Raw genomic sequence first — 288,358 nt, 5'->3', positions numbered from 1 at the left:
TGCACTTAAATCTTCTTTATGTGTTTCTTAATATTCCTATCCCTCTATAATGTCATTCACTTTGAGTGGAAAATGAACATAACAATACAAAGTGAAAAATTTTGAAGGAAACATAACTAACACAAGCTCCAATTACAACTCCCACTCACTATCAGCTTAAGTAAAACTCCCACTGACTTCAGTAGGAGTTTTGATTGAGTAAGTACTTAATTGGCCCAGTGTCAGTAAACTCCCAAATATAATAAGATTAACAAGAAATAGCAAACGGCCAAAGAAATGACTTGTAGGATGCTCAGTTCCTAAATACATCTGTGCACAGGTGCATGGCAGCCCTAAAAAATATGAATGCAGGCTTCCTCTTTGCACTTGCTCTTTCAGCAGTCAAGAAGGTGAAAACATCACTAATGCAGAGTGATAAGTTGTCCCTAAGAGTCTGGCTTCAAACCGGCCGATGAGGTTGCTGAAGGCTGGTGGGTTGTGGGAATGTCTTTGTGGCAATCGATGGTGTTCGGGAGCTGGTGTGACACCTTCCACCCAACCGCAGACAGCTACGGGCAGCCCTCTGTCCTCTATCCGGCGTGGCTCTGCGGCGCAGCGTGGGGCTGTGGCGTGCGGGTGCACGTGTATTCAACAAGACGGGAAAGCCTGGAAATCTTTTAACAGCAGCTTAGAAAATGCTATATGAGCAAGGTAAGAGCTTGAAGGAGACGAGTGCCTAAGCATAGGTGAACTCTTTATTGTATGCATGTCATGTGTCGGGGGGACTGGAGCCCAACTGAAGTATCCTCCTGAAATACCTGTAAGGTATCGAGCATTATTGTCCCCATTTCCGAGCCGGGAATTGAAGCACTAGGAGATTAAGTGAATTGCCCAAAGTGATACAGCTAGTAAGGAATAAATCCTAGTCTTCTGACACCAACTCTGTGCTTTAGTAATCCTCTCAGTTACAGTTGCTATAAGAAAATAAGTCTGATCCCTTGTAAATGTTGCCTAGACCTTCAGATGTGTAATCCTGCTTGAATGCGTAATGTCTGCTTCATTGGCTGGAGAACTGAAAGCCAGCTGACCATACGGAGACACCGGTATAACGCTTTAACACTGCCCAGGACCGCGCTGGGTAGTACTGGCATTCTGCTGTTGCTGCTCCGTACGGCCACAGTACCGTCTTGTCAGAATCTGCAGAGATGTAAAGTTTTAGATTCTTCTTCTACCAAAATATTTAAAAAGGGTTTTGAAATCTAGCGCGTGTACAAAAGGTTGCATTTGTGCATATACCAAACGTAGTACTGAATTTTTTTAAATATTGTGAGATCACTACGTATTACACCTTAAAACACTGTCTTCGTATGCCAATGGTGAAGGTTGGTCTGAAGCTCTAGCGGGTCATATATAGGACAACGAAAAGCAAAAAATATTAAATTTTACATAACTCAAACGTGCCTATTAGCATTACCGGTTTCAGGGGACTAGTTAGTTATTGCTAAAATATGCTAATGTGAAACTCTGATATTCAAGTTTGAGGCAGATAAATGACTAAGCGGAGAATGTCTGGAATTTGCTCAGGTGACAACAGGAGAGACCACAAAAATACTAATGAAGGTAAAATCAACAGAAGTAGAATTTGTAAGGCATGCCCAGAAAGGGAATAGCAACTCGATAAGATCCAGCTAATACAAATGGGTATGTTCACACGTTCTGAAAGTAGTGACAAAAGGGCAAAACGTCACAAATATGAAAAGACTTTAAAGCCTTCTCGAGTTTGATGTTTATGAATGGTATTCAATAGTAATGTTAGTTATTTGATCTCTAAGCTTTGCTAAATGGTTCAAATTTAACCAACTAGAATAGCTCTCCAGTGGCTCAGAAAGGTTAACTGTACAGGATACCGTGACAGGATATTTCACCACATGTTAATGATCTCTTACCATTTGCTTTCTCTTTTACCAAGGATTTTCATTTTAACTCCCAAAAGCTTCTGCTGTTTCTTTGTTGTTCCTTTATCCTCTGTCTGATTTACTCTGGAACTCTTCCTCAGTCTTAGGCAGGGTTATACAGCTCCTGTTTTGTCTCCTAACACAGGAATGGGAAACATCATGTCAAAGCACCCCTTCATGTCCTTCCTTCACAATTTATTAATTCAGATAAAATATTGGAAAGTCACAAAGCACGAAAGCTCTTCTCATGATCCATATGCGTTGCAAGGGTCTAGATGTTTTTCATTCTGTACTGGTTTTTCTGCTGTTAAATTCAACGCCCATTCTGCCCCAGAGCTCACCACCACCACGGAAAGCTGAGCCCTTTATGTGTGCTTCTTATCAACGCTCCGTTCTCACACCTTGCCTCCAAAGGCAGATAACTGAATAAAGATGCCTGGCCCTGCTTCTCCAGGCTGTCCCCACCACCACCTCATTACAAGCAGAAACCCATAAATGTTACAGATTCAGCTGTGGTTTTATCTGCTCCAGAGGGGTCTGTCAGCTTGCCCAGAACTGCTCATATAGAATGAAAACAGGTCAGATATGAAAAGGGGAAATGGGGAGTAAAGAGAAGGTAAACCAAGGCAAAATAAAAGATAAAATAAACAGTAAAAATACTGCTTTTTTAGTACCATGTACTAACAAATATGAACTTGAAAAACACAGAGGTTATCTTTAACTATAAACATGGAAAAAAAAATGAAATTTGATAACAATTGAAATTTATCTGAAGTTTATCTGGAAACTTTGTTTTGTGATTCACTTCTTCAGCAGTGATGCTGAGGGGTGCAATGTCTACCCTTCTTCACGCACAGTTTTAGAACCTCCTTAAGCTTTTCTTATGAAATCGAACCTTCAGAAGAATAGAAATGTCTACTGGGGGCCACGTTACAGCAGAGAACCCCAGCGCTAGAAATATCTTGGAGGGATGGAGAGCAAAGGGAATGACAGCGTGCAAGGATGCAGTGATGTAACGTGCAGACCGTCAGCATCATCAGCAACAGCTTATTAGCCATCCTCACTGAAGGCCTCACTAAAAGTACCCCCTGTTTGAAATTAAGATGTTAAATGCTGTTCTTTCCAGATCAGTATAATCCGCAAAGCAAGGAAGGAGTTGTTTCTGTGGGACAGAAAATTCCAAAGAATCGCAGCGCTTCAGGTAATAAGGTATTTTAATGGTCAAATAAGTTTTTATCAGGTCCCATTGACCTGATACAGGCAAATACCTGAGACAGATGCAGCCAAAACAAGCACGTGCTGCGGGCAAGCAGATGTAAAACTGAGAGAGAAGGACAGAAAGTCAAACGATGCAGGTTCCAGCGCAGCAGCCCCAACCCAGCGTTCAGGCTGACCTTCTCAGCAGCGTTTCCCTGAGCACGAAGACCAGGAAAGGTCCAAGACCTGTTCACAGGAGGCCAGTGCTGACCACCTGGCACCGCACCTCCCTTTGCCCCAGCTCCCCACAGCCAGGAGCGTGGCCACAAAGACAGGCAAGTGCTTGCCCCTGTGTGCAAGGCTGCAGTGTCCCTTCCCTCCTGGGAACCCCGCCGGCAGGCAGGCTTGCATGGGGCAAAAGCTGGCAGGGAGATAAATAGTAGGTATTCTTTTGCAAGGTGTTCCCCATAGAACAAATCTGAGGAGGTTACACCATTTATTCCCTTAAATCCCTTCATGATACCTAATTCTGTGGCACCGGGAGTATCCTATTTTTTGCAAAGGCAACGCAAAGCGACGCCTCGACGTTGAAGCAGTTATGGGTATTTATACAAAGTAAAATACGGCACAGAAATATGACATATATTTGCACATAATTACACGTGCTTTAGCATACTGCTGTCCCTGTGGGTTTGTGCTTCTCTTGTCTGCCCAAATTGGAAGCGCTTTGAGGCAAAGGGTGGCTCCATATCTTTATACTGTGCCTGTACCGGCATCAGCATTTAACTGTGCAAATATTTCCAAGGGAAAAATAACAGGAGTTTTGAATATTAAGCTTTTCCCCAAAAGGGAAAATATCAATATGCATTGAAAAACTTGGGACAGGAAATCATTATCTGAAAATCATGTAGGTTGGCATTATGCTTTTAATCACAAACTTCTCATCTTATATTCTGCCGAGAAGGAATTCTCTTGAAATCAGTTTAAAGGAAGAGTAGAATTCTTTTGCCATTGGAAACAGAAAATTTTCAGAGGTGAGGAATTGTGAATTTAGAAGGAAGGTATTACATTCCTGTGAGAATGGCTGGAAAATAACAAAATACTCTGCCCTGGTCTGCCTCCTTGCACCGCCTCTGTCTGAGAAGAAACAAGACCAAGAAGATAATGGAAGAACAACTGAAAATTTTTCTGTGTAAAAAGGGGATTGTTGTCAACAACAATAGCTTGAAAGCAACAGGTTGAAAATATTTCGACAACCATTCTTCTGGGAGAAAATGCTATTTCTCCTAAATCGAAACTCTCAAAATGAACTCAGCGGGAATTAAATTTGCATTGGAAAGAGTCTTTAGGTACACGCTGGAATTTTTACCACAACAAAAGAAACGAGACCTCACCCAGAGCACTCACAGCTCAGCAGCTGTGCAGTTATACGCATACAAGGGTCCTTAGTTTAAGGTCCTCCTTTGCCAGACCAGGACGTTTTTTACATCCCAGCTGAGTACCCTGGCTATGGAAGGAGGATCTATCATACCCCTTCTTTAGCACTGTGACATTCTGTTTAAATAATCCATCGGGCCAGCTACTTAAAGGCTGTCCCAGTGTTCATTGTATTCCTTTGGGAAGCAAGAAACAGCGACCCGAGCCCCCACTGTGATAAATATTTAATCAGTTACCTGACGTGAAATGGCTCCAATAAGACAGCTTAGAAAAAGAGACAGCATTTGGGTAACTACTGCACATACCTGGCTAGTAGGAAAGCCCTTGCTTATCTTGCTCCATCTATAAATATATGCCAAAGAAGGAAAACATAATAATAGAAAGCTTGCCACTCTAGCACGCTACTTTGATTGCTATAAAGGCTAGAAATGTTCATATGGGAAATAAGGGGAAAAGTTTTAGCTAGAGCTAGTTATTGATGACAGCAATGGATTTTTCACCACTGGTTGTTTTTTAAATCAAGATGTGGACCAGGTTCAAGCAGTTATTGTTCAGGGGAATCTCATGGCCAAGCCTGCCAGGAGGGCCAACTGGGTGATTGTGGTAATTTCTTCGGGCTCTGTGAGCTCCGAATTTATGAAGACAACAATATGAAAAGGCAAGTCAGCAGAGAAGGACAATGAAGTATTTGGTTTTAGCTTTCTGTGAGTGACCTACTGAGCTCATTGCCTTGGTAAGCCATTTGGTCTGAACAAGACACAGAGAAAACATTCAGAGGGTGGAAATAGCTCCTTCAAGTTGGAGGGTATATATGCTGATCTGAACAACCATATGAGATAGGGATGGAACAGGATCTTGTGGGCCTCTCCACGAATCCGAAAGAGCAAGCAGAAATCAGATCTGTTCTTCCAATGCTCTTTGCTATTTAGACAGCCAGAGCTGTGATGGTAAAGTACTACTCCTCCATGAATTTTTCCATAACATGAATATTCTTCTTGTATTAAATTTCCTTTGAGTCACTTGTGTTTCAGCCAGATTTCATAGTACAGCAGAGGGCATGAAATTCTTACTCTAGATGTCTACCACCTAGCCTGTCTACAACAGACTTGCTGTCTGGCCTCCATTATAGTCTTGGAGAGATAATCAATACAGTTAATGGAGTTTAAAGAACAATTCATCTGACCAAATTTAGGACAAGATGAACTGCTCTCTAGATGCCATTGAGTGTATTGGCTATATCTCCATTGACTATAATGGGACTTACACAATTAATTCAAATATGGACAGATGCATTACATATAACCAAGGCAAGATGAATCTTAACCAGAGCCTTTTCATTAGGCGGGTAATGAGAACACCCACAGCTGCATTAGACAGTGTACATGATGTGCCTACGCAAGATCTTTTTGTTTAAATCTCTTTGTTTCACCTGAAATTGAACCGAAGACTGCCCTCAGCCTTCTTCATAGCTGAAAAGTTGAGAGCAATCAGACGTGCTGCTACTGCTACTGTTCCTTGCGTGAGGTGGCACGAAAGAACTGCTGTATCTTAGCGATGCTATACAGGCAGGCCATCCAAGTTTGGGCAGATTACTGACTTTGATGTGTGTGTGAATATGCATATATATGCATCCCTGGAAATCAAACTGTGCCCTTTTCTGCTTATAATAATTTACCCAGTAAAACAAGGGATAGCTGGACTTTGGCGTTCAAATTGTCAAGCATTTGACTGTCCGACCTTGAACTGGTAGGAAAGGAGAACATTGGATCTTCCACTATTACTTGCATTAGATCTTAAAGTGTGTTTGGTTATGTGTGACATAATGTAATTATCTTAACATAAATTTGCTTCCAGTAGGTGAGTACAAAAATCTAAATATAGAAAAAAAAAAAAAAAAAACAGAAATAAAAATACTACGGATGTTTCAGAAAGAGTTATATGCCACAATATTTTAAAGAATGCTGGCAGGTGAAAAGTTTCTTCTGAGAACTGTTCTCATAAAGTATATGCAAATGTTCACTATGATGAATAAAAGATTATTAAATGATTTTGTACCCTGAGTCCACGTTCGGCTCAACTTTATCTCATTAAGAACTTGGTGCTGCAATCGTATCTGCCAGATGGCATTATAATTCTGGGTCCAAGGAGCATGGGCTAATTCCTTCAGGTGAAATGTTTTCATCCAAGACATATCAGTAGTGGTCTCCTGTTACCTTTAAAGTTTGTTTAACAGAGACCAATAGTTTGTCTAAAAATACAGTTATACAGTTCAGTCTAATTCCAATAGTTTAACTGATAGGAATACAATTTCTACTGACCAGCCGGGACCTTCCATTTTATGCTTCCCATCGGAATCAATAAGAATGAATAATCAGTGAGTTTTTCTCAAAAGTTTAGCAATACAGTATAATTGCTTTCTAAAGACTTACAGGTTTCATGGAAATTTTAGATCGTACGTAAATTATTTTGTTTTCATTACCAACGATATTTCTCTAAGTTCCTGATTTTAAAAAATTCTATTCCTCTCTGGGCTTACATCATTCACCAGTAAAAGTAAGCAGCACAACATTATTTCTCCAAATCCATAGGACAAGCTTCACTTCATGTGCAAGGTGGCAGCAAGGGGATTCTTTGTAGTTTTACAGCTGAATATAAGAAACTTGTACACGCAGACCATTAGCGATGTCATTTTGAAAAGAGATTCGTGTCATTCTGAGCATGTAGTTATCAACAAGCACAACTGCCTTCAGTCAGTATGCAAGCAAGAAGCAAAAGGATAAAGAAACTCCATCTGAGCTTTCAAAACCATAGGGAGGTAAAACAAAAAGAGGTGTATCAAGCTGTTAAAAATAAGCATGATACATAAATACAGATCTCATCAATTTCTCCTCCTTTGAGTCGTGATGCGGAACCACGGTGGGGTCAAATGGTTTCCATAAACTATTCTGAGCAGTGACATGATGGGAAGAAGTGAATTAAAAAAAAAAAAAAAAAAAAGCAGTAATGGCAGTTTGATAGTCGGGGAGGAAGGAAAAGCTGCCAAAAAGCCCCATATGATCCACAAATACAGTGCTGTTATCCCAGACATACTCTCTTCCCGCTAAGGGTCTGCCCAAGGACATGAACACTGAAAACAGCCCCATGCAAATGTAAGGAAAGACTGATGACCTGTTTCTGGATGCCACCTGGGAGCCAGGCCGATGGGCCGGGTCTGCTAGGCTGTTACCTGAAGTTACCAAACCCTCGTTTGTAGAAGGTATGCATTTCAGCATGACAATAGGGCAGTAGAATATTTATTGAAAGTATGGATGCCCTGAGTGTTTCACTTGAGATTTGGGCTTCTAAACAGTATTTGGAAAGAGCTGTTTACCAGGAAGCATCCATTTTGAGTCATCAAAGTTATGAGTTTTGTCAGAGAAGAGCTTCACAGATCCATAGAATCATAGAATAGCTTGGGTTGGAAAGGACCTTTAAAGGCCATCTAGTCCAACCCCCCTGCAGTGAGCAGGGACATCTTCAACTCGATCAGGTTGCTCAGAACCCCATCCAACCTGCCCTTGAATATTTCCAGGAATGGGACTTTCCCTCCCTTTAATCCCAAATAGAGAGACCCTGTAACTTGACCTGGACAGAAAACACCACAAAGGAAACCAAACTCTAAAGGAGTACACAAACACTGCTATCCAAATGATCCTGAATATCAGTGGACCTCCACAGGGTGAAAAACTAACCACAATAACCCATTTCAGATCTTCTAAAGAATTATAGCCAACATTATTATGTTCAGAAATTATGACCTATCTTGCCACAATCATTTACTTATAAAGGCACATCAATGTCTCAAGTATTGTGGCTCCACTAGATAATACTGTGATGCTACCCATATACATATTCATATAATATAACCTTAACATCTCAGTAATAGTAAAAGAGACTTGCAGGAATGCTTCATTTTCTTCTTTTTTTATTAGTTGTCTGTCTTTGTGTGTTTAACAGCGCTGTGCTGATCTTCAGTTTCATTCCTCAGGCTTTAGGAGTAACACAAAGTAACCAGAACTGATAGTCAGCAAACAGCAGGGAAATGTTTTCAAAGCAGAAGGAACAGGCAAGATATTTTTGATCATGTTTTTGACCCGTCCCAGTGACCCTGTGGAGCACAGCACAAAACTTCATGAAAGGAAATATTTGTTTAAAAAGGTCTCTGATTCCCAGGATGCTGTAGTACAAATTGTAGGCTGTTTTCTTTTTTACAACAAGCCTCTTCAGGGTGTTAACCATATTCAGGGTGTAGAGCCTATTGTTGGTCTGCACCAGTGCTTTGTACTGATCTTAAGCAGCATACTCCTTTTAGTGCCTCACAGATCCTACCTAGCAAAATACAGTTTTCAGCATGGTCACACAGCTTTGGGTCAGCTTAGCACATGGGCATACACTTTGATGAAGTTTCTTTAACATTAACTACTTCAGCAAGAAGCGCTGTGCATTTCTAAATGTTAACTTCCCATAGATGTAAATGCCAAAACAATCAATTCTCTTCGTGGAATTGCAGATTCAAATAGTGATATTAAATCACACCAACCCTTCTGCTTTGATGTACACCTGCGTTACCCAGCAATAACAATCACGCTGTGGGGAAGACCATAACAGTAGCTCTGATGTTCACAGAGTTCCGCCACAATCTCTGAGTTTTAGCGAAGAGATCAACCCTTAATTCTCTGAAGCCGAATTAGAACATAAGGCAAACTAGTTTTGTTTCGACTCCCAGCTTCCTGAGTTTTTTCTCGGTTTCCCTTACAGCACTTACAAACTCAGCCTGCCTGTGCCTAAGACCTTTCAATTCCATAATCCTCCCTCTTGCTGCATGCTCTGTAACCTCCGAATGCAAATCAAGGGACCTCAGCTGGTGATTCTGGCTGGCTGCTAACCAGTCTTCTCACGCTCTGTTAAAGTCCCCTTGTGTTACGCAGAAAACGCTCCCTAATTCACTTATAGCTATCTTAAACTTCAGAAAAGAGCAGGGTGTAGAGCATTTGAACCAAACCCCTCCACACTTGCGTATTTCTGCAGAGATAAATACATCCATCGCAATCTTATACACGGAGAAGAGCCTGGCTCCAAGCCAAGAGGAATCCTACAGGACTTTGGATTTGATTTATACCAGTTCATCTAATGGGTCAGAGAACACCTTCATGTCTGACCCTCGCTCCTGACCTTGAATATGAGCATAGCCCAGCTGTAAATTTCCAGGCTATTTCTTTATTTTACCTGAAAAAATTTTAGATTTGTTTCATTTTCACCAAACAAGCAAAAATCCTCAGCAATATCACTTACTAATGAGAGAGACCCAAGTAGAAACAACATCCAACAGCTCAGAAAATAGTTAATGGAATTTACCTGCACTGTAGGCCAAACTGTTTCTGTAAGAAAAGTCCACGTTCTTTAACCTTGTTTCCCATCTTTTCTCTCCCCTTTGTTGCATTTACTCATGGCTGCTGCCCCAAGGGCGACAAAAAAAGGCTGATGAACGTCAGCAACCTGAGGACTCACAGGCCATTTGGGAATAACGCTCAGAAATCCAGGAACAAGCAATTTCTACACCACTTTGTACGACTGACCATGGTCGGGGGAGTTGACACAGAGCGCTACTTGCCCGAGGTGATCTGTTCCAGTCTGAGCTTCCTGCTGCAAAGGCTGAATGCTTTGCTCAGCTGACTATCAGAGTCCAGATTTAGCAAGTTCTACGCAGATCTTGAGATATATTTTGAGCTTATCTGGATGGTGCCGTAAGATCTCTGCGGAATGGATCTCCAGAAACCACTGACGACTGGTCACATGCACTGTTAGACCATAAGTGAAAAAATTGCAGCTGAATACAGGCATCATGTTGTTGGGTTTTTTTTTGTCCCAGATTATATAAGAGCTAAGAACTTGGTTTTCTGGTTGAGCAAGGGGATGGTTGAGTCCTTTTCACTCCCAGTGTGAACAATGAAGCAGATAGAGGTTCCTCCTTGGAAGAAGGAAAAACGTCATTATCTTGAAAGTAGAGGAGGTGAAAATTAAACCTTCACCATGTAAAATGCAATATTTTTGATGGATACTTGACTACCTAACAAATTTTTACCAAAAATTGCTTATTTCTTAGAAACAAGATGATTTTGGAAATGTTAGACTGTCTTTTGGGAAGTCTAGCTTGCAGGCTTCTGGCTTCCTTTTCCTCTGACTCTTGGGGAAAGGAGGTGACGCTACACGGGGCTCCCTCAGTCTGTTGTCCCTGAATAATGGAGCCTCAACCTGTAGAACAGGAATAGAAATCAACAGAATTCTTACAAGATATCAGGAGCATTTCAAGTTTGGGAGTGATTTTCTGAACTCTTCCTGTGGGGGAAAGAAAAAAAAGTCCCCGTCTTGTTGATCCTTATCAAAGAAAGTTCACCCAGTTTCTTATTCTCAGCCTGATCTCCAGTGATTGACTGCCTCTGTAGCTCTCTTGGGGGGGCAGAGTACTTAGTTCCCATGAACACAGATGTCCTCAGAACTTCCCCAAACTGGCTGAGAGTAGTCAAAGTATTCAGAAGTTACATGAGGAAACGGATAGGCAAAGGTATCACAGACACACAGTCACACACTTCACGTACAGGTGTCGAGTGTGGCCACCGGGATCTCATTCTCCGACAAGACCAGACTGAAGCACATGCGTAGAAAATGCGTGGAGACATTTATTCAGTGACTGGTGAGTATTTTGACCTGGCTCGTGCAGTCATTCGGCCACGCTAATTATATAGGTTGCCATTCCCCCCAGGCAACAAGAAAAGAGCTACCATGGTCAACAGTTTACATACATATAAGATGCCTTTTTGCATAAAAGCATTACCTTGTTTGCAGCGGGACTAAAAGGATGTGGAAGTAAAAATGCGCATATATTTTGCAAGATTAAAGCAGGATATCTCAATTCAACCACTACCTGCTTATGATTTTAAGAACAGCAAAAAAAGACTATCTTGATGCTTCCCTGTGTCACCAAACAGCTCTTTATCCTTGTTTCCTTCCACTACTTACAGGGCAAAAGATCTGCTTTCTTACGGAGTAAAAGAAACAAGAATCACACTGCTTTAAACCAGGGGAAAGGATGGGGAAGTTATGCTGCATTAAAAATTCCCTGCATATAAGTGGCAGGCGTAGAATCAAGGAGAGGGTTAATTTCTCTGTGCTGTCAGCAGGCTTCCTTCACCCCACAGTGAAAATTCCAGAGCAGAACAGTAAGACCCAAATAACAAGGCAAATCATAATAATGATAACAAATAAATAACGATGTTGAGACATATTCCAGTCATCTTTTTTGCCTTTTATTTTGCCAGAGGCTTTCTACTTTTTCCTATTAAAATAAAACAAATAAAAAGCAGAAACATTCTTTATCTGCTTTGAAAATATTATTTAAAAAATGGATCCCTCTCAGCAATATTATTAAAATAAAGTTGAATATATTCTGCTTTTAAAAGTGGAAATGACTCTGTGCTTTTAATTTCTTTCTGAAGTAACAAATTGCACAGCCCCAGAATGCTGCTTACCGTTACTGGTCCTGGCCTTAGGGAATGTTACTTTATTACCTTTCCAAACCATACTTCAGAGGAATTAATTAATTGATGCTCTTAGCAGCCTCATCCTGACAAAAACATATGATACTCAAATGTTAAACATGGAAGCTAAGATGAAACTGTCAGGAGAAGGCTGAAAGTGGTTATTAATATGGGTTTTGATAAATATCTTCTCAGGCTCACACTGTGCCTCGTCTACTTTCATCTTGGAAAGTAGTTAATCTGATTGATGAAGATCCTGTTTCAGATTGTCTCCATGCTGAGTTTAATAACTGCGCCTTTTTTTTTTTTTCCCTTCAAAAATAAAAAGTCCCTCATTGCAAGGCAAAACGCTTTGCACTGGCGTGTTTGGCGGCTGTGTAAGAAGCCTAACGGTGAAACCCTCGGTTTTTGCTCTGTCCGTGCTTGAAAAGTGGTGCTTAATTACCACACCATCCCATACACGACAGCATCCAGTTCACCGCCTCCTCCCGGACTGCTTCGCGAAGCAGACCCTGCTAAGAAATCTGTCATATGCCGCTAACGTTGAGCCCTTAGGCTTAAAAGGGAAAGCTCAACGTGGCATCCCATCAGGCCACCAGCGCAAAGGGGTGACACAGCAAGCCAGTTTTGTGTCATTGCTAACAATCCAGCGTTAAAAATGAACAAGTTGGGGTTTTGTTATTACTTCAGTTCTTCTACTATTGTTTTAAACGTATAGTCACAGTTGCGGTTGCTGAGTTGAATAAAAAGGTGTGTGTCTGTCACAGAGTAACATCTGCAGATGTATTACCACGCAGGATGCAATTATTCATGTCAGAAAGAGCAAAACTTCAAAATGCAATATACATAAACCAGGGGAGAGCTTCAAATATGTGGTGTTACTGTACAGACGTATTAAAAACAGGCAATGGGATTGTTACCACTTAGTAGATCAGCTTTGGTTACAAATGTCATTGCAATGCCTCTACAGAAAATTCTTCTGTTAATTCGAACCTTAAACATTTTCTCTGTGAAGGTCCTGAAGAACAGTGAAAGGGCATACGGCCGTAGCTATTTCTGTAATCACGGCAAGGCAGTTCCCCCTGCAATCTGCTCCCTATCCACTCTGCCACATTAAGATGACTTCCCCAGGCCACCGCTTTATCTGTATCCCTTCTCTTTTTTCATCCCACCACCGACTTCCCTTTCTCCACAATATTTAAAGCAAATTATTTCCTTCCTGTCCACACCTTACAAAACAGGCTGCAAATTCCACCCCAGCCTCCTCATTAGCCCACCCTTCATTACCTTCCTGGGATCACAGAAGGGCTGAGGTTAGAAGGGACCTCTGGAGATCATCTTGTCCAACCCCACCTGCTCAGGCAGGGCCGCCTGGAGTCCAGCTTTTGAATATCTCAAGGATGGGGACGTCACCGCCTCCCTGGGCAGCCTGATGCTTAGGGCGCTGCCCCTTCTGAAACACCTTTACTGGAGTGACTGGAAAAGCCTGACGACCATTAGGTTGCTGCAGTGTGGAGACCACATCTGCCACACCAACCTGCATCATCCCACTGTCCCTCTGAACTTCCCCCGGCTGACTCGCACCTGTAGAGACCTGGGAAGTGACAGTTTTAATTTTGGGCAAACAAGGTCCCACAATCAGAGCACTGAAAATAGGGTATATTCAAAATCTGCAAGGAAACTCCCATTAAAATATCTTCTAAATCACTAATTCTACAGCTAAACCTGGGTAACACCGAGGGCTAATATGTGGGTTGAAACTAGAAGGCGATGCAAGACAGAGGAACGGGTATTTCATTGCATCCACAGCCTAGCCAACACTACAGACCTTTAGGAAATTGTCTGGCAAATGTTATTTTGTGTGAAAATACTGACTCATCAGAAAACAAAATTGGAAAGGTTCCATTTCAGCTGCCTTTCTGTTCCAAAAGCTATGCAACAAAAAGATCCTTTTTGTGTGCGCTTATCTGAAAGAGCTCTTTATTTCAGATTTTAGTTGCTTTTTCTAATTAAAAAATGACGTGAAAATATTTCTAAGTGATTGTAAGAGATTGTTCCAATTCACTGAAACTTTATTTATGTACTGGTAGCAGGTAAATATTTTTGAGAGGGCAGTAAAAGCGTTTTCTGTCTGTAAAGAGTTACAGTATGTTAGGGCAGAGCCCCCTGACGTCTTCTCCCAGCGGTATAGACAAACTCAATTTTGTTCCTACAAGACCAAGGGTTCTACTGGGGCCAGACGGCTCCTCGTTCCAGCAGCTGGGGCCTCAGCAGACATCTGAGGGGACAGAGAAGGTGTGAATCTGTGTCCACTGGAGGCAAAGCACCCGGTTTGCCATTCCCTGCGGTGGTGAGGAGCAGACGAGGTGAGAACTGAGAGCGGACACTTACAAGAGGCAGGTGCTGCTTTTCCTCACATTCCCAAACCCCATACCGGTGGTGCTGCAGAAGCTGAAAGGGCTTTCGAGGGCTGCCACACCAGTAAAAGAAGTAGGAAATTTTGTTGTCCCCAGCTCCCAGTTGCCCTCCCAGCTCCTTCCCTGGTCTGTGCCTGCAGCCAGCTCAGCCACTCCGGAGCGAGGAGCCCGGCGGCTCTGCTGAGCTCCTCTGCAGGCAACAGCCTGCCCTCCCCACTTCCAGCCTTGTTCTTCTGGTTAGCGGGAAGGGCTACAAAATTAATTCATTCGTTAGGTGACTTGATTAGGATCTGGGAGACGTATCCACTGACGCTTCATCTTTGACTTTCGGGTGAACGACTCAATTTTCCCTGTTCATCAGTTTCCACGTGCAGACTAGGACTATTCCTTCCTTCTCTCACCGGAGCTAGCATTTCCTAGCAGTTATTTACGGTGGGGGAAGCTGCACCACCGCCTGCAAATGCCACATACGCTGTGGCGTACCTGTGGGAATCTGAGTTTTCTACCTGTGCAAAGAAGGGTGGTACCTCTGGCTCCTCTGAAATCGAGCAAAAGCTTCTCACATCCCCCATCTCCAACAAAGCGCTAACTAAAATCTAGCAGTGTGTGTGTGCTTTCTGGGAAAAAAAATACAAGAGAGAAAAATCAACAGAGAGAGGAAAAGAGAAAAAAGAGAAAGCAAGCAGTCACTCTTTCCTGAAAGTTACTCATGATAAACACATCGTGACACAACACGGTTAAACGGCACTATCAGATTATGCTGCTCATAACAATTCTGAACCTCGCAGAATTGTCTTGGGTGCTGCATCATTTTAGGTGTACTCTCCTGGAGGAACAGCACACCGAGCTAACTGCCAGCAAATCTAGAACACAAAATTTGCAGGGAAGGGCTGGAAATACTCGGGCTTCCTATCTACATAGGAGCAGCTGGTGGATTTTCACTCCACATTGGCCTTGCTTGTTTTGTTTTGTTTGAGATAAGTTACAGAGACTGCAGGAAGGAGAAATCAGCTGATCCCAGGGGGGAAACAGAGACAATTTCATACTAAAATGGAAATAAAAGCACATTCTATTTGCCTTTAAAAAAAAAAAAATAGGGAAAAAAATGGGTATTTTTAGTGATACTGAGTCAGTTTTCCTCTTGTGCTCTGGCTTTTTGTTGCGTAAAGGAGGACAATAAGGAACTGAATATCTTCCACAGGGAATTATCTTTGCATGAGTGTCCCAGTAGGAGCAAAGCAGATGTGGATTTTGACATAATGGGCAGTGTCACCCATTCCCATAGCAGGGCTGATAGATCATGTGTCAAGAAAGGGCATTAAGACTGGAATGAGATGGACTCATTCATTCACAATCGTAAAGATGACTTGCTGAATAGCAACCTCTCACCCCCAAAAAGGACACCCCAAAAAAACTACAGCTGATTACGTCGTCAGGACTTTATCACTGAATTCTTCATGGTCAGTACATTTTTGTCAACTGCCAAAACCAAGTTCATTTTTCAGAAGGGTATTTAAAATGTGCACATAGTGAAGGTGTCCTGCTTTTCTGAGGTCTCCTCAGACATGCTCGAGTTGATTCTCGTATTCTTACTCCCCCTGGAAAAAAGGAGAGACTTGAACAGTCTTTTGGTGGGAATTTGATATATTCCAAGAGAGAGACGTAGTCTTTGCTGAAAAGCAGAAGTATGAGTGCTGTGAGTACTGTGGGGAATGGAAGTAAGCAAGATTTCTCAATAGGACAGAGGCAGAAACCAGGAAAATGAACCAAAAAAAAAAAAAAAAAAAAAAAGAGGAATTTCCTTTAGGAAGGAAAGGGATTCTTGTTGGATAAAGAAAATAGATTTTTTTGGTACAGCAAAACCAGGAAATTTGATAGTTTGCATGCAAAATTTTAAATTCTTGTCCCTCATAGGTAGATAGAAGCTTTTCTTGCGCTTTCCTTGGAATTTTCCTTCGACCTGTGAACATCATCTTTCATGTGTGGAGGAGAGAGAGTGAGGAGGATGTGGAAGAGGTGTGCTGATTCTATCCACGATGGTTCATGGAGAAATTAGTATCACGCCTCGTCTTCCTGTGTGTTAGTTACTGGCTGCCTTCTGTCTCCTTCTTATAGCACTGAACAGCATGGAGCAGCAGAAAGTTCAGTGGGAGATTTTCTCTTAAAATCCCTTAATCATCCATATCAATAGTGACTCCCACCAGGAAACTGGTTCTTCCCACTCCATCCTCTTATGATCTCTTTTCTGGTTTGTGTATAGTATTCTTACTCATTCTCCTCCCACACCAAGGCTGGTGGGTCTTATTGAACCTGGGGAAATCATACAATGTGACCCAACTCCTTGTCTTGTGATATAATCTCATAACCTGTCAGGCCAGTGCTGAAGGGGCAAACTTCTTTTGTAATTGAGCACATTCTATTAACGTGCTTAAACTTTGTCGGCTCGCAGGACAAAGTCAGTTGGCTCATCGGTTTGAGAACCAAACCCTCCTGCTGCTCTGTTTCTTTGCTGTTCCTACATTTAATACATAGAAAACAATCAGTCTTCTGGAAAAATGAAAGCTAGGTTTAATGTTTTTGGGAGGAGAGAGATGAAAGTTCCACACCACCAAATAGTAGCTTTACCAAAAAAAAATACGGCATACTGTTGGCAAATGTCTATTAAGAAATGCAGTTTTAAGAATACAAATTGGTATCAAATTAGTGGCAGCTCTGGGAAGCTGTGAAGATACACATTAGTTGCTTTAACAGGTATGGAAGAAACTGTAGGCCTAAGTGTCTTGCTTTTGTTTGTATCAATCTCTGTGACTGTTAAAGAGATAAGTATGTCTGACAAGTTTCATTTCAAAGAAACCTTTTTGTGACTAACAATGAGTTGATCTCATTACCTGCTTCTTGCATCAGTCTGGTGAAAGAGTAAATCTGAAGTTCAATTTGTCAGTCTTCTTAATCAGTCTAGAAAAAAATGTCTTTAAAGTAATTCAGAAGAAAAAAAAAAAAAAGGAAAACTAGATGTTCTTCTCTTTTGAAATCTGGGCTCTAACCAGAAGATACATTTTTTTGTTAAAATAAGTTTTATCAGCCTAAGAAATTAACTAGCCTAGAAAGAACATTTATCAAAACTGCGGTTAGTCTCTGAAAAGCAGTTAGGTCTGAGCAAAATGAAATTAAATGAGAAAATTCAGTATCACTGTGGAACGTTCCGTAAAGCAGCGCACGGGAAAAGAGAGGAAGTGCCAGTACACATTGAGCAGTTTAGCGCATACCGCACAGAGCGAGTCGTTACTTAATTACAATTAAAGCTGCTTAAGTGTATTCCTACAGTATTATCACCAAAGGCCAAGAACCAAGACATCTTCACTTATTTATGTGAGTCTCATTCACTGAGACCCATCACCTTCGCGTTACAGGCGTCCGCCAGAGAGTGAATCAACTCACCAGATACTCTCTTGGTTTGCTGCTATGCCTCCTGTACCACCCCACTTCGTATGGCGTGACCTTTTAAAGAAGGTATTGGCTGGCATTAAGTCTTCTTGCATGAGCCTAATTTTGAGGCAACTGAAATCTGTTGTAAAGAATTTCAGTTGCCTCAAAGTTTGAGAGCAAATAAGAGGGTAAGACTGTAGAGAGTAGAGTACAGCACTCAAGCAGTATAAAATACAGAACGATTAGCAAAATAATAGTATCCCAAAGGAGCCGGAGAACGAGGAATGGGGCAAGACAGAGTGACCGTGGAGAAGGTAATAGCAAAGTATAGTGGACAAATCGGAAAGAAAAGGGTAATTTATAACATCGACTGAAAGAAAGTCCAAGAATAAGCAAGGTGAACTCAAAGACACCCAGAGTCAAGAAAGCACCTGAAATGGGAAGGGACTTAAAGCGTCTAAGTGCAGGAAGTCTCTCAAGGAGTACCAAAGAGTATCAGGTAAGATGAAGCAAACAACCTGAGCTAGAAATAGAAAATGCAATATTTAATATAAAAATATTGTTTGTTGCATTCAAAAATTATTATTCAGGCCTTCAAAGTGCAGGTTATAGGTTAAAAAAACAGATTTTTTTTTTCCCCTGCTTATTTTATATAGGATATGTTTGGGTCAAATATCTCAGCTTTATTTCACAACCTTGATGCACAGGAGAGGCTTTTGAGAAATGAAAGTTGAAATGCTCATGTTTTTACAGGAACTCAAAGGAACGTACCAGCTTCTTCAATTTTAACAAAAATTGTTTAAAAAAAAAAAATTGGCTTTGCATTCTGTAATGATCTAAAGAAAGGGTGGGGAAGAAATACGTGTGGAAACGAGTTATGAGTAAAAAATCTGTACCCCAAAACAGTCTGCGTTGGGTGGGGGGAGGGTGCCTAAGATGGCAGGGAGCAGCACCTGGCTGCCCCTCGGCATTGTCGTTATCCTAGATGAGAATGTGTAGTACAGCGTTTAGCTTGATACGTTTGCCCACTACTGCTGGAGCTCTCTCTCCTGCCTCCAGCAACCCCCAATTTCAGTTCCTGCTGCCCCATCACTTCACTGCCTGTGCTTGGCTTAGCAAACATATTTGTCCCTTGGCCCTGGAGTATATGAGTGGGCAACTTCTCCTGGATCTCTTCTTTCCTCTCCTATCTTTAGCTCTTCCCCCGCCTTTTTTATGTTACATCCTGAGACCTGCTTGGCAAAACTTTACCAGGCATTTTCATTTGGGTGCCCAATTGTATTTTCTTCTACGAGCTTGGCTTTTTCACCAGACCACACCTCCCATAATTGACCAAGTTTATAGGGTTTTCAGTACATTCCTGGAAATGAGGCAAGGATGAGGCTGGGATACTTTAAGAGAAATGTGGCCCATACAAAGCACTTAAGCCACCAGGAAAACTAGAAATAAGAAGTTCCAAGACTCTAATGGCTACAGTGTTGTCCCAAAATAAAATTTCTTCACTGCATTTAAAAATGAAGATATTTCAATTAAGGACAACTTCTCTTCTGCTGTTCCTAGACGGGAAAAAATGCTCAACCAGTCTCATCTTCACATGTACAATATCTTTCTTTGTAGCAAACATGTGCTAGAAAGCATTTCAACAGAAAACTGATGACAAGTTTTTCGACAGAAAACTGACGACAAGTTTTTTGTTTTCTAAGGACAGAAATAAAACAGTCTGTGCAAAAAACCCCAGAAGAATAATATGAATGGAAAACCAATTTAACTATTTTCACAATTTTACTAAAAATGTGAGTCAAAGACATGTCAGTTGAGACAGACCAGTGGAGGTCATTTAGTCCAGCCTCTCACTCAAAGCAAAGCAAGTGATGTTGGTGATAAGAGTTCCTTTCTCTTTGCCAGGAGGAGCATGATGTTGATGCTTTCTTCCTTCTCCACTTGAGACTGTGTCTGGACATTTTCCAACACACTTTCATGATGTGCTCTTTCTCCATTGATCTTTGGCTCCATATTACATGCAAGCTTACTATATCCAGAGTGCCAGAGGTACGCTAGATATTTGGTCTTTGTTTTCTTTTTATCCCTAAAACTATTTTTTCCCTGCTCCCAAGGTCCCATTAAATGACCATGGGTTTATAGAGTTGGGATCCTCACTATCATCTCCTGCCACCTCATACAGTGTCTGTATCCCTCTCTGCTGCATCCTGTGTTTATCTTCACTGATAATCTTCACTGTTTATCTTCAGATCCTGGACTATTGCTATTTAGGGACAACTGCTGCTTTTATTTTTAAGACAAAATTGTTTTCCTGAGAGTTGTAAACAACACTTCCATGTTACTACCCAGGTTTCCTCCACAACTTAAAAGGCTGGGTGCCTGTATTTATTTTCCTAGGAAACAAATGAAAAGTAAAAGTGGGGGGTTTTCAGTATTAGACCAGTACCCTGATCTGAGAGAAAAGGGAGGCTGACTCGTGATTTCTGAGCACTGAACTCCTGAGATCGGCCATACTGATGATTATGAGAAGTGTTCCTCAGAGGCAATAGCAGAAAGAGAAAAAGAAATGATTGTATGTGGTTACTTTACAAGTATGAGAGTGAAAAAAAAAAAGATGCAGATGGTGAAGAAATACAGGACGGGAGCAACTGGATGAACATCAGTGTTTACAGGAATGGTGATGAGGGAGAAAGAAACAAGGGCGACAATGGTAAGTGAGGAACATTGTCTGTGGCAGTCAATACTCAACGCGAGCCGCGTTCAATCAATATGCAAAGAAGCAGCTAAAGTGGCTACAGCACAAGGCTCCGTGAAGACGTTAAGATGGCTGCAGCACACGCGGCGTGCGTTCGTTAAGTCGCCAGACAGCCGACGCTGTGCTACCTACTGTGAGATGAAGAAGCACGAGGCGGGGGTCAGGCAAACAAAGGTTAAGCCAATAAAATGTGTTTGGCTATCAGCCAGACCGGCAAGCAGGTGAGAAGCAAAGGCGGTTAAGACTGGAGGATGAACAGCGCGGTTCTTTGTAATGACAGCAGAAAACGCCGCGCACCCCTGCGGCCCTGCTCTGCGCAGGGCGCTGCCAGCCTTGCACGCGCCCGAGGAGCTCCAGAGCTGCTCAGGCAGGCGGCAAGTCTCCCACAGCAATAGTCCATCCTGCTGTCCAGGGCTATCTAGCTGCTAAGGAGAATCCCCTCATACAACTTCTGTCTTCTTCCAGGGAGAACCTCACCACTCATACCATCCTCCCCCTTTTTGATCCTGTAATAAGTAGGAACTATGATTACCCACCGTATTCTGTACTGTCAGCAATAATACCCACTCTGCTCTTCCAAATCCTTTCACTATACAGTGCTTTGCTATTTCTTTGGCTGGTTCCCTGTCCAGATCTTTACTTTCCTTTATTACTTCCAGTCATGAAGCTTATTTTTGTTGTAAAAACACGAGCAACTTGTAAAAAATGCAACTTGTGTCTACATTCAGCCTGTACTCAGTGCTAAGCTATACCAGTCACTTTATCACCTGACAAACCCTCACCAGCTAGGGAAGGGAACTGGGAAAAAGGAGAGCAGACTCAAGGATGGAAGTGAAACAGATTTAACTAAAACACCACCAATACCAGAGAATGACAGAGTTATACTCAGCCAAATGAATATCCAATTGTCACAGTCAGCTGGAGAGCAGCCCTTGGAAGAAGCCAGAGGAGGAGCAAGAGGAACCCCAGCAGGACCCCCACAGGAGCTCCCTCTCCTCACCAAACCTTCCCCCTTTATAACGACCACGACATGATGGATGGGCTACACCTGCAGCTCACTCAGGTCAGCTGCCTTGGCTGGCTTGAGCCTGCCCAGCATGGCTGGGCTGGGATTCTCTCCCAGCCAAACCAGGACAAACTTGCCAATGAAACGGAGAAGGGCACCATAAACACAATACGTTGCAGTCAGCCTAGAAATGCAGAGAAAAGAGGAAATATTTCGTGAGTATCTTTAGGGAAAAAAAGGATAGCCGCTGCTAGACTTCCTCCAGTGATATCCTGATACTCTTCTCTTCTGGTTTGTATTTATTTGTCTGGGGTTTTTTTGGAGAGGGAGTGGGTTGGGGTTTTTTCAGGTTATGATTAAATTGAAATTAGTCCCAAAGGAGATATATTCTGAAAGGAATTACAATTACATCGGTATTCTACAACAGCATCTATCAAGAGGTTTGTGACCCACAAGTCATATACCTTGTTTGTTTAACAAGGCTGGCCAGGATGGCTGATCAGTGGTGGTTTCTCAGCATCATCAGGAATCTGAATATTACCTTTGAGCAGCTGAACAAGGCGCGAAATGATCCACCCTGAGAAAAAGGTTAGTTACATTCGGTCTGTGGTGGACGTAGCATTTATGAAATTACAGTACCATTTTCTGCCTGGATGATGAAATTCTACAACACATTACACACAGGTACAATACATTCAAAACCAAAATAAGGCCCTGAGCTTCTCAGCAAACCTGACTTAGTTTGTCCATAGTAATTTGCAGTGGAAGACATTAAGGATAGGAAAACTACGGTACATGTGGCTAAGAAAGAATCATGCAAAACTTACTGTCTCTGGCTTGAGATACCTTTACACCATGGTATTATAGAGCTGCATATTCTAGATGACATATGACTCCTATTATGTTCCTGCAATAGTCAAACACTAGAGCACATAATACAGAAACACATATTTGTTCATAGGTATGCCGTCCTTGCAAAGATGCTTCAGGTAGAAATACCAGAAAATTACTTCCCAAGTCTCTTTTTTGATTATAAAAAACGTAATTATTTTTGTTTAAAAAAGAAAAATGATAACCACATTTGTACAGTCCCTCAAGACTCACTGTTTTCTTAAAATCCTGTAACTTGAAAAAACCCTTTCGTTAAATCTAGATGCAGTCGTGTTGTTCTCTAGCAACCTTTATGAAATTGGCATTTTCCTAGGGAAATCTCCATGAAAATACATGAACAATGTATTATTCCCAAACAATCTTTCTTGTAAGGAAAGGAAAAAGGAGCTGTGTCTGTATGCTATTTTGGTACAGTTACTTTCAGATATCATCAACTAAAATGGCTGTTCCAGTGATACGTATATTTTTCTACAGACATACACAATTTTGCATACAACTCCACAACTACAAAAAGATGCAGGACTCGGAGAAGGACAGAATGGCTAGTCATTGTAACTCCTTTATGTAAAGTTCACAAGGGAACGGGAAATAAAACCCAGCCAGCCTCAGTGCGAAACTTTTATCTACACAATGAAATTACTGGGGGAGTGTTTACTTCTGCTTCTGCCCGCCCACAAATTAATAGTTGTAAACTTAACTTATGGTTCTGTTACCCAGCTGCTGTGGCGTGGATTAAGATACTGGAGCGTGAGGGTCTAGACTTTATTCAGTGTTAGTCCATCGTGTTTCAACAAGACAGAAGCTGAAAAGGGCGAGTGAAAAGGCGGTTTCGCGTCAGCTGGTGGCGTACAGAAAAGGATGGGAGGGAATTTCCCATGCGCCTCTCCACAGGTCTGAACTCTATACAGTGCGGGAAGGTGACATTAAAAAGACATTGGTGTGAGCTGGCAAGGAAGAAAATGATGAAACCAGACAGAGGTCTTGAGCTATAACGCATTGATAGATAAGCAATAAGCAGCTGCGTCCATCTCAGTTCATTGCAGAAGACATAAATCGGAAAGACTCGATTCAGTCAGGACACGTGGAGATGTTATGTAGCACAGGAAAAATGCTGATATTGGGACCTGTCATCATGTCAGAGCTATTGTAAGGTAGAGAACGTGGGGCTGACCATGAAGAGTACTCGGATGCTGCGGGATGTGCAGGCAGGCTGGGCAAATTCTCTCGAGTACTGGGGTGTACAGAAGGCAGACCTGCCAAAGCACCGGTTATTGAGCCCAGGTGAAAGCTACCCCTACATCTCTGTCTCAGCTTCAGAAACTTAACCTTGTCTCCTCTTCCCTGCCTTCATCCTTCCCAAGAAAAAAAATGCTTTGTAAATTCAATTTCAATTCAAAACCAGCTTTTGAACAGCTAAAATCCCAATTTTCCTTTTCCTGAATGCTTTTTCCAACCTTGTTCTCTTGCAAGCAGGTTGTATATACATGTTGACAAATGCTATAAAGATGAGACAATATCATTTCCTCAGACTCTGAAGGGAATTATCAGTTATCCCCAAAGCAGTCATATTGGGCTTGGGAAGGTATGTTTCCTTGCCGCTTTTAATTCCTTTGTGCAAGACCTCAATATATTCCAGGTAGGATTTTCAATGAGGGCCATATTTATATGGGATATGTAGGCACCTAAGGAACAGTAAGATTCATAGTTAGGTTTATAAAAACATGCAAGTTAATGGGGGATTAAAATAACAAAACCTAAGCCGAAAAGCAGAAAATGTGAAAATAAAACTCTCCAGGTATTTAAACATTATAAAAAGTCTGAACTGAAGTGAATTTAGAAGCACACACCACATGGAAAGATCAGCGGGCCTTCTGTTCCTATGTTATTTACGCACTTAAGAATATCCACCTTTAGCAACTGTCACTTTTTGGATTTTGATAAAAAATATAAAAGCCCCAGTTCTAGACATAATTGCAACCTCATCTCATGTTTTAAACAGTCTTAAAAGGAAAAGATCACGCAGACATTTTTGCTTGTTTCCACTTATTATTCTGTATTGAAAAAGAAAATAACTAGGCATATAACACCCCTCTTCTGGTCACCCGGGAGCAACGGCTGCCAAACAACGCTTGATAGAGCCAGTGAGTTGACTGGACGGGTTCAGTGTTCGCTGATGGCTGCTGCCCGTGTCTACATTTGCTGCAACGAATTATTAGTCTAAGACAAAAATAATGTTAATGTCCCAGAGTTCTGTTGCAAAGTAAAATGAGCGAAGAGCCATCCTTATGTTCAGATCCTATTTGAAATGTAATCTGTGACATTTTTCCCACAAGAGTTGCAATTAGTGCCGTGGACGTTGCTGTCATTGCATCGCAAACACTCCGTTTCTTGTCTGTCAAAGTCAGAGCAGCTGTCACAATCCAGCTAAATTGAAAAGAATTGTAATTAGAGATCTCTACTTTATAAAATTTCCAGTATAGTTTAGCTAAAGTCAAAGTAGTAATTATACAGATTTCAGTGAGAAATGCAGTCTTCAAACTTTTTTAATAGAAAATACTGCCTTTTCTACTTTTCTGGATGCTGGGTGTGATTATGAAAAACAGGTTAGCTGAGATTAAAATATTACTGTATATCCCCAGTATTAGAAAGTAATACTGTGTACTTTTGGCGCTTTTTTAATCATGTGTTTATTACATATAATCCTCTATCCCTCACGTCTTTCCTGTGTAGAAAGTCGAGGCATTTGCCATAGAACCAATAAAATGTAGCGGGCACGTTAAAGAGGCATTCAGAATCGGAGGCGGAGTTTGCACCATAGTTTTTCAGGTCCTCAGAAAGGCAGATTCCACCAGAAAGTTCTTCTTATTAAAAAAACAATGAATGATCCAGAAAATTGCCAGATGCAGCTACAGCCCCCACAAAGCTGCTGGTTTGGGTAGAATGAGGAGGGATAATTAATTTTGAGCCATTCATCCGACCCACAGGGTCTGTTGTTACAGCGAAGGCAGTGCAGCTTTGGGCGATATTGCACAATATATGAAAAGGTTTGCAGCTCCATGTGGCTTCATTCATTTATTAAGAGGTATTTTTAATTAGTCTAAATGTCATGTAGCCTGGACAACCATGAGACTTAATCCTTCAAAAGAAAATATTTTTGAAGAAATTCCTAGACATTTTTTTGCACAAACTCTGCAAACATTACTGCTTCTAAAAAAAAAAAAAAAAATCTTCTTAAAACTTAAACTTTATTCTTTAGCAGAGACACTATGCAGATAATTGCTTCTTGCAATTTGCTCATCTCTAATGCCAACAAACTCACATTTCTTACAGAGTAGCAAATATTCACAGTCAGACCTCTATCCTGATATTTCTGCAGAAAGACAACAAGGCAGTTGAATAACAGGGGAGGCAAATTTATTCATGAGCAGACATAAATGTTTAAGTTTGTTGAATAAGTTATTCACTGTTAATCATTCTGTTATTTCCAGGTATCCTTGATTTGTTTCCCATTTGAATGTCCATTTCATCTTTTTTAATACATTTACTGTCTCCCTTTATACAAAAGCCCATATTTTCAGAGCTAGACATCTGAAGTGAAAGCACACTGAGGCATCCAAATAAGTGACCTGATTTTTAGAAATGTTGAGACTCAGTTCGCAGTGTGATCAATATATATTGATTCCACATACTACATTCTCTTTATGCAGTTGAAAACATACCAATATTGCCCTCCAGTATTTCGTCAGGAAGCTATAAAAAAATTCTTAAATATCTATGTTATTGGCAAACTAAAAGTAAGTGTCAAACTATAATTCCAGTGGTGTATAGTGTTAGTAACACTCAACATTGATTTGTAGAGGTAGAATTAGAGAACTTATTTATGTATTCTCTGAAATGTAACAAATGTTTTCAAACTGACTGCTATAGGTAAGGGCTTAAAAAGTGTCTCTGACCTCTCAGATGATTGACTTGAAATCTTTCCTTCTTAGAGATGTAGTTATTAACAGTACATCTTTATACTCTACATTTTGTGTAAGAACAGTTTCCCTGGGAAGCCAACCACAGATCCCAAAAGGTTTGTTATGTTTTGTTCTTATCGTTCTTACCATCCTGGAAATGCCATAACTTCCCTCACCTTAAAGCTCTTCCTGGATTATAAACTGGAAAAATCGACATCCTATCTCTGTTAACCTTTGGCAAAGCTTGAGGAACTATTCCTTGCTCATGAAAAAGCCATCTAATTGCTAATCTATAATCCTTTTAATATGCTCTACGTTTTGGATTGATCTATTGCCAGCTGACCCAGCAGTGCCCATGGCTATATTAATCCTATTATTCACATGTTCCAACGGAACCCTTTAATGAAGTCTGAAAGGCTTGCATACTACTGATATTAAGGATGGTTACACTTGTACTGCACCTAATTATGGTACATTCTATTGTATCACCTAATTGTGCAAATTATGGTTTTTCCCAAGGGATAATTTATTTTGATTAGAAGCTTTATCATATTGTTTTCATCTGTGTTCTTACTTTTGGGGGGGGATGTCTTATTTACAGCTTGAATGTTACAGTTTTAATACACTAATAAGCATTACATCGCTTGACCGGACTGAAAATAAAATTAACAAAGTAAACAATGATGTTTTGAAAAATAGGAGTAATAAATAATAATAGCATAGTTAGAATTTAACCTGAGGATTTAAAAACACTCTGAAAACAATGACAAATTCCAAGACCTTAAAATACTCTTTTAGGAAAGAAAATGTAACCATGTTATAATTTTGTAGAAAAAGGAATCAACGAAACACATTAATAGTAAAGACACTGTACTCTCATCTGCCGGGTTCTTCAACCTTGACTCTTTGTCATGCTTTCTTGAAGAAAATACAGGAGCAGTAAGCTTTGCACTGACTTCTCCTTTAGGAGTTTGAAGCAATTCACAGCTGCTGAGACTGATGTCTCTTTTGGTAATCACTTTCAGTGTCCCACACTAAAAAATGAATCTGTCTTTTCACTCCATGCGTTGCACAGCAAGTAAGACACATCATCTGTAAGCACTGCATCAGAAAAAAGTTTTTAATCCGGCCATCTCTAGTCCAGGGCAACTTGGAAAATAAAGGCCCCTGTTGCCTACACTGATGCCCTTCACTGAGTCTTATTATGGTTTGGGTTGTGTATCTCCACAAAACCTGCCCTGCAGTTACAAAAGAAACCACTTACCCTTCATGATGCCACAAGGAAAATAATAGCTTGCTGGCTCAAAAAAACACTCAAACCGATTGTCACGTGTTACTCTGTCACCCACCCCAAGAAATCAGAGCACCAAGAACAGAATCTGACTTTTCCAAGCTGTATCTCTGCTATGTTAACATCTTGCCCCAAGCTGGCATTAGCCTCCATTTGCTTTGTATTGGAAATCATCATTTTATTATTAACCCTTAAAAATTAACGAAGATTAAGGATGTTGCAATGCCTCAGCTGCTGAGCATATTCAGCCTCAGCTGCATAGTAACCTTCAGCTACCTGAGCTTTCTCTCTCAGATTGGTTTCAAAATGCTAAATCTGTCCCATAAAGCTCAACCTTAGACAAGCAATGCGACAATGGAGTATTGATTATTTTCTCAGTCTTACTAAGTCTTACGTATTTATATACAAACACGGATTCACAACAATGTATACTTACAATAGCCAGCTTATATTACACAATATTTTGCAACCAGCTATTTGCCTGTGCTTCCTAAACACCAGAGAAAATGAGGACGTATGCATGTTGTCTCTGAAATACTTCATTACAGTCGTCTAATTAGAATGCTACTTAATTATCCAATATAACAGCTACAGGTACTCTACTCATAAACAAGAGTCACATGTCCCATTCAGGATAATATTTTAAAATCTACTACTTTGGTGGCTTTGGGGGTAGTAATTGTGGATAAACCAATGCAGCAGCAGTGGCACATTACTCAACAGGTATGTGTTTTCTTGACAAAATATTGGCCTCACGAAATAATAATAATAATGAGAAGAAGAATCCCCTCTGGCAAGCAGTGGCGCTCACTTTGATTTTGGCTTTTTTACAAGGCCATTGCTTTCCCTGGACCTTCTGCTCAATCCCTCCATGGGGCTTTCCATACAGCACCCTTCTTTCCTCCCTGCACATGCATCTGAATTTCCTTACAAAGCAAATCAGAGAGATCAAGGAGTTCAGTCTGTCTCTTCATGGCATCAGGAATTCGGGACCTACCTCAGAGGACTTGTGTCCTACAGTCTAGACCCAGGCAGCATGTCCCACAGCTAACAGGCCAGGAGCAGCTCTGAGGTAATTTCTCATGATGTTTTGCCTCCCTCCCCTATGCGGTAGGAAGTAACGACACAAACCCCCTGAAACGCTTCCCACACTACAGGAATCACCCAGAAATGTGATGTGTGGTGCTTAAAGAGACTTGATAAGCCAGAATTGGAGACCGAAGCTTCACCTGGGGTTGCACTGAAACCCAGCTACCCACTCCAAGTAATCCTTCGCCTTACCAGCAGTCAAGGAACCTCTGAATTTGGCACGATTCAGCGTAGACAACCCAGTAACAAACTAGGACACAGAGTTGGTAAAGATGTAAGTGGAAAAATAAGTAGTTCAACTAGGGGAAATCAATAGATTATTCAACCCTTGGCAATACATGCTATCCACATAAATGTGCTCATTAGGCTGATAATAGGTTTACCAGGCAAAAGTGGTTTTCCCCATAGGAGCAGGAATGCTGCAGAATGGAAGAGAGACTCTGAAGCATTGTATCAGCTTGAAAGAGAACTGCGTCAATGTTGAATGTATTTCCTTTGACCGGTATTAACAAACACTCGCCAAATCGAAAAAAATAAAAACCAAAAAGCAAAAAACCAACCAGCTGTGGTTGGGAGGACATCAGCATTGCTCTGTTGCTACCTTAGATGAAATTTGCTCGACCAGCTGCAGACAGGAAACCACCAGAGCAGCCATTAAGAGGGTTGAGCACCAAGTTAGGACAACATTATAAACCATGTAGGCTCAGGGGCAGGGTATGAAAAGCCCATAAGATTCATGGACTGAACACAAAAAAAAACAAAATCATCTGGGAAAACCTGAAGTTGGTTTGGTTTTTTACTATTTCAGATTCCTGAGATCCTGACCAAATCAGGACCAATTCGTGTTCTCTGTTATCAGCATTTCAATTTCTTATCAGCTCATTTGCTTAATGTATTATCTTTGAAAAAAGCAAAAAAAAAAGTGGCTAAGATTTTAGTTTTGGAGGGAAGAGATGATTCATCTTATCTTAGATTTTGACTTTATGATACTAGTTATCACTGTCACTCTATTTCCACATTATTTGTAAGATATTTGTGATGGTTTATAGTTAGCAGCTGTATTTGTGTAGAACTGATCTCTGCGTTTCTCTGGGACTTGCTGAAGTAAATTGGCACAGATTTACTTGCATCTTAATGTCTTTATTTATTTTTTTTTTGTCAAACACTTTTGAATCACTTTTAATTTCTCTCAAGAAATCATTATTTACTTCCATAAGGAGTAGTAACAGTTCCCCCATTTTTTAAAGTTAAAACGTAGACAATCTTTTCTTTCTGGGTGTTAATGAATTTTTAACTCTGCAGGTTGTCAATCTGTAGTTTGGATACTGCTGCTGCGAACATCTCAGCAAGAAGGCTTTATAATGTTTCTGTTGTTCGTGGTACAGGTAGAGAACCTGAAAAGAGCAAAAGTGATTCAGTTATTTCTGCCAATACATCGATGAGCTCTCTTAAAGTAGTCAGATTCACAAGTAGGTTAGACGTACCGTGTTATTAGGCTAGCTTTGCTCTGGGAGCTGGCTGGTAGAGCTCACTGCAGCCTTCAGATCCTGGGCTCCTGCCTCGCAGTCACTTTGAAATTTTGAACAAAGTTTCCATTATGTGTAAGATTATTAAATCATTTCTCTGTTGTTTGCTGGATTATATCTGTTATTTACTTTCCCCAGAAATAAGTATTGGGATTCACATATCACCAGTTCATCACAAAGATTAATTATTAAATCTCTGTACAAAGTATAGCACAAACTTTAATTAAGTTTCCCAAAATTAAACTGACTGGCCACTGTATCACTTTGCTGGTACCATGCTGTATTCCTAATTTCTACCAAAATGATACGAGCAAGTCAATATTTAGAAAATAAATGACAGCAAATTCACGGATTAAGCACCCGTTGTAAAGAAGACATCAACTATGTTTCAAATCCAAGAGAAAAGTTAGTTGTAAATTGTCATAACTATCTGATCTGGGAGTTGATCGATCAAACAAACTTAAGCAGCAGTATTTTTCATAAAACAGTGAGAACCTTGCGGCAAAGCCGTCATACAGAAATAGCAACATTAATCAAAAATGGCTTACTGCAATAAGTGAGGGTTTAATAAGTATAAATGTACTGAAGCAAAACATTTAGTTAACCCTTCATGCTCTACTGAATCAGAAGACTATAGCACAGGTTGTTCTACTAAAGCATACCTCTATCATACATTAATTGAAGAAATAAGTTCCTTCTTATTTCTTAAATTAATGATTGATGCCAACAATTTATTTATTTCCATTGCAATGAAAATTTTAGTATGGAAGAAGAGAGAGAAAGAGGGAGATTTATCGTCCATTTGCAGCAGATAAAAATAAATATTTTGTTTATGCTGAGTCCGGTGTCCACAGAAGTGCACAAAAAGATCATTGATTTCCCTGTGCTTTGTATATTTAAAATAAATAAATAAACACACTCGTTTGTAATTGTACCACGTGTTTTTAAAGAAAGCTTCTGGATTAAATTTGGAACCTCTGTTTAGAAAAAGCCAATTATTCACCCGGGTATCTTCCAATGTAAAAACTACAGAGAATAATGAAAACAAGCAGAAAATATCATTTGAGCATGAAAACAATCTTAAATAGGAAAAAAAAAGAAACGTTTTGTATTTTGGAATATTTCTAATTTTCCTATTAAACATTATCCACCTTCTCTAATGAAGAATTCAATTTCCAGCACAAAAGAGATAAAACATTTATAATGGTAATGGATATTAATCCGAAATGGAATTAATTAAAAATAGAAGCACGTATTAAAATATGTTAATGTGAGTGTTTGCATAATATCCATAATATCATAATATGTTTTTAATGTATTTAGGCAAACTGGAAACAACTGACATTAACAGCAGATGATAAATCCTTTATTTTCGTATGTCCAGATACAACGTCCATGCTGAGATCACTGTGTTCCTTGTCACACGTTTGCAACGAAAATGGCAATGAAACGAATCAATCTGGCACTACTGAGGTGGGCACTGCAGTACAGTCTCTCTGTGGTTTTGAGCCTAAAAACCACCTCAAACTTCCAAACAGGACACACAGGATCATATATACCAGCTTGCACCAGAGACTTCTCTTAACACATGGAGAAACACTTGGACTCGATGATCTTAAAGGTCTTTTCCAACCTAAACAATGCCATGATTCTATGAAACTGCCAATATGCCCTTGGAAAATATGTTGCATTAAATGTGTCGATACCAAATGCTATCAGCTTAACGATACAGATGTTCAGGTTTCCAAGTAGATTGAATGACACCGATAACTTCATCCACAAGTAATAGTCAATATAAAATATGATTTACTTAATAGAGTAGAGCACAGTATTGATAATTAAATAAACTTTTAATAATGAATCTGTCACAGCGCAAGAAGTGCCATGAATCACTGATAGTTACACGCTTGAGGCGAAAAGTGAAAAATGGCTGAATTTTTTTCCACATTTTTCTGCCAGATTTGCTCTTCCAAATTAGCCAGTCAAACCAGCTGAATAATGAGGTCGAATTTTTGACAGGGTTAAAATATCATGCGTTGGGGGCAATAAAAAGTAAATCATTTCAATAAGAAGGCAGCATGGCCTTAATGCTGAGTAAATTATTCAAGATTTTTTAAAATAAGGAACTATGATAGTATCCACAGAAGTTTTCCATTGCAAAGCTGGAGTAAATAATACCTGTTCTTAATTGTTCACCATGTCTAGTTCCTCAGAGTATACATTCTTTCCTCAGTCCGGTCTCGCAGTGTCTAGTGTCACTGCTTGGGCTAAGAACTGAAACACAGCACAACTCTCCCATAATCTGTCCACAGATGTTTCAGCCAGGGATTTAAGTGTACAGGTTGGTGATAGGTGCTCCAAAAAATACAGTCCTTCTTCACATAACAGGAAAACCCTGGGGTTCCTGAGAAGATGGCCTTCCAAGATCCCTCAACCAAGCACCTCACGCAATGCCATGCAAGAGACAGCCCTTCCCTGCGTGAATTTACTCAAAAGATTGAAGGAAGAGACAAAATGATGCCAAGTTTGCAGTGGGCACCAAATTGGAGGAGCCGGTCAATGGGCTGGAGGGCAGGGCTGCCATCCCAAGGGACCTGTACAGGCTGGAGGAACGGGCTGCAGAGTCCTGATGAAATTCAGCGAGGACGGACGCTGAGCCCCACATGTGTGAAGGGAGAGCACCTTGTAATGCTAGGAGCTGGGGAACAGCTCTGCTGAAGGGCCTGGAGAGCCGAGCACGAGCCCACGGTGAGCCCTTGTGGCAACGCGGGCCAGCAGTGTCCTGTGTTGGATGGACAGGAGCCCAGCTGGTAGCTCAAGGGGGACGATTATTCCCCTCTACTCAGCCTTGGGTACACCACATCGGTATGCTGTGTCCAGTTTTGTTCCCCCAGTACAGGACATCGGTAAACTGGAGCGAATCTATAGGACAGCCACCAAGATGGTCAAGGGCTGGAGCGCTTGCCTGGTGAGGAGAAGGTGAGGAAGCTGCACACGCGCATCCTGGAGGAGAGACAGATTGAGGGGACCTAAGAGCAGCCTGTCAGGGCCTGAAAAGCAATAACCGCGAAGGCAGAGACCTGCTTTTCACCGGAGTGCATGGCGGCTGAAAGAAAACCAGGCATTATTTGAAACAGGTAAAGTTCAGCCAGGATGCACTGATAAACTTTTTCCCCAAGAGGTCACTCTGGCAGTGGAGCAGGTTTTTCAGAGAGGCCGTGTAGTCACCATCCCTGGAGGTTTTCAAGACCTGACCTGACCCTGAGCAACCAGATCTGAACACGTAGGTGACTCCACTTTGAGCTGGAGGTTGGACTAGAGACGTCCTGGAGTCCCTTCCAAACAGAATTTTCCAATGAAGAATCAGTTAAAAAATTAGATTGAGAATTTAATCCATCTCTTGAGTCCACAACTAGATCTTCACTCTCTCTTGAGTCCTGTTCACTGCAATCATTGTCTCTATCCTGCCTGATTACCTCCATAGATCAGCAATAGATGAAAACCATCTGTGCTATTGGTGAGAGCACAACAGTTACAGTGAATGAATGAAGAGACTACCAAACTACTTTTTGATGCTTTGAATAGCTTGTCTGTCATCCCCCACAACTACCTTACACAGGCTAGTTTACATCTTAATTTGGAGAATTTTCCCTCCATCAAAGATCGTGGTTATTATGTTAGTTATTAGTATTGCAAGGTTATAAACTGCCCTAGTACTTCATTGTCCTGTCTGAGTTTTGTGTAGATGAAAAAAAGACAGGGTAGGATAGCGACTACTGAGTCAAATAGCCAATGAAGACTGGAAACAGTGCTAGAGACCTTCTTGGAGATGACACTACTCCAAAGGAGCTTGAGTGCTCCAGACTCTAGTCTTCTATGCTATTCTGTTCCCATCTTCATCCTCCTGAAGGTCAAGCAACAGCACAAAACATTTCTGTGTTGCACTCTGGATGGTATAGATTTATATATCTTGTATTATTTTAAAACAAGTTAGCTTAAATTACAAAACCAGATAAATTAGCTTGCATCATGCTCCATTCTGCTGTGACTAGTCTTCTTCCACTTGACTCACTGACAGCTAACTTTACCACAGAGCCACAACGCTGAAAACAGCAGGAGAGGAACAACTCGGTGGATAATTGGTGACCACCAATGTTGGTTCAACCATCGTTGCTGCACTGTACAACTGTCTGCATGTTCCCAGAGCTCGTACACTTTTGTTTTCCCCAGGATTGTGAGGCAGGGTTAATAGTTTGGCACAGACATATGCTGGGCTGTCTCACGTTCTCTCTCTGCTGTGCCATATTTCTTCGGTTTCTTTATTCAACGGGATTTACTTTCTTACAATCAGACACATATGGTGAGTAATGCAAGCAGCTTTGTATTATACTCACGTTCTCAATTAGTTCCTCCCTATTGAAGAAGTAGATCCAGGACAGTTTCTCCTCTGGATGGATTTTCTACTTTCTGGATCATAAAGCTGTCTTCTCTGTATTCTAGGAACTACTTTCATGTTTTACTGTCTTCATTACCTAATGGGTTTCAAAATGGTTATTGTTAAGTCCCTCATGAATATAGTAGCTTCTGGTTTTTAACACTTCAAGAATTGATGTAGGAATTTTCCATTCCAAATCAGATGGCCTATAAGAAATATAGACAATCGTTTCTTCATCGTTCCTGTTTGTTTTCCCAAGGCGTACAGTACCACTAGCTGGTACTGGTTTGTTTTCTTGTTTTTCTATATAATGATTCAAACAGTTTATTTCAGACTTTATTAGCACTCCTTTCATTCCATTTTTTTATATTTTAATTTTCACCTAGTAATATGTTGGTTTATGTTTTCTCCTCCATTGCTGTTTTAGCACTTTTCTTGCCCTTTTCTTTCTTTCCTTCCTTGACATGCACTACATCTTACTTTGCTACTGTTTCATCCAAATAGTCTAGAACAACTAAAAGATTTCTTTTTGCTTTCAACTGAAAATTAACTATTTTAGCTTGTGGGCTTTGCCAGAAAAGATGAAGATCTTTGTCATCCATTTGTATACATTCTTTTAAGAAAGCGTGTTCTGGATATTAACTAACAGATAAAGTAAGGCACAGTAGTTGCTAAGAGAACTCTTCACTACAATAACAGACCAAACAGTGATTTGTCTGAATATAATTTATAGCTACCTGGAGGCTGCAGTAAATTATGCATCTTCTTTTATTCACAGAATGTCTTCAAATGTCTACAGAAGATAACTCTTTTTCCACCTGTGTTTTTTCTCATAATGCTTGATATTTTTAGTGCAGAGTAATAGTGTTCATAAGAAAAAATAACATCACTTTTTTTTCCATAAGTTAGCATCCATGATATGTATGATTTCCTCAGAAGCACAGCCTGTAAAGTAGCCAGCTTCTAGTCACATATAACGATTGCTGATGTCTAATCATTGCTTGTGGACACGGTAGAAGTGGGGAATGTCCATTCCTTCTTCCTTCTCACCAAGGGCATTAAGGACATTTTGTAAGCAACTGAAGTGTTTAGGAGAATGGGTGCTAAGTTTTCTGAATTTGTACTTCTAACTTCCTTGGGTACTTTTAAAACCTGCACTGTGAGATGCTGAAAAATCAAAATTTTCATTTTTTGAATTGGATTCCTTTCGCAGAGAATAATTCTAGTAAACTCCCTGGAAAGAGGACTCTAACTAGTTTCATATTGTTCATCTTGGTCATAGAGTGGAGCGTTAGAGCTTGTCACTTGCTCAATCACGTTCACTTGTGGTTGTCAGAACAGACTTACTGATGTCATAGAGCTCCACTAAAATTTCTGGGAAACTTCACATCCTTCAGTTTGCAGAATCAAAATTATTTACAGAATGATGTTACCCTGTACACATGGAATCGATTTAAATGGGTTCCAAAGGAACTGTAAATTATCAGAACTTGAAATAAAAAAGTTTTGCATGAAGCACAGATATGGCTTCCAGTGAGTCTGGTATTAAACTCTGAAAGTATTGGGGAAAAAAAATTCACAAAGAAAGAAATGAAAGTTTGATGTCTCTAGAGTATCATTTGTGCAGTGCCCAGGAGCTAAGAATAGTAAATTTCTTTAGCAGGTTTAATTTCAATATTTGTAATTATAGTTTACTTTCATGGTATTAATTATAGAGATTCAGATACTTGCATCCAATGAAAAACTATATTTTAGACAGAGACAATGAGGAGACTGAAGACAGTGACATTTTTGGTGGGTATAGACTGTGATGTCTAAGACAATGAACGTCCAGATTGACACTCTAAAAACTGTGATAAAAACTAAGAAAATGCCTTACTTACTCAAATAATCAAAGAATTTATCATTTATGGAAAAATGATCTTTTGACCTCATAGTGACAAGCCTATATTGTCCTCAAACTCGTGGGAAGGCATAAAAGGCTGGACAAATCCAAAAGCTTATCTGAACCAAATGATTCATTTCAGTCATAAAGCAAGTCCAGTAAATTAAACTAAACACAGAAAAAGACAGCAGAATTGACTCCTATTTTAGAAGGCGAAATGGTCTTAAACTTGTCCAGCAAACCTTGGAGAAAATCCATAAACATACTCTGTAGGTTGTCTAGATGATCCCAGTATGGAATTGTAGTGGATTAACCCTGGCTGGAGGCCTGGTGCCCACCAGAGCCGCTCTATCACTGACCTCCTCAGCTGGCCAGGGGAAAGAAAATGCAATGAAAGGCTCATGGATCGAGATAAGGACAGGGAGAGATCACTCACTAGTGACCGTCATGGCAAAAGAGATTTGACTTGGAGAAATTATTTTAATTTATTGCCAATCAAATCAGAGTAGGAACATGAGAAATAAAACCAAACCTTAGAAACACCTTCCCCCCCACCCTTCCCTTCTTCCTGGGCTTAACTTTACTCCTGATTTTCTCCACCTCTTCCCCCACAATAGCACAGGGGGACAGGGAATGGGGGTTGTGGTCAGCTCATCATGTTTCTGATGCTCCTTCCTCCTCAGGGGAAGGTCTCCTCACACTCTTCCCCTGCTCCAGTGTGAGGTCCCTCCCACAGGAGACAGGTCTCCACAAAATTCTCCAACATGAGTTCTTCCCGTGGGCTGCAGTTCTTCATGAACTGCTCCAGCATGGGTCCCCCACAGGGTCACAAGTCCTGCCAGAAAACCTGCTCCAGTGTGGACTTCCCATGGGGTCACAGCCTCCTTTGGGCATCCACCTGCTCCAGAGTGGGTTCCTCCATGGCCTGCAGGTGGAGATCTGCTCCACCATGGACCTCCATGGGCTGCAGGGGGACAGCCTGCCTCGCCACGGTCTTCACTATGGGCTGCAAGGGACTCTCCGCTCCAGTTCCTGGAACACCTCCCTCCCCTCCTTCTTCACCGACCTTGCTGCCTGCAGAGTTTTTTCTTTCACATGTTCTGTTCTCACTCCTCTCTCATCTGGCTGCACTGGCCCTTGCACAGCACCTTTTTTTCCCCCGCACTACCACTGTCACTTATGGGCTCGGCCTTGTCCTGTCACGAGTCCATCTTGGAGCCCCTCTGCTACAAAAACCTTGCCACACAAACCCGATGCAAGGATTTCTTCTCAAATCTTTTTGTTTAAAGAAGGGAAACAAACAGTCACACCTAAACAATTCATTTTTTCCCACTGCTGGTTTGATTTTCTCTACTGACCTCATTGAAATTCTTCAGCAGGATCATATGAGCATCAGTCACAACAAACAAGGCAGATGAGAACATGACTACAGTGGCCATGGGCAAAGAAGGAAGAAACACGGAGCATTGCAACAGAATGGCTTAAACTTTCCTAAAGAAAACTACTTCATCTGCCTGTCCATGGAAAACCAAATCCTCATCTATGTTGTCAGGACTTGCTTAACCTCTTAGGCCTGTGTTATTGGGTCTTAAATCCAAGAATACTTCAGTTGACTGTAGGAGTTTAGAGCTGCTATGATATAAGTTTGTGAATATTAGCTAGTTTTTAAGGAAAGGTGTTGGTAAATATCACTCAAAGGCATGAGAACTGAAGAATCGGATAGGAAATTATTATCTTAGCCTGTGGTGACTCTGCGTCAAGCCAAAACTGAGACTTCTGAAGGGTTTTAAGGAGAAAATAGAGAGTACCTCCTCAGAAGAGGCAGTAGCAAAGTACCGCTCCCCTGGGCTATGAAGGCTGCAAGTTCAAGTCCTTCTTTCCAAATGAATCCGAGCCAAGGTCCGAGGTCTGTTTGCCCATGCTGCCAGTGCATGGCTATCTGGTGGCAATGACAGGATTGCTTTTTTCTAGCTTGAACAGAAATTAAATGCTGAATAAGAGAAATCTTTCCTGATTATAAAAGAAAGCCAGATACATTCATGTGGAAAGTTCCCTTCCAATGCTCCAGCATTTTCTGCCAAAACCCTCTCTTTTCCAGTATAATTTTTTTAAGCTCTGTTACTTAGTTCCTGGGGGTTTTGAACCAATAAAATTTGCCATAGTACATTATAAACGTCTTCCTTAATAAGAATATCAACGCAAAACAAGCCTAGAGTTGGTGATAGAAGATATTTTGACAATAGCTTATTATATAAAAGAAAAATTAATCATGACTCCAGTTTTTCCACAGCTGCAGACTATTTTTGCATGGGCTTAAGTTTGTCATTAATTTCTAGGTTTTAATAAGCAACTCTGTCTGATCTCTAGTTCTTTCTGCATTTATACGTTATAGCCAGTCTTTGATTCCTGAGTTTTGTGACAGCGTTGTACTGTGCATTGTTTATCCTCTATTGTATCTAGAAATTGATTATCTGCAATGTAAATTTTCTCATCTTTCACACACCCAGGAAACTTAGCAGGCTCGGAGGAGCTTATCATGGCAGCTGCATTAGAATATGTTTTTCTTGCAGTTTTTGCTGATTTAAAATACAAGACCTTATGGTGCAGGGTCCAAGGTGATTCAAGGGAAACATTTTCAGGCAGCTTCAAGTGTTTTTCAAATTAGTGGTCGACCTTCTCCAGTGTACGGAAAAGTTATAAACATGGACTGAGACACCCTTCACCTTGATCTCTGACGCGCGCAGAAAACGGGAAAGGGTTTGGCTGTCAGCTACTGAGGGATGTAAATGGAGTTTGCTGGTTTATTATTAACTTCATTGATATATCCTAGGTGAAAGCACTCTGGAGCACTCCTGTTAGGTAGTGATATTGGGTGAAACAGCTGGTTTGCATCTCCCCAGTTATCATTATGTTAATTAAGTTAATAAAGTTACAACCTCTAGCTGTAATCATATTCTTATGTGTGTATCTTATTTGCCTGAGGTGTTTGAATCAACGCACTGGTCTTATCAAGTCTGACAAAATACGTATTTTGTTACATCATTACCAGTTTAAAAGGAAGTTTTTGGGGATTGGGATGTATTTAGTTACTGGTACGTTGAAACATTCATTTTCAGGATATACACCAAAAGGATATATACATGACTTCCAAAGTACAACTGCAGTCCCACATACAAACTCATGTAACCTTTTACTGAGCCCAGGGTAGTGTAGACAATCATATTTCTTTTTCAACATTTTATAGGTCATTACATCAAATGTATTCACCTCTACCTATTTAAATTAGATTTTAATTTTCTCTAAATTGGTGAGAGTTTGCCAAATATCCTAAAATTTCTCATCGCTGCAGAGTTTTCAGAACAATTTTTGACTGTATATTTAAGAAGGATTTTTCTGACCTTGCTCTGAATAATGATAGTGCGATTGGATTTGAAATTAAAATGCAAGTACGAAGAGAAGATTCGCCTAAAACTGAGGCAAAGAAACACTTCTTATAATTCCTATCATTTAACAGTTCTGCATTAGCCTACGGAATTCAAAAGGCATTATTGAAACCTAAGAATAAACCAACTTCGTCGCAGTTTGAGCTGTTAGAAAAAATGGATATTGACGTCGAAACACATGTATAAAAGAAACAAAAACCTTTTTGTTTAGATATAAAAGCATTTTTAGGGACATCTGAAAGAAAAGCCTTGATGAGCAGATTAAACTAGATTATTTCTACAGTATTCCTCGGCCATCTCTCTGAGGCATCCAATTCCAGCCATGACCTGAGACAGGCTGTAAAGTAAATGTCCCTTTGCTTCTACAAGGGTATATCATCCTGTGGGACCAAAAGCATCTTAACCCTTCCAAGGATTACTTCCTTATCTGTTTCTTCACCTCATTGCAGACATTCAGTCTACAGGCCAATTAGAAGATGGCAGCCAGCAGACTGGTGAGATACGTTCAATGCAGCCTTAGTCAGGAGGCTTGCACTGCTTCGTGGAAGGCCTTTTAGTGTGGAAGAGGCAATGGAAAAATCAGAGTGGGTGTTTGGGGCAGAATAAGGAACCGAGTGCTGGTTTGAGGGTATGGGCAGATGCAGGGGTTGAATTCAGATTTACTGTGGGCCCTTTGGGACCAGAACTGATCTGGCAGCTTTGGGATAGAATGTGGAAAGGGGATTGTCCATGAAAGTGAAATCACTAACATAAGTTGTGGAGAGTAAACGACGTTAAATATTTCATACCAGGCATGGAAACTTAAAATTCAGAAACCAAAATGCAAACACACAAAAAATGCATTCATTAAAAACAAATACGCTCATTATTTTGGAACTAAGCTCAAAAGATAACTGATTCATGAATCTTTGGAAATGTCGTCTGTTTTGTTTTGGGTTTTTTCCCAAAAAATCCAGTAGAATTTCCGAGGTGATATTCAGTGAAGGTCTTCTGTTAATAAACTCTCAGTTGTAACGAGACTTTCAATTGCAATGAGACCATGACAGTGTACCCACACTGTTAGGAATAAAAGCCTTTCTTACTATGGAAACCAGTAAAGTAAGCGGAACGCTTACTTTCTCTGTTTAAAATACTTTGGGTTCTAATAATAAATTTCAGACCTGATCTGAGATCCGCTAAGGGCAATAGAAAAGCTCCAAGGTAGGGTGGACTTTTGATCTGGTTTATGTGAAATTATTTTTCTGAAAGAAATTTGAGCACATTTTCCTCTGAAATGAGTACATTGATTATAGTTACACTAACTTGATGTACTGAAAATTTTAGCAATGTTTTTTCCCAGCTAGTGCCTTTTTGCTCCATTCTGCAACTGCAGCCGGTTGTGGTTTAACTATATTCTAAAATTCAAGGATTTAGCTAAATTCCTATATCATCCAAATTTTGCCCTGTAATTTCATTCTCAAAACAAATCTATCATTACTCTAACGTATGATTATTTGATCAAACTGGGCCTGTTTAATTTCAACCAGCCATGCTAACAGGTCAGGAAGGATGAAGTCAGCCCAACCCATTTTCAAAACTGTCGCTGACTCCTAAGTTCCTTGTTGGGGTGACACAAAGTGCATGAAGTCAATGGGCATTTTCACTCAAATGGCATCTGGGGAAGACACCACGTGCATAGTGATGGTATCAGCAGTTCCATAGTGTGCAGTCTGTTCTGATTCTACTGTAAACGCCTCTTCCTGCGTCTGATTCACCTAAAAGCCTCAGATATCAGTAAACAACACAAATGTTTATGATAGCCTATTTGGATAGTCATAATTTGAACAAACTCATCAAGCATACCAATTCACAGATGTTCTCACCCTCCTTAGACTGAGAGAACATAATTATGGTATGACTGCAATGTTTGGGTTTGGTTTTCACTTTGTTTTTCTTTGGGTTTGAGGATTTTGGGGGGAGTTCTTTTTCCAGTTCCCTCTAGTTCAGCCAAATTAGCAATGCTAGTTCTAGTACAAATCACAAAGTTTTGGTATTGATTTCACAGACACCTCAAACAAGATTTTGAAAAGCAAAACCTATTAGGAAACTTAATCATTTGTAGTAAAATTATGTTAGCTACCACTTGGCAAGATTGCTTTAGAACTGAGGCTTTGAAGCCTGTCACAGGTCTTAAAAATAAAATTGCTTGAGTAGTTGAGGAGAACTGTATTAAAATGCAAATTTCCAGCTGTTAATATTTCTTCAAAAACCAATAATCCCTCAAGGCCACCAATATGTCAAATACTTAATGGAAAAATATCCCTTAGGCAGAATGGCCTTTCTAAGTTGACTTTTGATTAAACTTAAAATACTATATAGCAAAAAAAACTTAAAATCAAAAAGGGGATATAAATATAGTACTAGACTAAAATGTCATAGGGAATGCAATTGGAGGGGCAAATTTAAGGTCGCTAATTTTTAAGTAATTTTCTACCCTTTTGGAGGACTAGCCAAGGAAATATTTGCTAATATAAGGTATACCCTGTAGCACACACCTCCAAATAGGCCTTGGAGAAACAGAAACTAACAGTTTTTCAGAGTAATACAGATGTAAACATAAAGTTGGGATGTAGTTGACATGTATAGCACAGAAGTCAAAGTCCCAACTGATGAACACTTCTGCTTCTATTCAGTTTTACCAAATCTGGAACTTGAGGCTCAAAATTATCGAGTGAGGATGCAACAGATCTTAATTTCCCTGGCTACGGAAACTCAGGCCTCCATGTCTGTGTCAAACACAGCAGTCAGATCTCCTTTGGAAAAGGATGACTGAGTCAAAAGTCTAACCCTGTTCTTACGGAAAGCAGTGACCAAATATTAATGTAAGGAGGACTGAGATCTCGGTTTGCTGAGGTTGTGGTACACTGTGACGGAGTACATCAAAATTTGGAGGAAATTAAATTTGTTATTTAAACATCAAATCAATCCCAGAAGCAATAGCTGCTAGAGTCTTGAATTACCTAATTCCTAAGTGTTGTCCTATAAAATAGATTTATGGAAAAGAAAACACAAAATGGCTCTTTACTCACTGGCAGACTCTGTGACGTCTGTGCTGCTGCTGCAGTATCACCTTTTACAACAAAAACTTTGACCTTGGCAGCAACGTAAAAAAGCGTGCCAGATCCACGCTGTTTGTAGTATCGAAAAGTGAAGAGAATTTTTAGTAGCAAGAAAAGGCAACTCCAGGTGCCTGAAGTATAATCCAGTCTCAGTTCATCTCTAATGTACTGCACATTTGGTTTTGAATAAGAATTAGACAAGTGTTTTGGTCAGATAAGAAAATCTTATGTGATCACGGGGAAACAGCAGCTGGATTCTCAGCTGGCGTGCAGCAGAGTAGTACTACTGATGTATCTTGAAGATATGAAGATCTACATCAGTTAAGGACACGACATTGTGTTTGATCTTCAGAAGATGTGGTATGACGTTTTTAATCTGTAACAATTCCAAAGAACTTATTTTCAGTACTAAAGCTATTTTAGAGTCCTTCAAAATATAATAATCTGTATAGCTTCATCTTAACTTTTGAGGCTTCAGTCACCAACACATTATTCTAGTGAATGTGAACCATCTAACAGCAACAAAATTAGCCAGGGAAAAAAAAAAATGAGGCAAGATCAATATCAGGCCCCTGTTTTTAAATAGGAGTGGTAAACCTCGTGGTTTGTACAGATAGAGAAAAATGTCAAACAGATATTTCTTTTCTTTTGCAAAGGATTCTGAAGAGAATATTGAAGGTAATGGTGATGTTTTACCTGAAATTTGTTTCAGCTCTAAAATATTCGAGATTCTGTCAATGTACTCCAGAACCATAGCACCCAGGCATGGATACACCTGAGTGAAATCTGAGTTCCACAGAAATTTAGGACAAGTTTTCCCTGATATATTTAGTTTCTGGGTTTCAACTGTTGCTTATTAAGGAGCTTTGGCATATTCCAGGTTAAAAAGGAGATGTTAACACCTAAGCAGGACATATGGCAATTTACATATCCAACTCCAGTCTTTATGTGCATCTGCATATTCAAAACTAGACCTCCCTAAAACGGCTGAGGGAGAGAAGAAGGAAGGGGATGGAGGAGTTAGTTAGAAGAGGAAGTGTGAAAAAAGGGTAAGAGACAAGCACCTATCTTTAGGAGAGGGCTCCAGGGTATGTAAATCAAGTCAGTAGGGACTCTGATTCTTAGCAGCACTGATCCATAAGCTCCCTGAAGAGTTACAGAGGTGCCCTGGATTCTGTATTCCTCCCAACCAGTTCTTGGCAGCTAAGAAAGCTGACTGCCCTAGATCTCATCTGAAGGTGTCTGACCATCTTCCCAGGTAACCTCAGCTCCTGATAACAGGATTCTGGATTTTAAACTCTGAGTTTAAAGAATACAACGCGTTTTCTCTCAGTAGCTAGTAACCTAATTCTGTTACTTTGAAAGATGCTTCAAATAAAGCACCCATCCTCTTGAAACCCTGAGGGTTTAGTTTCTGGTGAGCACCTAGAGGAGATAAAGTAGAATCAGATAAGGACAGTTCATGTGACCAGCACATTTCCAGTTCACTCAGTGCCAAGTTCATCGCTGCAAAAAAAAAAAAGAAATTGAGGTCTAAAGAAACAAGAAATTCTATTTCAATTTTCTGATATCTTTTTAAAAATGACTGGTTCTTCAGTCACAAAGGGGTCACTTACTGGGTGTTGAGGACACCACATTACAGACATTGACCAGTTACGACCAACGATCACATTTAAATCTTGGCTATGACCAATGATGGAAATGCCCTTGCTGACATGGTGTGTCACAGCAGCATTTCTCAGAGCGTCAAAACAGCTCTACAGTTTCTTTTACACCAGCTGGAGGACGAATAGTAGCACTTCTGCACTGTCAGTTTGACAAGTCTATGCTTAAGAAAGAGTAGAAAACAGAACCAAAATATACTTAGAATGGCAATAAACAAAGATTACTTCACTTACAGTATTTAGCATGAACAACTTTAAATGAAAAATATTTCAAGTGCATTTCAAGCTAATTCCCTGAATTTGTCTTTGAAATTAAGTTTACCAATTCATGCTGAAGTCTGAGCAGTATTTCCAGCCAAAGTATGTCATCAAAACCATATAAGTACAGTCATATTTTTATCCCCTCTTTTCATGGTATTTAACAATGCTTTGTTACAAACACATTTTTAGTTGGTTGTGAGTCAGACTTAGCCACAATAAGTAGTTATGATGAACATTACGAAGCTAAAGATGGAACCAGATCTTGTTCTGTATCTAATTCAGGGAGCTTTATACGCCTTTCTCTCCATAACTTCAAGGAAGAAGGAAAGAAAGCCTCTTTCAGTCTTCCCCAGATTCAGAATTAAATGCTGTCATACTTCCATTCATTTAACACTTTTTTAGGGTGCCTCGTTAGCAATCGAAGCTCATGAACAAGTGATCTGTGTAGTAGGATTATAGTTTTGTTTCACCATCACAGTCATTTTGCCTTTGCTTATCTGGCAGGAAGTTCTGACAATCTTTTGAAAGTTAGAGGTCTCGCCCTTTTATTTAGTCTGGTTTCTGATATTTCCCTTTATTTTCCCCAGGACCCGTTAGGAGTTGAATTTCTGTTTCACATAAATCCAAACACCCTCATTTCTCTATTTTCCAAACAGTTTTTTTAAAAATTTAATTATTCCTAAGGGGCCTTTTCATATTTAAATGGACAACTGAGAAGGCATTCTTTTTTCTCATTCACCTTTCATCTTTAAAAGGTGGATTTTGTCTTTTTTTTTTTTTTTTTTACTTTGGTAAGGAAGTTGCTTGAGCATTGCCAGATTCCTAATTAATTCCCCAAATAATAGTGTTGTTTGGGGTTCATTTTTTGGTTTTGAGGGTTTTTTTTTTTTACATTTACATGGCTTTTGACTTTGTTATCCAGTTATAGCATCAGATGGACTTTGTAGGTAATTTTTTTTTAGTACTCAAACAGCAATGGAGTAAGGAAAGTATTATGCGATGGTTTATATTTAGACATTTTTAACTACAAATTCCAAAAGAATCTTATCTTAAATAGTTGAGAAACAATTAAAGTTTCCGTCGGAGAAAGAACATCAATAACTTAAAACTAATGAGTTTCTGTAAAACATATCCCAACAATGTCTTGTCTAAAATTTAAATCCTTTGGCATTCTTACAAAAATTGCTTGAACTAAGAATGTTATTGTGTTGTAAAATGAGGCGTTATCATCAAAGACAGACAAAAGTAAGGAAAAAAAAAAAAAAGCCTGGTAACTGACTTGGATTTAGTGCCCAGTAATAATACTTGTTTTGAACGTCCCCCTTGAGTTATTGGAAGTAATGAATTTTTCTGGTTTGGTCTGTTGAGTCACTTTCATTTTGTTGGGTGAGCAAGACCATACATATCTGTGAGATCAACTGGTAACTTAAAAGATTAATTATTTTCTTTAGTATGATTTGCTTGTCTTTTGACCCAAGTGGTAAATAGGTTTGTACCTGTCATCTCCAACTGTTTTTGATTGACCCTGGCCAGAAGTGAGATACCCACCCAGCCGCTCCCTCCTTCCCCCTCCTCTCACATGCCCTCTGCTGCATGAGAAAAAAAAAAGATGAAAAAAGCATTCAGGTTGAGGTAAAGATAGTGACATCACTTATCAATTACTGTCATAGGCAAAACAGACTTGACTTTAAAACACCTTACGTTTTGGTTTGCTGTTCATTCAAGTGACTGAAAGTTTCTTCTGAGAGCAGTTTTTAATAGGAAAAGAAGAAAAAAGTGTGAAAAAAAGAAGAAAGTTAATGAATACGACGTTTAGTATGCTGTCAGCCATTTAAGGCTCATGCTGCCACAACTCCAGTTAGCTGAGCACAGCAGTAGTTACGAGTTTGCCAGACATTTCGAAATTCTCTCCTGCTGTGTGCTGTGAATTGAAAAAGAGGGAGACAGTGATGGCCAACGATTTAAACACCATGGATTGACCATAACTGGCACCTAAAGAACAATAAAGCAAAGACAAATGGCGGGATCTGGCCAACTGGCTTGTAAGGTCCCTGAATATGACAGGGATCGGGGCATTTTAAGTTTTGTTTGAAAAGAAAAGTGGGGCTATAGATTCGGTAGCCAGCAAATATTTCATTAGAAATAACCATGTTCTGTTGGAAAAGCAACTTTATTTATGGCAGAATGATGAATATTAAAGATGGTTACACATCTTTTCATTCCTTTTTGCTGCTTAATTTAGAGAGGTGTTTCTTGATAACTTGGAGTAACAGAAACAGATAAGAAAAAGACACATGCCAAATATATTTCTGCAGTTTCACACTCCTGTGAAAGACCAGAGGTTGCTTTCCTTCTGCATTGATCCCTCAGAAAGGCTGAAAACTGGATTTGTAACAAACACAGCGGATCTTCACAGCTGCCACCATGCTGCAGTTAGGGTATTCATTATATTTTGGTAAAAAAAAAAAAAAGGATTGGACATCAGATTTTCCATTCCAAACGAATAAGCCCTTGCCATTTGAAGTCAACTACATCAGCTCTATATGAAAAATTTATCCTGCTATAACTTTATTTTCAAAGTAATATTTTAATATTGACTAAAAAAAAAAAGAAAAAAGAAAATAATTTAAAAACTAAACTTACAACAAATGGTGTTTTTTTTCTTTTTTCATCCTTTTTAGTGAGTAAGATTAAATGTGATGCTTCAGCATTATGGAATTGAGCCAAACGAACTTCACTTCAGTTCGATTCTACTATTTATCAGGAGCCAGGGAGCCTGGTCGGGCTCTGAAGCTGTTAGTTATTCGGGGTCTCAGCCAGAAGACTCATCAATGGGAAGGAATTATCTCCCCCTACTAAGAATCCCAAACCCTAGTTTCTGAAGCTGAGGTAGTTACCCCAAGATCCTGCTATAGCCAGTTGTTATAAAAGGCACCTCTAGACCATCATTTACCTCCCCGTAATGGGCATAGATTAATTCTGCCTCAAGTGTTCAATTCCGACTTAAACGTCCAGTTTTTAAACACCTAAACTTTGTGCAAATATTTTTTTTTCTTGCCATCAATGTAGCTGATTTGAGTATTTTTCTATAAACATTCTATTTCCTTCCTTTGAGATAAAAAGTCAAGGAGTTTTTCCCTAAAATCCAGCGCTGCATGATTTCAACAGCCCCCATTTTCAAACAGCAGAACCAGGACTAAATATACACAGTTCGTCTCGTGTTATAGGAGTTGAGTTATGCAATAGAAGTAAATGTAATGTTGATCATGCTTGACAATGCATCTCTGGTTATCTGTGATATGAGAAATAACAACTCGGTAGTTTCTTTGGAGACTACAGCCGTGAGCTGTTGCAAGGCATATTTGGAGAACTGCAAGTCTGCAGTACTACAAGCTGATCCTCTGGTAGCCCAGTGGGAGCCACTGGAATTCATCAGAACAATGCTGTTAGCAGAGGTTTTAGTTCACAGATCACCAGCTTGAGTGAATACGTATCTTAAATACCTAACGATTTTCTTTCTGTGTTTAAATATTAAAAGATGAAGGGGCAGATTTATTTCAAAGAAATAAGAAAACAAGAATCCGGCGTGCCAAGCTCAGAGCTTCATCTGCTCTGTCTTCATCAGGCTTCCCATGTGTAGAAGATCCATTCAAGAAACCTCTGGACTACATGGATAATGTACAAAGTTGTGCCAGATTTGCTTAAGGAAGGTGGTGCTACTGTCTTCTGTCCAACAGAAGAACAGAGACACAGTGTAAGGGCTAAAACCTTCCTTTCCACACCCGCTGGAGGTAACTGTAATTCTCACTCTGGTCATACAATGGGAAAACATGGTTCTGCCTCCTCACTTGGCAGACGTGAGACTTCATGTCCCACCACACCCCAGGGTGAGCTCGTATCGCACAAGCAGCAGCACGTCTCGTGCTTGCGGGCGCAGGGAGAAGGGGACTGCCGTCGCGTGTTGGCCACAGGTAAGCTCCCAGCGGCACGGCGCTGAAGCAAATGCTGGCATCTGGCTTTCCCAAATAATTCCCTGCCTGCTTAACACACTGTCTAAGCCCCACGGAAGGACTGCAGCTTTTAGCACTAGATAAGGAGGGCAGCTTACAGCAAGAACGGCAACAGGCTTAGGTAACGTAATCCAGAGCCACGGCTGTAGCCTAGGCACAGTTTTGGGAGCTGCATATAAACCTGTCCTGGCCTCACAGAGTGTCCTTGCTATTCAAAACCATTTCAGCAAACGCTTTGACACGTAGCACTCTCACCCACTGTAATGTCAACTCTATTGTCTTTTCTGCTACGTGATTATTTTTCGCCCAGAATTCCTGGTATAGTTCCTGCTCCTTGGACGGACAACAGAGGGGTTTAAGCAGGAGACTTAAAAGTGAAAAACAGGCAAGACGAAAGCTCCTCAGATATAAAAGGGAATATTCCTGTTGAAATTTGTCCCTAGCTTTTCGATTTAGCAATATTTTCCTGGGGAAAACAACGACCTTTTAAATACTAATACGTAACCAACACAATAAGGGGAAACAGACTTACCACAATCATTCACAAAAATATTCCGAACCATTTTTTCATACAAAGGGAATGCTCTATTTCACAGCTTTCTTTTATCACTCAGAGAATAGTATCTCTTATTAAACAAGGTTATTTCCAGCACTTGTAAGCAACTTGTACACTTTGTATTTAAGCACAAGTGAGCCCTGAAGAAATAATTTTCTCTTTTTGGAACAGTACGAAAGCAACGCCGGGTAACAGAAAGAGGCATGACCTTAATGCTCCAGTTTTTGAAAGCAAATATTTAAGAGGTTAATCAAATTTGCAACTAATTAAGAATTCTGTAATTAAATAAATTTGACGTCCACACCCACGGTAATGCACACTGGGTGACAAACTGCCAGCAGCTGGTTTGTTCTGGGGCGGGGACCCAGGAACTGTTCTGACATGGATTTGATTCATGTTTTGCAGACAGCAAAGCTTTGGTTAGCTGTTGTTTTCCACAATAACTACCAGTGTAGGGATGATGTTTTAAGACTGACTAGGAAAGCAGCATGATCTATGTGTTTAGGGTCTTCAGCGGGGCCTGACTTTTACCCTGGTCTTGCCCTTATATCTGATATGCAACAGGATGCAACTCGCTTATTGTCTGTGTTGCCGTGGTCTGGCCAGATTCTAACATCTTCAGGGAAATTCTTCTGACTGCATAGGGCGGAAATTAATTCCAAATTGCTGTGCATTTGATGAGTGGCTAAGTCTTAGAGCATATTGACTGCACGCTCAGAGGTTTAATTACATACATTTAATCTGAATCCTTATTCAGTTTCACCCGTGAGAATTTTTTGCTACAGTACTGAAATGTCTCCACAAAATAAAAACTATTTACTGAAAATCTATCTAAAATTCAATAGCAATCATTTTATCGGCTGGACCAGGTTATCATCTCCCACTCTAAAGCAGGCATGAATGCAGATTTCTGAAAGGTGTACATCACTGTCACAAGATGACACAAAATCCAGAAAAAGAGAATGATCCATGTCTGGAGAAGCAGGCAAGAGACAGGAGTCAATTCCTTGCTCTACCACTGACTGTGCATATGTCCTTAGACATACCAATTAGCTTTTCTTTCTTCTGTGTTGGTCTTCCCTGAAGGGTTAATAAAATTAGTTCCCTATCTCACAGTATTTGACAGATAATCCACAAGAGATTTTGAAGCATTTGGATACGAGGCTACCAGGATACAAGGCTACCAGTACTAGCCTATGAAAGAGCATTCGATAAAGGCTCAACGTCATACTCGTGGTGTTCCTCTCTTCAGTGCCTTTATCGTAGCTTTTCATTTACATCAGCCCAAGCCCCTCACCACACAGCTGCACAGAGTGCAGCCACCCAACCATCAGGATCTTTAGAGCCAGCTTCCACACTTCAGTCCCTACAACCGGCTGGACCAGTGCTGAAAGCTTTTTAGATTTTTTTGGGTCTCAAATTATGTATTATTGCTTCTTTTTTTTCTTGTGTCTCCTCCCACCCTTCGTTCCCATTTCTGATCCTGAACCATACTGAGTTACCTCTTGTAACACAGGCTTCTCAGTCCTCTCCTAATTGGCAAAACCCTCCTGGGAGGATGACTTTTTAGCATTTCAACATCTCATATTATGTCTGTGATCTTTTCTGCATAAGAGCTGCCCGACACAAACGATTCACGTTCAGTTTGCCAAATGAGTTGACTAATGGGAGTGGACAATGGATCTGCAGACAGATCTTTTTGTCTTATTCCGCCCCGTGCGTGTGCAACTATATCACCATTTAGTGGGCTGTCATTTTGTGGGGGTGGCAGGAGTTATTTATAACATTTTTACACATTCAATCTAGAAAATAATCCTCCTATTTTCTAAACTGTTATCTCTCAGAGATTACATATCCTCAAAGTCATATTAAATCCTAGTGTAGGGTATAAAGGCTTTTTCTAATTAATTCAATTTGGTTATGCAGATTTGGTTCTGTCTACATAATTTTTTCACATAGCATTTTTAATATCACCTCTTTTACAAAGAGATTAGACTTCAGAAATTAAAATAAAATCTATGTGAAAAATAGGATGACGTTGGTCTGGCTTTAACCCTAGCGTCTACTTCTTCTGTAAGCTAATGGCTGCTGAGCAGGCTAAAGTTCTTAAGTTGAAATGTGACTGCATAAATCATGCAAAACAATTCAAAGTTTCTAGACATCAAGAGGCTTGCAGACTTGAGGTGTGATTGAAGAGTAATGATGTACTTTTGTCAGTGAGTTAGCCTGGGTCTGAAAAATAGACTAGCTGATTGAAGGACTTGACCTAATGATCTCATTCTTTTATCTCTACTCTGTCCGTGTTTCCAGTCCACTCTAGATCTTTGTTCTCCATTTCTTAGTAGATAAAAATTTTCCCTCAATTCCACTTATGTAAATGAATTTCACTGAGCCTGTCAGTTTTGGTGAGATCACTTTTTACAGTACCCCAACTCTTTTCAGCTGATGTGACAGACCTGGCTATAGGTAATGCAAATACCTTTGGCATAGAGATGGCAGGAAGCTTTTTTCCAGAAAATACCAAATTACTTAGATACAAATCTGTTTGACTTGAATAAAAGCCCTGTAGGCAAGTATAGGCAAAATTCCAGAAAAAAAAAACAAAATTCTTTGTACAAACGCAAAACCTGGTCTCAAATACCAAGAACATAAAAAAAAACATACTTACTTAAATAGGATTATTTAGATTTACCTTGATTGCATCATGTAATAGGAAGTTTAGTGTGCTTTATATGTCTTAAATCATTCCCCAAGTAGAAATTACTGTTATGGATTTATCAGGACTTTTCCCAGACTCTATCAATTATTTCACAAATAATCAATGCTATTATCTAAAATCTGTGCTAAAGGAGTACCTGAGATTTCTGTTCGTGACCTAGACCATGTTTTACTCATCTTATTCCACCATAGAAAAAGAAATCTGAGCCTGACACCTGAAATAAACTATTTTCTTCATTTCACCTAACATTCTGTATTTTGCCGATGCAGATGAAGAGTGTTTGACATCCTAAAAAACACTGGGAATAAAAAGTAATTTTAAGGAATTGCAATAATGCAACATACATTTCTCAAGCCTTCTGTAAGTTACCTTATCCATAGTTGTCATCTTTGCCATCAGAGCAGAAGGTTATTCTGATTTTAATAAAATTTATGTAAACAGCTTTATAATAATTCACAGATGATTTCAGATTTTCGCGTTCTTGCAGAAAATGCAGGTTTAATTTTGAATGGTTAACAGGGAAATTAATGAAGACACATGATTTAATTGAGATATAACTGAAAATGGCTGCTAACTATTAGATACCTTCCAAAATTGCATTTCTTCTAAGCTGTTCTATCACAGAAAATAAAGAGATTACTTTACAATATATTTCCATTATCTGCATTATCAATAATTTACCATGTGCTTCGGCTGCTCAAAAATAAGAACAAAATCATTGAACTACTGTTGCTAAAGATAATGCTGCTCGAAATTAAAGGAATGGTTTTTCTTTAGGTTGTCATTTTCAGAGTGCAGCGAACAACTGATTTATTTCAGTATGCATTCACAAAGTGCTGCAGTAATTTTGTAAACGTTATTCCTCTGTCGTACGCCGATATTATATCTGTGTTATTTCCCACATAAGAGGGCATCCATAAGGAAAAAAACCACCTGTCTTACTTTGCTTATTTTTATGGCTGATTTATTGTTTCTAGGGATTTAATCAACATTTCCCCTCAGAAGCCTAATTTTTGAAACCAATTTACATCTCACTAGCTATTCTAAAATACAATTAATCAGCAGAAGACCCATTTTTATGTTTAATTTTTTAGCTGAGAAGGGGATTTTTTAAGGAGAAATTCATCCAGTACCAAAAGGTTTGCAAAAATTCTGCGCTCGTTATTTATGCCCTCTGTTCAGGCTACAAGTGAAACTCTCAGCGCTGCTTGATCAGGAGACTTTAACCCAATTAAAAAACCCTTGACAAAATAGGCTGCTTCATTTCAGGCTCAGTTAGCCTCAGGAGAAAACATCAGGGGTAGGGACTTGACAACATGGTCAATTAACACGACTTCAGATATGTCGGCCCGGCTCTGCGATGACATTAACTAAAATCAAGTGAACTAACACAATTAAACAGAAGAGCCTCTTTATCCATCCAAATGTACCCCAAAGACTAAGAAAGATGACCCAATGCCTGGCAGACCTTTTCAGGGAAGACACGTTAAAAGTTCCCTCTGGACTACAGTTGCATCCTTAGGTCTAGTGTTCGAGTCCAACATGAAATCAGTCCTAAATGTTGCCCTGATCCTTCGTACCTCCTGTTTCTCTTGCGTAGCTGCTTACCATTCAAATGCCTTACAGATGCAGTGACATGTAGCCCCTGCCCTGATCTCTTCTGCCATCTGTCCACACTGCAGATTCACCAGGCTGGCACTGCTGTAGAGGCCATACTGCTTGGTGAGGGTTGCCTGCCACCTGTTATAACGACTCCTTCCAGGAAGGGTTTATTTGGGGTTTTTTGCCAAAATTTTCCTACTGTTTAAACCGTTTTAATCCTTCTCTGGTTTTTAGTCTCCAGAAAGAATATAGAAGGTATTTATGTGCCTCTCTGGCTTCATCTTCTGTACCAAACTGGCCAACCTCTGATAATCTGGAGGAAGGTAGACTGCTGATTCAGTTGCTCACCCTAATAGCCTTCTCTTTGTACCAGTTGTACCAGAAAAGGTACAACTTTACCTTTCATGAACACCACTAACTTAGATGGTACTCTTGGATTTAGAGATTCTGATTCTTCCATGAGGTTCTTTGTCTCCAGTGACTTCACTAACCAGTATTTGTAACTGCGCAAAGTTTAACCTATAGAAGTCAAGACTTCTCAAGTTTATCCAGTCTTCCTCCACATTCACAAACTTAGTCATCCTCAAAGTTCATTTTAATATATTATCACTTTTTCTGCTTTCCTTCATGTCTTTAATTTTTTATTTCTTTAAAATATTCCCAAAATCTTTTGTACAACATACTGCTGAGATCATACCAGCAACTCGGTAGTTTTTTTCATACATGTGGTGCTGCAAGTAATAAAATATTTGTAATTCTCCAGTTGATTTTTATGCATTTATTTTGTGTTTGCTACTGAAATTTTTCTCTTGTACAATATGCATTTACTCCATTTTGGAGATTATATTCAGCCATATAGTCATGAATTCAGTCCTTTCCCATATTTTTTTCCTTATTTAAGCTATCAACACAAGACAGTTTTTATATCTTTGACCTGCAGATGTTAAGGCTCCTCTGACATTTTTCTGTCCAGATTGCTTCCAGACTTCAATGTTCTCCTTTAAAATTATAAATCATAAACCTGCTTTTGTTTCTCTTTCCATTATTTTTGAGCCATTTTCTCTGACTGACGCTCTGAAAAGATCTTCGTTACTGATCAGAAAGAAATAGCATACCCTTTTGTTGTTTTTATGATTACTCAGTTAAGAAATTTGTTAATATTAGCTGCAAAAATACATGGGTCCTACTATCCTTAGCAGTAGTCGTTCTCCGATCTGTAACTGGGAAGTTAAACTTTCCTAATGTTCCCATTGAAGGCTCTAATTTGACACCGGCCATTTGTCAGAAACCTCAAATGTTATTTTCCCCCCACGCACTTTTTGTATTTCTTGTCCTCTAGCGATTTTGGCAAGCAGGTTTTAACAGAAATTTTATGTTACTTTTTGGAGTTAGACTGTGGACTTAGCAACTGCCATTAGGAGTTTGGAATGTCCAGTATAGGGCCTTTCGTCTTCACCAATTGAATGCACACTTTCAGCTTTCTGATAAAGGCTGAGAGTAATGTGCCAAACAAAAACGTCATCACTCCTTTTGAAAGTTCCTCTGACCACAAATGGTCATTCCACAAACAGTTCATTGGAATGCAAAAGGAAAAGTGGAATACGCTTTTTAAATGCATTGGCAGGCCAAAGATACAAAACTAGTTTGATACACCTTGAACGGAAAAGCCTCATTCGTTCTATAGCTCTTAAAGACTAAACCCTAGCAAATTCTGGATACAAGAGCAGAGACAAACACAAGATCTGCATTGAGCTGTGGTTTGTACAGCGTGACACCGACAACGTTAACAACAAAGTTGTCCAATGTTACAGATGACTGGAATAATGCAGATGGAAAGAGAGAAAAATGAAAGTACTTTTACAGCATTAAATAAATTCTGTAATTTGTACTGGATGTTAACGCTCAGAACCTTCGCAGGGCTTCATTTAATCAGATGCTTTATCAACCTAGTAAATGAAAAAAACAACTGTAGCTGCACAGTGCAGTGAGAAAACACCTTCCTCACAGCTGAAATGCAGAACCTCTGGGTCGACATACAGCACTTGTACCTGTGTCAGCTTGTTTACATACTGACATGACACGAACCCGCTAGCCAGGCACATAAAACAAGGCAAAACTCCTACGTGATTTGTAACTACCAAGCTCTGTGTGTGTGACAGGCCATGAAACTATTAAATTTTTTCTTCACTGTCCTTTCAATTTTTTCTTCTCCCTGCCTTGTTGTTTATTACATTCCTTGTGACCCATCTTAGATTTGATCCTGACCTCTTCAAGGCAGAGATTGTTTTCTTGGTGTATGTTGTACAGAGTGAAAATTCTTTTGGACATCAAGTAATTTGCTTCAAATAATATTTGAAAGAACTACGAATTGATTTGGATAATCAGTGTTAGCTTATCTGTTAGTGAATCAGAAAGGAATAACTACATTTGCTGAATAATCACTTTAGATTAGAATCTGAAAAGATTTGGAAAGGAATCTGACCAGCTGGAGTAGTTTGTAATTTGTCTCAAAATTCTCCTGGAGGAGTCTCCTACAGGAACTGTGGCAAATGCTGTCTCTTGCATCTGAGAAGAGTTTTTCCGTCACGGAAACTGCAGGACCTTACAGACCAGTGGTGGCTGTCAGCCATTCAGGTATGGATTTCACCTCTTTCCTATGAAAGAGTATCCTGGGCTGAGCCCATAGTTAACCATGAGCAGAAGGTTCCTGTCATCCTGAATTTTCCAATGATCCTTTAGTCCTATATCTAACAGAAATATGGAATATGATATTGAGCCTTTTGTATGGTTGCGTTGCGCTTGTAATTGTATGTAGATACATTGAACACAATATTCCTCTTTTTATCCATGGAGAAACACCGCTGACAGTATATGGGCAAAAAAAAGAGGAAAGTTCTTATTCATCTGCTCTAATAGTTTGCACAAAATACTTAATACAGTAGAGGACCAGGGTGGGGGGAGTTTAAGTGCTCAAGTAGCACAGATATAACGATAAGGATATTAAGCATATCACACCAAGTATTTAAGCATTTTGACTTATTTGCAATAAGAAAGGACATTTAATCATTGCAAATGTGCTACTAGTCCAAGAGAATCTCACCGTGTATTTACACATTTTCCTTACGCTCTTATATACCCGCATGTACACCAACACACAGCGTACGACAAAGACGTAAAATAATTGAAGCAACCATTTCATAACCTACAAAATAATGACTTACCAAGATGCAGTCACAGGAATATCAACATAAACATACAGCTAGAACTACTTATAAGTATATATTTCAACCTGTCAGCAACTTCACTGCAGAGATTTATCATAAACAGCATCTGCAGAAAGTGTCAGCCCTGTTGAAAGTTATTTCATAAACCTGGTTATCACTTCTTGGCAGGCTGCAGAGGAAAACCTCTTCACCATCTTACTCATATGCACTTACCCAAGTAGCCAAGTTTTAGTGAAGAAAAAAGTATCACCCCTTCTCTGTGAGTATGTGTGAATAATTTCTGCACGTATCGATGGGTACAGACGAAGAAATAATAAACAACAGGCTGGAGAGATTAAGTGGGCATGCTGAGACTTAGCATGTGACAGTTTCCCAAGAACTAGTATGCTCCAGTGACCAGAGGTCCTGTTAGATCTATAAGAAATGCCAAACTAAGAAGCCCAAGAATTGGCCAAATCTGTGCAAGGCCACCAGCACACGCTGGGATCAGCACCGGGCTGTGTATCTTGAACCACATCCAGAAAGGTGATGCCTGCAGAGGCTACAGCCCTGTGCAAATACCTCATAAAAAAAAGGGACCTTGAGGGACCTTCCAAACACCTACCTATAAGCCGCTGCTCTAACAGATTTCAAACGTTTTAAATAGCTGGAGCCTGGGGCTCCAGCCCACGGCCTTGCAGAAAATGCAGCAGGAGGCTAAAATTAGAGTACTGGAATGATCTCAAATAAAGGTGGCAATGAAATTTAAATATCTTGAATCCACTGTGACTGGTAATGCCTAAGACAACAGTTATGGAAATGTCACTTTTATTCCAGATTTTCTTTATGGGGTGATTAAGTCTAACCCCACCCACAATGAAGCAAAACATTTTTCAGCATCTTGACGTTGAATACGTCTTGTCCTGGGTGTCTCACTTCACTTACTGTTTCCATAAACAGGAGATGACCTCTCCTGTCAGTTAGAGGCAAGTCATAACTTCTAAGGTCCAAGATAGGCACAAATTGCCATTTTGTTTTACTCTCTGATTTTATATGATTGCTTTGATTTGTAAGGTACTGCAATTTCATTTGCAGTCTGTACTGTCTTTCTAGGGAGATCCATTAAAGATAACTGGACAAATTCTTGATTATATTCAGAGAGTCAATTTTAATATTACTTACAAGAGGGGATTGTAATCTTATCAAAGATGTAATCTCTCCAGTTTTGCTTCTGCTTACTGGGAGGTTTGAGCATCGTAATTCAAGCCAGTGTGATATAGAATATGAGCAAAGTCCAATTTATCGGTGTTCCATCATATAAGCTCAATAAAAAAGAGTGTAATGAAGAAAAATCAAAGCTACAAAAAATATTTCCATTAAGCTGCCCAGAAATGCAATGACATTTCTGACAGCGTGTTCTAAGAGGCAGTGAATCTCAAAGCCGGTGCAGAGAGCGAGAGAGGAATCAAAATAATACCAATTTCAGACGAAAATACAGTATCTTACTGGATTCAGAGTAACTTTATATTGTCTTTATATTCAAAAGATAGCATAGTAGCCTTGAAAGAGGACAATGAGGTAGCTTGACTGCCCTCACTACTGCCTTCACTGAATATGGAAATGTCATGTACTTTGGTTTTGTACAGCATTTCACGAATGGTTAATATGAGTAACCTCCAACGCTGGTTACAAGGTGGGTGTGAGACCCTTGCAGTACTGAAAATCAGACCTGATATCAGAATATATAATTTTAGATATCTAACTTAAGACTTTTGTAAATAAACTGTTGAGAGATACTTAGATTATATTTTTATTAAGCTTTCATTTTGCATACATGTCTTGGGGCACTGAAAATCCAAAGTGTTTGTCATTGAGCAGATGTAGGCATTTTAGATCTGCTGAAATGGGTCAAATTCTGCTGCAAACACTAATGTATTGGGCTTTAAACAGGATTCAGATAATCATTCAGCAACTTTCAAAATGCATTGCTAGTCGTTATTTGCACATAGGTCTAGACAAAGAGGGCAGAGAGAGGATGGAGTCATTTCTTGTACCCTGGAGGCCTTATCCATGCAAGGCTGGTCCCACTGAAAAAAAATGGAACCACCCCAACACGTAAAGGTGCACCAGAGTGTAATACTGTCTCAGGTTCAACAGAACTTTTGATTTCTCCTTCTTCTTTGCTGAGCTCAAGACCTAGTTCAGCTGGTTTGAAATTAAAAATAAAATTTTGCACAACAATATTTAATCATTTGAGTCTGGAAGATTAGGCAAGGAGTGAAAAGACATAGCATTTTGTGTGCCTTTAGTTACATTTTTGTACGAATGTAAGTGACTTTGACATTGCAGCAAAGAAGGCCAAGTGTCCTGGGCTTCATTAAGAGGAATGTTGCCAGCAGGTCAAGGGGTGTGATCCTTCCCCTCCGCTCGGCGCTGGTGAGGCCACGCCTGGAGTACTGAGTCCAGTTCTGGGTTCCCCAGTACAAGAGACATGTGGACGTGCTGGAGACAGTCCACTGAAGGGCCACAGGGATGATTAAGGGACAATTAAAAGTCTAGTATGTGCTGCAGGCCGCAGGCAGCCTCACACTTGCCCCAAATGACATGCACAGAGCCACCTAAGGACATGTTCGGCTGTGGAAGCATAATCTTTTATACAAGTCTTCGGGCCCCATTTTTAGAAGGGTTTAGGGGTTTTTTAGCTGACCAAACACGCTCCCAGTGGTCCTAGGTAGATTCGACTAAGCTGTCATGTAGACAACCTGGATCCACCACACAGACATGATGGGAAGAGTGGGAGCAGGGAGCGGAAGGACTAAGGAGCTGGATTTGATAGCATGGAGACAGATAACTGGACCCACTGTGGACCTCACATGAAATTAGGCTTCTCTTCCCACTTACAGATACCTCTTCCAGATGCAGCTGGTGCCACTTGGCTGTTGTTTATGCAGATGTTCCAGCTGTTAGGGACTTTAATCTGGCCCTTCTGCTACAGAGTTTACCGGGTAGAAAGTGTTAGGCACTTTATGTGAACTATATATCATTCACAAACTAGATGTTCCCAGCTTCTGTAATAGTCCATCTTCAAGGCCTCAAGGCTGCAGCTAGTGCTCCGAGCAGCTAATCAGTAGGGAAAGTCGCAGCAGTGTTTTGGTTGCTTCGAAGCTGCCAGTTGCAAGAGACTATACACATAACTGAATTGGACACCTGGGAGGTTAGGCTGTAGTTATAGCTGTGAAAACAGCAGCAGTGCCAATACGATGAATCTAAGCACCAATCTGTTGTTTTGGGAGTCTGAATTATTTTGAAAGCGCTAGCAAATGACTGTCAAGGAGACTTAGGGCTACAGCTGTAGCTTGTGACGGGGTGTTTCACAGAGGTACTATCTCAGGTCCTGAGGTGGAGCCATCGCATCAGTTCAGGTCCACTCCAATAAGTGTATTTACCCGCTCAGAATGGGATGGTTGCTCGGACTAAGAGCCCAGTTGAGACTGGTAGAGCTGCTGAATGGGAGAAATTTCAGTTAGGAAAGAGCTACCTTTTCTGCTCACAGCTGTGCAGAGTAGATATCCCAAAACTCCTGTGTCTCTCAGTGACTTATGAAAACTGGGCTTCAGGTTCCCAAGCCATTTCAGAGGGGCATTTCACGTATTTTTTTCAATTTCTAGGGAAAAAAAAAAAATGTTTATTCCACCAGAAAAGAATAGATGACGATGGCGGAGTTAAATATGGTGCATTCAGGGCTTATGTTCCCATGAGACATCTGTCTCACAGCAGGACTGTAAGTCTCACGTCCCCAAAAAACAAAACCAGAAATATTTAAAGCAACACTGTTGGAAAAATTTTTCTCATTAGATAGTAGAATATTGCCTTCTGATGCTTTACTGCAAACTCCTGTTTGTAGTAAAACTCTGAGATGCTGACCCACAGTACCAAATTTTAAAGTTGTAGCAGTATTTAATGACAAAATGTCCAAAATTTTTCCAATCTACAATATAATCTACACTTTTGTCTACCTGCTTTCCATTTAGAAAATGTGACGTGTTTTAAACTAGCCTTGTGGTAACACTAAATGTCCCATATTTATTTAGTAATGTTAAATAAAATTTGCCACTCAACAAGGCTGGCTACAAAACATGAGGCTTACTGACTGTTTTTTTCTTCCTAAAATGAGACTTGTAATTCAATTATGTACTCATAGGGGGAGAAAATGGTGCACGTTCCAGCCAGCAGCCCCCATTGTCCACATGTGCATTCTCAGATCAAACAGATCTAATAATTCCTTGTTAAAGTCATCATTTCCCATTAGATGAGCAACTGCGGCTGGTAAAAGGTAATGGTTACAGTGTGTTACACAATTAACACAGTGTGAAATGAACTGAAATATGTTTTCTAAAGATGATTTTCAATGGGAACGGAGTATTTAGGCTCTATGTATCAAAAATACAGATCCAAATGTGGGCTGTGCTGAATGTTTTTACAAAACTGACAGTGTGCTCGCTCACAGCAGCTCTTCTACCACACATTAAAATTAGTATGTTGTCAAAAGCATATCAAACATTCTTTAGGGCTGTGAAAGAGAAACTTGCATGAGAAGAAAATCACTTGAAGTTGTCTGGATACACATAAATGATGGAAATGTTTTCAGGCTTCATAATGGTTTCTGCCACAAAATGTACTAAAAATTCAGATAATCACAGGGACTGCAGTGCATAATAGACAGCAAGTTTAGTGTAAGTAGAATGAATTCAGAAAAGAAAATTACATTGCTCTGAAAAAAAAAAAAAAACCCTAGTAAAACCATGAGTGAGCAGTTTACTGCGTTTTCTCCATGATATGTGCCAAATTACCCCAATATAACTCAAGTAGTCAGTGAACCACGATATCCAACAGTTCACAGATACAGAAGTTGCTTGTCAATTCATGCAGCTTCTGCCTGTCAATAAAGAGAGCAGGTCTGGTAGCAGATATCTGAGCTGAAAACAAAAAAAAAAAAAAAAAAAATCTACAAAACCTTCCATGTAGTAGAGCATTTCTTGCTGCCTATAGGTTAAATGCAACTCTGTGAAATTTAAGGCAACGAGACCATTTAATATCTCACCTGGGTAATGACACGTTGGAAGCTGATAGAAGGTGCTCCAGAAGATAATGTTGCAAGTTCTGTTCTTCGGGTGTATAAATCCTTAGGGTCAGCTTTTTAATTTTACGGCCAGTCTTCCTGGGCAATGAGGTGACTGTTGCTCACCGGCTCCAAGCCACAGTCATCAAAGCTGGCTGAGACCCTAGAGCCATTTAGACGGGTCCGTATGCGACTGTGTCCTTGCTCACAATCCTCCCTTCTCGAATGGATTTATGGGTATGAGCCAGTCTGACCAGCCCTGAGCACTGGAAAGAGTAATGTACAAGTGGCAGCATCTGACAGTTTAGACAATTCCTGAGGTGGTCTTTAGGAGTCTTTGGTGACAACAAGCCCCATGTCAGCCAGGTGCAAAGCTACGGTTAAGCATCTCAGACAAGGATTTTGAAAGGCTGCCATATACTGTGGTAGAGAGAATCAGGCTGAATCTGGACCACGGGTAGTAGTGTTCTTCAGGATCCCTTACTGCAACAACACTGAGTTCAGCTTCCAGTCAGGATGAGATCAGACAATTTAGTAATTAAGTTACACAGAAAAAAAAAAAAAAAAAAAAGCCACATTCAGATGTGTCTTCTTGGGAGAGGAAGACTTGTCAGGTGAAGGGGTACAGAAAATAGATGTGGAAACCAAAAGAGGTTCAAAACCAAGGGTCTGTCTACACTATGTAACGGAGCACTGTACAAAAAAAAAAAAAAAAAAAACCAAAGAAACCCCAAAAACCCCACTCTGTAGCTACTGGCATAGGATGGCAGGTTTCATTACCCATTTTTCTATGTTGTTTTCACGCTGGATTTCTTTTTCTCTATTATTCTATTGCTCTTCTCTTGAGTTTTGTTTTGCTGTATACCCCTATGCTTGTCTTGAGCCTTTCATTTTACAAGCCCACAAGGTATCAGGTGTTCGATGAGACCGGTTCAGAACATGCTTATGAGATGCACATTTTGTCCTAGCAGTAGGGTTACACTTAGATAGTTTGCAGATACTAAGCAGTACCTCCATTCCTCCTTTTCCTCCTCCCTAACCTTCCTGTTCCTCTTGCAGTATCAAGACCACACTCTATATTCCCTGGGAGTGGGATGAAGATGAGGAAGACAAGCCACAAAATAATATATCCACTGACTAGATCTTGCCTCTCAAATACAGAGAAAGGGAAGACTGACTCGGCTATCTTGTCCATCTCATTGATAAGATGCAGTGATGTCTGTCTGTGAGGCAGTTACAACTTTATGCAGCCTGTGATGCCTTTGGGCTGTGGTAGTATTCACTGAAACCCTGAGAGGAAAATCCAGTGACTCCAATGTGAATCTTGCCACAGATTTCAGTGGGCTTGAAGTTAGGTACCACGTGAACAGTCACATACACATGTGAGACTGCTCCAAAATCGAGTACTTTGAATCTGGCATGTGTTTTTATTTAAGCAACAAATGACAGGACATATAGACCAAACCTAACCCAGTGTGAATACTTGGACGACTTGAATCCCTCAGAGTGTAAATTTGACCTTGTAACTATGACCTCTATAAAAATGATGCAGTGTGACTTGCCTAAACAGTGAAATGCTAGAGCGTGATATCTTATTCCATAGCTGAAAATACACAGAAAAGAAAATATCAACACTTAAATCAAACACACCATACCCATTTGCAGCTGATGTCCAGTTAGGTTATTTCAAATGATTGGCAGGCAGACAGCTTGCCGTCAAATCTCTCGTAACCAGCAGTTTATTTTCAGTCCACAGACCTTCCAAACTACTCTTCGTGATTCAGATTGTCCGTACATGATTTTCTCAATACACTAAGGGCCTTTGATTGTTCAAAATTACAAAGAAAAGATTGGCAATAATGATGCTCTTCAATCGCTCTTTTCAGAAACTTCAAAACAATGACCTGTAATTGTAGATGAAGAAATGTTGTCATCTCTCAGCAGAATAGCTTTTCTTCAAGTGAGTAGGTACCATAAAGGCCCTTGGGTAACTGTCTAGGGTAGTGGTGACGGGGAGAGAGGGACGTGTGAGGCTCTTCACACAGGGCATGCAGAAACAGCCATGGGTAGGAAAAGGAGGCAGGTCTACCTCCCTTGAGCAGCAGGAAGAAGCGTGAGTGAGAAGAGACTGCACAGATGTAAAAGCTGATGTGGTGCCACATGGAAGAGCTGCTTAGCAATTGTCATCTCCTCCCAGAAGCACAGTCCTTGGAAAGGTGAGGTTCCACACTGTCCCCTACTTGGGCTGGTGGTTAATTGGACTAATAACAACAGAAATATAAATAATTGAAGGGTGGAAGGATCCACCTCTGACAGAATTTCTGCAGGAAATGAACCAATTTATGCTGGTTGGGTTGTGAGGCAACTGAGTATAATTGCTATTTTAGTTCTAATAGTGAACAACACTGCAAACAATCTCAGAGAATATCAACTAATCAGTGAACAGGTAAACAGAGAGAGAGAGAGGGAGAGGGAGAGACGCTGCCCTCCATTGCAATGTAAATGGTCTTTCCTCTGTTTAATTAATCTGTAGAGCTTAGGTTCACAGAAGGACAAATGCACCTTGAAGGCCATCAAGCTTGTCCTTGTGACATTGAACCCAAAATTTCACAAAATCCTTGCTTAGCTGATGACTGGCCAAACAGTCACCTTGAATTCCCTGACCCACTTCACCAAAAGACTCCAGGCCAAAATTGCCCTTGTTCAGCTGTGGTCTATCAAGAGAGGAAGTAAAATCTACACTTCTCATGATTTTTAACAATAAAACTCCAGGACACTTGGAAGATCCTACTCTACTTGTGTACTGACCACAGTGAACATTTGAATACCTAACATACGCCTAAGCCTGAGACATTTCTCTTCTGGAATCCTTGGAGGTATTCGATCTGGTAGGCTTTTTCAGAGCGTGTAGGACAGAAAGGAGGAGGAATCATAGCCTTAGAAAATGCAGCTACAGTGGGGAGGTTGACAGAGAACTGAACTCACGTCTTCCACTTTGTAGGCAAGTGTTGTAACCAGAGGGTTCCCATAGGAATGGAGAGGATGAACCCTCTATGTTTTAAAAGGGAAAACTTTGTTCCGTTCTTTGAAGGAAAGAAAGGACTGAGTGCTGATTCAACTTATATTGCAGCTGTCATGAGATCTGATTCAGAGAAAAAGATAAGACTGGAGACAACAGGCCAGGAGAAGAAGGAACAGAAAACTTCTCTTACCAGAAATCTGAAGACACGAGACTGATGTTAAACGAAATCACTGCCTCACTTCCAGTTCAGGCTCCACAAATTTGTTCATGTATTTTTTTTACAGCCAGGCTGGAGCTGACTTCACTTATCCTGGGAACTTACCTCCCTCCAGCCCGAAAGCTGTGCAACCTCATCACCTCAGTGATGTTCTCCCGTTTAAACCCGTCACAGAGGTTTATTAGCACAGCCATATGGCTTCCCCTTCATTTCCACTCCAACCAGACGACCAGCAAAGTCTGTCTCTGTCTGCAAGTAACCAAACAGACCTGCACCTTTGTTTTCACCTGAAGCTACTCCACGTGTTATGATAGCAACTTTAGAACCAGAGGTGAAGAAAGAGCTGACAGTAAAACAGTGTAAAGAGTAGCCATAGGTGAGGTTTGTCTTCCAAGTACTTGTAGTTAACATCATTTAAAGAAGGATCAAATTCGGTTTAAAACTGAATGACCAAAATTTAATGATAATCAAAACGAAATAATATTTATAAAGGTTAAAATCCTTGTTTTTATGAAAAGGTAATATTAACATATAATGCAAATTTGCATAGCTTCTCTTAGGCATATGGTACCCACTAAAATGTAGGAGCTTGTCTCAGAGTTATCTTAGAGTTGTCTCAGAGCCACTTCCCCAAACTGAAACCTCTGATCCAGGCAAAGATTGTATTTGTAACACACACATACTAACAGGCCAGAGGTAGCAGCTTCTTCTGATCTATTAGGAATTGTCAGCATAAATCCCAAAGAAACTACAGATATCCTCCTCTGGAGAATTACTTCACTCACTAATATGAGAAGGAATTAGGCCTTTATTAATTGTCACTAGTTCCTAGAGAAACACTTTTCTGCCTTGACTTTACACACAAAAATCTGCTTAAGGTTTAAAGTTTATGACTTTCCTTCCTCCCAGAACCAGATAAATTGTAAAAGTATTTCATTCCCTGAACACACAAACGTTATCTCTTCTGGTGAATAATCTGGTGAGTCTTCTGTTTAGTCCCCAGTTAATCATTCCGTTACACTCATGTGATTGTAGTCTAAAAGCTGTAACAGCAAAAATGCCGTCTTGGTTGTTCTGGTAATGTGAAGACCCCACCTGTGCCATCTTGCAATGATTTACAATATCACTAAAGACTATGAAGAGCTGATGCTGTAACTTTGAAAGGGAAAAGAGGAGGAGAGAGATACATTATTGAATACCAAAATCATCTTGATAAATGGGGGGAACAGTCTGAAAGCAATAATGGGAAATTCAATAGAGACAAGTGCAGAGTACTACACTTGGGGCTTGTCTGTACAGCAAACGAAAGCATGAATTTACTGTACACTTGCTGCTGCGTACTAACTTTTCATGCTGACACTCGTGCTAAGCAGTAAGTATAGCTCTGTGTGATGTTGTCTACTCCACAGGTTGCACAGAGCCGGCCTTAGTTCCGGTTACAAATATCCACAGGGGAAGCTGCATAGAGGAGCTAGTGTGCTGTAAATTTGTACCCTATCTTACCGCAATTTACCAGTTTAAATGCTCCCTGAGGCAGAAAAAAAGTCAAATGCACAAATAAAAAATGAAGTGGAATTACAGGTTAGACAGCATTACTGCATAAGCAAGCTGTAGTCAGCATAACCAGCGTAGTGAGTGATAAATGATGAAAAATAACTATGATATTGGTATTACATACAACACTCTTACTAGTATATAGAAAGAAATGGAAGAGAATTATTCATATTCTGCTTTGCTCGCTGTTGGTAAGACATCAGCCAGAATAGTGTGTTTTCTTTGGGGTTCTACACTTGAAAGGGTAGGCAAGTTTTAGAGTAGTCACAGGAATGCGGTCAAACATGCTATAAGAACTGAGGCTGCTTATAATCTAGAAAAACTGTGGCTGATGGCTTCAAAGATGTAAAAGAATGCTAGAAAAGAACCTCCTGCTTATTTTTTTCAGTCCAAGAGGGTTTGGAAGGAAACAATTGCTTCCTTCACAGTGCTCATTTTCAATATGAGCTGTTTGGAAGCTCTGAGATATACCATGTTGAGGGGTACAAGAGCAGGTTAACAATGGGAACAAGGAGAAACAGGTTTATTACTTTCATTTCTAACCTCAAAACGTGTCAGTTCTAGGAGGGAGAAAGAGAGGAAGCGAGCAACTTCAAGAGTAGCTTCACTTGGGGAAAGGGCACAAATGGCTTCAGAAATACCGGCCAAGTTTTGGGGCAGACGACCTTGAGAGAATAAGGAATAAAACACATTAGAGAGTCCTAAAAACCATTCATAATTTAGACAAATATCTTGAATCATTCTTGAATTTTAGGTGGTATTCAAATGAAAAAAAGAATTCTTTTTCTGGGCAGGAGCTCAGAATTAGATGGTTTTGCAACTCCTTTTCGTTTATCTGTAAATCTATAGCAGTCATTCTAAAAGGTAGACCTTCTAGTGGCCTGTACTTGGCTCAAATATATTCTTCACAATTAGCAACATCTGTTGATTGAAGCCTGAGAGCAAGTTGCTGGGACTCTAAGTTTATATCTGATCATTTACCACCCGGTTTTCAGCATCTCATCTAACTTATCCTCCTGGTCTTCTCTAAATGTAAAAAGAGATTATAATATCATACTTATAATTGAAAAGAGTAATAAATAAACGTGGTGTTTACAACCATACATAAAATTATGCTGATATTTATATGTGGGTTTTTATTATTCATTTGCATTTGAGTATTTAATTGGTGTTCTCTGTGCCTCCATACACAATTTGCATTATTGAACACGTTCTATACTGAATTTACTGCTTGATTGTTGTAAAGGGTTCAACACATCTTATATTAGGACCCAGCTAACCTTAAAAGAGAAGTCCTTGAGCTGACCACATTTCTCTTCCACAAAGACAGCAGATGGAAAAGGTCTAAAGCTGGGAGATGAAAAACAAGTACCTGCTAGGGAAAGGGTGGAGAGCAAATTTAAAGTGTGCCAACTGGATAAACTAAAAATTATGGAAATTTGCAAATTCAAAACATGAAAGGAGAAATTACGATAGCAGAAAGTTAGTTGCCTTCTCTTGGCAGCTAGCCACCAGATGGGCTAAGCCATACCAGAGTAGCAAAGGGAACACAATGTAAAGCCTTTTAAAAATAACGTTAATAATATCTGGGGGAGAACGAGAGGAAGTGGAAGGAATAGAATAAGCCTACAGGCTGGCAATTAGAGCTGTATATTAGCCTGCTACCTAGAAACATACAAGAAATAGCAGGAAACTAAATGGAAATCATGTGTATCTACTAGCAATGGTGTGAAATTCTGTAATTGATTTGTTCTACCTCCAAGGAAATCACTTGGCCTTTTGGTGATATTTAGACACTTACAGGCAACAACTTTCTTGACATCAGTTCCCAGCCCTATGAATAAAGTGCCTACTAATTTTTTTATGGTATACTTAAATCTTTACCTGAGGATTAATTATAAGTACCACTAGCACTTGTTACTTAGTAACCCTAAATGAGTTAATGCAATCATCTCATTAGCTCAGTTTTAGTAAAATATGTAATTATATATCTCATCTGCTTCTATCTGTGAAGCACATCAGTGTGGAGCACTACTCCCATGTGATCTGAAACAGGCAAAACAACTTCAAACAAAAAGTAGAGTAAGAAAAAACACATCAAACAGGGAAGGCGGCATGCCAGAAATCAGTCAGAAGAACAATAAACTTACATATGACATCCCAGCAGTGATCTAGAAGAACGTCTAAGTAATTTGCTAATCAAGTTCACAGGCGATTCTTACATCTGTGGGGTTAGAAGTATATTAAAAATGAGCCTAAAGAGGTAGCCCTGCAGAAAACGGTGGTGTAGGAAAGCAGCTACTAAGGTATTTGAAGACTGCTGCTTCAAAACTCAAATGCTAAATGAGAAAGAACACTGGAAAGCAGTATAATTAAGACTTCCCATTTCTATTAGAAGTAATAGTGGAGAGCTCATTAGAAGTAATTTTTTTTTACAGTTTGAGACCTGAGAGAGACCACTGTAACTATGAATGTGGAGGAATTTAGTTAGAGAAATGTGATGAGACCTTTTATCACTGGGATTCCACCTAAAATACTGCATTCATCTGTAGTGTTTAGCTGTAACAGAGACTGGAGAAACGGGAGTTGTTCTGAAAAGACCAACACAGCTCTTCTGGAGTGGTTAATGAAAGGCAACTTAACAGGTAATACCGGTGCAGTTAGCAAAATGATCTAAATGGAGAAAATCTGTAAGATTCCCATGAATAAATGGAAGGATGCTTTTACCTCAATAGGAGGAAAAAAAACCTTCTTTCAGGGGTCTAAATTCAGTAACAGTACAGTCTGCAGGGGGAAAAAAAAAAAAAAAAAAGAAAAAAAAAAAAAGGAAGAAACTTGCTCAACACTTGTAGAACCATGGTAGAAAAAGTTTGAGAAAATAATACTTAATTGGAAAAGGGAGAGATTACTTAACAAAATGTAATCGTTTTGATTGAAGAAATGGTAGCCAATAAGTAAGTCTCTGATACACAGAGGAGACATTATTATCCCCTAGTATGGGACAGAACTGGAAAATACTGGTGAGCTATTGGGGAATACACAGTCTGAAGTTCGCATCCAATATCCCACAGAGATGGTTACTCCTGTTTTCCAAAGGGCTACAGCCAATTTACTGAATCTTATCAGCTAAAAGTTTTCATTAACTGTTCTTAAGTCATGGAAGATTCATTTGGGAATCTCCTTGTTAAAGTCTCACTGACGCAGAAGACGTGTGGCTACTGACTGCCCACACGATTAACGGGGCATGACCAAGAGCAAAATAAAGGCTAGTGTTCGCAGTGTCACACACCTATGTATCTGTTTGTTTCATACAGTTTACGAGCAAACTCCACACTCGGAGGGTTACAATGAAGGATTGCTAGGTAAATGCCTTTCCTATACCTCTAGGTTTAAACAAAAACAAAAGCAGAACCAGAAACAAAAATAAACCCAAAGAAACCCCAACCAAATAAACTGTCGTGAACGCAGGATCACCACAGTCCCTGCCAGTCAATCTCTATTATTTCTGTTTTGTTCACCATCAGCAATAACAGTTCTAGATTATAAAAGCAGCCGGTAGGATGGAGTCCTATTTGCCACTGGAGGGAGTATGTCACAGTCGTTGAAACTTCCTTGCAAAAAATTCCAGCTTTATTCTTGACCTCCCTACTCTATGACTAATCGAAATACTCTATTTCCACTCAAGAAATTCAAAGATGCTTCATAAATATGACATAATAAACTTAACCACAACTATAACTGTTGGATACTGTAAGAAAAAATTACTTTTTATTCACACTCCACAGGTGGCCTCATTTTTTCCTCAGGTCACCTGTTTCTAAGTAGGCTTCGGCATCTCATTTTAGATTCGCTGTGACCTCAATGAAGAACTGAAGAACTCGTGTTATTTATGTTTCTTCCAACTCTGATTTTACTTATTTGCTAACTCAGTAGCTATTCCATGAAATATTGGACAAAGTATCTGATTTACTTTTTGAAGTGGCTAATTTCCACCTCTTCACTGATGTGTATGAACTGTTTGATATATATATATTTTTTTGGTGCCCCTAATTTCCTGTTAACAGGCAGAAGTTCCTTTCACAGACCACTGAAGCCTTCTCTCGTAGCAGTATCTCTACTTGCTACATGGCTAAGGTACACTTTGAACTAGGAATAAATCTCACCCATGCTCTGTCTTTCCAAATCCTGTGTTTGACAATGGGACTACAGCTCGCTTAGAATTAAAGTTCAAGTGAGTCATTGGTTTGCTCCTGATCTAAAGCACCTACAAAAACATACACTTGTTTCTTTATCCCAAAGGCAAACGAAGATAAAGCATTTAAAACTGTGTATAGCATGCACAGGACGTCCATCCAAGCTGAAGCAGAGATCCGCCAGCTGCGCCCTTCAAATGGAATAAAAAAATGGTATAGACATATTCCAATGAGAAAATAAACTCCTGTACAAAACCAAGTGATCTCCTTCTTAGTTTGGGTGATGACAGTTACTTTAACTAGTTAGCAAGGAATATAGAAAACGAGGAAAAGATTTTATTTTTAGTCATAGGATGAATCACCCCTTCTGGAGGGATCGTGCTACATGTGTTAGATCATACTGTCAGGTGTGTACTACTCGAGGAAACACAATATTCCCACAGTCCTGCAATTTATTGTATCTTTAGAAATGACAGTTTTTAATGAGCACTCCTTTCACAAACAGCAAAAAGTGTTAGCCTTGTCCACAGATATTGACCTTCTTAATTTAGAATCTAGAAAATTAATTAACCTGTGGAATTTAGCACAATTTCAGTAAAATATTGCCCATTCTTTAAAAGAAAAGGAAAAAAAAAAAACCCTTTTTATTGGGAATAGTCTGTTTCCACTGTCAAAATGTTTCTGGAAATAGTATTCGTACTCACACACTAACGTGGTAACAGGGTAACTCGTCAAAGGACTTTGGTATAAACGATAACCAAGTTTGTCATTTTTTAATACAGTGCAAAATTAATCAGTTGCCTCACTTCTTGTGAACTCCAGACTGATATAATGGAATCAGAAGTTCTGCAAAGGGTCAGGAATGCTGCCATTTTAGTGATGTACGTGTGAGGATATAAAAACAGTACTTTTTTGAGAATTGTGTATATTTAAAAAAAAAAAAACTAATTTCCTAAACGATATGCCTCAGAGTTATAAAGACATGATTTACACGAGCTCTGCAGTACGCTCTTTTGAAGATTAGGAGTTCTTGGTGTCAAAACCGCTTCTGAACAGATCCTGTGCATGTTTCTGCATGGTGCAGCTCCCAGCACGGCAGGTCCTCGATGCAGCCATTTGTGGGCTCTGGCAATGTCAGACACAGGGTTGAGAACAGATCCCTAGGGACAAGATTCTCTTCCATTTCTGGATGCAGTCAGACACAATTTGACCACCTCTGTCACACAGGGACATGGAGGACCCATACGATGCTACAACTGCAGCTCAGTGTCTTCCAGTGAAAGTTTAGGTTGCTTTTGCTGTAAAAGTAGCAGAAATTTTGTAATCCCTGTTTTCCTCAATTCTCCAACAGTTCGTTTTCAGAATAGTTTGTGATATTCCTATGGAATTCCAAGTTACAGCATAGGATTCAGAATGCATGGGGGCATAAGGATTTAATCACACCAAAACTGTCCTCTGACTACGCCCCTTGAGTGCTATTACTTAAATCTCTAGGCTAACACGCACCAAAACACTACAAGGCTCCCATTCTGCTCTCCTGTAAATGGAGTCTGAATGTTTCTTAGTTCGTTGTAAACTAGTACAGTAAATTTCAACACTTTCTGACATCGTACTTTTTAAGTAAAGGAAGCTTGGAAGGACAAGGTCTTTGTAAAGATGAATTTATTAGTTTGCTTACTAACCATGCAAACTTGGGAAAAGAGGAGAAAGGGATAAAACTCTTTGAGACTTCATAAGAAGGGAAGAATCAATATTTTCTGTCCCATGCCAAAGTATTTTGATAAAACTAAAAAGTGAAAATCTTCCAGCTTTCCATTACTGTTTAGAATGTGATCAGGCTTTTTGCAGTGTAAAGCCACTTGTTTCCTACATATGGGATTCCTTTTCTCAAAAGCACAGCAGGTGACACACAAGTTCTATCACTGACCCATCCAAGGCAAGTTTAATCTATTGATTTTTGCTGAAGCACATGATCCATGTATTTTTGCAACAGGAATAACTGGTTTCATTAAAATATCCCTTTTTGAGACTTCTCTATGTAGTGAAAATAAGACACAGAGCATGCTTTAAATGTTAAAAAAAAAGGGATCAAAAACAGTGTCTTCATTTCTTAAAAATAAATAGCTCAACCTTCTTTAATGCTAAAAATACACCTTTAGAGATATACATCTTCATTATGTCTAGAGTTAGTGAGTTATAGTGAGGCAACATTTACCTGGCCTAGCACTCCGTTAAGGCATTGCTCATGTCCAAGACCCAGATACCCACACATACATTGTTTGACTGAATTAACACATTAATTGAATTCCTTTTTCAAACAGCAAAACCAAAAGCATTCTTTAACAAAGTCAGCAAACACGAAATCTTCCCCAAAGAGATTGAGATGCAATGAACTAGCACCTAAGTAACACATTGTATATTTTGATATTAGATCACTGTTTCACCACCAGATCACCAAAAGAACTCTTCCAAGTTCGAACTGAAGAATGTTTATGAGGAACAGCAAGTTCTTCTTCAAAGGCTTAAGACTAAAAAATAATTTGACTGACTGTGACAGAGGCAGGTAAAGTACCAACTACTACAATTAAAAGGATTAGAACCATTGCATAATAAATAATTCCTTCTTGTATTGGTGCTGCTTGAAAAGTGGATAAATATACGTATATATGAACAAAACGGATATGCTTCATATATTAATGGGAAGTTTTTAAAAAAAAAGAAAGAAAATAATGAACCTACGAGTAATAATATTTCACATCCATTTTTCAGAAATACATAAATGAGAACACAAAGCGTGTAACGCTCAATTGTAAGACAGATTGCTAAGGTTGCTAATCATATTTAACACTAGAATTCTACATACTATTAAATGGAAATTTGTATTGAACTCAATAGCAAAATTCCCATTGACTTTAATAGAGCCAAGATTTTATTCTTGGTCATGGCACAAATTACTTTCCGGTTAATACTCAGAACAGTTACTTTCCATAGAGCACAAGTGAGGAAACACTACTAGTATAATCACAATTCCTATCAAAGAGAAAAAAAAATTATATCTCAGCATACTACTTAATGCGATCAGAATCTGGACTGCATGGCTTGGACAATTTCTTTCTCCAAATCTACACAGGGTCCAGGTCACAGGTTTGTCCTGGGACATGTCATGTATAATGAAGAAATTCCCACAAGCATATCTGTTCAAAGAAGCCAAAGCAATAATAATATGGAAGCCTCCTCTCCTACTTGTACATCAATGGGAAAATATTTACTCATCAATAACGTTATCCATTTGCTTTGTTTCATTCTCGTTTAGGTTCTGCAAATTTCAGCAAGAGAAGTCCACATCAGGAAGTGGCTTCAAACTTCTCCCTTCTTGAAACATTAGTGGAGTGTTTATTGGGACTTTGGAGAAGCTGTTCCCGACGCTGTGCATATTTGGAAGCTGACCCACATCTGCATTCACAGCTTTTGACACGAGAGCACAGAACCTGGAGGTGAGGGTAGGAGGGGGAAGAAAACATCGCCAGGGATGAAAATTCTGAAAGATGTGAAATGGTGAAATGCTGAGCTCTTCCTTGGGCAGCCGCCTTTTAGGCATGGAAATGTTATAGTTGCTGGTTATCTGGATGACGAGGGTGAAGTATGTCACTACATACAACAAAAAAATATATAAACGCTATAAGCTTATTGTTTATTGGAAGAAAATTCCCTTGTACTATAAAAAGGGCTCTCCTCCTTCCCTAGAGAGATCAGTGCCTCAGAGGAGGCTAGAATTAAGGCAACGATAGGCCTGTGTACACAGAGTGGCTCCATGTTTCCCCACATCTGAATGATAATGAATCATTTTAAACAAGGCTCTGCTCCTGCAATTTCTTCTCTGAGTGGGGGATTCCACTCAAGTTAGCAAGACCCTTGAGGAATAAGGTCTGCTTGCTAGGAATAGGGCCCAACAAATTTTTATGTATTCTACATATATGTCTATATGTATTTGCACACACACACACACGTACATATACACACATAAACATGCACACACAAAAATCTAAAAATATATATGTATATGTACATATGCAAAGAGGCAAGATTGAAAACCATGTCAGAACCATTTAAACTACTGTCTACACAGTACATATTGAAACTCAACTTTAAGATTTTTTATTTTTATGTACAGTTCATTTTTTTCCTCTGGAAATAAAATATCTAAATACAGACAGACTGTAATGTTGTATATGTAGAGCTTTCAACAATACTTTAGCTGAATAAATGCTTTGTACATAGTTCTGTCTTTTAATGGAGTTTACAGCTACATTGATAAAATGGATTCCTCATTTCCTTGATTGTTTTTAACCAATAACAAGCAGAGAGACAATTACAAGTTAATATTAATAAGCAGCTCAAATAACACCGGTTAAATTATGTACAATACAAACCATTCATACAAATGAAGACTAGGATATTGAATTTGTTACAATATTTTGTAATAAAGATAAGACAGCCACTTATAACTTACATGTTCTCCGCCAGGCATTTTCCTTCTTAGAGATCAGTTGGAGAGTTTTTAAGCAGCTTAGCTGGCCTAAACTCAACCAGGTTTAAAGAATCAGAGCTTAAAGAGTCAGAGAAACATGAAACCAGAATGTCTGCCCACATGTAAATTCCAAATGTTTGCCCATCTTTACTAGTAACAGGCTCGCTCCATGGAAAAAGAGCCACCTACCACCACCTCGAATGTGCCTACTGGATGCTGGAAAAAAGTCACGATGCTTTGCTGTGTTCATATAATAAGGAATACTGAACTCTAGACACACATTTTTCCCATTTTAACAAGTATTTACTCCTACAGTATTATTTACCAGTACAGCTACTCCAAGCAGTAGAATGCATGAGTGGGGGTTATTGATTGGCGTGTACTCAAAGGACTTTCAAAGAGATTTCCATAACAGTCTGCATTAGAAACCATTCTGTGTCTAGTTAATCCATTTTGCTTGATGATAGGTTATCCTGAAACCTCAGGTATCAGACAATGAAAGCTCTCTTAACAGGAATCTCAACAGATGTGAGCTGAAAAGAGTGTGTGTCTCTGTGTACGTGTATGGTTTTATTTCAAATCCATAGTGCTTTACGACTAGATTGATACATGGAGCTGACTGGGCAAAAATTACATTAGATTGTTTTCCACTAACATATTGGCAGCCATTTGACATCAGCAGCAGCAGGTAGACACATTCCAGGCAATAGATGTGGCCTTCCTCCTTGAGGTTACAGCCCTGTCATACGACCTCTGTTATTCCCCAGGCTTCAGTCTCAGACACGTGTTGGTCCTCACCCTGATGGGAAGTAGGGTGTGTCACTGTGGTAGTTGTAATCAGGACACACCTTCTGTACTAGTTTATAATCTGTACTATAAAAGGAAATGTAAATACAGATTACTTTAAAGGGCTTGGAGCAGAGCCATGACACGTGGCTCTGGGTCTGCTCCTGATAACAGGTTTTTGAAGGGTCATAGTTGCAGAGCGTGTTCTTGGTAGCCTTGTCAACCTTTTCGTACTCGATTCGACAGTTAAAGGACTTGGAATCTTTGGCATCAATCACCGTCTGTTGTGCCAAGTCAAATTCCACTATTTTTGTAGGGGGCACTAGGCTCACAGATACATTCCCTTGACCAGTGGAGTTATGCCTGAAGTAAACACTAAACGTCCCATTGCCATGGTCAACGATTTTCCCTGTTATTAACAGATTTAGCTTCACAGTCTTGATGTTGGAATGAAAATCGCCCCAGCCAAACATTTTCTTGAATTTCCCAGTCTTGACGATGGGCCGCCTCTTTGCCCTGGGCCGAGGCTCTTGCAGGTCTGTGGAGTTCCTCAGCCAGTCCCAGAGATCTTGCTCAGAATAAGTTTCTGGGGCATCGTATCGCAGGTCCAAGTCTGTATCGTTTTCCTTTCCACGAAAAGTCTGTGACAGCAGTCGGCTGATGGACAAGTCTTTGCTACTTTCTGTCCATATGTGCTTTAGTGTGGATTTGGAGCTTCCTGATTTTAGAAGTTCTGTTTTTCCTCCATTTGTTAAATTTGCACAAGTAACCTGAAAAAAAAAAAAAGGGAAGAAAGAAAGGATATATTGAGATATGTAACACAAAAGCCATCATCCCCACCTGAGACTGAAATGATCAGATTTCAAAATCAAAGGGATTTTTATTTTTTTATTTTTTTTTAGGGAATAAATAGTATCTCTGTACTCAGCAAAACAAAACAGAAAAATCTATTTTCCTCTTCTTTCCAAGCCATTGTTCATTAGTTCTCCTTTGCCAGTCTTCTGCACTGGCCTTAAATTTAATCCCAGCCATTCACATTATTTTTCAGCCTGCAATCTACTTCTGTTATGACGCTGGTAAGCGATGAGCGTGTAACGAAGTACTGCAAAACCTAAGGTACACAGCCACCTCCTCCTCCGGTCTGTACGTGGCTTTCATGGGCCGTTTCTCATCTCAGAGTGACGTACTCTCGCTTGAACGTTCTCTCTCCAAAGTGACTGTGCCTCCCACCATCAGAGGCACATTCAGTTATTTGTGCTGCCCCTGGCATTCGCTGCCAGGGTGCTGTCTTGGTGGTGCCAGCCTGGCCATGCTCAGAGTCTTTATAAATCTAATAATGGTAATATAATATAATTTCCCTACTCCTTTTATGAGTACACATTGGTCTGTGTTCTTGACTGGGACCTTCAGTCACAACTATAAATAATAGAATAATGAGAATTTTAATGAGTTTTGCGTCGACAGCTGTACGTACTGTGTGCTGTACCTCAATTAATGCCAGAAGAGTGGCAGTCTTTTCTTACAGTCCCTTACAGACTAGCTACTGATTTGCCTTGTCTGTATCTAGTATGATGTGCATTTCTCCTTCCTCACTTCACTTCTTTTTTTCACACCTTCCTCTCCAAACCAAAAAGTCATCTGTGCAAGACAGAGAACCCTTTGTGTATTTACAAGAATAATAGGGCCACCAATTTAAAAGCAACAATAAAAAAGTCCTGCAAAATCACATTTTTAAAAAAAGACGAAATCTTGCACCAAGTTCCGACACAACCATAAACTTCAGACATAGTTTTTTTCACATAATTTAGTGTCAGAGCAATTTGTCTTATTTATATTTTTTTCTCTTTGCCGTAATTGTGTGGAAAACAGAGAACAGATGCAGCCTCGCAGCTGTCTGACATGCAGCCCTGGTAGAGAGCTCTGACGGAGCGTAGCAGGGAGGGCTGGAATTGGCGGGGGGCAGCGGGAGAATGGAAAGGGACCGACAACACCCTCAGTCCCATTCCCCCTCATAATTCGCACCAAACACTGCCGCATTCTTCAACGTTTGAACTGCTCTGAAGAGGCCATCGAGTTTCTCATTTCCCTTTTCATGGCTACGTAGGAGATCCTGAATACTCCTGTTTTATTCCTCTGTGTTCTGGCATTGATTTACATGCTTCTGCCACACTTGCAGTTATATCTTTCTCTTCACTTCAAAATGAACAGAGTGTATTCCCAACCCAGGAAACACACTGGAAACCAGCTAGTATTTAAATCATGTCCCCTCCCTACTGGTACAACTGGAGGTATATGTCACGGAGCATATCTATCACAGCATGGCCTTTTCATTCCCTAACAATCACGGAATTGAAGTGTGCTTTCATTAACTTCAGTACTTTTTCAAGGTCGGTTGAAGACACGTACATAAAATCAGTCTAAATTGTCTTAATACACTGATCACATAGGAGGTGTGCCCCCAGCCTTTTACGGTAAAGAAATAGGTAAATAAATCTGTCATATCCCACGCTATACCTCCCCAGTGCATTACAGGTGGCCCAGTAAGGGTAATAGATAAAATACGGGTTTTATTTAGGATTTTGCCAAAGAGATGACTTCCTCCTCTTTTGAATGGAAGGAAGGATTAAAACACAGACTAGCATCTCTGACAGCCAGCTTGTAGCTGCATCTTAGCATCAACACAGCGAGCCAGGAGAGAAGCTGTAATGAAATGCACTGATGGTGCACTGGTTAATGAAGCAGCAATGAAGATGTCACAGGGAGAAAGAAAGAGACTCAGAACATAATTTTGCTGTGGCATATGGGGAAGGAGTGCAAAATAAGAAAAGAAATGTGGTTAAAAGGAAAAATGTGCCTGTCTAGCATGAATCTGTCAACCTGCTATGAATCTAAGCAGTTAGCTAGCAGAGCTAGTATACCTGCAATCCTGTAGGTAGGATACAGATTGCTTACCACTATGTTTTTTCTTTGCTCACAGCTTGGTTTTCCGTTGTTTTCCTTTCTGCATCCAGTGATTTACATTTCATAGGATTACACTACAAGTTCCATGTAACAAGATGTAACAGTATAAAAAGCCTTTTAAAAAGGTCTTTTTCAGATGTATAAAACTGAACACCCAGGAAGGAAGGTGGTATTTTATGAAATGGTTGCTGACTGACCCAATACCTACGTTTTTTTGAAAGCAAATATATTTCATGGAAATGGATGATTCAGGCTCCATGCATGCTATACTGCTTCATACCTGATCTAACAAATACAATTGATTGTTACTGTCATCGATTTTGTAATACCTGAAAGACTTCTGGTCACGCAGTTAGCCCCGAGACCTCTGTTTGTGATTTTCAGTGAGGGTAACTGGCTGCATTCATGATTAAAGGCCTCAACCTGCCTTCCTTAGTCAAGTGTCTGTGTAAGCACTAGGAAAAACAGCCCACAAGGGTGAATAAAAAAGCTCTGGAATTCCTTGTTCTTCACTAACATTTTCCAGCCAACTGCTTTTTCATATACTGTTAGTATACGATGTGCTATAGAAAGTGGCTGTATGTATCCTCAGAGACTCACACGCCCAATAATACAGAGCATTGCTGTGTAATAGAATTTCTGCAAATGCAGCGGTTATTTTCACATGAACTAATCCACAATTTTCTTCCATCTCTCTTCTTTCCAACGACAAGGCTGCAGTAATACAGGGAAGATCATGCAAATCCATGAGATTTTGCACTCAGCAGTGTAAAAACTATCTTACTGAAACGCAGACCTGTTTTAGTGGTGCATGAAAAGACAGACGGTTTAAAACAGCTAATGGAGAGCTAAAGCAGCCCAAATGCTTTGGTGGCTTTTTTGTCCTCTTCCTTGAGCATATTTGCGCATAATTCAGAAACCTGCATACTCTTCATTAGCCATGAGCTCACTGTAACCAGAGTTGCCTTCTTTTCCGCAGCCAAGTGCCACTCCTAGACAAGGCATTGAAAAGTTTGTCCCACATGTACTGGACCTGGCCACGATAGAGTTAATTTTCCTCCTAGCAGCTCATATGGGGCTGTGGGTTAGATTTTTGGACCCAAACACTGGTAACCCACTGATGTTCTAGCTCTTGCTGAGCAGCGCTTGCACAGCATCAAGGCTGCCTCTGTCTCTTCGTTGGCCCCTCAAGTGACTCGATTACGGGGGGTGTGCAATAGGATGGGAGGGGACACACCTGAGACAATGACCTGAACTAACCAGAGATATCCCATACCATATAATATTGTCCTCAGCAATTAAAAGGAAAAGAAGGTGGGGTGTTTTTTTTTGGAGGGGTAGGCATCTTGTACCCAGGAACTGGCAAGGCATCACTGTGCCCATGGGAGGTGATGAGTGTTGCCTTTGCATCACTTGTTTTGTTTTCTTCTCTCTTCTTCCACTAATCCTCTGCTTGTTAAACTTGGTTTTGATCTTGACCAGCAAATTTTATTGCTTTTATTCATCCTTTCCTCTCCTCCTGTCCCACTGGGGAAGGGAGGGAACTGAGCAAGCAGCTGGGTGGTCCTGTCCACCACTACCATGCGATATATCAGTGTTGCAAAAGGGCTGAGGAGGGGGATTTCCTCCATGACCCTATAGCTAGAAGTAGTCTTGAATGACTACAATGTCAGAAGTGTCCATCTGGAACAACAGTAAGGAGCAAAAAGGTTTAGAAAGGCTTATCCAATGCTACAAATGTCAGTGGAAAAGCACTCAGTAAGCACAACAGACTAACCTTTGGTTCTGGTCTCGTACTTTTAATGGAAAAGAATGAATTTCCACTACCTGGTAATGTTTACTGATATCAAAAAAGTACAAGGAGCTGACTGCCTGGTAACTCTTTTCCGATGAATAACGAAAAATTGTTATTCCATTTCTTCTTTTACTTCTAGGAAGGAGCAAAGACAACGGTTTCACATTATCCCAAAGTGCCATTAAAAAAGACATACAATTTGATCTGTAATTCAGTCTTTAGTCCACCCATTTTGTATCCTCCTTTCTGAGGGTGAAGATCTTGTTACGATGATGTTTAACATCATGAAATGTATTTTAATAAATATGCTTAGTTCATTTAGGACTTCCTAAAGAATGGGCAGTTTATCTGTTTCAGAAATTTTGGACTTCTCTTTCAAGACATTGAGCCCTGAATGCTTTGTCAGGTCAAACCTGAACATTCGAAGCCGAGAAAACCAAGTTGGACAGGGATCTCAGGAAGCCAAGCAGGCCTTGAGTGGTGATTTAGGCCCTCTTCTCAGTGTAAAATAAACCATAGGTATATTAACATTAATTTAAGACTGATCAATTTGAGATTTTAAAAAATAGTAATTTGAAGAGGTACAGAATGCCTCTTGATTTCTTACTCTTTTGCTTTTATTCTAGCTCTATTACAGTTCATTACCTGTAATTACAGTATTGGTTTAGAAATTATGTATTTATTCCTCTGAATGTATGACTACTTGAGGGCAAATGAAAATGTAAACAAACAATCTAATACTCACGGCAGAAAAATCTCTCTCTTCAGGTAAATAAGTAATCAAAACCAAGATCATTTTTGCTGGTGTAGCACTGTAGGAATTTGGCAGCGCTGAGCTTGCATATGCTCTGTATATAAGAATTCCGAATTTTCTTTCCTCTGTCAGATATCTCAGATACAGCACGAGCAGGGGAGTACTGATGGACATATCTATAAGCTGGACCACTATCAAGGCAGCAGAGCACTCAGAAAAATCTTAGCTGGCTCCGGTTTCCTTACATTAATCCTGTTTATGCAATGGGTGGAGGAAAATCTGGACCTAGTTTACTGTTCTACTTTGATCAGTTTTTCTCCCTATACCTGTCTACAGATTGTACAAAGTTACTAGTGGCATGGGGATATTTTATTCAGTGAATAATTCCAGACAAGTCAAAGTCAATATTCTACAGGAATTTGACCATAAACAAAGAAATCGAGAACAAAAATTAATGAAGATATGATTATAATAGGGGGAAGTAAAACACGGTGAAGGACTCGTACCTGTTACAAACTGACACTTTGGAAAGGGAGGGTGAACATGGAAAACCTCACACATTAACATCTCACAGAAACAGACCTCTCTGGGTTTAACTTACAAGCCTTTTTGCTACGTGACATGAAAAGAATAAGGCTGTGGATTGGTCAATCAAAAAACGCTAACTCAGATGAATCTGACAAGTGGAACAGTAAATCCTGATCTGCTGTGTCAAACGAGAACACAAAAGTGGTTATGCAGGCTCAAACCAAAGACTCATTTAGAAAAACGTCCTGTCTCTAATTGCAGCTATAAGAGATACCTGGACAAGAGCAAGAGCATGGCAAGCATATGATAGTCCCCTAATTTCTTCCCAGCTGTCAAATGCTTCTAGTTTCCTCTGCTAGATATCATTTCCGTATATGTTTTCCATTTCTCAGTAGACTGCTCTTCCATGCATTTGCCCACTCTGACCCTTTGTAAACTTTTAACTTCCATAACGTCCTCCAGCAATGAGTTCCACAGCCCTATTCCCTCTTACTGCTTGGTTTGAACCTGGCTGCTGCCACCTTCTTTGGAGAAGCCTTCATTCTCCAGACGGAAAACTCAATCTCTATCCAAATTTCCTATGTTCCTCCTTACTTTTCCTTGCCACTACACTTTACATGTATTTTCTACAAATATCAGTGAGAGGAGAATTTGATGACTTCTAGCTACCTAAAGAAGTCTGCTTCTGGCCAACCAGTACGTGCCTCAGTTATATCTGTTCATAGTACTAAAAAAATATTGATCACTTTTCCATTTTGAGTACCAGCCTCCTGAGTCACACAAATAATCCCTTGTACGGAAGATATTCTCTACCTATACCTTTGAATTTCCTTTTTGTCCTTCTCTGAAGCCTCCTCGGCTCTACTCTTAGTTCCATCTTTAAGCTGAGGAGACCAGAATGGCCCACGGTATTCAAGATGTGGCAGAACCATGGTCTTGAATGGTGGCAAATGGCCTTCTGTTATTTGTTCACTCTTTTTTCTCTAGGAATGCATAATATTTTATTTGGTTTTGATCACTAATGAGCACTGAACTGATGCTTCATGGAACTGACATAACCCTAAAATCTCAATTCTATTTCTATATGAAGCTGGGATTTATTTTTTCCCCATGTATTTTACATTACATTTACTACCACAGAATTTCTTTCCTGAATTTACTGCCTATTTATTAATCCTGATAAGATCTTTCCGCCGTTCCTCATCGTTGGCTCTTATCTTTTCTCCTTTAAAATATTTTGTCATCAACAAACTTTGTCACTCACATTTCTCAGGTCCTTTACAAATATATTGAACAGCAGAGGTCCTTGCACGGAGCCCTGCAGAATTCGTATGGTGACCCCCTTTCACTACTGACCACAGAAAAAGCAGCATCTGAAGTTTTCAATAATATTTTGTCAAGTAATCACTTGGGATCATTCACTTAAGCATAAGAAAATAGAAATTTTTGTCACACAAAAAAACAGAGAAAAGATAGATGTTTTTTACTGGCTTTGAGTCAGGAAATTGAACTTAATATACCCTGTTGCTACAATTTTTGTGTAGATATACTATAGGATTCATAAAAATCAGCTTAATACTATCAACTGTGCTCAGCTCAGCTTTAAATTCTGTCTTTCTTGTTTTAATCTATGAGCTACTGTGCTTGTTCCAAATGGCCATTTTCAGAAAGAAAATGTGGCTACCTGAGCTTTTTTCATCATTCATGCAACAGAGGTTATGCAAGACCAGGAGCTGATATAAATTCAGCTGATATAAATTCAGTGAAATTTAACATCAGTGAAATTAGAGTGCCTATATCAGCTGATATCTGTTTGAGATCTGACTAGGAATCAAAGACTAATTAGGAAATTTGTACCGACAGAAAGATGAGGGCACTAATAACACAGTAGAGGCGCTGCTTTGTTTAGAGACATTATAATTCTTAACAGTTGTTGATCATAAAATATTAAGATACTGCAGCAGGCTGTTCTGCAAAAGAAAAATAACCAGCAGAAGTTACAGTTCCACAGCGCCCTTCTACACCATGTGAGTTGCCTGTTATAAATAAGCCTGAAAACCAGGAGTCTCAAAAAAATTTCAGGAAATGCAAAGGTGATAAAGCACCTTCAATGGCTGGTTTCCAATGAGAATACTGAAGAATTACCGTGTCAAACTTTGCTTTAGAGGCTCATTGCCTCTCCCTTGCACTCCTGTTGACTGTGGGCTAAGCTGTGACACTGCCACAAGTCCTGTGAGTGGTAACAGACTGGCGACAGAAAGTGGCAGCCTGCCACCACATGTTAAGAAAGAGTCAGAACGTGTTCTGTGCTAGCCCAGTCCATGATCTAGGGTGGGAATCACCTCACTGATCACCCCATCCACCTGGAATTCAGGTCTTAGGTTTAAACTATCCACCTAGGCTTATTCCATAATCAACAGAAAGAGAGAAACACGAACGACCTCTTCTAACTCCATGAGGTATAGATGAATCTTCAAGGATTGAAGAGTAAGCAAGAAAAAATCTGACCTATGGTGCACAGTTTGCCATGGAGAGAACACCATGGAGAAACCACGAAGGCTGCAGGCTGGAAGTAGGACAACAATTTCTCTGCCTAAACACTTTCTGAAATGCTCCAGTCATTTTCAAGTCCGATGCTCCCTATACATCTGTAAGCACGCTCAGGCTGGTTCTGTGTTACTCATACAGCAAGGTGTGCAGTCTTGTTAGTATTGCTCCTCCCTTTAGATACAGGAAATTTCCCATCTGGAGGTTTCCTTTTAGAAAAAAACATAGCTTTGTACCTTTCTGTTATCTTCTGGGTTTGATATAATCGTACCAATAATTTTCACAGGTATTTGGAATCTGAAAAACTAGAGTTCTTCAGCCTGATCTGTTCACCAGTGACTACAAAAGATGTTTAGTAAGCTGGCTTTTAAAAAGTGTTTAGTCATCTAAAGATAGACAGGCCCTTGAAATCAATCAGACTCAGATTGTAACTATGGAGACATTTCTTCTGGCAGCAGCGCCTTAACTGATACTTTTCTCTTTCTCCTTCTTTTCTCTGCTTCACTCTGCCAGCACTGCCCTCTCAGCTGTGGCAGTTCAGCTCTTTGTAAGAACCCATAATCTTCTTTTTCCTTTCACAAACTTCCAGAGTAGAAATAAGACTCAGAATTAAACATCCAGGCTCCTCTAAGTGTCTGGAGGAGACTGGGAACGCTGAACCAGGAACCAAAACCACAGATCGATGGCAGGAAGCAATGAAAAGCCATCTCTAGGAAAGGTTCCACCCTTTTTCTGGAAAGCAGGGGTGAAGACAGGCACTCCTGTCACTCTTGTCTTTCAAAGAAGGAATCTCACTGTTTTTCCTTCAAAGATGTAGCTCGTGGTGAAAAAGGAGTAATTGCCATAGTCCATTTGATTTAAGAGCTTGAGAACATTAGAAAGTCAAACCAGAAGTCCATCCAGTCCTATACCATGTATCCAACAATGGCTGAAAGCTGGGTTTTGTCAAGGAATCCAAAATCAGGGAAAGAATATACTACTTCTACCAGAAAATCTTTCCCATCTTCAAGCCTTTGCAGATCAAGGACTTCTTAAGCTGGATTTGTGGCTATGAATTTAATAACTTTCAGCAAATATCACTTCCAAGAACTTGCTTGTTTCTCCCTGAAACTTCCAGCATCTGAAATGCCCTGTGACCAGTAGTTCCAGCTCTTAACTTCAGACCGTCTGAGGAACCTTCTGCTCCTGTTCGTTTTGAGCAAGTCACGTCCTAGGTTCATTTGATGCCGTCTAAATTCTTGTCCAGCAGGCCACAACAAAATCTAGCAGCATTTTTCCTGTGGGGCTCAGGCAGAAGCTTGGTGCCTGGACGCTCAGGCCGGGCAAAGCTGTCAAAGTTTACAGCTGGCACTTGAGGAGCTTCCAGGTCAAGAACAGGAGGTGCTGTCTGAGATGATACAGGTTCTTCCAGAACTAGGCAGCTACCAGACTAGCTAGTCACAGAGCAGTGTAAGACTCTGGGTTTGGAAAACAGAGGAAACATATGGACTTTCTTGGCTCAATTTATGGACCAAATCCTGACCCACCTCTAAGGTCAATTGCAAAAATCCTAGAGGAGCAGAAGGATGAACATAGTGTGGTACCACATAGCTTGATTTCATTTTCTTGCCTAGTTAAGGCAGAATGGAAGGTGTTTGGTTTGTGAAACATCATTTCTCTTTCAATTTATAAAACATACTATCCCGTACAATAGTCTGTGAACAGAAGGACCAAATGAGTTACAATACGCTGGGAAAATCTTCACATTATAATTTTACAGCTTTCTGCTTTTTGCCTTAGAAGTGCAGGAATTCAGCCCAAATATTTCTAATGGTGGAGTTGCAAGCGAATTTGTAAAGATTTGGAAAAGGATTGAAATATAACTGTACAAAATATCCTATTAACTCTTGCCCTATGTTTTACATTTTTAGAAAGAATTTAAACTAAACTCTTGAAGCCTGCTGCCTATGTTGTCATTAAAGATTTTTTACTTCAGTGGATTATGACTTTTGAAAATTCACCCCATCTCCATTCAGCAGGGGATTAAACTTCCATGGAATAAATTAAAGTGGGTTAAAAATGTCTAACAGAGCTTTAAGACCCCTGTATTATGCCAGTATCACAGAGTGCTTCTAACTTTGAAATGAAAGTCTGGCTAGGTAAATAAATTTTGTTAAGGATCTATTGTTCTCGTTTCACATTCCTATAAGCCTTCTTTTATTAATATTGGCTTGCCATTTTCTGCATACATGTAGACTGTGATATTAAATAAAATTAGATTTTATATGAAAGGCCACAGAGCAACATTTTAATCAAAATTTGCACTGTAGTTTGCCTTATATATAGCGCACTGAAAAAAAAAGTCCTTTTTCATATGGGTAGACACACCTTCTGAAGAAGGTGGAAAAGACCATAGTGTGTGAATTCCCAGTACTGTATAATGGACAAAGCCACTGTGCACTACTAACATGCTCTATTAGTATTACTCTTTTTCTACATACAGTTTCCAATCATCCACTGCTAATGTAAAGGCTTGATAAAATTAGAATACTCCCACATTTACCCAAATAGTTTGTTCTTCATGTATCTGATACCACACTTTGCCAAAGAAGAGCATTAGAATGTTGATAGAGCCAAGTCACTTTCCACATTGACATTCATTCTAGAAATCTGAATTTGAGCAAAGATGTCTTTTGACGAGATTTAACTCCCATTGATGTTGGCAGAATGTACATTTCCACATAAAGAAGTTATATATACATATATATATATATTTGTATGAGATGCTCGTGAAACACAAAAAGGGGCTTGCACAAGTATAAAAAAATTCTATTGCAAAAGTACAGATTCATTTCATTAAAATTGCCTGTTGTTCGCTAGGTTACTCATTTACTACGAACAGCTGAATACCTCAGGAAAGGCATTTTGAAAGCACAGAGGAAGGTGTTCCAAGGTGCAATCAGAGTTTGGCATACCCTCGCTAACTTTTATGCCTTCATCTTCACCTTACGCCCTTGACAGACATGCATACTGACTCCTCAGAAGTCTTCTGTGATCATGAAGGAGGTTTTCTTCTCTTTGAATTTCAGCCAGAAGCAGCAATATATTCCCTTTCTAACTGTGTTTGTGTAATAGGCATTGATCAGTCAGTCAGTCAGTCAATGGATATCAAAATCTATTAAAATCCATTTCTGAGGAAAGAGGTGAGTTTCTTTAATGTTGTTTGGCAAGGAAGGGGAAGATTAAACAGCTATTCTATTGCAAGGGTACTCAATTAATTTTTATTGAGATTTTCTTGGTGGTTTTGTCAGGGCCTGCTAATTCTTACAAGGGGGTGCTCAGCATTAAGCAGCACATGGGCACCAGCTCTACTGGGCAAGCTAAGAGCTGCATTTTTTTTTTTTTTCCTGGATATGGCATTCACAAACACGTTGCAACGCTCCCAGAGTGCAGAGATGGGAAAGAAATACAGATCATCCTGTTGGGAAACTAAGAGATGCCACATGTTACGTATTTACAAGATCCAGGCAAAGTTTATTCTTGATCCAAATCTGACCAGGACTCTGCCATCAGTGTACCTTTGCTCAGTCAGGATGCCAGGAGACTGAGTAGCCTCCGAAAAAGTACCACCCCATTTGCTTACACATCTGGTCTTTCTGTGACTCTGGAGACAAGAGACCTGTTATGCCATTAAGAGGAATACAGTTAGAGAGCACTAGAAGAGGATACCATACACCGATTTCTCTACCTCTTGTAAACTAGCCACGAATTCATTCAGTATGGTACTTCTTTGTTCTGACCACCCCTGAACTTGCACAGGACAGTTTTTAGGTCTATGGTACCTTTCTGAGTTTATCCAAACAGACACTGTGAGGGAACCTAGCACAGCCAAACAAAACAGAACAGAATACCCAGTAGAAAAATCAACATTGTCTGTGCCTGATAATAGTCTTGTATTTCCTTCCTACAATAGTATCACACCTAATTAAAAGTGAAAATTAATAGCCAGCAGGATTAATCAAATTCCATATGCAAATATCTGGCTCATGAGAGCCATGGTCCAATTGCTAGTACTATCACTAAGGTCATTAATTTAAATTGAGATGAGTTAAGAGTCCTTTGGGCATTGACACATAAGTTGAAGGAGGTTATTCATTGCGAAGTTTTTCACACTGAAATGAAAAACTTGGGAAGAAAATACGTGAACATTGTGTCAGCACACCGACTTCCAGGATAATGAGCAGTGCTGTGAGCTTGCCTGTGGAGGACCATGAGTCCTCTCCTGTAATATACACTAGTTAATACATTGCTTTAAATTCATATTAAGATGTACCGAAGCAAGTTGAATGCAAGATCATTCAAGGTCTAGTAAACAGACATACTTGGGATTATTTTATGCCTGCTGACTTCTGCTGAGCTGCTTCAAATTACAGAAAGACTTCTCCTTTTTTTTTAACCAAAACCTGAGTATCAGTTTCATAAACCCTTCAGAGACTTTTCCAGTCATCAGAAAAGGTCCAAACATTTCCAATTAGCAAGAAATATTAACTCAACTTATAAGCAGAAATACTGGAGCCCTAGAGCACTGGTTAAGCTAGTGGAAATATACTCAGGACTAGTTCCAGTATCTTGATCCATACCTGCAGTTCTAGGCAGTGTGACTAGAAGAAATGTGGTCTTTAAAGGCAAATTATAATGGACTGCCGAACACCTATGAACTTTCTCCAAATACTGATGGCTGAAATATTTTAAGTTGCACGGTAACAGAATGACTGCAGAGTAATAAAGTAGTGATGGCATTATATTACTTTTCCTACATAAAGAATAAAAACATAAAATTTATTATTCTGACCTTGTATCACAAGGACTTCTCAGGTATGTAAAAAAATTCAACTGGCCTATCAAAATGGCCTCAGACTAAAGGGAAACCTGCCAAGCATGGTCTCCAGAAGTTTTTTTTAAATTTGAAGAAAACTGGAGTCTGAAAAATTAGGCTGGAATCCTTACAAGTTTGGGCTTTAGTATTTACTCAACAGCAGGTTTTCATACTCTTAAAGTATAATAAATTCAGGGTTCAGGGAGAATCGAGCATTATTGGTCCCAAATCTACATGAGTTAGGAAATGCAGTGGTACTGAAAATGGACAGAGAAACAGGAACTTTTCAAACCAAGTTCCAGAGAGCCTTCATCTTTCTTGATTGATACCTAGAGTCCGTTCTGCTTTGACCTCAGACTGTTCTGAGCATCACCACCTTGACCGCACTGAATTATTTGGGTCAATTCTACTTGCAGTCCCATTCGTACAGCCTCCTGCATGAATAGGATTTCAACAGAGTGATTCAGACAGGAATTAAGTTCTTTGCCTTTCAGAGAATAAACATTTCTTCAAAGACAGGTCAAGATGACTGTATGTTAATATATTCCTATGTCTGCCCAAAAAAGCAAATAACTTTTTTCCATTGTCTCATCCTCTATATCTCTGTGGCTGAGCAGCAGCACAAAACAATTTAACCTTAGCAAGCAAATTTCATTTGTTACCTGCCAAATGCTGATACAAAAGATAACTATGAAAAAGCAATAAAATCCTCATTCTAAGGCAATAGGTAACATGCCTTCGCTGTAATATACTCGCTAAATAACATTCAATGAACTCATAAAAGGATTTAATTTAAATATAAATGCTTAGCAGTTCCATTTTTCAGGGAGTAAATGACACTTTTGCTTGTGTTTCTTTTAAATGCATTTGCAGAATAGACATCCTTTCAAAACCCACAGTTAGCATTATGTATTATTACTGTTACTGCGAGGCTCATGGAACACCCTGCAGCCAGGGTTAGGGTGTACTAGAAACTAAATATATACAGTCACTGCCCTCGACAGCTTTCTCACTGAAACAGATGTGGCAAAGGCACAGCTGATAGAAGAAACGTTGGTGATGTCCTAATCAATTGCAGAGCTAAGAGTTAGTACAGATCTCTGGACTTTTCTTTCCAGTGTCATATCCAGGATGTCCCAAAAAAGGTTGATCTCAATAACTGGTTGGGGTACAAAATGCCACTAGCTGGTTTAAAAAAAAGAGTACAGGCTCAAGGAAACCGAGTCAGCTCAGAAGTGAGTTGTGCTACCGAATTCGCCAAGTCCATGCCATCAAGAAGCCTGAAAGCCACTTGTAGAGCGTTAAGAGGTCCCAGTTTTCTCCAGGAGCAAGGATATCCACCCTCAGTAGTGAGAAATGTTTGCCTTGTTCCTCTGATAAAAACGATAGTGAAAGGAATCGTACAAATACAATCTGTCTTCCAAAATGTGCATCCTTTAGTTCTCACTTTGTCTTTCAGCTGTTAGTCCACAGCAGCTCTGGGTAGCCCATAGGCTAGCTAGTGAATAACAAGAATATTTTCCATTGTTTTGAATTTACTTAATTAAATTCTAATGACAAAATTTTTACAAATTTACTAGAAACTAGCAATGTCTCACCTTATACAAGTTATTAGCTTTTCAGAGTGCTTTCTTTCTTAGTTTGCTGTATAGATAACTATGGTAAGTGACTGTAGGGCAGCAAGAAAAGTCCGATTGCTACTTGTTACAAGATCCTTTAAGCATTCTATCCACCCACTGAAGATTTTTTTGTGCATTCATCTTACAGATTTTGTTGCTAAAATATGGAAGCATTTTCATCTAATGGGATCCAGCAATATCCTGGATGAATTAATAGAATATATTGTCCAGTAATTTCAGAATGTTTTTTCCACGGAGAATAGCATATACAGGGATTTGGGCTAAAAGACATCATGTTTACAAGAAACACATCCTGTCACTCACCAGTCGCAGGATAGTATGAGAGCATCGAGCTTGGAATTTGCAGTTTTGCTATATCGTGCTAGTAACCCTAACCAAACGCCTGAACCCTAAGTCCCAACCCAAAATCCTAACTCCTCATTCCAGGCCCCTAACGTTCAACCTCTCACCTAACCCTGACTCTAACCTGTTTAGTGCCCAAGAAGGAGAAGAGGGGCAGGGTGGTACGTATAACGCACATAATTTAGCTATGATATACTTTCTTTAATACTGCTTGTGCATTTTCAAGTATGATCATGTACTCTGAGTAATGCAAAATCAGATCCTTTGCCAGCTCAGGCAGAGAGACTGCCATTTTCCAGCCTGTCCTTCAGTCCGAAAGTACTTTTTGTTACGGGGAATGGCAGTAAGGGCTGCATGGCAGTCGCTGTGCCTGTTCAATTACTGCCCATTCTAATCAGATTGCCAGCAAGGGATCATTAGGAGTTTGGTGTGGATGATGTAAAATATCTACTAGGAATAGGATTTTGATCATCACTTCATTTTACATCTGTTTCTCACTAACCAATGGAACAAAAGAGCGTTAATCACTCTTGACCTTTCCTGGATTTGAACTAGTAGCTTAATTGCTAATCCTTACTGAGGGACTCTGAAGTGCACAGTCGAGCCCCTGAGGCATGCAGCTTGACCCCCTCTGCTCAACATTTGTTTTAACCAACAACATCATCAAGAATATGCTCAGACTTGACAATGTTAATTACAGCTTTGGCCATAGTTTCCAGATGAAGTATAGACGAAACTGTCTAACTAGAAACATTAAAAATATCTGCCAAGCTCTAGGTGATTCTATATGGATCAAAAAGTATCTCCAGCCAAGAAGATCTTGCAGCCAAGAAGATCTTGCAGACTCACGCTACTGCATTGTCAGTTTGCTCCTAAGAAACGCCCAACTCCTGGCAATTAGAATCCTTAAGGGACTGGGTGAAAATCTGTTAGTTTTGGCTTGCTTCAAACTCTTCCCCCAGATGGTAATATAGTTCCAAACCAGCTGAGATTCACTTTGTGATGAATTTCATTGTAAAAAAGGATCATACAGCAAAGAGATGAACAAAAGATTTTCCCCTCCTCAAATTTCAAGCTACAGCATGAAAAGCGTTTACTTTGATTTTTTTTTCTCAATGTGATTAGCTTATTCTAAGTTCCTTATCTCGAGATCTAATCTTTTTCCTCGGTTATTTTCAAATTTACATTCAATTATATTTCAGGCTAACATTTACTAACTGAGAGAGAAGAAACATAGAGGCAATATGTTCTACCATGCTCCCAGTTCTCATTGCAAAGCTTGAAACTGGAAGAACGTGGGGTCCTACCTGCATGTTGTCTGACAGATGAAAATGGCATTCAACTGATATTAATTTTCCTGTGGATGCCAGTGCCTCGTACTGTTGCAGTTTGTCACATAGGTTCATGCTTCTTACATGTGTAATGTCAAAATACATATTGCTTTTTTACAGGATTTAAGATCTTATTTGTAACTAAGCTTAGAACCACATTTCTACTTTAAACCTGCCCGTTGAAGACTTCTCTCTGTGTTACATTTACTTTTCTGTAATATTTAGAGCACATCAACATCGCAAACTGGAAGGCAGAGCCTACTGCCCTGAGATTGTACCGATTAATATCTCAGGCAGAAATACTAGCAAGGTCCCTCAAAGCAGACACACTGCGTGGACACGAAGCTAATTAGACCCACCTATTAGCAGAGCTGATTAACGGGGACGCTGTGCGGAGCTGGCGCAGCTCTGTGCCTCCTGGTTCAGGAGACAGCTTGTGCGGTCCTACCTCACAGCTCTGCGCTGCTTTCGTCGCACGGTATTAGCAGGGCCCGAACGTTCTTCATTGTTATCCATGGAAAAACGTAAATCTTCCAGAGGAAATACAAATCACAGCACTCGTATGTGCTCACTGGAGCACGTCGTTTCCCCTATGAACCCAGTTCGGGCCTCGTGAATCCGGTTGCGCCGCGACTTTGGCAGGTAGTTCACATGGAGGAACACATGGAAGGTGTTTGATGGGCTACCGGCCACTCAGGTTGTGCCTCAAGGGACAGAAAGGGAGCACTGGTTTTCTAGTATATAAATAAAAGCAATTTATAGTATGAGTTGACTGTGCTTTAGTGGAGTTACTCCTGAGCTACGCTGGCATGATGGAGTTCTAATCTGCTCCACCCGGTTACTGAATAGCCCAGTCAACATCAACTTACCGAAATGAGTAATTGATGTTTGTCAGGACTGAGAACACTTTCCCTTTCCTGCTCTCTCGGTTATACTGGGGAAGGCCTACACAAGTAACAAAAATTATTTTCAAATTAATATTTTGGGCAATTTAAGCCAAGGAAAGAAAAAAACTCCCTTGCAAGCCTTGCCCTAAGATCCCAGCGAGAGACACAGAAAGCTGGCTGAGAAAGCGTGTTTTGTGCTGTGTTGGAAATATTTCCTTGACTAGGAATTTTCAAACTTTCATATAACAAATCAAACCCCAATCTCTCTCTCAAGCACTTCAAAGAAGCAGCAAAACACAGCAAGAGCCATGAAAAGACTCAGGACTTTTGGATCATTCCCAGCCCTCGTTCTGTTGCTGCAGCTCCTCCGGGAAGGCAGCTTGCCAGCTTCCACAAACAAATCCCCTGCACGGGGGGGACTGAGGTATTGGATGGACTCAGTCAACAGGAACCTGTGGCCAGTATGCCAGGCCACCTGTTCTAGGGGGGATCGAGCCATGGAGAGGGGTTGAATTCAATTTCTTTAGCAATTCTCTTTACATGGCTTCCCAGCATTTATCAAATCTCTGCCACCTGGAGAAACTCTCTTTGTGTCTAGCAGAGAGAAGGAACAGTGGAGCAGAACGTGTGTTTCCCCATCCCCGTACCAGACTGACACTGGAAACCCCTAAGTAACTGCTACAAATCTTACAATGGAAATAGACAGTTTTCCTGGGAAGAAGATAAAGAAAGTTCTGGCAGATTGAAAAAAAAAGAAAAAAATAAAAAATTTCCCCATTCATTTCTGTGAAAATTAATTAAAACTTCAGGGGACTGACACAGTGAAACAGCTACAGTTACTCCCAGGGGAAGTTCTATCCATTGTTATCTCGTACTGTTTACCACACTAAGGCTCAGATGTTTGCAGGAACTTAAAACCATTCACCACCAAACCCTCTTCTTCTTAGTTATTCATATAGTCAAAAGACAATGACCTCAGCAACGTGTCAACAGCAAATTATGCCAGAGAAATGCTTATATCATGACCACTTTTTTCCTTTACTTTGCAACATAGAAAACAATATTTTTTTCTTTTTTTGTATTTGTATTTTTCTATTTTATGTATTTGGGGGAAATATTTAAATGATTCATTGCTAGTATTGACCATTTATGAAATGTAACATGAGAAATATTTATTGACACGAATTTTGTTATACTGTGGGAACACAATGCAAAAATTATATCCTGTTCAAATACTGCCTTTTCCCTTAAAGATGTCACAGAACTTTACAACAGAATCAAGTCTGTCTACGACAGAAGAACCATTAAAAATTATAAAGGGCAAAACCAAAGTACTGAAAGTTATACAACTTCAAGGGAACCCAAAATTGCTCTGAATGCCACTTTGACTGCAAAATTGTACCATCACCAAAAATCAATCCAAGAAGAATCAAGGACAGTTACATTGCAGTTTTGGTGAGGGTATTGATGCAAACGTGGTCCTAGCAGAAAAGAACCGGCAATAGAGTCTGTTTAAGTGGAATCAATTTTAGGCTAATAAATGTCTGCTTTGATCAGAAATAATTGCAAGATTAAAAATAGAAAGTACAAATAACTAATAGCATATTTTGAAAGGAAATGGGTATGTTGAAATCCAAACGATGCAGATTTTTTTTTTCCCCAATAAACTACCTGAATCAGGCATAACGAAAAACAAGACAAGACAGACAAGAATACAAAGCTTCCCAGTGCTGGTCCATCATTGGCAAAGTCACAGAGAGAAATGAAGGTTTATAGTTGGTGTGGACCCGTGTGACACTTTCTGGAGAAGCAAGCTTTTTATTCAGAAAAGGAACAGATGTTTTGGCAGATAGCATAGAAAGAATCCTGTCAGAGACTATAAACTAGGCTTGAACGAAAAAAAAAATAAGAGTGTGGAAAAAAATGTGAAGTATAAAACAAAAGAACCAAAATGACATGGATAAAATAGAAATGCAGAAAAAAGACAAGGGCTTTGTTAAAACTGAAAAGAAAAAGTAAATGTGCTAAACTCCTTGTAACTTTGGAAGAAGTTTTAAGGGGAAAAAAAATGAAACTTATCTCCCTTCCACTGACACAGCTCATTGCAGCATGAGGCTGGGAGATTAATTTTATAACTGCAGACAGAAATCAAATAAAAGGAAGAGTCAATGCCCTTTTTAAGCATCAGTAGAGAAAGATCACAAGTACACAGCCAATATTAAAATGCAGCCAAGGTTTATGGCCAACATTTAAGTAGATTTGTACTGGAAGAACAAAAAATAACCAACTCTACAAATGGAGATGGGCATACTACCATCGCCTGCCCTTGCACCCAAAGGTTTTCCTTTTTCATTTGTTTGCGATAAAGAAGCTCTTTCTGAACCAAACAAATGTGTTTAAGAAGATTTGAAACTCAAACGCACCAAGCCAATTCCTGTGAATACACTCAGTCTCGATAAAGAAGAACTTTGTCAAGAAATTCTCAGCCTACCCCCTTCAGCATTTAAAAATATGCTCTTTAACCTCCAAGAGAAGCCTCTTCTGAAAAATACAGAGGAAGCTGGTACCAGGGTAGCAAAGCCAGAGCTCAGTCCTGCTACCTGCGAAGAGCAAGGTACCAGCTGAAGATACTATGGCACGTCTTGGTACACATATTGAAGTTGCAAAGAAACACGGCCACACACGAGGTGCGCTCCCAGCTGTGGATCTGGATACTTAAACAAGGAGTCATAAAGGATTCAGGTGCTGTGTGTCAGCTGCTCCATAGGAAAAGCCCACACACCTGTCCCCACCATGCAGTAAATTCAAGACCCCTTGTGGACAAACAACCAGTTATCACAGGGAGAAAGCAAGAGCACAGATTTTTATTACAGGACACTCAAGGTCACGCCTTAACTTCCACCGGCGTAAGCTTCCTATGTCCCAAAATCACACTAGCTGGCCAGCAGGGATGTAGCTTAAGGTGGTGTTCCTGAAGTTTTTCTTAATCTTAAGATACCTTAAAATCTAAGACTAAACTTAGTGTTTAAATGTTGTCCTGGATAGCTGTTTCTATGAGGAGAGACCCGTACAGTAACACTGACCAAAGAAAGAATTAGAAATGTAATACGTAATACTTTTGTCTTTCGGATGGTAACCCCTATATTAAGTCATTAAAGTGGTGCTATTTCTTGTACAGCAAGAAATAGAATATGTCTGGAAAAAACAAGAAAACATGAGAAAATTTACAGTCAGAAGAATGTACAAGGAAAAGCAGCGAGGAAATTAATCCAAAGTCCCTGTAAAGCTGACAGGAAGAAATAAAAAGGTTCATCTGTGTAGAAAATTGACCATATAAACAATTTTTTTTCATTCCATATAGATTTCCAACAGTGTCTTCCATTTAAAATGTTCTCAGTCCTTTCAGTCAAAACCAGATTTTCCTGTCTGATGGACATGAAAGCTCAAATTCACATTTGCAAATTAACTATGTTCTTTCTGCTTCATACATCAACTATTACGTGCAACATTATTTCTGGAATTGTATCTTCGCTTACAATTTGATGATTATGGTACCTCAGGGAGAAGAGCATGCACCTTGCTCTGCCACAGCCACGTTTTTATTGACTCCACGGCACTGAATGGGGAAATTTCTTTTTGTCAGCAAACTAAGCAGGTCTGATGGAAGATTTAGAGGGTGCAGATCTGGCATCAGTGATCAGCTGATGTTTGCAGTGACAATGGGATGGCAAAAAGTCTGCTTAGCCTAGGAAGCTGCTGCAACTGTTTAGTAGCAGAAGCAGAAACATTAAGGGACGGCAGGGTAGCAGACTTTTACCAGCTTTTTCTCTGGGAAGAATGTTCTTATTTCATGAACAGGGAGACTTTCTGCACTCTCACCACCAACCCACCACAGCCTTTCCAGCCTGTTACTTGTCACTAACAAACAATACAAAGTGATCTCTCCAGTGGTTCCCACTGAGTCTGTAGCTTTTGGGTTTTCTGATACATGATCCGTCCTCCCTGGGAAAGGCGATGATAGCCTCCCAGTTTAGTCCTTCAAATTCCACAGCCATGAAACAGAAAGTGAAGCAAGATCTTTCAGCTGGCTCTTTCGCAAATTCTCTGAGGTATCTACCGAAGCCTTTCCTCCTCCTCCCCCAGACTCCTCAAAATCTGAAAACTGGGTTTCTGTCTTCTGAGAAACAAATTCTTCACTAGTGAAGTCTGACTAAAACTCCTCTGTAAAGAGGAAACAACTGAAATAAGTTCTTAATGAATGGAAAAGCCGCAAGTCCAAAATGCCAGGGGACAGATGGATTGATCAGAAAGACAACCAAGTCTTTCCATTAACTTCGATGGACTTTGGTCTTAAGGCATTAATCAGCACTGTTAAGAACGGTGGGTCTTGTAGAGGGGGTTTCTACTAGAAAAACAGAAACAAACAAATACAATCTTGACATTTCCACTAGACAAGAAAAACTCAAGGGATGTACTCACACACCATAGCTGCTAGCCGGTAATAACCAGTTTTATATTTAAATAGAGCAGGTCAATGACAAACCAAGTATGGAACTCAAGGCATTTTGTCCATCATCAAGTATTTTGACTGATTGTTGTCCTGTGGTGGCAAACACATATTTTTATTTTCATTTTAGAAATAAACACAGTTGTTGTGGCTACAATAAACACAGATCCATATGTTTTCCTTTGTACAATTATAAGCCCATATATTTTTATATGGACATTCTCTACGCATCAAGATATTACTAGAAGACTTAAAATTGCAATGAAAATTTTTTGAATCAGAGATTTCACGATTTTTTTATAACATGCTAAAATAATTTGTATTCAAGAGCTGTATTTATGTATCCTTGATGTTGCTTGCTTTGTTTTCTGCTATTACCCATTACATAGAAAAATTAGTTATATGCCAGCCATTCTTTTATCTAGATCATTCTCCTGATTGATGTTGATTTGCATGTGACTATGGGGAATTAGCCTTTTTTTTTAAATTATTTTTTCTCTCATTCCTCCTACAATTTTCTTACATTTTCCTACCTGGTATGTACAAACCAGTTCACTGAACCGTCTTCCTGAGCTATCCCAGGCAAGTGTGAATTATCTTGCTTACTTGTATTGCAACACCAAATTCTTCACCGCTGCAAATCATTACTTCTCATCACTTCACTCACCTGTGCCTCTCCTTCTTTGTGTTGCTTTAGTGAACGAAAATTATCATTATGCTGAGCCTCACAAAATGGCTGAAGTCATTTGCCTTAATTTGTGTTTGCCATTACCTGGTAACTTCAGGAATCCTTCATCTCCTGAAGCTAATCAGCTTCCCTTATCCAAAAAGCTGAACTTTTCAGTGGTCGCTGCAGCTGACACTGACCAATATTTAACCCAAACTGGCACCGACTGTGCTGCGGATCTGATGGGTGCAGAGCCTGCTTGGTACCACCGAACCCCCAGGACATATTGTAAGGAATCGTCAGCTCTGAAAAGGAAGTCCCAGGGGCATATACATGCCAAGAAATGTTGGCTGGCTAGAAGAGCTTCTAAAAGTCTGGACTATCTTTTAGACTGTGCTATAGATAAACTTCTCAAAACCAGCAGCACTTACATCCCTGAGTCCCTCTCCCTGGTTAATCTAATTGAGGTAGACCTCTACTTAAAATAATGAAATGTCTTCCTTTCCTGAGTGAGTTCTGCCTGTAACCAAATAACACCTTTCTGAAAGTGAATGTTTAGCTGTCACTGTCCCCAAGAGCAGGAGTGATGCTTAAATATCAGTCATTTCCTGTCTCCCAATTTCTAGTCACCACTCTTAAGTCCACCAACATCCACCCTCAATTATAGTGTGATTTTGCCTGTGTCTGCTCAGGTTCTTGTGTTTCTCATCTCCTGGACAGACTCACCTGCCCCTGGAGCGCTGCTAGTCTTTAGACATTCTAATATCCTGATCATCTGTTCGGGTATGGTCTTGATTTCCCTCTGTATTTCTTCTTCCTCTCATAGGAAATTTACATCCATTTCCAGCATCTGTCACCACCCTCTTGCGAATGTTAAGGCAAATCATTAATTTAATATCTAGAAGTTCTGGCCATTAATTATGCTAGTTTCTTACTCCTGCCACCTTTATGGACTTTTGATGCAAAGTACTTTAAAATTACTTCACAAAACAGCTCAGCAAGTCTTCTCCCATGTTGACTCTTTCTATAGGATTAGGCTGCCCACAAAGAACACATATTTGCTACCTTCTTCTATAAAAGCTAAAAAAGAAATCTATTGTGAGCACTACTTTTTTTCCCCCAAATCTCCCATTAACTACCTGGTCTCAAGTGTGGCATGTAGTAATTGCCTTGATCATCTGCATTAAATCCCTGATTTTCAGCATTTTGATATAGACAGTCCTGCAACAGAACTTTTAATGGTAAGGATTATTTAAAATTCATAGTAACCAGCTAAGGCTTTTGAAAAAGTTTAACAGGGTGGCATAAGTATCTGCCCAACAAAAATGGACAGGAGTGAGTTTCTGTCTCTGTGGCTGCTCAGTATACAAGCTTGTATACAAGCGCATGCATTTGTACCCATGTGTATAATTTTTCAACTTCTTTTATTGCCCTCATTCAGACAAAAGATTCTTAGTTTTCCACATTAGAAAAGAAGGACAGACTGCACCACTGACGCTACTTCCTCTCAACAGCAGCCAGTGTTTCGCTTTTCCCTATAAAACCTCGTCTCACATGTCTCTAGAAATTGAAATCACGTAATCTCCCTTTTAAACAAGACAATGTCCTGTGTGACACTCTACAGTCTAAATTCTGTAGATGTTTAATGAGTGCCCATTCATATTCACCCACAAAGCCAAAGGTCTTGGTCCAGTCTGTCATAATCCACCTCAAATCTCCACCACAGTAACATCTGTTCCTCTGACGAACTCTGGTCCCTCACACAGAATTCGACGGAACAAAAGTGTCACCCTCTTTGACCAATGCCTGTTTATGATTTTCTAAAGAATCTGGTATAATCTATTTGCCTTCATATTCAAATTCCTTCTCATTTTTATCCTACCTATCAACTCCAGTGAGCTCTGTCTCCAGCTAGACCATAATGTTGGCTTCCATCACCCATTTGTCAGATATTTTTAAACAAGCTCCTCTGTGATTTTTTCCAAGCATCTGCCACACAACCTCATTATCTTCCTTCAAATCCCTCATTAAAACTCTCTTGCTGTGATGCCTACAAAAAAAACATGAGAAAATGTTTAAGCTAATAATGCACTGAGACGCTTTCTCTCATACTGACCACATTGCTTCATTTTCCTTGTGCTCCTTTAGCAGTCTGGATCTGTGTGTTGTCTCTTATCTTATACTTAAAGCATAGCCTCCGCATGTGGTTCTGGTTTATGACTTAGAGCTCTTCAGTGCTGATAATATAAATAATAATCAGAAGAAAAGGCTTTTCCTTCTCATTATACTTTGCTAGCTCCTGAAAACATGTTCACACTTCACTTTTGTGTTACTTTCTAGCAAGTAATTATAGAAAGCACTATAATATAATCTCGAAGTCCTCTCTCCCTTTTCAGAAGGGAAGACACAAGTGAAGGACTAATTCATCCTCAATTCAGAAAAAGAATATTTGAAAAGGAGAACTATGGGTAAGAGGGAAAAGCTCATGTTTTAGCACATCTTTTTTCCACAGAGGACAGAGAAGTTCAACCACATTTTCTTTCCATCCTGTTCCTGCGCCTTAGGACAGAACAAATGGGATTCGCTTCAAGGAAAGGGTGAGGTCTTTCCTGTGGATCAGCAATTTCCTCTCTCTCTTCCCTGACTGCCACTGCTTGCTGGGTACAGTTCAAGTCCTGCTGCCTTTGAAGGCACACACTCCTGCTCTGGCACTTCCCACGGAAACAAAAGTGTTTTCCTTCAGAAAGGGAATGAACATTGTTTTCCCACTGATGATGGAGCACAGAATGAAAAGCAAATGGTTTCCTCATCACACGTTTCATAGCCCCTCAGCTCAGAATTGGTTCCATGCTCAGGTCTTAAAGTTATTTGTAATCCTCCATAACACACACCCCAAAGCACCTCTGGACCTGCACTAAAGGGAGACCTTCCTATGAATGAACCTCCTCTGGATGGATCTCAGAGTGACGTGAGGGCTGACGTTTCCAGTTTGGCTTTTAAGTCCTCTACATATCTCATACAGCCTTAGCCACTGTATTTTTCCTTTTATACAATGTCTCTTTCTGTCCTTTTTACCAGATTGCTCTAACACGCATACACTGCTCAAGGAATGACCCTGTTCACAAGGAGGGTATTTACATTATTGCTGACGCATTATCGCTGTGAATACTACACAGAGATGTAGAAATTACTTTAGACATAAGTACAATCAGTTAACGTGTTCAGCTGATAGTTGTCTACCACCTAGAGAAGAATTTTAGCACCTTTCTAGCAAGAGATACACCCGTGAGAAAAACAGATATATATATATATGCGCCTATCAAAGCCTATCAAATTATAAATAAATCGTACAGCAATTACTCTTTTTTTGCATGTAAGCAGTCAGTTTAGACTTCCGTGTGTTCTATATAGACAAAAACACATGAAGTCATGGACTTTGTGCTGCTCAGGTGAGGTAGGACTTCGGGAAAAGTTGATATGAATTTTCTCCTCAGTGTTTTCATCTTGTAAACAAAGAACGCTAATAATGCAAGCTGACAAATTGTATCAGTTACGTTCATGAAAGACTAAATTCTGCGTCCTATCCTTTTAATCAATCTGAGTTATGGGGAAATGGTTTTATTATGATAATTTAAGCGGTCATAGAGATTTAGTAGTTCATTAATCCCATAGCACATCCATGGGAGGTAAGCCTGGAACTGCAGCTCAAGCACTAGGCAAAGCCAGGGGCTATTCTAGCACATAAGGAGTTTGGAGACAACATGGAGCAGGTGTAATCTTCACCTCTTCAAGAAGCATTTCAGAATTGCAACCGCGGAGTTTCATTGTGCTCCTAGGGGAGGGAGGCAGCTCCGTGCCGTCAGCGTAATCTCACTCCACAAAGACGGCGAATGCAAATGTGCTGCTCCCCGCCCTCGATTTCATGTTGACAACATTGTGTCAAGCCTGATCAACCAGTCTGCATTTAATTGTAAATTATTATCTCAAGAGAAATTCAACTCTTTACGACTTGCACATCAGAAACCTTTTGGAAAAATAATAATGAATAATGCAGTTTATCAGGAAGCTCTGTTTCCTATAGCCAGTACCTGCTACGCGACTCTGATGGGTACGTGTTATAAAAGAATGGACTTTCCCTCCATGAAAGGAATACAAAAAGGTTTGTGTGTTATAAACGCAGCAGAAGGTCAGCTTTGACCACTCACAGTGTAAGGACTTTCTTTTCACACAAATCCTGCTAACGAACTTTTTGACTTAGTCTATGTGGTTTCAGAAAACCACCCAAAGCAAAGAGCTCCATCTTAAAATGTTGGGCCACCTTAAGAAGAAACTCAAATGCTCTTGGGGAAAAGGAAGAAAAAGGAAAAAAAAAAAAAAACAAAACAACTACCAAACAACCTAAACCAAAAACCAGAGAAAACAAAACAGCAAACCATGATCTTCCAGAATCTCTCTTTAACTTTTTCTGCTTTTCTTCACTGGATTTTGATCACTTTCCTAATATCACTTTCAATGTGTCTCATATCAATATCAATTTCAATCTCTCTCCAAATTCAAGCAGACATCTTCACCTGAAATTGTGTTCTGATTTAGCAAGAAATGACCTTGCAAGACAGCATGAAGGGTAATTTAAGCAAGCTGAAGAAGTGTAAAGTAAGAAAAGATTAAGTTATTAGACCTTGGTTTAGATTATTTGTGTAATAATACAGATTAAAAAGTAATAGAACAGCCAACTTAAAACTTCATCAAAAAAGGAAAAGCAATAGTGTGATCACGTAACAAATGACGTTAAGGAGGAGAATCAATTACCTGATCTACAGTCTATGGACCCAATTTAAAGCTATGCACCATTTACGAAGATCTTTTGAATAATTTGCTCAAGGGAAAAAAGTTCAAAAAGTGATGTCCAATAAAGCACAAAGCTTTACAGTTCATTTAAGCCATGTTTCTTTATGCACAAGTGGCCATGTCTCCATTATGCATCCAAGGGTGCACAATCACAAAACAAGGTGGACTGTGACAGAAAGGGACATGACCTGTTCCAGTACACAAAATATATGCATTACCAGTGTTCATTTAGTTGAGGAAAAGTAAAATAGGTATAAAATGTCAAACTGCCTGATGTAGCCTTAACTTAAAATAAATGTTCATTACCTTTGAGAGTTTTATTCTGAGCTTTGCTGCAGTAGAAATAAAGGATGAAGAGAGGAAGAAAGAAATGTAACCACTTACAGAAATTGCCCAAGACAAGATATTTATGCTAAACCTGAGACATGCAATTTGCAGGTTTTGTGGCCCCACACTCTTCACAAACATCTGCCACTCACCTGCAAAGGTAACAGAAATCATCACCAATAAAGGCTTTTGAAGGAAGTAACAGGTAGCAAACCTATCGGTAACTAGACCATACAAATCCAGTGGGACAGTTTAATAAGTTGGGCAAAGGCGACTGAAAAGATTTTCTGAAGCCTAAGCGAAAATAAAAATTTTATGAATGAAGAGTTGTCAGCATCTCACATCACACCATGTACTACAGTGCCTGGAGCCACTGGGCAGAGCGGAGGATGAATCAGCTGAAAGACCTCATCACCATGGCATCTTTGGGAGTTTTCAAGAAAAAAAAGAAATTTCAGGAAAAGTGCAGCAATAGTATCTTGTATATTTGGCAATGGCCTAAGCACTGCCTGAACATGCTGTCCCAATCTGTTGTCTACATTTCAAGAGAAATGTTGATAAACTGTACTCAGTTCACAGAAGAGCCTTGAGCACGCTTAGCAGATCAGAAGATCTGTTCATAGCTAAATACTCCAAGAGCTCAATACTTTTACAGAAGATTAGGAATGATTTGGTCTACAGCTTAAAAGAATGTATATGAGTAACAGAAATTTAATAATGGCTTCTTTGATCTACAGCAGAGCAGAGTTTTAAGGAGACATACCAAAAAACTTCAGAAAAAAAAAAGCAGATAATAATATGAATAAAAGTCATCAGCTTTGGAAAAGACTAGGAATTAGAAATGTGGAACATCTGATCTTACAGAAGCCAAAAGTTCCCCAAACTGTTACAGCACAAGCAAAGCAGAGCTGTGCACACATCACAGCCTTCTTGGCGATAAGATACAGAGAAATACAGGATAATCGGCATTCACAATGGAAGAAAGACTAGAGGACATGAAATGAGCCCAGTTAAATATGTCACCAACAGAAATACCTTTGAAGTCATTAGTGGACAAACATGCAATTAAGATTAAAGGAAGATAGCTCAGTAGTGACTTCACTAATATATCTACTTTCACTGAAGAAAAATAAAGATTATTAGATGATGAATGCTCTGAATGTCTTCAACAGCTGCAGGACATTTACAATTTCTACAGTTTTAGCACAGGAAATGAAGAATTAAAACAGAAATGGAAGGAATAGAAGTGTTTCTTGATTGTGAAACTAGATTAATTTGAACAGACTTTGTCAAGTGCCTTTACAGAGTACTTTGTTTTCTGCTGTGACTACTCACAAACACCCATGAACAGCACAGATGGGGTTACTATCAGCCAGACTGATCAGGCACTTACTAAGTCAAGACAGAAATCTTTGTTTCTTGGCATCAAAAAACTAGACAGAGGCAACTGTATCTCATATGACTGCCTTGTAAGAGAAATGTAAGAAAAAAATTGACATGGTAGAGAAAACACAGGATCTATGAGTAAATATATAAGATATTGTCTTTAGATAACACAAATTGTGCACAGAAATGTGAAGTATTATTTCAGATAAAAAAATCTGGAGTCTGCTATATTAAATTGCAGATGTGTTGATACATTAGAAAAACAAGGGGCAGTCCAAAAGCACAGCTTCCAGAAACATATCCACATACTGAAGACTGTAAATGAGTAACTTTGAACTAATATGCAACGTGGTCGATGTGCCGGTGTAATCAGTGTGATACTGGGGAACACGAAAAGGCTGAAGGAGAAGCTGCAAGCCTACAAAGACAATACAAGACTTCAGGGAGAGGATGAATCAGAAAAACAGTTACTAAAACCATGAGTAGCCTTCATGACTTCAGGACATAATTATCTGCGTGTAGAATACTATCCTCACACTTGGACCCCTTGGTAGAGGCGAGATGTCCACAAACTGGAGGCCATCCAGTGGAGTGCCATGAAGATGGCTAAGGTGCTAAAGCATGTCACATATGAGGGTGAAGAGACTGGGTTCAGTCTGGAGAAAAGTCTAAGGAAGGAGCTAATCGCCAGAAAAGGGAGCTGTAGAGAGGATGGAGACAGGCTTTTCTAGGAAATTGTGTGTAAACACAAGAAGCGACAATCACAGAGAAATATCTTTTGAACGTGAGAAGAAATTTCCTCACCATGAGAACAGTCAAACATGGGGACAAGTGCTTGAGAGACTGTAACATCTTCATTTACAACACTGGGCTAAACACTGCTCTCACCAACCCAATTAACTTGAAAGTTTGCTGTTGGGGTAAATGAGCCCCAGAAGTCAAAAACAAAAGACCAAACTGTGGTTCTGCAAGCCCGCCTTCAGATCAGAAACAGGAGTAACAAATGGCAAAGTTAAATACAGGTTGAAAACAATTACATATATAAAAAAAAAACAGTCACAAAATCTGAGAAAGAAGAGTTAATGAATACTGAGAAATGGGAGAATTTTAGTAAAACTTTAGGTGGTAAGCTGAGAGGCAGAGGTAATTATTATCTGATTACTAGCTAAGAAATATGGGGAAGTTGGTGTAAAAAGGGTTACCATTACTGCCCCATGAAATCTGCAGCTATAAGGGCTAAAATACTAAAAAGTATCCAATGGCATTAGAAATTTTGCTTCCCAACATCTTCTTTCGAAGCTATTTCATGCCTTTTCTTTGAGCATCAGGCCTCAAAGGTCAGAGGGGGAAGGATTATTTGGTGAGCAGTATTCCCCCCCACTGGAAAGCGGATGTTTATATCCATCATTGATTTTCTGCAGGAGTTCATTCAAGTGTAGATTTGTTGTTTGATTTCACCAGTTCCCCTCCCCAGTTTCCATGATGGCATTTGGTGTGCTAGGTGAAATATATTATATTCTGGGAAACTCGAATACAAGATTCAGGGTTTTCAATGGTTCCTTTGGAGGAGATACTCACCATGGTGTGATGTTGAGCACTGGCAAATTGCACATTTGTTCCTCAGGCAAGAGTGGGCCCATTCAGAGGATTATAGCTTGCAGAGAAATTTGCTTCTGATGACAGAGTTTAGGGAGGCTGAGACTGTGCGAGAATTTTACAAGGGTATCAATGCATGAAGGAAAGAATATCAATAATGAGAAAGTCTGATAAAAGTGGAAATCATTTTATTCCAAGGAATGCAGCTACAGAAATATGGTAGGAGTACTTAGACAAGCTCCATAAAGAGAATGAAAAGGCTAACAACAAATGGCCACTTTCCAGGCAGCTGAGCCAAATTTTGAAGACATTCAAGAGGCAATCAGAACTCTTAGGAATAACAAGCACCAGGTGTCGACAGTGCTGCTGCTGAAATGTTGAAAACAAGAAGCTGTAATCTTGGAGACCTCATCCAATAATTTGTTTGATATGGAGGTCTGTGCAAATGCTAAAGGAACTGAAGAAAGCAGGCATATTTCTAATTTCAAAAAGGAAGACAAAATGTAAAGAGACAGTCTGCTTTCTCTACTTATTATGATTCATAGAATGCCAGCTTTAAGACTTTCATATAGATTTTGCCCTTACAGGCAACAAACAATAGGAGAATGCAAGTGTTTCCAGGCATATATAACATTTCATAAATCTTATCTCTATGTATCAGACATTTTCAATGCTTCAGTGACAAAGAAAAATTGTAGTATCATCAGCATACATATTTTAAATAGATTTTAAGAACTGTCTGATAGCATTTTCCAACATGGTCTTTGTACTGCAGCGGAAGAGCTGCCTAATAAAATTATTAGGGTGGTACAACTGTGTGTATATGATTGAAAAGTAGACTATGGCATGGGAAATTCCTACGCAATGTGCCAGCAACATGAGATAGGCAAAACTATGCATGGAAAAGCTCTGGTAGGAACCTGTAGAAAGTTGATGAAGAACATAGAGTGGAAAAAAAAAAAATTAGGTCTCAACCAAATGCAGTAGCAAAGCACACAGCCAGAATTCTGGGAAGACATTCCACTCAGAAATCTCTTGGAAAAACCATTCTTATACTGCTATTGCATAGCCACGTAAAATGCTGACCGGGGAGGAGGCAGGAAAATATGTCAAGTGCTGCTGAGAATCTCTAATGCCAAGGTGGTGAAAGAGGAGAAATGAGAATCTGAGCTTGATTCATCACAGTGATATTCCAGTTTTATAACAGCTGGCCTTCGCTGAAATTGATAGTTTCGTGAGTATAATTTCAATAGTGAGTCGGGCTGAGTATAAACTCAGTAGTGAGTTGTGTTTATTCATTGAGCTAGAGCTTCCTTTGTTACGGCTGTTATTTATGGCCTGCCCTTGGAGTCATACCTTGTTTGAGGTATGTTTCTGAATTATTGTCAGACTCGACTCGATACTGTACTTCATTACATTAAAATTTTGCTGATGGCTGATTTTAATATTCATATGCATGATGCAACTGTACTTTGTCTTTATTCTGTTTTGATTTAATTAAAGTTACCTACCTGAATAATTTTTGCCTTCCCTTTTGCTTGCAATGACTATGTCATGCCTCTCTTCTTTATCTCATAATTATCGCTCTAGGCGATTGTTAGATCCAGTTAGATTGAGCTCTTTTGTTACTAGTTTTGATTTGACGAGTCATAGTGTTATTTCAAAATCAGCAGAAGAGGCACCTGATACTCTTATTGGAGGTTAGCATATCTTGCCACAGCCAGTTTCTTATTCTTGTTCTTTTCTAATAAAGAACTTCAAATAGTAAGCAAGCTGCAAATTGGCATCTCTGAGCCAAAAAAAAGGGTCAATAGGTCACTGACCTTGGAAAAGAGTCGCATGTAGAAATCAGGGCTATCAGGTAACGTTTCATTATTCATGTGAGGTGTCCTTCAAAAGGCAAAGTTTGCCCCTGCTGACCTTTCAGAGATCATCAATAGCTTTTTAATCGAGAAAAATTAGCTGAAGACAGTGTCATTTATCTAGGGCTACATCATGATCTTTACAAATGTTTTCTAAACACAGTGTCATAAATGTCCCTGCCTGTGGCAGGGGGTTGGAACTAGAGGATCTTTAAGGTCCCTCCCAACCCAAACCGTTCTGTGATAACTGAAGGATCTCTGTGCTGGTTTATTTATTTGCTCTTTCTGCCTACCTTAATGTCTGGCTACTGTGTTATGAAAATTACAACTGAACATTGCAGCTGAGGAAAAAACTGAGATGTCTTTTGAAGTAACAGCATAAAACTCAGCTCCTTCTAGTCCTTTCTTAGAACAAATACTGAATGTACAGATCAACTTACAGAACGCCATGAAGTTCACCAAATCTAGTCTTTGTTGGGCCAAGAGGAAAAAAAAAAAAAAAATACCACAACCCAATTGTGTACCAGGAAGATTTTTCTAATCCTTCAGCATTCAAATTGGAAAACGCTCAATTAAATCTCTTCCTTTAAAATTATTCATTTCCAGAAATATTCTCAAATGCACATTTAGAAACAGAAATTGTATTATATAGACAAAAATCAACTGTACCTGCAAATGTACAGTGACATTTCTGAACAAAGATGATATACTTTTTTCTTGAGAGAATCAACTCAGTGGAAACAGGAAAGTCTGTTTAAATGAGCTATTCCTGAATAAGCCCAAAACAGGAGTGTGACTTACAGAGTACTTGTTCAAACTGCCAGAATACAGTGATGATGCTAAGACAGGAGTTCAACGCTTTAAGGAAAATCCCTACGCCCATACACAGATTTGTTGTTTGGGGTTTTTTGGTTCTATTTAAAGGGTAAAAGTTTCCCTCTATCCAAAGCCTAGAAATTCGAAGGTATGATCCAAATCTATAAACAAACACAATATAAATTATGCAGTTGTACTGTTAGATTACCTAAACAAATAACACTATCGCTGCACGATTAGTCTAATCTGCATTTCAGGAAAGGCTACTTAGTTTTCACAGCATCTGGCAACACTGAGCGCTTGAATTTAAAGAAAACCACACTAACACTATAATACATGTAGAATTCCTGTGTGTACCTTTATGACACCACCTTTATTGTTTCTGAGATGTAACTATATTGTCAAATATTTGTGCTTAGGTAGTAACTCCAGTTGTGCCTAAGGACAACTGTAACTGAACTATGAAGAGTAACCACTTGTTTGTCACAGTTCAATTTTTGAGATCCTCCTATGTATTTCCCATTTAGATTCTGTCTGCCTCTTAGTTGCCTTCTATATTCTTTCTTTATACCTATTTTTTCACTCAGATCTCCACATCATGAGGTCAGATCACCTGGAGCTACAACTTCACCAAAGAGACAGAAACAGAAGATGTCTCACGAATATACTTGCGTAACAGTGTACACACACCTAGGCCTAGGCAAGCCAAATGAAGTAAGTATAATGCTCCAACAATACTGTTTCTGAAGCTATATTGCACCTGATGTCAAATAAATACACCCAAGAAGAAATAATATCATCGGTTTGGTAACCACCCATAACAGGCTCTGCATTTAGGGAGACTGAGAAGCTGAGACAGGCTCACCTGCTTCAGAAAGGCTCCAAACTTTGTTTGGTTTAGCTTGTCATCGAAGTGTCAGCTGGACTTCTAGTGAAACTTCCTTCCCAGTTCCAAATTTTTTGCAAGACTCCTCAGACTGACAAAAGAACGACACAGCACACTGTTCTCTCTGAGCCCGGCCAGCTTTGCAGACCACAACACCATTTCGATGTCCTGGAGTTCTTGGACTGGTTTAGCATATCAAGGGAGCATTGCCTGGACTCCCCTGAGCACAAGCTGCAATTTGTGGCTATGGCTGCCACGGAGAACATTGGAGCAAAAAAATAAAAGCCCAGATCATTTCCATACCCCTCGGCAAGGACTGGTCCTATTAGACTTTCACTAAAATAATGGAAAACTCACATATGGCCGTGCTCAACACGCCTTACAGATTTCAGCAGGGTTTTCACTCTGAAGCGGGACGGGTTTGGACAGTGAGATTCAGCGTGGGGTTTCAAAGCTATCACACGAGGGAAATGCTTACACGAATCCCAAGAAAAAGAAACCACAAAATGCTGAAGGCCCAGTTCTTAATCGTCTACAACGCCTTGTCAGATCCTGGAATGGAACGCATTCAAGTCAACTACATGAAATTTAGCCCTTCATTATGCAGTATTCTATCAGGGCACAGCTCTTTTCTACTTCTAAATCTGATATAGAGGTTAGATTTGTTGCATGTCAAATATAACTGTGTGATGACATCATATGGAGAATTATATAGACTGATTGCAACTATACCATTCTAACATGGATGTCCCTGCTGCACATTGTAAAGAACCCAAAATCTTTACTGGTTTCCATTTCACACCACCTCCGAGACATACAAAGTGTTCTTACCTGTTTGCTACAGCTGGGAGCAAAGGGTTAAGTTTGTCAAGCTATTGAGGCACCTAAAGAAGTAGATTTTAGCTTCACAGGATTTCTTAAATTTTCAAAAGTATCTGTTCACTAAGGTGTGAAGAAGATGTGTATTCAGAAAGCAAAAGAAAATGAGCACCTACACATCTGATAATCCCACTGTACTTAACCGTAACTTTAGGCACATAAAAGCCTATGTCTGTTTAGTTCAAAGTCCTTTGTTCAAGAAGGAAAATGCTCACTAAACAGAAGATAGAAGGTGGGATGTCTTGTATGCCTGGTCGTTGTCCTTTTCCTGAGATACCTTTCTCTCAATGAGTTTGGAAATGCACAGCTTGCCCGTGACTCAGGTACTACGTAACCAGGATTATGGAGCTCACTGAAGGTTGACATATGTGTTTGAAACGCTGCAAAAGTGTCAGACGTACATTATGCATTTAAACATAGCCACCTAGTGCCATTTTAGATACCCTAAGTTATCCAAGATATCAGACAACCTAAGGCAACAAAAATTACTCTATGCAACTAAATTTAGACAGATGAATCTGTCTCAGAGTGACTCCCTGCAAACAAGCTCCATTTATCCCACACTGTCCTGCTGACACACTTCATCTAACTAAAGCTCCCTGGGCTGTGAGCTTCAGCTGAAACACAGACATTTTGAAAATCATCACAAATAACTGTGAGCTTGTAAGACTTCCCATCCTGTTTCCTATGATTCTTGTCTGTCCATATGCCATTTATCCTGATTTGGGTCTTGATCTTGCAATTAACTCTGACATGATTTCCATTCCTGTGGAGAACTGCAGCAGCTCTGCACTGGTCTAGGGATTCAGTCACAGAGCTGGTCCTCTCAGGACCAGTTACAAGATTCTTTGAGTCAGAAACGGATAATGCTTATGGGTTTTTGGATTAAATACATAACAAATCAACAGTTCTAAAGTTACTGGGTTTTCTGCCAAAACAGAAATTATGGTTCTTCTTCAGAATTTGATCTCTAAAATGGAGAAATTTCTCTTGGAAATTCATTCAGTGCCAGCTTATGTTATTATTTCAACTGCAGAAATTAATTTTATACTTTCCTGGATGCTGCCTCAACTGTAAATCAATTGTAAACAGATTCCTGTCCATTTGCGGCCCCAGACAGCAGCGTACATTTCAACTTGCAACTACACAGTTTACCTGGTAGAAACAGTATTACACACTTAAGGCCAATTAAAAAAAAAAAAAAAAAAAGCAGGCTGCCCTGTCAGCAAAACTCTGTACACGTATCTGCCAATGCATCTGTATTATGAACTCACCAAAGCTTTTCTCTAGATGGTGTCAAAATCAAACTCTAGCGCGGAACATATTACAGCTACAGGTAATATGGTCAAATGAAACTGGAGTAAACCCTGGAAATTTACGCTGAATGTCTTTCCTAGCCAGACTATCCAACAGGCCAGCTGTAGGGAACATCCATCACAGAAAACCTTTTTAATTATTTCAGCCTCTAGGAATATCTGTACTACTATTTGGTTTTGTGCAGAGCGAGTACACCGCTGTAACAGGAACAAAACCCTCAAATCTTGGGGGTAATGCTACCATCACTTCCCTTTTTATTGCCTCCTAAGTGACACTGGCACAAGACGAAGGGACCCCACACAAAGCACTGCTTTCACCTGGATAGGCTCACTTGAACTCCCCATGCAGGCTTTCTGCACCCGTTTGCTTTTGCCCCAAACCCCTTCATTAGTTCAACTGCCTGAAGCAGTAATTTGTGACATTCCTTTTAAATTTGGGATGTACATAAGAAACACAATGCGGAGGACACTATCCAGGACATCGTGTCCGCATGGATCTGCCTCCTTCTTGGGTATATTAACTTGCCGGCTATTCCATGTCCTTTTTTGCTCAGAAGGTGAAGAAGATCAGTGACAATAAAGGATAGGCAATATAGTTTACTCTTCTAGTGGAAGATCTGCAGTGTATTGTCTGGAAAACCTCGGCAAAGAACAAACTCACTGACTCACAAATCACCACGCGCTTATTGCACAGGACCAAGATCAGCAGGGCAGATGGGTAATGATAACAGTCTGCAGAAGAACAGGGTGCCAGCAAGACATGGTGGCAAACTTGGCAGAAGAAGGAAGGTATAAAGAGTGATCAAAAGTAAGAAATACCAAGAAAACTAAACCAACTTGTTGTCCTAAGTGTAATGGATGAGCTGTGAGTGTGGAGAGAGGATCCATCTCAAAGGAAATGAAGATTATCCTCACACCACACTCAGAAAACAGAAATGTTCTATTGGCTCGAGGTATCCACAAGACGAGGAGCTGATAAGGCCTTGACGGCGGGTGTTAGAGGTTGGTTGTTGCATGGAGGGATGGGTTGGAAGTCAAAAGGGACAGGTTAAGAACAGGAGGTACCTGCTCCAATAAGTAAAGCTCCAGGGCAGCTTTGAAAAGACCTACCTGATCACAGTCCTAGCTCTGCTGCTAACTTTGTGCCCTCAGGCAATTAATTTTGTTTCTTTGAGATTCTGTTTTCCTCCCTGTCTTCCCTGCCGTCTATTTTGGACTGTGTGCTGTTTAGAACAGCAGCTGTTCTTATGCCGTCCCTAGAACAATGGGGCTCTGGTCTCATGAGAGTCTTCTAGACACTCCTAGAATACAAATAATAAATAATCTTAATTTAGCAAGTATTTATTGAGTTCTCTCAGGTATTATAACTAATTACTGCCATTTTCCCTTAAAGAAATAATCCATCATTCTGCTAATGATAAAAGAGCTTTTTGAACAATGGATTTTAAATCTATCTATTGAGAGAAATAATTTGTTCTTATTTCTTTCCTATTGCTTTATGCAAATCGTTTGCTTCCTTGTGGGACAACTCTTAACTCTCTAAATAGCGTGAACCAAACAAGTATTGAGCAGGTTCGGATTCTGTGCAATATAAAGATGCAGAGAGATATTTTCTAGTTCTGAAGACATTGTGCACACACAAAGTCTACATTCCACTCGTAAGTCATTAATAAAGGAGCTGAACCACACAGGGTATAACTATATAACCACCTAATTTGACAATGACGTATTAACAGCAACGTTTTTCTATTTCTTCACTTTGTGATCACACTCCAGTAATTCCATATAATCCATTTCTACCTAATTTGTCTTTTCGTAGTGTACCACACAGCTTAACTACACTTTTGGTAGGCGAATGCACATTTTTAGGAGTCGTCGCTCATTTCAAACAGATCAGCTTGAGAGCCTAACTTCAGATAGTCAAGGATGTATTTCCCAGATTTAAATGAGACCTCACAGTCCACTCAAGAAAGAGCCAGGTCACAAGAAAGAGCCAGAAACTCCAGAAGTTTGGCAGCCTGCGTGAGAGGTTTGCCTACCTAGAGACTGTTTCCTTCAGCTAGTTAGGAAGGGCGTGCTCTAGTTATCACTGGAAACATTCCCACGAATTTCAGCAGTACTCACCATAGACAGATGGCTAAATAGTAGAAATTCTGCCTTCTAGAAGAAATAGTAGCCTAAGCAAACAAGGAGTAAAGTTTTATCTTTTGTGTACAGATGTCAAACATGGGATGCATCGATGCAAAACACAGAAACCAATCTTAAGTTTCAGCTCTACAAATATAATGTCACGCGACATGACTGAAAAGGAAATGCTATAAATAAATTATTTCATTATTGATTTATTTTGTGGAGGTTTGAAATCCCATTCTATCTATGCGCAACAATTTGAAATAGATATTATTCTGATATTAAGCTGCTGGTATACCTGCTGTATCTGGAATACCTGCTGTATCTGGAATGAAAATTTTGACTGACTTTCATAATTAAAAATTAATTTAGGGTAAGGGTTTAAGGAAAAGGCCTTGCTGTAACAAATGCTGATGGCAATTCGAGTTGGAATTTTAAAACATTATCTATCTTGTATAGACAGCTCTATTACAGTCCCAGATGGTAAACCAGATCAACCTATGCAGGATGCTAAAAAAAGAAAGATACTGATAAGATAATTGAAATAGTTCTTCAGTCACTCTATTCCACAGGTATCATTAATCTCAGGACCCATAATTGGGTACTAATCTAACGACAGAGGACAAAAAACTTGGCATATACTGTGGTGAGCATGAGCACATGGGCTATAACCGCAGGTCAGGTGTTAAGATACGTGGCTTCACTGACTGTTTCAGTCCCTGGGCTATCAAGCAACTGATGGTCCCTGAAGCTACATCCATTCATTCCATATAAGAATATTCTTGGTGTGCAAGGCGGCGTGTAGCAGTGGACTGAATTTCAGGGATTAGGAAATTCATTCCAACTTGGCTGCTCTGAGGTGTGTCACCTTCATTTCCTTGTACAACCGGCTGCTCCCTTTTGGCCCAACGCTGTCTAGACTTCAAGCTCTGTGTGACAGGTACTGTCTCTTACTCTTTATGGACACAGCTCCTAGTACAATGTGGCCTCAATCTCATTGGAGGCCCCTTGGTACTTCTGAAAGTAAAAACATACCGAATCAGTAGCTCCATCAAAGCAACTCACAATGCATCCAGTGGCAGGTTACACACATACAGACCTGGGGATCTCATTCACTTCCCAAGTTCATATGAAGACAAAACCCCACAGAAGTGCTAAGGATCTGTCTCAGTCGCACCTTTTTGTCACCACTGATGTCCACCAGGGAAGAAATTTAAAGGAAGACAAGAGGAAATAGGAAAAGAAAGAAAATGGACGTGGAGACTAGAGGGACAAGTCAGTGGAGGTCTTTCAATGTCCAGGACTACGGGTACTGGAAGGGTGATATAGGATTGCTCTTGGTAAACAAGTTCAAGCAACACCACCACAAAATAACAGGGCCATAGTACTGCTCCTGCAACACTTCCTTTGGCTTCATAAGAAGTCTGACAGCCCAGACTTCTGCACTTTATTCTTGCCTTAGGGAGATGATGCTGTTACGCACAGCCACAGTGTTAGTTTGTTTTCAGCTGATCAGTTTTTGAAGTAAGCTCAGAATCAAATTGCATCAAATTAACCAGTTCCACAACAGTGCTCCAATCTCCTGAACTCCTGTTGATTGCGGTGAGTCTGCAAGCATCAAAACAGGACTTGGAGCTTCTAATTACCTTTGAGAATCTAAGCTGATTCCTCTGGAATAGTTTAGCACCGTTCCCCCACACTCCCTCTGCTCAGAAATTTGATTTTTATCCTATTCCACAATACAAATGAAAAGGATAGAGACAAGTTTGCACCTGCAGCCATTGGTTTCCAGTATCAGCGTGACAATCATTTGTGGTTTTAATTTTGTGCCTGCAGTTACAGTAAGTGAATCTGCAATTCTATCAATCTATTAAAAACGAGGACCAGAGGTCAGCAGGTTTGTCCATGACAATAGTATTATTAAAGTCTGTAGTTTCAGAATTCTTATGGAACTTTCCAAGCAGTACAAAAACATTTCGTTTAACAGAGGCAATAACAGATAGCAGTAGGTATATTCTTAATGGCCTAATGACCACTTTTAATTTGTGTTGGACCCGTACAATATCAAACTGTGCTTCTAAAGTGATGCAAGGCTAGCAGAGTATGAAAAAAAAAAACCAAACCCTGAAAATAAACCCTAGCATTTCAGCATGAAGTTTGCTTAAAATGTCCTTTTTTTCTCATTTGTACAAAAGCCGTCACCAGATGGAATGTTTTCTTGACTGCAGTGCTCAAAGGTACTCATTAAATCCAGGAAAAACAAAGAGTTCAGAGGAATCTGTACGTAACCTATGCCCACAACATTTCTGAGGTTCAGACCTATTCAGATAAGTTGGGAGGTGGCCTTGTTTGAATGGTTCTGTGATTGTGCTACTCTGTGTCAGGCTGGCTGGCTCTTTGTTTGACACAAACCACAGTGCCTTAGCAGTCAAGCAGTTTGCAATCATTTGTTTGTCTTTGGAACATTTTCAAATTTAAGGGAGCATGATTTATCCTATTGCAGAGCTGGAGGATGGAGACATACAGGACTTGTGTTCAGTAGATTTAGTTTCTATCGTTGAGCGCAGAATCACAGAGCATCATCACTGGGACCACCCAGACCGAGTAAAGGTGGCAGAACTTCATCCAGATTTATTAAGACTGAAACTTGGAACGTGGAGTTTTGCAGTGTTTTGAAGGAAGAATGAACCTTCCTCATAACCTTGAGTAAACTGCTTCAAATCAGCAGGTAAAGCCCACCCACTGGTAACCTTTCAGACCTGGGCTAGTTGGGTCATTGTGCCTCTGTTCTGCAACAGGTATCCTAATTATCCCATCAGCGAAAAAAATTTCCCTCTCCACGCCTGGAGCAGGCAGGATGTCGGACAGGGACTGTGAGATGCTGCTCTGCTTCCAGTGCACAGCATCCCTGAGCTACTCCTGGATCGATGCAGGCACTTAAAATTATGGTCCGAGCAATATTACTTTCCCCAGTGTACATGGGACATCACAGAAACAAATTCGACACTCCTGAATCCTGATCCTATACCTTTGGCTGTGATAGCACCTTTCCTGATATATGTGCTCCATGTAGCTTTCAAGGTTAAAAAAAAAAAAAAAAAAACAACAACGAAAAACCACACCAAAAAACCCCCCAAACTCTCTTGTTTCATTAGGAGATTTGTAAAAGTCTTGTTATAATTTTAACTTCCCATTCAGGTTGATATATGGATTTCCCCCCTTGTTTATGGCTTTTTTTAATGCTCCGCTTTATAGAAGCCATGAATACATCAGGATTTGCACCAAGGCCCTCGTATAAGTAGCTCAACACCAGCGGACAAAACAGCAGTCTGATTTAACAAGATTTTTTCTGCAGGTTCTCTCAATCTGCTCTGCACTAGTTACAGAAGGCAGGGTCAGAAAGAAGACTTAACCTAGAATTGTTTGCGGAGATTTTAGCAATGCCGTGTTCAGAACTGTTTTCCTGATCCCCATTATGTTGTTAGCCCAGCAGAGGGAAGAAACAGTTTAAAACATGTCACAGTATGAGCTGTCTTAACATTAAGTGTTAGATCAGTGATGGCAGATGTGAAATATTCCAGCTTTGTTGTAGTGTTTGAAGGCTTGTACAGAACTGTTAAATAAAGCAACGTGATTTTACTTGCCTTTTTCTTTTTGTTTTTAGAAAAATAAAATAAACATGAAGGGATCACTGCACGCCCCTGTTAACACACACTGAGCCAAAGCCTGTGAGTGTAACATGATGGTAGATGCTGTAATGAATAGCTCAGAAAAAGGCCTGCTTTGTTGGAATTTTCTTTAATTGGGTCATAGTAGGTCACTCCTAAATCTCCAGGCAATCAACAAGATCTATTTTTACACAGATGCAAAGTAGTAATATGAATATTCAAATATGATCTAATTAATTTTCTAAAAGCCAGTGTCTTTTGCTGCCAGAGCACAGATTATCATAATTTTATCCTTCAAATTGAAAACAGAAAAATCATAAAAACCTAAATAATTTTTTTACACCTTCAAATTATGAAATGGAAGTCCCCTATAAGGGTAATAACAAACAGTTCACAGGCTTCTTAAGCTAAAGGGACAAAAATACCTTCAACCTGGTAAAACTTTGAGATATAATCGCCTGATTTTTTTTTTCCATAAACTGGTATGATTTTTATCAGGACCATTCAGAGAAGCTTACGATCTGTTTCTAAAATTCTTTAGGCTTCCACAAGAAACCTTTTCCATTTTCGAACGTTTTGATCTTCACATTGAAAACATTTACCAGGTAATATATGCCAGTATATATGTGAGAACATACACAGATGTATCAGCAACACAGAATAATTTCCCTATGTACAACAGATGCCAATATTTACGTTCTGTTTGTGGTTACTACAGAAGGGAAAATGCCAGCCCAGTGTATGACAGCAACGTGGCTTCTAGTCCTCAGCAGTAAATATACCTGGAATATGGACAGAAGTGGCACTCAGCCTGAACATCCATCACCATTTTGATAGTTTGAAGTGCATCTGGTCCTTTGGAGTATATTTGCCGTGATTACCCAGTTCAAGTCTTTTCCAACTATTGTGTGCCATCAAATGACAGTAATGAAAATAACTGCAGCCATTATTATAGGGTTTAGGACTTTGCCATCTGTTGAATATTAGCCTTTGCCTTCCCCCGACTGGCGTGCTGTTGTGCCAAAAGCAACACATAAGCAGCGTCACTATACTACACTTGCATATATTTGTACGGCTCTTTTGTTACCACATACCCAGGGCAATTCCAACAAATAGTGTTAATACTGCCAGTAATCACCAAGAAAACAGATCAGACAGAATAACTGTAGCTCAAACAATGACACCCAAACACCACGGGACGTAGAGCTGGGGAATGCGGTGGATATTCACCGCTGCAAGGCATGCACATGCGAAAAGTTGATGCAGCTGTGTTAGGCATGTATTAAGATCTGGTAGGCCCAAACCCAGACCCTAACAGATTACTTGCCTTGCAATCAAAATCTGTAAAGAGTCTTAGGTGCAGGGTAATGTAGGGTACTAGCACAACACCCTGCAGGGCAATTAAATAGAGTATTCATAGAGCTATCCTTATAAAATATCGGTATTTTCCCTCATATACAACAAAGCATCAGAAGTGTCCCGGAATCTGAATGCCAGAACCGACTGCCCAAACCTCAGACCATTAAAATGTCTCCTGTTTTCTGAAGGCTCAAGTCCCTTTGAAGATAAAAAGGGATAAAAATATTCAGATATCAGAAATTCCCTGAGCCTAGAGAGCTCGTCAGTCACAAGACGGATGGAGCAGGCTGTATCATCCGTAGCGATATGGACATTCCCACTGCACCTGCCTTGCAAGAGATCATTGTAAACAAAATCCTCACTTATGCATTATCACTTGCTATATCACAGATGATTAAGGTGATTTCGTAAAAATTCACACGGTACTTGCTGGCAAAAGTTAGGTTTTAAAGGGGACTACTTCAAAGGCAGCGTGTGACCATCGGTTTGAAAAAAAAAGAAAAAAAAAAAAAGTCAAGCAAATGCATTACACTGAATAATTTCTACAGAAAATCCATCACCAGAAAAGAACTCTATCAGATATAACAAACCAACCACCAAAGACCTCGTGAGCAGTCATTGCCTGGGTTGGACTGACGAGGAAGGGAAGGCAAGAGATAAAGATTGTTATATGAGGGTGAAAAGATCTTTGGGAACATTCGCACTAATAATTTCCTGCACAATTTCATGCCTGGAGTGTATCATCTGCATTACATTTATATTCAGAGGCTATTATTTTGGAGAAGTTGCGACGCTACGGTGTCAATCCGCAAAAACAAGCTGAATGGAGGATAAAGTCTCAATCTATCATCTTCAGCCAAGGAAGCCATCTTCAGGGTGTCACAGCAGTGAATTTGACTGAAGAGCGAACACAGCCAAGTGTGAAGGAGGTTCTTACAAAACTTTTAATAGCAAAAGCTCTCCTTCCTCACTTCTTCAGAAACCATGTGAGCCATGAACATGTACTGCAAAAAAAGTACCACCTACAACCGCAAACAATACTAAGAAAAACAAACACAATTCCACAACCTCCAGGCAGACCACAAGGACCTAAAATGCAGCCTGGTGTTTCCTGACAAACATCACAGCTGTTAGTGTCATATTGAAATAAAACATCTAAAAGACGTGTAGACGTGGTGCTCAGGGACACGGTTTAGTGATGGCCTTGACAGCGCTGGGTTAACGGCTGGACTCGATGATCTTAAAGATCTTTTGCAACCTAAATGATTCTATGGTTCTATGAAAGCTGTAGTAGCTTAGAACTGATAACCTTACCAAAAACTGATTATTATTTGGGCTTCCAAAAAAACCAAAAGAATATGGTACTCCAGCAAAGGCTCTACCCATTAAACTCTCGTTATTGTTCTTTCAGAAACCAAAGCTTACTATTAGTGCTACAGTTTTCAGCTGTAGAGTGGAGGTAGCATGAACTGTAACTGCTGTCCCCAGTTTTGGAGATTGCTGATATGGCAGCATTCTGACTGCTCAGAGAGAAAAGGGGTTTAGAGCAACAGAAATCAGCTTCTGTAAATCTAATTCAGTTTCCTTACTTCAAGACTCTAGGTGACTCCCATGTCATCTTTATAACCTTGAGTTCTTAAATCACACAAACTGATCAGCAGAGGAAAGATGCATTAAAACATACGTGGAAACATGGCCAGGACTTTCTTTTGGTTTTCCTCCCAATTCCTTCTCGGCTTGCCAATACGTCTGTGCATTTCATTGATAGTTTCCCTATTATCATTACCCAAGCTTTTCATTTTTAAAACAGATGAAAAGTGTAGAATATGGGAGAGAGGAGCTTGCTTCTTTCAGTCCCAGCATTATGGAACACATGTTTTTCCAAAATATGGGAGATGAGTCCTCTGTTGGGGTGGTTATAAAAGAAAACAAGTGAGCCTAGAACAACCAGAAGAGCAGATATCTTGAGAAGCGATCAGCCACCAATATGGTGGCTCATTTTCGGTTCCTTTTCATACTCTCCCCACATTAATGCGCTATGAAATAGCAGCTTTCCTGGGTCTCAGCTCTCTCTCCATCTCTCTCACTGCTTTTAAACAGAAGTTCAACGCTGGAGGAAAGAAACCTTCTCAATTAGGTTTACTGAAATGTTTACATTACTGTGAAAAACTTTGGCTTCAATAAATTGGTACGGTTTTTAAGACATGCCTTTTCATCAAAATATGCCTGAGCAATGTAATTCTTCAGAATCAGCTGGATCAGAAAGAACGCAGGATAAACTCAGACCCCGTAATGGAAGCGGAGCTATATGCAACTCACACTTCACCATAGCTCTGTGGGAGCTGTAATCAGGCTAAGTGCTGTAAAATGTGGCTGCAATTATTTGCAGATGAAAAATTCCAGCTATAGTTATTCCTTGAATCAAAATTGAGGATGAAGTATTGGAGGTCACTCTGTCAAGCTAAGAGCATTTCAGTGTCATGTTTGTCAAGGTTGTCTCGCTCAGGATTTCTGTAGTTGCTTTTATAGGATAGGATAAAAATAAATTCTGACATTCTGCACACAACTTCTTCATATTCAAATGCAAAGCCGTGGACAATTCAAAATGCTGCCAAGCAAAATAACGCTACAGGCCATCTTCGCTGATAGAAGCACAGCTGGATTGAGAACCTTCCCTGAGATCTCCACTAGAGCATGGGAGCACAAAGATTGGAGAAACGGCCACGTAAATGTGCAACGGGCAATCTGCTGCGATTTCTAAGGATACGAAATTGGCCCAAATTAGACAAAATTGTAAATCCAGACTATTTAGCCATCTGTGGAGTCAAAATGCAAAGTACTGGGTTAGACAAAACCCCTAATAGTTCCATTAGACTTTGAAGCTGATTTACGGTTCACTATTTCCCCCATCCATCTGGGAATAACCTGGAGACAAAAGCCTTTATCTCGTGTGGAAGGACACTGGGCTATATCATCCGCAGCTCTGAGTACAGAGAGCGTGTTAGGTGAAGGGGAAATGTGATAGAAGCTACAAAGAAGATAAAAGCCAACTAGAGAGAAGTCTGTCTGGGGAATACATGAAGAAAAAAAAAAAAAGGCTATTTATACTGCTGCTCTGAAGAGACGCATACTCCGTGGTTTTGGGAGTACTGCATAAACATATATGCAAAATTCAGCTTAGTGTTTCTTTCAACTCTCTCAGCTGGCTACTAGCCATAAGATTAATCCCTTATTACAGATACACACTTTCTGAAGACCACAAAACAGCTCCTGTTAACTGAGCCTGATTGACATCCAGACCCTCATTCTGATCTGATACTGAAATACATGTTTCTTCATTTCACAGCAAAATCAGTTTTGCAAAGATTGAAAAGATTAAATACTGACTTCACTAAAACTCTTTGAAAATAGAATCAAAACTTCTATGAAAAGAATTACTATGACCCCCATCTGTTAAAAGTTAGGCAAAAGTCTATAAAATAAGCTGCATCCAACAAATACGCCATACAGTAGGACTAAGTGACAGGTAAAAGTCTGAAAAAGTTATTAGCCCAAATTCAATGGCCGTGAGAGGTGACATGAAACCAGACATGCCTGCAGTAACAGTCACAAAAATTATCCTGAATTACGTAGTATATGCAGAGTTATTAAAAAAAAAAATAAAAAAAAAGAGAGAGACCCACTTTGCTTTCTTAACTGTGAAAGATCTTGAGGCCTTAATAGACACAGTGAATCAATCAATACATCTAGACGATCGGGGGGTATGGCAGTAATTATTCATTATGATGTAGCATTCTCTAAAGCCAAATTAAGAGAACAGGAGTGAAATATTAAGAAAGGGCTGGCTAGAAGATTGACACATGCCATTGTGCTCTATTAGATCAATTAAACCATCCAGATAGCCCTTTGAGGATAAATGGGTAGATGCTCAAAGAAAATATCTGCACAATCTGATGAAGACATTGAAACAGCAATTCATCACTGCCTTCAATATGAATGGCAATAAAGACCGAGCAAATGACAGATGTTCTATACAAAGTCAGCCATTCTAGAGGAATGCAAGAGATAAGACACTTTAACTCTTTCCGGTCATGACTGACAAAACACCCAGCCAAAATTCCCTTATTACAGAAATATTATTCCTCTACAAAAAAATTCTCCTGCTGTTAGAATGTGCCAGTCTGCTCTGCCAAACTGCCCTGAGCGCACAGCCTTGCCACAAAGAGACTGTAAATAAGGTTACTTTTTGCCAGCAACAAACCTTGTAGTAATTAGCTACTATAAGTCACTTTTTGGTTAAAGAGGGATGTATTCAAGCACAAGAGCCATGGCACCACTGGAAGTGGCTGCAAAGAGCGAGCAACCTGCGCCAGTTATCCGCCAGTTTAATTTGAAAAGTTGCTGGAAGTAAATTTGCAGAAGTAGTCTCAGGTTCACATTAATTCTACAAGCAATTTTCAAAGAGACATTAAACCACCCGTGCCTGCTGAACCACCCTTGCACGGTTCCTTTTCATCATGTCACATCTGCTCCTTTCTCTTCCCCGACTGTGCTCTAAAACCGTGAGTTGTGTGTCCCTTGAGAGGCAAGAAATGATTCAGAGGGGATCACAAGGTCTGAAGGGGTCATTTTGTGATGTTTTAAGCCAATCCAAGATTTCCCCGCTGTCAAAAAAGAATGATCCCCCTTTCCCACGGCCTCAGATTGCAGTTTCCTCCTCTCCATCACCTCTAACACCAAACGGAGCCATGCAAGGAGTCACATCAGTTTACTGAACCCTTCTATTATTTGGAGGGTTAGTTTTCAGTATAAGCTAAAGCACAACCACGCACTCACCAGTGCCAACACAACAAGCAGGCGAGGCTGGAGGGACGGGCAGGACGACCATTTTCTTCATGCTGGTCATAGACAAGCGTAAGCTGAACGCAGCACCACTGCCTCAGAAGAAGCACTGTTCTTCAGCAGCAGTTCAGTTCTCACCAGAGCAGGGAAGTGAAAAACTACTGTTAATTAGTAGCTGCAACTGTTTACACTAGCCAGGGGACTACTAAATGCCTGTAATTTCTGGCAGAATCTCAGATCTTCCAGGACCAAGTGCATATTTACAACACCAGCCAATGATTAGAATTGATTGCCATCCCCCAGCTTTGAGGAACCGAGCTGCTGCCAAAAGCCCAGATCACACAGGTGCAGGGCAGCAACTTCAGGAAGCTTCAAATAAGGGTTCTTCCACCAGATGAGAACAGCTCTTCTTTCCAGGGATGAGGACCCAGAAAGAGGCAGAAGTCGAGTGCTCCCGCAGGCTGTGCAGTATCAGCGATTGTCCATCTCTGAACAGTTCTGGCCGCAGATGCTGATGGTTCGCGTGTAAAGGTTTGTTTGTGTTTCAGCGGTCAGTGCTACCTTGTAGAAGAGCTGAGACGGTCTGCAGTAGCAATGCTCAGAGCAATCAAGAGTGTTCTGCAGACTAGACGCTATTGCTCTGTCTGGCAGGGGAAGGTATTAGGTCCCTGTGGGCCATACACCACCTCTGCAACGGGAGGACAAGTGCCCTGGCTCACCGTAAGCCAGTCAACCTCTTTGCACGGCTATGGACTCGGGTTTTCCGGGTGAAATTGCAGGGCTCGAAGGGAAAGGAGCATCACAGGTGCGGCAAGCGTGAAGCTCTTTGCATGTTGCCTTGAAGGTGGCAAAATTCCAAGTCTTGAGTACAGAAAAGATTGCTGGAACTACGTCAGGGAGGAAGTCAAACAAAATATCCAAAATCAGTGAACGCCTGTACACTCCCACTTGAACAGCACCAAGACAGTGCCAAGAAAGCTTTCAGTGCATCAGTATTCAGATTTTCTCATTTATGTAAAACATCAGCATCTTCCAAAACAAGCTCCCTTTCTCCTTGCAAAAGAACATGAAAATATTTCCCTTCCCTTTAATCGTAATAGCAATTAAAAGGTAGAACACTGAAATGAACCAGAGAACGTTTTGTGTTTTCTCTGTTCCCAAATATTTCCTTGATTCTCAGTTGTTCAGCTCTTTTTTTCATGGGCATGTAAACTAATTCTTCAAAGGTACTCATCAGCAAAGACCCTTTCAAGTGCCAAGGTTTTAAAAATCTTATTTCCCAGAAACTTTGTAGGCAGCGCTATAACACTTGCCAATACCACCTCACATGAGAATTTTGGAAAAGATGGACCTTAATTAATATTTAAACGGAGTATTACACAGTGAAGGTGTTGATTTTAGTCTACAAAGCAGTCTGCAATGGCTGGCACTTACGAGAGAGGAGGGTTTTTCTCTAGCCAAGCCGGCAGCTGATATTTCCATATTCCAGCTTTCTCCTAACTGTGCGTTGTGTTGGCAGAATGGCAGTCTAACTGTAGTGCTATCATCAACGTGGAATACAAAAGGGGAGTCAGCTTGACATGTTAAAGAGACAACCAATGGAAAGAAACGTAAGCAATTAATTTTGGAGCATCGCATTTACTCAATTTGCTCATTGGTTAAATATAAAACGATCGTGCTTTTTTTCTCATGAACTGATTGCTTTATTTTCTTTAATATGCTTAAGGAAGTTCTGTGTAAACCTGTTGTTTGTCTGTTCATCTTTATCCTATATAACAACAGCAACAATGTGAAACTGAGGATTTTGGTTATATTAAATCTCATTGGAGAAGAGATGATTTGCTTTGGAGTCAGACCTTTTGGTCAATTGGTCATCATTTACACCATCCATCAGGATGATTCAGTCACCTCCCTTGTCCGAGCTCTGTCCCTGTATCATACAACTATTCTCTATCCTCTGGCAGAAGCAGTCCTTGAGCCCCAAACTGTTGGAGAGTGAAGATGTGCTCTGGGGAGGCATCGCTGGATGCTTGGTTTAGGTATTTCTAGGCATCTAGTTACCATCTATACGGGCAGATGCTACAGAGCCAGCTGTACCTTTAGATTTGACACGGTATGACACAGGCGGGACATCTTACGAGCTCACTAACATTTGCCCTCTGCAGCAGCCTGCACCACGCCGTCACTCGAAGATCACCAACAGAGCTATTTCAGCAGTAGAAGAAAATCAGCAAGTGTCCCAAGAGCAGATGACCTGTGGTAGCAACTGTCAGATTCGATGCCCTTGGCCTATCCCAGATGCCACATCAAGAGTTCGTTTTGATTTTTTTCACTGGAGTATGACATTACCACAAGTTGAGGAATTTCTAGGCAAAGTTTTTCTCAGCTTACACCAGTTTCGTCTCACTACATTTACAGCATGTTAGCAGCTGAGAATGCTTTGCTTCCAGAAGTGGAATATATTTAGTTGTGAAAACTACGTGTTAGTTTGTCTTTCTGTTGCAGAGCTCTGAGGCAGCAGCGCAGTTTGCAAAGAGCAAGAATTGGAGAGTTCAGGCTCAAAGCTGTGTGTAGACCTCCAGGTGGATTAGTAGGGAGAGATGTTAGGTCAGCTATGGCCAGGCTGAGCAGTAAAGCTGGTCTGCTCTAAACAGCCGTGGAGAGGTACTGCGGGAACAGCATCTCCAGAGAAAAAATGGCAGCTATGCAGAAGCCGTGTCAAAATTTACTGGTCTGTAAGGGGAAGGCTCTCCCACATCCCCACTCTGAAGTACTATGGAGAATTTATCCATAAAGCCTGCTTCCTTGTGCTTTGCCTTGGCATAACGGAAACGTTTTTATTTCCTTTCACCATTGGTTGACTTCAAAGGTATTTTACAAATGAGAAATTTCTGACAGTCAAAGCATCTATTTCCCTTACGGTCTGTTTTTACTTGCTGCAAGATTTGCGTATGAAAATGCTATTTCAAGATTTTCTTACATCCCTAATTCTGGAAATGTGAAAAGAAAAGCATACACAGAATATTAACCAAGCCCTAATTCTGTCTTTAAGGTCAAACAGAATTTTTGAAGTTGATATATCTGACAAAGGATTATGACTACAAGAGTCATGTCTGCATCTTGAAAGCAGATTTGGGAAATGCCAGATGATTCCAGTTCTAACTGCAAAGCCAAAACACCTTTGCACAGAACTTTTCGGTTGCTTTCAATAATTTACTCAAGTGTTAATTTTCCAGAGTAGATAGTGAGTATACAACGAGCATAACAGTTTCAACGATATTGCTGTGAGAGTCGTGTTCCCATAAAATAGGTCGCCTACCAGTCAGCCACATCTGAGAATGTACAAAAGATTACCAGTAAAGAATAACAAAGACAATTTTCTATCCCTCCCCCAGCTCAGCATATGAGAGCAACAACCTGCCTCGCCTACTCGGGACATTCAACAGCTTTAGCAGAGGGACTTCACAGTGCATTAACATGACACTACCTCTTGCAGGGGGTGGAAACCTGCGTGGGTTTTCCCTGTATTTTGTTGCTCCAGATGTACTATTCCTCCACTTTGCAGGACGGTATAGGATCAAGACATCCTCCTCCAGGGAAGGAGAAACCAACTCATTAAAGCAGAATATCACCGAACAGCCCATTCATCTTGCGCTGTTGAAGCCCCCTGACAAACAAGTGTCCAATAACAACTGATACTTGGAACTAAGAGCAGAGCATCTTATTTCTTGTCTGCTGAGCCCTAGAGAAACAGTTCCCGAAAATTTGGTGGCCAGACCTCGCTTGAGAAACGAGACAACGTTTGTGCCTTGCAGCGAGTTAGCGTGGGCGCTGTAGCCCACTTTTATCTTCCAGTTTCCTTGTTGAAACCACTGTCCTGGGGACCGAAGAACAGACTTGTTTCTCTCTGAGTCCAACTGATAGCGTGGTACCACCATATTGATTAGTGAAGGAAGAAATCATGTTTGGTCCTGCTGCCGGCTTCTTTTAGGGGAAGGATGCATTAGTACTAATGCGCTAATCTCCTTTGGAAAGGAAACAGGAGATAAGAGCCTCCTCCCAAGGAGAAAACATTGAAAAGGTCATATTTTTATAGCAAACTGAAAAGCAAATATAAGCACAGAGGCAATTTTGTGCCAAATCCTATTTCGAGTGCTTCTTTTTTGTTTTTCTGAAGCAAAAATATCGTCTGAGCTGATTTTTTTCATTTTTGTGCTCAGTCCACGGTTTGCCACCTTTCATGATGAATAAAAGAAAATGTGGCAATTTTTCACGAAAAGAAAACGCCTTTTGTACTTTAAAGAAAATGTCCTTGTCATTTTTTGCATACTGCTTAGTCCAAAAAGAGTTATTTGGCAAGCTTCAAATGCTGTACGTGTATAGTCAAAGGGGAAGATTTCATACTTGACTGAGTTTGGAAGTAGCAGATAAGAAAGAAGCGCATTAACACATAAAAACAATATGTTCTAGAACATAAGTCATGGCCACATCTATGGGCCTATGCGGAACATGATCTTTATAACAATCCTGATTTAATGCTCCAATGCAAAAGGGCTACAAGCATGCTTAAGGTACTAGAAAGTCGAGGCTTCGGGTACTGATCCAGTCCTGTGAAGTCAACAAGGAGTCTCTGGGTATTGCATTAGGTACTAAACACACAGAAAATGCATCCTGGCATCCTGGAAGGTGCTGAAACGTGTAACAATCAAAACGATTCCTTTGTCTTTTCAGCACTTCAGATCAAACCTTACCGTTACGCAGACGCAGATGTTAGGTTACTGATTACACAGTCAACTTGCTAGTAGAAAAAAATCCAGCGCCACGCCATTTTGTTTAAAACATCATATTACACATCACAATTTACTATTTTCTCATTTCACATGTTTAGGATTTTAAAGGGAGGGAAGCACTCTCTAAATAAAACCAACCACCCTTCAGTATTTTTGTGACACAAGTCACCAGAACGTCAAGCAATTCAAAGTTATGATTCCTGTGGCAAAAGCAACATCCACAGTGCACATAGGCCTGAAAATAGCTTCCAAAGGAAGTGTTAGAAAACTCTCTGCAAGGTAAAAGGGGACTAAGTTAAAATTCCTGTGAGAATCATCGCTTTGAATTCCTTGACTCCTCTGTGCATGTACATCCTTATCATGACATTGCACAGACATGTGTCTTTGCATTTCGTACTACACTTCCACTACAGTTGTAACACCAGAATATTTCTCTGTGAATGTTAAGCACTGGGATTCTAATACCTTATTCTTAAGGAAAAGGCTTACCAGAGCAGAAGCTGAGCCGTATTAATTTATTGTCATGATGAAGGGGATAGCGAGAATCAGAACTGACACTAACTCTTTCTATTTTCTCCGCTACTTTCTGATTGCAATCATTGTGGTCTCCACGGATGTCATACCCGTAACAGGCACAGCAGCATTTGAAGCAGTTTATTGACGCTGGAAAACAATTCTGATAAAAATGTGCTGCTGCCAGAGCTTGGCATATTAGAGTGTCTGAAAAGATTGCCAAGGTTGGCATTTTGCCTGTGTTGCCCAGGGCCATAGAAGATTGACACAAACTAAAAATAGTTGAAAAGATCAAATGTGTTTGTTTTTATGAGGCACTTTTCTCTTCTTTCCAAACACGACTTGCCTGTCAGACCACAAGCACCTAATATGACAAGGTGCTGATGACTTCAGGAATGGTGCTGGGGATCACGTGGGGTTTGTACGGCTTGAAAGCGCTCTACAGAACTGGACCTACAGCACACGTTGATGTGTAAGATGTTACGCAGAAAGTGGAATTTTATAAAGAGACGAAGGAGTCAGAAAAGCAAATCTCAATGAAAATCATACAAGTTATCCAGAAGCTGACGGGAAAAAAAATAAAACCAGATAGGGCATTAGTATTTGATCAAGTTTTTGATCAAGTAGCAAGTGTTATGCCCTTCCTACTCAAGACACATGCTACATGGCGTACAATTCTCCCTGGTTTTACAAAGATCCTCTTCAGATTTCTGCAAAAAGTTGAAATTGGGTTTGCCCCGTGTCTCACAGAGCCGTTTGGAAGGATGCAGACAGACAGTCGTGACATTATTTATTTCCTTTCAATTTTTTTGAATCATTTTGCTTCTCGTTTTTTGTGCTTCCCTTCTGTAAGTCATCATGAACCGAAGTTGTACAGGCAAAAATACGTGCAGAATGCCAATTTCCAAATCAATCACAATTGCCTAATCAGTCAGGTGTAACAGGCTCACAACCAATACCAAACTCCTACAGAGGATTTTTCAGAATGTAGAGATTACATTTTTAATTGATTATTCTAGGAAATGAAGGAAAAATAAACATGGGACAGCATTCTATTGAACGTTTTATAAATAGAAAAAGATGTCCACCCTGAGTTCAAATGATTACTAATTGTGAACTGTTTACAAACTTGAGAACTTTATGCAGCCTTGGAGAAGAACCTAGGCTGTACACAAAAAGCAGTATGTTGGGCAATCTTCCAACATTCACCACCTCTGCCAGTTTCTCGCCCAGAACTTCACCCAAATTCCTTTGAACCAGAAGAACTTTGTAATTTACAAATTCGTATTGCATAATTGCAAAAACTCAGGGGAAGTTTAGGTTCCTTCTGGTGGATTTTCATAAAGCTGCCAGAAACTCCTTTCAGATTTTGTACATACAGATGGTGTAAAGGCTTCAAACTAAAATCTGAAGATCTCTGGCACCTGAAGGAACCAAAAGGATGACAAAGCTTTCAGTGACTTCACAGAGGTAGAACCAAGACCAAATTTCCTATCAATTCCAATGAAATTTTATGTGGAATTAATACAAAATGAGCTCTGTAGGCCAAATAATCTGTTTCTGTGGAGGGATATTTTGTGTTTGGAAAGCAAGAAAAGCATTCTCCCTAGAAAGCTGTCTCTAGCCACCAGTTATAACAGGAGTAGGACTGTAACTGAGGGACATGGTGATTTTCAAAGCCACTGCCATTCAGCTGTGGAACATTGTGGGTTCAATTATTTTGGATCTGATACAGACGAAGTACTGAGTTTCTCAAGAGAAGTAAATAGGAAAACTATTCTGGCAAGATGAATTTTTCTGAAGGGCCAATAAAACTTCATCTCACAAACTTCTCTCAAATGCTGATCCACACATTTCTAGCTACCAGTAGCTGGGCAGCTGCCGAGTCATCACAGTGACTGACATCTTTTTCCTTTCCCCCTATACTTTTGACTTTAAAAAATGCTTATTTGGTGCATCACTAGCAGTTTTCAACACACTGGTTACTGTGCCCTGCAGACCTCTGAGAGGAATTAGAATCTCCTGGCCCACAGAGGCAGATTCTCCAATTATTATTTCTGCAATATCGGCTCCCCCTGCCTCTTCCAGAACAACAGTGGAGTGGATGCTACAAAGCACAGACCCCGTTGAACCATCACGCTTGTAGCTCTCTTCCCTGCTACTTGCGGATATTGTGGCATAGAGGAATAATAAATAATGCCTCTTAATGCTGGAGTACAAATAGCTCTCCCAAAGCCTTCATTCTCTTTTTTTTCCCTTCCTCTCAGGGAGGAATATATGTTCTTCTGAGGAACACATCTGATATGTCCATCAAGTTTTCTTCTTCGTTACACTAGCAGTAGCGGAGCTTGTCTCTGTTGGTGGCTGTGATTGCATCTGCATTATTGGCCTATTCCTTATAGAGATTGTTGGCATATGTGTGTGACTTTTACCACTGGAAGTTTCATACTGAAAGTTGGCCGTATGGGAAATATCTTCGTGATTACTGGGAAAGAGGTTAAAGATAAGATATCAATGCAATTGCATTGTCTCCATTGAGGGATTCATGGATTGTAAATGACCTTTTATGTCTCTCAGTATCTACATAGCTAGAAATATATGTTGACGGAGCAGCTGTTGCCAGTCTCATGCATTCAGGCACATCCTGATCCAATCGGATTGTCACTGATGGATTCACAGTTGCAACCCATTTTGGTCCCCAATTTGGACAAAAAAACTAATTCCTACTTTCTTCAGTCCTTCTCCTCATCTCACCAGATCTTCATAAATAAAAACATAGAAGCACAACAGACACATGCTATTGTTGAAACAAAAGATGCAGTAGTACTTTGACCTTCTTCCAAATTATTGCACAGTTGTTACTAGGATAAGAGGAAAGCTATTCCAAGGGACATTTTCACTTTAACTCTGCTAAAGAGGGAAGTTATTAAAATGTTCTCTATCATGAAAATTTGTAGTGTATCTGATTTTATGCCCCCTCTTTAAACATAATGAAGAGTTTTTCTACTAAACCGGTAAATCAGAACAAAATTAGTCTCGTGCCATGTTCATGACCAGCACTTAACACAAAGGTTTCTTGGGCTGAGGTCTCCGCTTTTTGTCAAAACACAAATATTAATGCACAGCAGATCTTTTTAGCAGTAACACATTTAGACAGATGTTCCAGTTTTCAAGCACATATTCCCAAGCACCAGGCTTTTCCTACTTACCCTTACACGGGGTAAATGTGCTATCTACCTTCGAGTCAGTTACAAAATCTTACTGAAGCGGAGGGCTAACACCTAAGACCTAAGAGCTACAAAAGCTTTATAAAGTTAACAGCTACCGCCTGAATCATCATAACACTCAATGTGCGCACTCTAAAACTACCCCAAATCCAACATAATGACACTTAGCTTAGACTTTCCTTTGAGTTTTAACGTAAATCCCATTATCTTGCAATTGGAGTAGATTAAGAACATACACGCCAGCTGTGCCTGTTGGTCAGATGATTTTTATGACTTTTGACCACTAAAGCAGGTAGGATCAGGACCAGGTCCCCAGGACTCAGTACAAAACCTGTAGATAACTGTTGGAGCTTTACCATGAACTTGCATGGGACCTAACTGAATAAATACAATTAAATACAAAATTAACGTGACACGGTTTTTCAAATGAAAACATTCATGCTGTCTTGTTCTTTTGTTATATCAAAATCTCACCAGTTGGATTTATTAACACAAATGCAATGGTTACTCTCTCCCAACCCTTCAGCCCCTCAAATTCAGCCTGAGACCTACAAGACTCGTAGTGTGCGTCTGACTCACAAATTAGACCAGCATCAGATCTCACATGCTGAGATTCCTGCTACATCTTGCTTTGCTGCATGATCTGTCGTTAGCACAGCACAGGGCCAAGTGCTCTTTCCTCTCCATTATACCATGCCTTCAGGTATGTTCTCTGAGACAGCACTCACACACTGGAAGAGGGAATTTTCAAAGGCTTTTGAGAAGGTTTGAGACCTTCATCTCCTAGTGCTGCTGGCAAATCTAATGTGTGTTCCCATAGCTGCAGGCACTGAAGGTGAAACTTGGTCTAACCAGTAAAGCAATGAGGTATGTCTACTGAAACACATTTTTGCTGAATTCGGCATCAATGAAGTAGTCACCTGATCTCCTGAGAGCAGCTGTTTGGTCTCTTGAGAAAGGGCCAGTTTATAGAGCCCCTTTTCAGTCAAAGTGTTGAGCAATGCCACCCTTCCTCCCTATAACTTGTTGCTGTTGTGGCAAGTCCTTAACTCTTTGCTTTTGTAAACAACAAATACAGTCACACACTAGTGCTCTGCTTCACTGGGTCCTTTGTAAATCTCCATTATCTAATAGAAAAAAGAAGAAAATATGAGAACACTTTGTCCTGGTTTGTCACAGCCCTTTAACAGCGTTGGAAACGTTTCATCAGAAATTGCAGTCACATTATTTGCTGTAGGATGGATTAATCAAAAAAAAGAAAATTCCTTTAAAGGTATTAACCTTTGCAAAACTTTGCAGATGGCTGTAAGGACAATTTGCATGCCTTATGTATTAGACAATGCATAAAGCGCCTGATCCAGCAAAAACTATCCATAGCCTTACGGACCATGCAAGCTCCGGATGCTTGTTCCACAGCAGGTGAGTTGACATATCCAGGTGAAAGGTCAAACTGCAGCAGAAAGCAAATACCTCAAGCACAAGCTGTGGATGGATTCCCTGTGTCCATCTGCCACCGCCCCTGGCCTCTAGACAGTCTCTCCACTGAGAGCCACATGAAGCACCAGACTCCCATTTCCCTGCTCCCCTCCTCTCCTCTCTCATTCCTTTCTTCTGTTGCTCAGGAATGTGAACAACACGCTGCTTCTTCACAACTGTCTTCTGCTTCCTTGCTCCTGGTAGGTGCATAGCCAACGGTAAACAAATCCGCTGGAACAGCAATGATCTGGGTTCCAAAGCCAAATCACCACCTGAGGATAATTCATGACGATTCCTGTTTGTCCCTGATGACAATAACTGCATAATTCTCCATACTAAACCAGTTTTAAATGTCTGGACTTTCTATCTTCATTATTCAGCAATCAGAAGAGATCAACTTTGTCTAACCATTCATTCTCATGCACTTAAACAATTCATTCTCATGCACAAAACACTTAAACTGAACAACTGACAGAGCCTTTACCCTCGTAACACATCTCCTGTACAGTACCTGTACCAGCACCCTGTTCATTTTTAGCAGGAAAAAGCAGGAAAACTTTGAAAGGGTTTGAGAGCAGCTCGTGTTGGCTCACAGAAGTGCCCTTTATCCACATGCTCAACAGGGGGGGGGGTGTGCGTGCATGTGAATGATCCAAACCTACCCTGTCTACAAAAGTAGACTTAAAAATGAGGTTCAGGGCACACCGTCCTTTAAGATGGATCAGAATTCTTTTTTAAATTGTGCCTTTCATGTGGTATTTCCCCATTTCTGCCCTGCCCGAGGTGAAGAAAGGAAAAGAGAAGGCAGTAAAATGCGAAGAAATACAAAGCGCAGCTCGTGAGAAATACTAAATATTTGCCCTAGGTTCAGCTGCAATTTTTGGTGGAGGTTGGTTCATACCTAGCTCTGTTTGACAAAGCTTGATTCTTACAGAGAGGACTTCTAAAAATAGATGCAGGAAAATATTACTTTTCCTTTCTCTAAATGCACACAAACATTTAATTTACACGTTCTGACTAGCTACTGTACATGCACGTGCCTTGCTGTTGTCACCAATGGTATCAGTTCAGGTAATATTAAAAATCTGATCATGTACATGGGATGCTCTAAATCAGCCAATTAATTACTTTTAGGAGTGGGGTCCTTTTTCTAAGATGAAAGGAAATATTTAAGTTAGTCAAGATATCTTATTACTTCTCCATAATATACAGAGCTTTAGGGAAAGATTAGGTTTATTAAGTCAGACTCACAATGCAGGCTTTCAACACTGCCATTTCCAATAAGTACACATTTGTTTAATATTAAAGTTCCCTTTCAAAACAAAGTAGTTAAGCCTACCCTCACATTTATACATCTGCAGTTTGTTTGATAACTTACAACATAATTACAGGCTGTCCTCCCACTAAATGCTGTATTCAGACTTATGAAACAAGGTGGTAAAATATGCACTGGAGTCTGAGTACTAAGCCCGTAATTTACCACAAGCACTAGGAAGAAAAGAAACGGAGGGGAACCCTGCTATTTCAACTGCTCAGTTATCACGTTTCCCTCCCCCACACATACAGTAGCATATAACCCATTCATATTTCAATTTTACATTCCCCAAACTGTCATCTTCTCCTGTTTCAAGTTCATTTGAAATGCAATCTCTTTATCAGAGCAGCAGCGAATGCTTTTGCAGATCACGGGAGAGCTGCCTCTCCCCGCTAACAAACAGGTCTGGGGCAAACGGGTTGGTGGAACAGAGCAGGAGTTGTGGGGTTGAGAAAAGTGCCCCGAGAGTTACAGAGGGGAGAGGTGTTCAGCCCCTTTCTTACCTCCCGTGTCCAAGCCGTGCGAGAGCATCCTCCCTCGCTGCTGGAGAGGCAGCTAAAATAACAAAGTCAATTCCCAGGCAGAACCGGAGCGTGTGGAAAATGAGAGACCGACCTCATTTCAGCCAAGTTTCTCACAGAGGGTGGCCCAGCCCAAGGGATGCACGGAAGAGGCCGGCCGCCCAGCATGGTGTGGTGCTCACTGGGGGATGTCTCCTCACGGCTCTCCTTCCTCCAGGGCTGCTCTCAGGTAGAGAGCGGGGTTCGCGTGGTACCCAGGCTCTGCCCTGGCCCCCCTCCAGCCCAGGCTTGCAGGGCCCTTGGGGTAGGAAGCTCTTGTGCTCCCCTTTCCCCAGCGACTGCAAGCCATCAGCCAGGAACGGTGCTTTCAGGCAAATTCTCTCTCTATTTTTCTTTTCATGTCCATATTACGATCCCATCACACTTAACCAGCAATCACAGGTTCTGAATTGTGATTTCTTGTGATACGTATATGTAAAGCTGGCCTTGCAGCACCATCCTCGGAACAACTCCGTTCTGTAAACACGCCACTTCGCTGGATGCTGCTCCAGGCAGCGTTTGTCTCAGTCGCTACCCACAACTGCAGCAAATTATCCAAGTTTGAGGTTTTAAGAAGTGAAAGTCACACCTTCGCATATCCTATTTACTAAACACATTATAAAAAATAGTTTCTATTAAAGGCAGACTTATTTTTCACTATGTTTTTTCTGCCTTCTTTGCTGCCCCCCAAGCCTGCACCATAAACATCAAAGAAAACACGGCCACTTTTGATACCAGTTTAAATTCTCTAAGCTACATTTGTCAGGTTGCAAACATGAAATAGGAGTTCATCTGCTGTGAGAAAGTAACACTGGAATAACATCTTAAATGTAGGTATGTGACTTTTATAACAGTGGAAGATTTATCAGGGAAAGGAGGGAGATAATACACAGAAAGCTGGGTGCTTTAGTGTCCTTTGTTTGCTAAAGGAGCTTCACAAAGTGAGCCTAAGAAACCTAGGTCCATCCTCACTCATTCTAGGGTATCGTGAAATGCCAAGAAAATTAGAAAAGCGTGTTCCAACCCATTTGCTCACTAAGCTTCCTCTTAGTTCTCACACTGCTTTACTCAAACACACTCACTCCAAATTTTGCCTGAGCTTTCAGAGACAAAGAAAGGATGTTTTTCTCATGCCGGAATCCAGACTGGTTTTGTCAACGTGCTAGACAAGCAGAAAAAACTGGTAAAGACACAAACTACCAAGAAGCTATTGAAATCTGTTGAAATTTTTTTCTCCACCAATTACCTCCAAAGTTGCAGCCTTACTGAGAGTCCACCTTCCGTGTGAGCTAAACCAAAGTGGTATCCAACAATGTCTGAAACAGCACGGGAATCTTTAAAGCACAGTTCGAAAACGTAACAGCTTTTCTGCTCTGACCAGTATGGATGCAACACATGAACTGTGACTAGGGCAAGAGGCTCCCAATAGGTGTCCCTATTTCACTACAGCCCTTTTAGTTGAACCAGGGCTTCTGTAGAACATTCAAGTCCCATCACCTCCTCCAGAAAAAAAAAAAAGGTTAAAAGGTATTAATGGAAGAGACAGATGTAAAAATACAGACAGAGACAGGGGGAACCCAGAGGAGTCCACGCTACTCTGTTTCTTCCAGTATTTTTTGCAAGCCCTTTTTCAAACTATGTCTAAGAGCTGCGAAATTCAGTGCAAGTGTTGCAATATGAGCAGAAAAATATGGCACTACCATAGAAGAAAGCAGCCTGTCAAAGTGCTTGATTCTTAAAAATAAATCAGACTTGGTTTTGAAATAAAGATCCTATATAAAACACACTACAATTTACATACATGTACCTCACTGCTATGTGTCAAAGGTGGCCACTTGCATTTCTAAGTGCCCATATAATCTGAATCATAGCAGGTACAATTGATGCTTCTTTCCCTAAATCTTTCCCCAGAAAATTCTCCTTGGGCATATTGGCCAATACTCCAGCTGTGCTTCTCTTCTTTCCCCATCTATCAATTACCTAGAAAATATTCTTCAATGCAGTGATGAAACACGAGATGTGACACATTAAGTCCACTTGAAAGAGAGATGTTCTGTATGACACAGGTTTTTGTTTGGGCACCTAATTCCTTTAGGTTTCGCATCATTGCCTCATAAATGTCTGTCTATAGTTCAAATAGCATCAATTAAAACAAGAACATGACGATGTCCAGAAAAGGAAAGGAAACAGATCACAAGTAACTTCTGAAAAGACATTTCATGGCTGTGAACTGACCCACCTGGCACGCAAACAGGAACAGGAAGGCACACACACACAACCTTATTTCATGGTCTGCCTAATTATCCAACTGTACCTCTTGTCACATGTAATTAAGTCTGCTACAAGGGAGGGAATGGTGCTTATGGGTAGATTCACAAGAAGGTCTACTGAACAGCGTGTTTTGATGATAAGCAGTGTTTATTTTTGCTTGATTCCTGCCAGTAAAAGGAATCAGCTGCCGACAGGCGTACGACGATTCAGAGTTAAATTACTAGGTGGCTTGGCATGATATTGCCTGTTGCTTCTTCAAAGTTCAACAGCAACGATCTTTGGCAGCAGAGCTCTCTCGTTTCCACAGCTAACGTGCTGCTTTGGGGTTTGCTCGCGCTACTCTGTTTCATGACAGCGTCTTAAGTGCTCCGTCATGGTGAGCACCACGAAAAATTGTGATATGACAATGAAAGTGCAGCTCAATTCCCTCTGCAGTTCTTTGATCTGGGAGCCTGAAGTGAAAGTTCTGGTCCTGCTCACCGCTCCCAGACTGAAGCGTCGGTTGTAGCACCCAGCCATTAGCTGGGTTTTGGCCACATCCCTTCTCTCCAGAGATGGCTCTTTGCCAGAAGGATGGCACAAGAGGGATGGCACAAGAGCTCCTACAAACCAGATAAATTATTTCCATCTAATGGTAAAGGCAAGGGTGGATGCTGTCTCCACAGAACAGCCATGTGCAAGGCAGAAGAGGTCTGCAAAGGCTGGTAGTGGGGGGACATGGTTACCTCACAGTGCCTTGGGTCCAACCCTTGACCCAGAGCAGGTTGGGAAGCCAAGGTCATACGCGGACTCTGAGGTAGGGAGAGCTTGCTGCAGTGCTGGGGAGATAAAGGGACTGAAATCATACGTAGCCAAGGTTCAGAAACTTAGGCAGCTGCTAAAACGTTGGAAAATCTGATTCAAGCTCAGGGAAACCCCAGTGCCAGCAACTTATATATCATCTGTCCTGTTTCAAGCCCTCCCTTTTGCCACTAGGAAATATTTCCTTCTTTTAATGTCATTATTACAAATAAATCTATAGCTCATGCAGAGTGGGAGCACACTTGTGAGTGTAGTATTTTTGAGTTGTCCCTTATCAGAGCACAACTGCACTAGAACAGAGACCCTATAGTTACATATTCACCCTAATAAAAAGCAAAATTTTCCATGCCACCTACTGACTTGCCTGCCTCTGGCATGCAGCTCATAGAGAATCAACTTGGGTTAAGAAACTCACGATATTCAAGAGCGAGTTTTCAACAATTTCGGACTCTATCTGTTACAGTAGAGTCCCAAACACGCTGTTAGACCTACAAAAATATATCCACAGGCTACACCCAGTACTACTGATGTTTTCCACCGGTCATTAAATAAGTTATGAATGAGGATGGAGTATACTGAAGAGCTGCTAGGGAAGGCGACACTACCACAAAGCACTCGTATTCGAAGCAGACTTCAAAATGGATTGCAACAAGCGTGAGAAACAGTAGAACATAGCAGTCCACAAGCCGAGGATAAAGACAGGAATCTACACCCCAAATGCTCCTTCAAGACAAGGCTAATCAGACCTTTGCCAGTACTTAACCACCAAACTATTTCAGACGGTGTCGGCTTCCCAGACAGGCACTAATGCTGACTGACACGCAAAGCGATTGTGGAAATATCAAACAATAGTCCAATTCCTGAGGTCCTTACTCATACATTTAATGCAGTTGTTACTAAGGCAATTTTTTTTATTGAAGTCAATCCATTCTGACACCCTGATCTGAACCCTTGTTGGACTTGGCAATAATAATTCCTTCTGCTTCTTTTCATGTGTTATCCCTTCAGCCCTGATCCTTTCATCTGTGTCCCCTGTAGGAATGATGTGAAATCCCTACTCTATTTCCAATTATTGAGACATCTGGAGACGGCAGTGAAGAGTCATGACAACCAAAATACAACAAAGGACCCTAAATTTAAAATGAAATTTGACCTGATAATTTCTGAGAGGAGAAATTGCTATGATTATAAATATATCAACTGTAATCTACTGGTTCTCCCTACCTGAAGTATGTCTAATTCAACTGAACACAATATTTTTTCTCTTGCAGACATATTGGATTTGAGTAACAAGATTTAAACAGTGATGGAAACTCAGGACTTTTTTTGTGGTTGGAAACACCTCTATCACTTGAGAAACAAGTAAATAAAAATCTCAGGTCTCTATCAAACTCCTTCTGCAAAATTTTAAATCAATTTGAAATTTTGGTCAAGTATAGATGGGGAAGACTGTAGAAGTCTTTTTTTTTTTTTTTTTCCTCCAAAGAAAGAGTATGAATGATTATTTTTAATCTCTTCTATAAACAGCCCATGCACTGTAATTGAAAGAAACCAAGCAGGGAAATATTAGATGACATTTAAATTCAGGATGATAGGGAAATACTGACAACAAACATTTGCGCCACGGGTCATGGTGAAGGCTACAGTCCCAGCAACTCAGCAAGAACCTCTATGTTCTGTCTGCAAAAGGGGAGGATCGAGCACGGTTTACCATGCCTCCGAGGCAAACCCTTTGTAAATCACTGTACAAGCCAGATTGATTTCTAGCAACAGAACAGAGTGTTTATGGGGTTTAGGTATCCCACTGTAACCTCCTTTCCTCCAGCCCACCGCGTCTCGCTCCACCACCGTGTGCCGTAACATCAGTGCTCTGCTCCACCCCTTGTCAGCCGCCCCCGGGTAGGCGTGCGAGGCACCCTGCCCAAATTCTCAGCAATCATCTCCTTTCAGGGCGAGCGATTTGAAGGTTCCTGGAAGGAGGGAGGAAAGCCTGCTTTCTAAGCCCCTATCACGCTGCGCGACCAGCTCACAGCTTTGTGTCATGCAAACCTTAATCTCCTCACAACCTGTCTAGTTGCATCTTAGTCTGTTCTGAATATCGTCTCTCTGCTGAGGGATCCGGGTTTCTCGTGATCTAATCATCTCTCCTGTCATCTCAATACAGGTTATTTCCCCTGCATGTTTATCATAGACGCATACTTCAAAACGCCGGCTAAAAACAATGTGACAATATCAGCAAAAGGTTTTGCTTTTCCGAGTGCAAACAAACGAGCCTGTTGGGTATTCTAGCAAAACGGCACGGTCTTCTTTCCTAATCGTTAATCCTAATGTTTGCCTTTTCAATGCAGCTCGTTGCTTCCTCCCTGCTTATCTTCTGAATCAGAGAGTGACAATATGTTTTTACACTGCACTGCGTTTCCGTAACTCATGTAAGCTGAAAAGTTGTTTGTGTCAAGTTTTTTTTTTTGTGTCATTGACTACTATAAAAGTAAGTCTTCATCCACAGATCTGCACAAAGCATTTTTTGTGAATATCCTTGAATATGCCTTCAAAAGCAATCATTCCCTCTTGCACAGAAATATAAAGGCCTTTCAAGTATATTACAACCAAAAGAGCGCACATCCTCGGGCTCCGTGTGTGGCTCCTTCTTTCCTTTTCACTGGGTTTTTTTTTTTTTATTTGAATGTTTTATTGATTTTTTTTTCCCCCCTCAGATCCAAATCCATAAAAACAGGAAAAAACATCTCCTTGCAAGCAACAGAAAAGGAAAAGGGCAGCCAAAGCCCATAACAAAGTCTGAAAGTTGGAGGAAGGATCCCAGTGAGACGATGAGATACAGCTCTGTGGAGGCGGGGCAATAAAGAGAGGAAAGAGCCTTCCTCATATTTAACCCCACTTGTAGGAGGAAGAGCAAGGGCAGTGAACCCAGGTCTCCCCGGTAAGCAAAGAGCCAGAGGGAAGGCGGGGAGAGATCAAACCAAAGCAGGCACACCGCTGGGAGCAAGCTGGAAACCACGAAAACCAGAAAAAAGCTCAAAATGGGAGGGAAGCAGGTGAAATATTGCCCTGAAGTCTGCTTGAGGAGGGGACCAGCTATACAACGTTTACCCAGACATTTCAAAGTATGCAGCGCTGCCTTCGGTAACGCATTACTGCGAGCCCGTTGTAGCACAGCTATCAACCTAGCACAACCACTCACAACCAGGCAGGTCGAGTACTTCATCCATCGCTCTGTCTAAGGCTTCGCCTTCAAACCCTCTTGTTTCACTACCTCAAAGGCACCTCAGTGTGTCCTAGTCGAACTGGCTGCGCCGTTTATCAACAACAGCAGCAGCTGCTGCCACACCTTGCGGTTACTTGGAGCTGTAGCAACCCACCTGTAAGGAAACAGTGACAGGATCAGCAAGATCGTCTCAGATCCGCACAGCTCACAAAGGCAGGGCGCCGGTTTAGCGAGGCAAATAGCATGCTGCAATATGGCAAATTCAAATGAATGTGACATTGATTTCTCCTGTAGCTCTGGTCTGTAATTAAAGCTATAACCAAAGGCTCTGATTCATTTTTTACTCAGGCAAATTCTCGCTGCAGTTAGAGGAATCTATCCAGTGAAAAAATGGGGAAACCTGAGTAGCAGCCCAAAGATTTAACCCTACTTGCTTTATTTCTGATCACTCTCTTCTAGAAAGATAATTAAAGCCACGTAACATGTGAGCTGCTCTATACGTGCTCTGACCTAGTATGAGAAACAAACAAGAAAACCTTCTCTGTTAGAAAATAAAAATAGTGAGCCAGAAGCCATGATCTCATCTTGGCTTCTGCAGCGCGTCCTGATTAAAAAGGAAATCTTTCTTCTGTCTACAAAATGAGATGAATGAAGCCTACAACGCAGCATTCAGAGCCCAAAAGTTACAGCAGAGCAGTGTATGTGGCTGCTGCGGCCAGCCCCCACACCCAGACCTTCCTGTCCTCTCCCTTTGATACCCACTTTCTCTCTTTGGTACCCACCGTCTCCTTTTGGTACCTCTCCTCTCCCTTTGATACCCATCCTCTCCCTTTGGTGCCCATCCTCTCCCTTTGGTGCCCATCCTCTCCCTTTGGTGCCCATCCTCTCCCTTTGGTACCTATCCTCTCTCTTTGGTACCTGTCTCCCCACCCACACCCCTTCCCCTGCCTACCTACACCCGGGCAGACGTTTCCTCCACCTCTGAGAACTGGATTGTTGCCCTTGTTTATTTGGTTCCCTTTTTCCTAAGCGCTGGAGATGACCGCATGGGGCTGTCTTTGTCACGTCGTTGCTGCTGCCTTTTATAATTACAGGACGCTGGTCTCCCTGTTATTTTCAAATGTAGTTTAAGGATTAATGCTATTCTTCTGACAGAGCTGGACTGTTTTCTCCATACTGTTACACATTTACAACACTCTCTGAAATTTTGACTGTGGAAGGTACAGCACCCTCAGAAGCAATCATCAATTAGTAGTGTTTTATACTGCGGTATCAAAGTGTCTTTAAGATTATGACAAAATCTTAACGTTTAGACTTTTTCTTTTTGTTGTAAACATTCAGAGGTCATTTAACACAGTTTAAAAATAATGGAATAGGTCACTTAGAGGCAAAACAGTTTGAGAAGCTATCCGCCTATACAGCAAAATGCTAATGCCCTTTGAAATACAAAGGCAAGGGAGTTGTTCTCTTCATTGTCTAATGTTTTGTACATTTTCAGACCCAGGTCCAGAAGTATTTATCTTTCACCTCAAAATCTGATTGCTGTGCTAATGCTATTTAAAACTAAATAGAAGAAAATTATATTCTCCACAAGAATTTGATTGATTCCTTTCTTTGGATAGAAAAAGAAATAATAGTCATTTTTATTCACACAAAGTCCTGTATAGAAACCTCTGTGTGTAGATCACATTGGGCCTCTATAATTTGTTATTAGCTATTGGTTATAGCTGGGATAAATGCACAGGAACACTATTTATATAATTGTGAGCAATGTCACATTTGGATTTGGGACTCAGACCTCCTGCAGCTTTCTACAAATCATTACTCTTTCTGCAGTGTGCTCTTTTTCCTGCAAATCATTGAGTTTAAGCCAAACAGAAGTACTGTTCTCGGTTACAGGAAGAGTCAAATTAATTCTTGTAGTGAGGAAAAAAATAAAAGAGAGAACTCACTATGCAGCTGTGTCAACCTCGTACACAATGTTCAAAGTGGCATTTGAGGAACTAAATGGGCTGAAATATTCAAGAATTATTCAAGTATTCAGTGACCCATGTGATGCCTGGGTCAACACGAACACACTTGACAGAGAGGTCCAGCGTGTTTCCCTGACTTCTAACAAGCAGTAGTCCAAAGGAGATGGTTTTGTACCGCACACCATGATAATTCTCATTTTTTTTCTCATACGCTGCCTTGTGATCTTCCCTGCCATGCTGCTAGTGCGCACAACTTAACACAGGACGATAGAACCAGCTTACTGATTCACAGCTACAAAGGACTTCAACTGAAAATTTTAATAATTGGGCGTGATGCTCAGGTACCACCTTCCCAGATGAGATAGGAAAGCAGTTGAGTGCAAAGAGCTCATCCCATTACGCCCTTCCGATCATTATGGTTAGTGCATCTAGAAATCCACACAGTAGCTTGTAAGTTTTCTTTACAGAGAACTGTTCAAATAAACCATGGAGGAATATTTTAAGTTTCAGCACATTATAGAAATCCAAAGCCATATTTGCTTTCATGAAATGGGGGTCTAGAAGTTTGTTTTATTTGCATACGCAGGTACTACGAATGGGTGTTCAAACAGCTTACAAGTAGGCAGCCAGCTGAACACCACTGCCGAGTTAAGCTCACATGCCACAGTTACAGAAATTCTGCATTGAAGGTAGGTACTTAATTGCATACTCAAAGCCTCGACTTTCTGTTTGTAAATCTGATCTTTATTGGATTTTCCCTCGATAACAGATACCCAAAGCACCTCAACCATTCTATTGCAAGTATTTCTTTCCCCTTCCCAATCTTTCACTTTTCTCACAGCTTCCTTGGGGCAAATGCCTTGTTTACGATCTCAAAGCATGTTGCAGCTCACCCGATCTTTCTGTTTGCAAAAGCACAAGAGTCGTTCTGTAGATCTCCCAGTTGTCACTGGCAAGGAACAGTCCCTTCATGTGGAAGAAATTAGAGCCTGCAGTCACCCCCAGGGTCTGTAAAGCGGGGCACGTCTGTGAAGAAAGGTTCCTTGCTCCCTCACCTCCCGGATACACGGGCAAACATCAGGCATAATGCAAGATGCAGTGATGATTTTTTTTTTTTCAAAGCAACAGGAGAAATCACTGGCTGAATCTGGATCGTGACACTGGCTTCCCAGTTTCCTCACCCTAAAGAAGAACATGCCTCTCTGGTCTCACAGCTTTATGTATATATTCAGCTTCAGGCTTCCAAAACTAAGAATATCACACGGTCTTACGTATTTTTCCAGCTTATGATGTGTGCTACAGTCGACCAGGAACAGATCTGAAATAATTACATTTCATTTCATCTCACGTCAGACAACAAGGTAGCTTCGCACGTTTTAATGGAGTGGTGCGCAGTGTCTCTTCCACTTAATGAGATCACATTTTGACGAGAGACTCTAGTGGGTTAAGGAATTATAACCATAATGAAATCCAAGGTTTGGGGTTTTGGTTCATTAGGCAACAAGGATAGCTCTTCAGAATACTTGCTTCCAAAAAGAAATACACATGCCAAGATTTTATATCCCTCTGGAGAGTTTTTCTGTGAATTGTCATTACTGAAGAAATGTACTTGGAGGGAGAGGAAAGGGAAGAGGGAGTAAAGAATTCAGCTGTGCCACAGCACGTTTTTCCCTCAAGACAGGAAAAAAAGTTGGTTTCTCAGTCATGGAAAGAAAAACTGGTTCATTAATCTGCTTCGATAACCTTATAGTGGATAAAGAGCCGTTCCTGTTTCCAGTACACCAGTTACCTCGCATACATTCGAGGTGTGCGTGCCAGTTGACAAGTTACATGAGTCCCTTTCCACCATGTATGCAAAAAATACAAGGAGAAGATATGGGTGACACACATATCACCAACCTCTGATAGAAGTTTTCCTAGAAGAAATTAGCACTGTGACTGCACTAGGAGCAGACAGCAAGAAAAAGGGGACAAATCATCAATTTTGCACTATATGGAACCTACAGAAACTGCATTTCCACCTCACAGTGAAAATATGATCAAGAAAAAGTTGAAGGGTACTTGTGGGACATTTGCTGTACTTTCATATCAATTCTCCTTGCTATTATCATTTGCATAAACTACCAAACATCCTGGTAATAGAGGAGGAGGGAAAGGTTATGGATTATCTGGCCCAGAGAAGGTCCCTCTGGGAAGGTAAGCCAAAAAGCTGTACAATTTTGAGGACGGTTGAAGAAAACCAGACAAATGAAGGCAGGAGTTCATCCCCTGGTGCACTTGGATCCATGCTTTTCCCAGGAGCTAAGCCACAGACTTGCAGCAGCAAGTAACGGTGCTCATTTTAAAATCACTAAAACGAGGAATATGCCTTCCATTTGCAGCGAGGGAACATTATGAAATCAGAACAGAGAGCTGGAAGCCCTGGACATTTTATTACTTCACCAAAATATTAAAAGTTTGAACCTGGAGTCTGGAAGAGGATCTCTGGGAGCTCTGTTCCTCCTTACATATGCGTGCCAGGGCCCGCACAAAATCTCACAGAAAAGAATATGACAATGCCTTCAGTTTGTGAACTACTAAGAACAAAGCACCATGGATGTGATCGAAGCCTTCATTCCAAAGGTTAACGTGCAGACTGTACTAGTCCTCCCAGGCACAATCATTCAGTGGAAATGATGATTAAAAGTCATAATACATACGGTTTTTTCCAAATCCCACACTTGACTTTGATCAGAATATCAGATTACAAGGTGTGCATAATCAACAATATGGTAATTAAATTGCACCAAAGATTGCTGACCTTTTGGTGCGATCTTTTGGGTAAAACTCACAGTACACAAACATGCTTTAATCTACGTGAAACATTTATCATGCACAAAGAAAGGTAACTTTTTGACATCGACATAATTAGCCCTGGCGTATTGACTCTACGTGTCAGCCCTCGGCTGTGAGCTAACTTGCGTGAGATCTTGACATAATCATGTTAAGTGCTGCCAGTTTGCGTAGCTGCCATGGATTAAACAAGAAAAATGGTATCAACAACGTAGGCGTATGTTCTCTGCCGCATGTTAATGAAGCCATTTCCACTAAAATTGTTGATATTTAGAATCTGCTTTGTTTTAATTATGAAAACAATCAATATTACAGTATCTTTGTACTTTTTCATATAGGCCATTAATTAACCTATTGATTATTGCAGAGCGAGAGAAACATTCTTCCTGAAAATACGTTCGCTTTTTCAAGGTCTTCTCTAGCCCTTCTAGAATGCTGTGATCTGCTGACAGAATAATGTTGCCTTTTTACCATATGAATAAATAGCCATAATAGCTACAGCATAATTTACAGATTATTTCAGTTCTCCTTGAACCAAGGTCTGAAAGCTGCTAAAGCCACCTGACAAAAGAAACTTGCCATCAGATGAAATTCAGATTTATATCCACAAAAAACCCACTGCATTTCATTTCTCTCAACTTTATCTGGAAGTTGCATACTGGCAGCAGGGACCTCTGAAGACTTTTCCACTTGGCCCGTCTCCCGCCTTTTTATTTGCGTACTTGATATCCTGCAATCACCTTTCGAGATCTTAGAGCAGTGCCGTTTCTCCTAGCAATGAGAGATAAGAGGATGTACTTTGCACATTCCTTAAGCCTGATAGCATTAAAATATTGTATCTTGGCATCGATAGAAACTTCATTGCAAGTGTAACATTATGGTTTTTCATGTAAGGTTATAATTATCCAATTTTGATTTTTTTTTTATTATTACCCTAGATAACACAGTATTAATGCTTATTTCAGTAAATGTCTTGGAGCTTTGATGATCTGGGGATAGGCAGAAAATTGTACCAAACGTACAAAATAATCATGAGACCACAGTTTAAGGCACTAAGACACAGTTTCAAACTTCTCCTCTATTTATATCACACACAGAGCAAAGTTTCACTGCTGAATATAATGTCATAATCACAAGCTACAACCTCAGCGTCAGCCACATCAATTTTAAAAGTTCATCATTATGCCTTATTGTTATAAAATACACTTATAAATGCAAACTGGTTATAAAAGGACAGAGAGTTAGGAACCAGCGAGCTCCAGAATTTTAAATACATCCACATCCCGGTGTGTTTCAGGGTGCCTGGTTTTGAACGCCTAGATCTGAACCCATTCTAGGATCCTAAGCCAAGTGCCAACTTGGAAGTGAATTACTTTTCCTTCTGTTTAGGATCTAAATACTGAAGTAAAACCACGGTTTTGCCAAGATTTAAGCACAGGAGGCTAGAAAATCCCATGAGAATGCTTCCACCGTTTGAAAAATTCTGATTCTGAATCCCTTGCAGTGGGTGGGTGCTGCTGATCCAAACCCTGCTCTAACCCTGCGCTGCTCTGGTTACAGACCTCACCTGGAGCTGGACCCTGTTGGAGTGATTGCCTTCAGAGTCCTTTTTTGTATGGACTTAAACACTTTGTCTTTAGAAAATACTCTTATTATGACATTAATTTCTTCCTTTAAAAATAGATCTGGAAGTCATAGAACCAGAGAATCTTTTAGGTTGGAAAAGACCTTTGAGATCATCGAGTCCAACCATTGACTGAGCACTGCCAAGGCCACCACTAAACCGTGTCCCATCTACATGTCTTTTAAATACCTCCAGGGATGGTGACTCAACCAGTTTCCTGGGCAGCCTGTTCCAGTGCTTGACAATCCCTCATCATGGGATTAAAACATACGTTTTTAGGTGTCTACTCGCAAATGAGGTATCCAGGCTCCTATTGTAGTCAGTGGAGAGCTAGTGGAAAGAGGTGGTGGAGACCAGGCATCTTCCCGCCGATCGGCTCGAGTCCAGTTGCCCGAAACTGGTGGGTTTGGCTATCCAGAAGCACAAATGTGGTAGATGTGATGTAAGACACATGGGAAATCCAAGCCCTTCTAAACCAACAGCTTGCATCAGGGAAGTCTGGGGTTCAAATGGCACTAGGTAATTACATTTCAGCAACTGAATCAAGGCTTGCTGATTATACCGGGAACTTAGACTCCCAGCTGACATGCAGACACTTGCCTTTGGGTACCTGGTCTGGAACTAAATCCAAAAATGATGTCCAATGGCAAATTCCCCTTCTAGGGCCCAGTTTTCCTGTAACTTTCACTAGCTTAAATGAGAAGGAGCACAAAATGTAAATTAAACCATTTTGAAGTACGGCTGAGAGGAGAACAACCTGTTTGGCTTCTTTTTCTATTACAGTCCATTAAGAGTATAGATTTTACAATTCTGCAAATCATAGGCTTAGTCTTGCCACTCCAAGCATCAAATCAAACCCAATTCCAGATTAGGACTTGAACATCAAAGAGGTACTTCCACTACTCCTCCTCCTTCCCACACGGTATCTTGCTGTGACATGTAGGGCGTTATCTGCACAGTCCACATACACCGAACCAAGTATCTGCAATGAAATGTTTCTGTTCTGTTTCATCCACTCATTCTGCTTCCGCTCGTTCCTTAGCAGGAATGAACCTTTCAGAAGGAGCTGTTGATGGGCCTTCCTATTTTGCATTGCGTTTATGAAAAGCACTTCACAAGTAATCTTCACAGTTCCAACATTTAGTGAAACGGATTTCTTCTACTTTTTGCATATACAGGTTATTGGTTCTGGGAACTAAATTTAATTTATTTCCAAGTATCTCATGCATACATCACTTTAGTATCCCTTTTTCTCATCATGAACACTAGACATATTTATACCTACAGGGCTCACAATACATCTTGTATGTAAAGAACAGGTATTCTTTCTGCTGCACAGAGAGAACGTAATGCTCAAAAAAAATCCCGCTGTGAAAATGTTTCTCCACCGTCTATGCACAGATGCTAATTTTAAAATCACACACTTTGGTATAAATAAATATTAATTGTCAGTTTTCTCTGGGGATCTGTGTTTGTTTCTGGCTATGCTTAATACACCAACAGCTTTAGATTCTCTGATGGGACATGTATGCAATCCCTCGCTCTTCCTTCTCCAGGATTTCAGGGAGCCCCAGGTAATACAAATAGCTGGCACTAAACAACAGGTATAGGTGTTAAAAACAAGGCTAGGCAATCCACTCATTTTTTCTAGGTACTATATTCTGCAGCAGCATAAGAGGTGTCACTATTGAGCAGAAGCTTGTAATTCCTCTTGACAGATCAACTGCCAAAAGAATCATTTGAGATGTGATACCAAAATGTGCTTTATGGGATTCCTAGGACTTCCAGAATTTCTCAAGCAGTAACAGCTGAATCCCTTGAAATGTCATAACATCATAAAGTTTTCCAAATGTTGTCTTAGTCTGTCCTCTTTTTTTCCCCAGTTTCTTTGCTTAACCAGAAAATGCTGAATGTTCAAGAAACCTCTAAGTTTCCCTCTGTTAACCTCATTTTAACTTTAACTTTTAACTTTCCCTCTTTGATCTGTACTGAAAAACAGTACCATCATTGGGAACAACATTCCAGACCAGTACATGGTTCATATCTGGTATTCCAGACTAGTTTCTATTCCCTACCATATGATTTTCATATCTGACTTCAAAATATTCTTCATCAGTTGTTGATTCCTTCCTCCCTACCATTGCTTAAGCTCCTCCTATTTTCTTTTTACAAAGCATACATGTCACGTCCTAACTCTTTGTGACCTGTGTTTTGTCACCTTCCAGTCATCTTTAATTTCTGCTGCTTCTGTTCAAGCACAGAGAAACCTACTACCCAAAATTTCCTTCCCTAGAAATCTCATCTGCACTCTGGGCACCAGTTAGCCTTGCTCCTGAGTGATCAAAGAGAGTCTTTGCCCATATAGTAGATGTTTAGAACCTTACAGGAGTTTTAAACATTCTTTCCCAGTTACACCTCGCCAGTATGGGCAGGTGGGTTTGTGTCTGGGGCTCAATCTTGGAGCCATGGATTTCATTACGATCATAAATTTCCCCAGTATTTGAAGCTTAATCAAAGACATCGATTAAACATGAATGCATGTGCCAAAATGTATTCCCTTCAGATTTTTCCTGATGACCAGTATATATCTACTCCAATAACCGGCACCCTGCACGTACTCGTTCTATCAAATTGATTGCGTGGATATTTAAACATCATTTTTAAATCAGATTATTCTCAAAGTGTCTTTATCTGTGTCCACTCTACGACCTTTATAATAATGTAGACTCTACCGTAACTTTAATCAGATTTGCCAAATTTTCTTGCCTCTTACACGTTCTCACCCTGACTTCTCCGATGTAAGACGTTTCGTTTCGACTCAGGCATGCAAGCTACACGATGTGATATCACGGATCAGCTTATTTCTGATATGCCCACCAAATGCTTATCAGAAATGCAGTTAAACAGCATGTATGGCCACACCTGTCTCTCTTGATTCAGTAACTCACTGAAGAAGCCAGGCAAACACATCAGCTGTTGTTCTTTTTACAATCATTTCTAACCACCTCTGTGAATTCTTCTAAAAATTTCAGCCTGCTTTCAACATGCTTGCTACACTCTTTTGGAGGCTTATGGTTAAATCCTGCATAGCAACTGCTCCCTATATCCTCACTCATCGTCGGGAGGTTAACTGGTAGGTCTGCATTCGCCACATTTTCCCCCGGTCCCTAAAGCCCTCATCCCTCTGCAACGATAAATGGAGACCTTAAGAGCACTGCTCTGAGTACACACGGCCCCCACTTCCATCTCTGCATGAGCTCTCTGTTGACTATTCCTTAACCACCTCGTGCAGCAAAGCCACGTACGTTTTGCTGTTATTCAAGCACTGTATGCCCGCTGAGGGGATGGAAATGCCCTGGGTCGTCTTTATAATAGTTATTGTCAGAGCAAAGCCCGCTGGACAAAGCACAGTAATTTCACCTTATAAAGAACAAACACTACTATTCATGTAGAGGAAAGAAATGCAGCTAAATCCCGAACGTCTTTGGTGTTCCAAATTCATAGCAATCCTTGTAACCAAAAATTGTACCAAGTCTGAAATTTCTTATAACTAACCCTGGTTTTATGAGGATTTCAGTCATCCGTCACAACCTCCAGAAAATCAGTTTACCTATACTTATTTTTAGACATGAAGGAAAAGAGGATTTCATTTTGACAGGCTTTTTAAAAAAAAAAAAAAAACAACTTGTGAAGCCAAAAATAGTTTCCAGTAATAATATGCTGAAACTTCAAAACACTTTATGCTAAATCCTTAAAATACTAGATGGCAAGTTTTACTATTTTAGTTACATAAAAGATATATATTTGCATGAGAGTGCTGCGGTCTTCACGAGCACATCACTGCAAAAGTCAGTTTCAAACTTACCATGAAATGTCACAACAGGGAAGTGTCTCGTTGTTGTAGGTAGGAAGCTTGTTTACTACTTTATCCATAAATCACTGCTTCTAGAAAGCACGCTGTAAGATCTCTAGCACTTGAAGTTAATTTTCTTCGTTATTCTGCTGGGCAGTAAAGACAGGTAGATACGCGTTTTCTCACGTACAGAAGGGGTTCTGGTCTCTGTTCTTTTTTTCAGTTACTTGTGTGTCTGAAAAGTCTTTCTCACTAATATTTTTTATGTTTGAAAAATCTTTTCTTTTACTCTGACCAAATTTGATTCACCTGTTACTGGAAAAGAAATTAGTAGGTCTCACTGTGGTATCACAGGTGAAAAAACACACATGTAAAGATACTCAGTTTGCCAAGAGTCTTTGTGTAATACAGTTTTGGACTAGAGTCTGGCAAACTTAGTTCCTCAACAGCAGCCTTCAAAATTGGCTTGTTCCTCCCAGTAAATTTCCAGCAGATCTAAGAAAGCAAGTTTCCTCTTCCTACACTGAACAGTTCATTTTTTCTGTGTTGAAGAGTAAGGGGAAAGTGGGAAACAATGGTTAGCAATGGAAGTTTTAAAGTTGAATATCGTTAATTTTGACATGGTCTCTAGACCCATGGACAGCTTTTGTAACCACTGAGGTGGCTCTGAAGGTCACCGCAGGGTACGTACAACCTGAACGGCATTTGAATACGGGGTGAGTCCATTTTAAAATTAAAATTATTATTTTTCTTTGAGCGCGTCTCTCTTGCCATCTCAATAAAGGAATTCCAAACTGGACCATCTACAGTGTATCAGTATTTTCCACCAAAGTGTATTAAAACATAGTAGAAAGATTGAAGGTCTTGGGAAGTATATACACAATCTGGCACTTCCTACCAGACTGAAGGGTTGATTTTTCAGCCTTAATAATCCTTGATAAACATCATTTCTCCAGAATGCATGAAAAGAAATCCCTTTTATACCAATAGCTAGTATCTTCCATGGAAAGATTTATTTGCATTCTTCTAAAGCAATATCTTGTTTCACACTCATAAACTAATGTTTGTCTTCTAAATAATATACGATTAGTAGATATTATGCCAAGAATAAATGTACTACATGATGCTATAATAAATCTGTAAACTTCAATCCTTGTGCAGTACTCTAGCAGAATACCTTGTAGCAATCAATAATACGTTTCACTCTATCAACGAATAGCATAACACAATGAAAGATGCATGGAAGTCTTTGCTCTACCCAATAAATTATGCTTCATAGCCAAATATTGTTTGTAGAATAGGCTGCATCACAAGCAACTCCTGGGAGCTGTAAGTTCAGGATCATTTCTATAATATCTGCAGATATATTTATGTCAAATCTGGAACATAAGGTTCCAAACTGATCTGATACCTAAACAAATTGGAACGAATGCTATATCAACGGCATTTTCTTCATCATCAATAAACCCAACACACAGCACACCACAGAGTTATGCTAACAAATATATTTTCAAGGATGATCCTGACTGCAGGTAATAGAACAGATCTTGAATGTAAATGCTTTTATGCAGTGGCAACAGCAAACTTCAAGCATACTCTATGACATTTATACTCACTATCCCAGGTAAATATAACTTTTAACCAAACTTTCCCTGACTACTAGTGCCAAGGTTTCTTTATAGCACGAGTTCGCAAAACGCTTGTAGCTGTGCAGGTACTTCAGATGAGAAACATCGCTTATCTCAGCTATTCATACCATATCTAAATCACCATGCCTCACTCTCTTAAGAAGTGGTAAACCACTCCCTGCTATAAGCTCTTCTTAAATTTTTTCAGCTGTTTGCTGCTGCTTCCAGGGGGCAATGATATTTACAACAGAGCGATAAGCTAGTGACAACAGTTTAAAAAAAAAAAAATCCACAAAAACAAACCAAAAACAAACCAGGAAACAAAGAAACCAAAAGCTGCTTCATGGAGAACGGGAAGTCTCCATGCTCAGGGTCTGTAGACCAAGCCACACAAGTTGAGAACTTCTGTTTCATGGACTTCTGCTGATATTCTACTAATATTTCAGGTCTACAAAAGGAAATAGCCACCAGGAGTCTAAGCATCCACCTACTTTTTTGGCTGTCCTACCACAGCCCAAAGGAACACAGACTCCCCGCCCTACACAAAGGCAAACTGGGCAACCCAGAATGCGATGTATAAAACCAGAATCCCAGCCGACAACGGAGGAGTCACTGAAGACAAAACTTCAGCAACAGCCTCTTTATGAAGAGGTGAAGGACGCATGTTTGAGGAAGGACCGACCGTTAAGCAAAGGTCTGAGCCCCAGATTCCCATAGTCTGGGTAAGTTCCATAGACGGTAAGTGAATCTACCCTGTTTTGAAGGAAAGAAGATATGTGTGATGTTCAGTCTTCACATCTTATCTAACAGACAGAGACTTTCAGGTAAAACAGGCAAAATAATGCCTTTTCCATTGGCCTCAGCTGTAGGTATGAGCTTTGTATTTAGTGTTCGTCTGGATCAGGGTTCAAACCTGCAGGTCCAAAAGCAGCTTTAATTGCATTGAAGACTAAGGCATCATCTCTCAGTTTTAGTGAAAAGCTGAGGGAAGGGAAAGAAGAAGAGAGGAGTTCAAAGGCATTAATCAGGAAAAGTGACCTTGTGAACCCTATCTCTCAATACACAGGGGTATCAGTTTTCAAAAGGACTGTAGGAGACCAAATGAAGACTGTGATGAAATTCACCGAAATTTCCATTAGAAATGGTCAGTCTCTATGATATAAAATTAAGTTTTATAAGCACAAGATTACAAAGAGTATTAACTTGAAGCATCTGTCTTGTTCAAGTGCCAGTAAATTCTCACCATATCTTCTCAATATTATAGTGGTATTGTAAACCACTGAAAAGAAAAAAAATATGTGAACAGTATCTACTAGTTATTACAACAACGTCAGAGCATGGGAAACAGAAAAAACAATACATGCACTGAATAAGAAAAAATTTATTAACCTGACTATCACTGTTGCTGCTAAATCTTGACAAATTGGAACAAAACGGGCAAATGACACCCAAAACTCGGGAGACCTGAAAGACATAGGAAAGGGACAGTCCCAAGTCACTTGATACCCACCTGCAGGTGAAACTCACAGAAATCCAAAGGAAACAGGACGCAAAACCCACCCTGCTTAGCTAAGAGCACATCCACTCAAATACAACCTCTTTAAAGGACAGGAAAGAAATTACTAAACCATCACTGCTGAAGCACAAGCAACGTAAACGATGTTTCCTGCTCTTTGTAATGCCAGGTGATGGAATCAGTTCCAAAATATCAACTTCACTTGCAGTACTTAATGTGATTTATTCTCTATAAGGCATCAATCAAGTCGGTAAGATCAGGCCTAAAGGCTGATTTCTGGCTCTTTTCGCTTGGTTCATTCTTTGATCACGTTTAGATCTCCAGTGCTGATGGAAAAAGTGAAAAATATTTGGTTTCTATTTTTCAAACAATCTCATATGCACAGTAGCCTGTACCCTTTACTAAAATGTGGTTTCGTTTCAAATGGCTTAAATATATAACTAACTGGATCAAAACTTGATGGGTTTTGCTTAATTTTGCACTATGAAGTCAGGCGAAAAGCAAGCTATATTTGCCAGCCTGGGAAATATTGCAAGATTTCAAACTTCCCGTTGTCTTTAATTGATACAAAGAGGCAAGATTTTGAAATCTTTTCCCAAGAAGAACATTTTTTCCAATTGTCTTCACGAATCGATGTTTAAATACATACATTGATGGGAATTGAAATACACTTGATATGTGAAGATAAATTTCTAAGCAAAAATTATTGCTTCAAAGAGAAAAGCTGAAATCCTGTGTTTCAGACGTGTCAAAACAGGACTTGTGAAAATTTTCAAAGAAGTGGATTGTATCCATTTTTTTCCATATACAAGTTTAACAGAGTTACTACACACACGCGGTAAAAGAAAGGCTTTGCTCATAATGCAAGCGCTTCCGTATTTTTTTCAAACTGGTCCTAATTCCAAGGCATACTTGTAGAGTGAGCATCGACCTCCAAAACAATCACATTTTGGACACATTTTCATTTTCAGCTCGGTAAATACGGCGTTATGTCAAAGGCAGGCTTGCTTTAGGTCAACAGACTGGCAGGAAAACCAAAACCAGCCATCACCTCTCTATCTACTTTGTCGATGGCAGAGCCCTGGAAACCCAAGGTACGTGCTGCTGCTGCTGCAGGAGGACAAGTGGGAATACTCTTCATTGGTGGAAGAGGCTCCACCACCTCAACAATTGCTTGTGACAGCAAGACTGGTAAACCTAGTTCTCTGTAGCTCAGCATCCTCTCTGTAGCTCAACCTCCATCGTGCTCTGGCCCTTCTCCCCCATTCCCTGTTCCTCTCCTTCCTGCAGAACAGTGGGGCAGAGACAGAGCTCCAGTATAGATGCAAAAAAAGCTCAGTTTTGCCTAGGCCTCTGAGAACTCTCTGTTCACGCTCACTCATCATGGCTCTTCCCTGAGGCACTATGTGATACCTGGAACACGGGCCTTTGATGGAATATTGGCAGACTTCCTTCAAACCCAAAATACAGCATAGACAGAAATTTAAGCTACTAAAATCAGGAAAGCAGTTGAGGAAAACCCTACCTAACCCATTTAGGTTTCAGGGAAAAGCCCCTCTGGTAATTATAGATGTATTACTGAGGAAACTCAGAGGCATCTCTCTCTTTACTGAGCTGGCTGCCTAGAAAAGTCACCTTTCATTAACAATTCAGAAAGATTGGCTAATGCCTGAGACATCAGAGGAGCCTAGATTTCTAGCCATACTCCGACCAAACTTAGCTCATTCGGATTGCTCTGAGCTGTGTGAAAAGCTGTGGCAGTGGATGATATCGCTTCTTACGTAGCAGCTGAGTGTTTGAAGCCCTTGCCTCCAAAGCAGGAGCTCAACTTCAACAGAAAGGGCGCAGAGTACTTTCTAACCAAAACCCTGGTGTTGAAAGCACTGCCTAGTGCGCAAAACCCGCGGAGATAATGCAAGTGAGAGCTCTCACGACGCCACAACAGGAACACTGAACTGTTTATTAGGTACCGTCCCGCAAATGAGAGGTCAACATCTTGCGTCACAAAGACACGTGAGCGCACACAGCAATTCCAGGCTCTGATTCCTGGCTTGATAGAGGGGTGTATCTTGTGACACCACTCTTTTTTGGCATAACCTACCGAGTAACTTAACTACCCCAGTGACTAACGCAGGAGCTCTTGTGACACCCAGGCAAACCTGCCTCACTCTGTGTGTGGGGAGCTTTGGCGTTATGAATTCAACTTGCTCAGCAAAGATCAAGTACTAAGGAGCGTAGAAGCTAGGGCTCGGATAACAAACTTGTTTTACATGGATTTGAAAGCTTTTATAGCCCCAGAATTGCTTGGGGCATGTAACCTATATACTGGTGTGTTGCTAGACGGTTGAACAGAGAAAGTGTGTTCCCAGAGAAAAAGGAATAGCTGATAAAGGAGTTACTCTGCATGTTTGCTTCTCTACTGAAAAGTATTATTTGCCTGAGCATATTTATTGTACATTTAATTCCATTTTTGTTTGCACTTCACAGATACTGCCTACCAGCACAGATGCCCTATGTTGAAAAACATGACAATTTTGAAATGAAATTGCTCGGCATAGATAATGTCAACAGATGTTTTTGAAATATGTCCCATTTCCACGCTCAGCAGGCTTCTGCTACTTTCTCCCACAAAACGTCCAAGGTAACAGAATCCTCACGAGGCTAATGGTTTCAGAGCAGCCGTCAGCTGTCTTGGAGGACGGCTGATTGCGAATTGCTGTGGTACTCTCACACATGTTCAGAGAAAATCCCTTTGACAACCAAGCTGTCCATGCCAATATCAAACCAGCCTGTGGATGCCAATATCATGACTGATTTCAGCCACTCTTTAAAACTGCTCTGCCATGATTGCTACAAGAATGTGCGTCAGCTAAAACCTATTTAATCACTTAGCCATGTAGGTTTGACTCATTTACACGAGGCCTCTTTATGCCACCTTAGCAGTGTAGAGCAGTCATAAAATGGATGTAAATGCAAAAGAAGTCTTCCTCCACGCTGTGTCCATGCCGTCTCTGCATAATCTCCCTAGCCTCAGTGCTCTGATCTTCCCCATCCCACTGTTTTGTTGTCCCTGGGTGAAAGCAAATCGTTAGCTTCTTAGAGCAGGGACGCGTAATTATTGGTATTGAAAGCTTTCAGAGCACGCGCTGAAAAAAATGCATTCATAAGAAAAATACTGTGCTAAGGACTAACTGAGAATTTCCTCTCATTCCCAGCGGACAGGAAAATCTGAGCTGCTGTATCTCCGCTATAGCGTTGCCTAAGAGCCACAGCTCCCTTTCTAATCTCTCCTCCAGCTCGGGGATGACAGCTCTCAGAGGGCGCAGATCACTTCTTCCCCTCTCCTCCCTCCCCACACCAATCTCCTCTCAGTGACATGTTGTAAACTGGTTCCCTCTGAGGAAGAACCAAGGCTTCCCCACCTCCAGCTCATTCACACCCAGGCAGCAGCCCTGGGTGCCTGCCACTCCACCCTACCCGAGGTGGGCACGGGCTCCTGTACTTCCCTGGTCCTCTGAGTATCCTCGCAGAGCCAAGTGATGACCTACACTGATGTGATTTTAAAGTGTGTGACGTGTGATCTCTGAAACAAATTTGCAGAGTGTGGACCAAACCCAAAAGAACAGTCGTTAAAATACTTTTTGGTTTTTTTCTCCATGAAAAATGGCAATCTGGTTCTGGATGTGGAAAATTAACACGGTCCCAAGGAAAAAAACTCATTTAAAATGCATTCTTAACCATAAACATCATTAAGAGATACGCAAATAAGCCATTGGCAGCAGGTAATGTGAAAAGACATTACCAGGGAATTCATCACGGGGCACAAAAGCAGCGCAGCAAGAGCGTCCTGGTGCTGTGCTCGAAATGAGGCGGCTTCCTTACCGACTACGGCCGTAATCTCTCCTGCCTTTCCCTCAACACACACTTCCCCAGCCAGCCTATGTGAATGCAGTTGAGGTCACAGGAGCGGGGAATTCAAGGACGGGCAGATAAGATCCTAATCACATCCCCTCCCTGCCGCTTGGTACGCTTCAGCCACGCCAGCCCAGCCAGCCACCCTTAACAGGAGCCGCAACCTCAAAACCTGAAGCGGTGCTCACGTTCAGGGGAGACGGTTCAGGGCCATCACCTCCTTTCTTTTTTCGTGTGGGCACATTTCCCAAAGAAATCACAAAATATATATCGGATTTTCTCTTTTCACTCCATCCCTCATCCACATACACAAATGGTGAAAACAGATACGAACCAACCACAATACCTATTGCTACTGTCCCTTACTTTGGGACAGCAATTTATTTTCTATTTTTAAGTAAAGAAAATGCTACAAAAGTATATGCTTTCTCTCCCACGTGAGTTCAGAAGGGCTTTAAAAATATTCCACCTATAAGATTTGGGATCTGAGATTTCAGCGAGCATCTGGCAAGTCAAAGGACTTACTGCAACCTTTGCAGGGGGTATTTTTGCATCTAACTTCACCTCTTTTCTAAAACAAACGACCCACAGCAACCTAGTCAGCATCCGGTGCATGAGAGAAAGTAAAAACCAAAATTCATAAGTGGCAATTTTTAAAATAACTTGCCCACAGAGGGGATTTTTTTCCCCCAGGTTGGCAAACAAGCCAACATCTGAGGGCTTCAGGCTCTGATTATTTTTTGTTTGTTGTTTCCTATTTAATATACCGTGGATATTTGCATTGTCTACATAAATGCCACAGGTTAATTAAGTATTATCTTTAAATGTATTTCCTTTTATCAGTTTTAATTGCAGAGGCTTTCAATTTCAAACCAAAGTCCCTTTTTGATGAAATCTTTAGAAAGTAAATAGAAGCTTCCGTTTTAGCTTCCTATTAATATTCACTATCTTGTATACCTTCATTGTGTCCTTTTCCTTTTCTAAAATTCATTACTGTGTCTCTTTCCTCAGATTAAAATTGCTTCATGCTTCTATCCATTTTTGCAGTGTACCTATTGGCTTCTCCTCGTTTATACGTGGTTTCAGCTAGAGTCAATAAAGTGATGGTATTATATCTTTCTATTTCTTCCGTGTTATACTATTTCTCTTTGCTGATTACTGTGGAGATTTATAGCGAGCGGTCCAAAGTTGCCTCCAATACTGTGCTTCCAACTCCATGGTCATTCAATAAATCAGGCTTAATTATATCAATGTCACATCTGGCATCTCAGCTCTTTGCAATTGGACTAAGTCTTGTGTTACAAAAAGAGGGTGTTTTACTCACCGGAGTTTAGAGCCAGCTACCCAAAGTCACCCCTTTTGTGGTCTTTAAGCACTTGATATCGCATCGATCTCCTTTCTTTTTTTCATACAAGACAGCTTGGTCAGGAGTCTTTCTGGTAGTGTAACAAATGTAATATTCTGTGAGATAAAGCTGGTATTTCTGTAGGTGCTTCAATGTATTGAGAAAGTGTACATCCCTGGAGAATATAGCATAGCACTACTCAACCATTTGATGACTTCATCTACTCATTATGAGCAGGCAAAGCCAGATTTTTAAACCTTTTATTTCTGCCTTTCATCCCTCCAGGTTTCGGGGGTCTCCTTACCACACGGCCAAGCAATCAAGATCACCTACTTAGCCTTCTCAGCTGTGCACAAAGATATATGGCTTTTATTTAATTTTTTGGCTCTTCTATTTAACTTTGTGTTCTGACATACCATTAACTTTCCAGGATACTCCTTTGTGAGCAGCACCTGTTCCTCCCCGAGTTCAATTGTAATTTTCCTTATCTCGTACGACTGATGTCTTTGGCAGATGTCTTTGTCTGACCTGAAAACTCTTTAGCACCTGTCAGCTTTCTCCTGCTCCTGCTTTATATAATCTCCCTAAACGTTGTCAGTTCTCCGTGGTAGCACTTCATCCCTGTTAGGCAAAGACGAAGCATCACTTTCTGTAGGGGCTTTTTGTTCATCAAAACTTTCTAGGGTTCTGAGTAGATTTAAATCCCTTGTCTTTACATCTGTTCTCCCACCACAGTTCTGAGATTCTGAGTGCTTCCCCTGTGCTGCATGTGTCGGTAAACTGGGATGCATTTCATGAAACTGTTGCTTAGGGGTGCATCTCTCTCCTGGTAACTTAATTTTAGTTTCTAAAAGACTCATTTCCCTTCCCACCTCCAAACCCATAGGTAAAAGTTCAGACTCTGGCCAGAAGAGTCCCCCAGGTCCTGACAGAACTTTATCGACATCTCAGGAAATAACCCACCTTGATACCTGTTGCACATACCCTCCGGACCACCACCCACCCAGGAAGTGACTTACTCCTACTGATAACCGAATTTCCCACTGCCAGCTCCACCCTGCTGGTGTTACAGGAGTAACATTTTCAGAGAGTCTGGTCTGAACTGCTGAGACCATCGAAATTTTCCACAGAAAACAAATTAAAATGAATGAGCGAACAAAATGTGCAAATTATCTTTCAAAAAAATCTTTCTTTTAGGAAGTCCCCATTTATTATGACTGATATGGATTCCACAGTTTTAATTTTTTTTCATATTTAAATGATTTTGTATTCTCTGAAAACATCACAGACAAAGAGCTGAATTTCAAGTGGTAGCGGCACAGCTCTCTATTTACATTCATTTTTCTTACCATTTTCCCTCGTGGCAGCTTCCCTCAGGCTAGAGCACAGGCAACTAATCGTTCCAGGAACAAAACTTTGGATTAAAAGAGTTCCAAGTCCGTTACAGAAGTCCTAATGAAAATGTTTACTTTCAAAGTCACATCCAGCAATCACACACAGTTTGTACTCGCGCTTTAGTCCATCTTAGAAGGAAGCCAAGGGCTGACTTTAGAATATAAAGCAAATATTCTGCAAAAGTGTTCTGCACATTGAAAGTTCAGAGTAGTCTTCTGTTTCTCCAGCTACAAGCCCTAGCTAAAGGCTTGCTGCTCAAGATCACATCTCACAGCTTCACATGCGTATTTGCAGTGACTTGTTGGGAATATCTTTAAACAAGCAGTAAAATGGGCAAGAAAAGATCTTCTGGACTCAAAGACACCATTAAAAATAGAATCAATTGGCTTACTATTCCCACAAGTTAGGGTGACATTTTAAATTGTAATTCAGAAAAACGAGGGAAGAGATTCCATTGACAGGAAAAGGGATGAGGGGGACTGAAGAAGAAAGGAAAGAGTGAAGTGAAGCTGGGGTAAGAAGGCTGTGGAAGGCAAAATGAACAGATCTCCTCTTTACCAGTAACCCTCTAACATATAAATCACTGGACTGTTTCTCCTGTAGAGATAATCCTGAATTTTTTCTTCCTCTGTAAAGGCCACACAAACCTTCAATAAAAGCATCTCTCAAGCAAACCGTAAGTTCCTTTCTTTACAGGTCATCTTTTTAAATTTTCAGTTTCTGATTCTTTTTGTTTTCTGTCGGATGTAAACACCAACAGACCAGAACTTAGCTGTGATAAGCACCATAGGCGGCAGAGAGCATCATCAATACAACCTAGTTAAAAGAAACTACCCCTGGATATCCCATAGATGCTGTTCACCTGTTCTTGCACCGCTTTTTGATACTGCAGCAGAAATAAGCTTGCCCTTGTGCGTGTTCTGAAAAGCTTACTCCATCACTTCACAATTAGGTCCTGATGTTGCAAAGAACCAAGGACCCTCTGCAGTCCACAAGAACCAAGGGTTTTCAACACCATGAGGGACTGGCATTTTTAATTCTCAAGGCCAGAGTCCTTGGGCAACATCATTCCCTAACTCAGAGCTATTATTTCCAGCAGTTCTTCTGATGAAGTATAAGCAAGCAGCTCTGGAGTCTTCTACAGAGTGGGAAATTCATAAGTAGTTTCATTGCAAATAATATCCTACCAGTAAAAAAGGCAGCAATAAATGCAAAACTGTGCTTTTGTGACTTTCAGAAATGACCTAACGAACTGAGACAGTGAAGTTAATGTGCCCCAATTATGTCGGGGAGGAGAGGGGGGAGGAAGAAGAAATGAAAAAAAAAAAAAACAAACCAAACCAAAGAACGAACTTGGATTATAAATGGTTCTGATTCCACCCTTCTGAACACCCCCTCTAAAAATACAGTTGTGTCATCGTCCTCTTCCAGTCTACAGGATGCATTCCTGTTGTGAAGAGCCTGCTGTACAATGCCAGACGTGTCACTCTGTGGGATGTAGCTTCAAGGGTGCCACCTCTTCTCTTAGCACTTTCCCAAACTCATGAGACCCACACCCCCGTCTCCACACAGAGACTCTTGACAAAGCGCACCTAACTAGTATCTCTCCTTTCCGTTCCTCTGCACGCTCCCCTCCTGCTTTATGGCCCTAAAGACAAATTCTAGAGGGAGTACAGCCAGAGACGTGTTGCTTGACAGAGACAAAACGGGGACTTCTTGACAGACAACGTTACACAGATTAGGTTGGACTTGCTTGGCTTCTCTTTGACTTCTCCAGTCTCCTCCCAGTCTCCTCCCTTCATCTTACTCCCTCTCTTGCTCTTAGCATGCTCAGTCCCCTCCGTTTTGCCTCACTTCAGCGGACCCTTCCCCTACACTTTTGCATCCCATTTCTCTCGTCGACGCCTGACTAAGCCCTTCCCTAGAAAGTGCCAAAACCGAACACATCATTTGCCACCTTCCCATTATCTGTTAAGGCCCTTGCCTCCGATCCTGCTTTCTCCTGTTTAGGTTTCAAACTTAGCAGGGCAGGAATCATTTACTGGTCCGTACAAATGCAGTACCTAAAACAAGGTAAATCTTTCTCCCCCTCCTTTCCCAAGGCAAGAAATAATGGAATGAGGACCTTTATGTGAAGAATTAGAAAACACTTTCCAACAGTGGGATGAACTTGTCTTGCTTTCAGGCTCTACTGTAACAAAACATGATTGCTTCTTCTTATCCCAAAGCATGGACTCGTGCCAGCAGAGAGGTGGTCACTGCGCCTTGCCACCCCACAGGAACACAAGCGGAGGGAAGTCTGTGATTCTTTCCTGCCTCCTGCGTTTACCGCGCTGAACTGTGCACAGACAGGCTCGGAGGTAGGAGACCTCATTTTTCACTATTAAAAACGAACCTGACAATTTGAAGAAGTGGTCTGAAATCAATAGGATGCAATTCAGGAAGGACAAGTGAAAGTGCTACATTTATGTAGAAGTAATCAACTGTACAAATAGAAGGTGGAAAACGAGTCAGTAGGAAACAGTTTGTGGTCTACGGGGGATCACAAGCTAAACAGAAATAAACAATCTCACCTCCCTGCAAAAACTATTGCACAGGTTCTATAGCATCGTGTGTGAGACTTGTCTGTAGATACTCCAGAATTAGCAAGCAGCTAACACACTGTATGCACCTTGAGGCACTGTGCTTTAAGGGAGATGTGAACTTCTTGCAGCAATCCAGGGAGAGCAACAAGGTGGATTAAAGGGCTGGAAAAAGTGATCTCCAAGTAAAGATTGAACAAAATCAGAGTTGTTCAGTCTGGAGAATGAAACACTTCAGAAGAAATGTCATAACAGACTTCAACAGTATCCTGCTGAGGAATCTGAATCAATTGCTCTCCATGTCCACAGGGATTAGAACAAGAAATAATGGAATGTGGAAACTTTAGATTAGGCATCAGAAAAACTTTCTAACATGAGGAGAGCAAAGCATCGGAACAGATTGCCTGGAAAGACTGTAAAATCCATATAATTGGATTTTTTAAGAATAGGTTCCAGACATGTTTTATCAGATTCTGCGATAACAGTTGTAATAATAACACCTTATGCTTCTCTCGTGTGTTTTCTAACAAAGAACCCCAGGGTGCAGCTCCCCTCTAAGTAAAACATGCAGACAGGGAAAATTTGCACTCTGCTTTTTCAAGCAATGTGAACGATGTCTCTAAGCAGTTGAGTCTCCCACTCACTGAGCTGTAGGCAAGCCCTAGGAAAAGGATTGTGCTAGTAACTTGGGGTCTCAACTCCAGGCTCCCATAAAGACTCCACTGAGTGCGACTCACCCGATCTACCTACAGATGCCTACAGAGTAAACACCTACAGCCCAACTTGTCTTAGTGGGCTCCCTTTGTAGTCAGGGGAGAGAGGCAAGTAAGTTTAGGTAGCGAGTCACCTGGCTTGCTAAGGGTATAAAAACGTAAGTCACATTTCATTGCCTCCTGGGCTGGGAGCGGGTGATCCGCCAATTAAGAACCTCAAGCTTTCTGACTGCTCACTGTGTAGCACAAAATTTGAAATAAAATACCCTGGAATGACATTTTTGCATATAGAAAAGTGTGGTGGCGACTTGTCCATCCTCAGTACTAGCTTGAGGTTACTACGGAGTAAATTCTATATTTAGGAGCAGAAGCTGGGAACGTTTCCCTTCTACACTGATTTTAACAGGTTAAGATGATGGCTGAGTTGTAAGAAGATGAGCTGCCTGGTAAAGGACACAGGATAGATGAAGATGGTCATAAGATTATGATCTGTTCAGCTCTCGTGATTCTACAGTTTGCCACATGGCCCCCATCCTGCTTATACGAAGTGAGAAGGATCTCTTCAGAAGTGCTAAAATAAAAGTTAATTCTAGCAGCAGCTTTCATATTGCCTGTCCCTCAGAAATCAATCTCCTTTCACACTAGATTTCTTTCTCAAATATGAAGTCTTTCTCCTGGCCTGCTCCCCAGACTTTTTTTTTGTTTTCCTTACTTCAAAAACATCTCTCTAACTTCAAAACGGCCTCTACCTCTTTCCATCTCTTTTTCCCTCATTCCTAGCGTGAAGTCTCACCTTTAACTGTGTCAAAGTGGTTTAGAGAGACCTGACTAAACCTGAGAAAGGTTGGCCTGTTTTGGTGGCAGAGTCAATCTTCCCCCCGGAACAGCAACGCAACAATTCAGGAGCTTCATTAGCTGAGCACGCTACCGGCGGAGGACACAGGTCTCTGCCCCCGACCTCCCACGGCGCGGGCGAGAGGGGTCAGTCTGCAGCCGAGGGTGGAAGGCTGCCAGGGCAGCAGCGGGCACCGGGCAGGGCGGCAGACCAAAGGGAGGTCAGCCAGCACTGGCAGAGTTTGATACGAACTCCAGGGAGGCGCCGAGCTGCCGCAGTTTGCTTCTCGGTACCTCCTACCTTATGCTGTGCGATCGCAAGCGGACTCCGTCCAAGGGGGTGACCCATCTGGCCCATGCCCAGCTGCTGATCAGTCGAGGCTGAGCTGCTGAGTCGAAGACCATCTTGCTTCGTGGATTATGGGATTTGGGGAAAGGTGGGGGTGTCTGTTTTTTGGTTTTGCCATTGCCCTGGACTGGGATGGAGTTAGGAAAAGCAGGGGAGGCTTACGTTTTGTTCTTACATTTCATCTCAGGCCCTCCAGGATGTGTGGATGCAACAACAGAGAACGTCTGAATTAGGATTCTGCTGACAGTGCCTCTTCTTCCAGAAACACCAGTACAGTCACAATACTCTCTTGGCTTTGGTTTAGTCCTGGAGTTGGAAAATTGCCATTACTGGTCCCTTTGGCCACTTTCTGTCATCTCCTCCAAAAAAAAAAACAACCCAGATAGCTTGGCTAGTTTGGCAGCTGTCAAGTTCCAGATTATACTTCTTGAGCGCTGGCACCTGCATCCGTGACCGGCCCTTTCTCTCGCCTCTGCCCTGGCTTTGTTCCCAGCAGCGCAACAGCCCTCAGGCTGGTGCAGGGCCAGTCTGCTGCTGGGCTCCCTTTGCAGCCTGGTGGCTGCTTTCCTTTGAGTCAACCTTGATAAGAGAAAATAGGCTTCATAGCGGCTGCTGCGCTCGCAAACAAACCCAACGGGCTGCATCTCGTACTCAAGGCCAGCACAGCCCTAACGCTCTTCTAAACTGGAAGACAGAGATCGTTTGTATTTGTGCCAACGAGCCTTTTCTTCAGAAACAAGGCAGAGGTTTTATACCTGGGTTGTTTTCTGATCCACTTTCCACAGAAGATTTCTGGTACACGGTCACACAATCGAAAGTCATAAAATTAAGATTCTGGCAAGTTCTCACCCACCAGCAGATGTATAGCAACTAAGAGACTAAGTCAGTACCCTAAGCCCTGATGAATCATGGTCACATACTAGCCTAAACCACCACTACGTGAATGCAGACCAGAATCACCACCTCACCTTGTTATAAACCACTAGAAAACTTTCTAAGTCCAGATTTTGCACTTGGAGATGGGAGATAAAAATTGACAGGACATAAATTAATATGGATGAGGGCTTGGTAGACAAAGATCATGAAAGCCCAAGAAATCTTGTAAAGGATTATTTATAAATTCTGTGATTAAATTCCACATCAGATATGCAGCCTATGAAATTTTAAAAAATAAATGTTCAATGCAGGTGCCGGGTGCTTCCCAGGTCACAAAGCTAAGTCCTGTCTGAGACCAAGATTTCAAACGAATTAGCCTTAGTATGCTTTTATAGCCAAAGTCTAACTCCCACAACACGCATGGGGGAACATGGCAGAACTTTCAACCAGTGAAACAGGACGGACTCTGTATGTAATATTTACCATGTAACTATAGGGCTAATGTTCCTTAGAGGGACATTCAAGCTGCAAAGGGCATGCAAAGCTCCCCAGGAATTCCCCTTTGCCTCCAGATTTCCTCTACAAAGGGGGGAACCGTGACAGATACCAAGCTGGCAGAGGCTGCTCCTCTGTCTCCTGTGGCAGTTCCCAGCTCCACTGTCCAAATCCTTTGCCAAAATGCAACATAATAGGCAAGAAACAGGGAGTGGGAAAGTACAGGGACAATAACAGACCAGAGCAACCACGTACCTATCCCCTGCCTCTGTGAAGTTTTGATATGCTGTAGGTAAAGCATTGCTTCCCATCACTTTTAATTTCCCAGTTAGGAATTGTGATTATCTGCTCAAGGCCCCTTGCTGGCCAGACACTGGTCAGATAACGTGAAGGTTTGTTCTCCCAGTGTCATAATCCTGCAGATCAAACACATCAAACCCCAGCGGCAGACAAGACAGTGTGCCAGTGACCGGGCACAGTCTGACGAGCTGCTCGTCAAATGGAGGATAAACACCATTTGGGTTGTCTGATGCCTTCTGGGACACTCAAGCTAGACCAAACTATGCTGTGGCATCACGGTAACATCGGCCACAGCTGATGGCCACAGAGCTCAGATACAAATGAATGAAGACTTAGAGAGCAACCTTGCCAGGTAAATAAAGGGTGTTCAGCATTTACTCTGTAATAATAGACTCTTTTCTATTTTACTCGCCAAACTAGAACATACTTGGGCAAGTACAGTTAGTGTGGTCTCATTCCAGAAGCTGAAAAGGTGGCACAGGTAACCAGGTGCCTGATAAATCTTCCATTAATAGGAAATCTCCAAACAGAACATAGTCTCCACTATGCCCTCTCCCTGCACATTCCCCGTGTGTGGTAAGTAAAAAGGTTGTCGAAGGAACATGGCTGCATCTTTTCAAGCTCTGGTTCATCTAATGTTCTCTTGAGAGATTTTAGCTTCAGGCTATTCTAGCTGAATTTCTGGCGTCAGAAAGATCACAGAGAGCTCCCTGACCCTCTCTTAGGCCTTCGCCAAGGAGAGTGAGTTCAGATGAATCCACTAGCCCTGGCTGTAATTAAGATTTAAATCTCCTGTCCTCTCTGCAAAGCATCATTTACGTTTTAGATGGAGCCCTGCTACACTTATACGGCTATGCAGTCAAGCTGAAGTCGGCAGCATCACATCAAGTTCAACGGGTAGATTTAGCTCGTATGAGTTAAAAGGCACAGTTAAAAAAAGAAGGACTCTGATGGGCTCCTACAGGCACTGCATCCCATCCCGTCTTTCAGAAACTGGTGAAAATCCATTTTAATACTAATCAAGGTCTTCACTCAGCTCTTCCAACTGGCCAGGTGCTCCAGACTCCACTTCTCTGGTGGCTAGACGACTTCTAGCCTGAGATTACTCGTGGGCAATTGCAAGGCATTCATTCTTACGGCAATGTTGCTGCTTAGCTGAAGAAACTGTCTCCTCCTTCCTTTCTATTTACCCCAGGTGTATTTATACAGAGCAGCCATAATCCCTTTCTGCTAGGCTTAACAAGCCATCTCTCAGTCTCCTCTCCAAAAAAAAAAAAAAAAAAAAAGAAGCCTGGCATTTCCCAGAGTCATTTATTTCTTCCTTAAATACAAATTACTAGAATGGCACATCATTTTCCAGATCAAGTACCAGTAACATCGTTTCCCATCTCCCCAGAAACACCTCACCTGCCTTGCCTCAGGAACATTCGACCTCTTTCATGGCTAAATCATATTGGCAGACGTCGGTCAATCTGTGGCCATTTGATTCAACCAAGCTTCCTTTCCCTCAGCAATTTCCAAAACATGATGGCTCCAGCTTATAAAATAAATTTTTGTTATTCGTTCCTAAATGCAGTGGCTTTCTAAAAACATTCACTTCACTACTCTTTCTCTCTGTTTTTCAAATGAGAAGTCAAGCTCACTCTTGGTGTAAGAGCTTTCCAGAAAGCCCTGCATGGGCTGGACTTCCACTCCATACTCAGGCTGGCCAACTGCTCTGTATCAGGAGCTTTACTCAGTTCTTTCATTCACATCATCTCAATCATAAAAAGCCATTTTTCTTACAAGAGTGGACAAAACTTTACAAAAATACACTGCAAGGAAACAAAACACCACATTAAATCACCAAAGCAATTAGACTAGCTGATTTGCTTCCAACTGTAGCTACACTTTCATCTCTTCTTAAATACACAGTCAAGCTTCATAGTCTCCACAGGTATTTTTTCAAACAATTTTGTCTCTTATCTTCAAGAAAAGGTATAAAGCATTGCATAGACGGCGAAACTGAGACAGGAAGCCTCAGTTTAATGATGAAACTTTGCCCAAGCAGGTAACAGTGCTGGCTGCAGAAATCACAGCTGTAATCCTTGCAATAATAGACCAGCATTAACTTCACTGGGACTAAGTTCTCATGATAATATGATTAGTAAAACAAAAGGCATTTTAAAATCACATTCAGTTTCTACTTTTGTTTTCTTAGGCTGTTTGGGGTTTTTTAGTTTTGTTTTCGGTACGTGTAATGAAGCTATTGTGTTTTAGTTTGCTTTTTATCCAGTTTCTACTCAAGCATCACTTTTAGATTTCCAGAACTAATGAAATAAGCTTATGCTTTGTTGAAAACGCCGCGAACGAATAGATGGAGAGGAAAGTGTCCCTCATTACGCATACTTCTACTTTGAATTAGTTTAGACCAATTTGGGCCCAAATTATATTGCTACTATCCCTTTAAGAGGCTATTTTCCTCATTTTTTAATAAATATTATTTTGTCATACCCCACTCCGGCATTCATCAGCTACAGTGTAATCACAATAGGCAATTAACTTCCGTCAAATCCCAAAACAGGGCATTTATGTCAGAACAAGGTTGAACTATTTACTGTAATCATATAATAGAGAAGCTTACCCTGCTACCCGGGTCTCTGCCCAAAGCGAATTAAACTCTCCTGAACTCTCATTCTACGAATACACACTGTTTTTTTCACATAGTACAGCAAATTGCTAACATTCTTGCAGCATCTCAAGGAACGTGAACTTTGAAATGGAAACTGTCAGGTCAGAGACATCACTCACCAACTCTTTATTTGAGGAATTTACCTGAGACGAGGTGCTGAGACACGGAGTAACAGAGGTTTGTTCTTGCAGAAAGGGTTTGTTCTCGTGGTTTCGCTGTGTGGGTATTACCCCACACCAGAATGCTGAAAGGTTTCGCATAATATCCACCCACTTTCTGTCTTATATCATTCCTGAGGATTTTTCCTGGCATTTTATAGGCTAGATTGCAGCTTGCAAAACCACGAGTGGTGGAGTTTTTAGCCCGTATCTTGGAGAATCCTTGCTGGCCTGTTTATTCAGAATTGCTTTCCCTTCCTATTCACAGCACGAACTGGATCCCACCACAGAACGGGCGCAGGCTGTGCTGGGCAACCACCGCTTTCAGGATTAGCAAAGATTGCCAGCCGTTAAAAAAAAAATAACAACCCAATCTGCCAGGTCATTTCAGCCTTTTCCTACTGCCCCTCTGGCGTGGATTGGAGAGACCATGGCGAGCCCGAGGGACAGCAAGGCGGGTGGGACTCTGAAGGAGCTCGGCAGGGGGGATACCCAAAGATAAAAGGTTCAGTCACAGAAAACAGTGCAGTAAGGAGCAGAGTTCAAGAAACAGGTCATTATTAATCAAATTATAGATCAGACCCAATAACCACATATTTCCTTGAGCTTGCATTCAACAGCCCTCTTGTAAGATATTCACAGAGCAGGATCAATACCTCTCTGGAGGTAAGTGGCATAAATTATGTCTCAACATATACACCATGGGAGTTTTACTGTGTGTTGTATACAGTAATTGCATTTTATAGATGACTGTGGAAGGCTTCAGCTTTCATTGATTTTTATCATAAACTAAAAGGTGGCAAGAAGAAAAGAACAGCACTTTATACGAAGCAGCCAGTCAGCTGAAGCTGCAAAAGAAAATGAAAATTTGGCATAGTACCTGTGATCAATCCATGTTTCATGCAGAAACGAACGCAGACATTTGAGCCTCTCCATTCAGAGCAGCAAAAAATCTTGACAAGCGCCACAGAAATCCCTGTTCGTGTAATAGCAGCCAATTGTGCTATCCATCAGCAGGGTTTACAACTGTAGGAAGTCTGTCTAATTACAGCACTTTTAACTCTTCTTATACCCAGAACGCCATCTGAATCGTTTGTGAAATAAGGTAAGAATTTGTGTTTTCATTATCACACATAGCGTGACCACATTCACATTCAAATTGAGGTGAGGGATATCCTTTAAGATCCCCGTCACATCTAACATTTGTAACTTTCAAAAGTGCGTTCCCAAAACATTCCTCTTCCGATTTCCTTCTTTTATCATGTCCTTCACAGCAAGCAATTCAGAAGAGATGTTAATGCGGCATAACAACTCTTTACCCTTTTTCAAGGCCAATTTTGCAATATGGGCAAAATGATTGGAAATGTAGTCCTGAAAAAAGCTTAAACCATCTGTCAGGGACTCGGTTAAGAAGATCCACACTGTTTCACAGCCAAAGATGTGGATAAATTATGCCTGGCTAGAAATGTCCAAGGCATGTGGGTTACCATTCGAGCTTATTAGGATGAATTACAAATTTTTTATTGTTCATTACCCTAGTAAGATAATCTTTGCAAATTAGAATATCCAATAAGCCATGCAGACTGGAAAGCAAGCAAGTGGTAAACACTGGTAATAATGATTTTGAAAGCTCCATATCCTGATATATCAAAAAGCCATGTATGAGTATGCACTCAAACGCCTGTTTTCCTCTGTTGACAGACCATTGTCTATGTTTTTGTGCTCTATACATATTTATTTATATTACTGCTCATGTTTAGTCACGCGCCATAAGCCACTTGTCTATTTTACTCCTGAAATGTATATTACTAAACAAAAAATGTGAAGAACGAGAGGCTGGGGTAGCTGTGGTTAAGCTGCAGGGCTTAGGCTAGGAGACATAAAATCAGTCTGAAAGTTCTGCTGGTTTGGTTTAATACCGTCACTGTTTTTATTGAGAGCTTTTAAATAAGGATTTTCCCAAAGTATTTTATAAACACTTCCAGTCTAAAACTCTTTAAAGCCCATAAATATTGCATGAAGCTTTTATCAGAAATAGGAAATTGATTATTAGTTCAGGAAAGTTCTCTGGGCAACACAAAAAAAATCAAAATATATTAAATTTTCCTGTCTAAATTACTATGCTATGATTTTCAAAACCCTCACAGATACTGCAAAAGCTAAAAGGTATGTGAAGATCTGTGCTTATTATACACGTGAAAGTTATGAGAATTATTTGATAAGTAATAGTCATTTTGTGCACAAAAGGCCATAACTAGTGCTTAGCTATCTGAGATTTTCCCTGATATTTCCCTCCACAAATACTCAAAAATTCTTACAGGTCCTAAAATTCATCCCTTACCCGCTTCAGAAATTAGCACTAATTTCACCTGGGAAAGTAAACGATCTGTTAACCAAGCCTGTCCAACTACATGTAACAGAACCCCAAATATCTTGGCTTTCACATTTCTGAGTATTTTTGTCTGATTAGTCTCTTATGGTTCAAAATAATATCATATTTGACTTTTCTCACACTATTTTCACTGTCCAGGAATGGAAGGTACTGACATATTTGAGACAGCCCATTGAGAAGGTGAAAGAAAACAACAAAAAAAAGAAATTATCTGAAATGCTGACGCAATTAAAAACTCAAACCTCCCTCCTCCTTTCACCTTATCACTACAAAATCTACCATGTCTGAAAGCAGGCTCTCTTGGGAAAAGGAAGAGAGGAGAAAGAGAGGCAGAGAACAATTCTTTAGGGTGATGGCAGCAATTCGGCAGAGTGCCCGCTCTAAACCGACGTGGTGCACAGGCACCCTCACAGTGCCTCCCTGGTGTCCACTCCAAGCAGTAAACAGGCCACACATTTTGTACAGGTGTAATCAAGCAAAACCACACAAAGATCAACTCTTCCAAAAATAGATGCTATGCATCCAAATTTCTCCACAAAACCACCTTGGCATCCACATACCCTGAATGCTCTTTATTATATTTTCACTGGATAATAAAAGTGATGTAAAACCCATTAATACAGCAAGAAACAAACAAACAAACAAACGAAAACAAAGCAGCAGCTGGCACATTAGGTGCTGTTCAGGTGCCAACACAGCAGTCTGCACCAAACAAGATTATTTCGTGTTTGTTTGGCTGATTATATTCAGTGGAAAATGGGTTGCAAGCAGAAATAGCAGCTTGATCAGTGGGGCTGACTGGAGAGTCCATTAGGCTTTCTGCAAAAAAAGTCACCTGAGCTGCTTTTTGCCCGTATCACTCTACAGTTTTTTGTCTCTGTCTCCATTTTTACACTGGCAAAGCAAAGGTGTAATTTTGCACGTCCACTTACAGTCGCTGAGTATCTGGCAGTACCTCTCGTCAAGCATGTCTAATTTACAGAAGATTGGGCCAAGTGACATCTTGGACCAAATTTGAACCAATAACCTAGATAATGGAAAAATCAAATGACTTTACAGTGATGTGGTAGCGAGGGCATGGGTTAGTTTCAGACACTGCAAAAAAAAAAACAAAAAAAAAACAACAAAAAACCAAGGAAAACATGGTGCCCTTTCCTGCTTTTATTTATTTGAGCAAATTTGTGCATCCCTGAAAGGTTCCCCTGTTATATCTTTAAGCTGCCTCCTCCACTACAGTCACGAGCTGGCTGAGCTATCATTTATCACAGCGGGTTAAAATTGTCACAGCCTTGGCTGAGTGTTCAGGGAAACAGAGGAAAGTCCTGACACAGCCGCAGGTCCTTGCCTGGCTCTGCTCAGAATGTGAATTTCTCTGTTGTGAAAAGAGCAAGAAGGCTTTGCCCGGGTAATAGGGAAAAGGGAACTAAGAGATGTACAACCCATCTCCAGCCTTACCAGAAGGATATGAGGAATCACCTGGTCAGTAAAACGTTGTGAAGTGTCTTATCCTCTCCAAAAGAAATTAAATGGGGAAGGAATAGAAGGGCAAAGATGGAAATCTCGCTGGCAACATCCTAACCTACGTGCCAACATACCCTGCACCATCTTAACCCCAGGCTCAGATGGTCCTTTGGTCTGTTCTTGGAGCAGAGCAAGTACAGCTGTCCCGTGTATTTTCCACCATTCTGTGTCAGACCGTAAAGCCACAATCTAGAAAAAATAAGGCTCTTTTCCTTCAGCCTTCACAGAATTCTGGATAGTATATTATGTTTGTAAAATATCTAGATAGAAACACTACTGTGAAAGGCCTATAAAATCTCTTCTAACGGACACGAAAACGGTATTTGGGGTCAGTTACCTCAGCTCTGGTTTTCTGTGACGCAGCACAAGTTTCAGTCGCCCAAAGCCAAGCCCTGAACTGCACCAGCAGAAAAACGTTCTTAGAGCAGCAGCTTCTTGAACAACCCAACACTTGCAATTCTGTTTCCTGCCCAATATCTCTTCTACTCTTCTACTCTTCACTAACAGGTACTTACAGTAGAATTTTGGGGTTATTTCTGGTTGTTGGGGTTTTTTGGCTCTTTGCTTGACTATGGTTTTTTTTAAAGAAATAAAGAACAGATGACAACTTGACATTCAGAGACCACCAAATGAAAGACCGAAAACATCCAGTGAGAGAATAATTGTTAGAGGATAAAAAAAAAAAAAAAAGCTCATTTTGATTTAGTCTTTCATATAGCTGGCAGTATTTAAATGTTGACTGGTTTATCATCTCGTGTTTTGAAGTTCAAAACAAATCCTGATGCAATGCAAATGAGCTCATTATCTCACCTCTGATCTTTATGTATTTAATTTCTTGATGACCTGTTTTACTTTTCCGCTGCCTTAAAAGCAAGAAACGATTCAGAGGCAGAGGAATATTTTTACATTTGTTTTATCTCTCTTACCCAGATCTGATTACTAATCACAATGAATAAATGATACTTCAATGAATACTGGGTAGACACAAGAGACTGACTAGTCAGTGCACCTCAAAGCAGCAAGGTATTACTACGGGGCACAGAGAAATAAGGCAACCCTCTGGTAAGTTTTGAGATGTTAAAGATAAACATCTGTGGAATTTCAATGCTATTTTCTTAGTTCACCTGACAAAATGACAAATGACAAAAAGTTAATCAAAATAACCTTTTAGCTTAATCTCTCTAGCGAGTTGGTTAGTAAAATGCTTGTTTGAGACACTGAACGATGAACTTCAAAAGTCTGCGACAATGATCTGAATGGATCAGCCTACTGCTTCGCATTAAACTCTGGTCACAGTACCCGTGTTCATCTCCTCATTGTGCGGGGATTTACAAATGGAACTTTACTACTCGAAGCACTTACGCGCCGGTTTTTGTCAGTAATTGAAGTACGCTGAAGATGAAAGAAGCTGACCATGAAACATCAAAAATATTGAAGTAGCAACCACGTTGCCAACAACTGGATGTGAGGATCTTGAATTTACAAACTGCCATGGGAAAAAAAAAAAAGCTTTAATTTCCAGAACAGATTGGAAAACGCTTGCACTTGTAAGTCTACAGTCACTGGCAAGTCTTTTCTGCTCCCTTTTTTACACGTGTAAAGTGTAAAATTCACAGGCTGAAGTGAATGCCCAAGTTTGCACACCGAGTGGGTAGACTGAACAAAGCTCTACACTAGTTTCTGGGAACAGCAGTTTACATCAGATGTCAGCTGCTGTTCACCGAAACGTAAGGAATGTGTATGTCACACAGGGCTGGGATTTAGCCCACTCGGATTCATTGCCCACTTCCCTGACATACAACTTGTGAATACTCTCAGAGCCCAACAAGCAGACGTGGCTAAGTGCTGTTCCAGGAGCCTTTGGGGAAAAAGGAATTATACATGGAAAAAAAATAAAAAGTAGAATATGCATATTCACAGGCATTGTTCGTGGTCAGTTGGAGCAAGAAGGGTTCCTACACGAAACTGAATTCACTGCTATCCTGAAGCTCAGCTGCTCCCTGGTGGAAGACAAGCACCCATGGAGAAAAGGGATCTCGTGCGTGGCTGACGAAGGCCTTTCAGGATGACCAAGAACTCGCCTGCAGGTGAGCAAGCTCAGGTGCTGCTCTAGGGTTAAGCAGAAAGGGACTTGCAGAATCCTAAATTTCCCCACCCTACACCAGCTAGCAGAGTTCACTGGCCATGGAAGTGTGTCGTACCCCTCGTGTCCTTACTGGGGGGTGTCAGATTCACAGTAGACTTCAATCAACAGAACTGATGATCACGTTTGAATTAGTCCTCCCTCCTGTCCACTCCTTTCTTCCAGCACTGGCATTTGCTTCATATAACTCAAGGGCTGGTAAGCAGCTAAGCCATTAGAACACTTGATTTTTAATTTTGAGGGGGTTTTTTTGGGGGGTGAGGATAGGAAACCAGCCACAGCTCCCTAATTCTTTGCTTTGGCCCTGATGCAATTCAGACTAAACCTGTCTTTGTGGTAGCTTTACACCACTCCAGTAGAACTGTATAATTCTATCTAGTTTGATGTACCAGCAAATACATTCTATAATCTCTACTTTTCATATAATGAACACAAAATACATCATTTAGAGACTTAAACTGTTGTTTTGATGGATAAATTAATGTTCTGTGTTTTAAACAATAGACTAAAGCAAGAAACTGATGTCAGTAAAGAACATTTTGCTAAAAGTAGTCTACTACCGGAGATAAATTGAATGCCTTTGCAAATGTATCATCTGACCTTTTTGATATTCAGTATTAGATATAATTTGGCTCTCTGCACCTTAATTTACCTATAAGTCTCATCTCTGAAAAGCCAGTTAAAGTGATGTTTTATGACATAAGGGATATATTTCAGGGTTCTCTCTGTGGTTCTTCTCATCCCAGAAACAACCACACCATCTGGCACAATAACCTCTGCACATGTAGTCAAAGTACACAACTTTGCAGCAGCTGAGCAGAACAGGATGGGAAAGGCCGCCTGACAATTTCTCTAAGCAGAGCTCAAAATAAGAACATTAGTTTCTCACATTCAGGAGCACATCATTAAAATGAGTAATTGGGAATAAAATAAAAGGAAAAACCCAAGCCACATGACAACACCACTGCTACAATGTATGAAAATACATTTACTTTTTAATTGGACTTTTACCGTCAATTTGAATTGCGGATATGTGATCCAAAATAGTCACAGCATGCCTACGTGAATTGGCTAATGAGATGTCCGCTGACTGCTGAGCCCTTCAATTAATCAAATAGCTGAATACATTGAAGGTAGCTAAATATTCTTCTCTCTGGCAATATGTTAAAACCCAACATTATATCAGACATTTTCACTAGAGACTAAAGTCTGAGTTCATGTTGGGATAGCCTTCAAACAAAAAATGACACTCATTTAGTGATTCGAACATCTGCTTAATTATTTTTATTACCCTGCTACATCTTAGGAGTAATATACCGAGAATTTGACTTACCAAATAAATTACCTTTAAGACAAAGAATGGCAGATTAGATCTGCGGTTAAGACACCTGGGAGAGAAATGGGTTTAAATCCCAGCCCTACCATTCTTTTCTGTTTGACCTTGGCCATGACATTCGGCTTTCTAGCCTCACTTTCCATATCTATTCTACAGAAATTATCGGTGTCACAGGACCAAAAAAAAGTGCTGCAAATTTTCCTTTTAGGAAATTTAAGGTTCCTAAGATGATGTGTGGCCTCTCCATTCCTACAGCAACTTAGCAGCTGTGGGAACCCTGTAAGCATGGTGCTATAAAATGACAAGTGAAAAGACACCCAACCCTTCAGAAATGCATGACAAGCTGCCATAAAGACACAACTTCCCAACATTCCCATATCAAAACATTCCTTTACATATGGAGGAACTGTTCAGGGAACTTTCCAGTCTCACTGTCTTAAGGAAAAGGACTACTATTGAGGATATTTCTCTTTTTTTGTCTCGTCTTGTGTTTTATCAGATACTTATGTTTGCCTGTTGAATCCAAGCCTAGCCTCACTCTGTTAGCTGTCAGCAAAAAGAGACTGTCTCTTCACATACCTCCTCTTTTCAGTCCTACCGAGGTGACAAACCAGCTTCTAGAATCAACTGCAAATTATTGGCTGCTACCGTTACCATAATAACGGTGATCTCTGCAAGTTTGAGCGATCAAACCAGTAAAGGGAAGGGCAGAAATGTGTTTTCCCATAAAAGATACCAGTAGCTACACTCTATATTCACCCAGGGTTTGCTGCACACAACTTCAGCGTTTCTCCAGCACGCTGCTATAGGCTCATGCTGTGGATCACTTCCCGGACCATTCTACAACGGGGCTCTGCTGGACACTTCTCCAAGGCAAATGACAATCTTATAGCTGATGGATCTTGTTTTTCCAGCTTTTGAGGCTCCTAGTCCCTCTCATCAGCATTTCTTGTGGTTGAGGAAGAGATCTGCTGCAGCATACCCAAGCTAAAAAAACAGCACTTTACCAAAAAAATATTTTAAAATGAAAAAAAAAAAAAAAGGCTCACACCCCATTCCATATTGATCAGCAATCATGACCTGATGAGAAACTGTGGTGGGTTGACCCTGTCCGATAGCCAAGTCCCCACCCAGTCAGTCAGTCACTCTCCCTCCAGAAGGATGGAGGACAGAATCAGAAGGGCAAAAGCAAGAAAAAACTCGTAAGTCACAATAAAAACAGTTTGTTAATTGAAGAAAAGGGAAAAAACCCACACAAACCAAGCAATGCAAAGGCAATCACTCACCACCTCCCACCAGCAGACCAATGCCCAGCTAGTCTCTCTACTTTGGAAAAACTGCCTTCCAGTTTTATTGCTGAGCATGACTTTACGGGGTATCTCTTACTGGTACGGAATATCCCTTTGGTCAGTCAGGGTCCACTCTCCCAGCTGTGTCTCCTCCCAAACCTGTTCCCACCTCCAGCCTACTAGCTGAGGTGCAGAGTGACAAACAGAGATGGCCTTGGCGCTGTGCAAGCCCTGCTCGGCAATGGCCAGAACATTGGGGTGTTACCAACACTGCTTTCATCACAAATCTAAACCATGGCACTGTACAGGCTGTTTTGAAGAAGAACTCTATCCCAACCAGACCCAGTACAGAAATGAAACATTCCCATGGGGTTTTTTTGGGGGAACTGCAAAGCTGTTGTTCTCTTAGCACACCATATTGTGTCAAATAGCAGGACCTCGTTATTTTTCAAAGTTGCCCGTGACGTCCTCCACAGCCCTGCAAAAGCCACATCCTGTTTTCAGTCATATAAGACAAACTCTTCATTATAATCTTCAGCATCATTTCCAAGTATGGAACATGAATATTTGCTGAATGTTTGACTAATATAGAAGATTTTCAAAGTAACAGCATCTCCTTAGACAGAGTCATGAAGAAGTGCTGTCTTGGTTTGAAAGACAGGTGTCTGCGGAGGAAGGCAGGAGCCTCCCTTGAAATGGAAAGTGCAACCCCCTTCCCTCCAAATTATTATAATTTTGAAATTAACGGGCCTTCAGGCAAAGATATGGGGAATAGGAATAACAGTTCTTTACTAATATATATATATATAACACAAGGCAGGGAAAAACAAACAACCCCCTGGTTTACACTGACAGAGTCAGGAATACAACGTGACCCCCTGTTAGGGGGGCAGTAGCAGTCCGATAAGATGCTGGCTGCAGTCCTCCTGAAGCGATGGGTGTAGTGCTGTGAAAGCAGCGATCAGGTAAAAGAGTCTGGTCTTCCTCCGAAGGTCCAGTGGTAGGTAGGTAGCTCTTGTCCTCTGGAACTCCAGTGGGGGGAAAAGCTCCTCTGGGAATCCAGTGGAAGAAGGCTGCTAGGGTGTTGGAGATGTCAGTTTTTATTTGGCATGGACTGCTTGGCTCCTTCCCCCCGGGCGGAGCATCTCACCATGGGATGGGGAGTCGTGAGGCAGTTCCTTGATGGGCCATGAACAGGAGATAGCCCAGGAGCGAGTTACCGATGGGTCAGGCGATAAGGCCTTGTTGTGCCCATGAACAGGAGATAGTCCAGAGGGGGGAGGCAGGGAGCACCGCCCCACCTGGTCTCAACAGCTCCTGAAGATGGTCATAGAACACTTTTTTTGGGGCACATCTTACACTGTAACGTAGGACAAGTGCCTTTGTTTCAACAGGGAAACAAATAAACTCCTATTACTCCAGCACCCTTCCAGCAAGAAAATTTAGGATTCCTATGAGAAAATTTATTCCATCCTGAGGGGTGAACGTCCTCTAGGTCCCAATTCTTAAAAATTTTGGAACCACAATAATGATGAGACTTGCTGAAATTCTTGCCATTCTCCTGTGTCAGTTCCTCAGCAAGGGTGAAGGGGTATTGCTCAGTTGACGTAATTAAGTCAGTATACTTCAACTGGAAAACTGGCCTTGTCCAAATTTTCCCTGCCACAATAGCAAGGTGGACATGAAATATTGCATCCCTTGTTCTTCTGGTGTTAGGTCACACCCAGGACAAACCTCCCCAGTTGTTCACCTCACCTTAAAGCCTAGAGGAAATCACCAACAGGTAGCAAAGGAAGAAAAGCGTCCCTCCTATACCAGCAATGGCCAAATTAAGCGACGTAAGAAATGTTCACAAGAATCTTTCAGAATGAGGATGACAACGAGGTAAATTTAGGTGGCTACATGTCAGTCTGTGCACGTGAGGCAAGTGTCTAAGGTTCCATTGCGGCTGATGGAGATTTAGCCTATAGGATCAGTGCAGCCTTCAGAAATTCTTCCCAAACTCCTGTGGACACCTGCAATTATTTGGGTTAGTCTAGTTGCTTTAGCCAAAACTCTAGAAGACAAAACCCTGATATTTCCTATCCCATGTAGATACGTTCTGTTGTTAGAATATTTTAGGTTGCCAAAATAAGAGAAGATTTTCCTAGCGCCTCCTGTCTCTGCCTCCAGATGATACCAAACGTGAGGTACATAGAGCTGCTGTGCTGCATGGGCCGCTGCAACAGCATAAGGAAGACAAGGGCAATGGACCCCTGAAGGATGTTTGGGAGAGCGACTAGTGGAAGGGCAGACAAAATCAGTTTAAGAATGCAACTTGTGGTTCAGCTTGAGTTTATGAAGTAGGCTGTTCTCCTAGTTTCTCTAGTTCATCTGTTTCCTATCAGTTCATTTCCTTTGAGCTGTTAATAACATTAAAGTCTTATCCTGCAGTGCTGCTTCTGAACTTGCCTATTTTTCCTTTTAAATTCCTCGCTCTGGCAGGAAGGGCTATGGGCTTGATCTCCTCTGAAGACAGATTTGCTTGTTGTCACAGCTGATTTAGAGATTCCCAGGACATTCGGTTCCCCCCTTGTTTCCCGTATTGCAGATGAGCAAAGCTTTCCCTTTGGAGGCACTGACAGGTAGAGCTAATTTGCAGTTCCCGGTAATTGACCATTTCTTAAAGACTAATGATGTAGTTCACACCTAACCAGCCTTGAAAAAATGCGCAAGAGTAAAGCAAATCAGAAGAATGTATATTTCAAACCTCATTAAAGGGCTTTCATCAGCAATTCTTCCTTAAGCTTGAAAAATGTCTCACTCTCCTTTATGTTGATGCAATTTGTAAACCTAAACAACTGGCTCAAGCTAATCCTATTTATTAGGTGCTTTAGTGCACATTTACTACACTTTCTATGGACTAACAGCTATAAATAATGAAAAAGTTATTTCCTTAAACAGAATAAAAATTCCAAACCACACCTATCTGTATTCCTTTCCTCATCAGGCCAACATAAGAAATCTATTACTCGTACCCTTGAAATATATGGGCTGTCATTAAAAATGTGCTTGGTTGTGTTCAGTGATTGCTTTTCTGCAATTTCCCATACACCTGTAATGAAACCTGGGACAAAAGCCACAGACAACAGAATGGCATAAGAGTGAGAAAGTGGGAGTAAAATAAATAGACTGGAAAGGGTTAAACAGTAGCAGAAAACCAAGATAAATACATAGACACACTAGGACACAGAGAACAAAAATAAACCTTGAAGAGAGAAATGGTAGCAAAAAAAAAATAAAATTAGCAGAAAAGTCTTGGGAAAGAGTTTTAGAGGAAGAAAATGAGATTGGAGACAAAAGAAATAAGATAAATTAGCCTAACAGAATATAAAACAATGGTAAAAATCCTTGGAAAAAATAGTCAAATTCCAAATGAAAATGGGTGAAAAAAAAAGAGAGAGAAATAACAGTAACACGTTTGTCTTACTGATTTCTGGTCTGTAAGAGGCTCGTGCTACCTACCACAGTGGATTTATTTCACAGAAATTCATGAGCATACACCTTCTACATTCTATGCCGTTGATTTTGGTAGTACTTCTGCGTGTGCAGGTACACACAGGTATTTGCAAGGCTAAAGTTTCAATCTCCCCCTGCATTTGATGGGCCACATTCACATGGAAGTGCCACTTTTGGTGAACATGATTGTTCTAAGCCTTTCTTACCCAGAACAAAACCCAAAAAACTCAACACCTCTGATCCAGCCTACGTTGCTGCGACATGATTCACTCCACCCCAGTCTCATCACCTTCCGGAAGCCTTCTTGGTGACATGCCCATCTGAATTACAGGGAGAACATTTCATCCAGCTACACTCATCCAACAAAGCTAGGTAGAGAGTCACCACACACTACTTCACCTGCATACAGACTTTGAACTTGCTCCAACTGACTTTCTAGCAGGCATTTCAAAACACAGATACCAAGAGTTTATTCTGCTCAGCAGCCATGTATTACTTACCCATGACTACCTCCAGATCATATTTTTTTCCTTTCTCTTCCAAGGAGAGAAAAGACTTTATGCTAGTAGATGGAGAGTTCTCCCATATTTCCAGATTTTACACTGAGAAAGCACACTAACTGGATATATGTTAGTCGTAACTTCACAATTTCAATCCAAAATTGCTAGTGACATTGACTTTGGGGCAATCACAGGACATGTGTTTAAGTCAAAAAACGGCACCATGTTTTTCCTGATAGAAGTACTTTCCTTCTGTCTGTGTCACAAGAGAAACTTCTGAAGCGGAGACTTCTTAGTCATGGGGCGCTTGCAGTACAATACCCAGAATTAGACACCATCTATCTTTGTGTCAACAGCACTTCAGGTAGCTAAAGTACAAGTTCTCCCCCTCTGATCTACTGATGAGCCACACCATGACCTGAAGAAGGTGTACATGAGTAAGTAACCTCCTTTACAGAAATTCATTCTCCAGGAAAGTGTTGTTTTAGGCGTCTCCTCAGCAGAGACATGCAACCAGCCACAGCTCTTGAACACTGAACGCTTGATATAATACCAGCACAGTCATCTAAAATAAGGTTTTAAACATTCTAAAATTAAAAGGCAAATACTTTTGATAGCAAGTGCATACTGAGTCATTTAATGCTCCATGATTTATTTATGAGGATTTTCACCATAGTAAGTAAGAAACTTGGTTGAAAAATAAATGAAAACCAGCATGACATTAATATGACCAGAGAGAACCTCTTGCTCTTGCCTTTGGGATATGATCAAAGGACTCACTTCTGTGACTGCAGTTCTGAAAAATAATCGTGTCTGACAGTTAGCATATGGCCCCGATCCTTAGCTGTACTGGAACAGCATTTGCCACACCATCAGAGCAAAGCATGCCTAAAGACAACACAGTCTTCTCCTGCGGCAGCTACTCAAAACGGGGAACTTCTAGAAACACAAAGGAAAGCACCCAGCCTATCCTCGTAGCCTGAGGAAAGGAAATTAATGGGATAAAGACCAGGATAAAAGGTCATCCCTAAACTAAACAACGGCTTTTGGGGACCTTGAGGAGACGGACAAGGGAGTCAAGGGAACATGCAACCTCCAAAACTACAGGAGGTTAGAAATGCTTTAAACCAACGTCTCTCTCCTCTTGAGTTTTGTTCTTCATCCCAGGGACACAGCTGAAAAGTGAGGGCTTGCAGCCCAAGACTACAGATAGACTGCAATGAAGGCACTCCAGGATGCAGCTTATAGTCTCTGTCCACAATCAGTCTCTCAGAAACCTACCCAAAGCTAATTAAAGTTCCTCCAAAGTTCATGTGCACTTTCTCCTAGGAAAGTGAAAGCGTAGGAATGGAGAGGAAAAGCAAGAAGAGAACTGGTGCAAGGCAATTCAGGAATTGCCAGGTCGTGCACGCAATTCCAGAAGCTGGGGAGTAATTCTTAGGTTCCACAGATTTGATACAGCCGGTACGAGTAGGAAGTCATGACATACAATTCAGACCATTTGCCCTTGTTCAGTGAATAGTTTTGTCCTTTGCTACATATATTTTCTGCTCCTCCTCAACACATCCTTCTATCAATTCACTCAGCAGTCAGGTCAGCACAAAGATGTGTGAAAGGAAGGTCTCTGATGCAATGCCCACCATAACACACCCTTCAAAACTGCCACGTTTACTGTAGGTGTCTAGAATGTACAGTTGGGTGCATTCAAATAAAAAAATCACTTGCTCTTCCCTTCCAGAGCTCTTCCTCGCTATAAACAGTCCCGTTCACAAACCCATTGATCCCCCAAAACCACACCTTCGTCTCCCTGACCCTTCCCACTGCTGCAATGAGAACAGGTCTTCTTCTGATTGTGAACAACAAGAGATGGCTAGATTTGGCCCCAAAATTCACAGCTGTTTCTCCAACACCCTGTGAAAACAAACACCAGAACAGTGATTTCTTGTCACTGGTGATAAAGACGTAGTTACACTATTGAACAACCTAGTTAATTCTGTGTTTTATTACTCAAGACCTGTGATTCACGCCAACAGATTTAAATTAATGGAGTATAAATAGGTTTGTCACATCTTCAATAATTTTCATGAAGTGTTTTTGCTTTAATTTGTGAAAATATAATTTGTACACATGATAAAAATCAATATTTCATTTCTCATACCTTTTCATTTACATACAGAAAGAGAGAGAGAGAGAAAAGTCTTTTCCACTTCAGTTTCTTCACCTGGGACTGCGAAAAGGGAGCAACATTTATTGAGGGACCCAACGCTGAAATGCTTCAACCTGAAGTGAATTTACTGCATCAGTTTTCCACACACGTTAGCGTAGCTCCATTTTCACCTCTATACTGTCATGCACATAAGCACTATGATCACTCACATGTCCTGATATCAGGTCTTAAGCGTTTTACAGACACATTGTTCATATTTAAGTTCTCTTTAGTAAGTAGAAGCGAAGGAAGTAAAAACAGATCAAATAGCTGCAACTAATACTTATATTCATTAATTGTGAATACTGCAAAAATAATCGTGCCCAAAGATTTTATTCTGTTCCCTTCTACAGTGGTTGTGTCCAACATCGTGTCCAACATCATATCCAGTACAGATCTATAAATGCACAGAAATACTGCAAGTAGCAGTGCCAAAGCCACATGCAGACAAGATCATTCCCAAAACCTAAACTTTTTATCCTTTGTGTTCTTGATATGTTCTAAAATGACAGCATACAGAAACAACTTGAATTCCATACTGTGAAAAGCAAGCTTTTTTTTTTTTTTTCCCTTTTTTAAAATCAAAAAATAGACTAGGGCTATCTTTTGTTTGCAAGGAGAACTAAAATACCAAAACAGAGTATAAAAGTAGATATTCCTAGAGAGTCCTAGACTTAAAAAGGTACTTAGCTAAATGATTGTCATTTCAAAAGCACTACCACCCATAAGTATCTATTGTAGAAAATGGGAGATACTGGATTCTCACTACCTCGTACAACTTGAACTGTTTAGACACAAACTGAGGAATCTCACTTTAGGCTCAATCATGGTGACCAGCTGTTCCTTAGTCTTCTATTTGCAAGATAAGCACTGACCTTGATTTGTCATTCTGTCCATATATAATCATTTATGATCGTACAAAGCAAGTGTAATACACTGGTGATTTTCCAATCATTGTTCTGATCAATAAAGGGATAATTCAGCATTGGTGTTAAATGGTAGAAAAAAATCAGATCCATTTATTTTAACCTAATTAATAACACATCTCAAAGAAACCTGTAACACGCTGTATAGAAAACTGAATTTGATTTTTTTTAGATAAGTATACTTTATATTTTGTTGAATTTCCTCTATGACATGTCATCCTCTGAACATGAAAATAGAGAAAGAGTCATGAAAATAGTTGCACACTGGAACTTCTTTATAGAGAAAGTCAGCCGAAACTTCAATTCAAGATTTGAAATACAGACACTATCTTAGGAATTTTTTTTTTTTTTTTTAAATGGAACTTTGAGTATTTCAGAATTCCCACAGTGATTTTAGAAACCCACAGGGGTTGCAAGTACCACGCAGATCTGCTAGGTGAACGACATACCATATCAGAACTAGAAGCAGTACGAAAATAGAGTACATAATTCTAATTTGTGAGTCGGTGAATATTAAGCAATACACATTTTAAAAATATTTTTAAGGAAAGGAAGCTGGTGGCTTAGCAAAAGAACAAGGTAAACGAAAGCTAAGTCCCAATAAGCTTCTCATTTTTCAGGTGGCCAATCTCAAGCTCAAGTCTGTCATAGAAAAATGTTAATTTTTTAGAGCTTTCCAATTTTATTTTCTATCAGCTGAACCAGAATATTTAATCTCAGGAGCAGAAGCAGATGTCTCTTAGATAAGACACCTGCTCCCTTTAAGTTGGAAAATGTAGTCAAATTGCACTAGATTATCCACCTGCATGAGCACATTTTAGCTGCAGAAAAGAGAATTGTCTGCAAAGAGTTGATTATACTTAGCTTGCAGCAGCTCAGCTACTCGTTACTGCTTCAAGGGGTGGATGCAGACATCAGAAGACCCAGACTCACTAGCTGTACCCTGTCTCAGGATGTGGCACAGAAAACAGTCTTCCTTCCTCCACTAGTCAGAGGAGACTGATGTTACACGAAGAAAATTCCCCATCGCTCGCACACGCACACAAGAACAAGTAGATAGGTGAGACCAAAGGTCTGCTTTCAACACCAGCAAACAAAAGGTTCTTAGGGAAGAGCATAAGAACATGTTGAGTCTGTATTCACGGAATACCCTTCCAGCGTCTAACCATTTGTGGCTCAGAGATCTCCTCGAGCCAGAACATACTCTTTCTGGAAAACACCACCCCATTGCCTCACCTCAGGCAATTTAAAGCGCAGAAAACCAACAACTACGTCTATTTCATTAAAACCATCAATGGACTCATTGGTGTCTTAAATTCACTGGCCTTGACAAGAAGTGGTGTGAAAATCCTGAACACGCATGATCTCAAGAAGGCATAAAGGGGCCAAAACCTCCTTTGCTTTCCACTGGTGTAAGTCACGAGTTACTCTAGGCATGTTGCACCCTTCTAAAGTGATTACTGAAGGCAAATCAGGCCTAGCTACCAACCTCTCTCAGTGATCACTGCAAGGGACAGAAAGAGTCCAGGGTCTATCCTCTCTTTTCTGTTACAGAGTAGTCAGGATTTATGGGTAGGCAGTCACAGGGTTCCTACAAACCTCTCCTCTGCAAACCTTGTACTTCACTCACTGCTGCTCCTCCACAGGACTAGGGACAGCTGAGCAATCCTTCTATACGCAGAAAGCCAAGAATGCTGGTTATTTCTGTTCCTCACACCACTCTTAAACATAATAGACTTTGTGTTCCCTGTGCAGAGGGGACGTGCGCTCTTTGTGCTGTAACACAACGCACACACTCCAAAAGTCTACAAAAGAACTAACTTGACATTTTAATAATAAAGATACCAAATATTCTCCCCCAATCCTCTCAGCAGACAGAGGAAATAGTGACTATTGATAAGCAGTAGGTAATTTCCTCTTGATTCCTATTCATAAGTTCCTTATGAATGTTAACACTGTAGGCCTTACATACGATTGAAATTAAGATTCCTGCCTGGCAATACTCACATCCCTGTACAGCTTGGCCTACAAAGGCTTCCAAATTTTTAAAACTGTTTGCATAAGAAGAGAAACTTTACTTTATTATGAGCCGTGGCAGCCTGGTAGGCAGATAAAGCTTTACCCTAGACTGGTGTGTTAACTCCTTTATAGTTCTGATCTCCCCATTCATTTACTTTTTAAAGAGCAGAGAGAAAAATAGATCACATAGAAAATGGATGTAACTGCAAATTATGCATCTATCATGCTCACTGACTAGCAAGACTTCCTTTGACTTTCAAAAGACCGAGATGGGGGCCTTTCAGCCTTTCAAAATGCAGAAATGCGAAATACAAGTTCTGCTTAAAGTGTAGGTACTGTGAAGTGACGATTACTCAAAATACAAATGTTGTTGTTGTTGTTATTTATTATCTATCTAGTGAATTGGACTTCCATGAACCAAACGCCAAGTCCTGTGCAAAAAACACAGAAACATTTCACAGATCAGCGTTAGTGTATTGATGTGGTTCCTGTTAAAAGGAGTATAACGAGATGTGCCTTCCAATGGGCATTAGGTTCCTCCAGCCGATGGGATCACACGCCAACGAATTACCTTCATGTAATTACCTTCATATTCCATAGTGACACCCTGGCTGTCGTGCAGTACGAAACCCATCAAAATCAGTAGCCCACGGCCTTGGAACTGCACATCACGATGCCGTTTACATCACTCGCTTGGGTTTCTCCCACCAAGGGCAACTCATACTACTGCCCTGCAGGCAGCTATCCACATTCCTGCCCACCCTGCAGGAGCTCACGCTACACGTGTCCTGACGTGCCCTCGGCTGTCCTCCCACGAGTCCCTGCCTAGAGATCTCCACGCCTTTGACAACCGCATCGTGGGACCCATCACGCAATTTAAGTGGCCCTGCCTGAGCCTCACCACTTGATCCACTTCTAACCAAAGGAACAGACCAGCAGCCGGACTTGGCTCTCAGCCTTTCGTCAGGCACACGTGCCCGTTGTAGCTGACAGCCCGAGAGCGCCAGGTAGCGAAAAAGCACCTGATTTCTCACAGACTCAGGTCAGAGCACTCCAGCAGGCACTATGACCTGCTTACACCGTTTTCCTGGGTATAACTCATGCTGCAACGTGCTGGAGCAGTCTTCCCCCACTGAGAAGATCCCAAGTCATCAGGTCACAAAGCTTTAAAAATACAGCGCACAGGACAGAGCACACAACATTGGTTGTCACCTTCTTGGGTCCACATGGAGAGGCAGGGAGGCAGCAGGAGAACAGATACCACCAAGGTCAAGGTTCTTTTCCCAAGTCACATAAGCAGGAGATGAGCTACATGTCAACGAGTCACACCGGTTTTATTTCTCCAAAAACTTTCATTGTCATCCGAGACAAAAGACCTTCATTCGCCTCACTCCACACTTTGCTCTCTTCACAAAGAATGAGTTCTGACAATTCTGCTTCAAGGAGCAGCACCCTGAGTGCTTTTCTGTGTTCTTGGTTCCTCTGGAAGGCAAGTACGGCGCTTGTCACAAAGGACCCTGTCCTTAGTACACCCTGTAATATTTTGAAACATGGAGTTTCATGGGGAGCCACACTTCAGCTGTCCGAGCCCGAACTCGAGGGCTCTGTCAAAGACAGGCAATGCTAAGGATCCTCTCCTGCTACTGACCTTCACAAAAGCAGGCCAAGTGAATTGTCACTTATACACAGACATATATTTATATACATTCATATGTGTGCATGTATGTGCTCTTTACACCTAATTTTGATCCAAATAAACTTTGATCTTTACTCACAGAGGGCTACTCCCGGTTATCTCTGGCAGATCTCTGACACAAAATTGGTTACCAGCTGACCAAGCAATCATGCACAGTAATCTGGATTAAAAAAAACACAAAAAAACCAAAAAACCACCACACCAAACAAACAAGGCAGCCCACTTTCTAATAGGAAAATCCCTAATAAAAACCAGCGCATGAAAACTCATTCTTTAAGCCCTACAGCCTTCTTGACTGGCCTCTGCACTCACGCACCACATCCTTCCAACACTCAACACGTACACAAATAAAGCTAGGACTGGTTTCGTTGTTTACACACGAGGTAAGCAGAGGCAGGACCAAGCAGAAGCAGCCACAGACCTGGGAGGTAAATGTGGGAAGTCAAAGTAATGCTGTGCACACTTCTGCGTGCTGTGCTGACCACCAGAAGCCACTGCAACTGCCTTGATGTCAAGGGTTTGCAACAGAGCTGGTAGGCAAATCTGGGCTATGTTTTTCTCCATGCTTGGCCAGCATCATCAGCAAAAGCATGTAAGGCAGAAAGACATGTTTTCTGCCTAAATCAAGGACCCCAGATACTTCTTGCCCAACTGTGGGGATGAGGCAGGCTCTAGCTGCGGCAGATAGAGTCTCAGACAAGACTCTGGTGGTGTAACCAAGAACTCTCCTCATAATCTCCTACCAAGCAGTGGACAATCAGCTTTCTCCAGCACTTAGCAAGGTTACTGTAATATGCACCAGAGCTTACATTAGAAAACCAATAGCCAAACAGAAGCCTGACCAAAAGGCGAGTGAAACAGCCCTCCTACTTTCAGTAAGGTAAAGGTCATTCCACCATTTTATCTGCTATTTCAATAGCTTAAAATTTACAATAGGCTTAGCATTAAAACTGTATTACAGCTGGTTTTACTGATACCAAGTAGGTATTTACTTCCAGGGACATGAGGGCTGACTTATTTCTCAGTATCCACTATAAGTGAAGACTAGCTAGAAAGCCAACCCCTGACCATTCATTTATCCTACTCAAACCTTGTTTTGAGTAGTACCTAAATCTTCTGTGGGCCTTGCTAAAGGACAAAGGTCCTCAGCTTCTGTACCATACAAAATCACCATTACCCCTCACTGATCAGACACACATCAGTAAGCTAGGTAACAAAGCTGTGAGACACAACATAAAATAATACACAGTTATCTTTGTGAGTTCTATTTTCTAGTTTAGATCCTCAGGCTGTTGCCTCCAGAGTTGTACACAATTCAGGCAGCGGTTTCTCATGTAAACTTCGGCACCGCTCAGGTGTTTAGCTTTTAATTCACTAGCAGAGAAAAACGAGGCAGTATTTTACTAAGAAAGTTATTATAACATAATCTTTCAGATAGAAATTTTAGCTCATTTTAATATTAATTCACTGGTAGTACAAGAATTTAGCCTGAAGTCCATTTTGACAGTACTCAGAGATGCTCTTGCAGGACATCGGCCTTAACCCAGCAGACGATGGAAGCAAATGTTTAAACACGTGAAGAGTCTCGCTGCAACCTGTGCTGCGTATTCAGAGTTCAGCACATACTTTGGTGTTCACTTGACTGGCACTAACAGGGTTTCCATGCCAGAAAAAAAGTGACATCAAGCAATTCCTCTTCATCATCATAGCGAACAATCTGATAATTAACACTAAAACTTAGCCTGGATTTATTTGTAACAATACAATGGACACATGTGCAAATAGCTTTTGGTTTATCTGCTATTGTCTCCAAAATAACATATAAAGCAGGTAAGTCGTGTGTAAAGACTTGCAGAGAGCTCAGCCCAGCTATTCAAGCTGGGTCAAACACAGCAAAACCTTTTGGCATCCAAAGATTACACCACAGCTCTGCTAATACCAAGGAGGGGAATTGTTCAGCACTCTTCTGCTAGGCCTCTATCTATTGGGATGAGCTATGAATAGCTTTCTAAGGCATCATGAGGAGTTCAGTTTTGTTTGGTGCTTTTAAATCCTTTTTTTTGAGTCGTATTTCTCTGCTCTGGGGCTTTTATTGCAGATGAGCTAGTTGCAAAAGCGCATAATATCCCAAAATATCAATCTGAGATGTCATAATGAGAGCAGAATTCATGGGGTATTTTGTCTTTAAAAAAAAAAAAAAAAATCAATTACTAACAAATCGATATATTTTTCTGCTATTTCTGCCTCACTGTTTTAGTTTTTTCCATAAGGTCTGCAACTTCAATTAAAGATTAAATAGGTTGAGCTATCATACCATTAATTGTTCTGAATTGGTGGGATATTCCTAGTTATATACCAATGTCCTTGCTCATGGCAGACAGGACAATTGCCTCCCACAGACGCTGTAGCTGCAGCGTGATGTTGTCCCACCCAGTATCCAGCGTTACTGTTGATGCTGAGTGCCCGTGGTCAGAGGGTGACCTGCACAGAGCACCTCCCACTTCACCACCAGTGCCCTTGTGGTCAGTCACTCGGATGGGAGATGCAGGACTTTGGAGCTGAACATCTAAAACTAGAGGGGACCGAAATGGGTAGAGCCCTTTACTCCCCTGCACTTCCAATTGGTTGGTTTGTTGTGAGGTGGATTTTTTGTTGGGTTTTTGGTGTTTTGGATGGTTTGGGTTTGGTTGTTTGGGGTTTTTTTGGTTTGTTTTGGTTTTGTTGTGGTTTTTTTTGGTTGGGTTTTTTTTTTTTTGGAGGGGGGTTTACTTTTTATAAAGCTTCAAAATCTTTGGGTGGAAGATTTTGTTAAATTTGTCTAGAGGCTGTGGGAAAAACATCCCATTATTTCATCAATGGGCTTTAGATCAGACTATGTCTAGCACAGGCAACTGCTATACTTTTCTTCCCACATTTACAGCTTTTTACAATATACTGAGAGCACAGTTTATAACCCTTAGGGCTCGCTTCTGCTTGTACTTCTCCTCAAAGGGCTAACAAAAAGGCAAAAGAAAAAAAAAATCAAAACAAAATTTACTTCTCCAAAGCACGTAGTAATCTTGGTTATAGTCAGCACATATTCTCAGGTCTCATTGAGCTGAACAGGAGATTCCTTTTAAACACATCCATTCTGGAAAATGCTCCCTCTTGGTTAATGTACACAAGAACCGTTTCCTTCAGACCCGTGGACTTGTTTCACATATTTTCCTTCAAGCTGAGATTTACTGTGAATACTACAAACAAACACCGTCCTCACATCCCTTGTTGAGCCCAGAAATACCTTTGTAAGCAAAGATCAAGAAAAGCAGTTGACAAGAGGAAGAATGAGACAATTTCAGGAGGATGGATCTTCTGCTTCTGTCTCTCAGATACAACATTCATCTTGTTCCTGGATGCTGAGGTTCAGGCCAGAACTCACCGGGAATGTAGCCGTGTGGTCAAACACAGTGCCTTTCTTTGCCTGTCTGTGAGCAATTTCCGAGCTAAAACCAGGTACATTTGTGCACAGCTACCCCCACCCTGACAGTCCATCTAGGAGGCAGGACTTCTTTGCTCAGATACTGTCATTCCTAACTCAACTAGGTGCGCTCAGGGTTAGGAAGGCTTCCTGTTCCCCTAGCTCAAAAGACAGGCTCACCAAGCGCACAGTTGTCTGCATCTGGCCGTGCAGCTGTGTTTTAAGAAAGAACCACAAAGTACCTTCTCTACATTAATTCTTTACAGGCATCTCTCCTACTTTGAGAGGTGCTGAGTTGCCCCCTACCAGCCGTAGTGACAACTCCTCCGTTCCTAATATAAGAAGCTATGTGAAATCCCACCACAGAACACTTAACAATATTTTTATAAAAATTTAGTCCACAGTATCTTCGCTTAATACAAGTCAGATCTTGTTAGAGACCCACAGACATCTAGGGGGAGTTTGGGAAGCGGCTTCCATCACAGTTCTGTTGCCATAAGGCGTTTGCAGAGCCTTAACGGTGGTGAGCTTTCACCAGTCACTCTCAAAATAGGTGGAGATAATCTCACGGTAACATGTGCTCAGTGTGTTTCACTTGATACAGACACAAAGTCATGGCCAAATCCGTTCACCTAATCTAGTGCCCCGATTCTACCTACGGCCCACATCAGGGGGTTCTAAACGCTGCTCTAAATAACGCAGCACAGAAATATTTAAGAATAAGATATTGTTCACATCCCAGTGAAAGAAATACCAATTCTTCATACTGAACAAATGCAAAATTACTCGCATGTAGGAAAGTCTCGTGCTACTATTTCACGTTTAAGGGTTTGTTTCTGTCTCAAAGCATGGCAGCTTACACACTTTCAGAGCAACCGCTCTGCTAGCCAAGAGAGGAAGCAACAGCAGAAGGTACGTACAGTCACATATGGCCGGATCAAGGGAACCATCCGGACTTAATACTGGCTGAAGCTCTGGCCAACAAATGTTCCAGATATCGAGAGAGAAATCCACAGGCAGTTGGAGAGTCTGTATGGTGGCAAACAAACCTCACACTTATTCCCAGGTCTTGCATTGCCAAAAATACCATTTATACCACATCATCTACATTAAAACTGGTTTCATCCATCCCCACCTCTAAACAGCAAGCACAGTGGCTTTTGTTGGTTTATATTCTAGAAGAATACGATTTATGCCAAAGCTGCCACAAAGAGGATCTGAGAGAGAGCTGCGCGAGATAAGCACATGGAAGTTGAAAGTAAAACTATCAGGGAGCCCTTGAACTCTTTTGCTAGTCATTCCTCCCATTGTTTATAGCACTTGGTCTTGCCATTTTTGCAAGGAAGGCTGTAATACAAGATGTCCCGGCATTCCAGAAAACTTCTCTATTTGATACACAGTTATTCTGTGAATAAATCTGCAGTGAAGTGCTTAAGGGTTTATTTCTTACTTTTTAGCAACTAGGCATAAAATATTGGGCTATAAAATGCTTACAAATTAGGTTACTGGAAGTGAATAGAATGCATTGTTATCTTCCGAACCAATGATGGGTCAAATGGCAGTTTGAATTCTCGTGGCGAATACAACTGTGACCTTCACGTATACCATTGACAGAAAGCAATTTTATTTACATTTTTAAATCCACATAAAGGTGAAAGATGGTACTGCTACAAAACGAAACATTAAATTTTCTTGTCCCAGGGCATAACTGAGCTCTCCCAAGGTCACACACGGCCCTAAATGAAGCAAGACTTTCTTAATTGTGCTACCAGCACATTTCACCCAGATCTGGCGGCACTGGTGATCTATTTTCATTTACCAGTTGAAAAATCTCCTCATTTTAAGGTGGAGAAATAAGAACTAATGAGAGACTGTTTCTTTTGTTCCTTAGCTGTTTCTGCACAAACTGATCGCTAATTGCGTTTGAGCTGCTATAACAAGCTACATGTTTCAGCTGTACAATGAGAAAGGTCTACCCATAAAGAGATGGTAGGGTGAAAAACCTTATTTGAAAAGAAATATATCACACCCTTCTGGACCAACAACGTTATCACGTCTATACTTCTCGAACAGTATATTTAGAAAATAATTAAAGCTACGTATGATTTGATACAATCTTCACTCCAAAGCCTATAAAGAACAACATTTTTCATTCTATGCATACCAAATGTGGCGCTCTGCCGCTTTTAAAAAATTAAAAATAAATAAAAGAAATCTATCCATTACATCCCACCATTTCCTCAGCCCTTTCTAAGCACCTCATGATGAAAAATTTATTACTAAAAGTCTGGTCTGTAACAACTATGGAGTAGGCAGTGTTATAAAGCAACCATAAATAATAAGAATAGCCGCATTCTTCTAACCATTCTATTTAACACTTTGAGCTTCTCCAAAGCACAACATTTAAAAAAGCACAAAAGATATTTATAGGATAACACCTTTTTGAAAGTACTGCCACACAGGGCACCTGGGAGGGTACGTGTGTCTATAAATTATAGATGGTTCGGGTAGCAATGGCTATGATTAAGGCTGCCATGATTAAGGCTGACGAAACTTCCCATAATAAGACCTTTTTTTCAATTGCTTATAAGTTTGCTGAACTCTAACCACTTAGACTAAAATTTTCCCTGCAAGGTATCTGCCTCAATATTTGTTTAGTCTCTGCGGAAAGTTTAACACAAAAAGGTTTAGAGAAAAAGATTACAGGAAAATATACCTTGCTTTGAAAAAAAAAAAAACAAAACCAAAACAAAACAGTTCTTCTTTGAAAAGTCCTAATGTTGCCTTTTTGGAGAAAGAAAACCCTTTGAAATGGGGTAGGGCACAGCCTTTTTGTCAAGTATATAATTTTTACAGTTCCTGAAATGCCTGTTCAAAACCAGCCTGGTTTGTTGGGTATGTTTAATCTCAAATCTTAACTACTCCTTCCCAGAAGCACCTCAGCTTTTGCAGCTAAAAAAAAAAAAAATCACTAATCTTGACAGGCTTCAACCCTCAGAGCTATTTGCGTGGAATAACCTATACATGTCTCAGCTCTGCAAAACAGCGTTCGCCTTCTTCAGCCCCCAGAGCGAGACCCACCAAGCTAGACCATCCCTGCAGTCCTTGCTCCTCATGTCCTAGACCAATAAAATAAGATGCTGGAGCCAAGTTCTCCTGTCCCTTTCCCGGTACACTGAGGATGAAGAGGAGGCTAGACATAAAGAGAGCATGCAGTAGTTGGTTGATAGATTTTTTACGGGGAGTGATAGATACAAATCATTAAACAAAGCCAATTATAAGCTTAAAAATAACGGATGGGGAGTAGGGTAGTCGCCTGCAAATCGGTAACTTGTTTCAAGCTAACAACATCCACCCACGGCTGACCATGAGTATTGCTCTAAGGGAAAAAGAAAAGCCTTCAGGATCTCGGGTGCACAAACAGCTTTCTAGAAGTAATTAATTAACTGTGCTATGACAGACTGACAGGGGTTTTTTAAAAAAAAAAATATAAGGACAAAAACTGGTCTTGGCTCTAGCCGTGAAGACAAAGCAGGTCCAGCAAGCAGATTAAAAATGGGAAAGCACAAGACTGCTTATGCTTAGTATTAGCGATTCTCCAGGTTAGATCCAGAAGGTCCCATAATTACTACAACGGAGAACTCTCTCTGTCCCCAGGACCTGTTAGAGTTCATAACCTGGAATTAGATACCCACACATCCCTGCTGGGAGAAGTCTTCTGAAAGCATAATTCACAGAAGCTACTAAACTGTCCAAACGAAGCAACCAAAGGAAAACAAGGAATTAACATAAACACTTCCTGTTGTTTTCAAGGCATTGACTGCTCCTAGAATTAGGCACCTTATTTTACTGTTGTTAAGATGCCCAATGGATAGAGTTGGCAAGGCAACACAATTCCAACTTCCTGGTTCAAGAATTTCTTTCACATCAGAACAAAGCTTTTTTTTTCTGATATAGGGCCCTCAAAATCTGAAGTGCTTCCACCGTGAGTGACCTCATACACATAGGGCCAAAGAGCAAGAGAGAAAGACTTAATATTACAAACGTCTCAGAGCTCACCTACCCGGAGGTCCTGGCTCCTGAGCAAAGGAGTATCCAAGTGTATCAAACCAAGCAGAATAAAATGAACAAGCAAAATCCAGAAAATTGCCTGGATTATTCCACCAGGCAGCAGTTAAAGCAATTACCTCAGAAGCGCAAAGTCTGGGTTCACATTTCCTGAAGCACAGGAAGAAATTGAATCTCTTAAATCCATAGCCAGGGCTTCAGCCCCCGGGCTGATGAGAAAAACATGGAGGGAGGACAAATGAAATGGAGAGTGGAAAAGCCCTGTGACCCTACCACACCTTTGGCAAGGGTCTAGGGTGTCACAGACCCAGCTGGAACCACTTGCCCAATGGGCAGCACTGCTCTATTTTTTTTTGCTTTCACATGCCTCTGTGAGTCAAGAGCACGATTACTAGAGAAGTGATGGTATTTTAGGCTGCAGTGGTGGCATTTAAGCTCAAAAATAACCCAGAAGTCTAACTATCACAGCTGATACTAATTCTGTTGTAAGTGACAGCTGAATGTGAGGTGCAGTCATTTATCTGGGAGCAGAGCTTAGCTACATGTTGTTAGCTTCTTACAGCTGACTAATAGGATGCTTGAATGTGTGACTGAAGCTGACAGCTGAGCCCAGGATGGGCAAAACAAGATTGCTATGGTCTGACTTACATCAGCTGTGGGAAAGGTACTGTGCAGGGAGGACACGCGCGCTGAAAAATGTCCAAAGATGATATTCAGACTGTCATGAACAGAAGTCATCATCACTAAAGAAAGCTAGAGCTTGGGTGCATGGCAGATGTGAAGTAATTATGAAGTAACTGAATAGGAAGTAGTTAACCAATTAAAGGTAGAAGCTGTGATACGAGACAACAAAGATGAAGAATAAAGAATACTGCACGTAAGGGAAACTTTCTGCACCGTCATTTCACTGGACATTCGCAGCATTTCTTTACCACGCTCAATGGCAGTAATACTGTATTTGCAAAAAAAAAACAAAACCAAACCCCTAAGTGAAGAGTTCAGCCTTGAACCAAGCCTGTGACTGAGGTCAGAGTCTTAGGCTTAGTGTGGGTAGCACTGGCTCAGTCACTAGTAAAGCCAGGTGCTGTGTAAATCATCCTTAAGTAGCCAAGAATGAAATAGAGGTCCAGGCTTGGAGGAGAGAGACTCTTGTAGAAATAGACATCAAAGGAGCAACGACTGTAAAAGCTAAGCAATGGGGGCAGGGTGAATCTTTATCCAGATTCTGTTTTCTTTGAGATCTTGTTTTGATTTCTAAGAAGGAATTTGTGCTGGGGTTGCCTTTTGATTACTGTACTTATTTCTATGCAACTTCGGTGACTCATTCATATTTTCAAACAAACAGGGTCTCGCTAAAGATGAACCTCCTGTTCCTTCAGGCATGAGAGCTAACGGCACGCATCCCCTGCCGTTCCCAGCGAGTCCTCCAGCAAGGGTAGAGGTGACCACAGCAAACATTCCTGAGGTGCTAAACAGGTCAAACCATGTGCCTTTTAAAGACGGTAGCTCCCGTGTCGTGTTTACTTACCATGAAAACAAACAGAAGGGCATAACCTCAAGCTTATTTTTATAACCATTGGAGTTCACTTTTATGCTGACATTTCTGGTACGAATTCTCTACCTAAGCAGTGACACACTTAACATCCTTAAGTAACCTGAAAATTACTTCCATTGTCAAAGAGGACTGTTGCGATTAAAGAAACAATTGAGTCCATTTTCTGTCAGGCTGTCATTACGACAGCTTTTGTTTCCTAAATACTTACTCAGAAGGCACTGGAAACTAGGGTAAATTTATCAATGTAGTTTCAGCTGGGTAGATTTTCCATCCCCACTGGGCGTATTTATTGGAATCTGACTGTAGCTGGTCGCATTATTAATAGCAAACAATTTATTTGATTAATTTACCCGACGTTTCTGTTCATGAAATAGCCTCCCCCATTTTGATTTCTGCCTTTTTTATTCATAAGCAGTGAATGTTTTCAGCATATTTTAGTCTAGAGTTTGTTTGGGAGCTCTTTGCTTCATCTAATCGTAATGATTATTTCTTTACTGGAGACGGTGCAACTTGAAGTCTTTAGTTAGCATTGTCTTTGTTCCCCTAATTGACTTTGCCACTGTAAGCGTAGCACCAGGAACACTTCTGGTGTGATTAGTGAACTTCTAGTGTTATGTTTAAAGTGCTGACTTACCAAGCGATGCACAAACACGTGTGGAAACAATCCTTCTTTACACATTCATCAGACAAAACAATGGGGTGTGTTGAAAAACTAATATAAAAGGGTGAGAACACAGGACAACTGAACGGTTCTGAGGAGCGAGAACTTCTATAGGTGGATCCTCGTGCTATCATCTCCACTCATTTCAACTACTCCCCTGTTTTTCTGTGATACATTTTCCCAACACAGAATGATCCTTCATCCATTACTCCAACCACCACTTGGTCAGCTGCAGCTAAATCAATCAAAAACAGACCACATGGCCCATAGGAGCTGCAAGTAGCCTGTGAAATGAGAATTACAGGGTGTACACGCAATGAGTTCGATGTTTTTGCATAAGTTATGGACATAAATGCACTGTAACCAGCCTTTTCTAAGAGAGAATTATTCCAAACATTTCTACAGTCTTTGAGGTTGTAACAAAAAGGCAGGGCACAGAAAAATCATAAAATTCAGGGATTAATCTTAAATCAATCATGCTAAGTGGACCGTACTCCAAGAGGGCTAAGTGGAAATACTGCCTTAGACTCAGTCTAATTTCTCCATTAATATGCAAAGCTGGGGTAGAAAAAAACTTCCATAACAGCCCCCTAGAACCATCAGATTCCCACCAGCGGAGAAGCTTTTCCTGATGAATACGTGAGCACATATGCCTCTCATTACCTGAAGGGTTTTACAGGTCAGGAGGTTAAAAACTTGGAAATGTAGGTGCAAATTTAGGGAATGTAAAGTACATGAGCAAATTAGAGTCAGGAGCCGGTCCAGCTAGCTGAATTCTAGCCTGAATCACCAGGCTAGAGAAGTCACAGCTCCACCTGTTGAGCTCAAGCACATCATCCACCTGTAAGGGCTGGCAGCACAGTCATTTTGGTGCCAGACACAGATGATTAGCACTGTGCCGCTCGGATAAAATACAGCGTAAAAGTTTGGGGACAAACCACGGAGTCATCACTCTAGGTGAGGAGCACTGTAGCCATGGAGCCATTCTGCCAGAGAACATAAAGGACTTGGGTCTAAAGGAAGGGCCTCGTGGCAGGCCAAAGGCAGGATGACATTCTTCTGGATAAATTCACTGAAGCATACCACGATGGCAGAAACAACGGTAGAAATGGAAGCGTGTAGAGCTCACTCAGCTCTTTCTAACCTCATGGGAGACTAAGTTGCTCAGAGCAAAGGCTATGGATCCCACGTAGCCCTACATACATGTTCTTCCACGTTTATTAGAAATCCTTACTTCTACCTTCCTCTGCAGCTACGAATAGCCAATTCACACCCAGGAACTCGAGCTAAAATCCAATGAAATATCATTCCCAACCAGCCTGTAACAAATTGCAATATTTATCAAGCTAAGGCCATCATTCCATCACCAGAGAAATCAATGACGAAGTTCTCCTGAGTCTGAAAGGCCTTGAATCAACATGCAAGTTTCTGGTGGAAGAATAAACAAGGGTACATCTTTTGCCTTACATGGTCACCATTCAAGTACATTTTTCTTCCGAAAGGAAAAAAAAATCTGCAGTGCTCTGCAAAAAATGTCCATCAGCAGCAGTTAGGCTTCAAATCTAGAGCACAGATATAATAGTGCATGCAGGCCAGACGTGGCTTTCTCAAATATGCCACTATTGGATCTCTCTGTGATTCTAGAAAACAGTAAGTGGTGGTGCCTGAGTGCTTCAAAACCACATCTACCAATTAAAAAAATTTTTAAAAAAGACAAATTATGGATTACCTGTTTATCTGTTTGAAAAGCCTAACTTTAGCTTCATTTCAAAAACAAAGATATTTTGCAGACTATTTCTTCAGCAGCTGAATCAATAGTCAGAATAAGTCAAGCATGACGATTCCAAAGATTCAGAATTAAGCAAAAAATATATATTATTATCCAATAATTAATGGATAATTCTTATTATCCAAGAATAATAAAGAAAATATGTTTAGGATAAGGGATGGCAGGCCGTGTAACGTTTGGTTATAAGCAGAATGCTGCAATAGATCCTAAGTAGCCCAAGAGGTAAATTCAGCAAGTTCTTGGCAAAAACATTACTTTGTACCACTTCTAAAAGATATAAATGTGTGTTCTTTTCTAGCACAGAAGAAGAAAATTCTGTATCCTAAAACCAGAAATGCAAAACCCCATACTGCCTCCACCTTCCTACGGTCCTAGCTCGGTAAAGCGCCGAAGAACACGTGAGCGAGTCTCCTGCCTTCAGTCAAGCTTGTGTTTTGCTTTTAAAAAGTAATTCCAAACCATTGGCTTCCGCTCTGAAGTGTCCGCTACAACCCCACAACTTCAGAATACTCTGTGAATTGTGGAGAACAGAAGCAGAACTCGCACCTCCTCTAACCCACTTGGTCACCCATTCCCATAACCGTTTGTCTCGCGTGGCACCATGTCGTTACGGCCTGCTAACCCGCCCAATAACTTCTCCAAGGCTCCCACTCCTCTCTAGCTAGCAAATATTCTGTGCATTTAAGATGATAAACACAAACTAATTCTGATACATTCGTAGTTCTGTGGGACAGTGGCTTCTTGCAACGACCAGCGCTAGCGGAGCCAGCAGGGCTGCTCGCAGAGGAGGGGGGGCACGCAGCAAGAGGCACCACCGTGTGGTTCAGCAGAAAGAAGCTGGAGAGACAGGAGGTGACTCGCTCAGAGCACCGTCTTATCAAGGACCAGAGGATGTCGTTCCTTACTCCCTCCAAGTGACCGCTCACAGAAGTGGCTCCACTGAGGTTAAGGAGCTCCTTTGTGCAAGAAACCACTTAAAATTCCAACATTCAGGCGTTAGAAAGCAGTGTGACTGAAGGGTCGTGCTCTTGCACCTCTGTTTGCAACACGTACAACGCTCCCACCTCCTACAAGCAAGCCAATTAAGCAAATGGGATTGTTTGTGGAAGCAGGGAGAAGAAATAAATAGGAATATAAAACTGTGTCAAGGTAATATCCATCACAGATGAAGGTGGCAGGATGGAGCCCATCTTTTTTTGGCGGGGAATGTTTTGATGTACTGTTATGCATAGCTTTTATGTCCCACCTCTGCGTTGGTACTCCTTATTTCCCTGCTCTTTAAAGGCCTGTTCACTCAGCGATTGCCCTCCATAAAGCTACAGTATCGTGGCTGTTTCACCCAGCAATATCGCTCACAAAATCTTCTCAAGGTGCCAAGTCCTCCCCACACAAACATTAAGGAAAAGCTCTGTATGCAATACAGCATAGCCGCAGAAAGTGACAACAGAAATTACTCTAAATTAGAGTAAAATTATGGACTAACACTCTGATTTTAAACAGACCAGTATTTTACAATATTGCTGTTGACAGTGCAACAACCGTGAGAACGCAGCTTTAATACTATTCCTATTTTAAGTCCCTACCTTCTTTTGCAAGACCTCAAATGCTATGGTTTGTAAATATAAAAAGCACTCCATTAATTTTATATAAGCAGTTTTATATACCTGAAGGCCTATGACAACATTTCTTGACAAAATAGCCTGGCAGAAGAACTGTTTTTTTCTAAAGTTCAATCAAGAATGGCTTATAAAAATGACTGTGCGGATAAATATTATGGTACAGGTGGTCTGAGCGATCCATAACAGAAATTCCATCAGTTAAAATTTTTTAAGAGCTGCCAATTACACTTTCAATTTGAAGTGGCACCCGAATAATGACAAGCAATTCTCGGTGATAGAAATGGTCTGCTCAATCTTCGGCAGGAGACAGAACCTGGCCTCCTCACACGAGTAAACCGCTGACTTACACAGGACCCCTGTCTGCTCTGACGTGGCAGGATCAGGCCATAGGATCTGCTGTATAGCAGGCTTTGTCTTTCAACAGTCCTCTCAATATACGGCTAGTGTGTGTCTACTTGTTTTTTTCCTTTTTCCTTTCACCCACCTCTAAGACAAACGCAGGAAATATTGTTCCAGCTGAAAATTAACTCCCACGTAATGCAGGGCTGACACGGGGGCGGGCAGGGGCGTAAGGCGTGCTAGTCACTAATTGTTTGTGAAGTAACTTGTGTTATTTAGTACATATATATATATATAATGTATGCAGTATCAGGCAGAAGCACTATACTCACAGAGCCAGATCCGAAACCTCTGGAGTTGTCAGAAATCGCCACTGAGTTCAAGGATTTCTGGATCAAAGCATCAGATGTTCTAACTAGGAAGGTGAGCAGCATCTTCTGGTTTTCAACCAAGGATGCTGTATTGGTTAGATTTTAAGCAACTCTGTACTTTCCTTTCTAAATAAATAGTTTAATTTTCATATATGTTATATATATATATATATATATATATATATACACACATAATATTTTTATTACAGCTGGTTCCAAGAACTGAGGCTACTAGATCGCTTCTTTCCAGCTATTATTTTGGCTGCCAGCTCTGCTGCTAAAAGGAGTCTGCTGAGCCTAGGCATCCTGTCCAGCCATCACCAAAGTTTAAGGAATACACAAAGAGATCACACAGGCATCTTTTACTTAGCAGTTTTTCGAAAGTTCAGCCAAAAAAAAAAAAAAAAAAAAAAGGACAATCACAAGTGCACACAATAAGAAACAACTAGGCTACACACACAAAGAAACAACCAGGCTCTTCGTCCTTTCGTTTTTTCATCAAGCCTGGATGACAAAATGAAATTTGAGGAAAACAGGGCACTGCCATCATTGTCATTTGGTAGGCGCCCAGAAAGCAAAAAGCTTAATTTCTCCCCTTTTCAACAACCTGCAGATGTGGGAAGACCATCTTCCCGTGCACTGGTCAACCTCTCACCGAAACAGGTTAACAGGAGAGGCGAAACCCCCGCGGGCACTGGCAAAACGAACACGTGAACAGACGGGACAGACACCAACCAATGGACAGATCATTTCGCAGCAGACACAGGGCGCAAGGAAGACAATATTACTAAACCCCTCCTTGGAGAGGAAAAGACAGGGCACCTGGAGAGATGGATGCAGCGTGCAAGGCGGATGAACGTCCCTGAGACATTTGTCACGAGCTGGGCTGCGAGACGCTGACATTAATGAGGGTGGCATTTGGAAGATAAAAGCAATATCTCTGGAGCAGACAATGCAGTTTCCAGGCACCACGCAGGGGGACGTGGTGTAATCAAAAGGGACTGGAAAATGGTCACGTCTAGCAAAAAAAAGCATCACAATCGCTAGTGATGTTCATGGGAGGATATGGATCAGGAAGAAATGGCTTATGGTTTGGTCTGGAGGGCTGGGTGGGGATTGTGGGTTGTTTTTCCTCTCAGCCCAGTCAATTCCCGTCTCATTCCTTTACTGGAGGACTCTCCATCAGTCAGACACTTACACCTGCCTTGTCAAAAGTCAGTGTCTCGTTGACAACTGCTTTTCAGGCAGCAGACCTCTAGAAGTGAGCGTGGAGGGGAACAGGGACGGGATCTTGGATCTAATCATCTAAGATCCCAGGCAACAGTCTGGGGATCAGGGAGGCTGTTCTGGGATGCTCAGGTTTGTCTCATTGTATCCCAGGACCACGGCATCCCCTCCTTGTGGAGAGAGACCAGAGACACTCGAGAGCACTGGAGTCAAAACGGGCTGTGGGACACGGCTGACACTGAGGCGTAAGAGCAGGGAGTGATTAATTAATAATGACACTTGCTATCCCACGGGCCACGGCAGGAGTGGCTCTTGGACACCGTTGATGTCATTTGAGGGTTAGTGGCACTCTGAGACACTGGTGAGGGGAAGCCAAGTGTTGCTCCCTCCACTTGCTTGTGTCCTGGCAGCCAGCGCTCGGGGTATCTCCCAGCTCCCTCCCGGCTTTCAAGAGGAGATAATCGCAGGCAAGTGCCTCCCCCCCCCACCCTGTAAATCCCCACTCGCTATTGACAGAGCTGTCTTCTAGAGGTCTGCTGCCTGAAAAGCACTTGTCAGTGAGACACTGACTTTTGACAAGGCAGGTGTAAGTGTCTGACTGATGGAGAGTCCTCCAGTAAAGGAATGAGACGGGAATTGACTGGGCTGAGAGGAAAAACAACCCACAATCCCCACCCAGCCCTCCAGACCAAACCATAAGCCATTTCTTCCTGATCCATATTCTCCCATGAACATCAGTAGCGATTGTGACGCTTTTGCTAGATGTCACCATTGCCCCTCTGGTCAGTTTTTTCCCTAGAAAATAAAGCAGCTGCTTCACCATTAAAACAGAACCAGCCAGCAGCACCAGTGAATGCATCGATCTACTTCTTACCTTCGGGAAAACTAACACAGGCAGCCAAACCCCAAATCCAGAGAGGGCTGCAGGGGAGGTCTGAGCAGTAATGGCCCAAAACATTGACTAGCCCAGGGCAGGGAGTCCGTGGCAATGTTATTTCCAAGGGCCGGCGTGGTCCTGGGCACCGGTGGGGCTTCACCCCGGGGGAGCGGAGCAGGGAGGGAGCGGGGCTGGGGGCTCTCTGGGGTGCTGCCCACCCCGGGGAGGCTCTCCAGGGCTCTGCCCATCCCGGGGGCTCTACAAGGCGCTGCCCAGCCCACCTTGGGGGCTCTACAAGGCTTTGCCCACCCTGGGGGCTCTCTGGGGTGCTGCCCACCCCGTGGGGGCTCTCCAGGGCTCTGCCCACCCCGAGGGCTCTACAAGGCGCTGCCCAGCCCATCCCGAAGCTCTACAGGGCACTGCAGGGTTCTGCCCACCCTGGGGGGGCTCTCTACAAGGCGCTGCCCAGCGCGGGGGGCTTTGCAGGGCTCTGTATCGGGGCCAGAGGGGGAGCAGCAGCCAGCGGGGCCCCGGGGCGCTGCGGTGCGGAGAAGGGCACCTTCCGAAAGGCAGCCTCGTCCTGCAAGTCCTTGCCTGCTCTCCGCGCAGCGTTTGGGCGAGCCCGCTGCGGCTCGAAACGCTCGGCATCCCCCCTCCAGAGGGGGGAAAAACACACTTTGGAAAAAAAAAAATATATATATATATATATTTTTTAAAAAAAATCAAATCACACAGACTAATCGCGCGCTGGAGAAAGTTTTAGCCGCGGATCCAGTAACGAGCAGCAAAATGGGAACCCAAACTGGCCCGACATGTGCTAAGGACAAACCCTTTCTGCGCAGGGAGCGCAGCGCCGGGTGCGGAGGTGCCCGCGTCCCCGTCCCGCTGCGGTCAGCCAGCACCGGCTCTTCCTCTCCTCCTCCTCTTCGCTTTAACAATGGAAAGAGGACGGGGAAGGGGTAGAAGCAAGCTGGCTGAATCCCTCCGTGAAGGACAAACGAGCCCAGCAAGAGGGATTCGGGGAAAAGAAGCTGCGTTCCCAAGCAGCCAGCGGTGGCAGAGCAGTTGGAACAGAACAGAAAAGCCCTGACAAAGTCAATTCTTATGTAGATGAGGCGACACACGAGCTTTTTCTCCTTCTTCGCGGGCTTAGCGATTTGCTAATTTGCCCAAAGAAGCCCTAGAGGGATGAGGAAGAAAGGGCGGGGATATCGGGATGGCTAGTCGTAACAAATATCGCCGTGCTCTGGATTGTCGCCTAGAAGGACACTTGCAAATGAGGGGGACCCAACGGCAGTTGTCTCAGCCGAGTTCTTCCTCCTGATCTTCGGCTTTGTCCATCCAGGCTGGACAAACGCCCTGCGCTGAGCATCGCCCCTGCTCCCTGCCAGGGGCACCACTGGGGTCTCTGGGTCTCGGAGAGAGGAGAAGAGGCGCGTTCCCCTCCCGAAGCTGGCAGAAGTTTAAACAACAGCCAGAAAAGCGTAGGGTTAAACAATGAACTAGGAGCCGTGCTGTCCTGTTGAGCAGTTTCCACCGCATTGAGACCCCCGCCAAGATATATCATATCAATAAAAAGGAGCTCTTCGAAAGCTTGCATAGTAATTGAGATTGGAGATCTTTTTTGATATGGGTTGGCATTTCCTCATATCAATCTGACAGAGCCAACTCAGGAAATTGCTGGTAATATTCATCTGGGGAGCACTTTCATTAAACGTAATTCATTCGACTTTCACAATAAATTGAGTGACATCCTTACAGCAGAACCTTTTTATCCTTGATGAAGTGCTTGCCAGCCTTTGGTTTTCCACTTTATTGTCACATTCCTTAAAGCAGAATCGTCAACATGTCAATCTGCTGCGTGAAAAAAAATGCTAAAGCTGTATTTACAAAGCACCCGGGAGGTGGTTTAATGCTGACTTACAAGAAGAGAGAGCTGGGTGTTAAACTATCTGATAAATCACAGCAGAACTTCACCCCAACCCAACCGGGAGAACAGCAGCCCATCCTAGGGAGGGAAGGATGGCTCACACAGTCATTTTCTCCAAGTGCTGGCTATTCCGAGCGATTGGTTTCTTAACCTGCTTCACCGCACTTTCCAAGACGACTGGGAAATTGGCTTTTTGTTAATTAAAATGGCGGTTTAGAGATGCAAGGAAATATTAAAGAGCTTAAAATGGATACCTCTAGGTACCGACTGGGACGATTTGGCTGGTCAGAGAGAGGCGGGGAGATTGGATTATATTCAGGTGCCTCCCTAAAAGGTGAAATCTGTTCCAGACTGCTTTCTCCAGCGACTTCAGAAATGAAAAGAGGGTGTGCTAAGCACCAGGGGGAAAGAAAAAAAAAAAAAAAAAAAAAAAGACATTTCAGTGAGGGGAAACCCCTTCTTAAACTCCCAGCACAGGTCCCTGGTGGTCAGGGAGGAAGGGAGCCTGGAAAACAACGCACCGCTTAACAAAAAAAAAAAAAAAAAAGAAAAAAAAAAGAAAAAAACGAACCCGAAACAGAGCGCGGGTCGGTTTGTTTCTCCTACAGGAGACCCGAGTCCTGTTGACTATTCCCGTGCCTTCCCTCCCGACAGGGTCATTAGTTATTCCCCCACCACCACCCCTCAAACTCCTTTAGGAAGAGGGAGCGGGATCGTCTCAAGGCTCCGCAAACTCTCTACCCCCAAAAGCCGCTTCTCTCCCCTCGCTCCGCCTTCGACGTCAAATTGAAAATCGCCAGAAATCGCTTATTGAGGGGGGACAAAAAAAAGCAATACCCGAACGCTTTCAGCGCCAAATGCCTCTGAGCAAATACTGTGGGTGGTGAGTACGATAGCACAATGCCTTCTCTCTCTCTTTTGGTTTGGTTTTATTTTTGTTTTGTTTTATCTTCGCTGCCTATAGAGGTGGGGTTTTTTGTTTCCCTCCCACGACAAAGTAGCACACAATCAGCAACTGTCTTTAAAAAAAAAAAAAAAAGAAAAAAAAAAAAAAGAAAGGAAGGAAGAAATCAACTTATCTTCGCCGGCACGTGGTATCTCTTCACCTTCTCCCTACCTTTCATTAACAGGGGTGAAATGACCGCAAACAGCGCGACACAGAGGGAAATTAAATGTACACAAACCCTGGAGCCACTCTTTACCCCCTCTGCAAACACCGTACCAAGGCTGCCACCGCCGAGGACAATTTTAAACCTCTATTATTCGCCACATTTTGGCAGGAAAGCTCCGCCCGGCGCTCAGAAGGCCTCCAAACGACAGTGACGGGGTGGAACACACCGCAAAACCCCCAATCCGGCCCGGGGATGGGGGTTCCCAGGCTGTTTCCAAGCCCCTCGGCCAAAGCCACCGCCCTGTGACACCGGGGGGGGGACCCCCGCGGGTGGCCCCCGCTGCCAAAGCGCCGCGCAGAGACTCGCCCCCCGCGCAACCCCCGCTGCTCGCAGCCCTGTCTGGGGGGAGGGGGGGTGTGAAAAGAAAAATCACCCCTCCGCTTGCTCTGGAGCTGCTTCAGTTCCGCACGGAGTTAAATCGCGCTGTCGGGCGGCTCCGGTGTGTGTCGCGACTTACAAACCCACCAGGGAAAGAAGCACTTGGCTGGGAAAAGCGACAAGCCCGGGGGAGGGGGGGGGGCGGAGATCATTACCCTACCAGCCCGAAAGGCAAAATTCCGACTGGTTTGAGGTCCGTACCCGCTACTCCGGGTGAGGAGCACCCGAGGAGTGAGCAGAAGTCTCTCCAAGCCGGGGGGATCCCAGCAAAAGCGGTGCAGGGTGTTTATTCCTCGCTGGTACCGTGCGGGAAGGTCCCCCCTGTGGGTATGGTTGGGGGGGGGGGGGGGGGGGGGGAGGGAAAACCCTGCAGTCCCCAAAGGGGTTTTGTCCCCCCCGACAAGGCGCCCTGGCTTTGCTGAAGGGGTGCGCAGGAGCGGAGCGGCGGGCCGGGCAGCATCCCGCGGTCCCCGCCGGTCCCCGCCCGCCCCGAGGGGCTCCTCAGTGGCCGGTACGGAAAGGGGGGGGGGGGGCTCCTCTTTTGGGGCCATGCTTGACCTGTCCCGGGGAGCGACAAACCAGTTCGGATCCTTTGCCGTCTTGGCCAGCAGCCCGCGCGTTTTGCAAGTCGCTTCTACAGCATGGTGCTTTAAACAAAAAAAATAAAAACTATAATTTTTTTTAAAAAAAAAAAAAAAAAAAAAAAAGAAACGAAGCGAACCAGCCTGGCGTTTTATTGCCCGGTGGTGTCAGGATGGAAATTCACCGGCAGGAATTAAACGAGAAGGTTTCCGTGAAGGGAATGGTGTAAAAACCCCGGTGCCCTTATAACCAGACAGAGCTCAAACCTAAAAGAGTTTACCATCTCCGCGTGTTGGGGTTTTTTTCTTTCTTTCTTAATATTTACGTGCTTCCTTAGTGATGACTTCGACCTCGGCACAGCGGTGTTAGTTAAGAAAACATTATCCACTAGAATAAGACGCTTTCAAAAAAGCAGCGGTGGAGTCTCGTAGTAAATAAGACCGAGAGAAGCTGTTTGAACACTTTCTGCAGCTCTCTAAATGTAAAGAAAGAAAATAACTGCAAGCCCTTAAAGGTTAACTCCTAATTCTACCAAATAAGTACTAAGTTATCCATTTAGGCCAAAGGAAATGCACTTGCACTGCAAATCAAATATAACGTTTTCAATACACTGCACAGCTCAAAACAAGGAGAAGACGCATGAGGTTGACTAATGTTCTTATCAATACGCAGAGTAAGACGAACCATCTCTCATCCCAGCAAAATTCCTGCTCCTTCTGCTCGGCCGTGACCTCTATAAATTTCAGGCGATAAGGCTGGATGGCATATGGCTCTGCTAAAAAGGGGGAGAAAAGCAGAAGCGCTTTTTTTCCCCCCAAGATTTCATTAGGAAGGTGTTTAACAGTGGAGGGGTGAGAAGGAAGAAGAAAATTTAAAAAAAATAAAAATAAAAAATGAAAATAAAAGGAAAAGAGCAGCGTTTGTTGGCTGAAGAGGAATCACAAACCAGCGAGTGTCCGTGAATGAGGAACCTGGAGGCAGCCCAGCCCCGCCGCGGCCGCTCACGACCGCCGAACACCGCGTGGTTCAGCCGTGGGGGGCGGAAAACACGCGATTTTCCTTCTCCCCTGTATCGTCACCCCCTTCTCAAAAAGCTCTTTTTAACAAACTCGACGGGAAGCTGCGTTTGCGCTGCCATTTCATTTACCCTTCCCTCAAGCCGGGCGCTGCTGCTTTAATCCCTGATGGAAACCGCTCTGGGTCACGCAGAGCCCCGCGCACACCCGCGTAGGCGCCACAACGTGCCGCACCTCGCTGGCTTCTGGCACCGCGTTAAAGCTTCCAGCAAAACTTCATGCTCCGGCGCTAACAAAGAGTTTGTTGTCACGCCATGGCCTAATGCGAAGTTGCAGAAATCCAGGGAATCGGGAGGGATGGGGACAACCGCGGGAGGATCGACTAGAAAGAAGAATCGGGTTAGGCAGGGAAATCCTTTGGATCCCCCTCCCCCGAGTGTTTTGGCAGAAGACACAGCCCAGCCGAGGAGCGCATCCCCTCCCCCCCTAGCTTGTCTTGTATTCCTGATTTTTTTTTTTTTTAATCATATTTCTCATTGTTTCGGGGGAAACTGGAAAATCTCCTTTACTCTGCAGCCCTCGGGGGGAGGGGGAAAAAAAAAAAAAAAAGAGAGAAAAGGAAAAAAAAAAAAGCATTCAGGTAATGAAGTCTGTAACTAAACGGTAATTGAATCAGCATAATTTGCACACTGAATGGTTTTCAAATGCTCCCAGTTTACAATTAAAGGAGAATTAATGCGCTTGTTGTGCAGGCTGCAGCGCATTAGAATAAATCCAGCGCTGTTGTTGTAATGAGTCGGGAGCAGTTTAACTGCCAGCAAACACATTTAAAATTTAACACGACGTATCGATCGCGCTCCGGCTTTTTTTTGATAGATTATTTGCCACGCGCGCTTTTCCCCGCCCCCGCCCCCCCCCCCCAAGGCGCGCTGAGAAGAGCCGCCCGCGGCAGACGCGGCACCGCCCGGCCAGGGCAGGGGGTCCCCAGGAGGGCACACCCCCCCCCCCCCCCTCCCCGCCCTCCCACGTCGGGCGACCCCGGGCCGGGCCGGGCCGAGCGCGTTGCGCGGCGCCGTTGAGCGCTGCGCGTCCGCGGAAGAAGCGCTCCGCCCCGCCTCGCCCCGCCCACCTCCGCGCCCGTTCCCGATTGGCTGCTCCGCAGCTCCGCCGCGCCGCTCTTGCCCCACAGCGCCCCCAGGCGGCGCGGCCGCACCAACGCAGGGGAGCGGCGGCGCAGGCGGCGGCCGCGGAGACGGAGCCGCAGCCGGAGCCGCAACCGGTAGCCGGAGCCGTCGCCTCCCTCCGGCAACGGGAGCCGTGAGCTCCCGCCGAGCGTTTCCCTGCAGGGAGCCGAGGGGTCGGGGCTGCGAAGGAGCAGCCCGCCCTGGTTTTGTGCCAGCGCGGAGGGAGCCGAGCGTGCGCTAACGGAGATAACGCCGCGGTTCGCCCGCCTTCCCCCCCCGGTCATCCTAAAGGAGGTTTTGCTGCGAAAGGCAACGGCCCCGCACCCGGAGAACAGTAGCTGAGCTCGCACCGGGTACCTGCACGGCCGTGCCGCACCGCCCGTCGTGTGGTATATTGGGGGTGGGGGGGTGGGGTGGGGTGTCCCTTCCAGGGGGGGCTCCCCCTTCCAGGGGGGGGCTCCCACCCGCAGGAGGGAGGCGGAGGGCAAGAAGTTGTCTCCAGCCCGCAGCATCCCCCGCAGGCACCGAGGAACCCGGCCCAGGAGCCCCCCCCCCCCCCAGCCCGGCGGTGCTTCCTTTCCCCGCGGAGGAGACTTGACGGGTCTGCCTCGCCCCCCCCTCCCCCCCCCCCCCCCGCCCCATCTCTCCAAATAAAACCAACACCACCCCCCCCCACACACGCCCCGCCGAGAGCTGCTGGCCGAGCCCCGCACGCCCCCCCCGGCCCCCCGGCCCGACTCCGGGAGGACGAGGCAGGGCTGGCTGCGGACGCGCCGGTAGTTGCGATGAGTTTGTTCGTTCTCTGCCGAGCTGGTGCCTCCCCCCCCCCCCCGCTCCCCTGCCCGAGCCGTGCGAGGGGCCGGGGGTACTCACCAGGTAGAGGGTGGGCTGCAGCAGAAGGACCGCGTACCAGTACACCGCCTGCATCCTCGCCGCTCAAACTTCCCCCGCGCTGCCTTCGCTGCCTCTTTGTTCCTTCCAGAGCATAGATCCACCTGGCATCCACTTTACAGAACAAGCCGAGCTCTCACCAGCCTAGACAAAAATGAAATTATAGACCCCATGACCACAAGACAAGGTTAGGCTTGAGACAAGGGGGGGGAGAGAGAGGTGTGGAGGGAAAGGGGGGGGGGGGGCGGGAGAGAAGGAGGAGATGGGGTGTGCGGATGGGGGGGGGGGGGAACAAAATTAAAAAAAAACAAAACAAACAAACAAAACAAACAAAACCACGATTGAAATCGAGTTAATCCAGCGTCAGAGCAAAGTGATCGCCCGGTCCGGGCTGGCTGCAGAGCGCCTGTAGGCAGCGCTCCCCGGCGCCCAGTCCTTTTACTGGGCGGGAGAGCCCCGTGGTGTGGGCTGGGACGGCCCGGGGGTGCCACCGCCAGCCCTGCCCTGCCCTGCCTGCGCGCCCTCGGCGGCGACCGCCCGGCAGTTCGGCCGCGGAGCCCCGCCGGCTGCGCGCTGGAGCGCGGAGCTGCGCCGGAGCGCAGAGAAAGGGGCGGGAGAGGCTGGGATCGGGGCTCCGGCTGCTTCAAACCCAGGCGAAAAGCTTCGCCTCCGGGACCCCCGAGCAGGCTCTGCCTACCCCCCGCAAGCGCCCACCTCCCTCCGCCGCTCCTAAGGGCGCTCCGCTCCGCGCCCCGGCCCGGCACCGCGCCCCGGCCCCAACCCCCCACTCCCCGCTCCCCGACGGGCGCGGATCCCCCATCCCCGACCCCAGCCCTCCTCCGGCCCCCCCTCCCGCGCCCCGCGGACAACACCGCCGCCGCGGATGGGGGGTTTTGGGGGCCGCGGCGGGGATACGTACGGCGTGGGGGGGTCCGACGGTGGTCGGGGGTTCCGCGGGGCTCTCCATGGGTGAGCCTAGAGGGGGCCGAGCGCCGCGGCGCAGCCCACCGCCCCTGCGCATCTCCTCGCCGCGCTCCGCACCGAGGGGGTCCCGCGGCCGCTGGGCACCCGGCGCAGGGGGCGGCGGGGCGGCTGGTCGGTGTCTTCCCACCCCCCCTACCCCACCTGCCCACCCCCCCCCACCCCCCCTTCGCCTCCCCTTCTCCGCACACGGCCGCGCTCCGGCTCCGCGGGACACTTACGGGAGGAGGCAGCTGCCCGGGCTGCCCGCTCGGTTTCGGCGGGGGGCGCGGGCAGGAGCGGCGGCACCGGCGCTCCGGGGCGTCCAGGGCGATTTGTCTCTATTAAAAAAAAATGACTTATTGGCGAGGGAGCGGCGAGCCGCCGGCTATTTAACTTCCGATAAAAATCTCGCTGCAAAGACCTTGGCCGAGCATCTTAAAAGAAAGCGCTGGAGCCGAGCGCGGTCCGAGCCTCACTGCTTGGGGAGAGAGGAAGAGCAGCGGAGGGGGGGAGGAGGGGGGGGGGGGGCTTGCTCGGCGAAGGGGGGGGGGGGGGTGGGGGGAAGGGAGGAGGGAGAAAAGGGGAGTTTAGCGGCGTCCCATCCTCTCCTCTGCACGGGGTGATGAATCAGAGCCCTCCCCGGGCGGCGGGAGCTGCCTGGCGCTGCCCGCCCTGCCTGCGCTGCCCGCCCTGCCCGCCGCCTTGCCTGCCCTGTCTGTGCTGCCTTCCCTGCCCGCCCTGCTGCCTGCGCTGCCCGCACTGCTGCCTGCCCTGCCCGGGCTGTTTATCCTGCCCGCCCTGCTGCCTGCGCTGCCCGCACTGCTGCCTGCCCTGCCCGGGCTGTTTATCCTGCCCGCCCTGCTGCCTGCGCTGCCCGCACTGCTGCCTGCCCTGCCCGGGCTGTTTATCCTGCCCGCACTGCTGCCTGCGCTGCCCGCACTGCTGCCTGCCCTGCCAGGGCTGTTTATCCTGCCCGCACTGCTGCCTGCGCTGCCCACACTGCTGCCTGCGCTGCCTTGGGGGGGGGGGGGGGGGGCAGCGCTGCCCGCCCTACCTGCCCTGCCCGGGCTGTCTGCCCTGCCCGGGCTGCTTCTCCTGCCCGGGCTGCTTCTCCTGCCCGCCCTGCCTGCCCTGCCCGGGCTGTCTGCCCTGCCCGCACTGCTGCCTGCCCTGCCCGGGCTGCTTCTCCTGCCCGGGCTGCTTCTCCTGCCCGCCCTGCCTGCCCTGCCCGGGCTGCCTGTCCTGCCCTCCCTGCTCTGTCCTGCCCTTCCTGCTGCCTGCGCTGCCCGCACTGCTGTTTGTCCTGCCCGGGCTGCCTGTCCTGCCCTCCCCGCTGCCTGCCCTGCCCGGGCTGCTTATCCTGCCCGCACTGCTGCCTGCCCTGCCCGCACCGCTGCCTGCCCTGCCCGCACCGCTGCCTGCCCTGCCCGCACTGCTGCCTGCCCTGCCCGCACTGCTGCCTGCGCTGCCGCCCGGAGCACAGCCCCTTTCCCTCTCCTCCAGCCCGCTGCCTGCTCAGCGCCTGGCGGGATCCTGGCAGAGCATCTCCTTCCTCTTCCTTTCCTGTTCCTTTCCTTTCCTTTTCGGTTTTCCACCTCTCCCAGGGCTGCCCCGGGCACGGCCGGTGCTGCTAGGGCTGGAGGGGGGGGGGGGGGGGGGGGGGGGGGGGGCGGGCGGCAGCGGGCACCCGGCGAGGAGGCACCGAGGGGACGGGATTTTGGAGCAGAGCTGGGGGGCGGCTGCGGGAGCCAAGCTCTGGGATTCAAGGGTCGCTTCCCCACCCGCCAGCAGGACCCTGGAGCTGGACAGCCCCTCGGAGCGAAGCTGGAAAGCTCATCCCTGCCCGGTGCTGTGCCTGGTCCCACCAGCTGTCACGCAAAGGGAAAGGTCTCATCGACCTTGTTTTCCTTCTTCTTTACACGGAGTCCTACGGGGGTTTTCCTGCCCTCTTCCATCCCCCAACCCGTATCATTACCGGTGTGACACTGGGACAGGGCGGAGGGGAGGACACCAGCAGCACCGGGTAACCTCACCAGATGCCCAGCCTCGATGGCAAAAGTCAGATTTATCACCTCCCAAAGGGGAACCCAGAAGCAAGGCAGCACGCTGTGCGGAGAGGGAAACGAGGGAGAAAAAGGGGACTTCAGTTGTCCTGCCAAATCCTTGCTGCCCTCCGAGCACATCCTGGTAATTAATATCTGCAATCCGAGGCTTCAGTACTGAGCTGTAAAATCCTGGTTTAATTTGGGGTCTGAGTTTGGAACACTGTCATAAAAGGGGAGCGGGGAGAGGAGGGGGAAGGTAGAGGGTACCCTTTGAAAGAGCTGCACCAGAGCCTCCTCCACGGCCATTTCTACTCCAAACACCTGGAAGATGGACACCTCCGTATGTCTCCAGCACCATCACTCTGCTAGACATGTGGAGTGCTCACGTCACGGCTTTGAACAGGAGCGTGCAGCCGGCGAGGCATCGTGCTGTCATCCTGCCCCTCCAGACAGCCTCCGCGCTACAGCGCAGGCTGGAGCTGCCTGGGGACTTCTGGTTTGAAACGGGGAACAAAAAATTCCAGCTGGCTTTTCCCTTCCAGCTCCCTCCATCCTAGCCATTCCACTCTTACTCCCCCACGAGGGGCTTTGTTCACGCTTAGTAATCAGTCTAGAGATAGATAGATAGATGATAAATAGATGATAGATAGGTAGATAGATAGATAGACAGATAGATAGATAGATAGATAGATGATAGATCATAGATAGATAGATAGATGATAGATGATAGATAGAGATAGATAGAATATAGATAGAAAGTTGATAGATGATAGAATATAGATAGACAGATGATAGATGATAGATGATAGATAGATAGATAGATAGAGATATGATGGATAGAATATAGATAGGTAGATAGATGATAGATGATAGATAGATGACAGATAGATGATAGATAGGTAGATAGATAAAATATAGATAGGTAGATAGATGATAGATGATAGATAGATGATAGATAGATAGATAGATAGATAGATAGACAGAGACAGACAGACAGATAGATGCTGCCATCTTCACATAGAACAAACTCACCACAAGCTGCGTGGACCATACTGCTGATCTTTGCAATAAGCTGCTGCTACACATTCAGCCCCAGCGTGGTTGCTCTTACCTTAGACAGGAGATCGCTGGGTTACTGTGGAGCGGGAAAAGCCAACGCCAAGCCTGGCAGGTTTGGGGGGGGTCACCTTCCTGAGGAAGACATCGTTTCTTCACGAAGGAACGATTCAACTCTACTGTCTGCGTAACTGGATTGAGCTTCTCCAAGGTCTGGTCACTAATGCCTTCATATCGGAGGTGACAAGGAAGTCATCCCTGGAGGAGAATTACTCCTTCAGCTGGTCAAACAGAAGAAGGTCCTCCCAGTGTTTCTCATCCAGATCCTTATCTCTCGTGTAGGGGAGCACTTGGAGGCACTCCTGGCTCTGTCAGAATCACAAGCATGGCTCCTCTTTACTTCAACCCCCCTAAAATGTCCTCCCCCTGTAAATTCAGCAAGGTCTTCTATGAACAGCCTGGTCTCTGTGGTGTCTACTTCAGCGGTCAGCAGGCTCTCGAGGCAAAGTTCTTAAGGATGGACGGACCTGTTGTCTGTCAGGTTGGGACTGACCCAAGGTCCCACCGGCTTCACTGAGGGCTTCTTCGCTCCTCAGCTGACCTCCTTAGCCAAAGGCCATTGGGACACACTCTTCAACCACAGTGGAATGGAGCTTTCCTTCAGAGATGCTGTTTGGACTGCTCCTCCCCTCCATCGCCACTCCAGAAGAAAGGAGCGAGGAGCATATGGGAGTCTGGATTGATCTTCTTCATTTAAAAAATAAGAAAAGAAAAGCAAAGCAGGCTCCAAAGTATTCCAGCTGTGAACATGTGGTACTTTTTCAAAGCGAATGCAATGCTTATGAAAATCTGACATTTAGGATTGTTGGACACAGTCTTTTGACTTTTATCTGATTCTGTAATATTGGTACAGCAGCTTAAGAGGAATATTAGATTTTTTTAAAGTGAATTTTAATTTCAGCCGTTTGGGTACTGTTCGTAATCTTAACATTAAGGTCCCCAGCAAGGCAGTGTCAGCTAGCGAGGTTTTTAAAAAAATCACAAATTCCAGGTTTACTAATGGACTTTAAAAGAGACCAATTAGACTTTAAAACGCAAGTGGACTATTTTTAAAGCTTTGAAAAAACGTTCTAACCTTTAGCCGTCTTCCCTGCTACTGCGAAGATCGCTTCCTGGCTTGCAGAGCTGGAAGCGTCTCAAGCAGAAAATCCAAAGACAATGGCAAGTGATGAATAATGGCTACAGGTTCACCCGGAAGATGGGCATGTGGTTTAATTGCTTGAGGCTCCAGAAGAAAACACAGCGCTGTAATGATAAATATCAAAAGGCTGTGCTGGACTTACTGAAGCTAACCTGCCCGAACATGGATGTCTACCTATGAAATAAAAGTCAGAATTAGAACAGAATCCCACGCAAAAATTGTTCATACAGGCCCTGTTTCTGATTGGGGAAATACTGCTTGGAAAAAAGAAAATGAAGCAAAGGAGGCCAAGGTGGGCCAGAGTAGTAAGGGCTGAGGCAAGCCGAAGAAGGTGAAGAACTGACGCAGCTTAACCACCATTTTTCAGTCCGCTCTTAAACACATTTTTTTCTCCTTGGTGTTTCAGGGTTCCAACCAACGCCTCGGCCATGGAAGTTTTGCCTCATCTCTGCAAAGGATATATTAAAATATATGAAATGTATAAAAGGACATATTAAAATGTTTACAATGGCTGTCTCAAAATAAAAGCTCAGCCTGCGCTCTAAGCAGATCTCATCTCATCTCTAGGCATGCTGAGGTGCTGTGGAATTCAGCTGGAGTTGCGTCTGCACTGCAATGACAGATTACGGCCTCCACAGCTTCTCTATATTTGTACCCTACAGTGTACAGGCCAGATGCCTCATAGCGCTCATGTAAATAATCTTCCTGAAATGTTCTTCACATTGCCAACCCTTAATTCATCAGACCTTCTCTTCTTATCCCTTCCCCTCTTCACGTTTTAAATAGATTTCTTTTGTTTCAAGGAAATCATGTTTGAACAGAGGATTTTTATGGTTAGTATAAATACTACAAACAGAGTCCCTTGTCACATTTTATTTCCACTCTTTCAAGGTCAGAACATGACTGTACGTACCATTCATCTTTCTAAATGGAAAAATATCTCTGCGAGACTTTTATTACATTGATTTCTGCCTACTTACAGTCAAAGACGTACCACGCGGTGGTCTTAACCCTTACTCCACATGGAAAAACACAGGAATGCTCCAACCCCTTCAAGAGAAATGCCTTGGATTCACGGTATTCTTAATTATTGCCCCCGTCGCTGTGTCACGAGGACTCACACGACGATGGAGTGAGATGTGGCGGTCAGCACCAAAGACGGCTACACCGGAACGTCCAAACCGCAGCGCCTGGATCACTCAGCGCTGCCGTGGTACCAACACGAGCGAGCCCACGGGCTTCGCCAGGCTTATCCCAGGTGGTGCTCAGTGGGCACACACATACTCAGGATTTTTCCCCAAATACTTCAGATGAAGCGAGACGTAAATTATTGTCTATATGAATAAAATTTACAGCCAAGTTTATCTACAGGATTTTCTCATTAATAATGCCTTTAAATCCAAGGGGGGAAAGAAATCTCAAGACCATGAATAGAATAAGTAAAAAAGCTTTCTAACCTTCTTTGCATTAGGGAGCTGCTTTTCTCACATAATGTGTATAATAGAGATTTGTATTTGCATTCTGTATTTATTTCATCCATTAGATCTTGACAATTTTCTACAGCGGCAATACAGGAATCAGAAGAGTTTTAATAATACCCATAAGAAAAGAAAACAAAAAAAAAGAACGGAAAGTAATAGAAGGAGTTTGTACTGAGTCCATACATTGTCCAGAAAACACCACAACTTGGGTGAGTCTCTTGAAGACGTAATTAGATTTCAAAAATAGTGTAGGACTAAGCGAATTTCTTAATTAAAATCCAATTATTGGAATACTTCGTGATGGCCACTCTAGGGATTATTAGCTGACAGCAACACTTGTTGAAATAATAAAACTTGATAACAAAAGTTTTACTAAAATCTGTGTGTGTGTGTGTTTTCTAACTGCAGAATAACACATTGTACGTGATGTCAGCAGGGAAGGCTTTATACAAGAGAGCTAAAATACGAGAGGTAGCTTGTCTTGAAGTAGGAATTGATGTGGGAAAGAGTCTGCAAGGACACTATCTGTGTGACGGCGAGGAAGAAAGCGGGAAAGTCCCCAAAGGCTTCTCGGACTGGCTGCTGGGCGAGGGATGCTCGGAGCCCTGGGCACCGCCAGCGCAACTGCTCTTGGGCTCCTGGGAGCCCATCGCTCGTCACGGCTTGGGCCAGAAAGCTGCAGAAACCCCGAGTGTTCAGGGCAGAAGGACACCCCATGGAGAATGAGGAGGAAAGGCAAAACTCCTTCTCGAAAGCCTGTCAGGGTGGGACAACCCAGCTCTACGTCAGGAGTGCCCCAACGACCCCGTGTAGCCACCGCCCCTGAGGCAGCAGAGTCAACCGTTGGGATCGTAAGCAGGAGCAACCCCCCCGACACAGCGTTCCTGTTGCTGAAGGGAGATCTCCTGGTGCCTTTCCCTCTGCCATTTTCTCCCGTTCCTGCCGCACCGGTCGCGTACGCCCCACAGCCGTGCTGGGCCGGCGGTCCCCAAGGCGGAACTGCTGTGTCGCTCCCCAGAGCGGCGGCAGCAGAAGGCAGCCGGGCAGGACGGCAGGCCGCGCGCCGTCGGCCTCTGCTTGGGGCCGCAGAGGGCACACCGGAGGCTCTGGGGGCAGCTCCTGCCACACAGCCCTCCGTCCCGTGGGTTCTGCGCCAAGCAGGACGGAGGGAGGCCGACAGGTAGTGGGGCTGGGTCTTCTGCTCTACGTCTTCTGCTCCACAACTCTGCTCCACATCTCTGCTCCACATCTTCTGCTCCATGTTTTCTGCTCCACATCTTCTGCTCCACGTCTTCTGCTCCACGTCTTCTGCTCCATGTCTTCTGCTTCACGTCTTCTGCTCCACGTCTTCTGCTCCACGTCTTCTACTCCACATCTTCTGCTCCACGTCTCTGCTCCACGTCTTCTGCTCCACACCTTCTGCTCCACACCTTCTGCTCCACACCTTCTGTTCCACATCTTCTGCTCCACATCTTCTGCTCCACATCTTCTGCTCCACACCTTCTGCTCCACACCTTCTGCTCCACACCTTCTGTTCCACATCTTCTGCTCCACATCTTCTGCTCCACACCTTCTGCTCCACACCTTCTGCTCCACATCTTCTGCTCCACGTCTTCTGCTCCACGCTCACCCATCCACGGGGAGCCGGGCTGGGGCTACAGGTTTTATGCACCATATACTTCTACTGCAATAAAGAGCTTCAGAGCTCTGCTGGCAGGAGGGAAGGAAGTATGGGTGGTGAATGACTGGAATTGCTGGTGTCCAAAAGGAAGCTCATTCTCTCTTAAGAAAGCAGCTGATAAAGGGATAAACTCTCTCGGTTAGAACGGCCTGAGAGCTGAGCTCAGACGCAGGACTCTTTGTGCCAAATACTGTTGCCTCCGGCTGTAGCCAAGAAGAAATGGGCTCCTGGGTGAGTCTTCAGTGTGATATGTGGAGCTCTGCTCTGACCCTTTCAGATCGCTTTTGCTTGGCGGCGGGGTTGGAAAGCACCTACCACGCTGATTTTGCCAGGAGCTCAGTGAGTAGAAGAACCTGAGCGAGGAGGATATTTTACTTCTCATAATGACATGACTTGGTACCCTTTTTCCTACAAGGCAAAATGAGCTATCGGGAAACAACTTGGAAACAACTCTGCCTTTTCTTGTTTAGACCCAGAAATTTGGGTGGCCAGTCTGTTCCTCTTCAGAGAAATGAAAGTTTTGAGACTTCTGTCAAACGAGGTGGCGCTGAGCCTTTGTGAGAGGTCTTGGTTGGATACCTCTTGTAATGACAAGAATTTTTTAAAGACAGGTTTTGCTAAGTCCCTCATCTAGTAAATGGTCTCATGTTGCTGGGTGTTAAGGCCAGTTAGGAGTAGCTTTAAAACCATTCAAGGCTGTTTGCACTTCAGGATCAGGATTTTACACTGCAACTACAGTAACTAGGGCTAAAAAAAGCCCCAAAGGAGTTTATTTATTTATTATCTAGAGGGGATTCTCTTAGTCACAGGTGTAAAGGACAATCTTAAGTCAGACATCGGCCCGCTGAAATGGATGGCATCTTGTTACTTTACTCAGCCACAAACAAGCTTCAATATTTTCAGTATTTATAAAAACATAATAAAAAAGACGTGTGAGAATATGGGAAGGAGCTATATACTTTGTAAAACCATATGAAAATGTGTCAAATTCCGCCTGTAACAGCAACACAACGATTAACTGCTTTTGCTTACCCGAGCCTACATTCAGTGTTAAAACAAAGTGAGATCTTTCGGACCAGAATATTGTGAAATCTTTGTTAGAAACGGACAAATCTTGGAAGAACTCTCACCTTGGATGAAAACCTGAAATAGGTTTTCATCTCTACAAGGGAAGAGAAAGCTTCAGGCAACATATCAAAGAAATTACAGAGGAAATGAAATTCCTACTTCTGCATGCAGTTGCTGCTGAGGTATGAACACTTGGCTGCAGGAAGAGAGACAGCTGTCAGCATCACCAGCATTAATGAATACATGTTTAAAAACAAAGGGATGTCGATTTGTCGAGTCACTTTGTGGAGCCGCCGCAATAGCTGTACTGCACGCAGAGGCATTTCCATTTTTACTCTTGAGAAAACTTTACTAAAAATCGCTGGGAAGTGAAGCCAAAAATCAGAAGAAAGAGAAATAACCAATTCCCATGGTTTACATCATTTAATGTAAAAATTCATGCTTTCTCTGGCAAAGAATTGGCGGGGGGGGGGGGGGGGGGGAGCTTAATTACGCTGGATTATTACAATCTTCCAGTGCCACCTCGTGGCTCAGCATAATACTGCAAAACACATCCCATGCGAGACTTGTCATTCGCCAAGCCCACGCGGCCGGAGATGGATGCAGCAGCCCCTAAAGTCAGGATAACACTTTGAGAGCAGGAAGAGAGTTTTTCACCTGATGCCCTGAACAACCTCCTCCCCCTGCCACCGCGAAACGCCAGCCCGCACCAGTACAGAGCTGCACCCCGCCGCACCCAACGGTGATATTTGGGTGTTACCCGAAGGATGTGCCCCTGTGGTGGGTTGACCCTGGCCAAAATGCCAGGTGCCCACCAAAGCCACTCTATCACTCCCCCTCCTTAACTGGACAGGAGAGAGGAGAGGAAAAAAAAAATAACAACAGGTTTGTGGGGTTGAGCTCAGGACAGGGAGATCACTCAGCATTTACCGTCACGGGCAAAACAGACTCAACTGAAAGGAAATGTGATTTATTACCAATTAACTCAGAGAGGAGTAATGAGAAATAAAACCAAATCTTAAAACACCTTCCCCCCACCCCTCCCTCTTTTCCCGGGTGTAACCTTGATCCCGATTTTCCCGCCTCCTCCCCCCCAGCGGCACAGGGGGAAAACAGGGAATGGGGGTTGGGGGTCAGTTCATCACTCTGTTGTTTTCTGCCGCCTCTTCCTCCTCAGGGGGAGGACTCCTCACACGTTTCTCCTGCTCCAATGTGGGGTCCCCCTCACGGGAGAAAGTCCTCCATGACTTCTCCAACGTGAGTCTTCCCACAGGTTCAGTTCTCCATGAACTGCTCCAGCGTGGGTCTCCTCCATGGTGTGCAGTCCTTCAGGAACCGACTGCTCCAGCGTGAGCCCCCTCACGGGGTCACCAGCAGCAAACCTGCTCCAGCGTGGGCTTCTCTCTCCCCACGGGCCACAGGTCCTGCCAGGAGCCTGCTCCGGTGCAGGCTTCCCACGGGGTCACAGCTTCCTTCAGGTATCCACCTACTCCAGCGTGGTGGCCCTCCCCGGGGTGTAGGCAGTCATCTGCTCCACCGCCCACGGGCTGCAGGGGGACAGCCTGCCTCACCGTGGTCTTCACCACAGGCCGCAGGGGGATCGCTGCTCCAGCGCCTGGAGCATCTCCTCCCCCTCCTTCTTCACTGACCTGGGTGTCTGCAGGGTGTTTCTCTCACACATTCTCACTCCTCTCACTCGCTGCAATTCCTGCTGCCCAACAACTTTTTCACTCTCTTAAATACGTTATCCCAGAGGCGAAAAACGCTGTCGCTGATGGGCTCGGCCTTGGCCAGCGGCGGGTCCGTCTTAAAGCCGGCTGGCAATGGCTGCATCTGACATAGGGGAGACTTCTAGCAGCTTCGTACAGAAGCCACCCCTGTAACCCCCCCGCTACCAAAACCTTGCCATGCAGACCCGTTACAGCCCCAAAGCAGAAAGACTCCCAGGGAGGCCTTGCAAGAGGCCATGGCAAAGTGCTTTAGCTTTGCTCTACGCCTACGCCGTGTAATTTAGCACCAAGGATGTACTTTTTGGTTCAAACCACTGTTCTCGCTTCGCGACGTAAACCACGTACGCAGGCGTCGCCACACGCGGGCTCCTACCGAGGGCTTGAGCACTCTCGCTGCGAAGATTGTTTCTCCCGAGCCTCCCAGGGTTTTCCTTGCCGCAATCTGTGTTACCACACCACGCTCCCAGCAACGGGATCACGGCTCCTGAGCAGAGCCCTCCCGCACTGCTGCAGAACACCACCTTGCTCACAAACACGTAGTACCTCGGGGGTAAGCGCTTTCCACCAGGTAAGTGGACTTCTCGAAGCTGGAAGTTAAGAGATATACATCATCCAGAAACAAAACTGATCCGTTTTGTTGACACATATCGCAGGGGACATAACCTTTTTGAACAGGGAAGGCGTATCTTTGAGAAGGGAAGGTGTTAGAGGCAAAGGCTCTAAAGACACCGGCAATAGCTGCGGACCAGCTCATGCTCAGGCTCGTACCCTGAACTGTGATCCATGGATGAGACAGTCCGGTTCCCCAGGCTGGCTCACCCCACGTCCTGCTGGGAAACTGCCAGTCTCAGCTGTACAAGACTCGCAGTGACAGCAAAGACGTTTGGAGGACAGCAACAATTAAAAGTGGCTTGATTTCCACGAGCCTGAAAAGCCGTGAAACCCACAAACGACACGTGTGTGAAAACAGTCTCCAGGTGGCTGAGGCGGGGTTTGCTAATAAGATCAAAATCAATCTTGGATAATTAGGTCTCAGATGATCACGCAGTGTCAGTCAAGCGTTATACAGCAGGCTTTAAACTGGGATTCCTGTTTCGGAGAATCAACCATTCACCCTACTGACAGATCCATCTTTTACTTTTCAGCCTGTACTCCTTACCGATCCGTGCTGACAAATCTGTTGTCTCGTGTCATCTGTCGATAGTATATATTATGCCATTTTCAAAGGTGCTGAGCTTACATAGTGTACCACTCATAAGGTAATGGGATCATAAAACATAATTGTAAGAAGCACATTTGCAGAAGATTCATCTTCCTCTTGAGGACATGAGATGTGTCCATGGTTTTATATCCACACAGAGATTTAAGGAGACTATCAGACGCTGACAGAGGCCTGATTTAAACAGCAGTGGTGTTTAAATCTAGCAAGGTGGCCATGATCACTCCAGCTCCCCAGGTAAATTGAGGCTTGCGGATCTCATTTCGCCTTTACAGATTTGGAGGACGGTCTCAAGATGAATGACGACACTCTTCTCAGCCAAGCTCGTGCTAAATAAACAGGTGTCCGTGTGCACATCGGAACTTGGATGCACCATTTTTTCCAAGTTTGGATATTTCCAGATTCAGATATATAGAATATATTCTGCCATAACAGCGTAGAACAAAATCTGCTCTTCTGAGCCGACTGGTTTCGAGCACTGCAGTAAAATACATTGAGTAAATTTAGATTCTAGAGATCAGCAGGTCTTAAGGGGGCATTACATTTAAATTTAAGGTGGGGTGGGTATTGCATAGCTCAATTAGTTTTTAAGTTCAGCTAAATTTAAAATGTTACCAGCATGGTAGAGCGTGCTCAGGTAAAGCAGACTTACAGTTTTAAAACTTGTTCAGTGTAAGCCTTTGCTGGCTAAAATTTAGTAAATCCTTGAGCATGGTATTTTAAATTCCTATTTTGAAGTAAATCCATAGATTTAACGATGTTTAACTGGATCCAGTGCAAAGCTGGTCTGAGAGAATGATAAATAGGTAGCTGTTTGTTTTGCATTTGAGTGCTGGCCACTGCAACAGGAGACTAATTACCCTTAATTAACTATCTCCTCTGTAGAAGCTTGGAGCAAACTATCTAATGAGACCAGAAGGAGAGTGGAAGCTACTGGATTCACTTAATGCACAGGTATCATCTGTACAATTATCTGCCCTCTGAGAAGACGGAGTGTGCTCACAGCAAGCGAGCTCCTGGCCCTGGTGAATGTGACAAACTGAGGGGACTGAGGGGGGGACAGAAGAGCACTGGCAATGCTCACGGAGGCGTCACAGCGCAGTCTCAGCTGCGGGCTAACAACACCTGGGCTACTAAACAGTCCTACGGCAGGGCAGCATCCATCTGGAGAGGAGGGAACATCTCCAGAAAATGGGTTCCCTGAACCATAGGATGCCCACAGATTCCTTTGCACCAAAGATAACTGTCAGAGGACAGGGAATCTAGCTTACAGCGCAAAGAAGATACACTACAGAGAGATTCGATTGTCAGGAGCACAGATAATCCAGTTTCCGATGCCGTGGGAAACTGGCCAGCGGTTTGTATTCCACATGTCACAGTGTTGGACCTCTGAAGGCTTCTAGACAGTTTCTTATACACACCAAAGAGGATATGGTGGCTGTGGACCATGACAGTACCAATGTCAAAGGGAGAAAATGTAATCTTTTAGGCTGGGGACTAAAGAGTCCTCTGAAACACGCTCAGTACACGCTTAATGTCAGAGAAGAGATACACTAAAAGCGTGGCTGAGCAAACAGCAAAGGGAAAAAGGTTAATTTTGTGAATTCTTTGGAATAGCTGAAATCTATGTAAGAAGGAAAGCAGATCCCAACTAGAGCCAAGGCATTGATTCATTTAAACAGTTACAGAGGAGGGAAGGAAAGCCAACAATTGTGGAAAAGCACATGCTCTTTCCGGCCCTCTGTAGTGCTATCTCGCTCTCCCTTTTCTATCCAAACAAACGGCATTCCTCTTCACCAAGTCCACATCTCCGGCAAGGCACCGGAGCCCCTCGCTGGGTGGGGGGTCTGGCTGCCATGCTGTTTGAAGGGATGCTCTCACCCCCCCTGTCCCTCAGAGGACTCATAAATCCTCATTAAGACAGGACTATAGGCATGACAGCTCCTAGAGGCAGAGCTGCTCCACCTCCATGGTGCCGTGCCAAGGTGCTTCAAACATCCAGAGGACCTGTAATTTCCCGGTCCTTTCGCAGGCAGCAGGTACCCTTGTCCATGACAGGAGGCCGAGGTCCAGAACTGACAGCTGAGAGCAAACTGCAAAGCGCCTGGTTTCGAAGTACCTGAGATGGGCTGGGAGCTGGAGCATCCAAAGCTTTGGGACATTCTGGATAAACACAAGGCCTGAAAGCACAGCGCTCTCGAGGACTAACCGGGGGGGTCTGTTCTCTGCTCACAGCCACAGCTAGGGAAATAAAACCCAAGGATTCCTTCTTCATAAGGAGTCGTAAGGAATAAACATGTGGTGTTTGATGACAACTCTCTCCTCATTGGACTAAACACCCCAGGGGAAAGACTTCTGCTCCGGAATTTCCATCACCTTAGAATCATAGAATCATCGAACAGTTTTGGTTGGAAGAGACCTTCAAGATCATCGAGTCCAGCCTTTGTCCTAGCTCTACCAACACCACTAAACCATGTCCCAAAGCACCACATCTACCCGTCTCTTCAACACCACCAGGGATGTTGACTCCACCACCTCCCTGGGCAGCCTGTTCCAATGCCTGACAACCCTTTCGGTAAAGAAATTCTTCCTAATATCCAACCTGAACCTCCCCTGGTGCAGCTTAAGGCCATTTCCCCTTGTTCTGTCGCTTGTTACTAGGGAGAACAGACCGACCCCCGCCTCACTACAACCTCCTTTCAGTCATTCCTCCTTCTGCTGCAAGATACTGGTGGATAAATCAAGCAGGACCCTTTCAGTACAGTGGCAGGACGGGATCCTATACTGTGTGTGATAAAGCCAGGTCAGTGAGCTGTTGAGTTTGAAGAACCTTCCTAGAGGTGCTCGAAGGACCCACTGTTGTGCTGAAGGGCGTCAGAGGAACCTGCCGTGTCCTGCCCTCAGGACTGCCTTAGCAAGCAGCATAGACATTGCCCACTTATGGTCGCACAGCATAACGGCTCGGAGAGCCCACACAAGAAAAAGCCACCATCGACTCAGCTCCACGCAGCGGCCTGCTTCAAAGTGGCTTGTGACAGGGACATGATAGACCCCTCATGCACAGTGACTATGCCCACAGGAGCAAAAGAGTTGAGAGAATTGACATGAATGGTGTTTGACTTCAAAAAGGGAACTACCTGAAAAAGAGAAAGCTAGGGAAGAGGAATGTAAACGGCAAAAGGGTAAAAATTTTTGTATGGTGTGGAAATTGTTTTAGGACGTCACGTTCGAGGGTCTTAGTAAGTCGGTAACATCGATCAAAACACTTTAAAAAGAACAAAATCACAAGTCAGTTGTAGTAAACAACAGGGTGAAGAAAGATTGTAAAAGTAAAAAGAACAAACAAACAAAAAAGTTTCACGCAAGTAAGGAAAAGAGAAGATCCTAAAACCTGGCAAGTTTAAAGAAAACCACAAGGAAGCCCAAAATATTTTGAGAAGCAATTTGCTGAAGGCATACAAATGTTTCATCAAAACCTCTTTTTAAACACCTCAGAAGTAGGAAGCCCGCCAGCTAGTTAGTCAGGCAGATATATGATCAAGATGTAAAAGGAGTGCTCGTGGAAGATAAGGCTGAAAGTCTTTAATGAATTTTTCCACTGCTGTTCATGGTGGAGGATCTGAAGGAGGCTCAGGCACCAGAGGGCTTTATATGGGGGAAGAATATGATGATCTGCCTCAAACTGAAATGTCAGAAGAAAAGAACAAAGTATAAAGTAAGTTGTAACGAATCAGGTTCCAGGACTAAGTAACGTTCACTCGGGACTCCTAAAGGAATTCACGCGTGAAACTGCCAAAGAGCCAACTCCATTTCGTAACTTAAAGCATACACAGGTCTCAGTGCCAGAGATGTTAAGTGCGATGCCGATTTTTTGAAATATCTATCGATATGAACCTAGGAAATCTGTTTTCCACCGTGGGCAAATTGGTAAAACTATGTTAAAGCACAGAATCTACAGGTTCAGAAATAAACGTAGAGTGTTGAAGAAGGGCCGGTATGACTTTTGTGGTGGGAAGTCACGCTTCATAAATCTACTACATTTCTTTGAAGAGTCAATTAACATGTAAACGAGGATACTGCAGTGCAGTAGGAGCACGGGGACGTCTTAAAAACTTTTGTCAAACTCTCGGTGTACGGGCTTGAAAAACACTAAGCTTGCCTGGAGGAAAGTGGAGGTCCTGCTGTGAATTCAAAATTTTCACAATGGAGAGATTTAGCCACGGGGCTCACAGGGATCTTGCAGGCATTTTTGGTGCCCAACAGATTTGCAAATGGCCTGGAAGGACCATCATCGTGATGTGCCAAGATTTGCGCACCGTGATGATGCAGAATTATTCAGGGTAGGGAAAAATGAAGACGGCAGTGAGGAGTTGCAAAGGGATTTCATTTACAAAGTGGCTTGCATATAAAGTGGTAATAAAATGTAAAGTGGAGTTCGATGTCCGTAAATTAAAAGGTAGAACCTTATTTAAACACGTGCTGTAAACCAGCGATTTCCACTCAGGAAAGAAGAGCGTGGAAAGTTCAGCTTGACAGTCAGTAGAAAATAGGTAGACAAAGAGATCTTGAGCATTTTTTACAAAGTAAAGAGCAAAGAAGTCAGAAAACGTGAATACATCTCCCACAAATGGTCACCACGTCCCTGTCATCGACTGGGCACGGGTCTGCTCGCTCTGTCTGCAGGTGGCTTTAGCAGGAGTAGGAAAGCTGCAGAGAAAGGTAAGATCGCCACCGTGTTATGGCTTCCACGTAAGGAAAAGCTCTGCAAACAGAGGCACAGGAACAAAACGACGTGGCGAAGGTAAGCAGGTCATGATTTTGCATTCCTTCTCTCGGCACAAGAAGAAAGCTCACCCAGGGACCTGAGAAGGTAGTATTTTTAAAGGCAAGTGAAGGTCGAGATGTAAGTGAATTCCATGACCAAATGACATGCAGGTGGCACCACTGAAAGGACTGAAAAAGAGACAACTTTATGGAAAACAGAGCATCAGGTGCTATGAAATAGTGACAGTAGCCAAGCTGCCCCCTTCTAGGGCAGTCAGTCTTTAAACTGCTGGTTACGTGATGCTGGGAAACTTGGATCTTAAACCCTTTCCGTCAGTATTTACAGTCAGAGGCAGACTTTCAGGCTAAACAGATCTTTTCTCTGTCCAGTCATCCTTCCATTATAGTAGCCCAGGTTCACAAAACATGACTCGAGGAAACCATTTGAGTCGCCAAGGCCAGCCCTCAGCAGGACAGGCCTCCAAGAGCAGCTGCCTGCCCTGGAAAGGGTTTGTTGAACCAGCAGGCTCCAGGAGCCGTAAAAAGCTTCCCTGTGCTTAAAACCCAAGTAAAAGACAAAAAGACACAATTGCAGTGAATTACCAGAAGAGAACAGGAGAGATGAAGGGCACCACCACCCTCCTACATCCTTCCCTTAGTAAAGCAGAGCTGCAAAAAGCAGACGACCTTACCCAACAGAGGAGGGCAAAAACCCCGGCGATTTTTGCTGAACTACCGTGGCTGCAAAAATCCCCTTTGAATGCAAATGCATCGACGTGGTTGTTCTCATATTCCTAAAAATACAGCTGCTCAAGAGCCACGATTAGAAAAGTCTGACGTCACTTTTTTCCCTCCTCTGTTGCAATTTTTGCTCAGGTGCATCTGGGTGACTAAGGCTCTCCGAGGGCAAGAGAGAGGCCAATTTTTGTCAAAGGAAATGGCAGTGCTGCTGTTCGACTCTGCTGTACGATCACTAAATCTTAAGGCTCGTCTCACAGTGGAGGAGCAGCGAAGCAGGAAATTGCTAATGCAAAGTGTGTGAGAGAAGATGCACTACAGCAGGATTCAGGCCTCATCCCAAAAGCCTCTGTTGCAAAGAAAAAGAAATATGTGAGCAGAGGAGAGCACTGAGAAAAGAAAACAGCTTTCCAAAACACAAAAAAAAAACCCCAAACACCCAAACCCCAACCTAATCATTTTACTACTGCATTCAAAATTTAATTGTGGGTTGTAATTTTGTGTGCAGACGCACAGCTCAGCTCGCCAGATCCAAAACCACACCAGTCCATTTACAGAGAGCTGGAAAAGTAATCCGATTCGTTTTAAAATTAGTGATAACCTATCTGAGGAGACAGGCGGACAGTAGCACTTTGGATCTGAAGATTTCTGGCTAAAAGTTGCCCGCTGTCCCCCTGGGGTTCGTTGTGACCCTGCGGGCAATGCCGGTGGCAGTTCTGGGCTGTTCCTGCAGACTCACTCACAACACGTAATTCTTTAGCACAACCATGTGTGATGAGACACTTGGTTTTTAAGATTCCTGTTTAATCTAAGGCCTCTAAGCACCTGCTTTAATTCTGTTCACTTAAGCAGTACCACGCATCAACGCTGCTACCAGCTCTCTTTAAAGGAGGCCCACATTTACGTGGTTTCAGAGCCATCTTCCTGCAGGTACGTGACTGGCCGTGCCCGGCAGGTAGAGGCGTGTACGACTGTAAGCTGACCGACAACTGAAACCGTGTGTCGGAGGGAGTCTTCACTACGAAACGGTCCGTGTGTGGACAAATTGCATCATCTTTTCCTGAGCTGCTGCAAAACATGAGATTCCCGACCAAAACTGATTTCACACTCTGCTCTACCCAGCTGCCGCGGTTTCCTTAGTCTCCACGACCCTGCACGGACCGCTCTGTAAGCCCCAAAAAGCATCTTTTCGTACCTCAGATATTCGCTGGTGTCTCCTCACCAAAGGAAGGCTGAGCATCCTCCTAGAACCCTGCTGACCAGGCAAATGCGCTACGAACAAAACTGTGTCCACGCTTTGGATTAACTGTAGTATCATCTGGGTTCTATTTATTTACCTGCTTCTGGAAAACAGGGAATCCTCTGCAGAAGTAATTGGCTGAAAAACGTAGCCTTCAGGATGTAGCTGCAGCCCCAACTGACAGTTTTCAGCGTATTTATGTCTGTGGTAGGACGGACCTTAAATGCAGAGTTGTGTAACACACAGTGCTTCACTCTCAGCTGTGTGAGGTGTTCACATATATGTTTTAATATTCAGCATGTACAGAGATTCACAAATGTTAAACCACTCACCCTCACAGCAATAACTGAAGCAGAGGAGTTTGGTTATGCAAGGGAATTGCAAGTGGGAAAACGTAAGGGCTTGAATGTACTCTCGAAACAAACTCTCGTTTACCCAACGCAAAGCTATGACCAGCTCCAGCCCTAAGGCTAAACCGCGGCTTGTCCTGGTTGAAAGCAACTAACCTGGTGCCTCGTTATGCCAACAGACGCTGCTGTGGATGAAATTTCCAAAGGTTTTGCTGAGCTTGTGATGCAAAGCAAAATCCTTCATATTCTTCACATCCCCCTGTGCTCTTTGGGCATGACCCAGGAGCGTTTCCTCTCAGAGGGACGGGTCAGTTGATCCCTCGCTCCTAAACAGGGTTATCAGCACGGCGAGCCAAGCATACAAAAGGGATCTAGTTTGGGCAGTATTTTCATAGCTATGCTTTCTGATAGGGATCCATCCTACTGAAGTGTAACCATCAAAAACCCGGCCTGCAGACTCAGCTAGCTCTCTAGGCTTCACGGTCAAAGGACCAGGGCAGGAAACTCCAGAGGGCAATTCATCTCACCCAACTCAAACACGAGGCTTTAGACGATTCTGCCATCCAATTTAGCTTCTTGGCACCAATTAGGCGCCTACCTTAGTCAGACCATATTGCGTTTTGAGGATGCCATCTTTCTCCTTTGGCTGAAGAAGCGGGCGCCAACATAGATTAGCTCCTACTTTTCAGACCACTAAAGTTAGAGGGAATGAAACCTGTTTCTTGTTTCTAACCCGCCAGAATCATTAATGGTGGATTTTAGGTGATGATATCTAGGCAATCCCTTGGCTGACTTTGCTTCCAGATAGATCATCCAGACACTACAATCCTAACCTTAATGTCCAAATTACTTAATGGTCAAAATCAGAAGCTGTTTTGTAAAAAAAAAAAAAAAACCAACAGCCTGAGACACCAATCTGAAATCACTTTGAAGGTAAATCTTCAAAGCCTTTTGCTTTTTCTCCGGTAAGAACGTCACCAGCTAAGGGATGATGTAAAGCTCTTGCTCGGGTACAGGCATTTACATGATGTCACCACCTGTGCATACCGAATGAACCAGGAACATTTACTGCCAGGGAGGAGCAGCTATTTTCAAACACAGCCAAGGTGCTTTCAGCAGTGGAATTGCTCACATGCTGCTTTAGGTAAACCAGCAGCTTCTTTACAAGCTCCCTGGCACAGCGATTTATTCTGTTGAGAAGCCCACCTCAGCCACCTGGTTAAAAAGAAATGGATAATAGTGTGCACAGAGGCTTCAGGGATACCTCTGCCCTTCTAATTCCAGGCAAAACAATTTCCCATTCAGCGTTTGGCACGAAGAAGTAAAAGTGGACAAGTAGCGTAGCCACCCACCTACCCTAGGTGCCACCTTTGTGCAGCAAACCAGCACCTGGAAGTCCCCAGCTTCTGGATTTCTGTCCTGGGTCTTCATCACTCTCTTAGAGATACCCTAGTAGGCACCAAAACAATGGGTGCCATCACAAACGGCGTGAACACGGCAAATATCAGTGTGGTGGAGCAGCAACTCAAATTCATGGAGCATTTGGCGTCTTCCAGAAGAGGAATAATAGATCAATAGATTAATAGGTGAATATTCACTGTGTAGCTCTGCTAGCAACGTTCCCTCCAAGTTTTACTGCTGCCAATAAGCAAACTTATAAATAAAAGACCTGTGTACCATTTGGCTGAGTTACTTACTGCCCGCTTCGCTCATCCATTGTCCTCATTAGCAAAGGCCTGAAGAAAAATGACTCTGTTTGTATCTATTTCTTATCCAAAATCCCCACTGGATACCCAGCTGTCAGAACATCCCTGTGTTTGAAGGCATTCAAGCATTTCTGAACCAAGATTTGAGTTTTCTCCTGTGTTAATTACAGGAACAACACGCTGAGCTGCTCTTCAATCAGAAATCTCCCTTTTTTTTTGCCCCACAAGAATGCGTGACATAGAGCTTATGACTGAAAGGAAAAGTAAGAAGTCGCAGCTGGATTTAGCACTTTACATAAAACTGAACTTGCATGTTTAAGAGACCACTGCAAAAGAAGTTGAAAGAATCTCACTGGATCAAATACTGTAACAACGATCTGCAGCAGTAGCATGATGTCGGCTGAGCTTCACTTGTCCCAACCTTGTGCTTTCTTCCACTGGGAGGAGAAGTGCCAAAATTCTGCATTTCCCAGTGATCCTACTGTGGTACCACTGCGTAGGGGTGAAAGGAAAAGAAAAAAAGAGATACAAGACCAGTCCAAATAAAGAGGTCACAACGCTGTGATGAGATGTGACGTGACACTGTCCTTGCAAGGGAAGAGATTGGAAATGGATGAGGCAAGGGAGATGAAAGCAAGGAATAGTTTATGGTTGTAAACAGGCGCATTGTAAAGGGAAGTGAAAAGATCACTGGACTGGAATCAGTGACTGACAAAGATGAAAGAGAACGCTGTGTGATGAAAGGGCTCCTATTATGTACAGCAACAGGTTCTTGAAAATTGAAATACTGTACCGCTGTGTATCAGCTGATGCTAGACAAGCTGCTAGCGAAAGGCTGTATGGAAGTGACATTACTCAAGGAGAAACAAGGGGAAAAAAAGAGTGAATTAAAAGATTAGAGGATGTGTGGAATTGCTGCCAAACTGCTTAAAGAACTAGTGAGTGGTAGGAAAGCGTCAGCGGCTGTGTGCCCTCACAAAAATGTTACCTGTTCACCGGAGCACACTGCGAAAGCAGCCATCGAGAAAGAGCTGCAAGAAATCAAGAGCTGCAAGAAACCAAGAGCTGACAAGAGTTTGTTCAACTTTCCCAAGAAAACAAGTTGTTCAACCCACCACTACCGGTAGGCCAGCCTGCGAGAGGGTGTTTGTGGCTTAGCAGAAGGTGTGGCTGGGGGTGCAGCAGGTCTCCAAGGACGCTGGTAGTGAGATGTTGGCTTGGAGTCGGTCATTCTGCGAAACCATGGACATAAGGTATGCCAGGCCACTGAAGAAAGACTCGGGGAGCCGGCAGGTGAATGCATGGGCTCAGATGTAGTCCAAAATCTTGTTACAAGGGCTGCTACCGAGGTGTCTGCCTGAATTTCACTTCAGTTCTAATCTAAGAGGAGTATTTACTAAGCAGTAAAAGAGTATGAGTAAGAAAGTAAAGGAGTAAAAAAGAGTAGTAAGAGAAAACCACTGTAAATGCCTTTGGAATAAGCAAAGTTGTGCGAAGGGCAGTACTGCCTCCTAGTTAGCACAGCGGTAAAAATGTGAGGCGCTGGTAGGTAAGCTCAGCGAGGCAGCTGCGTGAGCAGCCGAGCGGGGAAGGGACACGGGAGAGGAACTGCCACCAAGCCAAACGTTGGCTGGGGGAGAGGATACGCAGACCGTCGGGGGGGGGGGCTGCCGACTGCCCTCTCCTCTTGCCTCCCTCTACTCGTACCACCGCAAAGTCTGACCGAAACAACCTTCTCTCCTTTCTCACCCCACAGGAGGAGCTGCCAGAAGGGCCGGTGCTCCGTGGTGCGCAGAGCCTGTCGCTCAGTCAGGTAGCTCTTCGCCAGCCTAAGTTTGCCTGCACGTTCCTGCCCGCAGGAAACAGGGGAGCCAGGCTCCGAAGAGAGTCTTTTGTCTTAGCTAAGCGAAAAGAACGAGAGATGCTGGCTCAAGCGGTGCCTGAAGGTACAGTGAGATTAGTTCATAGCGCTGAGCCTCAGCTGGACTCTCTGGGAGCTGCAGCTGCTGGGTGGCGTGGCTCTGAATGGTAATGGGAAGAAAACACAGAAATGTCACCAGTGTTTGCACCTTGGAGAAAATGTATTAATTGTGTCAGCTAGCTACTGCTGCGCTGTACTCAGGGGGTGGTGAGACCCTCTCTGTCCTTCCCCGGGCTGAAACCTCCGCGCTCTTTGTTTCATCCTTCAGCTTCCCACGGTGCTCCCAACTCAGAAACGATCTCAAACACCCCTCGGTTGTCCTTGCGTAGCCGTAAGAGGTTCTGTCCTGAACACACGGAGTGCACCTCTGCTGAGCTTTTGGGGGCAGGCTACGACATCACAGCCTCCTTCCGTATTACTGTCCTAGGTTACAGCGTAAAATGTGCCAAAAGGAAAAAAAAAAGTATTCTATGACCATCTTCAGGAGCTGTTGAGACCAGGTAGGGCGGTGCTCCCTGCCTCCCCCCTCTGGACTATCTCCTGTTCACGGGCACAACAATGCCTTATCGCCTGACCCATCGGTAACTCGCTCCTGGGCTATCTCCTGTTCATGGCCCATCAAGGAACTGCCTCACGACTCCCCATCCCATGGTGAGATGCTCCGCCCGGGGGGGGGAGAAGGAGCCAAGCAGTCCATGCCAAATAAAAACGGAGATTTCAAACACCCTAGCAGCCTTTCTTCCACTGGATTCCCAGAGGAGCTTTTCCCCCCACTGGAGTTCCAGAGGACAAGAGCTACCTACCTACCACTGGACCTTCGGAGGAAAGACCAGACCCTTTTACCTGATCGCTGCTTCCACAGAACTACACCCATCACTTCAGGAGGACTGCAGCCAGCATCTTATCGGACTGCTACTGCCACCCTAACAGGGGGTCAGGTTGTATTCCTGACTCTGTCAGTGTAAACCAGGGGGTTGTTTGGTTTTCCCTGCCTTGTGTTATATATATATATATTAGTAAAGAACTGTTATTCCTATTCCCCATATCTTTGCCTGAAGGCCCGTTAATTTCAAAATTATAATAATTTGGAGGGAAGGGGGTTGCACTTTCCATTTCAAGGGAGGCTCCTGCCTTCCTCAGCAGACACCTGTCTTTCAAACCAAGACAATTACACACGACGATGGCACGGGGTTGGCTTCCCTGAGTGTATGTGTGATTACCCGGGAACAACCAGGTAGCAACAGGTGACCTACAAAACTCTTAAATGAGCTAATATTTGGTCAATATGCTTCAAAAGACCTCTTTTAGAAGGGAGTCCTAGTCATCTCAAGTAGGTGACACTCGTATGAAATGACACCTCAGGTTATCCACGGTCCTATTTTAACTTTTTAATTTTTTTTATTGATCTTAAGCAGAAATTTCTTGGGCCTTTGCAGTGCTTCCTCCTGCATTCTTCATGGAGCACGTCATAAAATATGCACGGCTATAAACCCTCCGCTTGTTAAGTACCATAATGATCTCAGGATGATTGGTTGTGACAAATGCAAGACGCTCTGTGCCACAACTATCTTGAGAGGGCTGTGAGCATTAGCTGTCATTCCCTGAGTGTATTTCTCATTACATCCCATCATTTTACCGTCTTTCAATGATGATGTCCCTTGTCTTCATGCCAGTGTTGCCTTGGGGATAAAGTAATGAGTCCTCAGACCATTTTCCTCTCTCTCTCGCTAAAGAGAAAGCAAACAAAGTACAAGACAGAGCAGAAGATGAAGAAGCTCACACAGTAGGAAAGCAGAGAAGGAGATAGGTCTATACATCAAAGAAATTGTGAGAAGATTTGATTCATGCTGGGTCCAGGCATCACTTGACTAATCTGCAAGAGACACCAGCTTGGTCTATTCTGCAAAACTCCACTGAAATCATTTTAGGTTTCTCATGCAAACTGACTCCTTTCTCACCGTCTCAGCTGCTGGATTTTGAGTGTCCCCTCCCAGCATTAGCTCATGGGCTCAAAACAAATATTCCACCTATTAGAGAATGGTACGACAGACCTTGGCGTTTATGAAATAAAAGGAAAAACAGCTAAGTTAATTTTTTTACACTGCTGGAGACTCTTTCCATGGCTACATTCTATTGTATCATCACTAATTTCCAGTACATAATACTGAAGTTGAGTTACGGATAACGCACACCATCTTCCACATCTTCAGCTTTCATCTCTTGGCAGCCCTGTGAAAACTTGGACTCCCCACCCTCTTGAACAGGGTATCCTCTCTGCTTCGAGGCCACCCCTCTGTTCCTCCCTGTGCAGACATCAGCAGAGCCATTCCCTTTCTTCCCCTTCTCCTGGCACATCTCCCTCTGCTTCTCACTTCGTGGGCAAGGTGAAGGTCTTCACCAGAGGAAGGCAAGCTGGCCATTGCTTCTCCCAGCTCTGCTTTTGCTTCACTGAGGTGGGGTCAGGCCCAGCCCTCCCCACTTTCTGTGGCGGCAGGACTGACCCCAGGTTCGGGGAGCGGACAGCGCTGCTGCTGGGGCTTCCAGCCGAATGACCTCCGACTTGGTCAACATCTTTGTGCCTGGATCCTCAGGGGTCTTTGTTTTCATCACCCAACGCCTATTTCAGCTCCCACTTCTTTTGCCCAGGAAATAAATAACGCTGGCTCTTCTCTGTGTAACTCAGAAATCAATATCTATTCGAAATCCCCACGGTTATCAGTGCTGTTGTCCTCTTTAAACTGCAGAACATCTGACAGCTTTATGCCCCAGCCGCACAAAGCAAGGCAGACCATGCTGTTTGAAATCATTCCCTCTCACTGGGAATGCACAGAAGCCGCATCTGCGGTACAACACATACCTTCTTCGCCACGGTCCCCCACGGACTTCCTAACCTAAGGAGAACATCCTGGGGAGGCTCAGAAATAGCTGTGGCTTGATGTGGGAGGCAGGAAGGCCGCCCGTAAACGGGCCAGCAGATGGCTTGGGTTTACCCAGGGAAGTCAGAAATAAATGCCCCATTTATGGAAGAGGTGTGCCGAAAAAGGGGTCGGTCAAGCTCTGAACGTAGCTGTTGCGGCTCCCGACGAATCGTTTACAGAAAAAGACGCTTGGTTTCCTTTCAAACTTACTCATAAAGAAAAGGTATGAAGCAGAGCACCCATAAATGGGTTTCATTCTTCTTTTTATGTGTCCAAAACACTGCTTTAACCACTTACTGAAGGACTACACCGTCCAAAGCTAAAGCAGCCAAACGCACATCCAGGGGAAGAAAAGGATACACGTGTACAAATAGGAATAAAATATCCTGCCTCCTCATTTCCCCTTCACAAAAACACATCTTCAGTGCCATCCTGATTTTCTCGAAAGCAAACACCTCAGGCTGTCATAGGGACAGGGGTTCTGTGGTTCTGTGATCTTCCTTCCTGCCAGTATCTTCCATTTCCATCAAGCATGACCAAACTATATATTTTTGTCCCCATTGCTGCTTTTACTTACACTTGCTGCTTTACTTACATTGCTACTTTTACTTTTGCTGACACCTTTCGGCCTCTTCAGGGCCGTAAAGCGTAATTTCTCATTTCTCCAGCTGGTACCTGGAGCGCAAAAGCCCACTCCCACGTGGGGAGACTTATCCAAACGATCCTAAGACATCTAAACATTTCCAGCCACTACAGAACTCCGGATAAACAGGCAGATATGGGTCGTGAGACTCTAGGGAAAAGGAATAAACATTTTTGGTAGATAACCCTTCTTCTGGCATTTTTCTGCCATGGCCTTTTCAAACCTCTGCTGCATCCTGCCACCTTGCACCGCGATACCGTCGCAACTCATCAGTGATGCCCGGGTGGTATTTGCACAGCAAACCTCTAAGGAATATCAGATTCCTCAGGAAGGGAAAATGGCAATTTGGTGGCTCGCATTTTCCCCTCTAACGCCGATTCTCGGGTTGATACTGCAGGACGACACGAGGAGCAATGACCTGCAGAGGGTTCTGTCTCCCAGATAAGGTGTAAAACCAAGAGGCTGCTACTTGCAGTCACTAAAGATGCTGCGCCACTTTTCTCTGAGGTGTATTATTTCCTCCACTCTGGCGAAATCCCAGCTGTGAGCCTTACATTCCTATCTATTTTTTCCTGAAAATTAAATTGGACAGGATGGTTTTCATTTCCTGTCCCCTCACTTCTTGTGTTGCGTGGCTACAGGCAGTTGAACAACCACAGCGTTTCACCCTGGAGGTGCCTGTATCTCAGCAAAGGGTGAAATAATCCTTTTATGAAAAGATTTACCTGCCTCACAGGAATGTTGCGAAGTTGAAGCCTTTTTTTTTGAAGAGGATTGAGATAAAAAGCACCATGGGTACGCAGATGACCCGTGTGTTTACAAGGAACTGACAACTTTTAAATGCGATTAATTAAGATCATTTTTTGTGAGATTTCCATTTCCTTCATTATTTTTTTTTTTTGAGAGGAGAAAGTTGGTTTTGATGGAGCAGAAGAAAAGCAGTTGAAAGATAATCCAGACAGGAAAGAAAACCCAACCACGGTGCCTTTCTTTTAGGGAAACAGTGCGCTCTGCCAGGCACGATCTCCACAGGACGCATGGGAACCATTGTGAAGGATGTCTGTCATATTAACGCATTTTCAGGTCTTTTCCTGCAGCCACTTTGAAGACGGGTGACTCAGCTCTATTTCTTTCTATTCAGCAAAACCAGTGCTTGCTTTGAATACCAAAGGGGGTAAAAAAAACAGAAGAAGAAGCAGCACGGAGAGATCTCTGTCAGCAGCCACAGGGCCAGTGCAATTCCTGATGAAAACGATGGCAGATGCCTTGTTTTCATGGGTACCTGGCACTTTCATTCCTATGTCGTTGAGTTTTGCAGATCTGGAGACTTGCCATCGGGGAAAAATTAACCCCTTGAGGTGGAACAAGAGAACGGGCTTAAAATTCAGTGTTGACAGTGATTTCAGCAGCGTAGCAAAGACGGGGCATGGTTAGGTGTTGTTCTACGTGCTCCTGGCAGAGGGAGACACCAGAAGCATCTCTAGTGATTACACTGGAGGATCATCTGCCTTGGAAGGATAATGGCTGGACAACCCTTGTTTCTGGTGGCACCCAGCATGACTGAGAGGCTTCCAAGTAGCAACGAAGTCCCTAACCTTATAGTCTGAAATGAAATACAGTAGCAGAGGCAAGGGGAGGCAGTACAAGGAGCAGAGTGTTCCTCAGCCTGGTCTGAACTAGATGCTGGAAATCAGCCCGGCAGTCTCACAGGAAAGGTTAGGGATCACCTTGAGCAACTTCCAGCCTGTTTTAGTCGTACAGTGCTGGTAGAAACTGACTGTTTTATTCTTGATGGGTTTTGTCAAGTCCCTCCTGTGAAAGCAGGTAGAGACGCTGCAGGGAGAAAATTAAGTGCAGTCTCTTCTCATTTATTTTCAGGAGAATTTTCCAACTTGCAGTTTAATGAGACTTCACAGAACAAACCCAAATTCTTCCTGTTTAAATTCTCCTTTTAAAGTCTTAAATTTCTTCCCCCTCAAAAAAGTAAATATGCTAACTACAGGCTGGCCTTAAACCCTAATTTACAAATGTTTTATATTAACCAGGTGTTTATTTTGTTTGCATTATCTCATCCCCTTCTTCCCTGGGTATTTGAGGATTAGCATATGTTGCGGACAAGATCAAAGCGATCAATTTACAGTTTGTGAGCTTTATAAGGGAATTATTTGATTTTTGCAAACACAACACAGCTGTTGTGCATGCAAAAATCTACTCACTTAATGGTATGTGAAGAAAAGATTTCCACAAACTCTTTTGTTCAACAGAATTCACTCCTCCATCTCATACAAAAATCAATTAAGATGAAAACGCAACTGGACTGTGCATGTGGGGTTGTTTTTTTTTTGATCAATAGAGCCCCGTGTCTCCAGATTCTATTGAAGTAGGTTTTCAAAGCTCTTTTGTTCTCACCTGTCTACAAAAAAAATCATTCACAGCATCCTGGATCTGGGCTCACGACGACTCCTGAATCCAAAAGGTGAAGCTCTCCATCCCCAGGGAGGGCACCAGCTGTCTCATTGATTCCCCGTGGCTCTTGGCTGATGCTGAAGTTGCACTGGCATCATTTCCAGAGAGAGGTGTATAATGAGGTAGCGCCACGTTAACCATTACCAGGCAGAAGCAGAACGCAGCTGGTCTGGGAGCTGAACTGCCAGCATCAAAGCGTGCATCTGTGGGGCGGCGTACGCCGGGATTCACTGCCTGGAAGTGGTGAAATGGGATGTAAAAATAAGGGTAAAAATAATAGAGAGAAAAGTCCTTTTTCAACGTATTTCTTTTCAAGGCGTTATGTTCTTGCTGACTTAAAAACAGCGCTGTTAAAATTTTTCTGCTCTGGTGAAAGCGTGACCTGCTTTGGGTGGTCCTGCTCTGGCAGGGGGGTTGGGCTGGATGATCTTTCGAGGTCCCTTCCAACCCCTGACATTCTGTGACTCTGTGAAAGAAAGGATACTCAGAATAAGCCTCCCTTTGTATAAATGCACAGTTATTTCCCTAACATTTCACTTTTTCTCTTTCTGTCCCTATTCCTCTCACAGACCGAGCTGCCGCTTTGAGGCAACCCCACTAAAACCCCGGCTCAGTGCAACATGTCCTCCTCTGCAGGTTGCAATTCGACAGCAGGAGTTTGCTAAAAAAAAAAAAAAAAAAAAAAAAGCCAGGGAGCACCCAGTCCGTGGGCTGGGAGCAATCTCCTCGTGCCCTTCTCCCGCGGTCTGGAGGGATGAGGATGTAAACGGCCAAAATCCCTCATCAACAGTTGCTGGAGATGGTGGGGAGTGTTTTAAAAACAGAGACAGAGGGCGAGAACAGGAAGGAAGCCCTCCTAGGCAGCCCTCGCTAGCAGGTGCCTGCACACCGGGTGCTGGCTCTGTTCTCCGCTGACTCGATGAAATCCCCGTCTCGAGCAGCAGGACGCTGGCGGTTTTGGCAGCGGGATACAAATGCCTGGGTACATTTCAGCTTTATTTTTTGTTGCGTGGATACTTTTAAGAAATCTTGGGTTTCTATCAAGAAATCAAAAGGAGGGGAGAAGTGTTTTCCTGCCGTTTGCAAGGGATAAAACGGTCCCTGCCTCAGCGTCCAGAGTACGGCTTCCTCGCTGGCTGCACTGGCAGGTGCCCGAGAGAGCAGACGGTACCTTCACGGCGCTCTCATCGTCATTCTGGACATCCTCCTTGCAGGGCAGAGTTGCCTCCTAGAGGACTGGTACTCGGGGATCCGGTCAAGCAGCCGTGATGCCGAGTCCTTGTGGGAGGCATTTCACAGTGACGTCCATCGCTCGCTCGTACGGTCCCGGCGGGGGTGGCTCTCTGTTTTGCTGTGGCCTGGTCAGGACTCGCGGCACGGCTCCGTCTCACGGCGGCTTTAGGACCGACTACCACAACCCGTGAGCTGTGCACCGAGGCTGTTGTCCTTCTGCTTCTTCATCCCTGAGCTGGCATCTTTGCAAAGCGTTATGAGGTTGATGGCAATTTTCTTACAATGCTAAATATGGAAGAGTTAAATCTGCCAGGGACCTTTTAATCGGTATCTCTACCAATTTTCCTGCTGTCCCACCAGGCTGTTCATAGCAGGGATTTGATGTGATGTGCTGTAACTGATACAGCAAAGAAAAGCATTGCTGGAACGTAAGACTCCCACGACCCTTCTCAACCCCAATCAGGACTCCCCAAACTCCCTTATTTCACATAGCAAGGAGTCAGATGCACAACAGTAAGTTACCAGCTCCTAAGAATACTAATCCTTCGTCCTCACCCATTTTCTCCCCTTCTGTTCACAAACTGCTCCAGGTAGTTTTCTACTCTGAAGGGCCCATTGTTCCTTCTCTGCTCCCCATCTGCCTCCTCAGAGCAACACATCATCCCCTTTCCTAATCATCTTTTCTTATCCTGCCTTTGAACTCCAAAATATTTTTTTTGGAGTTGCCAGTCCACCTTTTTCTATCAGCCCACCCTTCTCGCTGACTTTTTCAGGGCCTCCCCTCTTTATAAATTAGGAATGCTGAGGGGTTTAGCATTTATTCCCCCATTTATGAGTCTGTATCTGCATTACTGGGGACGTGAACTCTGCAATCCTCATCCCCCTGGTTGTTAGACTGGTGGGCCGCTTGGTGTAAAGTGCGTCCCCCTCTGCCAGACGGCACAAGTGAGTATTTTTTTCGCATGGACATTGAGGCACAAAGGGAGGGAGGCATTGCTCGTCAGTTTTAGCTCAACGAGGAGCTGAGACGCTGCTGGCGGGTGGCTGCACAGCCAGGAGCTGAAAAATACCCTCAATTCCTAAGGTAGAGACACAGTCAGAAAAAAAAAAAAAATAAAAAAAAAAATAAAAGCCACTTCATTAAACAGACCATCTAAAAAGGTTCTTCACAGACCCATCTGCAGGCTGATCCATTTCACTACAAGAATTCTGGTATCAGTCGCCTGACAAGTTACTGGGGGGGGGGAAGAAATAACATGTCATCAAAACAAACTCCTTGAGTATTTCCATTTTGGTGCAGAGAACATCTGATAAAAAGAGGCACTTGTCATCTCTTCCTTAAACATCGTCTTCTGCCTCTTTTGTTCAAGCCACTGAGAGCTAGATAGCTTATGCACACGGAGTAAATTCTTCACAGGCGGGCATCTGGATCAGGATATTGAAATGGAGCCTATTTTTAGGTGACTGATGCTAGCTTCCCCATGAAACTGCACATTCGTGGTTTTCAGGCTTTCTGAAGTGGATTCTTGCCATAAATTGATTGTAAGTCATTTCGAGTGCATGGGAGGAAGGGCCCGCTCCAAAGTCTATTGAAAATACATTAGAGTCTTCCTATTGATTTGAAAAGCCGAAGATCAAGCCAGCAAGGATTCATTCTGTCCATGTAAAATACAGGCAATTTGCATCAGAAATACAACATAAATGTATTTCTTATGCAAAACTCAGCTGAACAACACACTTCACCGCCTATCTAGCAAATTCCACAGCTGGAAATACTGTTCTCTCTTTTATAGCCTTATTCTTCTTATCCAAGTAGTTAACCAGATATTTGGGGGTTTCTCAATTGTTTCGTTAGGGGGATAAATTGATAAGAGAGTCTGTGATTGCTCTGGTACAACCCATTTTCTTTACCAGGAACAAGCATAAATCCCCGATACAGGAGACACAAGCAATAGAATGTCTTTTTTCTTTTCCTTTCAGTATTCTACATCAGTCTTTTTAACAATCATTCTGCCCCAAAAGCCGCTTTTTTTTCCCCTTTGCCTTTCCTTCAGTCATGCCACAAGGATTTCTCTCTCTCCTGTTTTTCTGGTCCTTTCTGCTTGTTCGTCTCACAGCCGCTGACTCTCTGCTCTATTCATCAGGTCCTCAGGCTCTGAGGCTGCTTTCCAGGCATTCGGGGCCGCTGGGATCTGCTGTCAGTGTTCGTAGCAGCAATCCCAGTGTGCCAGCTGCCTCTTAATACCTACTACCACTTAACTCGTTTACCTTAAGAGACAGTGATTGTCACGCCCAGCAATTTCAGTGAGGTCTCTGACTGTTTCCAAACCCAAAAGCTCAGTTCCTCCATCAAGTTACAACGTGGAGGTAGTTACTCTGCATCTGATGATCCACAATAAGCGTCCAAACATCCTTCCTCTTAGGCCACGTCAAACACACGGGAAATTAATGTAGCCAAGCCCCCGAAGAGCGTCACCCGAATCAAAATAAATTTCGTATTGACTCGCTTGATGTTCTCAGGCCACTGAGGCTCAAAGGCGGCTACACGTAGATCTCATGTGGGGTCAAAGGAGAGGAGCACACCGTTTCCAACCTCTTCAGGACAAATTTGAGACACCAACCGAGCCATTCCTTCCTTTTGCAAACTCACGTCGCCTTGAATGATCACACGCTGTGAAGCAATGGACATATATTGAATTATTACCTTTCGGGGTCGGCGTAACTTGTCTAAGCCACACGCTGTTTAGGACAAGAGACATTCAGTGTCCAGTGTAATTCTGTTATTTTTTTTTTCTCTCTCAAGCTCAAATATTCTTATTTCTTCAAGTTGTGACACACATGCAAAGTCAAGATGTACTCATAAAACCTATTTTAGCAAATAAGTGTGGTGTTTCGCCTTGAAGGGAGCCAGTGATAGAGATTCCTGGGGTTTATCCTGGGGTCAGTCACCGATTTACAGAGAGCTTTGAAAACTCTTTACATTCTCGTTTTTGGTCTTGTGTGACGGCCCGGAGGATACTTCTCAGTAGACATCTGAATTCTCATTAATTTGTGAACGCTGTTTATGACTGTTATTTTCAACACGGAATAAATTTATGCAAAAAGAGACTCTGCCTGAGAGACAGAAATGAGTCCTCGGGGCCTTGCACGGCTTCTCCCCAGCAAAATAATGGAAGTCACTGCCTGAGCCATTAACTCTTAACAATTTCAAGCATCAAATTAAAGAAGGGATGGAGCATAGAAACAACACAGAGGAAGGACAGGAGGAGGAGGAATTTAAAAACTGGATTTTACAAGCAACACTCTATGAAAAGTAGCAAAAAAAAAAAAGACCCTAAACCAGGAAAGAGGGTCTGGCAGAGAAAGACCCAGAAGTCCTGAGAAACCTTAACCATTCTATTAATCATCCTTTCAAAAAATCCTAAAGGGTGGAATTTTTTGGTCAGAACTACGAATCTTTGTTTTCCATTTCTTTCATTATTGGTATGCTTAAGCTCTTTTGCAAAGGCTGAATGTGCTTAGCTTCAGCTGTCACAGAGCTCTGCAGAGCTGCGTAGCCTGTCAGAGCTGCCTCAGGAGAGCTCTTCTTCTGGGCCTTGACGAAACCAGAACCATTTCAAGCAGAGCGTACCTGAGCACAGCAACATCCAGATGTTTCTGGAATCACATCAGTATCAAAAGCAACGCTTTCCTACGGAAGATTTGTATGCCCCCTCCCTCTTCCTGCTGAATAAAAGGAGTCTATTTACACCAAAAGTAATAAATTGTGACATTGCGCTCACAGAAAAAACCACTGAAATTAATGACAAGAAAACCACAGTGGGTTCAGCCTTCTACACAAATTTTACTTCCCCACTTGTCGTGGGTCTTTGCTGTGCTTTATCGAGACAAAAAGTCACAAACACCTGCAAAATCTGTTTACCCAGGTCTTCTGCTCCCTGATGGAAGGCTTTCACCTCTCAATCAGTGCATAAAAGACGAGCACTATTGCTCTCCCTATCTTTTCTCTGTACTTCCAAAGAAGAAAAGAACTTAATTATCTGTTCTAACGAGTCAACTTGGAAGCATAAACAGGAGGAAACCCTGTCTGAGAGGCTTAAACTTCCCCACACATCAGGCGCCTCACTTTGCCACCTCCACTCCCAGAGCCAGCCGGGTTTCAGATCTGAGCCTGACTCAAAGGTGCAAAGCCAGGTCTAACAGATTTGACCAAGGTCACGTAGAAGCCTGGGACGGAGTGAGGGATTGGAATTCTATCCCTCAAATGGCTTGTCCCCTTCTAGCGCACCTGGAACGGCCCTGAGGACTGAGGCACTAGCTGTTCATATAATGAATGACCCCTCCGCTAAAAATTGCTCCAGGCACACTCGGCAGCAGGAGCAAGGAGAAGTGGGAGGACTAAGCCAGCTGATAACACTCGGTAAACTATTAACCAGCCCACACATGGGCTTGAAAGGTCTGTATGTGTATATATATTAATCTTTTCTGTAAACATACAGAGGACAATTATGGACACGGCGCCTTAAACTGCCAGTGTTAATCGACTGCTGACCCAACACAATTACTGCTGCCCAGCTCCCACAGATACCTGTCCTTTCTGCTGAGAAGGACATCCCAGTTGGGTCTTCACGTCCTGCAGAAACTGGATGGGAAAGACACAAACCAGTTATGCAGGGGAAAAATAAACACAAAGGAAGCCAAAGTAAGGGCTTGGTTCTGTATATACGTATGTACACGACCGGTGTCTGCGTCACACTGAGAAATATAAAGAATATCACAGAAAAGGTCTTCGTGACACCTAATACAGAAGATCATCTTGAAAAGTAGGGGAATCGTCCTCGCTCGAACTCCAGCACAGGGCATGCACGGAGGCATTTGCTGGCAATGGCTGTGACAGGAGCTCCGTGGTCCTGCTCGGGGCCCCGAGGTTAAAAAGCAGGTTCATCCTCTGCAGACCATCCATACTGCACCCACCTAAAGCCCAGGCTGGAAAAGCAGAGGAGCTCTGAGGGAGGGGGTGCAAGTATCAAGCATCAACCCCCCTGGATATACAGGAGGACTCGTGTAGCTGCATTCGTGTACAAGTCCTGGAAGCCGCCAGATCCCAGCAAAACTGTGACACCCCGATCCAGTTTCTCCGGGCGTTCTGTTTTCATGGTTGTAGGGTATCGCTGGTGGCTGGGAAACAGGTCCCTGCTCCACCCCAGAAGTACACACGTATCAACCCTGAGAAACGTCCTTCCCCTTTAGATTGAAGCATCTGGCTTCCTTTTGCAATAAAAGGTGCTACGTAAAGCAAGATATGACAATCTGAGCAATAAAATTAGAAATCCTAATCTCTCCATGCCGGGCCCAGAGAGTTCATTCAGGCGTTGGTTCACTGTAGTATGTTATTGAGTTGTGATAATGCAGATAAAAAGGCAATGGAAATGGCAAAGTTATTAAACTAATTGTATCCGCAACGATATTAATTTAATTTATCTCACTTGATTATTGTTGCCATCGAGCTCAAATGCAAAGCCTGAAGTGTGAGTTAAACAGATGACTGAATTTAGTTAGGGGGAGGGGAAATAAAGGATTAACAATTATAAATGCCACTTCCTCACGTGAACTTGGAAAAGAAAATCTTCCTTCTAAGTGATTCTTTGATATCCTTCTTGTTTTCTACTCTTCTTGCTAGGAATTTTTAAAGCTCCCACTTTAAAGGAACCCCTAAAGAGCACTAGCGTGTATGATTTTGCTTTACCGGACATGAATCTGTTTGCCTGACATTAAAACTTAATTCTCTGGCGTTTCAGTAGATGCTCAGAAGCACCCGCAAATCAGAAGACCTAGTGACCTCAAAGAGAAGTGTGACTGGGTCTTCTTCTGCTCTAATGAGTTTTAAAATTTCTATTAGGTGATTGTGGTGCTAGCACACCCCCAACAGAATCAAAACGTGAAATATGTGGTTTCTGTTTCATGTTTCCATTTCAGCGTAGGGGATCCTTTCTTTACGTATCGCCTTTCTTTAAAGAAAGAATTAGGGCTGTATTGGGTTTCTTACACTGTACATATTTGAAAGCCTGTATCCAGGGGCTAGCACAATAAACCAGTGTATTCTGATGGATTAATAGTGAAATTTGGTCGTCTTGTAAAGAAATGGCAAAATTCCAGGGTGTCACCTAAGGTATAAATACTGGAATCAGAGATTGTTATCCTCGCCCTGGCTGGGGATATATCTATAATACACACTACAGTTTCAAGTCACTTGCTGAGGGTAATTGAATCCATTTTATTAGGATGACTGTGGTGCTTCTGGTACCCAGGCAGGCTTGTTCAGAGCACTGTGCTCGGGAGATACAGCCAGAGACCTGCAGCAGAGCCTTCAGTCATCTACTTAAATCTCCCTGTACTTTAGTTTTCTTGCTGACAGTGTGGAAGACAGGTTGGAAGTCAGAATTAAGGCATAAGATATGAGGTATAATTAACCTTTATAAAGTATTATGAAATTCTTAAATGAAAAGAACTACGTAACAAACCCACGCAGCAGGTAACAAAATTCAAACTTCCTTCTGTGAATTACCTCTCCTAGCCCAATTTTACCTTTGCCTCTTCTTATTCCTTGTCGCTATCCCTTCTCATCCCCGGCAAAGTATTTATTTCCACAAATTAGAATATCATAGGCACAGTCCACTGATAATATTTCTTCATACTGAACTGAAACAACTTCAACTAGTCTTGTTTTCATGAGGAGCCTCTAAGTGGAAACACCTTCCAACACCACTCCAACACCTTCCGAAAGAAACTGTAGTCATCCCTAGAACCCAGTTAAACAACAGGAAAAAGCACTAATATAGATGACTTCCTACAGATTTGGGTCCTACAACTGGCTCCTCTGCTATCTTTTCAGGTACCAGGACTATGCCTACGCTGCAGCCCTTCCTCAGGCCAAGAGGAAGACGCTTCTTTCTGTCCCCACCCAACCACGTATTTCATAAAGTGTTTGGAAATTTATCTTTGAGATTACCGTTTTTCTCTCAGATTGGTTGGAATGGGCCAAGAAATTCAGGGGTTATAAGGAGATGAGAGAAGGGAACGGTAAGACGCACATGTATCCACGCAGATGTTCATCCAGCAACGATCCCATTAGCCTCCTTCCACCAGGAAACTGAGCTGAACCTGTTTGAAATAACTTCAAATAGTATCAGAAAAAGAAGAATAAACATTCAGAATTTTAGGGAGGTTGATTCACTTCTGATAAAAACCAGACTACAGTGTATTAGACCAAGTCTTAAAACGGCAGTCCTGCAAAACTTTTAACGTTCATTCTTAAGGGAACGTGTTTAAGACGGAATCCATGCTTAAAAGTCTTGTTCAACTGCAGTCACACTTTGTGCTGAAAGTTAGGTTTCAGATCTTATGAATTTAAAATAATAGCTAAGCCAAGGGTAGCCAAGGTTTTTTACTATTATAGCTGCGTGCAGCACGGTAACCAAACCCATGCAGCTGCACCCACAGCACCCCTTCTGAAGTGCCTCCTGCGCTACGCCGAGCCCTTGAACCAAGTGGACGGTTGCCCACCATGCAGCGTACACGGAAACAGAAAGGATAATAGAAAGCCAAATATCCCTTTGGCTGCCACATCCCCAAGTTCATAATCATTGCAGGAGCACATGTTGAGTTTTGGTATTAAAACGAAGGGTTTCGTATTAGAGATTATAGGGAGACTCGTGTGAACAAAGTGGCAGATAGAGACAATCAAAGTGTCTATCGAGGCATGGAGCTGCAATACCAAAGCAATCAGTGCAGAAAGCCAGGCAGTGACAATACAATTTTAAATCCGTTTGATAGGCAAACTTTATCTGTTGAAACTTCTCAGGGTGAACGAGTATAAAACTCATTATCGGTATTGCAGCACGTCCCGTGACACCACTTTGTTTATTCAGATGAAGAGTGGAGAATGTGAGTAAATGCAGCGTCCCTGCACTCTATGAAAATTCTTTGCAGGTAAATCCTTTGCCTCTGTGCTTGGTGCACTTTCCATCAGTCTCTCACGCAATCTCCCTGTCCACTGTAGGAAAACAAGCTTTGTAAGAAGTACAGGGCATGTGCCCGTGAAGTGTATTTACCATTTAGAATGGTCAGTGAACACACTCAGGAAGGTGATACTCCATGCTACTGGAAAGTCCTGAATCCTTAATCTCGGCTTTTATCATTTAATGTTCTTGGCTGAGTATCTCAGAGGTCTGTGAAGCATCACAGACTACTCGGCCTTGCCTTTAAATGGTGAGAGTTATTTGGCGGGTGAAGTCCTTTCAGTCACACTTGTGTGGCAACATACTTCCCACCGACACAGATGCTTGTTTTCTACTAAGTGCTTTTCACAGACCAATTTCCCCCCAGGGCCTACGGATCCCGAGCAGTCTGCAGCCCATTTCAATCCATATCACTGGCCAGCACCTTGAATCCTGACACAGAGGGATCTGTTCTTCTCCTCTCCTTTGGATACAAAGAAGTCTCACAAATTATCCTCCCTGAAATATTTCACACGAGCAATCACATTCGTACATTTTTCAAGATGGCAAAACTTTTAAAGAACACAGTGATTATCAGTGGTTTGGACTGCGATTTTTTTTACCCCAAACCCAGAACCACCCCTGATTTGGCAGTGTCTGAAGCCTGAGCAATCTCTTAGCACAGGTATGTGGAGTTCTGGGATTTCCAGTGAGCTTTGCATCAGACTCACATACAAGAATGACAATGGTTTGCTCTGCTTTGTAGTGGAAGGCTAGCCAAGATTCAGACTGTGCTTTTTCTTTATTTTTTTTCCCTCATCTTTGCTATAATCTCTGTAACTGGGACAACAGCAATCTGAACTACCCTGCCCTTTTCCTTGTTGAGTAATTTGATTTGAAAGAAACTCCTGTTCTCACGTTCAGTAACTTTAGGGAAGAGGTGAAACAGAGAGGTCATTCAAAATACAGACACTATCAAAAAGGCTTAAATAACTGAATCATTGAGATTCTATACCCTCCTTGCCATGACAAAGATGGTAATGAGAAGAGGAAATAGCATACTACGCAACGTATTCATTGGGAAAATTACTGTAATGAAACTTAAGCACAGGAAATAATACAAATGTAGCCTGTTCTCATTATATTCTAAAGACTGACATTTCTGTAGCCCTTTCTTCCTGTCATTGTTACTCTTCTATGAAAATCAAACCATGCTTTCATCTTAAAAGTGACATTTTGCTCAACATACAATACAAAAGTATCACAGAAAATTGTAAGACCAGATCTGCGGATGAGCAGTCACAGTATTTCTTCACCGTTCATACAAATTGGGAAACAAAATCCTATGTTCAAATCCAAATGCAGTATTTACCGATCATGACAACTATATTAAGATTTATAAGGTATAGAACAACCTTTGGAAATATCCAAAATAAGTCTCTACGTGCAACCGTGACCCAGTTGTATCCTGTTGAGACACGAAGTGGAATCACGAGTCCTCCGTAGGAGACTTCCATGCAGATGATTGCTCCAGCCATCCACCATATTCACGGACCTGCCATCTGCTATGCAAAATCAGTAAGATGTTCCAGGTACTCGCTCTCCTTGTTGGCCTTGACCTAAACTCTTTCAATCTCCTACGATCATGAGCACAGAAGGGAGACAGCATAGTGGGCCCACATCTCATAAAAACTGAGAGGAACTCAGTGCAGTGAGGCACACTGTACGTAGCTTCTTCATAATCCTCACCTAAAAAAAACCCAAAACAATTAAATGAACGACAGGCACGCGTTCCCAAAGGATTCCTTGTGCAGAGGCACTAATGGACTGGAAGAAGGTGCTACTTCTTAATTCTTTAGACTCACCTATAATGATGTGACACTTGGCAGGTGGGGATTGCTCTTCTCTTCCCATCCCATCTGCCTTGCTTCCTCCGAGCAGAACTCCAGCACGCAGTGCCTGGTGGCCCCTGCATCAACAAACACCCCGATGTTTGGGTGTTACCTCTTCACTTGACATAACAACGAGTGAAAGCGTCCCTCTGTGTACCCAGTTCTGTTTCACACAGCTTTGGCACCTGCCCGCTGGAATAAGAAAAGACACCCTGATTTCAATACTTGACAGAACTGACATGCAGAGAAAGCCAACGAGTGACAACCGAAAGGGAACAGGGCTTTACAGAAAACCTCCATGTTAACAGCAGCATCCAAGGCCAAGCAGATCACTGAGTAAGACTCAAAGCTCACCTTTTCCCGGCCTCAGCTGTCACCAGCCATCAGACCTAAACAATTCCCAAGTTCATGTTTTTCTCAGAGCAAGCCCTCCTACCCACGGCTAGTGCAGCAGCTGTCAAGCACAGATCACATCAAACACGTTCTAGAAAGAGGAGCCAGATGAGTGCAACTCAGCACCCGTCTGCTTTCTGGAGACCAAACTGTATGCAAAGTTGGGAACCACTCCAACGCAACCTGGGGTACCTCATGTACCACATACCTGAGACTTGGGAACCTTCCTACAGCCAGAGGTCCCAGCCACCTCCACACATCAGCTCTCTCAGCCTTTGGACTCCACCAAGGAAGGACCTGGTAGAAGAAGACAGGAGTGTGAATCAAGTGAAAGACCTGGATGCTCTTCACGGCTTCAGCTGTCCTTCTCTTCTGCCACCCCAGCAACGAAGTCTGCTCCCAGAGAAGAAGTGGGACAAAAGGGAAAGGGGCGGGTAAGGAAAACTTTGAGAACTGCTAGCAGAGGATACAGAGGGCACACAATAGAACTTTTTCCCAGTGTAAAGTCTCGTCTTATACTGGAATACTGCTTTTTCCCCATTTGAATTCATGGCCACCCCTGCATACATGCATCTGTCCTTAGAAGGAGGAGCTCTTGCCTTGGAGGTACATCTAAGGATTTGGGAAGTTGGGGCAAGGGCAGAGGACTTGTCATGGACCTTTTTCCTACCAAGTCACACATTTTGATCCTGAATGGCATTAAAGGGCTCCTGGTAAAACATGGAGAGTTTGCTGCAGATCTCACTTATATTAATTTCTCATTTCCTCAAACTACAGCATAGCAAATTCCAGAGCAAGCTTGTCTAGAGAAAAATGTTAATGTGTACAGAAACTCCTCTCCAACACTTCACATGATATTACCAGGCACGTGACAAACTCTGGATGGAGCATTTATGACACCTGACATCTAGAGCATTCACAGGCCTTTTCAATGACAGCTGCCGAGAAGAAATAGCATCCTCCAGCTGCACAACTTTATCCTTCCCTCACTTGTGAATTGAGATGTTTGGCTTTAAAGTGGCACTCTGTACTGTACTCTTAAGGCTGCAATTGTCACTTGATGAAAGGAAGCCAAATGCTCCATCAGTGACATCTGACAGCAAATAAAAATCTCCTTCCTAAGGGCATAATGGGCAGGATGCAGCCATACCATTCTTTCCTCTTATTAAATCACACTATCAGTGGGATTAACTATCAGGCAGTAGACACATGGGCTCCACAAAAATACACAAAACAGAAGCAGGGTACAAAAGGCAAACGCACGCTCCTCCTCAGAATTGAGCACCGTGACACTCGATGAATAAATTAATGTGATTACTCCTCCAAAAAAAGCCCAAGGAAAAACAGCTGGCACTGATGCAAGGCCAGGTACCCTATCACCTTAAGCCTGGCCTTCACAGTGGGGTGAAACCATGGGGGAGGAAAGAAGCAGAGGTTCCTCGCTATCTGCATTCACATGCAGGATAAATTTTAAAGAACGCCACAAGCGTATGCACAATAATTGCCAGAGAGTTAAACAAGGATGAAAAGCATGACCAGACGAACAAAAAGTCTGAGTTTGTTCATTCTTTCCTCCCACAGCTGCCGTCTGGCCACAATCTCCCTCTCAAGCCTAATTAGCAGGCCAGATTAAGCCCTCACATTAGTCTGGTCAGCAGAGTTTGCATGTGGCATCCATTTGCCCTGATGTGCTACGGCAGAGATTTTCCTACGCGACACTCTGCTCGTATTTAGATGGTGAGGAATCTGAGTTCAGAGAGGGCTGGGTGTCCTGACACCCGGGTAGTTTCCCTGTGTAAGGACTAAGATGTCAAAACCAATCCAGAGTGAGGCAACTAGCTGCAGCTCTAGAGGGGGTAGATCCACTGTGGCCCCCGTAGCAGACCTACCAGGCACACGTACCCTACAGGACCTTCAGAGACCCTAGACACCAACGGTTAGGGGCCTTACACGTGCCCCGACAGTCAAAGAGAGTTTTGGCTTTTACGTATGCTGTATCCAGACACAATGACCCCGAGTTATTTATCATGTTTCTTCAGCCTAATATACAGAAAATAACGCTGCTAATAAAAAGTCAGATTTAATATCAAGAATAGCTTTTGGTTATTTTTTAATCTTTCCTTTATTTACTCTTCTGATAGTACTTTCAAATTATAGCTCAGTTCCAAAGGACCCACGTGGGACTAACAAAAAGACGCCCTCTTGAATACAAACAACGGCAAGGCCAAGGACAGAACTCCCTGCTCCTACCCCACCGGGCCAAAGAGGAGCAGCTTATTTGGGAGACCCCCCACTGTAAAAAGAACCTGACTCAAAGACCATCCCCGTCCCTGCTACATCCTCCCTCGAGAAAGGCCGACCATATCTCCTCTCCAGCAGAAGCAAGAAAACATGGGAGTCAGCAGAATCCTTCTACTTTTATCTGTCCTCGCTCAGGAGGACAGGAGGAAGGGGTTCTGGCTGTGAACAGCCCCCTTGCCTTTATTTGGTGAATCAGCTTGGGCCGCTAAGAGCCAACATTTCGGTTCCTCTCTCGCACAAGGAAGGCCAGATCCTGTGACGCACGGGACAAGCCAGGAGTGGATTCGGGCTTTCCCAGGCAGATGTCTAGGGCAGACCTAAAAACTAGAAGCCTCTCACGTAAGAAGGACTCACACTCAGGGCGAGGAAGGAGAGGACACACCTCAGCGCGCTCATCTCTGGCTGCACAGCAAGCCTGGACCCCGGTGCTCCAGCCAAAAGCGCCACGCGAATTACCTTAACTGACCCCGGGTTACTCACAGAGCGTTTTATTCCAGAACGTGCATCCTGTGAATCCCCTTGGCAACTAGCTAACAGCCGGCAAAATATTCTCTGGCAAATGCCCATTAAACTTCACATAGCGTTCCTACACCAAAGAGGCTTTATCTCTAGTTTGTAGTCTCTTTTTTTTTTTTAAGCATCCTGCAGTACCAGATAAGCTTTTAAAAAAAGCTGTTCATTATTTGATGTTTCCTTTGTTCAGGAAAAATGACAACAAATAAATTTTTTTGGGGGAAAAAAAAACAGACACCCCTTTGATATTTTCAGCGGTGTTATTCACAAGACAAAGAAAAGATACATTTTTAACATTCTTGCCCAGAATATTAAAGCCCTGGGTTTTGCCAGAGAGATGATTTGGGTATAGAGAGCTTCATTATCAAAGGTCCCAGCAGTTCTTCTTGTCTGTATCCTCCCCAACAGCATCCTGGATGTCACAATCACTTTCTGGGAAAGCAATTTTGATCTTCCACAGAAAGCTATTAAAAGTAACCTGGATCTTACTGATACAGCACTTTAGCCTGAGAATTTTAAAAAGCCAGTAGCCCTTCTTAATTATTTAATGAAGATTTAGCACTGGGTATTAGCTCCCGGGCAGAGCTGTATGTCAAGTATATGCCATATAATTTGTTACTGAAGGATGAACATTAATGTCTGTCGCCACCTTAGGAGACAAGCTCAACCCAGGCAATACTTTGCTAATAGTTTGCAGGGTGGGAGGATTTTGAATTTCCATCCTTTCTAACGACTCATTTGTGTTTTAATGGGGATCCAGGTTCACTTCACATCCTTGGGCCATTGCAGACATCTTACCCCCCCCCCCCGAGTTAATCCTGTGTTCATTCCTCAAAATGAATATTCATACCATTCAAATGCAATTTTTAATTAACTGCACCAGCAGCATTATCATTATTGCACCTGAAAGATCCAAAGCCAGATCATAGAAATGTTGCCACAATAGAACTCACTAAATTCTGCTCACATTCCCTTCTAAGGCTGATCACCTTTAAAGTAATGAGAATAAACTGTGGGATAATACAAGACAGATCTAATTAAGATAATGAACTGGAGATTATGAACATTGCTACTCTGTGTCTGAAGAATTTTAATATATTAGTCTAATAGAAGGTTAAGGATTTACAAAAGGAAAGATATAGAAATATACAATGTGGGTTTTCGGAAAAAGCTTGAGAATCGGCACCTGAAACATATAAATAAGAGGGATAAAAGGAAATAAAGGAGCATATTTCAGGAAACACACATCATAATTTCTGTTAATTAATTTACTTAATACTTGCATAGAAGGCAGGATGAGAGAATTCTCCCTACAAAGTGAGGAATAAAGAGTAAGCAGGCAGGGAAACATGACAAGCTGAGAGGCACTTTCAAGGCTACGCTGTGGAGAGTTTTATCCTAGCTTCCATCTGATATGGCTATTATGGCCTCGGATGAATTTTTCTTGAGGGAGCAGCCTAATTAGCTTGCCAGAAGCAGCAAGGCAAGGCAAGGCAAGGGAGGGAGGCAGAGAGGAAGGGGGTAAATGAGCTGTTAGGTGAAATAGAGTCGATATCAATAAGACCTACTGTTCGGTTTCTGTGAAGCTTCATCTTCCAAAACAAGGCAGCAGAGAGACAAATGTTTGAGGGTGAAACTAGAACTCAACAATTTTCTGTAATCAATAGCGGACTGTCAGAAATCGTCCTTCTCACATTGGCAGAGGTACATCCTTCAAAGCAAGTGCCTGGGAACTGCTGCCTTGCAACGGTACCCCCAGATAATTGACTGTAATTATTCTGCTACGGATAAAGTTCCACTCCAGAAAGAATCATTATTACTCTTCTAGAATAGAAATATCAGTTTAGCAGCACGTTCGTTAAGGAGTAAGTAAAATCAGGCCAGGCTGCGCGCCGGGCGCGCACCAGCCTCTTCTGGAGAGAGGGGACGTGGGGAAAACCGAAATCTTGAGGGCAAGTCAACACAGAGGCACGACCACAGCTCAGGGAGGCACAACCTGCCCATCACTGGCGACGGCAGCAGCGCGCCCGCAGCGCCGCAGCGCCGCTCAGGCTGCACCGTCTTGCCTAAAACTGTCGGGAAGTGCTGAGCTGTGAAGCCTCAGCTGCCGCAGGGGGACTGGTCCTCACACTCGAGCTGCCTACTGCGACGCCCCGGCCCTGGGAGAGCCAGGAAGGTCTTCACGGTGCGTGGGGTGACACGGCTCCTGGAGATCGTTCGCTCTGTTTGCACGTCGTTCCTGCGGAAGAACAGGTCCTTTGGTGTGCCCCAGGACCCGTGGAAATAGAAACATGTCAAAACGTCCAGGGGATTATTCTGACTGATCGCAGGCTCGCTCACAGAGCGACGGTAGCGTGGCTGGAGGCACCAGGAGGCACCAGACGCTGCGCTCAGGGGAGGGCAGAGTCCGTAACGGAGGCTGGTCACTGGACATGACAGGGGAAGCAGCGGGCGATGGCCAGCCCAAAACGCCGTTTCACGTGGTGTTGCCATAGCGATACGATATAAGGACAACCGAATCAAATTCTGCCTGATTAAAGACACGGCTTAGCTTAGAAAATATCCTTTGACAGAAAGAAGTATCTGGGAATAAAATGACAGTAATCTCATTCTGGTTCATTTCTACTGCTCCAAACAGGACGCTCTGGACAACACGTAACGGCTCTGAAGTTCATTTCCAAAAGAACGAGTCTCACTGTTGCTTCTTGTCCAATTTTCATCCTGTTTCAGACACAGGGGTTGTACTATAGATAAGCCTAATTGTCACTGGCATCACTGAAACAGCAGTGCTATTTCTCTGTACTTAGGAGCATCTACTTTCCTGGGAAAAACAGCCAAATATGGATCTGGAGACAGAGAAATTCCATTTTTTTTTTGAGCTTTCCTTCAGATTATTCTACTAAAAAACCCCAAACAAACCACATTCTACTAAAAAACCCCAAACAAACCACAGCTTTTTCTCCCCAAAGCAGCAGTAATACCCATAACATATCCTCTCCAAAGAGTAAAGCCTGCCTGTGAAGTAGACAGGTAGTTCCTGGAGGCTTGTTCAGTGCTTGGGATAAGAAAATAAGGACATCACCAGCCTCAGTGCTCATGCTCTGAACACTAAGCACATGGCTTTTACCCTCGCTTCTCTCTTATTAGCACAGTATTCAAACTAATTCCAAAGGAAAACATTCGGCTGCGCACACGCGTGCCCCAGAGGAGAGGGTGAGAGAACAAACATACACCAGCTGTTCCTCGTGCTGCTCCGTGCTCGGCTGCGGGTCACTCTGGTGCTTTGGTCGTGAGCTCAGTACAAAACCCCACACGAATAAACTGGAAACCAAGATTGTCCTAATATCGCTGAGAAAAGCCTAAAAAAAAATGAGAGTGAGAGCACTGAAGTAATCCCACGCAGGCCTGCCAGCTGCGTACCACGCACCAGCTCACCAGGAGAGGACGAACTCAACAAGGAGTCATCTTCACTCCTTGAATTTTAAAAGAGACTTTTAGGGCACGTCTCAAAAAAAATCAGTAGCCTTCAGGGGTGGGAAAGCCTGATCTTTTAGAAAAATCTGGTTTACCTGAGTGACTTGTACTGACCAAACTGACCACGCACTGCAATGAACTGTTGACGCTGCCCTGGTTCGGTCACATTAAACACCAGACACTTCCACTGTGACTCTGGGGGGGTGAAACAATACGGTGTTGTGAGGACAGCCAGCGCGAAGGACAGACAAGGCACCTCTTGGTAAACACTTGGGTGACAGGCGGGAGGCTCACTAGCCCTAGGACTGTCTCAGCCTGCCAGCAAGCCCACAGATTGTCCCCCACGAACGCAGGAGAGAAAGCCCTTCTGAACGCAGAGAAAGTTAGGATTTCTTTAGCAGGGAAAGGCAGCTAGAAATATGTAGTTTGTGTAAGCTGGTGGGCTGAAGAAGGTAGGTCTGCCTGCCTTTAGGAAGGGGAAACATTATTTCAGGGAGACAAAGTGACTTGGTGTAAAGTCTTTTTCTCTAACGGCGGTATTCTTACTGCTACCTTGGATTAGAAGCGATCTAGTCACTAAATCCTGTCTAGTCACTGTCCACTGGAGACAAGGACTTAGCCAAAGTGCAGGAGGATTGTTTGATTTCGTCCCAAGAGTTAAAGGTACAAAAGCTGAACCATGAAATCAGAGAAAGGAGAGAGAACACGGGTAAAGCCTGCCTTCCAAATCGTTACAGGCCAGTGAGAAATCTCAGCGAGGAAAGATGCAAAATAATCTTATTTTCCTGAACGATACTTCTGACAATTTTTCAGACAGGTAATATAATTAGTTTGATCATTTTTAGTGTAGCTCATAATCCTCATGAAGAGATGAGACAGCACTTGCCATCTCTGACTTGCAGAGCTGGAGTATTTTTAACACCTTTTACAGATTCTCCCCTTCTGTCGAGGATTTGTTAGGCTTAAAAAAAAACAACTAACTTACCTCTTGAATTTTTCCCCCATCCTCAGGGAAGACAGAGAATTCCTTCACAGATGGAGAACCGAGACCTATCTTCAGTGTCACTTAAGGTAATCATTTCTTCTGATTCAACTGGAAATGAATGAAATTATTTGTTGTGAGATTGCGATCTCAACTCCAAAATCGTTGTATGACTGATTATTGTTTTGCTGTCAGTGTTCACTGTCTTTTTGATACCATTGGATTTCGAGGACACTTTCATTTATAAATATTTTCCTTCCCGACATTCCAAATACTCTTTTATTCTCCGTTATCTTTCCAACTTTTGTTGCCCTCAAGACCATATTTGTATCCTGTGCATATGCATAGAGATGTAAAGATCAAGAGATACGAGCTCATTCAAATCTCATCATCTGTCCTATATCTAATGTACTATACATTAATGGAGCATTGACGTTTTTGAGTTAAATCAAGGTAAAAAATTCAGTTATGATGATAAAGGCTGCTATAATCCAGCAATTGCAATTTTAACTGCTGCACGAATACATGAATAGGACATATGATTTGAATAACAATGGGGATATCGACAAATATTGAGTAGCTGTGTGGAAGTGTAACATTTTAAATGGTGGCTGTATTCTTGTCAGAAAGCGAAGGGGAACAGACCTGTCACCAGGTCAAGCACAATTCTTGATTTTCTCACTACCTGAGTACCGGTCTTTAATTAGTTCTCATACTCCAGGTGCTGAAGGGTACCACTTCACAACAGCTTTAAAGGCCTCTGGCATTGTGCTCTTCTGTTCAAAGTAAACTAACTTAAGGAAGAGTCATTTGGTAAAAAGACCAAAAAGCACCCCAACGAGAAGAAGCTAAAGGACTATGTAACTCTCTTATCGCTCCTTTAACTCAGCAGCTGCCAAAACAACCTGCATCAAAATTACGAGGACGATGAGATGCAACTCCAGCTTGGCACGAGCAGCATGGGGAGGGAAGCCTTACCACCCTGGCAAGAGCACAGAGCTCTTAGGGGAACGTTTCCAGAAGTCCGGACTTACATTGCCACCGTGGTGACATTTCTGAAAGGTGTCCTCACAACCAGAAGTCATTTTAATTTTGCTATTTATAGCAAAAATAAGTCATTTGCTGGGCCTCTGCCCTTTCCACTCCCCAAAAAGTAGAGCAACCTAATACAAAGCAGGTGTGGTGGTTTTGAATTTTTTTGTCCTCATTATTTATTCTCCAGCACTGGTAAGAACCCTCAGGAGAAAACTGGGCTCCTCTCTGCTAGGCCCAATGCATGGAATAAAGTCCAAACCCAACCCAAAATCCAAACCCAACCCCAAAATCTTACCATTTAGGGGCAAGTCTCAGGCTTCTCATTCCTGAGACTTAGAGGGATCAAACAGAAAGGCCTCTTCTTCACTCTTACATATGCAAAAGCAATGCGGAGGCCTAAAGGGGCCCTAAAAATCCCTCACACCGAGTAAGGTTTCTTTAGGAGAGGCACTATGAAAGGACACAAGCCTTGTCCCCAACATCCTTTCTCAAGGTCTTGTGTAAGGAGCATGCCACAGTTTGGAGCGGGGACGAGGGGAACAGCATTACAGCTATTCCAGCCATGACATTCCTATTTCATGCAATCCTATCGCACGTCCCCACGGGACAGCGCAGAGGAACCGCCGTCTGAGCTGAACAGATTACGCTAGAGCTCTCACCAGACGCCAGGGCAATCCAAGGTTAAAGGAGCACGAAAGCATCTTGAAGCTACTTTAGCCTACCTTCCTTCTGGGTCACGATTCCTGTGCTTCTCCTCTAGGGACAGGATGCAGAACATCACTCTGGTTTGCTCAGAGTTGTCAGTTCCACAACTGATTTCAGCTGTCCTGAGTCCCCTGTCTGCCTGTTTTACACTGCAAGAACTGGGGCTGCTCAGCCTGGAGAAGAGACGGCTCATTGGGATCTCGTCAACGTGCGTAAATACCTGACAGGGGTGAGGAAAGAAAACAGAGCCAGACCCTTCTCGGTAGTGCCCAGCAGCAGGATAAGAGGCAACGGGGGCACAAACCTTGTTTTTATGGTGAGGGCTGTCAAACACTGGAACAGAGAGGTCATGAAGTCTCCACCCTTGGAGGTACTCAAAACCCAACTGGACACGGCCTGAGCAACCTGCTCCAGCTGACCCCGCTTGGAGCGGTGGTTTGGACGAGACAGTGTCCAGAGGTTCCTCCCAATCTCAGCCACTCTGGGATGCTGTGAGCTCAGGAACCCCTCTAGACAATACCTTGATGGCTAATTTACTGCAAGTAACCGAAAGGTATCGGCATCTGTAACGCTTCCTTCAAAGCATCTGCTTCTCTGAAAGAACACAGGATGTGCTGACGTGGAGGTGCAAATGGAAAAACGCAACTACAAGCTGCTCTGGGATACAGAATTCAAAATTATTAATTATGAGCTGCTAATGCAGAACACAGTGCTAGATTAATTTCTTCAAAGTTAATATTTCTGCCTGCTCTAGCCCAAATCTCAAGGGTCCCCGAGTGGAAGAAAGGCTGTGGAAACTTGGAACTAGAGAACTCCCACATGATCCTGTGTCTTCAGTGATCCTCCAGCTTTATGTTTAGTTATATACAGGCTTTCTCAGGAAATGGCTCGGGGCTGGGGGGGTGGGGATTTCAAGGGCATCTGAGGGATTTAGGAAACCAATTTACACTAGAAATTGAGACTTGGGACAACCTTTCCTTTGGCTGGCGATGAAAATTCTTCCCGCCATTTATTCCTTGCTGCGTAAGATTCCTCGAAATGAGAACTACAGTTTCAGCGATGTAAGACCACCACGTCAGCCTCACATGCTCCCACTCCTGTGACAATAATAACCTGGTTGTCGTCACCCCAGATGCTTCTGTCCCGTAGCTCTCCACTTTAGGGGTCACAGACACCCAGGCTGGCAGCACGTATCAGGTAAGGAAGAGAAATTCTACGCCAGAAAATAATAACCAACACGGTGAGGTTGTCAGGCCTCCTAAACCAGTACAGTTCTGCAATGGCAGGTGATGGACTTACTGGGATTTTTGCACAGCACCAACAAGACTGACTTCATTTTTACCTTCTTTTTTTCACAGCCTGTATAACATCAGCCTGTACCGCTGCTGTTCCTCACCTTGGCAAGCTGTCACAGAAGAGTACACAAATCAGGAACTCTACGGAGGGCCACGTATTTTGTATCTAGAAATAGGTCCAAACCTTCACAGTGGCTTGCCTCCATCCCAACAACAACAACAACAACAAATCTCACCTCTCACTTTCATCTCAGAGCTCCTGCCAGCAAAACGGGAATTACGTGTAGGACCCACACCCTGGACTCCTGAGCCCGAGAAGAGCAGGCCCCCCCAAACCACTGACTTAGTCCTACTTTATCCTGGGATCTACGAACCTCAAATGGAAGATGAGGCACAAATAAAACCAGGTTTTTGTTTGTCGGGTCTGCCTGTCACAGACAGGAGCTTCTCTGACATGGCTGCAGAGCGGACAAACAGAAGGGATGTTCACGGCATGCACACACTTCTCGGGCCACCCCCACGCCCCCCTCCCCACCCCGCAGCTCTCCTGTCTTTGAACAGCCAGAGCTCTTTGCATCATTCAGCGATGCCCAGTTTCTTTGCTTCCACTCTGGTATTTCGCAGGTTCTTAATAACCCCTTATTAAACCAAAAAGTGCAGTTTCGTACATGCTAACGAGAAGAGCACAATGTTAGCTCAAGGGGTGGGTGGTACAGCCCCGCAATTAAGCACTTTGCCAAAATAACTCACACGGGCAGGTGAAATACATACTCGAGGCCAGAGCAACAACGAAGTCATTCACACGCAAGGCCATCTGAGCATACGTGGCATATAATGAATTTGCGTTTGAACATCTGAACAGAGTGCCCCTGCATCGAATGCTACGAAGGGATTAAGCCAAGAGAGTCATGTGGCAGTGACTCAATCAGAAAGATAAAGCACAGCCATTTAGGCCCCAGTTTCCCCCAAACCTTAGCTTCAGCTGCTCAGGCTTCATTTACATTACCACATCTCGTGCTCCAGCTATTAACAGCATACTACATTGTGACTGGCCTTTTGTGGGGACAGAAAAAGAGCGAGTGGCCACAAGGAAACCTTTGTGCCTCTTCCACGGTTGCATAGGAGAGCCAGCCCTCGCAGCCCACAGCTGTACAGGGAGTTTCAGAGTTAATAATGCCAGCAGCAGAACACTTTTCAAAAGGAAAGTGGAGCAGAAGGGAGGGCAGTCAAAGCTCTGCTCCTTCTCTCACATTCGCCACCAAACTCAACAGAGGGAGTTTATGCTACACCCCCACAAAGGAGACGTACAAGCTACTTGTCATTGGAGAAATCCTCTCCATGACACCGAGACTTTCCACCTGCCCTTGAGAGCGGCCGGGAATCGCCAGCGCTGCAGCGCACCTGCAGTTCCCCCAGGGGTTTGCGTCCTTGCCAGCGTCGGGAGAACAGGCATCCTACAGGATTTATGCGTGTCCTATTGCTGCATTTATTGATGGCCTTTTTAAGCACTGGCTGCGTGCACGATGCTTAGTAAGACGTAAGCTGTGCCTGGAAGAGATTATTTGTTACATATTCATTCATTCTCTGCCTCAAAACATTGCAAAGGGTATTTTAAAAGGAACACAAAAAGCCTTATTCACCCTGGAATCAGAGTCCATCAGCACGCCTAACTGGCCAATCTGCACCACGGAATTTGTCCTAAATGTCAAACTTTACGAATGAGCAATCTGAGACATTAGAATCGGAAGCCCCAAACCTCAGTGTGTTTTCACTAAGGATACACTCACGTTTTGTAAGACGAGCCATCAGCCCTACACAAGAATTGTTCACAACCTGCAGAAAAAACAAGGATAAAATAAGAAATAAGGGACAAAGCTAGAAAACCAAAAACTCTCCTGATGCAGAGAGAAGTAAAAAGACTATTTTAAATCGAGCTGGACGTGTCCCGCATGCCGAAAATACCCGTGTGACCGAAAGAAAGAGCCGGCAGGTGTCAGCCTTGCTTTACACAACCAGCCTCTCCCTGGCTCGCAAGGAAATTCTTGCAAATTTGTTTGATCTGATTATTAATATTGGCACTAATTTTCTTGTGAGGAGTAACAGTTACACAAGTTAACTGTGTTATCAAGGAAGTCCATATCCAGCAATATTTATATAGGTTAAAATGTTGAAACAGCCGTTTCCATAGCAACTGCGGCATCGGATGGATTGTAACTAGGTGAACGAGGAGACTGGAACAACTTCCTGATGAGAAATTCAATTAATATGTCAGTGTTTGTAGGCAGAAGCCGAACTGCAATTCCTCTGGGGTGGCAGTCACATTTTACCTGTGATGTTTTTCTCCAAAAAAAGAAATGGTGTCCCCAATCCCTTCACGCTTCCTTCACATTTATATGTATGCCTGTTTTCAAGGAATTCACTTGAGAAACACGTTTATTTTCCCCCTAAACACATTTATTCTCCTCCTACCGAATTCTAACTGGTGAAACGATGGGCAGGCTTTCAGTCAGCACAGCCACATCACCCAGGTGGTGGTGTGTAACGGCAGCGATCGCTCTGCTGTGACACCACAGGCAAACAAAACACAGCGTCTCCTTTCCCAAAAATGCCTGGACTAGGACTGCCGAGATAGGGCTTTATCAAGCCAAAGCGCTGTCACACACTCTGCGCTGAGGGTGGAAAAAGCCCAGTCCGTGTTTGAGTTCCTGGAAGGCTCCTCATGCCCTGCTACGCTGCAATTTCCACAGCACCCTGAACCCCAGGGGTGCTGTCTGTCACTCTGATGGGTGCAGCGCCCAACCCTGCTTATTTCTGGTGTCCTTTACTGATGATTTTTTAAACCCGCTCCCCACCCCACCCCCCGGTACAGTCTAACCCACAGCAGGCAAAACGAGCAAAAACGTGTCTTCCACAGACTCCTGACTCTTCAATTTCCTACCTGCTTTAAATCTTGCCATAATTTGACTTGTAGTCATTTCTTCCAAGATCCCCAAACCATTTTTGGCCTGTCCTCATCTGAAAGTGTCCTTTGGGTCGCGCACTTTAAAACCCTTTAACCTGCTTCAGTCACAAAAGCCTTCAAATGTTAGTCAATACCCAAGCCATCTTGTTCCCATTTGAAAAAAGAAATGCAATTCCTGACTCAGATTATTTCCGTATCTCAGGCTTTTTTACACCAAATGCACACAGAGACCATACACAGATTTCTCAGAAGCCGGTATACGGAAGGGTTTCCCACTTACCAGTTTTCAAGTCTGGATTTCCACCTGCTCAAAACAAGCTTCCCTCTCTCTCACAGGACTTCCACCCAGGACTACATTCACAGTTTCCCTTGTTCTCTCATTATTTTTATTTTTCAGTCCTATTTATCTTTAGGCAGACAACTGCAGCACGTTGATACATCAGTCCCTGAATTTCTGGTCAATTTTGAGGCAAGTCCTTTCGGCTAACAATTACAACAACATTAATAAATTATAGATACCGTGGCAAACGGCAACGCACTGAAAACAGCTTTACAATTTTGGTCATAGACGCAAGGCCATCCATCTCGTGCTTTATTGATCTTTTAATTATTTTCTTTACAATGTTATGTTAAACATTTCCTGAATCAGACAACTTTTGTCCAAGTTTCCTTTCCTGTTCCCTCTGTGTAATGAAAGAACCAGGTAAAAATATGTTTTAATCTTTAAATAAATAATTTAAAAATTTAGTCGTATTGGGATATCATGCAGGGGGTTGCTGTCTGTACGTCAGAAGGCAATAAAGGAGTTAATTAATTGCCATATTTTAAGGTAAACGCAGTTTCATCACATCTCAATTTATGGAACCTAGAAGTGAAAGACGTGGATTTCGAGGACACTAAAACATACCTGCGCTTCTTATTACGCAGGTTATTGCAAACACACGTAATTTGATTGGGATTCGTACGTGATAACAGACCAGAACAGAAGAAAGTTGAATCAAATCACATAAGTGATTCTGGTGAAGAGAAAATATTTTGTCTCATGTTGGCCACCACACTAATGAATTAGAGGATAAATATAAAACTTCTAAGGGCTCTTTGGGCATCGTTACACCATGCAGGCCGAAGACAGAACGCAGAGGCAGCACCAAGGTGCTACCAAAATGCTGCCTCTGTGTTAACTCGCCTTCTTTTATTGGCTTGGAAGCAAGGCCATGCCTCCAGGACCACAGCACAGTCAGACACCACCAAGTATCTCTCAACAAGTATCTCTCAACTGGGTGCACTGGGCAGAGTTGGCACACGAGGATGGGCCGGCACGAGACCGGGCATCTCTAGTAAGCCCCGCTCTGTTCTCTAGACGTCTCCAAAGAAACTGGTTTTGCTGGGCTGATGCTATGGAGCCCCAGCTTAGCAAATCCAAACTGGCACCTCCTAGCGTTTCCTGCGGTTTAGCAAAAGAAAAATCAAAGCCGCCACCTTTCACTCCTTGCTCTCGTCAGCTGAAAATGATTGACAGAAGTCAGGACTGGTGAAATTCAGGCACTTGCTAATAGGCCTCTCGACCAGCTGCTTGGGGATTTTGGCTACGTCATTTCAGGCCAAAGATCTTTCATAACCTGCTGCCGTTTCCTGCGCTGTAACTCTGAACCTCACATCTTGACACAATCAACTGCTCCAGCTCTCTCTTCATTTCTCTTGATTTTTAATTAGATGTCTTTCTGAGATTTAGTTTTCAGAACTGTGCCCGTATCTGTGGCCCACGTTTTTCAGCTTGTGTAAAGTCATGTAGGTATGGAGCGCTCTTAACAGCTCAAATGGCAGAGAGCCTTGGATTTGTCCTGGGAGCTGGTTACCTAACTGTCTTCTGTGCCTTTGAGAATATCCTGTGGGGCCCCATATTTACTTTGCTAATTATTTAAAACAGTTTGGACCTGAGCCAGCGAGGTTCATTAAGAGGCACTCAACCAGGTTCTTCATGTGCATTTCATTTGCAAGAGCAAAGACAATGGTAGGAAACCAGGTTTCCTTTGGACCAGCCGCAACCCCCTCTGAATTAAAGCATTCCAACCAGAAATGGAACACAGACGATTATTTTTATAACGTTTTTTCCATTTTCTCTGCGTGATATCTTGCATATGAGAATCCAAAGCACTGTAGTAAATCTCGGTATTCCTCTATGACTCAGTGGTCAGTCTAAAAATTACACTGGTTTTACAGTCTGGGAACACAGTTACCATTAATGAGGTCCAGAGAAGGTGATGGGGAAGTTTAAGGAATTCTGACCCAAGCAGATGAACGGGGACTCTTACAGCACAACATTAATAAAGGTAATAAAGGTAAAAGTGACTTTTATGGTAAGGGGGAAAAAGGTAAGCTTCTGTTTAATGTGCACCTTTTCTCACAAAACCAGACAAACTGGCAGGTGGAGCGAGGAAAGGGCAAGAGAAAAATCACCAAACACATCAGAAGGGTGTTAGATAAGCCACAGAAACAGCCCCCTCTCTGCAGCGGGTGCGCACCCAGTGTCTGAGACCCCCGCTGCAGGGGATTCGGAGAAGAACGAACGAAAGAAAAAGAGAGAAGGGGTTTTTACAAAGGGAGACCGAACATATTGATACTGCTTTTCTTAGAAAGGGAAGGAAGAGTTACAGTAAAGGCACCTCAATTCTACCTCCCAGTAATCCCAGCCATGTCTACAGACTAATGGTATCAGGTCAGTATCAGCAACAACCAGGTAGAAGTAGGAAAACTTCATGGTTATGGTCTTAAATTGAGGGACTAGGGATCAGGCTGAGATCTATACGTGACCTGCAACTAGCTCCTGTACCACTTTCTGCCTCTTGCCCTAGCGCTGGCCACGGTTGGACACAGGACAGCACGCAGGTCTCGTCCAGGAGCGCCGTTCCTTTGCTCCTTCAGCTAATGGGCACAGGCTAAGAAAATGTGAAAATGGGCACATTCCCAAGGCTATAAACCAGAGTCGTTAGAATGAGGAAATTGCAGTTACCACACCACTCAAGTCTGACTGACTTCCATTCCTGAAAAACAGAACTTAAAAAGTCATTCATAATGCATCCTGCTTCCCCATTCCTTCTAGCTCTTTATCTCCAAAATGCCTTGGATAAAACCTGCAGGAACTAAAAATAACAGCATTAGCTCATCACCACACTCTGGTCAACGAGTTGAGTAATGCAGACCTTATGAAAATGTAGGTTTAGAGCCCTTTCAGACGAGCTGCATAACACAAGCCATTAAACACTACTCTATTGATCTAATTTCATTATTTTCAGCAGACTGGAGTTTAGAAATTAGGAGCTCCACTAATGAATACCAACCACAGGAAAAAAATGGCTACAACCGATTAAATCGGAGTTGAAAGCACCTAAGATGAAATGTTTGTCATTACAGATGAAGGTTTACTCTAACGCAAGTCTGTGCAAAATACTCACAGCCTACTTTCGTTCAAAGAGCCAATATGCAGAAAATTGAGTAATTCTTTCACATTGATACACTACTGCTTACTAGTGATAGGGCTAGAGAATTAGATCTTTCTGGGAAAGTATACAAGATGTTAAGTTTAAACAAGGCCAGAATAGTAAGTTCATATTTGCATGCTGAAATAGAAAGGAGCACTGTCATACGTTGCAATTAAACAAGCCATCTTTTTTCAGAAGGGGTGGAGAGAGCTAGCCATAGAAAGCTATCATTCCCTCACCCCAAAACTGTGTTATCTCTTCTTGGCAACAAGGCCCTTATGGAGAGTTTCCTTCCACAGTCACTGAAGTTAATCTAGAACAAGCGAAAACTCACGTTACAAGGATACGCTGGCTGTAACGCCACCACAGAACACCCACTCTTGCCTCCCATCCATGCCAAGTAGCAGGACTTCCTCCAGTCAGTTCCTACTGAACTTGAGAATAAGCTTCACAAAAGACAAACCTACCGCCCACTTTGTGATTCTCTCCATGGCAGCCACACTTGCTGGACACATTAAGGATCACTGAATCCTGTGGACTCCCCATGGCAGCCACACTTGCTGGACACATTAAGGATCACTGAACGTCATTTGACCGTTTCATTATTCTAGCTTTCAAATTCTGGCTTCAGTTAGAAATGTATACTCTTAAACTATTATATATAATGTATACTATTAAACAATGAAGTCCATTCATTTGACATTTATAGCAATGTAACAGAATTTGCCTTGGATGTGATGAAAGAGGCAGGCAGCAGCAGCGTTTACACTTTTCTACGACACTGAAATATATGTAATTTTTATGATAAAGTTCGTTCTGTGCTTTTAAGCAGCATAAAATAAGGTAAATTTACGCTATTTTCTCTAAAGGCTTACCCAGTTGACACGAGTGTATCATTAGAAGTCAAATCCTGGCCTGACTGAAGTTGGGGGAAGGCCATTCACACTTCTGCTCTTTGGAAACCTGTCTACCTCATCTGGCTGTACCCGGGTGCAGCATGGCCATTTTAGGATGCGCTGTGTGGTAGGTGTTCTGCTCCACACCTCGAGTGCCAGGCAGGGCACAGATTTGAATCCTGCCACTGATGAATAGTTCTAATAAACAGGAATAACGTTCCTACACGTAAAGTACTTTCATCATCATTAAGCCACCCTGCAGAACAACAGACATTTCCTGTATAACACCTGAGGTAAGCCTGTATCTAAGGATATGGAGCTACGAGTTAAGACACGTGGATGTTCAGCAGCACGTCAGCCCCTTTCTCCAGCCTGTCAAGATGCCCCTATACAGCACCTTCGCCCTCGAGTGTACCAGCTGTCTGCTCCAATCTGGTGGCAGCCGTGAACGCGCCGAGGGTGTTCCAGCCCCTCGTCCAGGCTGCCCGTGAGGACACTCAAGCGTTAGCCCAAGGCTCAACCTCCGAGGAGCTACAGCAGTGGCTCCGTGACCTTTAGACCACTGACTCTTTGGGCCTACTAGTGCTCAAGCCAGTTTTCCAGCCGCCTTGCAATCCACCCTTCTCTCTAGTTCGGCGACGAGGACGCTGCCGCGGTTTAACCCCAGCCGGCAACTAAGCACCACGCAGCCGCTCGCTCGCTCACTCCTCTCCCCCGGTGGGATGGGGAGGAGAATCAAAACCAAGTAAAACTGCGGGTTGAAAGAACAACAGTTTAATAACCGAAATAAAAATAAAATATAACAGCAAGAAGGAAGATAACAAAAAGAGAGTGAACTAAAACCCAAGACCGACAAGAGATGCCCAACGCGATCGCTCAGCACCCGCTGACAGGCGCTCAGTCAGTGCCCGCGCGGCGACCTGCCCCTGGAGGTGCCTGGGAGGCCTGCCAGCAGATCTCGCCCACAAATACCAATAAAGATATTTATGACTGCACACATTCTTCTGCAGCTCTGAAAAAAACCTTTACAAATGTAGGTATAAAACCAACACGAAAGGAGGAAGAGTTTAATTGATTTTTTTTTTTTATTGGCAATATTTTGTAGTTCATGTTTGCTACGGCTGAATAGCTCAATGTCTTCAACGTTACTCAACTTAAATATTTGGTTCTGCATTGTTTTTCCCAGTTCAAGAGAGAAATGAGGTTATAGGCATCATAAATAGGTCTTGGTTTAGTCACAGTTACAGTATTAATGTTTGGTTTAGATCGTTTAGATTGCGTTCATTTCAGTTTTAAGCAACTCACGAAAAAAAAAACATTGCTAAGAGACTGAATTGAGCTCACTGGGCCCGAGTTTCTAAAATTACATCAACTGAAGGACTACAGGAGCTTGAACCAGCAGTCACTGAAGTCATCGACACCGAAAGTAGCGCCTGAACACAATGTTTAAGGGGCTCAAATTCTAAATTTCAGTTTGCCATATTCAGCGAAATTTTGCACTACGTTATTACACATTCATCCCTACAACATAGACCATCAAATGCAAAAAATACATCGTTACCTGGATAATCGTTAACTGCATTTTCCAAAAGGGAAGGTAACACTGGGGCTGCGTTTCTCCATCAGAGCAGCCAGGTGTGTAAAAGGTTTGCCTTCGAAGCAACGAGCAGGCGACTCAGATCTTGTATTGCAGGGTGCAGAAATCGTAAATATTACAGTTTTCACTGCTCAGATTCATCGGGAAAGAGGACAGAGCTCGCTCTTCTTCCCATTGCTCAGGAACCACCTCGTGGAGGGGAAGCTAAAATAAGCTGTTGGTGTAGACCAGAGGGAAGCAAGCCCGTAACAGACCAGAGGAGAGTGTCTCGAAGGCAGCACGTCTTCGAGCTGCACAGATTGGATCAAGGCTGTGCTGAAAGGAACAGTCTAGCCCCGAATATTTTATTTTCCAGAATTCAGCTGAATGAATTTTTTTTGCTGTAGAAGCAAAAGATTAGAAATAGAGCTGTGAGAATACGACATATTTCGCATTTCCAAATGCAAACGGATTTTAAACTACCGATAATACGTACTATCAGCCAAGTTTTATCCTGATGGGAATTGAAATGACTGAATTAGGATCCGCTCCAAAAAGGACGTGATAATGCAAAAGCTGACAGATCCTTCACTGCAGCAGCTCAGCACAGTAAACTACCATGGTGGAAATCACTGAGCTGATCATGAGAAAACAGGAAATTTTAGCAGGCTTTCTCTCTAGAAGTATTAAGATGATCCATGATTTTTATAACTCAAAATGACAAATAATTAACCTACGGTGCTTTTGCAATAAACAAAATCATATGATTTCTCCAAAACTACATGCATAATTTAAGTCTTCTTACTAACAGTATCTGTGGAGTTAAGAGCCTTTTTCAAACCCTGCATTAGGAGAGAAGCCGAATCTCAGGATTTTTTTTTTAATGTATATTCCAAGCAAACCTTGATCTCTCTTCAGCAGGAATGTGCTGAGCTACAGCACATCGATCGAGGGAGCAAAATGGTTTAATTGTCCACAACATTTTCACCTTTGTTGAAGATTCTGAAGGTACCAAAACACTCCCATAGAATCAGACTGAAGACAATCTCACGAGCAACACGCAGGAAATCCACTCATCTGCAGTTCGGTGGAATACACATATATGTGACAGAAAAAAGGACCAGCCCCAACAGAAAACACTGAATCTCTGTGAAAGTACAGCTTGTCTCCTGGGACAAATGATCCATGCTGCTCCCAGGAGAGGAGAAGAAAAAAATCAGACGAAGCAGCATTTTGATGAACAAATACTTTCTCTGTTTAAAAGACCAATTCAACCTTTTCTCGGTTCAGCTCAATAATACTCCTATGGTGAGGTGAAGTGCTCTTCAAAAGCATAGTATGAAAAGGGTTGGAAAATGGAATTTTTCAATAAGAACTGATATTTCCCATCACTCAAAAAAAATTAAATCTGCCTTACACTTCAGATAATTAAGTGGTTTGTTTTTCAAATACAAAGAGGTTCTGAAGGTGGACTAAGCAGTATTTTCAGAATAGCAGCCTCCACAACTCCTGTTGGAGCAACTGAAAAAAAAAAGAAAAAAGAAAATGATTGGTAAAGGTATTTCCCTCAGAGAGGAGATCTCAGAATGTTAGAAGATGAAACTTCGCCAATGTTCTGTTCCTCAATTTCAAGAAATGTCATATTTTTTCTATTAGACTGTAAAAATCACATAAAGTCCTTATGTCATAAGGAACTGAAAAAATACCTTCTAGCTCAACGTGGTTATCCTGGGACAGCCAGATCAGATTGCCTTGGAGGGCAAAGAGATTATACAGCACCGGAGGATCTGGTTCAACCTGTCATAATCTCAGAGATTATTTAAACAGTCATGCTTGGGTTTACTTCCACTTTACCATTCTTTGGCACATGTTACAAAGGTTTATCAAGCACAACGACTTCATTTTACTTTCTTTTCAAGCAAATATCAGAATACTTCACAAAACTGAATGTTAATATGTTTTGGAAAAAACCAAATATTTTAAATTATCTCAGTTTGGATTGTTGAGGGTGCTCAGCAGGAGCCTGAGACGCCAAGCCACAGCACTACTTGGTAACAAACACCTATGAAGCATCATCCTTCAGAAAATTCAGAAGAACACATTTTAATATAGAAGTGTTTCTACGATAGACGAGCGGTTGAAAGTAAACCAGTCTCTGGAGTTGCTTCCAATAGCTAATGGGCCACAAGATTTATTTTTTGACGTAGCAGAATTATTCCTACACTTCTAAGAATAAACAGTATCTACTGTTCACAGCATAACAGCTGTTAGATCTGTTTTTAATAGACTTTCATCCTCCTAACATATGAAACATGTCCAGGAGAGCTTTAAAAATTAGGTGACTCACATTCTTAATGGGCAAGAATATTTTAATAATATAATTGTTTCAAGACTTTCTCTTTTAGATGGAACAACTCTCATGAATGCACCAAAGAGAACATGTTTACACCCAGCAGCTGCAGCCTGTAATACACTATTATTGCCTTCTGAAGGATTGTACTCCACAGAAAGAGCGGTTCCCGTCACCACCATGCAGATCTATCCAATGAAGAACTATTTTGTTGATGCAATCTCCTCCCAAGATTTATTCATCAAATGTAGTTTCTATTAGCACCCTGGTCCACTCTCATTCCCAACCTAGTGGATAAAGGCAAGCACATCTTAGGAACTTGTAGCCTCTGGAAACACTGGAAGGAAGATGGGATGGTCAAAAGCAGCGGTGAATCAACGTGAGACCCCCTGGCCAGCTCTGCCACAGGATGTTTTTGACAAATCACTGTATTTGTTTGCATCTCAATTTCTCATTTACAGAGTGGAAACAATGATCCTTGTCGTCTCTCTCCCATTTTGTATTTTCTTTAAGACTCTAAGGCCCTTTAGGAAAGAAATTACTATTTGCAACATGTAGGTGTAGTGGCCAAAACTACAAGGTTTGGGTGTGTGCTGCGGTTATTCAACAATACTGTTGCAGACCATAATAAAATAAATTCACAGCACACTGGAGGGGCTGCATTGCTCACCCAAGTCCACAGTAGATGAGGACAACCTCAGTTCAAGCGTATCTGCGTTTCAGAATACAACTGACGACTGCAGGCTGTGTGCTTAATATTTTCAAGTAAAGACTTAAAAAGCAGATTTTACCTTTTTTTGGTTCTGATTGTTCTCAGATGGAAATCAGTGCAAATTGCCACCACGCCAGTTCTCATCTTCCTACTGTCTACCTGTCTTCATTAAGGATAAACGTGGTTCCTGAACGCCTCACTCATTCTCTGGTGCACTTCCATGGATACCAACCCCACCTAAACAATGGATTAACTAAAACAGCTCTTTTGATTCAAAATGTCAGGTATGAAAAATAGACAGTGACTCCACATGCTCTATGCCTGTCACTCAAATGAAAAGTATTTGGCAGGAAATCTGACATGTGCTGTTTGCTGGAGCATCCAAGGAGCCTGATAACAACAATAAGGGAGAGAAACAGCGCAGGATACGGGTAGAAAGTACAGTAACAACAATGTTCAGCGTCAACCAGAGAGGAAGAGAGAGGAGTGTTGCACAGCTCACTGACCATGAATTGCCAAAAAGAGCTTATTAACCTCCACTCGGACAGCAACACTGGAAGTTGGGACTTTGGACAACACCTAGAGCTGAACACAAACCTGCATGCAGAAGAATCCAGGCAAGCCCTTGTGCTCACAACTGTCCCATTTGAAGTCCGCAGAAGCACAGGAGAGTAACGCTGACCAACCGCCACGAAAACCACTATTACAGGCTGACTCCTGTTTGGTGAAGTTTTGGTCCCACCTGGACGGTCAGAGATGCTGGCACCACTCCAGCCTGGAGCCCTCTAATTCTAAACCTGGCTGTCATTTCAGCAGCTTCATTATCCCCTAGCACCTATTTTCCAGCTTATGAAAGCAGAAACCCATCGTTAAGGAATGAAATCTCTGAAGCTGCCAATGGGCTCAAGGTTTGCAGCAGATGGCGAAGCTGGAATCACGTTTACCACAGACACGCGTGGCCAAGCGGTCCTTACGTTAACGCAATTTCCTCAACCGGTGACCAGAACTGGTCTGCGTTAGCCCCTCACCAATCTGCTCGTGGGACTATAACGCTCTCCGGAGTCTCTCCCAACCTGTATGGACCCGCTCCTTCAGTTGACAATGCCCAAAAGAATACGCTCTACCTCCCACCGGCTTTTCATCGACAGGTCTCTCACACAAACAGTACAACCTACATGCCTCAAAGCGAAATTATCTAACTACAGAAATAAATGTGAAACAGCAGAACGTGAACTGAAGAATTAAACGCCTTTGAACTGGACAGATAATTCTGCTAAGAAATCTGAAAACAGATTAAAGATTGAAAAGCCATTTCTAAGATGCAGTGGTGTTCTGGACACTGGGAGCAGTGCGGCAAGAAAAACAAAAGACCAGCAGACAGATCAGAGAGGACACGGAAGACTGAAAATATTCATGTAAGAGACTGGAGGAAGTTTAAGGGGAGCATCGTTTCCCTCCCCCCGACCGCTACATTTTGAGAAAGACCTCAAACAGGCAGTGAGCGTGTCCATAAAACACTGCATGAAATGTTGGTACGTCCTTATGAGGATGAGGGCAAGGGACTTGTTACGGGAAGATTAAAAAATGCCTTCACGTGTGAAAGTTCAACCATCAATTAATAATAATAATAATGTTACAGTCCAGGGAAGATGAGAAATGTTCAGTGTCGTTTCTCAGACAGCTGATGCTATGCAAATTTCTGAAGTAACTAATTCACAGATACATCTGAACGGAGGATACAATTCCAGCACATGCAAATCTTAAGAAAACAATACACAAAAGGGAAAATTATCATTCCTATTAATTCAACTGACAAACAGCTCACTCCTGGCTTCCAAAACACTTGAATTTCTAGTTTATTCTCTCCTGCTGGTTTTCCATTTTCTTATTTGAATTTCAGTCTTAAAGAAACACAATGACCTAGGTTTGGGGGGAAAAAAAGCCCTCCACACACACATTTGTTAAGATTATATTATGTAGCTAGCACAGAATACGGGAGAACGTAGCAAATTAAGTGACAAGGAGCACATCCCACAGCACGCTATAGCAGCGATGGGACACAGTAAACTTGACTGGATGGTGAGTCTCACCGAGTCAGCACGGGACTCCAACCTTTATTTGCGCTTTTACACACTAAATGCAGCCGGGGCCAAGCACAACACAAGGCTAAGATGCAGAAAAGGCCTCCCAAGAAGAGGGATAACACAGATCACCAGTTCACACTTTCGAAAGTTCTTGGTTTGCGTGAGTGGGGGCTCGGAAAGTCAGTTCTCCACCGTGGAACGTGCCATTTCCAGCTGTGGTGTGGTTCATGGCTACACCTCGGAGGGCTGTACCTTATCTTTAGTTGAAGCTTACAGTCATTTTGATGACATCATCCAACAATCTCAGTTTGCAAGAGGATGTGGAGTTCCACAAAACAGGAAAAATGGACTTTTTTTAAGGTCAGTGGATCAACTGCTTAGTTGGTTTAAGCAACTTAAGAGTACTTTGATGCCCAAACGGGGAAAAATGAATGTAGCACCATGCTTCAGGGTGTTTCATGCGTCTAGTCAGCTTTGCCAAAGAACTAAGCTCCTGAAAAGTAGTAAGTACACCTTATTTCATGCATCACTTGCAATAACTGTTTTCTGTAGTTAAATAGCTGTATTTCTGCTGCACTAGAAGTATCTCCATGGGAGATAAGAGAGGTGCTAGAACAACCAGATGGCACTTGCTTATATTTATAACATTCACGTCTGGTGATAAACTATATGAAACAGAAAAGATTAAGAAAAGCCTGCACTATAGTGAGGAAAAAAGGTTTAAAACTAATTATTTTTTTGAGGTTATATAGTAATCTCAGCTAATGCTTTAAGACTTTAAGCTGGACAATGCTAGAAGTCGTCTGTAACTTGCAGAACGTTGGCCTCATGTAAACTAGAAACAAGCTAGTGCAAGCCCCTGAATCTAGGTGTAGTCACACACATACGTAACTGTTGGTGTAAAAATAGTTCCATGATTACAAAAATGTAATGTTTTGCAGAATCTAGGTTTGTTCAGGACTATTTGCCCTCCTATCTTACCCTGGTGCAACTAATAAAAATAATACTTTTAAATTTCCTAAATAAAATCTCCCTTTCTGACTTGGTTCTGCTCCTGCAATGGTTAAAGTACTTCTTTCACAGGCTGCGAGATTTTCTTTTTTCACACTCCTCTAGGAGACTGCAGACATAAATCCCATTAAAAGACACAATGAGTTCTTCAGGTTCCCTTATGAAGGAAAAACTACCAATAACACTAGACCTGGCTGAAGGGATCCCAGATCCTCATTCACTGCAGAGACCTCTTGTCAATATTAACACTGCTTCCCTTTGGAGAGGTAAGAATAACTCCACAAACATTTCTTCTCTCAAAGTCAGTCATACCTGGAATTCACTTGACCAACGGGGCAATTCCTCTAATGCAAGTATTTACACCTGCACCCGCTACTCCTTCATAGCCGAGGGAACTCATGTCCACAGAATGATTAATCTCATCAGAAACTAAAATAAAGCAGATAAACCACACCCTAACACACACCCTTTTCCTCTCTATTTGCTATAAAAAGAGCGCTAGATGACCAACGTGGCTTAACAGTGTCTACAGTATAAGATCTACAGGGCAATGAGATATCTAACATCAGGATTCCTGCATGTCAAGCTTCCAGCTGCTGAAGTGTGTGATACCTTTTCCTGCAAGACTAAGGACCTCATTAAGAGATTTGTCTCCCATGAAAATATTTGGTCACTGTTTCTGTGTTTAAACACAAAGACTATCCTATCAGGGTTTCTGCACTTCAGGAAAGCAATCCCATATTTCTTGCCATAAACTCGTTGTAGCTTGCCAGCACTCACACACACCACAACCTGCTGTTAGTGGCCACACCAGTGGCACACAGGGAAATTATACAACCTCCCAAACCTTACCTGAAACTCCTCAGGTTATACAGCTGTTAACTAAATTATCCCTTTTGGCTTCTTCATTCAGTGTTCGGGGAGCACAGGCTTAGGTACCTACCCATTAGGGTTTCAAGTGTTTTTCAGAGCTACTGTCTCGCAGAAAAGTCCCTGTTGTTGCAAATATCTTGCATTTTAGCTCCTAGATGTGTGACTTCCAGGGAAGAGGTTCAGCTAGGCCTCATGGAAACACCAAGACACCGATATGAGCGCTTCACACCTCTGTGAGGTTCAGCAAATGATGTCTCACCACCATCCTCATTTCCACTCCTCTCTTCCCTCTTCATTTTCTGTCCACTCTTCTTCCACCACTCCCTTGGGCCCCACCAACCCCACCTCACCTCCTGCGCTCCCATTTTCATTCCTTGTGCTGCGTGTAAACTCGATTCACCTGCACGACAGGAACGTCAACGCTCCCCCATTTAAGTAGGATAATTTTTCACCCCCTCTTGCTGCTCCCCATTTCTCCCTTTACCTCCCACCTACCCAAACACATCATTTTCAAACACCACCTGGGAACTTTTCCCCTCACCTCAAGCTCTGAAACCAGCTTAAAATCCCACTCAAGCACTCAAAACAGCTCTCACAAAATCGCAAACGAGTTCCCATTTCCTTGAAGTCAGCCGCCTATTTACGGCAGCCAAGACATTTTAATATTCCCTTGATGCCCCTCACGGGACACCTGCGGTCCCCAGCAGGCTGGGGCTGAGGAGAAGGGCTCGGGGTTTTAGTCGAGGCGGTGAGAGGAGCCCTAAGAAAGGCCCCAAAAGCGGGGAGACTTTCCCGCCGCTTTCCCCTCGGGCCTCCCTCACGGGGCGGCCGGGGAAAGCAGGAGGAAACGCGGCCCGACCGATCCCAGCGCCAACAACCGGCCGGCCCCAAGCGCCGCCGACCCGGCAGCCGCCGCCGACCTCCCCCGTCAGGCGCTGGGCGGGCGGTGGCGGCTCCGCCCCGCTGCGGGGGCCGCCCGCCCCGGCAGAGGCGGCTCCGTTCGCCGCTGTGACGCCGGCGGCGCTGGAACACCTGGAGGGGCGGCGGTAGCGGCGGCGGCAGCGGCGGCTCCAGCTCGGCCCTGCCCTCCCCTCCGCCGCGGGCAAGGTGGGTGCGGGAAGGCGGGGGGGTGTGGGGGGTGTGTGTATGTATGCTCGCTGGGCTCCCTGCTGGATCCTGGCGGGGGGAAAACGCGTTCCGCCGCTGCGGCCGGTGTCGGGCAGCCGCGGGTGGGCGCCGCTGTGGGGGAAGGAGGCGGCGCGGCGGCCGGGCCTGAGGCGCTGGTGCCCGTCAGGGCTTGGCGGCGGGTGTAGCCGGGGCCGGACCTGCCGAGGGGTGACATTTCCGAGGCACAAGATGGCATCTGCCCCTCCTTTTTGCCTGGTGTTCCCCCCCCCCCCCCCCCTCCCCCCCGCCGTGCGGTTATCTCGCCATGATTATTACATTTATCCGTTTCTGCCTCCCGTACATCCTCTCTGGCTCTCTGCCCGCTGGAAGCGGAGAGGTCGGGGAGGAAAACGGCCGGTTCTCCTCAGCGCCTGCCGGCTGAGGCGCGGGGTGTCCGGCTGCGGCGGGTGCCGCTCCCCGGGGCGGCGGCCCTGGTTGTCACCTGCGGGGCTTGGGGCCGAGAGGGGCGGCAGGGCTTCTTGTGGTCGGGTAATGCCACACCGGGCACCGAGGCGTTAGCAGCTGGTGAAACTGGATTTATTAAAAAAAAAAAAAAAAAAACAACCAACCCCAAACTTCCTATTTAAAGCTTGTATTTCATGAAAGGTTGATCTTGATAATCAGATTCGTTCTGCATCCATCCACCTGGCACACGGGTGTTGTTTATCTGCGCTGGTCGCTTAGAAGAAGGAGGAAAATAAGAAATTACTTGAAACGTCAGGTCAGTTTTTAGTCAGAGCAAAGGGTGAAGGGCGCTGTGCTCTTTCATTCATCGCTATCATTTTATATATGTTCAGCGCCAAATGTAAATAAGTCTCCTGGTCCACTCTGTTTTGCATAGTGCTGATAGCCTCAGGGTCCAGCGTGGACCCTCTTAAAACAGTCATTCAGGCTTGCCTCAGTTCAGATGTAAAGGTGAAACTGGATCGGGTAATCGCAGGGGTACATCCTTTAACCCCCTACCCCCAAGTTACATGATGTAGGTATTTTGGAAGCTTGGCGTCCGAGTTGTTCTTGCGTTTGGTGGTTTGTAATATTTTGCCCCTGCCTGCAAGCCTTGCTTTAAACCAAGGTGACCATTTATTTCCAGGAAGCACCTGTTTGTTGGGTCCGGTGTCCACCCCCCATGTTTCATTGTTACTCTCTTTCTTTCAGTTTCTGAATGGATTTTATTAATTTGGGTTTCAGAAAGCAGCTGTGGATCTTGTTCCAGAGCGGACTTCTTGGAAATAAACTGTTCTCGTGTTTTGGTCTAACAAGGCAGCTGTTGTAAGGAAAAAACCTGTGTTCGATCACTTTTCCGAAGTGTTGGGCAGAGGAAATGGCAGGCTGGGTTTTGGAGCCCGCGGTGCTGTGTTTGCTTATGGTCTTTCCTCTGATTTTTCTGGTAATCCTCTCTTTGTCCACTTCATCTGTCCGGGGTTCCCAAGGAGTGAGTGGAAGTACCACTTGACAGTGCTACCTGCCTGGCACTGATCTAGGAGTTGCAGCTCTTAGTGGTACTTAGCATGAAGTCCAGTTTATTTAAACATGAGCAGGTTTTTATACTGCTGTTTGAATAGAGTGGCCTATTGGTTTACACCAAGTAACTTAATGATTTTAAGATTTCTGTTAATACCACTCAGGAAGGAATCTAGTGTAAAGCCACAGAGATCTTTTGGGTAGTAAACTGCCATAACTGGTATAACCAGCCACATTTTTCCCCATGACAAGCTCTACTGGAAGGTGATGTGGCAGTTAAATGCTGCCAAACCTTGGTCTAAAATTTCTTTGCTGTCAAAATGTAATGGGTGAAAAATTGTTATTTCCAGAAAGGTTCAAACAGCGTACTCAAGAGTTAGATGCTGGTAATTGGAATTTGTCACCTTCTTAAATGAGAAAGAATTAAGTGCTTTTTAGATAATGGCGATTTTTTTTTTTTTTTTTCCCCTTGTGTTTGTGAGAGCCGAGCTTCAAATGTGCACATTACTGAAGGTTTGCAGGTTCAAGAAGACCAGTTACAACTGTATGGAAGGGGGAAGGTTTCTTTAACATTTTTCTTTCACAAAATCATATTATTGGGGTGTGGAGCGAATCGCATAGCACAAAGCAAAATTCCCGCTGAACGCTGCTACAGGGTTGGTTTCTTTTTTCCCCTTAGCAGAGGTACCCAGCTTGCCTGTTCTTTGTTATCCATACTCTACAGAGCTGCTAAATTGTTCCGATGAGTGCCCAAGTAACCTTTTCTGGAAGAAAATAACAGCTCTTTTGACTCTTTAACTAGTGTTGAAAGCTGTTGGTAAGACTTGGCAGAAAAAAAAAAAGTGCTAATATCTCAGCTAAACTAGAGGTCAAGAAAAGTCCTCAAAGACTCTTTTTAGTGCCTTTTTCAAAGTCTCCTCCAAGGGCGTTGCTCTCAAGTAGTTGATTCTTCAAAACGTTTTGCCACTTTTCAACCATAAAAATCACTCTACAGACAAAATTATGCCAGAAGCTTTAAAAATACAAAAGCCTGGAGAGTGAAAAATGTTAAATAAAGAACAAAGCAGTCAAGAACAGTAGAAACACTGGCCCTTTTACATGTTGCTAGTAATAGTAGCCTCACGGTAGTTTTTTCCCGTGGCTATTGTTAGCCGTGGCAAACTGGGGGGCATTTTGACCGGTTATGCAATTGCTTACGTCGACCTTGGGAACTGCCTGTTCCAGCACTCGGGTCGGTCTCGCAAGTAGCTTCACGGGGATCACCTCTGGATCAGTAGGAGGGTGTGCCAGCTCCCAGAACAGTAATGCAGACGTGGAGGAGACTGTCCAGAACACCAGCCTGTCTGTTGGGGTGTTTGCTCAAGGGGTGGGGAAAGAAGAGCACCCTGTATCGTTGTTGCTGTGCGTGCGAAAACGGTTTTGTTAATCAGATTTCTTATCCGTGGAAGTGAAGCGATCTCCGGAGGGATTCTAGAGAAAATTACTTTCCCGTGTTCCCTCCCCCAGCATTGTTCCCCGTTGGGTATAACAGCGTTGCTTCCTGGCTTCCGCAGGAACAAAGAGGGAGGCAGAAACTTGAGGGTGTTGACTGTGTCAGCAAACAGGGTGTCTGAATAAGAGAGCCATTAGTTGGAACTCCTAAACCCATATTTGTTCATAGTACAGTATGCGTGTGAGAAGGGTTCAGTGCTTTTTGTGTACACCCACTGCTCTTCTCACAGGTTCTACTAAGGCAAGGCTTCCTAAGACTCTAGACTGGTGACGGGTAGAATGTGTCACAAAACCCATTTTCATATTGTCTTTTATAATCTATGCACAGCAGGTATTCCATATGGCATTTTCTTTAATAGTGTTTGGCTACTAAGTTTAAAAATACTGTGGGGTGGGTTTTTTTTTTTTGAACTAAGAGAACAAATGTGTATTACAAAACAATTCGATAGTCATTTTGGAGAAATGAAACAAGTCTGCATTTCGAATGAGATTAAATACTGGATTGCAGACGTCTCCAGCTTTGCTCATTTGCAGAGTGAGGTTAGACCCACCACTTGATGACTTACATTCAAGTTATTCTTCCATAAAACACACATAGTAAGCACAGTCCTTACCTGGTTCTTTCCTAAGGACGTTCACTCGGTGTTCTTCACAAATATAGTAGTAAGAGATGTTACATGAGGGCAAACGGATACTATGTGCTGTTCTTATGTTATTGCACAATAAGCAGCTGAAAAAGCAGTGTAATCTGAAAGAGGAACTTAAAAAATTAAGTGTAATTAAATATCTATGTCTGTATGTAAATGAAGCTCTACGTGCATGTTAACTTCTCTAGAAAGGCCAGTTGTTTGCTTGTCAGTCTTCCAACTGTGAGTCTATCAGCATTTATTTGAAATATTTTCTTCTGAGACTACGTGTGCCACTCTTATCAGTGGTTTTGAGATAAATCACTCATTTTAGGAATTTGTCATTCAACTGTTCAAAAAAAAAAAAAAAACCCCAAAAAGAAAAACCAGTGCCAAGGTTCACTCCGGTACATGTTATGCTCTAGAAAGGAGGCGATCACTTATGCCTGTACATTTGACTTAACAGCCTTTGAAATAATATGACAGGCATATAGTGCCAAACAGACACAAAATTAGTTTTAGACTTGGTCCTTTCACTTCATGGGACCAAACCCAAGTTTTAAAAAACATGGTGACAGTGCCGCATTTCCACTTTTTCATGGGGACTAATACTTAACCTCTGATAGCTCCAGTACTGAAAACCAGTGCAGTTCCGATGGATTGCTACTCTTACATTCTAGGTGTGGGCAATAAATCTCCAGCGTGCAAATTTGCTCTGTTTATGTAACACTTCCTTTTATTAACTTGTACATGTCAGAGTGGGGAATAGAAAAATAAAAGACCAAATGGTAGCGTAAGAAATAGGGCCCTGGGTGTTAGCCTCTGCTTAGGCTACACCAGGAAATTAAGCAGAATAATTTCTTATGCTAATTGTTGTCTCTGTTTAGCCCGTATCCGAGGCTCAACTATACCAGTTGCTCTATGACCCAACAACCCCTCACAGGTTAGGAAGGGGGATCAGGAAAAGGAGAGCAGACCCGTGGGTAGAAGTGAAAACAGATTTAATGACAGAACACCAACACCAACAGAGGCGCACAGAGTTATCCTCAGCCCAGGGGATGTGCAGCAGTCACAACCGACAGGAGCGCAGTCCTCAGGAGCAGGGAGAAGCCAGAGGAGGAGCAGGTGGAACCCCACAGGAGCTTTTCTTCCTCCGCCAACCTCCTTCTTTAGAACATGATGGGATGGACTACCCCTGCAGCTCACTCAGGGCATCTGCCCTGGCTGGCTCCAGGCGGCTGACAGCCTGCTGGGATTGTG

At 42.6% G+C, this 288,358-nt stretch overlaps 1 protein-coding gene across 1 annotated transcript; it reads right to left on the bottom strand.

The window, feature by feature from the left end:
• Positions 1–76,805: 76,805 nt before the first annotated feature.
• Positions 76,806–215,436, bottom strand: NXPH1 (neurexophilin 1). The gene is made up of 2 exons (XM_086468245.1): positions 215,383–215,436; positions 76,806–77,567 (listed from the first exon to the last, which is right to left on the bottom strand). The coding sequence occupies exons 1-2, from the start codon at positions 215,434–215,436 to the stop codon at positions 76,806–76,808; spliced, it is 816 nt and encodes a 271-aa protein (XP_086324371.1).
• Between the last annotated feature and the right edge of the window lie 72,922 nt (positions 215,437–288,358).

This window comes from Leptosomus discolor, chromosome 7 (genome assembly GCF_034619465.1).
Source record: "Leptosomus discolor isolate bLepDis1 chromosome 7, bLepDis1.hap2, whole genome shotgun sequence".
NCBI classification, from domain to species: domain Eukaryota; kingdom Metazoa; phylum Chordata; class Aves; order Leptosomiformes; family Leptosomidae; genus Leptosomus; species Leptosomus discolor.
The sequence above is the reverse complement of the archived record's forward strand: the minus strand, read 5'-3'. Positions and strand labels throughout refer to the sequence as shown.

Coding starts and splice junctions, on each gene's coding strand:
- NXPH1 (XM_086468245.1), bottom strand. CDS start 215,436: ATGCAGGCGGTGTACTGGTACGCGGTCCTTCTGCTGCAGCCCACCCTC. Junction 77,568..215,382: donor TGCAGCCCACCCTCTACCTG/GTGAGTACCCCC, acceptor TTTTTTTTTCAG/GTTACTTGTGCAAATTTAAC.